This window comes from Esox lucius, chromosome 17, assembly GCF_011004845.1.
Source record: "Esox lucius isolate fEsoLuc1 chromosome 17, fEsoLuc1.pri, whole genome shotgun sequence".
In the NCBI taxonomy this organism is placed as follows: Eukaryota; Metazoa; Chordata; class Actinopteri; order Esociformes; family Esocidae; genus Esox; species Esox lucius.
The window spans coordinates 16,654,534-16,871,946 of record NC_047585.1 but is presented as its reverse complement, the minus strand read 5'-3'; the positions used below and the strand labels follow the sequence as shown (position 1 = coordinate 16,871,946).

At 42.8% G+C, this 217,413-nt stretch overlaps 1 protein-coding gene across 14 annotated transcripts; it reads right to left on the bottom strand.

Moving 5' to 3' along the window:
• Positions 1-28,070: 28,070 nt before the first annotated feature.
• On the bottom strand, positions 28,071-209,270 carry foxp1b (forkhead box P1b). Of its 14 annotated transcripts, none has more exons than XM_029114146.2 (20): positions 208,872-209,270; positions 182,373-182,470; positions 156,689-156,735; positions 138,379-138,445; positions 114,427-114,602; positions 89,060-89,224; positions 66,913-67,050; positions 66,661-66,753; positions 63,040-63,190; positions 57,825-58,011; positions 52,640-52,753; positions 44,365-44,452; positions 43,166-43,249; positions 38,252-38,462; positions 37,959-38,035; positions 37,179-37,280; positions 35,297-35,466; positions 34,953-35,022; positions 34,570-34,736; positions 28,071-31,802 (listed from the first exon to the last, which is right to left on the bottom strand). In XM_029114146.2, the coding sequence occupies exons 5-20, from the start codon at positions 114,589-114,591 to the stop codon at positions 31,664-31,666; spliced, it is 2,121 nt and encodes a 706-aa protein (XP_028969979.2). In that variant the 5' UTR covers positions 114,592-114,602; positions 138,379-138,445; positions 156,689-156,735; positions 182,373-182,470; positions 208,872-209,270; the 3' UTR covers positions 28,071-31,663. The 14 variants fall into 14 exon arrangements, with proteins under 14 accessions (XP_028969979.2, XP_028969986.2, XP_028969981.2 ...); XM_029114153.2 differs by having other exon boundaries at positions 63,040-63,187; XM_029114148.2 differs by having other exon boundaries at positions 156,689-156,731.
• Positions 209,271-217,413: the final 8,143 nt, after the last annotated feature.

The window sequence follows — 217,413 nt, the reverse complement described above, 5'->3', positions numbered from 1 at the left end:
TAATTAGCATAATGGGAGGACCTAATATCATTGTATAACCATACTGTATAAAAATGTGTGTTTAAGGTTTGGAAGTCAGTTGTTCTGCAGACCAACTCAGCTTTTTTTAATCTTCATTTAAGTCTATTTTGGATTCACAAGTTCCTGAGTTTTTGCATCTTTTTTGGCCGGACATTCTTTGGTTGGGTCACACAAACAACACGTGGCCACATTGAGAGGTAAGCATGTTCTTACTTTAATTTAGTGGTTTCTGTGACTTGAAACACCTGGCCTGGCAGTTTGGCACCACATAAGGCCTTACCAAATTCAACGAACCTAACTTATTTGATTGAGGCAATGGGGAGCTTTTGAATCCAAAAATGTGGGGGTAAATGGCATGCTACACATTTTAGGTAGGACATAACACAACAAGATAGGTCATATTTAAATAAGTGTGAGGGTTGCAACCAGTATAAGTCCTGTGCCCCCATCACGGTCTGTTAGGGCCAACCGTGAGTGATGAGGAGGCTGGCAGGATTCGTGATACTGGCTTGACGGCCTGAGTGACTGCATGGACGAATCCACCGCGCTGAGTCACCCTCAGTAGGAGAAGAAGACTGCTGTGGGACAGGACCAGGCGGCTTTGAATTTAGCTGTAGTGTGCCCTGCGAGAACCGCCTCAGACATAAACTTTGGGGGACAGCACGGGTGGGGGCTAAATGAGTGGTCGCCTCTCATAGGTGTGTGGGAGTCCGCTGCTGTGTGATAGTAGAGCGGGAATGGTTAGGGCCAAGAGTGGGAAAGTATAGCACTCTCCTGCTAGGAGGAGTATAGATGACTAAGTTAAGGGGTGTGTAGGCGCAGAGAGAATTGTTGAGAGAAGTGTTGAGTTAAGAGGTGTAGAAGTAGAGAAAATTGTGTTTTAAGAGAATTGTTGAGTTGTTTGTGAATGGGATGAAGGTCAATATTCGAGAAGACAGGCTGAGGTCGAACAGGAACTTAGTTCCAAGGAGGTATATGATACGTTGTGTGCACACCCCATGGATACCGCTCCAATGATGTTGGATGTCTGAATGGGTGGAGTTGTAAGAAGACCTGTATGGTAACGTCCTGTGGACCTGGAAGCAGGCAGGGACCACTAGACTGTGAGTGTGAATGTGTGTACGAAAGAGAAAGTGTGTGAGGGAAGAGAATTCCTGTCTGTTTGTAAGGAAGTGTGTGAAAGGAGACTCATTGGGAGTGATGGGCATAGCGGAGAAATTGCTAGTAGATGATAATGATATTTGTCTGAGTGCTAGAAAAGTGACGAGTGGATAGATGGGAAGAAAGGTAAATGAAGAAAATAGCCAGTTAGACAGATATTTTGGGAGATGTGCCACGAGAAAGTATTCAACAGTGGACAAAGGATCTGGTCAAGTTTTGGGTAATCATTTGTGTAAACATAGTTGTCATCTAAGTGGTTTCATCCTATTGTTTGACAACATTGTATAGGTGGTCGGTTGGTTAAGTTTGACTGAGTCCAGTTAAAGGATAGTGAGAGGAGTCAAATAGATAAGATTTTTGGCTGGCATCCCAGAAAGTAGGGAGTAACTCTAAGCATCCCAATCCAGAAATCAGAGACACACTAGGAGAGAGGTGCAAAAGATGACAGACACACCAATTGAGATTCTGGGAAGTAGATTCCCAATATTAAAATAAATCAAAATAGAGTAAAATCTGGTTCTATATGGCAATATTTTAATGGCAATTGCTCTGTGTACACGAAGTTGTAGGAAAATTGAGCTCATCTAAATTATGAAACATGACAAAGACATGTCAAATTACAATCAAGTGGCCAGTGTTAAATGTATTGTCTGTGTGTTTGTACGTCATTTGTTCGTCATGTTATGTATCTATGTCGCAAACTAACGCCATGCTTGCTTATTTGGGTTATTTGCTCTATATGTCTACAAGATCAGTGATTTGAGTTTTACTCTAAAAGGAGAGGAAGAAAGTGAGTGCTACGTTTATGGAACATTGGTAAATTGGTAATTCCCAATTTAGGACATTAAAAAGAGATAGACATCAGATTGGGGTTTAAAATTGTTGGTTAACACGCAATTTTAAATTCAGTAAGTTAATGCTAAACTCTCCAGTCAAGGTTTTAACTTTGTGTTGTGCGAGATTCCATCTTTGTTCCTCACAAAGTAGGAGTCCTGAATCATGCAACCTTAATACACCTTGTACAATGAAGGGGTACCTCACACAGATGGCCCAGATCATTCCAAGGCCAAACCAAGCCCAGACCTGTGAGAGACTGCCTTGGGTTCAAAATAAGAAAATTGGACAGCGACGATTCCAGCTACACCACACCCAAGGAGAGGTTGGAGGAATGGAGAGACTGATGGTTCCAGCTACACCACATCCAAGGAGAGGTTGGAGGAATGGAGAGACTGATGGTTCCAGCTACACCACAGTCAAGGAGAGGTTGGAGGAATGGAGAGACTGATGGTTCCAGCTACACCACAGCCAAGGAGAGGTTGGAGGAATGGAGAGACTGATGGTTCCAGCTACACCACAGCCAAGGAGAGGGTGGAGGAATGGAGAGACTGATGGTTCCAGCTACACCACAGTCAAGGAGAGGTTGGAGGAATGGAGAGACTGATTGTTCAGCTACACCACAGCCAAGGAGAGGTTGGAGGAATGGAGAGACTGATGGTTCCAGCTACACCACAGCCAAGGAGAGGGTGGAGGAATGGAGAGACTGATGGTTCCAGCTACACCACAGTCAAGGAGAGGGTGGAGGAATGGAGAGAGGCACGCAGAACAAAGAGGCTTCTACATCCATGACTGTAACAGTCAGGAGCCACTTGACTGGACATGGGGGAATCACAGAGGAGAGAGGAGTTGTATTTTAATTTTTAATACACTTTTTATATCAATGTTATGTTTGGGTCTTAGAAATTGTCTGGCAAATTCTGATTAAATTGGTTATTTGGTCATTGCTATTGTACTTCCAGCTAGTTTTAGTCTTTTGTTTTTTGCCTATTGTTGTTTTAAATCTAAATTGATAATTGTTTTGGATTTGTTGTGAATAATTTGTGATGATTTTATACATCTAAAGCATTTGTTTATTCGTCTGACATTTAAGTAATGATCTCACCATCTCTAATAGTTGAGTATTATTTCATGAATGGCAGTAGCCCAGATGTTAGGGCCCAGGAGAATAGGTAAACTGATGTAGTGTTTTTGTCTTCTCTTTTCTCCTATAAGGATGGTGTTGCAGACCTCTAAATCAATGCATGGAGACGATTTGGGAACAATGATGTGAAGTGATACCTCCCGCGACCATTTCTGGGTTCCAGAACCTGATTCATGAACGTTTCATTGGGGGGGGGGTGGCGGAAGGCCTGACCTTGTTATGTCTGGAACGCATCAACGGTGAGACAGAAGAGCAACAGATCTGAGGCACAGAGTGGCTCACTACAAAAGAAAATGGGACTGAGTTTCTGTTAAAGTATTTACAACATCAAGACCAAAGAAAAGAGGCCTTTGGGTCAAAATGTCAACAGACATCACATAAGGACAATGTGCCAGGTGAAGGGAGAGGACTAGGGAGTAACTTCCCAGTTAAGTCACACTTTGCCATGTATTGGGATAGAGGTTGTGACAAATGAGGTCTAAATTGAGTGGGAAGTCAAAACTAAAATTTAACTATTTTGTTATAGCCCACCAAGCAACTATAAGAGAAAGAGGTGTTGAAGAAATAAAATGAAATATTTGGGGAAAAGTATGGGACAGGAAAATGACCAGTGAGGAATTAGATACTTTCATATCGTGGAAACAACCCAGAAAATGAGTAACTAATAGGTAGAATAGGGACACAAGCAGTACCACGGTCCAGACAATGAAACCAGGGACACGGCAAGTGAGAAGAAGGACAAGGCAAGTGAAATGAAGGATAGGAGAGATGGAAAGCAGGGAAAGAGAAGTGAAATGCGGGAGATCAGAAGTGGGTACAAGAAGTACAATGATGGTCAGAGAAGTGGAAAAGTAAATAAATGGTGAGAATCTGAGATTGATAAGGATAGGAGTCCAAGATACCGAAAACCTGTGGAGGAAGGTTTAAAGATCTTGGGCAGGCATGAATGTTTTTAGGCCAGTGGTATGATTGTAGGGAGAAATGTAAAACCATTATTAATTTGGATAATATCGACATAGTAATAGGGTTGTCTTACAGTAGCTGTTTCCCTTGCCCTTTTAGGGGATATAGGTGTAGGTATTGCAGGAAAACAAATATCCTAGGAAGATACGTGAACAAATGTTTCATGATGACATTATCATTTCCCAAGACCCTATGATTGTGCTTTGTGTCAAAGGGGGGACTGTGATTTCTGTGCTGAGAAGGACTGATCTCCATTGTAAAGATGGTTTCAAGTTCCTAGGTGGATGGTAGCCAACCTATTACAAAGAGAGTACTGCTTGGAGAATTAGATGGTTTATTATTTTTATTATTTTACTTATATTCTCATACTCTCTTTGATTGAAGTGATTATCATTCAAATGATGTATGTTTTATTTTATGCAATTTATACTCATTTTATAATCAGTTTATATTCCATTCATATGTAATCGTTTGAAACAACATATTTTGCAAGGCTCTGAAAGAAATCTGCACATGCTTACACAAACTGACTTGATTGGTCAGGTTAGAATTATTTTACTTCCTCCCAGCCAAACAGGGAGGGAAAGGTTTGGCTTCCAGCCTCTGGAGTGGTGGTTGACAGAGGAGATTGTTTTAGATAATTGGGTTGATTTCAACTCTCTTATAGGAACTGAGTTTTCCTCCTCACCTGCCGTTTCCAGGTCTAGATTGTGGGACTTAGAGGGGGGATGTGTAGGGATATTTTCATAAAATGTTGTTCTCTCACATTAACCCAATGAAGAGTAGACAGAACGTCTCATGTGATCTCTTGCATATCAATTGGGTGTTAATGAAATATTTAACCAAGGCTCATACTTTTCCCAAACAGTCCAATTGTCTTTGATGTTTCCACATTTAATTGTTAAGAGTGGCTGATGAAGAATACGGTAAACAGTTTGGATTTCTATGTGTGTCAAGGTCAACAGCTGTGCTCAGTTTTTCTTCTTACTATACTGATGTGACTAAGGAGCAACAGTTTATTTCATCTTGATGTAAGAATGACCTGTTGCTTGTCCTTGAATGTCTTGGGAGGATGAGTGAGCTCATAGATAAGGGAATCCGTCCATTTCAGAGAATATGATGAGTAGTGGCTGGGGGAGCGAATCCTAGAGGGTTGTGAAAAACATTGATGGAAGATTCGAGGAAGGATCCATCCAGAAATTAGCATAATGGGATGACCTAATATCATTGTATAACCATACTGTATAAAAATGTGTGTTTAAGGTTTGGAAGTCAGTTGTTCTGCAGACCAACTCTGCATTTTTTAATCTTCATTAAAGTCTATTTTGGATTCACAAGTTCCTGAATTTTTTGGCTGGAAATCTGAAGTTTTCCACGACATTAGTCCATTTAACACAATGCTCAATAGTGTTTAGCGACTGGCAAAATGTGTAATTCTGTGCCATTGTGGTTAAAGCCTCTCACGTGGAAGGCTCAATTTCGAATCTGTTGTGAACAACAAGATTTATTTGTTTTTATTTCCACGATTCTCTCGTCCATCCATCCATCCATCTTCTTCCGCTTATCCGGGGCCGGGTCGCGGGGGCAGCAGTCTAAGCAGGGATGCCCAGACTTCCCTCTCCCCAGACACTTCCTCTAGCTCTTCCGTGGGGACACCGAGGCGTTCCCAGGCCAGCCGGGAGACAGAGCGTGTCCTAGGTCTTCCCCGGGGTCTCTTCCCGGTGGGACGGGACCGGAACACCTTCCCAGGAAGGCGTTCCGGAGGCATCCGAAAAAGATGCCCAAGCCACCTCAGCTGACCCCTCTCGATGTGGAGGAGCAGCGGCTCTACTCTGAGCTCCTCCCGGGTGACCGAGCTTCTCACCCTATCTCTAAGGGATCGCCCGGCCATTCTCTCGTCGTTTCACTTAATGAAAAGGTTAGTTATCATCACCTTTCTTGATATTTATTGTATCAATGTCATTCACGAATGAAAGAAAACAGTAAGTTGTTATGCCATGAAAGAAAAAATATGTTCTTATGCCATGAAATGAAATAGCTTTGGCAGACTCGCTAGCAATTGCTCAATTCCTATGATTATTCCAGTAAGTTAGTAGATACTGGTAAAGCCTTTTACTGGTTAATAAGCTGTTCAAACGGCCAATGGCAAAAGCTAACAGTTCATAAATGGTATTTGTGGTGGAGGTAAACTTAGTAAGAAACGTTAGTTTAAATGTATCAATATAATTCACGAATGGCCAATTAGCTGTTAAAACGGCCAGTGGCAAAAGAGGATTTGTTCATAGACACAAGAGGCTATACCCATCGAACGTAGAGCTCCGGGTGTAGGTTAGCGACACAGCCTTTCACATGGGCGACCCAGGTTCGAATCTCAAGAGGGCAATACTTTCTATTGTGGTCCAGCTGAACTAGGCTTGCCTGGTTTCTTGTTTAGTACCTGCTTTGTCGAGGTTCCAAGCGAGCTGAGGCAATACCAAGAGTTGACGTGAAACACACAAGACTTCTGATTGGACAAGAGTGACTCAAAGCGTGCAGCAAAGCAAAACAAGCTGAACGTTGAGTCATATTTTATACTGCAGGGCAATAATTCTATTCTACGTTTTCACTGTTTTTCAAACAGGGTCTCTGTATGGAGTTCATTCAATAGATTTTTCTATTCTGTTTTCCGGTATCAGATGTACGATATCTCAGTTATTGTTCCCGTGTGTCGCGTTGGAGGAGGCGTTACGGCAGTTTTCCAGTGATTTCAATATGGGTGGGTGCAGGGTACTATATATCTGCAGTGGAAAACAAACTAAAGCGAGGCGCATAGAGCCGAGTTGAGCTGGTACTATGCAGTGGAAAATCTCCCAAAGCGAGTGGAGTCGAGGTGAGTAGAGTCGGTACCATGCAGTGGAAAAGCGCCATAACTTAGCTAGACAATGTCATGTATCCCTCAGCTCCATTCTCTCTACACTTTCTAACTCAGATGAGCTGACATTCGCCTTTCATATTGAAGGTAAATGTATAATGTCTGCAAATTATTGTAATATTTATTTATATATATAAATAAACAGACTATTCTGTTGTCTTTTCACTTGGCGAAAAAGTCGCTTATCGTCACATACAGTACAGGCCAAAAGTTTGGACACACCTCCTTCAATGCGTTTTCTTTATTTTCATGACTATTTACAAAAAAGTGTGAAATAACTGAAAACATGTCTTATATTTTAGATTCCTCAAAGTAGCCACCCTTTGCTTTTTTGATAGCGCTGCAAACCCTTGGTGTTCTCTCAATGAGCTTCATGAGGTAGTCACCTGAAATGGTTTTCACTTCACAGGTGTGCCTTGTCAGGGTTAATTAGTGGATTTTTTTTGGGTTGGGACCATCAGTTGTGTTGTGCAGAAGTCAGGTTGATACACAGCCGACAGCCCTATTGGACAACTGTTAGAATTCATATTATGGCAAGAACCAATCAGCTAAGTAAAGAGAAACAGGTGGCCATCATTACTTTAACAAATGAAGGTCAGTCAGTCCCGAAAATTGCGAAAACTTTGAATGTGTCCCCAAGTGCAAAAACCATCAAGCGCTACAACAAAACTGGCTCACATGAGGACCGCCCCAGGAAAGGAAGACGAAGAGTCACCTCTGCTGCTGAGGATAAGTTAATCCAAGTCACCAGCCTCAGAAATCGCAGGTTAACAGCAGCTCAGATTAGAGACCAGCTGAATGCCACACAGAGCTCTAGCAGCAGACACATTTCTAGAACAACTGTTAAGAGGAGACTGCGTGAATCAGGCCTTCATGGTCAAGTAGCTGCTAGGAAACCACTACTAAGGAGTGACAACAAGCAGAAGAGATTTGTTTGGGCCAAGATACACAAGGAATGGACATTAGACCAGTGGAAATCTGTGCTTTGGTCTGATGAGTCCACATTTGAGATCTTTGGTTCAAAACCCCCTTAATGATGAAAACAATTATGAGTTCCGTGACGTCGCCCGGTATGGCGCAGCCGGGGCCCCACCCTGGAGCCAGGCCCGGGGTTGGGGCTCGTACGCGAGCGCCTGGTGGCTGGGCCTTTCCCCATGGGGCCCGGCCAGGCTCAGCCTGAACGAGCGAAGTGGGGCCGCCTTCCCGTGGGCTCACCACCTGCAGGATGGACCATAAGGGGCCCTGGAACCACACTCCCTGAGAGAGGATGGACTCTTCACCACTCTGGAGTTGCCCATGGTGAGAGGCGGCAGGCTGGTGTGGGTTTGCTTATAGCTCCCCAGTTCTGCTGCCATGTGCCGGAGTTTACCCCGGTAAACGAGAGGGTTGTTTCCTTGCGCCTACGGGTCGGGGATAGGTCTCTAACTGTTGTTTTTGCCTACGGGCCGAATGGCAGTGCAGAGTACCCGACCTTCTTGGAGTCTCTGGGAGGGGTGCTGGAAAGTGCTCCGACTGGGGACTCCATCGTTCCACTGGGGGACTTCAACGCCCACGTGGGCAACGACAGTGACACCTGGAGGGGCGTGATTGGGAGGAACGGCCCCCCTGATCTGAACCCGAGCGGTGTTCAGTTATTGGACTTCTGTGCTAGTCACAGTTTGTCCATAACGAACACCATGTTCAAGCATAAGGGTGTCCATCAGTGCATGTGGCACCAGGACACCCTAGGCCACAGGTTGATGATTGACTTTGTTGTCGTTTCATCTGACCTACGGCCGTATGTCTTGGACACTCGGGTGAAGAGAGGGGCAGAGCTGTCAACTGATCACCACCTGGTGGTGAGTTGGATCCGATGGCGGGGGAGGAAGCTGGACAGACTCGGCAGGCCCAAGTGTACTGTAAGGGTCTGCTGGGAACGTCTGGCCGAGTCTCCTGTCAGAGAGATCTTTAACTCCCACCTCCGGCAGAGCTTCGACTGGATCCCGAGGGAGGCTGGAGATATTGAGTCCGAGTGGACCATGTTCTCCACCGCCATTGTCGATTCAGGCCGCTCTGAGCTGTGGCCGTAAGGTCTCCGGTGCCTGTCGAGGCGGCAATCCCCGAACCCCATGGTGGACACCGGAAGTAAGGGATGCCGTCAAGCTGAAAAAGGAGTCCTATCAGGCCTGGTTGGCTTGTGGGACTCCTGAGGCAGCTGACAGGTACCGACAGGCCAAGCGGACTGCAGCCCGGGTGGTTGTGGAGGCATAAACTCGGGCCTGGGAGGAGTTCGGTGAGGCCATGGAGAAGGACTATCGGCTGGCCTCGAAGAGGTTCTGGCAAACTGTCCGGGGCCTCAGGAGAGGGAAACAGTGCCCTACCAACGCTGTTTACAGTAGAGGTGGGCAGCTGTTGACCTCAACTGGGGATGTCGTCGGGCGGTGGAAGGAGTACTTCGAGGATCTTCTCAATCCTTGAGGAAGCAGAGGATGAGGGCCTCAGAGGTGGACTTCGTCCATCACCCGGCTGAAGTCACAGAGGGTCAAGAAACTCCTCGGTGGCAAGGCACCGGGGGTGGATGAGATACGCCCTGAGTACCTCAAGTCTCTGGATGTTGTGGGCTGTCTTGGTTGACACGCCTGTGCAACATCGCGTGGCGGTCGGGGACAGTGCCTCTGGGATGGCAGACCGGGGTGGTGGTCCCTCTTTTTGAGAAGGGGGACTGGAGGGTTTGTTCCAACTATAGGGGGATCACACTTCTCAGCCTCCCCGGGAAAGTCTATGCCAGGGTTCTGGAGAGGAGAATACAGCCGATAGTAGAACCTCGGATTCAGGAGGAACAGTGTGGTTTTCGTCCGGGCCGTGGAACACTGGACCAGCTCTATACCCTCTACGGGGTGTTGGAGGGTTCATGGGAATTTGCCCAACCAATCCACATGTGTTTTGTGGATTTGGAGAAGGCATTCGACTGTGTCCCTCGCAGCATCCTGTGGAGAGTGCTTCGGGAATATGGGGTCCTGGGTCCTTTGCTAAGGGCTGTCAGGTCCCTGTACGACCGAAGCAGGAGCTTGGTCCGCATTGCCAGCAGTAAGTCAGACTTATTCCCAGTGCATGTTGGACTCCGGCAGGGCTGCCATTTGTCGCCGGTTCTGTTCGTAATTTTTATGGACAGAATTGTCTAGGTGCAGCCGGGGGCTGGAGGGTGTCAGGTTTTGGGTACCACACGATTTCGTCTCTGCTCTTTGCAGATGATGTTGTCGTGTTGGCCCCTTCAAACCAGGACTTCAGCATGCACTGGGACGGTTTGCAGCGAGTGTGAAGCAGTTGGGATGAGAATCAGTACCTCCAAATCCGAGGCCATGGTCCTCAGTCGGGAAAAGGGTGGCTTGCCCACTTCAGGTTGGTGGAGAGTGCCTGCCTCAAGTGGAGGAGTTTAAGTATCTAGGGGTCTTGTTCACGAGTGAGGGAAGGATGGAACGGGAGATTGACAGACGGATCGGTGCAGCTTCTGCAGTAATGCGGTCGATGAATCGGTCTGTCGTGGTGAAGAAAGAGCTGAGCCGGAAGGCGAAGCTCTCGATTTACCGGTCAATCTACGTTCCTACTCTCACCTATGGTCATGAGCTTTGGGTCATGACCAAAAGGACAAGATCCCGGATACAGGCGGCCGAAATTAGCTTTCTCCGCAGGGTGGCTGGGCGATCCCTTAGAGATAGGGTGAGAAGCTCGGTCACCCGGGAGGAGCTCAGAGTAGAGCCGTTGCTCCTCCACATCAAGAGGGGTCAGCTGAGGTGGCTTGGGCATCTGTTTCGGATGCCTCCGGAACGCCTTCCTGGGAAAGTGTTCCGGTCCCGTCCCACCAGGAGGAGACCCCGGGGAAGACCTAGGACACGCTGGGGGGACTATGTCTCCCGGCTGACCTGGGAACGCCTCGGTGTCCCCCCGGAAGAGCTGGAGGAAGTGTCTGGGGAGAGGGAAGTCTGGGCATCTCTGCTTAGACTGCTGCCCCTGTGACCCGGCCCCGGATAAGGGGAAGATGATGGATGGATGGTTCCAACGGCCGTGTCTTTGTGCGATGCAGAAAAGGTGAACGGATGGATTCTACATGCCTGGTTCCCACCGTGAAGCATGGAGGAGGAGGTGTGATGGTGTGGGGGTGCTTTGCTGGTGACACTGTTGGGGATTTATTCAAAATTGAAGGCATACTGAACCAGCATGGCTACCACAGCATCCTACAGCGACATGCCATCCCATCCGGTTTGCGTTTAGTTGGACCATCATTTATTTTTCAACAGGACAATGACCCCAAACACACCTCCAGTCTGTGTAAGGGCTATTTGACAAAGGAGAGTGATGGAGTGCTGCGCCAGATGACCTGGCCTCCACAGTCACTGGACCTGAACCCAATCAAGATGGTTTGGGGTGAGCTGGACCGCAGAGTGAATGCAAAAGGGCCAACAAGTGCTAATCATTTCTGGTAACTCCTTCAGGACTGTTGGAAAACCATTTCAGGTGACTACCTCTTGAAGCTCATCAAGACAATGCCAAGAGTGTGCAAAGCAGTAATCAGAGTAAAGGGTGGCTACTTTGAAGAAACTAGAATATAAGACATGTTTTCAGTTATTTCACACTTTTTTGTTAAGTACATAATTCCACATGTGTTCATTCATAGTTTTGATGGCTTCAGTGAGAATCTACAATGTAAATAGTCATGAAAATAAAGGAAACGCATTGAATGAGAAGGTGTCCAAACTTTTGGCCTGTACTGTATATTGATAGTTTTTGTATCAATGTCATTCACAAATGTATAATAAGCTTTTAAAATGGCCATTGGCCAAAGTCATACAGTTCATGCTATTAGTGGTGGCGGTAATCTTAATAAGAAATGTTTAACACAATGCTTAGTGTCCAGCAAAATATTCAAACTTTGCATGATATTAATGGGTGACAAAATGATCTAATGTCGAGACGCTATACCAACACTTGATTCATGTGCAGTTCCGTGGTGTAGTTGCTAAAAACATAGCCTCTTATTTGGGGGACCCCAGTTTGAATCCAGTGCAGGCAACAACATTCATCACTTTCAACTGCGGGTCGGCTGAACTAGGCTTGCCTGGTTCCTTTTCTGGTTTACTTAGCAAAGGATCAGTGTACGATTTCATCTGTTTATCATTATAATAAAAAATCAACTACTATATTAATTATTTTCAGACCTACCATGTGTCCAATTATCTGTTACAAACAAGTTTATAATGCTGTTGTCTTGATCTATTTTTCTTTGCGAACGTAAAACTAACAATGTATTATACTCTGCGTTCAATTATCAGTTTTAAACACATCTTTATGATGTTCCTGCCTTGATCTATTTTTCTCTGCTGTACATAGACGTTGATCGTAGAACTGAGCTGGAGGACCGGGTATGAAGCATGTGATCATGTTGTAGAAATCTGCTTCCAAACATTACAATACAATTACAGAGTCCCGAGTCACTAAAAAGATTAGTTCAAAACGAAAGAATCAATCGCAAACTGCACATTAATATTTGATTCAGGTAAGCACAAAAGAAGTCGGATATCTATCAATAACTAGCTACCTTGCTTACCCGCATGTAGTCTGTTCTTATGGTTGTTTTCACTTGCGAACTACAAGCTTACAAACTGCTGACTGTGAGAATTTAACAGTAGCAGGTCAAGGGCCATGGTGGTCGTTGGGCGTACAATGATTTTCAGGGCAGCACAGCTAGCGCAAAGGGCTATGACGGCCATGGCCGTTGTGGCTGTCTTGAAATTCCTACGCTGTTTGTAATTGTTTTTGTTGATCATTTCTTATAAGAAAGATTATACATTTTTTATAAATGAAGGGAAAAATAAACCTTTTTGAATCCGGTCACCGTTGACAGTTGACTGATTATAGCCTACATGTGCAAAGAATACTATTTAGGCAAACTTCTTCCTTCTTGAAATATGTTACATTTCTTCTCCCCAAAACATATTGGAATCGGAACCGGAATTCGATAAGCACAATCAGAATCGTTTAAATTGAAATTATACCCAACTCTACTTGTCCACGTGTTTGTTATCCTTTGCTTAAATTATTCATCAGTTTCCATGGTATCCGGTATCAGTCTGGAACAAGTAGCTTGAGACAACATGTACTTGTTTCTACAAGCCAGAATGTTAAATGCAATAATATTTAAACATACCACAGGGACAAACATTTAAGTAGATCCATTGTTCGGTTTTGGAGATTGAATATCCACAACAAAGTAGCAGTAACCCAGCTTCTTAGAATGTTGGTTTTTATATTGTTCAATGAGCTTGTATTTCTGGTCTCTTGGTGCAATGTATAAGATCGAGAATATGAGAACAAATAGCAAAACCATTGTAGATTGATTAATATTTTTCTTACTGGAAAGTAAAAGTCTTGCACAATACCTGTTCTGTGCTTCTAGTTTGTTGAGCATTTAGGACATGTCTTTGCTCATCCCTCAGTTTGTTTGGTCATAGTAGGTAAGTTGGTCAGAAAACCTGTTATCAGTCCCACATCTGAGTCTGCCAACCACTGGCTGAGCATGTGCTCTCAGAGGGAGAGAGTTTGCTGTATTGTGAAGTTTGCCTGTCAGTCATTCAGATATTTTTTTATTTCATATTGCACAACAGAGGACAGCCAAGAGATGGAGGGTGCACAGGCTGTTCAGACAATGACCGCCTGCATCCATTCCTCCCAAATCGCCACCGGGAGGCCACCCTAGAGACAATGCCGCCTACATAAGTCTGATAAGCTTTTACATTAGTCCACACTGTCTCTGGCAAGGGGTTGCACAACATTATTAACAAGTGGTGTTACAACACACCAGCTCAGTTCTTTAAAGGCACTTAAAATTAAGTGTCAAAAAACCAGCTATTATAACTGATTAAAATGCAAACATGAGGTAGCTTGTTAAAAGTATCAGGGCGAGAGAACGGTTATAATCTGAACAAATACACTGTTCAAAAAAATTAAGGGAACACTCAAATCACACATTGTGTCTTGATGAAGGAAATATATTAAAGATCAAAATCTTTACTGTACATTGTGAACAAAATGATGTAACAACAGTCAATGGAAACCAAAATCACCAACTGATTGAGGGCTAGTTTCAAACTCACACCGAAAATGAAACTAAACAATAGAAGTCACAGGCTGTTCCAACTTCAACACAAAAACTCATAATGTGACTCAGTAGTGTGTATGGCCCCCACTTCATGTATTCCCTCCCAACATCGTCTGGGAATGTTCCTGATGAGTCGGCAGGTGGGTCCTGGGGATCTCAAATGAAACACGACTGGTGCAAACTATGATCCACAAAACTAAAGGTTGAAAAGGGCAATTTAAATAGGGTCCCCAGTTAGACGCAATGCAGCTGCCTCTAATTGGGGACAACCAGAACTGCAGCGCAGAGATGCCTATAGGCAACTCTGCGGTCAGGTCCTAACTGTGGCCCCCAGGTGCATAGAGATTCCTAGAGGCCCCCAGCCAGGACCTGACAGACACTAGCTAAATAGAAAACTAGAGAATAGGCAGGAAGGAGAGAGCAAATGGGGGTTGTCTTGTTGTTGCCTCTCCAGTGCACCTGTTGTCACTTTCATTTGCACCAAAACAGGTGACACTGATTCACAATCACTTATGCTTCTTAAGTGGACACATTGATGTCCCTGAAGTTTAATTGTCTTGGGGTTATACTGTGATGACTACGTGTTTCCTTCATTTTTTGAGGAGTGTAGATCCTTCTCTAAAGTGTAAGGCATTCATTTGAATTGTGAGATTCCTTTTGAGAAAAGAGGAATCGGTTTCAGCTGATTATTACTTTTGTGTATTGAATTCTTTACTTTGTTTTTAAAATGTATTTTACATTACCGTTGGACTATTAGCCCCTTATATAAATCTGACAAAATAATAAACTTGAAAAAATTAGGGGGTTATGTTGTGTGGTGCATATTATTGGTAAAATATATATCTACACAACCTATTAGAGGGTACGGTAACCTCGTACAATAGTAATCTCTTCCAGGACGGCCCCCACTCATACGTTCCCAGTAGTGGGTTTAAGTGTGACAGCTGTGTAAACCACGTGCCATGGCTGACACGCTACCTGATTTAACTCTTCTAGTAGATTCTGGGGGGGGGGGTGTCTGAGATAGCGTTTACCACAACAACAAAACACAATCTGATGGGATTTGTCATGAAGGAATGTATCTTACTCTATTAGAGTTCCAGACAAAAGTCTTGTAAAATCTTGGCCAAGGCACATTGAAGTTGTTTTGGTGGGTTGTGGTGGCCCATGCTGGTGTTTTTATCAAATCATTGCTGGGTAACAATTAAGATTGTGCAGTGATTCTTAAGCAAAGATTTTAGGATTGTCTGGTAACAAGTTTAAACTTTCTTATTGGTCAGTCAGGCCAAAACTACACAGCACCTAAACGGCACTAAAATCTTTATTTTCACAGTATTATTTCAACTTAATAGTTTGACTGTATAGTGAAAACCATAACAATCCATATTTTACCCCTTGAATAAACAATGTTTTCATACCTTTTATCTTTGCCAATTCCTATATGCAGTCATTTGGAAAATTTAAACAAACTTTATCCTCTTCAGAAATGTTTTATTTTCTGACTGACAGGCTAGATTCATTAGGGCAGAGTACTCTGCAACAGGCCCTGCCCAGCTCTGCAACAGTAAACAATAAGGGTGTGGATTAGTTTGGAAACAATGTGCTTATTTAAAAAGCTCACTTCCCGCATGGACCTTAACAGCTATTCCATTAATTCATTGGCGCCGACTTCAGATCTGAAATCATTGTTTGGGAAAAATACAAAACAAAGAAAAAAGAAAACATTGCACAATTGCAGTTAGTTCCTGTGAGATATATGTGCATTAAATAATTCCTGATGCCTGCTGGTTCGGTACAATCTCAAGAATCTAACATCTAAAAAAAAACTAATCAGGAAATTGTTTTTGTTTAGACTGCATTTTGTGTATGTTGGGTTCTATGTTTACAAACATCAGATAAGTAAACATAGAACCAAAGGAAAATGACTAACAGTGCTCGTCTGTTAATTCTTTGCTTTCAACATAGAACTCCATGCACAGTTTATGTTTGTGCCTAAAGGAGTTTAGATTCAGCAATCACTAGGTAAAGCCCTGGAGCCATAAGCCCCACTGCCCAAAGCCACTTCCTGTCCAAAAGGAACATGCTTGCAGATTTCTCTGGAGGAGAAAACTTTGAATTAGGATAATTTAAATTACCCACAATAGTCAGGCTACTGTTGATAACTCATAGATTAAAGTAACACTCTGAGATAGCCTGCTTCAGTATTTGTCTCGTCCTTATAAAATGTTAATAAGGGCACGCAGATGCCTTGTTTACAATACGTTACATGTTCCCAGACATAGAACAAGACTCGTGCCGCTAGATTATTTTTGTGTAAACTTGCAGACGTCAATAGTTTGACACACCACCTCCCAAGGTAGCTTGCGTCACATTTTCGACAGATAAGTCTATCTAGTGTTTTATACAATAACTACACTGTAGCTAACTATAAGCACACTCCAGATTGACTTGCAATACATATTTAAAATTATATGAGACTTCTGTAACAACAAACAAATGGAACAGGAAATCAACAAAATAATGAACATTTTCTGGGGGAAGATTTCTAAATGAATAAATGAATATGGATCCAAATTGAGGAAAAATTTTACAGGAATATATTATAATCATGCAGGGATATTTATGTATAACTTTATATTTTAAAGCGTGTTTCGCACACGGCACTATACATAGAGTGTTTTTGCCCTTGACCAGTTTACATCCCTGTTATTGAGTCGCCTCAACAAACGTGGTTTAGTTCATGTGCAAGACTGACAGATATGAAAGAGCATGGAAAGGCATTAGAAATCAGCAGTGCAACCTAGCCGTGTGATCCAGGGGTGTAGTGTAACAGGTAAACCCGAGGGAGGGTGTTTAAGCCTTAGTTAGGCATGTTAATCCCACCCTTTACAGGCAAAGCGCTCCAGTAGATCCCTGTCAATTTCCTGCAGCTGTGCTCGGGCGGATTTAAATGAATACACTATCACTTGCGCTTAGTCTCCTGTATTATACATTTCCTTACTTTTGGGGAAAAGGTTACAAAATCTTTGCGACTTTTTTTTCTTCTCTCTTTCAGTTTCCCTTTTTTTGCCTTTTCCTGAGAAAATAAGGTTTTATTTACAAGCCAACCGGTACCGCATCTTTTGTAAATTGACTCCTCAGTTCTGTCCACGGGCCAGGCACAAGAAGGTTAGCTGCCTGTTTCCTGATAAGCTGGCAGAACCTATCAACCCCCGCAAGAAGATAGTGCTCTGTATTTCTGTCATGCTTTATCACCAGCTGAGGTGAAACTAAACCGGTTCTAAGCAAAAGTAGAGGGGCCATTTCCGTGGATTACAGACACCGACTTTAATTTCAAAGACCAATGGTGTTTCCAGGGAAGGTGCAGGCTTCGCTTGCCACAGATTGGCAGCAGGGCCCAGATAAGGACTCTCTTTCGTTGTTCGTATTCACCATGGAGGCCTATTGATCTCTGAGCTGGTGGTTCATTTCATGAAATACATAGGAATTGGTGTCAGAGCGGTGCTGTGGGTCTTCATACACCAGGCACAGACCGAGCCACGAGCCAACCCCTCTCCCCTTTATGCCTGTATACAGGAAACACACCACAGGAAGCTGGGGAATTTGTCAGGAGTCATTAAGGAAGGAGGTGACAGTTCAAATGAACAGCTTTAGTGTTTACAATACCGTACTGAAAGCTAAAATGAATGTGTGTTTTTCTTCTAAACATGGAGCTGAGCGGGTAGTTAGGATGCAGGAGACATGTTTGACTGTGAATTCTTATAGAATCCCAGGCTGTATCGAAAGAGAGACGTCCTCTGTGGCATTTTCAAGACAATAAATGAAAAGTTTTCATTTTGCAATATCATCCCTTAGTTGACCAAGACTCTTTATGAGAAACCTTGGGGAATCTTTAATATCCATTAGATTTAGGAGCACAATTCATATTGACACGTCTCTGTCTCTGTGCAATTTTTCAAGACCGAATTTGTGAAACGCATAATCACAACATGAGGGCCTCTTATTTTAATATCAGTGGGTGTTATTATTAGAAAACCATTTCAAATTATATGTCACAAGGGAGCAAATATCATTTACAAATCACTAACGACTTGCAAACACTCCTGCAGCCGCCGGAGGAAGCTGAGGCTGGGCAGCATGTGCTAGCCACTCACCAATCAGGATCGAGATGGGTAGGAAGACGAAGAGCCGTGAAACCCAGTGACACCGAAACATATAAGGGGTTCGGTTATGACTCCCCGTCTCCTAAAAGTCAATCACTCAAACTCATTACTATGGTTACCTAATGGTTTCCCAGTGTGTTTATTCTGAATATGCAAATCAGACACTAAAATATATACAACGTGCTGAAATGATGTAGATTTTCATATAAATTATTTAGTGGGCATTATTATTATTATACACTTTGGATCTTCAAACTGCGCAGATCGAACTCACCTCAGGGCCGAACAGCCTATAATGAGTCATCAATAAAACATGTTTGTAATGTCAGGGAAGACACCATATAGTAGATCCATGATCTCCTTTTACATGAACTCACTCAGTCATTAGTTCAGTGTGGCGTGAATTCCAGTCTATGCAAAACGTGAAGGGCTGACGGAGGTGTCTAACACGACCTGACAGTTGTTACATGAAGCTGGTCTTTCACTCATGTTTATCATCAGAATAAAGCCAAAAAGCAAGTCAGTATAAAACCAGGGGACCTACAGTATATTCAGATATTCTAAAATGCATACATATTCATCAAGGTGTTATTGTTCCTGGATTCAACATTTGCTGAGTAGTGAGTCCTGTTCTTGGTACTGCTCCCTCAGATACGTCTTCTTGTCATGAATGTCATGCTGACACACTGATTTGTACTCGAAGTTACAGATTAACAGATATGATAAATTTTGTAGTTATCATGTTATTAATTCCACCTCAGTAAAAAAAAATCCTCTGTTAGTAAGTTTTTTTCTTAAGGAAAAGTTGTACCAACTGAATCTGTTTGGTTGGAAACATTGAAAAGTTTGGGAGATTATTATCAAGAACTTAGATGAAGAAAGGCATCGACCACAGGGAGGAAGCTGTCTTTATTGCCACCCAGACATACAGTAATAACTTAATGCAAATTGTAACTAGTTAAGCACAGCAAAATGATATGATACCATTGTCTCTGCCAGATTGGTATTATGTTAGCATGTGCAAAATAATTACATTTTCTTCCTGATACAATTACATTATTTGTTCTGGTTATATTATACACCAATAAAAGCAAACATCATATTAGGATTCATGGCACTTTTCGCATTGCATTATCAATATGTGGAAATAATTGTCTGCTGAGAGATTAAATTACATTATTGTGTATCTTTTTCATGCCTAATAAATAATGATGGATGGCTTTTATTTTCATCACCACCTGCAACCATTTTGTCTCCCTCCTGCATGTTAACAATGAAATAAGAAGTATGATAGAGAATACCACAAGCAATCTAAACCCGGAGGTGGCTCTTCGATGCTTCTCAGACTCTTAAGTTTTAGCATTTGTTCGTTGTGGAAAAACACCCCAAAAAGCGTATTATTTCTGTCTAATAAATTGAATCAGCTTGCCATCGTCACAACATGTGTCTGTATTCATTGATTCCTGTCTTGAATAGGAGCCAGACTTTGACATGGGTAGTTAATAAAATGTGTGGCTGTGACATGGGGAGGTCGTAAGTGTAGTTCAGCACACACCATTTCTTAATAAGCAATGATTAATACCTCTTTTTTTCCCCATGATCTTGTATATTCATAGCACAGAGACATACTTTCTGTATATCTGTGTTTATTTACAAGCCATGTCAGTAATTAGGATGTCTGTTACATTCCTTACAGCTGATAAATGTATTGACAATGTGTCCCAGTAAGCAGAGTGTAATTCTGCCGGTGAGTAATGGCATTGAAGCTGGCCTGACTGACAGTGGCAGACATTAAACAAGCTTTCTACAGATTGTTTCCCATCCTGGCAAATGCCTTAGATTATTATGTCCGCATACAGAGACATTTTTCTCATTTACAATTCTGTTTCAGTATAGTTTTTTTTATTTTTTATTCTTGCATAGCCTCAATTTTAATCAGTGAATTTGCACTTTGTGGCGATAAGAGAATTGATTAGCTACCAGTCTTCAGGAGGCTACATGTTTAATTGGGTTCTATTTTTTGCATCCACGTAGGCCTATCTTAATTGTCAATACTGCTCCCTCAAACTCCTGTTGCATTTGATGCATTTGTTGGCATGCTGTTATTGGAGATAAAACAAGGTAAGGACATTATAGTCCTGTTTAATTGGCATCAGAAGGAAAAATGCTGTTATAACTTCATAACTTCTTAAGTCATGCCTAGTGCACAGCTAGACGCAGACCATTGTAAAATTTACATTTTAATGAAATATTTGAATAAGTACTTCACAATTCACTCTACCAGGTCTCCCAGTTCTAAAACCAACATTTTCATGTTTGTGTTTTGAACTGGCAGCATCAGGGAAATTAGAATGCCAGTCATACGGATTAGAGAGGCATCAGTGTAAAGACATATACTGCCTTAATCAAGGTTCACTGCAGGTAAACACAAGGCATGACATGTTTAAATGATAGCCTTTTGGAGAGAGAAAGTATTACATTTAGGGGAAAATGAGAGGGAGACAGAAGGAGATTTTGGAATCATGGGCTCTGCCGGGGGTTCAGTTTAAATAAGAGTATTCTTAATATAATAATGCAATTATTTGAGATCAGGTTTAGTTAATAATGAAGTAATAATGTGGTAGGTAATAATGTTGATTAATCTGGTTCAATGGTTTGGATGCTGAATGTTTTTACAGGATGTGTTGTCTCCATGCAATTGTCTGTTTCTTAGTGCTCCTTTGTAACCAGGTTGCCCTCAGCAAATGGAATATTTCTCCTGAATGTTGACATCTAAATTCAAACACAATATTATCAATTAATTCATTGTGACATAAAGCAAGAGTGCGAACAGTAATTATTAATGTTGTTTTGCATCTCTTCAATTATTCAAACTCAAGAACAGTGCTTAAAGGGGCTACATGTAGAATTTCTGCATTGTAATATCAGAAAATGTCCATAATGTGTTCAGTAACAGTGGACTGACAGTGTTTCAAAACATTTGCTCACCAGAAATGAGGTAGGTGTATACAAAAGTGCATCATAACTTGCAGAAATGTTATTGGTTAACTAAAAGCTCACTTGCTTCTGTTGGCAAATGGTAAAGCAGGACCTTCCTGATCTTCCATCGACTTCACAAAAGCTACCCGATTATCTACTCTTAAACAGCTCATGTAATTTTCTGGTTGCTAAAATTTGACAGTTCACTCAATTTCTGTTGAGTTCACTCAATTTCAAGTGAGGGAAAAAAGCGGTGAATAGTGTAGGGAATAATTGTGACACAAATCACTTTTCAGTATTTTTAAATATCCAAAGTTTATTTTATTTATTTAGTTTGCTGGTCAACCAAAAGTGGCAAAATGCTGTGCTTTTAGGAAGATCCAATTCAATTCAAATAGGGAGTCATTGTGCCATCTATATCAATTTATACTTTTTATATATCCAACAATATGGTATTTATAGCTTTTATAATATGGTCAAATGTGTTCAAGTAGAAACGGAATGCTTCCATAACTTCCACACAAAGTGGGAGCAAATTGGGGATATAGTCTTTTATACTGACTGTTGAAACATGACAAAAGTGCATGTCAATAGAGTTAAGCTGCTTGTTTAGAAGCACTTTTTTCTTATTTGTTTCAGGAGTTTAGACAAAAAAGAAAACCAGTATATGTAATTAATAGCACATAATTAATAGCACATATAATAACACTGATTAGATTCAGATGCCAATTTACAGACCATTACCTGGCATTTAGGAAACATGTACATCTACTAAATACACGTATAAAACACACCCACCGTTCAATATAACACAGTTACACTTGAGCTCTGATGTTTTTAGCATGTCCATTTAAGAACCCACAACAGTTCGCCCTCCTCTATAATGATGTATAGCACCCAATTAGACGTCCATGGCAGAGTGCAGTGCTATTGTGTAACTGATGTGATAAGTACTTTCATTCTTTAATCAGCACTGCACTTTAACTTCATTTTTAATTGTTTGCACTGTCTTTGAAACGTAGATGTGGCTCCTAATGAGGTTTTTTTTTAAAAACTGTCATGATAAAGAACAGACATACCAGTGGAGTATGAATATGTGTAATGTTGGAACCAAGAGGAGGGGGGCTGCTGGTCATGCAGGAACAGCCTTGTTTAGACTTGGGAAGGGGGGCGTCCAGGCATGCCTTTTGAACAGCAGGTGGTAATTGAAACAAAACAAGGGCTGATTAGCCAGGCGTCTGGCAACTCATGATTCAAACAGCAGCGCTACAGAAAAGCCCAAACACAAGAGCCCTGGAATAAAGTGGTCATCATCTAATTAACAGAACATGTTTTAATTACAGAGTAAACCAAGCAGCGCAGTGTGTCAATTTAACTGATGTGGTAAGTGCCAGTTTACAATATCAGAAACAGACAAATAATTGGAATCTAATTACAGGCAGGTCTATTGCACATCAGCTCATCTTAATAAACACGTTTTTATATCAAACCATGAATAGCAAATACAGTAGGGCTGCTAATTGCCACACACAGAAATATTGGAAATTTGCCAGCATTGGCTATTTAAGTAAAGCTCTTGTGTGGATTGCTGTGGCTCTGCCACGCTTTAATTATAATGAAATGAAGAGCAGGAATCAAGTTGTGTTAGTGCAATCCAATAGAATTAAATAAATAGGGAGACCAGAAAATCTGCCCCTTGGTTTTCTCTGAAAGGTTTGCTTCTACCCCACCAATTTACGCGAGTACAGTAACGTAAGAATACACCAATGATGGTCAGATTCTTGTATAATACTACTTGTATAATACTATACAAGTAGTATTATATATATATAATAGGGTTTCATTTAATATTTCTTTTGAAATTAGATTTATACAATTATTGTTCATATTCTTGCAATAGGAGAATATGTGAATTTCCACAAGGGAGATAAACTTTGTGTTTATAAATGTAGTTTAGCAGCGAACTACGTACGTAGCTAGTACGTTTGTATTGTAATTACTGTTTTCATAGCCTATATATATCCTTTCAATGGAATAACGAACAGAGAAAACACTTTATAGATGTGTCAGGGTAATGGTGCAGCCGGACAGACAGAGCTTCAAAGGTTTATTCTTAGAAGTTGAAGAGATACCAGTTACATAGTTGTCGTTTTTTTAGCTAACCTTATAAAATGTGTGGTTCAAAATTCTCAATTTTATAGCCTATCCTGCCTATACGTTAGACCGGTTATACGCCATTCAGAGTAGGCATCTCCACGCCCCGTTGAGGGGGAAAACAATCCTGCAGCCCAAAATTACTACAATTGCGTAAACAAGACAAACCGGTTGGCTTAAATTAATAACGCTCGTTATACTTTTGTCATACCGTACTGCTATCACTGTCACCTACTCAACGTACTACAGACTGACCGGTTAAACACCGGCCGTGCGAACGTAGCTGGCTATGTCAGTTGAGCACGTTGCTATTATTAGCTTGCATACTAATTCCACTGCAGGAATAAAAAGTTAACTATTTCACTGGTAATTTGCTATCCGGAGACTCAAAAAGGTAGGAAGTTGTCCAGGTAGGACACCTCTGGCCATCGAGTGGGGTTATTGCACCAGTTTTGAGACTGCATGGACATGATTTAAGATGGACCAAATTTATATTGTATATGTGTCTTGCGCGTTCTGTGGCAGGCATAGTGAAATATATAAACTCCACATAATATTTTGGGTAATTTATAAACTAATTTAATTCTGGTGGTTCTCTATAATTAGTGTTGTTTAGTACTGCTATTTTACACGAATGTCTATGGCGAGTGTCGTTTGTTGTCCCCGAAAAAGGGGCAGGAATGTGTTGCGAGCCAAAGTTCCAGGATGTGCCGGTCTGGTGAATGGGTATAGCTAACCGAGCTCTCAAATGCTTTTCGTAGATTTTTCCCTGACTAGTTTGGCGCAAGACAGGAAAATATTATGGGTAGTTTACTACTAATACTAGCTAGCTAGATTTTGAAAGCGATGTCTATAATTGAGTTTCCAGAGAACCTTATCCAAATTTAAAATACTGAAAATCCTCGAAAAGACGCTTATCTATACATACGCCAACATAAACAAACTGTTGAGGAAGTACTCTATATATATAAAAAAATACTCTTGATTATAATTAACATTTGTTTATGTGGTGGAAGTCTTATAAATGGCCCATTTAATTTGCTGTGTTTAGATGCTTGATGATTGATAAATGGAGCCCACTTTCACAACATAGCAAAAGCCAACAGAGGGTATTGGACTTAGGCCTCTTATAGGAGAATAAACTTTAAACAATTTTTGCGAACTGAATAATCAAAAAACAATATAGCTTTAATGCTTTAGAATCAATGTTTTTTTTAAAATAATTAATCAAACAGACCAGAGACAGAATGAGCACATTAGAGCTGGAGTAGAAAATGAGTAATTTGTTTAGAGCGTAGCCTACGTAGAACCCCCTATATTGGCATGGCCAAATTGCAGCTTTGAAATATGTCTTCTTGTACCCAGTAACCATTTGATCAAGTTGTCAATAGTGATTATTAGTAAAATACAAATGTTAACTAGCATGTAATTTATAAGAATTTCTGAAATGTCAGTGGAAATATTAATATTTTCAGTTGGTTAGCAACGTGGCTAAAAAAAGGACCCCCATTATCCGCCACATTAGTATTTTGTTCAATAACATGTTATTTCCTTCTTTTTGTATTACAAATTACAGATAAGTGTCCTTTCAAGTGTTCCATAGAGAAAAGTTTTAGCTACATTTCATGGTGAAGAAAGTCATTACATCTGATCGCTTTGACATCATATGGTCTTTCGCGGAAGTCGAACTTTACGATTTGCAACTTGTCTAAAATGGTCGTGGGCTAGCTGAAAGGTTATCAATAGCAAAACGTACCGTTGTTTTCCAGTGCATTTCAATTTTGAGGATTTAGTTCTCCAACCATTAGAAACAGACGATAATAGGGGGACGTTAGCTAGAGCATTTAAACAGTTTGCCGAATCACTATTGCTGTTGAAATCTTGAGAGCTTTTTCTCATACTAATACAATTTTTAGTGCTTAGAGTGGGGAAATGTACGTTGCGCGCCCAAGTGGAGTGGTCATTGCTTTGACTGCAAGTTATGGAGCTCTTGGCTAACTTTCGTTGCGAAATGTCAGATAACTAAATGACTTTTGTCAGGTTAAGGCAAGTACACTATATAATCCGGAGGTTTGCATTTCATCAACAAAGATGTTAAGATTTTCCCAGGCAGTGCAATTAAGAAAAGAGCCATCCATCTTCATTTTAGTTGGAAACATCTGCTGGTGCAGCATCGAAAGCTGTCACGAAGCGTGCTTATTAAACAAGGCAAATGTTAGTTATTCGCTGTTATGGAAATGTTTTCTAGCCTTCCAGGAGGCATAACTTGTCATTTGATTCTTCCAAAATAATCCCAGCCATTGCAAGTACAATTTTTATTGGGTGATTCTACTATCCAAAATGCTCCTCTAATCGAGTTGAACGCTATGGTGCAATGATGTGTGGGCAGGTGCCTTCTGTTCAAATCCTGAAGGCCTACCTAGTTTGTCTACTCAGAGACCACAAAAAGATTCTGATTTAGATGTTTTATCTTTGTTATATACCTTCCTCCAACATAAACTGGAGACTTGCTAGGGAAGATCATTAAAATGACAACAACAAATATAAAATCAGTAAAAGTAATTGAATAATACAAAATGATAAAATATAAAAGATACATTTACATCAATCCAGCCCTGACGGTTCCCCACTGCCAAAATCTGATTTAAAACAATGAAATTAATAATTAGGTTGGTTTGCTTTGATACAGTGTTTTCTCACCACACCAGAGCAGATGCGTAATGATGGATGAGCATCACAACTTTGTTGGACTGAATGATTTTCTCTCACTTTCAGTTGTAGGCTATTTTAGCAACATGCTATTCAACCTTTGATGTAATCAGCATACTGTAAGACTATCAGGTTATTTGACACACACTAAATCATTGCACGTTTGTTTCTTGTTATATTTACATTGTTGTATGACATTGCAATAGCAGTTTCTTTGTGAAAATAATGTATGAGAGGATGCAGGGATGGAGTGTACACATGTTGATTTTGCAATAGAGTACCATTCTTTCTTTTAGATCAGTTCAGCACAAAAAAACAACAACCTTGGGATCGTCAGTCTCTTGAAGGCATACACTATATTACTGAAGATGCAACATGGAAATTTAGGGCCCCAAACGCTAGATAATATATGGCCTGCAAAAAGATTGGTCGTGATTTTATATTGTTTCTATTAAATCTTGTCTTTCAATGGCTTTAATTAATAATACACTTGTGACATTTATGAATAGGAGCAATACGCTAAGCGAGAAACAATTTATGTCAGCTAAAGCTTTTTAACGAATCAATGCAACTATTTGTAATTGCTTGTTTCACAAGATTAAAAGTGCTTAGACTTGATCTCTGTCTCCTGTTTTGTGGCCAACATGACCTGTGCTTCTGTCATAAAAAAGAAAGTCTTGGTCATCAGCATTAATTCCCATCAAGAAATCCATATCGCTAATATTTCCGGAATTTTAATGCATTTACAATTTATAGCTTATCAAATGCAGATACCTAAATTGCTGTTAGAAAAAGACAGTTTAACTGTCTTTTTAATGACAAGATTTAATGTTGAGGCTGAGATGCCAGTGGTAGTCATGTAAGTCCTACATAGGATGACACAGTTGAGACAGGATCTGTACAATCTAACCTGCACATAGGAAGAGAGAAATTACAACATTGTGTACAGATGCTGTACGTTTTAATAAAGTACAGGATAACGTGTCTATGAATAAATATGATCGAGTGGCCTTTTGTTGTCCCATCTTGGTTGACTCAGACAGATACAATTCCAGTGGTTTTCGTAACCAGATCCCTGCAATTTAAACCAAGTAACAAATGACTTCAGGAAACGCACATGAACAACCAGCATTTTATTGCATTTTCAGAATGCTCACGTCAGTTATGGAGACTGACCGTACAACAGAATAGTCCGCTTCAGCTAGACCAGGAATGATGAGGACACTACAGCGTGATCATGGCGGTGATGATCATTTAGTTCATGAACAGAAACCTACAGACTACCGCTTCAACAGAAAACGAACCTAGCTGCTGAAACAAAGCACCGTGACAGCTGCTCTGCTGTCCCTCCCTCAGTCCATCCCTCCCTCCCTCCCTCCATCCCTCGCTCCCTCTGCCAGAAGCATGGGTGGAGAGGGTGACGGTAAAACCCAGTGGTGAATGAGAGTGGGGTGGATGACTGATGGATTCGTGGCAAATTAGCATGGCCGCAAGTGTCTTGAGGGGGAAACTGATGCCGCCTACAAGGAGCACAGCAAGGTCAGAAGGTTACTCGATTCAGGTTGATATCTCACGGTTAACAATCATGTAACAAGTATGAGTTCAGTTTGATTCACATCTGACTTTTAACCTTTGTGCTCCACTTAAGATGGCTACCTGCTGTGCTTGGCTTTACATGTACTTATCATCAAAAAATTAACAAATTTCCAAACAGTTGAGATAAGAAATATAGATATTTAGAGGACAACTGAAAAGCGCTAGGCATTGTGCCTAATGGTAATGAACTGATGATGACGATGACATCTCTGGTGATATATGTATAAATGAATTGATTCCTCTGGAATAAAAACAAAGCATTTAACAAATATTTTTTTTTACATCTTGGCACTGCATATTTTCTTTTTTTTGTCCTATTTGTTTCATATAAAATATCATTGGATTGATACACTCATATATTATTACTGACCACTTAACCATTATTTCCCATCTCTGTGACCATGGAATTAGTCATGCAAGATACCTCTGTCTTGTAGAGGAAATATACCTGTCTGCCCTTTCTCTGAGCAGTCATTTTAACTATATAGCCACAGAAGGCAGAGGTCGGACCATCAAAAGGAAGTATCAAAAACAGCTTAACACAACGAAGAAAAAAATCTGTACAAAATGTCTAGGTCAATGATAACAGAGAAAAGTCTGTTTTTTCTATTTTACAGTTTAAAATCCAAAATCGGGGATAATCCCACACCCTGCCCTCACCCATCTCACACAGATGTCCGCATGTATGACTTTTTAAAGCAAGGATTACTAAGTAAAATACATTTGCAGCACAGTTTGCTATTCCAATACATACAGCAGTTCTTCATAGCTATTTTATAGTAAATACAAAGCAGTTGCGATAAAGCAAAATGGTAACACAAATGTATTTTGATCTTTGAAAGAAACAGGGAAAAAAAGTACAAGAAAAAGACAGAGCTATTAGACATGTGCTGTAAATAATGCCTACTGTTGTAAAGCCCACAAATAAAAACGACCGTGGAAAAGGGGATCAAATAAAGATTGGTGATTTCTGCATGACAAAAGGCCTGAGGTTTGGATTGGTTTTGCAAAAAGGATGTGAGACCCTCAAGATAAACAAGATCTAATTTAGTATTTTGATAATTTTTTTTGTTTGTTTAAAAAAAAGTTCTCTACAGTTTTAGACTACACATGCAAGACATACAACTAAGTGCAACTGAGTGAAATGTTTTTTCTTAATTGAATCATTCCCTATAGGTTTGACCTGAGGTATGCATACTAACGGGTTTTCTCATGCTGTTATCTTTAGTAATGTCAAGCTACACATGCTGAGAATGTTCTAATCTATCAGCTATTCCCTCTTTAGAATACCAAGCGAACCAGCAAAAGACTGGCTTTGGATGAGACCCAGTTGTTCTCACGATCCCAGTCTAGTCGTCACTGACCCATCCCTCAGCTGCCTGTGATTGGATATTAAATACATGTTCTGAAAACCACAGATTGCCCTTTTCATTAGTAATAGTAAATGCTTGGTGACATTTTAAAAGAACTGCCATAAAGTACCTTGTACCCAGCTTATTAGTTGAAAGGAGTGTTTTTTAATATAAAAAGTAATACGTTGACAGAAACTAAACACAATCATAAAGCCTTGCCATTGTTAACAAAAAACAGTAGAAGCCCGCCAAGATGGCAGGACTCACTAAAAAGTGGCATACAATCGTTGGAAAGGATACAAATTCATAAAGAATAAAAAACAAACAAAATATTTTATCATTGTGTGGTCCAGTTGAAGTATAGAATCCTTTTCACATTGTTCTCTGCAAAGCTCTCCTGTCTACTTGTAAATCCTCAAGGTTATTACCATGTCCTTTTATTCATCCAATATGTTGCACAATAACCTGCTGCTGATAGACAGTGATCCTCATTGGCCCAGAGACCATGCTTCCCTAATTTGGTCATAATGTTCGTCTGACACCTCTCTTTCAATTTTGGTCACTGCAAAGTCCCATAGCTACTGTACTCATGATGAGACCCCCTTTGGCTTTAAAGGTATTGACAGTCAAACTACTGGAGGAGCGTCCCTCTCTAACCAACGTGCCATTGGCTTAATACAGCTAAGAACTTTAGATGCTTTCGCATCCAATAGGAGAGATTGGAGGGTATTTGGCCTGGTCTGCTATTGCATGGAACAGAAAACATTGTATTTTTTTTGTTTTTGTTTTTACTTTGTAGTTTATCTTTGGTAGTCACAGAACAAGACATTAAACACGTCAACAACTAAAAACAAAAGTAAAACTAAAAAACAGAAATAATAATAAATAAAATAAAAATCAAAGTGGTTGCAGTCTTTAAAAAGTCATGTTTGTGAGTCTTTGTACGAGCCTATCCTGTTCCATATCTCATATCCAACTAAGAATCAAGCCCCTGGGTGCTGTGCCTCATAGCCCCCGGCCCCTGCACCTGTCCATTCGTGCCTTCATCCCTGCTCTGGACTGGTCATGGTTTTTGCCTGGGGCCATAACATGGCTGCCCAATACTGGGATCAGTTAATGATTAACTTTTATTGCCAAATTTGGGATTATTCCTAAATTAAGGACATTCGTCTTTTGATTTGATTTCGGTGATTGATAATAATATGTGTGAGAGACAACTGGTCATGCGCCTGTTTTTGTTGTTTTACTCTAGGGAATGCACACTGATATCGTCAAGCATGACCAAACAAAGACATGCTCCATCAACAATGACAGTTGTATTGAAGAATCACAATCAGTCGCTCTAAAGAATTATCTTTGTACTGCACACCTGACATTTCATTTTCTTTCTAAAAGTGGGTGCTTGCAAATGATCAGGAATTTGGCTGCAGCTAGCATGCACTGCCGCATAGGGCCGTTTTAAAACATAATTTCATGAGGACAAATCAGAAACGGCATGATTTCTCTGTCATTCATTCCCATCTTAAATTAAACTTCATTGACGCGTGGAGAGAGAGCCTTCATCGCGAGTAGTGCATCGCAGGTGGACTTCATGAGCTGGTGGATTAGGGGTTGGGATAGGGGTGAGGGGAGGGGCTTTGATGGGGGTGGCCTACATGTCAGCAAATGGGCATTCTGAAGAATGTGGAATAAATGACAGAAAAACACTACTTGGTATTTAACATTCCGCTTCATGTAAAAACATTTTTTTTCCTGTTCTTTTTTTTTTTGGGGGGGGGGGGGCACGAAAGGAAATAATAAACATTCATCATGTGCTGACCATACAGAATCTCCACAGTGTGGGAATGAGGTCTGATCAGTTAAAGAAACCATATGCAACGACAGCAGTGTACAATAACAAAGACACGTTAATATTTGAAACCCCTCACCCTTAGAACACACCAAAAACAACCCTCCCACCCCAGATGGAAGCAAACCAATGACGTCTCCAAGGCAGTGACAATGAACAGTAATTCCCCGCACACAGACACACACTTGCACAGTGTAAATTAAACGTCAGTCAATATCTCGAGTTTGCGGCCATGTGCGCGTGTGTTCGTGTGTGTGTGTGTGTGAGAGAGACAGCGAACCTCTCTTCAGTCTGTGCTCAGTGTGGTTCTTTAGGCTGTGTGCAGTCCATACTGGCTGCAGTGGGCAGGTCCATGCCCGTCCTGGATTTTAAGCCACTACGACGACCAAGAAGTCCGCAGTACCAAACATGTCCATCCAACGCATGTTGAGTAGAAATGACTTGTTTTCTTTTCTGTCTATTTTCGTTCTCTTAAACCAAAAGTAGATATAAATCAAAAACACTCCCAAGTGGGACGTATTCTCGTTCTTGTGTTATTCACTATGTATTTATTGGCACTAAAAGTCAATGGGAAACATTTTGCTAGCTGTCATCAGAGCGCTGAGACTGCAGTCTTGTGTCTGTCTTATCTGTGACGTCTCGCACGTGACTAGGGTTAGTTGTTCCTCTGGGAGGGTCCCCGAGGGGCCGGGCCTTCACAGCATGTCATCATGGCCCTGGTCGTCATCGTAATCTCTGTGGTGATCGAAATCTGGACTGTGGTTGGCGGTCGTCACCAGAGAGAGGGGGCCGTCGTGCTCCTCTGGGTCCAGCGGTTCCTCTTTAATATGATGCCTGTTCAGAAACACAAAATGGACAACGGAGTTTCCCGTTAGTCGAGCTGGTTAAAGCCACAACAGAGAATCCTACACAGTTATTGACTCGGAGGACAAAAAAAAAAAAGAAAAAGAAAGATGAACCTGAACGTATGAGCGCCTCCGATAACTTTCTGAGAGGTGCCTCGCTGGGCCTGTGCCTGTGTCTATGATCATTTCACATTTGTCTGAGGTATTCCAATCCCAGGACACCTGCAGCCTTTATTTTCACAGCAGCCGACAACGGGGTGTTCAGTTAGAATTGATAAATGAGGAAGATTAACGGCGGTCGACGGGGAGAGAGGAGAATGGACTCTGCGGCTGTTGTCAGCCTCCTGGTGGCGGTGGATCAGCGCCGCGCTGTGTGTGTCCCCCTCTTCCCGTTCGTTAACATGCACAACCTGCGAGGCTGGTCTCCCGGGGACGACCCCGAGCCGGCTTCTATCATTAATCAACTTCAAGCTAACACAGCGACTAGACACTGCCGTACATGCTTTAAACTCCGAAATTAATGCATATTTTCACCAAGTGTCAATAAGGGAAGAAAAGGGGCTGGCAGGAAGGCGCGAGAGCGGAGCAGGAAGGCACGCTCAACACAACACGGCGATAAGAAACAGAGCCCTTATGAGAATAATAACACTGTCAGTTGTAAACAAGGCGAAACATGAACCTCAGCCTACTGCCTGGGCAGAGGAGGCTCTAAAGAGATGAGATCTGCCAGCTTTCTCATTACAGAAACGCAGCAGGAGTAACGGAAAATCAGCAGGAGTAAAGCGCATGGGAAGGAGGCCCGACTGGAGGGAGGGGGTGCGCGAGAGCAGCTGCAGGATATTTCCGATTCTGACCTGTGGTGCCAACATCGCGCTGTGTGGTGTTAGTGTGGCGCTGCTACCAGACGTGGAGCCCGTGTTGAAGAGTGAGCCGGGCCGCACGCCGTCCCATGTCACCTCAGCCTCAATTGTTTTATTTACCCACAAACGTTTCGTGCGATACTCAGTCGTTCCGATGGAGATGTTTTCTATGCTAATGAGCCGACACTGTTGGGTGAGATTATAAAACAAGGGGAAAAAGTAAAGTCAGCTTTTTTCATCGGTTTCAGATCAAAGTAACTCCACAAGTCAAATTGCCTCAGGTCTCAATCCCTAGCTGCGGGGCAAACATGAAATTGTTATTATTATGCTATTGAACTGCATGCTGATTCCACACTCTGCTTGTAATTAGCTGGCAGTGTCTGGATACCTGATTATAGTCTGGCTGTAAAAGAGAACAGCCCTGGTTTCCTCTCTGTGTTAAAAGCCTAACTGTCTAACACCATGCAGTGCAGTGAGCTAGGCATCTGGCAAACACATGTGAATCCTGGGCCAGTGCGTGGCCGTCTGCCTCTACACCAGGTGACAACCTGGGAGACATGGGGTTCAGCAGCTTCATCTCCCAATAAAAAGCATCCCATTGGTGAAACCGCGGCAATGGTTCAGATATTGATTCTAAATGGTTGTGGTTAGGATTACGTTTTAAGAAAGGCTTACACATTTCGTCAGGTCTGAATGTAATCTGGTACCTGTGGACGTGGCTGGGACAAGGACGTTGTGTGTCTTGCTCACGTGAGGTGTGCATTTGGGAGAGCAGAGCGATAGAGGGTGCCTTTACCGTTTCACAGAAGATAGAAGAAACACGGCTTTGTTGCGAAAGCGACGGAGTTGAATGCTCTGATGCATTCTGTGCTCACACAAAGCCTCTACATACAGTAATTGTGAAAACGCTCTGAATATGGGCTTTATCAGCCTGAAGATAAAGCAAGGGAGCAGGACACAGGCAGCCTGTGGGGCCAAGCACACCCATCCTGTCTCTGCCTTTCCTGTTCCAGAGCCAAGCCCACAGCTATGTTCACACTGATTAGGGATGGCACTTTTCTCCATTTTGCCACAAGCTCCTCACTGCACCTTTTTTGTTTTCAGGCACATTTTCCCTCTAACTCAGATGTATTTTACGGGGCCATCCCTAAATCTAGCAGAGCTGCACATCAGTGGTCTGCCCCACATCTGGAAACTATGCTGCCTGGCCTGTATTATTTTAGGCTTCAGACAACTTAAGATACACTCCTATACAACAAGTGAATGGGGAACTGCGGTTTCCAGACCGACCGCAGCTTTCCTACACAGGCATCTTGGACTGTTTCTTCTAGACTAATTCTCCTTCTTTTGTTTTTCTTTTGACGGCTCCGAGAGTTCTGAACGTGTTGCACTTGAACTCATGAATCAGCAGGGAGAAGACAGCAACTCTGCGACTTCACGTTCTGGCATTTTGTAAATATTTTAACAAATCGAAGGCGTGATTATGGCAGTCTGGACAAATTTTTTTACATTAATAAAGGAACGTTTATAAACTCTGTGTTGAAATAACAGATGGCTCCAGCCTTTTCTCCCCGGCCTTGCCTGGCTTTGGAATCGTCCAGAAGGTGGAGTTTCCTTTTTCAGGGAGGGCTGCACCCACAGTCTTGGCCTTGACCCTTCATTCAACCACTCCAATATCATCCTCTCTTTATTTACTCAGAGTCATTTTTAGCATTGTTCATTTCATAACATTTATAATTAATATCAAATTCTAACGCATCTGGGTGGCTTATTCAAATGTTGTACCAAAATCCATTGTATTTGGGATCTGTTTGAATCGGCGCGGGCCAGCTGAAAAGCTTTCCTTCCTCCAGTCAGTTTTTAAACAGATACTGTTGATAGTAAGGAGCCACTCACATAGCTGGCAAGGGAGAGCGTCCTAGACTGCTGTCACTGCCGTTGCTGTTTCCATGGTCCATTGCTCCGTTCATCTCCTCTCGGATGGCGTTCGCCAGGGAGTTGAGGGTGGGACTTCCAATGGAAGCAGTAGTGTATAGAGGTATGTTGTTTTCTGCCATTGAAGCCTGAAAAGCATGCATAGTGTTAAAACAATGAGTCGGAAGACAACTGTCAGCACTTCTCAGCCCGTCCCATCACCCCTGCCTCCAACACAAAGACGGATGGCAGGGAGTAGGTGGAGACAGTGTTGTGTTTATTATTTCCTGACTTTATTATTCCTCGCACTGAAAGGGGTAAAAGTTAAAGCGGTGGACGCCCTGAGAGCCACTATGAGTATTTACCTGGAATGCCGCAGAGAGAGCCGGTCCATAGCCCAAACTGGTCTGGATGTTTTTCACTAAGGCTGGACTTCTGCAGACAACAACTTCAGTTTAGAAAAGGCTCTTGATTTATTTAATAAAATTCATGTGGTTGTGTCGCATATCAGAACAGAGTCATTTCTTTGTGTGGGAGACAAAACAAGTTGATGGAAGCAGGTTTTCTAAAACAGTGATGTATGAAGGAAGAGCTGAACACAGAGGCATGATGGGAACACAAGCGGCAGAGCATGCGGGACACGGGCGGGTGGGGGTTGGGGGTGCAGGCTGGGGGTAGGAAGCGGGACGGGCCAGGCGGAAGTGCTTACTGTACGAGCAGCTCATCAAAGTTCTCGTCGGCGGCGTATTTCCGCGGGCGGCCTCGCTGTACGTGACGGCCGCGTTTAAACTCCTCGTCATCAACGGTCCAAAATGACCCAAACTCATCTTCTACTCTCACAAAGCACTTATGGAGGGAAAGGTTGGTGCGAACGGCACCCTGGAGGGGGGGGAGGGGGGGACGACACCGCAGGGCAGCCAGACGCATTGACCACGACAGCAGACAGACACAGACAGAGGGTCAGACAGACACATAGACGGACAGACCAACACCAGTCACAGGGGGGGAGGGGGTGAGAAGGGGAGGGGGAGGGTCAAAATGAAGCCAATATGGGTTATGGTGCGACACCGAGGCAGAGCACTCAAAGCGCACGGGGAGGGGGGGGGGTGCTGCAAGCGGGTTGGGGGGGGGGGCGCCGTGGCACACAGACAATGAGATGGAGCGGCCGGTTCCCACAGATCCACAGCCGGACAGACGCCGGAGGGGCCGGAGATGGACCTACCCACTGATCTTTTGTGGCCTTCTCTTTTGGAACTCTAGTTCATCCACTGTCCACACAGCCCCTTTTACGTTTTCTACTCGCACAAAACACTTGTGAAGACTAAGATTATGCCGGACTGCGTTCTGCAGTTGGTGTGAAAAAAACAAACGACAAAGAAGGAAGAGAAAGATGTCTATCAACATGTGAAAATGTCTAATGAAGAACATTTCATTTCAGAGAAGAAAAACAGAGGAACAGCCTAGAGGTTAAGCAGTTCTTCTTAAAGTGTCAGAGAGAAATATTTCCACACCATTTTTTTTGTTACTATGGCAACGCAGTTTTATTTATCAACCTTATTTTTAAATATCATTCACAAAGACAACATTAATGATCACCCATTTGAGAAGGCCCACGTATGACCGGGACAACAAAATCCCAGGCTGAACAAAGATGGTAACCAAATAAGCCTGGCTGTTTGCCTTGTCAGTGTCAGTTATAACCTTACCTAGAACTGACCAATAAGGGAGAAGACATCTGAAGCTGTAGCTTTATTTTATCAGGCTTTTTATCTTAGGACCGTTTGCGGAGTATGTGGGTTGCCTTTCCGCACCACTGACAAAGGGGACCGGACCTCCGTACTGGCATTTGTCATCGAATGTGCCTTGGCGAGTGTGTGTAAGGACGTGTTCACACAGAACAGTGTGTGCGTGCTCTCTGTGCAGGAGTGTATGACTATGTGTGGGTTGATGTTTAGACCTCCAATGTGCCCCTATGCTAGGGCTGTCAGCGGCCAGTGGGGCGGCCCGTTAAAGAGCTGAGGGAGAACAGAGGGTCTGGGGGGGCTGGGTTGGGGGGGGGGGGGTTGTGGATACGCTACACCACAGGCCCTCCTGCCATATGAGGGTAGCCTTCAATGCCTCATCATTCTCTTTTCTCTCACTGCTTTCTTCCTTTGGTGATTTCAATTTTTTTTTTCTGTGTGTCTCTGTGGTTTCTCTGCCTGTGTGTGTGTGTGTGTGTGTGTGGCCCAGTGGAAAAGAAGGTGTTCTCAGTTTAAATTCTGTGGGAGGATCTCGGCAACGAGTCCCTGGCAACACATTAGTGCGTTAAACCCATGCCACCCGCCACCAACGACATCTCCAAATATTAGCTGGGGATTTTTTAGGGGTCGAATGCATGTTTTCCCCTCATCATTTCTCTGCACAGTGTTTATGTTAGGGCCGTTCTATTTGGACAGAGTACATGGGGCAAAATTCTTAACTGGGCACAGGGCTCGTTCGTCGTGTTTCAAACTTAATACATTTGACTATTATTTCATTCTGCAAGATCAACACAACAGTCCCCGTCATTTACATTAATCTAAGGAAGTCAAAGTGAAGAATGATTTTACCTTCCACGTCGCAGCGTTTCGCCTGAAATATGCAAACATTCGTGTGAACCAGTTGTAAATTTCATTTAGTGTTAGCTGCTTTTCCGGTGATTCGAGGATAGCCTGGAAAGAAAGAGACAGAAACAACATTTAACATTTTGTTCCCTCGGAAAAACAATCTATTATTCACAAGTGGCAAGTGTGTGCTCTCCTGAAAGAACACAAACTGCAGCCCAACGCGCCGTCCGTCTCTCCCTGTGGACGACGTGTGCTCTCTGGCTTTGTTTATGGAACACTGTCTGGTTCCCATTCAAATCGCACTATTTGAATATATTTCTTTTGTCAGTCTAAACGGAGGGAAGCGAAAACATTTCTCAGGCAGATTACAGGCCAGCAATTATGCCAGGCTAAGATTAATTCCTGAGATCGCAGATTACCACGGGCCGACCGATAATTGACGGGCCATCTTAAAACAGGTTCATCCCTACTGTTGTGTGAAATGAATTTCATAATAATCCCATCCACTGTAATGCTTAATCAAAAGCAATTGTTGTATATAGCCGTTTTTTGGAGTCCCGAGCTCATTCTTGCACTCATTTGCAGATGGTTAATCTAAATTGTATTGGAAATTTAACAAGGAAGGAGTGGGGGGGGGTAGAAAATAAGCAGTTTGTGTCTTTGCTGAATATTTATCTTCTGTGTGTCCACTGAAGCAAATTAAAGGCCCTATTTCCTTTAAGTGACAGATTAAATGCATTACAAGTTACTAGCCTAGCGAAGAGCGGGGGCACCCGACCTTACCTGGCGTATTAGCGAGGCGTATGTGAAGGGAGGTCTGACTTCAGCGTTCATGTAGAACTCTTTGTTCTGGACAATATCTGTACAAAGGGAGCAGAAACAACATACAGACGAACACAGAGAGAAGCCAGAGTCAGTAGCTTTCATAGACAACGTTTCCACTTGCAGTTCGATAGATTTGATATTGTGTGTGCGCCTGTCTGTACGTGTCTGTTTGTGGATGTGTGTGTGTGCGCCTGTCTGTACGGGTCTGTTTGTGGATGTGTGTGTGTGTTTGTGATATGTGCGTCCAATACCTGGGGAAATGGGCATGTTGTACTTGTCGGAGTAGCGGCGGCGCATGGGGCCCACACTGTGGTGGAGGCTGTTGGGGGTGATGACGGAGTGGACCTGAGACAGGGGCGTCAGGGGGGCCGTGGGGGTGGTTGGGGTCTGGGGAAGGCTGAGGGGGGGCGAGGCCTCCGGGGGGGCCGTCTTGGACAGGGTGACGTTGGAAACCAGGTTGAGCTGAGGGAAAGAGGAGACAGAGCATGGACGAGGCTCGTTAATTACCACCCAGACCACACAAAACCCAGAGGAGGTTTCACGACGGTTTGCTAAAAGTTTAGGAAACAACAGAGGATTCCTGCTCGCCCCATCTCTTTCCTCATCCCCTCTCTCCTCCACTGCATGGGTCACTCTACTCCTCCTTCCTCCTCCCCTCCTGCATCTTGGTCTCTCTCCTCCACTGCATGGGTCACTCTACTCCTCCTTCCTCCTCCCCTCCTGCATCTTGGTCTCTCTCCTCCACTGCATGGGTCACTCTACTCCTTCCTGCTCCCCTCCTGCATCTTGGTCTCTCTCCTCCACTGCATGGGTCACTCTACTCCTCCTTCCTCCTCCCCTCCTGCATCTTGGTCTCTCTCCTCCACTGTATGGGTCACTCTACTCCTCCTTCCTCCTCCCCTCCTGCATCTTGATCTCTCTCCATTTTTCTCTCTCCTCTACCACGTCAGGTCTCCTCCATCTTTCTCTCCTCTCCACCACCTGGGTCTCTTTCCTCCTCTATTCCTTAGCAGCTCAGTTCTCTGCTTTCAGTCTATCTCCCTTTGTTTGATCTGCTGGCACCACAACCCCCCCCCCCCTTCCCCCCACACACACACACACACACACCAACCAACTCCCCGTGGCTGGGCACCGTGGCGACAGGGAGATGGGCGGCCCTAACAGCCTGACAAACGACGGTGTGATTCTCACCTACCGCCGGGCCACTAATAAAGTACGTAGAGGAAGCAGCCAATCTGGGCTAATTACAAGCTGGAATTGTATTGTAAGGACTCTAATTAGGAGATGCTTATGGAGGTGATCTGGTGATTAAACGCTGTATCTAAACGACCCCATCGTCAGAGACACGCAGACTGACGCAAGATGGCACCCGAATATTTTGTCGAGAGGGAGAGAGAGAGAAAGAAAGAGAGAGAGAAAGAGAGCGAGAGAGAGGGGCTGCTTTTCTGTCAAGGGTGGGGGTGTGAGGGGGTGTGGGGAAGGATATTAGTCATAATGGCTACAAGGTAAACTAATTAAGCCAAGTGCTCAGAAGGTATACCCTGGCTGCCAGCAGCTGTGGCTGCTTCTAAACACTGCCAAGCCTCCACAGTGGAGCTGCAGTCAAGTGGAAAATTCTTGCCTGACCTCTTGCTCCAGCTATTAATTTGCAGGAAAACTAATGACACACATACATATTCCCACAAAATTGTTCTAATTGCTAATTTGCCGAAGGAGGCCAGTTTCCAAATTAAACATGACTTGGGTCTGTGAAGGAAGAGTGAGGAAAACACAGAGAGGGAGACAGAGGAGAGGGAGCAAGGGGAGAGGGGAGAGAGAGGAGAGGGAGAGACAGCGGGCAGGAGGCGTCTCATCTTTGACAATCATTTGTGGATTGTGCTAACAAATTAACCAAATGTCAAGGCTGTCCATTGCGACGGAGGTATCAGATGTCCCGTTTTGGCCGATAATGGTGACGGGTGACGGTGGAAACACTGGGGTGTCCAGGTGAAAGTGAGCAGACCGTGTTTAACATCCCCCCCCCCCCCCTCCCTGCCACACGGATCCTCCACGGCCACCCAATTACCACAACCCTATTAGCAGTCATTACCAACGAGATGGCCCCCGCGTGATAGACAGGTATATAATAAAGAAATCTGCCACCGCCTGCGCGTCTCGGCACCGCGGCTAAATTCATCCTTGACACCGCATTGACTTAACGAGGTTACCGCTAGTGTGATGCTTTTTTCAAATTAATGGTATTCTTCGTGTTTGTATTCATTTGCATTTCACTTGCTAAAACAAGGGAATTGTCTGTTTTTCCCCAATCTGCATGAATAGAGATGTGTGTAACTACAGAATGAAATGTTTATTAAACAATTCGGAGGCCAGAATATGCCTTCTGGCGGAGTTCTACACAAATAATGTGTTCCACATAATTACTGTAAGCACATCAAATGTAAATGCACTACTGTAGGAGTGTGTTATTCTAAATGGACAGCCAAATAAATCACACCGGGGTTGGTTGTTTTCTGACACAATACTATCAATAGACTTATTTTCCCGTGGATTAGCCGTCTTTGTTTCATGTTTCATCCATATTCCCCAGCCATAAACACTGAGTGGCCCTCAACAACAGGCCAGACAGCCTGGTAATAGTCAGGCCTTTGTTCCCCTCACCATTTGGACTCTCTCCAGTGCAGAGACAAAATGAGACTTCAGACAGAAATTAATTAAATGGTAATTGGTGATCTAATTATACTGGCTTTGACTCGCCAAGTTGCTAAAGAAAATAAACAAAAAGTCCCTCCTTAATTATGTACTGTGAAAAGGTCAAATTTCTGACATGAATGCTTAGTGACACCAACTACAGCCCCCCCCACCCCCCCCACCCCCCCCCCCCACACACACACACACACACACATCCGATGTGTCTGGGCCAACTGTAAAGTAGTCTTTTATCACAGCATATGATGTGTAGTAGATAATGTCCTCCGTATGCTTCACTCTAATGATTAATAGTCTAGTATACAGAGGGAACAGACTGCAAAACTGCAACAACAACCAAACTAATTTGCTGTAGTTGAATATTGGTTTTCTTCCGTCAACATGTACTCCCTGAACAGCATAGAGGGGATAGCCAGGGGATAGCCACGGCTACAGTTCAGCTACAGCCGTAGTCTAACACAGCTTCATCTGGGACTCCGGGCATGAGCGAGAAGGTCCCCCCCCGACCCTGAAAGAAAGCTACCACTCTGCTAGACACATTTATCATAGCATATCATCACCATATCATTGCAGCTACCGGCATGCAGTGCACAGCCTATTATTTATTTGAATAAAAGCAGAGCGGCTTGCCCCCCTTCAGAGGCCTGACACAGTCGTTCCCGCTGGCCATGCGGAGAGTTACACAAGTTCAGATGCTATCTGCTGCCCCAGCCACTTTTCATATACAAATGTCCCTCTGCCAGGCCATCGTTTCCCAGCTTAATCTCCGCAATCAGTGCATGTGACAGAGTCACGGCTCCAACAAGCAGCCTATTGTCACTCTACATCTCAGAGCGCTTTATGCCTGCCTGCCTGTCTGTCTGTCTGCCTGTCTGTCTACATATCTGTCAATTGCTTCTCACTGACTGTAAATAAATGATTGAGGTTTTGGAATGAACTTGACAGAGGGGAGGGTCTCTGTGTATGAGTGTGTGTGAATGTGTGCGCCTCGGTGTTCAGCCTCGTACTACATCAGGCCTCGTTCCTTCAGGCATTAAGAATCCACACTACATCAGGCCTCGTTCGTTCAGGCACTAAGAATCCACACTACATCAGGCCTTGTTCGTTCAGGCACTGTGAATCCACACTACATCAGGCCTCGTTCGTTCAGGCACTGTGAATCCACACTACATCAGGCCTCGTTCCTTCAGGCACTGTGAATCCACACTACATCAGGCCTCGTTCGTTCAGGCACTGTGAATCCACACTACATCAGGACTCGTTCGTTCAGGCACTAGTGAATCCACACTACATCAGGCCTCGTTCCTTCAGGCACTAAGAATCCACACTACATCAGGCCTCGTTCCTTCAGGCACTAAGAATCCACACTACATCAGGCCTCGTTCCTTCAGGCACTGTGAATCCACACTACATCAGGCCTCGTTCCTTCAGGCACTAGAATCCACACTACATCAGGCCTCGTTCCTTCAGGCACTGTAGAATCCACACTACATCAGGCCTCGTTCCTTCAGGCACTGTGAATCCACACTACATCAGGCCTCGTTCCTTCAGGCACTGTGAATCCACACTACATCAGGCCTCGTTCCTTCAGGCACTGTGAATCCACACTACATCAGGCCTCGTTCGTTCAGGCACTAAGAATCCACACTACATCAGGCCTCGTTCGTTCAGGCACTGTGAATCCACACTACATCAGGCCTCGTTCGTTCAGGCACTGTGAATCCACACTACATCAGGCCTCGTTCGTTCAGGCACTAAGAATCCACACTACATCAGGCCTTGTTCGTTCAGGCACTAAGAATCCACACTACATCAGGCCTCGTTCGTTCAGGCACTAAGAAACCACACTCGCAAGTGACAACTTTCACAATTGAAGCCTGAAATATGATCAAATAGCGGCTCTATCAATGTTGTATGTGAAGTAGGGCTAATACGAGGATTTAACAGTATTTAATAGCAGTATGTAATAACAGTATATAATAGCATGCTATGGTGAAATACTGTAAAGCTGTATTATTTTTTTCTAATCAATCATTATTATCAAAAATCTAAGGATTTAAAAACCAGCACTACATTTGCTCTGAATTTGGGAAACGTGTTGTCATTCAGAAGCTTATTTATCACAGCAAAATTGAACACAAAGTTAATTTTGTCTTTCAAACTATGTCTACATTCGACCATTGCCACATTGGTTTTTCCACTCCTCCCCATTACTAGTTCAGCCACTGCCGAATGCGGTTTCCATTAGCTCCTAGTCAGGCATCAGAACCAACAGTTAAACTGGGATGTCAACATAGTGTCGTGATCAAAACAATACCAACTGCTCCCCTCAAGTGAGCATCTGCTTTTTGTTTAGCAGATGAAGAGATGAGGAAATGAATTAATAACAACATGTCGGGCAATTAGACAAACCAGAGAAGAGGAAGAAGGGAAGCTGCGCTACAAGAGCTTCTACTCACTGGCTGTGGGGTGGATTTGGGCTCGGTGGATTTGACGTGGAGATGCGTCATCATAGCTTGCAGACGCTCTTTGTCTTTCGCGAGCTGTGATGAGAAGAGGAGGAAAAACACAACCCTTTATGAACAAAAATCCAATTATACGTTGTACATCCCATACATGGCGCTCTTTCTCACTGTCATAAATCCAGTGGGAAACTTTTTTTAATACGCGATGTGATGATACACTTTTGTGCATTTTAATACCGTCGTCTTCATGCATGAGTCCACCTGGCAATGACTCTTCTTCAAGGTTAAACTACAGACTCCGGGTCCCGGGTGCCAATAACAAACTCTAGATCTGACCAGCCATCCCGCACTGTCACTCTCACGGTTTTACCGTGGCTGCCGGGTCAGATTACGGACAGATGCTGGGTTAGGATGTGTCTGATAAACTCTGAATGGCGTACAACCTGAGCGGAAATAATAAAGAGCTGAGATGGCTGTGTGGTGAAATGCTGAGTAAATTCCAAGGTTATGATTATGTTAGTGTTGATCAACGTAAGCACCTATTATACATAAAAACGCGTGGAACTGCGAAGTTCTTTAAATAGACACCAATAGGGAAGGATTTATTTTCACTTCCGGTTATACAGTGTTCAAAGCCTCCTCTCCGTAGGCCTTCACTGACACTAATGGAATGACAGAGTGCTATGCCTTTTCGATGAGTGCATACTTGATGTACATACACATATATTCCAGGATCCCTCATAGGAATGCTGTGTAATATCCTGCCACTGAAAGGCTGGACAACAATCATGTCCATGATCACGGTTATTCTGGAGAAATATTCCACTGTCCCCTCCAATAAACCCAGTGGACACAGAGGTGCCCGAGCATTTCAAGACGTGTTTTATTGTTGGTGCCAAACAGTTAAAAGCCATAGCTAAATAACTTTAAAAGCCAGTAAAATTCAAAATGTAATTATCTTCTCTACTTAGCCCTGGGGCCCTCCATATATCTCTGCCTGGCTGTCATGCATACATAAGACATTTTTAATGACTGGCAACTCAACAAATGTAGAAAATCATTTGATTCTACGACCCCCCTCCACGCGTGACCCACAGTTCATATCGGCGACACACTGGTTGGGGGGGGGGCGGCGGGATTGACAGGAAAGGAGCCCCAAATATTTGGGTGAAAAACAAAACTGGAGACAATACCTGTAGCTCCAGCTGTTGTACGACCTGCATTTGCACCCGGCACTGGGCGGTGCTCCTGTCGTCCAGGGCGTGTTCATTGTTCAGATGCCTGAGAGGAAAGGGAAAACAGATCCTCAGCTCAGAGTCTTCACATGGTTGTCACGGCAGCGCTTTATACAACATGACAGAAATCCTAGAACGCTTTATGTTGTGACGTGACCTTGCCCATCCCAGTGAATACTGTGGGAATAAAGAAAGAATGACTGGTGTGTACACATATACACACAAACACACACACACACATATTATGGGTTCATATTATTCAGTTTCATAAATATAAAACCCAAATCCTGGGATTTGTATAACAAGATCTGCATAACCTGAAAAGGAATACTTGTTTAAGCTAAGAAGAATGGAACTCATATTTCATGAGGTGGCCATATATCTGTTCAAACTTAAGTTCATAGATAAGAAAAATGACTTAAGAATTCCAGGTTGGATTCATTTGGTGAATTATGCAGTGCCTCACTGAGCACCCGTTCCTCTTTCAAAGATGGCCCCCTCCCACTCTGGTCGGCACGTTCTCCTTATTTTGGTGTCTTTTTCAGTTAATGATGTCATCAAGATTAAGAGAACTCAAATGAAGCCAGAAGGAAAGCAAAGAACAACAAGGAGAGAGATGGAATCTGTCACAACTTGAATTATGAATATAATTATGCATGATTATTTTATACTGAGAAGATGTTCTCTTTTCCTGCACGTTTATAACTAATCTAAATAAGTAGCTTGCCCGGCAGCAGACAGGGTTTTTTCCGTGATTTATATAAAATGGTGGAGATAAGGTTCACGAGTGAAGGAAATATGATTGGAGGATTTTTATCAGCCTCTGCATGAATTACTGTTTGAAAATGCTTATGCAGGGGCATTTCATTAATCATTTAATCATAATCCGAGCAGGATGTTTGAACTGATTTCACAAATACCCTTTCATTTCACTACTTCATTATGCTCGCTAATGGATCCAATATATTATATATATCATAAATTATATCACATCTTCAGTGACCATGTAGGTCACTGTCACTAGGCGTGCCTCTTGGTGCTCACAGCGGTGCCGGCAGACAGCGGAATGGTGGTCCATGTGCCTGTCTTCTCAAATGCACTTTCTTCTGTCATTTACCGCAAATCAAGAGGAGCTGGACCAGTAGCTGACCAAGGCAGCAGCAGTGGAAGGCCTGGTTGATATGATGTGATGGCCTGATAAAACTCAAGTCCTTCCTTGTAGTTTGGTTGTGGGTCAACCGCCTGACGTAATATATATTATAGAAAACATTTGTGCCTTAAAAAGCACAACAGACATCATGTGAAAGGATGGACAACTGATGCCATTCTTCTGGAATTTTTTAATTTCTTGTGGGCAAAGTTTAACCTTGGGGAATGGTTTAAATCTTTAAATATTTTAAATAATACATTTATCTTACAATCTTTATGGAGAATATACATATTTATATTTATTATTATTATTTTAAATAACCTGTAGACTATTTCAGTATTTCAACTGAATTATTTGGACAAAAAATACTGAATTTTGGGGGCATACCTTAGGAAGTCATGAATGATAACCCTTGCTGCTGAAATCAATTTCTTTCCACTCAGCCTTATATTTATCGGAATTAAATAAAAGGCAATTGAATTAATTAGGTTGACTCTGGTAAACATTTGAGTACATCTTGCCAAAATAATTACAAAAAAGAAATCGGTAAAGACATTTCAGCTTCAATTTAACCGGCATAGACTGCATTTTCAATGAAGGGTGTGCTACGTGATGAGCTTCGGAATTTCTCTGTTCAAGGAAGCCATGCGTCTTGCGTCTTTTCATCCTTTGTTACATTAGATTTTTTTTCCTTTTCTTCTAATGACATGGAGAGTCACAGTGCATAATTAATAGGAAATGAAATATTCAAATGGCCCCTAATGTAGCCCTGCGAAGAGCGTCTGGACAAGGGGAGCAGGCTGGGAATACGGGGAATTGACATTGAGAGGGAATATGAACGTTGGCATCTGTCACTTTCTGGACTTCAAATGCAGCACATTTTAAAAGCTTTCTGGCAGGATGGCTATCCCTAATGTAAATTGCCACAATAAAACAAATTAAGCAGACAGTCCTTAAACAGTCAGCTTTCTACATAAACATTGTGACGCAGAATGTGAACTGGGGCAAATGACGTACGTTGATACATTACAATAGAGGCATTTGTAAATACAAAACTTTTTTTCTTATCTTCCATGTTTCTTAATAAATACCTGTATTCGATCTGTAAATATGAACACCAGTCTTAAACGATGAACCTAAATAAAAAAATCGTTCTACTAGTCATGACAGGCTGAGATATTAGAGGGGCTGGACATGCTTGGTTGGTCTGCAATGTCAGAGGCTTCTGTCTAGCAGGAATGGGTGGGTTTTTTGGAAGCATTTCAATAATTGAAGCTAATGCATATTGTTTCTGAAGATATAGCCATGGAAAACAGAATTGTGTATTGCTACAGTTGTAAAAAAATAAACACTGCAGCCTTTACATTTTGCTGCCGCTGTTTACAAAACTCAATGGGAAAAAGTTGTTTGAGACACTTTCAGACAGTGAAAACGAATCATACAATAAGGAAATGGGTCAAGTTAAATGAGGCTTTGCACGGTTTAAATGTTTTTCTGATAGCATACACAGATTATCTTGTGGTTGTGTCAGGAAGTTTATTTTTACCTAGAGTTATTCCTTATTTTTGGCTACAACTTTCACTGCTTTTACTCACACGGTTTAGCACAAGGCCATAGAAAAACCTCTCCATTTGCATCTTTTAAGCGGTGTTATCCCAAGGGTTTCTTTTAGCAACAGTGGCAAAGTTTGTACCAGAGGGGAGATGCATTACTAATAGCACGGTCTCAGACCAAATATTTTAGGGGCCCTGAACCACAGAGACAGAATGTTATTAAAGCAAATTCCCTGGAACTCTACACCTTTTGTTATTAAGCTAAGACATTTCTGTTTTAAACCAAATTTCATGCAGTTCTACACATTCTGCCATGAATTATGGTTGTTTTTATGCTATTGGAGTGACTCAAACATTATTACAAAAGCAGCATGAAGGCCATTACATTCTGGGATGTTTAGACTCTCCTGGACAGCCTTGTTTTTATTAACTTAGTTGTTATCTTCAAGATTATTTTAACAAATATCTAGCACTATTATATTTTCTACATTTTATGTTGAATACATATAGGAAACCCCTGGTTAAAGGGTAGGTGTGAACAAAGATTAATGGATTTAAACATTGAGCTTTGTGGCAAGTGTGATCTTTAAAGGGGTTTTTCAAAACTGGGTAAACAAGATTATCAACTTATAAAACAAATAGTGTTATTTGGCATGTTCATTTTGACACACAAAGACCCAATGTGAAAAAGCGTTCTAGGTGTGGTGTTTGGTGGACCAGTGGGCTGTTTGACCATGGAGAGTAGCATGCTAGCTAACAATGTAGCTGAGGCAGCCACTCAACCTCCATAATAAACTTACAGGTAAGGATTGCTGGTAACCAGTGCGGCACACAACTAGACTTACATCCTCTCAGAACAGGTTAAAGGAATACTGTGAAAACCTGTTTAAAGACACTCCCAGTAAGACGGTGCCCAGAAACATTCTGAGCCACAAGTCAAATCTCCTGAAAGTCCACAGGAAAACCATACCCGTTCCGGTTCGGATACCATATATCTGCTCAGTTCAAGAAGTAGAAAGACAGGGAGAAACCTCAGAATGTTCCCTGCCAGCTCCATCAATTAACAAGCGATAACTAGTTTACTAGCACCTACAAAAACATATACCTCCTTATTTTTAGGGATGTTTGCTGCTTTTCAAAACTACTTAATTTCTTTTCACTAAGATCTATTGGCCAAATTCCTATGACAAAATAGACAACTCAAATAGTAGAAAAACATTGTTTAAAAAAATGCATTACAATATATATATATATATATATATATATATATATATATATATATATATATATTTATTATTATTATTATTATTATTATTATTTTTTTTTATCTTAACACTTGGATAAACATTATCCATAATGCTAATCAATAAAAACATCAGGAAAAACATTGTCGTTACATTTGGTAATATTTTGGCCCTTCTGAAACCTGATTTCTTCTAATATTATGTTTGTCAGAAAACATTGCAAAGTTAGGATGACTCTAGGTTTGCCTCGATCTTCAAGAATCACTGATTGATTTGTTCTGATTTTATGTGTTGGAAAACATTGCAAAGGTCAGAATGACTCTAGGTTACGGTCACCTCTTTATGAAGTTATTTCAACAATAAATAAGAAGAAACTAGTAGATTCCTGAGTAGCTTGTTGATTGGTTGCTCATCTTGACCACCCTTTTTACATAAGGTAGAAATACATTTCAGACTATCACTAAGCTAAAGAGAGTATTTGGTCAACCACTCTACTAATTTCCATTTCAATGCTTCAGCCAAGACAACTAACAGGTAACTGTCAATATTGAAATGTGACCATTAAATATTTTAAAATGTGAATAATAATACTGTAGAAGGATTTTATTTTCTGGTAGGGCATCGTTTCCTTTTTTGTAGTACTTATGTCTATTAAATGGTAACCTATAGGATCGTGTGGGAATGTTTTGTTTTAAATCTTGTCACTGAAGGTTATCACTGTTACAGCAGCTACTCAGCCATGATAGCTACTGAGACATGGGAAAGACTTGGATGTGGGTCCCAAGATTATTGACTTTACTATTATTATTTTACCAGAAGTAGAAATAATTGCAATTCATGTATAGTAAAATCAACTGTTACCATAATGTTTATTTTCCATTCATTGAGGTTCATCATTCATTTTATTGTATTTCAGAATGAGAATCTCTGTCGTTGTGGTCCTCATTGCTGCAGTTATCACCACAGCTGTGGTAGGTTTCTCAAAAACATCATAATAAAAAAAGAAATCATGAAAATGTACATTTACCACTTACGCTATTATCAAAAGTAACTTTATTATGAGTCTAACATTTTCATATGCAGGTGGTCAGACAGTCAATATGTACATTTACACCTATCTTTTACATTTTCAGGGAAACCATGTTTCCAAAACAGTTTATGTGAAAAATTGCTATGGAAAGGATATCGATGTGGATATTAATGGAGTGAAGGCATTGATACATAATACTGATGTTCACCAATTTGTCGTTAGAGGACCTCAAATTATCATTGTTATCACTATACAGAACAGGCCCATATTAATCTTTCGCAGGACCCTGCTACCTGGCCAAGATATTGAGGTCATGAACTTAAATGGTCAACCTAGAATTGTTCGAAAAAAAATTGGACATTGATTGTAATTCAGTTCAGACAAATATCTGAATTGTAATTAGAGTGACTATGGAAATACGAGTGTGACTTTCTGATCCTCTTCATTCTTACTGGTGAATGGCCTGTGTACCATGAAATGTATGTTTCATTCTCTTCAACGGAATAAACCTCACCAGATCCTTCACTGTTTTATCATGTCAATGGATGTTTAGAGGGCCATATTATTAGCCACGTGTACATTGTCTTAGTGTCTCGTAAAAGGGCCATCTGCAGTAAATAGATTTTTGAACTGTTAATATTTTGGGTGCCTTCCTTTTATTACTGGTTTTAATTATATGCAGGACCCACTACTTAGAACAATACAGTAACTGATCAATGTTTCTTTAGAATGTCTGTTTTCATTGTTTTAAATAACACTTTTTGAACATTACTCAAAACCTTCATCTTAAATATACACCAATCTTTGGGAATATGTTTTAATTATTTTAGGAGACAACTTTTATCCACCAGAGTCATATTCACTGATTAATCTGTTGTTTTTAAGCAGTTAGGTTGTATGAGAGTCGGTTCCTTTTCTGAGCGAGGGAGACCGATAGGAGGAGGGTGAAGCACTAGAGGGCAGTGCAGTGTTTCACTGGCTGTGACCTTTGAACGGTCACGGATGAGGGGGTCTTTGCCCTGATAAAACACCAAGCTCTTCTACGAACTGGAACCCAGCCCACTCAACACGGAATTGAAAACAGGAATAGGATTTAGCCTTTTTTTTATTTATCAAGAAAGGTATGTAGTGTTTTCTTTAAACAGTAGAATAAATACACTCAGTTTAAGACAACGTTTCGGTCCCGTCTTAGTTGTTACTTTTGGCAACTGGAGCTAAAATCTGGTTGACGTTAGAGTCCTCCTCACCTTTCTCACTCTGTGAGAGACAGGCAGAACACAGAGTACTGTATTAGCACACTGTCTGTCTCCTCTGGGTCACGTGCAACATATCTATCCACATGAGCAATCAGATAGGAACGTGTTATTAGCATATGCCTGATTTATTCTTTGTTTTTATTTGCAACTCTTGTGGACTAAGTTAGTATCAGTCTCTGGTTTTCATGTGGAAGAGCTCAAGGGTTTGAGAGTTAACACCTTGGTGAGCCGCTAGCTTTCTTGCCCAGTGTTAAACAAAGGCGGCTTTGTGGAGACTCTTTCCAAATGTTTTCTTAACATGTTCCAAGGAGTTCAGGCAGGCAAATAAAGTAAACAAGATGTTGCCATGATAAAAACACTTGTAAAAACATAGCAGAGTGCACTTGGATACTTTTTTCTAAGGAGAGCTTTACAGAGCCCACAGATTTTTAATTCTTCTCACTTTTATAAACAAAGAGGGAGGCCAATAGAGATGGAGGAAAATATAAATATAGCTACATATTGTGATACTGTTTTGGCAATATCGGGTATTGAATTGTTTTGGCATTATCGCAATATTATTTTTATTTTGCTGTTCCTGACTCACAATTGCAGTATATTTCCTTGATTGGTTGTTCTCAATCCATTTAAATAGGAAGCCAATTTAATGTCAGCACTTTTATATACAGTACACCATCTCTTTCTGAACCTCTGCAGAAGATGTGGTGAGAAGTATACTGGAAATATTTGGAATAGCAACAAAGTGAAGTATATTCTATAGAATCATGGAATCGTTAAGAATCGCAATACATACAAAATCGGCATCTAAGTTATTGTTATTATATGGTACTGTTGTGAATCAACCGAATCAATATCAGAATACAGTTCATTTGAGTGGATTGAAAGGAACCAAATACAACAAAACAACTCATTCTTTGTGCTTTCTGTCAGTACATGGAAATCTAAGGTAACTTGCTTTATCATCATTCAAAGATTGTTTTGTGATGCTGTAAACACTTTGGACACCACAAAACACATTTTCTCCAAGTGATTAGCTGCATGAAAACTCTAACACAGAGTATGAACAGCAGACTTGTAGTGACTAAAGCTTTTCCCTTTTCTATGTTCGCAAGTGACTTCTTTGTGCCTGACGGCTGGTTTCAGTGTGGGTCCGTGATAATGGAATTGTGTCATATCTTTTTTAAAGTGAGATGAATCTAGGGTGACAGACACCCATTGATCTGCTGCCACAGCACAGATGTTTTCTCTGTCTCTGTAACCATGCTGGCATTGTGTGTTAGATTACCCACAGAACACTGCACGCAATGATTAGTGAACCAGGGTCAGGCCTGGACAGGGCCGATACAGCACATATCTGACCCAGTTCAGAGTGGACATGAAGTAGGAGAACAAGCCAAAAACTTTGATTCAGGTTTTTAGGGGTCCACTGGGCATAGTGATGAATTATGTTGTGGAAGTAAAACTACTGGATATAAGCAACAACTAAACTCTGGTCCTGATATTAGGGTTAAATAAGAAAATGTAAAAAAAACTGTGTGCTAGGCATGCTTTGTGACTGAGACAATAAATTAAGATTAGGAGTAAAAGAGCATAAAAAAAGAAAAGTAGAGAAGTGTGAGAAAGACAGAAAGCCGAGTGAGGGATGTGAAAACACCTATCCCTGTCCGTTGACAAGGGCAGACCTGTGGAGTACCCTGAGTGTTGGCCACCACAGTTAAACATCCTCCCGTTGTTTGTTTGGGAAAAACCTCCAGAGTCACCATGGGAACTGCACTTATCACAGGACTTAGAGGCCCCTGCAATGGACCCCACCCCAGCATCCTCATAGAGACACAACAGCACAACCAGCACCCACACACACACACACAAACACAAATAACAAGCCCATGCACCCGTAGAGCCGCCGAGCCCCAGGGGAACCGGAACCTTAATGGGCCCGACGAGACGACCAGACAGGGAGGAGCTCAGACTGTGGAGGAAGCAGACGGAACGAAACTTACTTCAAGAATGACTGGAAGTCCTCAAATACGGCCTCGCATCCGGGCCACTTGCAGACCCCGTGGCCGTAGAGTGGGTGGCTGTGATGGGGGTGATGGTGGTCGTCCAGCGTGGACCTGGAACCAAACCACAGAGACAGATGCCCATTAATGCCCAGTTAATGCCGTTCCCACCACTGGATAAAGAACTTCTCTAAAGCCTGCCTTTGAGTTGACCTTTGAACCGCGGCTAGTGTGAGGTCAGTGTCCCCCTCTGGTTGCGGGGACATGCTAGAGGCGGCCCTGGTGAGGCACCGAATCAATGTGTAATTATTTAGCACGATCCGAGAAGCAGCCCGCTTTGATCCAGGCAGCCGGGAGTTCTTTCAGATGCCCTGAGCGTTGAACCCTATCCCAGAACCCACCTGGAGAAAAGGGCTGGCCACTCCCACAACAGGAAGACCCCAAATCCATCTGCCAGCCTCCCGTCGCGCGCAAACAGTAAACACCAAACACCCCCGTCTGCAATCAATTTATTTACAGACGGCCGTGCGGACAACTGACAGCGGGAGCCAAACCCTTTCACATCTGAGGACGGGCTTACGGCTTCACCGCGTCGGCTGTAAACACCCGGGGCTGCCAAACTACACGACGTCTTTTCATGTGGCCGATCGAGATGAAACGCGGTATTGCCGAAAACAGTCCAACACAGAGGACTGTGGGTTTAGACGGGGTGTGTTAAGAGAGCGAGGCCGCCTGTCTCGTGGAAACAAGCACTGTACAGCCACACGCTCCTCTGCTCCAGGAGCCCGTAGCAGAAGTCCTACAGTACATCTCTACCACCCATGCTTCTAGTGGTTGTCTAGTCTGGCGCGGCACTTTGGTCTATTCTGCAGGAGTCTGCAAAGGGAGAGGGGCAAGATTCATTAGACTCATATCTCCACATTACCTTCATTAGATTCATTAGACTCATATCCCCACATTACCTTCATTAGGGATTCGGTCTATCTACTAGATTGTGATTCATATTGATATGTTCTGTGAGTATTTTTCCTCAAGGATTAATGTTAAAAAGCCCCCTGTGCAATTTGAACAATCCGTACGCATCTGCCTGTGATGCATTCAAATGACCCAATTAATAAATCAATCTAATCGGGGGCGGGGGTAGTACTGCAGGATTAAAATACATTGTTCAGATTTAAATCTCATTTGTGTGAATGTTAGTGAGGCTGTACCTCGAGATGGAAATGTGAAGAGTCTTCACAGGTTATCTTGTGTAACGCATTCTTAAAGAGTTCACACTGTTCAGAACATGTGATGACTGCTTTGCAATTAGGAAGCAGTGAAGCATTAACAAATGTGCCCCCCCACCAAAAAAATTATTTCTTTCTTTTATTCAATTATGAATTATGCATATGCATTAAGAGCTCCCTTTTCTTACAGCTGATAAATAGATGGCAGAAGATCTATAACAAGGAAGTGATTGTAGGGTTGACTGGTGAATGTAGCGCTCGATTTCAGCTTCTGGTTAATTCTGTATTAACAAGGTATTGAATGGAAATGCAGTGTGTGTTAGGATGTGGAAGCAGTGAGCAGAGAGCTTTGACTGAGCTGGGGGCAGAAGCGTCCTTTTAAACGGCAAATGACTAAACAGTGGTGAAGGACAGAATTTCCACCAAATGAGCTACATTAGAGTAATAGGAAAAGGGCCTGGGATTCTGTGTGGGGGGGGGGTGGTCTCCTATTGTGACCTCATTCTCAGTCAGAACCAGGAGAGAAAACACTGCTTGTCTCCTCAGCTGTCTCTCTCTCAAATCCTGTGGTGGAGTTATATGTGACGGGCACCCTGGGCTGGTCTGTTAGGACGCTATTATTGTCAGTCTGCCTCGCTGCCTGAGGGAAGACAACTCTAATGATCTTGTAACAGCAATGAGGGAAACTGTGTCATCTGCTTCATTTTTCGGAAGTAGGAACCAAAAGCTCCTTTGAAGCGTTTTTGAGTTAGGAGCAGGTTCCGAGGGACTGGGTCAGTCAGGCCCGAGTCTGTTGGTACTGGAACCAGGGGTTGACGCGTCTACTGAGCTGGGTCAGAGTCTGTCTGTGCAGTCAGTCACAACAAGGTCTAACATGCCTCAGAGTGGGTATCGATGACTGGCGGCTCCTCTTTGGCCTCCCTGGGGGGCTGCAGGCTTCTCTCCTCAGTCCGACCACTCAAAGGGTTTACACTTAAATGATTTAATTAGAAATGTCTGTGTCTAAGAAAAATGAATGGCAAGAGAGGGGAGTGTAGTGTTAAATCCCATTATTTATCTCCTTAACAGATTGTTGAGCTGAAGTCCCTGCGCTGTGGTAACTGATGGATGCTGGGAAGTAAATGGGCCAAATGCTTTGTGAGGAGGATATTCTTTCTTCCCCCGCCCCCCTCTCTCCCCTCATCGCTCTCCCTTTTCTCTCACTGTATACATATATATTTCTAATAACCAGGGTGACTGACTGACCGAAAGGGAAGACATTCTTCACCATATTTGGGCATATTCAGTCAGAATCCCTGTCATCGCTGCTAGGAGCGAGAGGCTTGCAGAGGCCGCTAAAAGCAGGAGCATCGTCTCCCCTCGGTGTGCCATGCCGGCAGTGATTGAATTTCTCCTCCTTCCTTAAGACGGAAGTGAAAAGGCCCGAGGATGATGCCTGTGGATGCACTTAAGGTTTTAGTTGCAGGCGTCTCTGTGCCTGGGCAGATTTTATATGACACATGAAACTAACTACACGGTACTTAGGGCTGGCTGTAAACCAATCTGAGCCCAGCCGGGAAAACAGGCTCATCAGCAGACTGGCTTGTTTCTGTTGCATGACAAAAGGACTTGCAAAACCACATCAATTAAAAGTTCATTAAGTTCAGCGCTGGGAGGATGAGTGGATGCTCTCTATTTACACTCTGGGCCCAGCCCAGGCCATTATCTAAAACCTGATTATTCAAATCCCAGGATTATAACACAGACGTTTCTCATAGCCTTGCATTGAATAATCACGCTTAATAATTTTGGATTTTTTTCTCTCCCCTCTTCACAAGGATTCTGATTAAAATGGAGTCTGCATCATCAAAAGCGAGGAGTAGTACTCTTGATAGTTGTATGATTTAAGCACCAGAAAATTACCACAAGCAAGGATTATTGGTTGTGTGAATCTAAATTAGCATCATACAGTGTTTAATAGGTTTTTTAAATATTTTTTTAATGCTCATTTATATCAGTCATCTATACAGTGTTTTAAAGCCGCGTTTGGAAACTCTGCAGTGCCATCCACTGTACCGACACCAAACGGAGACGGGCGAGAAATCACCTGCTTGGGTTTCTGACAGATCTAAGATACTCTGTGAATATCCAACCCCAGATTGCCTTATTCACCGGAGCGTGTATTAAACTGCTGTTGACGTCTTCTTTAATCTCTGACAGGGAGCGCGAGGCGTCGGGTTTTCACAGAGCCCTCGGCTGGGACTTGTTGTTTCTTTCTTCCTGCTGACGGGTCACGTTGTTTGTTCCCATCCGAAGACGTGACGGAAGGAGCGTGTCAATATCCTCCCCTCAGATTAATCTTCCGCCACTGAGACTGGAGCGCAGACAGACTGACGGAGCCAAGCGGAGGCACCGAGCCCGTGGGTACGGACTGCTGTGAGCCAGGGGAGGTGTCTGGGGAGGTGTCACTGGAGCTTGTTGGGAGCGCGCGTGGTGCGTGTGAAAATCGCCTCTGCTTCCGTGTAATGTCTAAGTGAGACCTCAACGTTCTGTGAGACCTCAAGATACCGACGTGACACACCGCTCGACCGAAAACTTCTCGACAAAAAACTAAACTAACATTATCCGATAATGTGGTAAAAACATCCTGAATGTTGTAGACCCTTTCCATGTAAGACTTTCTATGTTTGCCCGTTATAAAGGAGGCGTAGCCCTGTGAGAGTCAGTCAATCGGTCGAGTTCTTCTCACACGCCAGCATCTCTCCATTACTACCAAGAGGCCTGTGTGTCCACCCATCTGTGTTTGAACCTCCGTTCACCTCCCACGGCCTGGTTGTTTGGAGTGCTAAATGTGTCACCGTCTGCTTTCATAATGACACACAGTGCAGGTTTTGATCAGTCAAACACGAGTCAGATGTTGTGCAGTGAGCTCATGGTGCCTGGAGGCTCCTCAGCAACAGTTCAGAGATTAGCGCCTCTCTGGAAGACAAGCCAGCATGTTGGGTGCCACATTCATTCCTTCCTTAAAGACACAGGGGTTCTGGGAAAAAAACCTCCAAATGCACTGTCAAGCGTCTGAAGGAAAGAGAGGACATCTGACTTCGATCAGATTGTGTTCAAACACTGATAGTGGACTTTTCTCCCTCACGTCTTTTGTCTCTTTTACTCCAATTCAAGTAACACGTTTTTAGTTTGGTCATATGGACTGTGATGTGATAAAGAATACAGTAGTAGAACTTCAGTGTCTATATCGATCTGCAGTACAAACAGTTGTCCAAGTTTATGTTTACATTACATTGTGAAATCCCAACAAGGTTTTCACCTGTTACGTCACAGTCTGGATAGAAGGCCAAGGTTGCAGGGTGTGTTTTACTGTTGTTACGAGGACAATGCTAATTTGAATTGTATTTAACCAAACAGAGCCTTTCAAGTCACAGCTGCAGTTTCCTAGATGCAACTGAAATAACAGCCCCCTTGACCCTCTAATTAATAATGTGCTGATCCCATTTCCATTACTGCAGTCTAACCTCCAAATCCTTCCCTAGTTCCCAGGTGTTTCACTACAATTCCCAGCTGGATTCAGACGCACAGAACAAGCCAGTTTCTTAATGAAAATAATAAAGTACTTACAAACTATAAATTAATGTGGGCAAAGCCCTATGGGAACGTCCATCAGCTAGCACCCCTGCAAGGTACTGCCATTAAATGGGAAAAGCGTTTTTGTTTAGTCGCAGATGACAGTAAAGACAATGATGTTCCGGACGGCTGTACGCCAGCTGGTTCAAATCCAGTCTGCAGATCTCGTGACCCGTGGTTTGTTTAATGTTAAATCAAGTGAGCACGGCTTCATTAGCGACACGTCCAGCCACAACCCATCCTTTGAACCACGAAGCCCACACTCCGACCAGCGGGTCGCTCTGACACCGGCGGGGTCGGGCGGGAGGGGCAGCGAGGCGGAAACCGAGGGAGAGACTCACCCTTCCCTCTTCAGCGAGTGGCTGACGTACTGCCCGTTGGTGGAGGCGTGCTGGTTTAGGAGGGGGTTCTTTGGGGGCTGTGAGGAGGACAGGTCCAAGCCCCGGTGGCCGTTGTTGCCAACACTGTTCTCCTCCTTCACGTTCGTCACCTCCTTCCACAGCTGCTGGAGCTCTGCCGGAATCATGCCTGAAACAAACAAATTGGATAATTAAATCAATTAAACAGCTAATCCAAGTCTCTCCGTCACATAATTAAATCAAAGGGCCCTGTAAACAAAGCAGAGTATTAATTAGAAGATATTCCACTACAGGGTAATGCACCGAGAGTACTGGCACCCCGCAGCCCCCACCCCCCCCAACCCCCCAACCCGTCCTCGCTCGTTCTCTGTGATGCGAAGCGTGTTTGTGTACACAAATCCCTGGCAAACGGGTGCATTTCATGCACACAGTAAATAATTAACATCCAGACAAGGCATGAAATCTGAATAATCACCGTTGTTTCTCCCGACGAGTGGAGGGCGCGAGAACACAAACACGGGAGAAGTTTACAATAGCGACGTTACGCACCAAAACAGGCCGCGCCGCCCCGCCTCCCGCCGAGACAAGACCCCGGGGTAATATTCTCAAAAGCGCATTAATGTGCAAAATACTTAAAGCTCTGCACCGCCTCCAATTGACACAGAAGACTTAAACCTCATTTAACAAGTCAAGCACACTGCAGCTCACACGGCAGCCCTTTGAAAGGGAGAAGCAGGAAGGGGGAAAAAATCCCTTGAAGACAGAAGACATTTTCTCGCGTTGGAAGACGTACGCGGCGAGGCGCGTTTCCAGGCGCCGTTGACTGACAGCGATCCTGACACCCGGGGCCAGGCTGGGGATGAGAGAGGATGAGGCCGTGTTTGTACACCCTGGTTCCCATGTCTGAGAGCACCCGGCCATTGTTTGATCACAATGTGTACGTGTCCGTAAATACTGTCTAATACCGCGGCGCGGGGAGAAGCCTGCTTTCATTTGACGTAAATGAGGCAACACCTGATAAGGGAAATCTAATTCCGCCCACGATGGTATGTCCTCTAGACGTTTGCATTGTCATTCAGAAATGTATTTGGTTAATACTTCTTTTTTTTTTTCAATAGCATATTAAAGAATCCAATATTGGGAAAGTGTGCAATTGTATATCGGGGGTCCGTTAGTCTAACAAACTCAAAGACCCCCTGGATATTCTGAGAGTTAAATTGAAGAGCGGTGGGCAAGACCACTCGTTTAACATTACAATTAATTAAATCCACTCTCGAAATGAGCAATGGCGAATGAAAGATGATTTCCACATGCTAATCTCGGTTGGGTTCATATTCTCAGGATCCCCCACCCCCTCCCCTTTTAATCGCTCACTCTATAGATACCAGGAGTGGCCCTTTCAAGCACTGGATCGTAATACATTGTGCAAAATGCTTAGTCTTAATTTATTCCTGTTGTGGAAAATAACTGTGAGGTGAAGATCTCAATAAGATCAGCAAAAATATTTTTAATTTGATAAGCTACTGAAGATTTTAATTATGCTTGTAATGGAGCACATTGGCCTAATGAGGCGAAAGACTCCAGAGAGAGGCATGGGCTAAGAACTGTGAAATGAGTCTGATAGGATTGCTGTAAACTCGCGCTAGATCGTTTGCATATCAAAGAGCAGGAAACGGTCGCAGGACGAATCAATAACCTTTCCACGTTTCAAGGAGTGCCTTTCCTCGCTCTAATATCCTAACGCGCTCTGCACGGCCCGTATTCACCGGTTCTTCCAGGACGCGCCCGGATCGAAGGACGCAGCCCCGACAGACAAAACACGCCAAACGTTTCCGTCCACACCGGAGCACGTTAATCCTTCAGCCGCTGCTTCGCGCTCGTCTTACTAGGGCCCCGTCGTGGTTCTGATGCCGTGAGAGATCCTCGGGAGGAGGACATCTCTCCCATGATGGTTTGTCTGGACGGGGAAGGTCACTGGCGGAGCGAGTGTCCTGTGTTTCGACAGCGGGAACAATCATTTCCCCCCCACTTGGTGCCCAGTGACAGAGGAGGTGTATTTTTAGCCGGCGTGGCTGACAAGGTGGCCTGCTCTCCCTCAATTACCAGCTACTCCCGGTGACCCTGACACCGCTGTTTACTCAGACGGAAGGAGTTCCATAGACTCCTCTGATGAGAGGGGTAACGGACTGGGACCAAGCTGTCTCCTTCCCAACGCGCCCCCTTATTTCTCTGCCCCCCCCCCCCCCACCCCCGCGTCCTCCTTTTATTAAACTAGCACGCTGTCGTTGGAGCCGCTGAAACCAAGGGTCGTTCATTATGACGCCATAAACTGTGTAATGTCACGCTGTGAAAGTCTCAAACTGTGTTACATTCTCTGTTTGGACAAACAGCTTTCAGCTTTTCCTGAGAAGTCAGAATGTGATTTCTGCGGCAGACGTCTCGCACTGATCTCTAAATCCTCTCTCGTATCCCTGGCCCATCCGTTTGTTTAAATGCGGGATTGGTTTATCCTCTGCTTTTCCATTTTTCAACCAAACTATTGTACTCATTACAGGTTGGAAACACAGACAAGCACTTTAAAAAATGTATGTTGTTGGGACACTTGATTGATCGCTGGCCTAGCAACTCAATTTTACCTCAGCAGGTAGACTCCGGCGCCCAGACAGGCCGAGCTCCTCAACCTCTCCTCGTCCTTGTACCTCCGTACCCAAGTGACCACGTTGGAGCGGGCCGAAAGTTGATTTAAGGTTCATAATGACATCAGTCGCAGGCCGCCGTCCGCCGAATAACGAATAACCTGTGTGTTCAAGGGGCTCTTCTTCACACAGAGCCAGCACCGGCAGGGACGGTGACACCACTATTAGGTTTTTGTTCCACTGGGCCGAGACCTCTGGCGCACTCTTGTTTATGTTCCTGTAATCACCGGTCTGCTGAGACGCGTTTAAAATCTGTTTTCCACTAATGCTGCGGGAACTATAAGCGGTCACGCTGCTGGCCAAATCAATCACCGACGGGCGAGCGTGTTACCCCCACCGACTGGGATGTGCCTTTGCCGCACTGACAACGGCGTCACACTTCGCCACATTCTTTGCTTTCGTATTACCACGAAATTTGTCTTGTCACTGTCCAATTGCCCTCACCTGAACTGATGTTCTCCATCGATGGAGCTCAGTCTCTAACAGCACCGCTTGGGAGGCCACGGCGCCTAGAAACGCACCGTAGCCAATGAGGGCACATGACGAGAGGGGAAGGGGTGGGACCTACACGCATGCACAGGCGAGCGCAACACACCTGGGAGAAGTGTGGAGCAAAACACTCTCCCCAGGTCAAAAGGAAAGTGGTTTTAGGGTGGAATGGGAGAGAGACGCTAGATTAAATTTATGAGAGTTATATCCTCACCAAACACATTGTTGTAATTTATAACAGATACTGTCTGACCGCTTCCAAGACTTTGAACATTAATGTCAAAAGAATTTACCGCAAGAGAAACAAATGAATGTCCTGATAAAGAGAACAAACTGGTCCTCATCCAAATAGCGGTCTTCAAGCGTATACTCAATTACTTAGATCTCATTTTGGTATTAACTGATAACTCTGTGGGATTTGTTCTGTCTGTTTCTAATGAAATCGTTTCATACATAGCAAAAAGTATACATAGAAACATATCAGCACGCCTCCTTTTTCCAAAACATTCAGGGCGGATGTTAAAATCCTTCTGTTAAATCCATTGTCTCCAAACACCATACAGGAAGAACACAACACAATGATGTAATGAGACTGCATTTTTTTCAATAGTTTGATTTCGAGTACTGGATTTTCAAGAAGGGGAATAAGGCCCATCTAATCCAGTGTAATCGTGGCCGCAGTGTACAGAAGTCTTCCTGATTCTCTGCATCACTAAAAAGGAGAACGCATCGGGGTCCAAGCAGAGCCGCATCATTCTTATTGCCTCAATGCTAACTACTTGCTGAATATTGTAGATTAGATCTTGGCGCTGTAGGTCTTGGCTACTGATGCATGAACAAGTTTAGTGATGTAGAAAACGGAAAGGTCATCAATAACTTCAAACAGTCGAGCAGAAAATTTGTCGAATAGGGAGGGAAAGTCAACCTGATGGAAAGTGCTCTAACAGCTGTCTTACACAGAATTAACCACCAATGGTTTCCAAGGGCAACCTGAATAGGCTTTAGAGTGTAACGAACCAAAACCAACCAACCTACCTACTCTGATAAGCTCACATTCCAATTCATAAACATAACAACAAGAAAAACCACACCTTATTTGTTTCTCAAACTGTCACCTGACAAAATATGGCGGAACAAAGAGCGTGTGACGTTGCCTGTTTCTGTTGCCTTCGGCGGTATTTGATGACACGTGCCCCGAGCAAACAGTTGAGTAACTGTTGTCCAGTAACTGTTGTCCAGTAACTGTTGTCCAGTAACTGTTGTCCAGTAACTGTTGTGCAACTCCATAAAGTACACCTCGCTGCCGTATCACTGCTAGTGATGCTTCCTCAGAGGGCGTGTGTTTGCGACAGGGTAATTCATGAGCGTACACTAACAGCACGTCGGTGGTCCACGCCTGTGCCTGTGGCAATCATCCGCTGGTGAAAATCCACACACAGTACAAACCCTGTTTTTGTTTGCCCATTACCTAGTCTCCCCGAGCCCTCCGGTTTTATCGCCTTATCTTGTTATTTCAAAACTGTTTGTCATAGCCTGGAATGAACGGTCGAGGTCATGCTCCAAAACGGCATGAAGGGAGGCTTTGTCGCAAGTGCCGCTCCTTAAGAAAACATTAATAAACAAATAAAGAAATAAACTTCCTGGTTGAAACAACACGTATCGACTCACTCCGCCAAACCCCTAACGGGGCGTTTCACGAAGGTTCTGTGGCAGTTTGGTAACAATGGGTCCAGTCTTCCTCAGGGCAGGGAGGGGACTGTCCCCGGGTCAACACACGGTGTGATGCCATTCTAATGAAAAGCTGCGGATGGAGTCCAAAGACACAGGCCGGGGGTGGGGGGCACACACGACGACCAAACGACAGAAACATAGAATTACCTGCTGTGTCTATTAATCAAGGAGGAGGTGGGGGGGGGGGCCTGTGGGTGACCGGGGGGGAGGGGGGGGGGTTGCAGGTGTCATGTCCTGTGCATAGGTGTGTACGGTATAGGATAGACCAGAAGAGCGCTGACCCTGAGTGAGGGAGTGCAGGGGCAGGGCGTTCTGTCCTGGCTGGATGGTCAGCAGGCCTTGTCTCTGGAGGTTGAGGAGGTGCTGTTGCTGGAGCTGCTGGACCTGCATGAGCTGCTGCTGGAAAGCCAACTGCTGGGCCTGTTGCTGCTGCTGAGGACGACACACACACACGCACACACATGCGGAGATAAAGACACACCATGAGCAAACACCCAGACAGGACACGCGTGATCCAAAACAAACACAGGGTACATTCTCTTTCTCACTGTTTTGGACTGTACATATTGATCGAACGCGGCTTTTACACACGCCGGGTTCACACAGACAGGATACGGGCCGTTGACTCACGCCGGCAAAGACGCCTCACAGGGGCGCAAACGTAGGAGCACCCAAACAAGCGCGGGAGCATGCGCGCGCAATCGAAAACCGCGCGCGCACTCAGACGTTCGTCACACTGTGTGGCTCTGTCTGTGAACACTTAAGACAGGTAGAGTACATATCCCTCTCTCTCTTAATTAACGTTAGGAGCCAAATGACAGACAATGAAACAACACCGTTAATCATTCATAATAAGAGCCACAGGATTTTAATTACACTCATTCATAATTCAGCAAACAACGTGTGACTAAATCAAAGTCTTTAATAACCACACCAGTTAGTCACACTCTGAGGTGCTCACTGAGCTTGGGGAGATGTTCCTTCCCCCTCAGTGCAGTGGGTTCATTCCAATCACAGAACGACTGAAGAACATCATACCAACACCAGAACGTTCCGGGAAAGCAAGAGACTCTTCCCTGAAATACACCATTCTAACTTTAAGGCGAACATTTGAACTCAGTCTGGAAAGTTGAAGGTGTGACGTGACGGTTCAAAAGGAGAGAGGGAGACGGAGAACTAGAGAGGAAAAGAGGGAGACAGAGAGAGGCAGAAAGGGAGTGAGTGAAAATGGGCTGTGCAGTGTAGTCAGAACAATAAATAGAAGGAAATTATCTAATATCCCAATCTTCTCCAAATCAAAACAAATGGCGAGATGTTGTTTAGATAACAGGATTCAGAGGCATACAGAGGACGGACATTTAACCCTCCCATTAACCCCCGTCTCAGCTTGGCTGCCGAAACACAGACGATTATCCCTTAAACAACAACGGGAGATAGCGATCAATTGAGACAAAGCTCACCTTGTCATGTTTTAGCTGGCAGATAAGGACGGCCAAACAAAGTCAGTCTGGGAGAGGGCAGGATATTACACTGTACATAGGTATACAGGGTCGATTGTCAGGGGGTGGGGGCGCATTAAAAGCAAGCCAGGCTGCCAAGCTGTGCACCGCGCCCTATTACCAAACACAGGATACGCCACTTTGTTTACTTCTCACAATCGAGCGAACACAAAAAAGGTCTCGGTGCAACGCTGTTGTCAGGTCACCCGCCGGCGGCTCAGAAACTGCTGAAATAGCCAGATAAAATGTCCCCCTCCACCCGCCGCGGTCTGCCTGTCAAAGGTCTGCTGTGCCGCGCTTCCTCTCCCCGCCCCTGGCCTCCCCACTCCCAGGCTCTGCCCCCGTTCCACTGCTCAGGGAAAAGAAAGCCCTGAGCGCTGAGGGCAGCGTCTGATGTGGAGGGAAGCCAGGATTACGTAGTTTAATATTTTTTGGGCTAGGATTGAAGCACACGGCTGGGTGAGAGGGAATACTCGCAAACACCTATTATCTAAATGTTAAATTATTGTGACAATTTTAAAGAGAATTTGACAAAGCGCTCATTGAAGTTCCTCTGTCACAAGTGATTCAAGTGGCTGGAGATTCCTCCCAGCCAAGAACCGTTTTACAAACGGTGTTCAATTTCTCGACAGTAGTGGGAGAACTTTTGTCTTGTCTTCCGTTGAGCTCTTCTCAGTTCTCTAGCTCCCGACTCCATAAAACAAAGATGCTAATGGCAGTACGGGGGCGGGACTTCACAGGGAACAGTGTCTTTTCATCAGTGCCCTAAATAAATATAGGGTGGCTAAAAAAAAAAAAGAAAAAGAGAAACTGCTAATGAATTTAACGCACTCCCTTTTCAGATTTCTTTCTTGTGGTCTCACCAGTTGACAGCAGCTCTCCCAGCGTGCAGACACATTAAAAACCCAGCCCAACAGACCAAATAAGAGGTTAACAAGAAGTGGCACAAGGGAGAGAAAAATACAGTCCCTGACAAATGATAAAGAGTGGCAGTGGCAGCCCTTTATTGTCAAGCTTCAAATATAAAGTTAAAGATCTTTGAAAAACAACATTTTGATGTCTTTAAAATAAAAGAGGCACAAAGCAACAACAGGGGGTTATTGTCTGCCAGCCACGGGGGAGTCGCGGCGTAATTCTCATTCTGTCTTTTGATGGCAGCAGCTAGAAATGCGATTGAAAGGCAAAAAAAAAAGAAACAGAAGCCAACATGTCGGAGAGCAGGAGAGCCTCTTGAGGCTCCATCCATTTCCTGTGATCATACATAATACACTTCAAAAGTTGTTTTTTTATTCTCCGTTCAGCTGATCAATTGTACCTCCTTCTGACTAGCGCACCCCCCCCCCCCCCCCCCCCCCCCCCCCCCCGAGCTCCAGTCAGTGTTTACATCAGATGCGACTTGGTGACAGGTCCTATCCAAGGCAGAGGAGCTTCGCTGTCACCATGATTTATGGGAGCATCACACCACAACTTGTCCAAACTGAAGCTTGCACTTCATTAATTAGAGAGTAGGGACTTTGAAGTCAGTAGCTCTGACAATGTGTGTGTGTGTGTGTGTGTTGTGTGGGGAGGGGGGGTGCGCGTGCACTTTAACGTTTGGCTTAATTTATATGCTTTCTTTCCTTCGCCCTCTCCAAACGTGGCTCTCGGAGGGGAAAATAAAAAAATTCTCTGATTGTCTTTGAACTTCTTTTGACCGCACAATAATCATTTCTTTGTCCAGAGTGATGCCTGTATCCGCGAGTCATTAACACGCATTGAGCCGCCGCTGATGAGCCAGCCCTACTGAACTGGAGGGAGGGAACGGGGGGGCGCGGGGGGGGGGGCACAAAGCTGGGAGCGCTCCCTGCACTGATATCTCACAATTACATGCCTTCTTTCCCCGCGCCATTTCCATGTTAATTACGAAGCAAGCCTCTCAGATTCAAATGCTAGACGTTCTTTCTTTCCTCTTCCTTTCATTATTTCCTACACGGTGGCTTGTAGAAAGAAAGGGGAAATCTTGGTTGTAGGACACTTGTTTTCTGGTGTTGGGGGGTCATAAATCCAGCACAAACATTTTGTTTATTGCCTTAGAGGCGGTGTGTGCAGCAGTCCTCAAAAAAGGTGGAATCAGGTTCTCGGGTTTATTCGTTTATTACCAGTATTTACCCAGAGAGCCTGACATGCTAATCAGAAGCATGAGTGCACTTGATTCTTTCTCCCCCACGCTTTTTTTCCCCTTTCCCTCCTTTCTTTCCGGCTCCTTAAAAAGCACAGGCTCAGAACAGATGGAAGAAGGCGAGAACATATGCCTGCCATGTTCAGCTCTGGGCCTGGCTCGGGCTCCTGCTACTGGGGCCGCGCGTGTGGAGTCACGGTGAGGGGGGGGGGGGGGGGGGGGGGCGGCGATGTGGTGCGGCTTACCTCTTTACTCTGCTTGCCGGCATGTTGCTGCTGCTGGAGGAGCTGGAGGTGGAGCTGTTCCTGCTGCTTCTTGTAGAACTCTTGGAGTTGCTGCTGCAAAAGACAGGGGAGCTACGTCTGAGTGAGAGCTCGCCACCAACCGGTTCGGTCCCTTCTGGGCTGGGCTGAACTCCAGCCGCCCGGGTTTACGGTCCATCTGACGGGCTATTCCCGTTCAGTAGGAGCGCTGGTACGTGCGGCCCATGGATTTACCTGCTGTAACATGAGGGCCTGTTGCTGCTGCAGAAGGACCTGGAGCTGCTGGGGGCTCAGGACCTGCTGCTGGAGGATCTGCTGCATCTGTTGAGGGGTTATCACCTGGGGGGTCATCATGGCCACTGAGACTGGAACCTACAGGGGAGAGGGAGAGGTGTTATCACCTGGGGGGGTCATCATGGCCACTGAGACTAGAACCTACAGGGGAGAGGGAGAGGTGTTATCACCTGGGGGGTCATCATGGCCACTGAGACTAGAACCTACAGGGGGGGGGGAGAGGTGTTATCACCTGGGGGGTCATCATGGCCACTGAGACTAGAACCTACAGGGGAGAGGGAGAGGTGTTATCACCTGGGGGGGTCATCATGGCCACTGAGACTAGAACCTACAGGGGGGAGGGAGAGGTGTTATCACCTGGGGGGTCATCATGGCCACTGAGACTAGAACCTACAGGGGGGGGGGGGGGTGACTGACCCGGTCGACAGGCTAACACCGGCACAGGGTAAGACTAACATAGCCCAGGATGACCTGACCACAGGAGAGCGAGCTGGAGGACTGTGGGCGGAGACAGTGAACACCACACCGGCCCTGGGAAGACTCCTCGTCCCTGGCTACACCCACACGCAACTGCTACTCCAGGGAGGCGGCCCAACCACTCCATCCCAGCGGGCCGTTACGGGGGAAATCACCTGGAGTGTCATCGCGAGCCGAGACGCTACAATCCCTACCCGCCACCCGAGCTGTAATGACACCATCCTAGACCCTGGAGGGGTAATGACATGAGGGGGCCAGAACTGAAGTAAGCCTTCGGAATCTCCACTACAGCACATGACCTTCAGCACAACAGCTCTCGAAACAGACACACACACACACACACCCACCCAGCCGTAACAGAGCTGTCCAAGGTTTCGCCGCTTCTGCTCTGGCACTATTAAAAGCTGATCATCTGAGGGAATCCGGAAGAAATGTGTAAAGACAGACCAGCCCGCTACAAGCGACAACAAAGCCGGCGCGTGCGTAAGCCGCGTCACGTGAACGCACGTCAAAGGAACGCTGCCGACCGGAACGGCGCCGACCGGAAGAAGGACACGCACATTGACACGGGCCTCTAACTAACTGTAACAAAAAAGGTACAAGTGTGCGACTCTTCTGAATAACTGATTTGTTATGACACGGAGAGAGGAGCCCACAGTCTGGGCGCTGCCTTAATTGCTCTGGCATCATTGTGGTTTCCCAGAGTGTCTGGATCCTGCCACTGACTGCTACGATGTGCGATACCATTAAAAGCCCCTTTCGCTGACATTTTAGTGACAAACAGCTACTGAGATGTACTTGATAGCGTCTCACATATGCAACTGTTAACATGTCACTGCGTGTGTGTTTATGAGTGTGTGTGTGTGTTAAACCCTTGTTCCGCATGTCTGCAGCGGATGTCTCCCGGGCTGATAGGGTGGACATTAGGGGTGACAGTCTGTCTTCACCAAGGTTACCCAAATTGTGCTGCGGCCTTATAGCTAATGACGGCCCTTTGAATTTTTCATGCGTCTCCGAATGTCATTTAGCTATTTAGAACCTATCCAGCAGGTGAGGTTCTCTGACACAAGCTGCATGCATATCACCTTATTCATTCTCCCCACTGGAACATAAAACCAAAACAAAACGGGCCATAATGAACAGCTTGTACTCTCACAGCGCTGGAAAGGGCATGTCAAACAGGACGCAGTGACGCTGTCGTTCTCTTTTAACTTTGCCGAGAGGGGCTCCGCGCCGTGTTACACCATTAGAGGAGTTTCACACTCAGGCGGGTTGGATTCGAGGAGGTTGAGCTCCCCCGAAGACCCAACACACTTAAACATACATTTTTTCTTCATTCTCAGTTCGAGGCAACGAGGATGAAAAAGTAATAAATATTAATTCCTCCCGTATCATGTCTTAATATGCAGTCCATCTTGACTTCTTCACATGGCTTGTCCTGTCATTTGCATAGCTAAGGCCCTCCGTTCCTAATTTCACAGTCATTATCCACTGATGTCCTTTTTTCTCAGCATCACTAATTTTGATGAACTATTTTGAAGGTCAACCAGGCAGTGTGTCTCGCTACAGCCTAAGCCCTCTACGTGATGGGAGAGATACAGACGTGTCCTTAAAAAATACCCCACACCGCGAGAATTACCTCACGCCAAGGATAAAAAAAATATGTCTCCTCTTTGATGTTTTATATTAATTTACATGAGTGAAAATATCTACTCCAGATCTGACATGCTCTACATTTACTGTCTTATTAGGGCAGTAACAAACCAGGTTTATAATCAAATGAACTTGACAGTTTTATTTTATCATGCATTAATAGTTTTACAGAGGCTAACAATGGTCCAGAGTTGAAAAATAGAATTAACCCAACATTTTACACTTCTCAATCGCTGACAATATCATCACAAATTGGATTGTAATTTTGTTCAATTAATTTCCTTATTGTTACACTTTGAACAGGAAGCACATCTTTTGGTAGAGGCAGCCTCACACTGTTTTCTTTTTTATTTTTTTTTGGGGGGGGGGGGGGGGGGTGAATCTGGTCTGCTGTAACCAACGCTAGACACCCGGAGAAGGCAGGCAGAGCCCCGGCAAGAGGCTATTACAGCCAACATTTTATTACCCATTACTACTGAGGTCATTAGCAGCAAGAGGGATTGTACGGTTCTTAACCTATTGATCATTGTAACTACTACCATTTAATCCTGTGTAGAATGAGGGAAAATCTCCTAAGACAGGGGGCTATCGAGGGGAAGGGCGGGAGGAGGCACTTTAACTGAAAAATATGGCCCTGGCCACTGTATCACGGCAATATAACGCAAACACACTCCGTCATCTCTGGTTAACACCATGACTCACGGATATGTATTGTAAAGACAGCCTGAGGAAGAACCCAACGTCCGTTTAATTCACGGAGGACTAATAATGGGACTTTCCTGAACAACAATATGTGGGTGTGAAAAAGAGGGCATTCAGAACATGCCAGAAATAGCCGCCATTTATGGATTCCACTGAGGTGTGGTGCTCTCTGGGGTGCTCTACTACCAAGCATGCTCGATCAGCCCAAGAGCTTCCTAAATCTAGCTAGTTTGGGCTAGCTTGACGCGGCTGGTCAGGCTTCATGGCTCCACGTAGACATCCGTCTGGGGCGTGCTCTGAGTGGCTTGTATGTGCATGTGGCTTGTTGAACGTCACTGAGACAAATCAGTGTCACTTTTTGCCTTTTGTGCCAAATTCAAAAGGGAAGGTGTAAAAAGGGGAGTGACTTCTACCTTTTTATAAATGACATATTTGATCTGTGTTGGTAAAATTATCGATCAGCACTTTTTTTGCACATAGTATAGGCACCGAAATAATTAACTGTTAGTTAGCTTTGAAAATCATCTTGTCATTACAAAAAATATGCTAGGTATTGTAATATTAACACTTCAACCCTCCCCTAAAAAAAACTAATTCAGGGGTTGATGACACGATCTTTGTGAGAGAATCTGATTGAGCTGGTCCTCAGCTAACTCAAGGCAGAGTAATTTCATCCAGGGGGAGATGAGTTAGCCGTGATTTCACCTGACCAGGGTGATGGAGCAGGTCCATTCCAGAGGACAAGCTGGTGTAGAAATGAACCCGTCTAAAAGTTCTCAAATCATTTATATCTTGAACTCAGAACTGACCAAAGTAAACATACCAACCCACAAGCACACACACACACACAAACACACACCTGCGGGAAAAAATCCATACAGCGTGTTATCGGCGACATGCAATGCAGTTAATTAATGGGTTAACTACAATAATATTAATAAGAAAATACAAAGATCAGGAGAATAAATTATCTCCTCCTTTCAGAGATAAAAGGTGTATCCTAATGAAACCTTTTGATGCAAGTCTTAACCGTTTGCAGTGAACCAATTTAAATTCAGTTTAATATGCCTGCCTCGTGTAAAACATCTGTCATTAATACAATGACAGTCGACCTAACGATAGGTTAGCCACATAGCTAAAACACCACTAAATGTTGTGTTAAACTACGCATATTTAGTTGGCTGAGAGAGGCGGTTGCTATAGCGTGCTAATGTCGTGCTGCCTGGTCAACAGGGCAGGAGCGCATTCAGAGTGAAGGTAAGGCACAAACACACACCGATGGGAGCCTGTGCTCTGGTTAGGGCCAACGCCTTTAAAGGACACCGAAGACAACATCACTGTGTACCACCACCGAGAAGAAGCATGGAAATGATATTCTAATGAGCAAACACTGGCCACACATCTAACGATGTCAGAAATTCACTGATTCACACTTAATGAAGATGCTCTCCAACCAGCGTTCCCACCCAGAAGCCAAAGGTCAAAACATGGAGAGAGAGAGAGAGAGAGAGAGAGAGAGAGAGAGACAGAGGTGGGGGTCTGGGAGTGGGGGGTGATCCAAGCATGAGGATAGCCTCCCTCCTTCCCCTCCTGGTGCTACAGGGGCAATTAAGGAGAATAAAAGGAGGAAAAAGAGGCCAACTTCAATGAGACCATGGCTGATATTTAACTGGCCATAAAGGAACAGGTTAGATGAAGAAGAATAGGGGGAAAAAAACTAACTTTTATATCTCGCTCCCTGGTGTCATCTTGTTTCATAAGGACATGAAATAGAATAGAGAAGTACAAAATAACAAGCCCTTGAGAAATCAGAGAGGCCAGCCTGTTTGATGCTGTTGATTTACCTTGGCCTGAGACACTGGAATAGTAATGAAGCTCCGTCTTGAATAGCATATAATCTCCAGCATGAAAATGTCTCCGAAATGAGGATTTCACGGAAGGCATTGTATTGAAGTGATGCATGAACGTAATTAGTCTTCGACAAGATCGGAATGACTCATTTCTCATCTCTTGTTCAGGTTTATTGAAATATTGAAGGTGGATAGGCGTTTTAAAGAATCCGTCAAGCACAGCTTCTTGGCTGGTGAAAAAGGATTAGGTAAAGAATCAGTTTCGATTGTATTTTTTCCTGTATATTACTATGCAAAGAATATTTATAAATATAATATAAATTATAACAAATAATAATAACAACCAACGTATGAAAACCCAGTCTACAACATGCACACACAACAAAACCATCCTGGTTCTGCTAGGTCCTCAGGAACTCCTCCCTGCCATCCAAATTCAAGCTGCTTTAAAAATGTTTACAGTTCAGATAAACAGGATAATCACAGTCACATTTTCTCCCCGCACCATTTCTATTCTGCGAGAGGATCGAAAAAAATACGTAACAACTGTGAAAACAAAAGTGGAGATTGCATTTTAATTAACTTTTACACCACAAACAAACATATTTCCAGCAAAGCTGGGCCCGTGTTCCTTAAAACAAGCAAACCACACGGAGAAGTGAGCGAGCCTCTCGCCCTTACAATAACATCTGAGCAGCCTGCTGTCTGCTCGTTCCCACACTCAGGGAGACCGTCACTGCAGGTGCCCACAGAGCATAGGGTATGGCCCCAACACACACACACACACACACACACACACACACACAAATGTGCGTGCGCACAGACAAACACTGTCCCAGGAATTGCGAGAAAGGTTCATGTCTGCTATTTGAACAGATAGTAATCACAGGGTTAAATATTATCAAGGGGGCCATTCCTATAGTTGGCTAATTATATTCCTTAACTACAGTATTTATTTCAGTGTTCCCCTGTTCACGTGAATACACGTGCATTGAATTTCTCTGGTGACATTTGTACTAAAATCATATGATAAAACATAGTCATGACACTGCTCCTGTGTACAACTACGTGGTGATTTTTTGGGAAATGACAAAAATAAATTGCCTTATCACCTGATGTCACTTTCTCTGACCTTTCAAGCCACACCCATGGGGAAACTTTCAGGTACTTGCCATGCAAGTTTGAGACCAGACACTAATAAAATGTGCGATGACAGTTCTAGAATAACCAAAACAGCCCTTATCATTAGCCCATTCATCTGTTCCTACAGCCGGCAGGTGCCAGAACACACCAGAACCTCTATTTCGGGCTGGTGTGGTCTCTACTATGTCCCTATGATTTATGATTTACCGTCTGTCCAGAGTTACGCAGCGCTACATGTCTTCAGATGCGTTATTTCAGTCAATTGAGATTTAATTAAGATCACAGCCTCTGAAATCCCCTTCAAATGAGAATGTACCCAAAGACAATGCCTGAAACATCCCTTCGTAGATTGTTTCTATTCTCTGCACCCGAGCAATGCAAACCTAATCCTTGTTTCCATGACGGCCGACGAGGAGATACAAATTGTGTTGCTTTTTAACGCCAGCTTGCGTTGACGTCTTTTGTGAGTCTGAATAAAAAATGTGCGGCCAATTAATATTAATAAAAAAAGGGGAAAAGTCAGTAGCTGGCTTACAGAGTGTGTGAAAGCCATTCAGAAATTATTCTGGATCCAACACATATGCCTCTGCTTATATCTGGGTACAGCTTACTGAATCATTCCACAACTACTTTGACAAACTCTCTTTTTTTGTATTTCTTTGAAGAGCCCAGCAGCAATGACCACAGTGTCACATAGAGTAGACTAGCAGCAGAGCAGGACTGAACAAGTGGCAAATATAGGCTAGTTATTACTTCGTTACGCTATATCACTGTCTACACAGCATGTAATTGCTCAGCTAACTTATTATCTCAACCCCTTTGAAATACGTAACATCTAAATCTGCCTATCTGAAATAGACACATGCTGTGTTCAAGCGCGCTGAGCGGTAACGCACTCCCAAACTGAACGAAAGCCTGTTTCCGAGTCAAACCGTTCCTCAGTCCATCGACGAGGCAGCAGGAACGGCAGAGAGCAGCTGGTGGGTTTCAGTGTCACCGCTAAACTATTCCCCAACACTCCCTCTACAGTACAAAGCGGCGGCCCGTCCTGTAAAGGATATCCCAGAGCGCTGTGGGCTCTGGCTGGCAGTCGCCTGGCCCCCGTTCCCCCTCCTCTCTCCGGGTACGGGGGTAATATCTGGTTGCCTATGTCACGGTTTAGAAATGACAGGTGCTGGCAGCCTCCCGCCTTGACAGACCACTGCACAAATAACGGCCCTGCCTGAAAGGGCTAATGCACTACTAATGAACAATAAATCAACTTTGATTACAAACTGTCAACCCAATCAGCTCGCACTCCAGCTCTCCCGAACTGCGTCCGTGGCCCCGGCCATCGCAGCTGCACGGCGTCAGGGCGTCACACGCTGGCTGTTTAGGCTCGGCTCTCCTCAAGCCCGACATGCACCTCCATCGGGCCCCTCTACGCCAGACACATTGGACTGCTCTATCACCGGCGTCACACACGGCGGCTGAAAGCCCACAGAGTCCGGTGCTCTGTCCCAAAATGGCTGAGGGGATACAGTGAGCCTTAAAAAGGAGGGGGGGGGGGGGCGTTTTTAAAAGCATGTGTTAAAGGCTTACTGGTGTGCTGGGTTTTATATATATATATATATATATGTTTTTCCACACGAGGAGTTGAGTTTAAAAAGGCCGCCTGTTTTTTGTTTTTCTGCAGGATCAGGTTTTAGACTTCCTGGTCACATAACAAGGCGGTGAATTAATTATGAGACGAATAAGAAATAATGTCCGATACCTCTTTGTTAATAAGAGCTGTTTTTTTGTTTCCCCTGCTTAGCCCAACTCGTGCTTCAGAAATTGCATTTCGCTAAGAGGCTAATGTTTCTTTCTGAGCAATTGAAAACAATCAAAGTGAGATTATTGTTACTTGTTACCCAGCTGTAATTAAATAGACTTTATATATGGCAATGTTGTCGTTTTGGAAGACTCTGGAAGGGTTATGTCATTAGATGTTCAACCAGTACCACAAAGTCAATAACCGTCTTCAGTCTGGAACCTAAGTGGAAGTTGGTGTAGAGGTTCAACTTTAACTCGCATTTCCATTTCCCAGCCCCTTTACCACACATGCAATATCCCTTGCTGCACATGGATGCATGTGTTTGCGTGCACACACACACACAAACGCACACACACACACACACGCGCGCACACACACACACGCGCGCACACACACACACGCGCACACACACGCACACACACACGCGCACACACACAAACACGCACACAAACACGCACACAAACACGCACACAAACACGCACGCCCACACACATCCAAAACACATTTCAGGAAAAATGTCAGTGCTGACATTCAGAATGATTGAGTCCAGCCACAATGGTTACGTAGTGACAGTGTCAAATATAAAGCCGAGGATCCCTCTCCCTTGATTTTAAGTGACAGAGTGAGAACAGGATCCACCCACATCACCACGCTGCCTCCCTCTATTGACAGGAACAATGTCGATAGCCTGAGTGAAAGCCAAGACTGACCAGCACACACGGCTCAGAAACACACAGGAACGCTGGGAATATCATGTAGTAGGAACACTGAACAACCAGATACTAAGGGCTATGTGAGCTTGTTAGAACGGCTGAACCAACAGGGACGCAGACCATATTAAATTATAAAGCGTGATAAACAATTTCAATGCCAAAATCGAAGAATTGCCTTCCCTGAAACGTTCCATATTTCAAGAGCACAGTGTAGTCCTGGATCCTGATTATCTGGTTAGTACAGTGTTATGTAAACTAAACAAACAACTGGAGTAGTTCCAACAGTACATCTCAACACGCAAAGGAGGAACTTAATGTTAAGTGCAAGTTCATGCAAAGTGTTAGCTTAATGTACAGTCTAACCAAACAAAAATAAACAAAATATCTAAACCTTTCATTTGCTGAAGCACAAGTCAGCAAATGAAAACTATATCTCTGAATGGCAGCAGCAACCAGCAGCAGGAACACACAAACATCCAAACAACATGTAGCCTTTCTATAAAACCACAGAATTTCCCCACAAATCACACATGCTTGTAGTGAAACAGCCTTTAGGGCAAGCCAGTACGCTGTCCCCATCCACAGAACACACTAAAAACCGGATCTATTCAACAAACTGCACGATAAAATTAAACAATTACAATGATAAGACAACAACAGATAGACAAAAGCCCTCCATTCTGTTCCCTGGACAAATTAAATTGTCAAGTTTTACACAAGAAAGCAGGCAAAATTGCAGAATCAATCATATTGACAAACCTGACAAACTCCATTTAGCTGGCAGGGTAAACAGAGAGCTGGGCCGTGGAGTGTGGAGCGAAGCGGAGAGGAGCGCGAGGGAGAGAGAGAGAGAGAGAGAGAACAAGAGGCAGGCAGGCAGGCACAGAGGCAGGCGGACGCTGCTATGCTGTGGCGTCTCTAGCTTTCCTCGGGATACAGACAGATTGCACGCGCAAGGTTGCTCCCTGGCTGACAAGATACAAAACTATCCAATCAACCACGCCCTTCTCCACCAATCACAACCAGCCCCCCAAACATAATCAATTCAAATGGGCTACATAATACGGAGCCCCGGGCCGAGCTGCAGGTGAAACCATGCCTTTGTGTGGGGCCCCGTGAAGGAAAAAAAGGGAGAGAAAAAAAACACAGTTGACGGCTGTTAACCCTTTGACCCATGCCGAAACTCCGGCCGCGCTATTGAAACAATGGGCACCTAAAGAAAAGAGCCCTTTAATTAAACAACAGATAAGTAAACACAGCTATCCAGCTGAAAGAAAGAAACTAGCCGGCTATCAGCCCTTTTATTGTTCTGGTAAATGGAATTGTTTACAATGTTTGGTACAAAGAGCCAAACTCATTTTAGATTCTGAAAATAGAAAACAGCGAACAAACAATTGAGACGCTTTGCTGTTTGTTCGTATATTTCTTTTTTTATTGTCTTGTTATTTTTGTGGGGAAAAACATAAATAATTTCAGCCTGAAACAATTGCTCTTATAGCAAATGTGTTGATTTTTTTTTTTGATTTTTTTTATTGTGTGCATTCTATTAATTATATCACTGCTCTCTTCATACATACCATCTTTATCATGCGACATATATATCTGCTAAAACTGTAAACATAAGCAATAATCTAGAGTAGGACACATTGACAACACTACATTTACCAAAATACATGATTTTGCCTCCAAATACCACTTGTCATAATGCTTCACTCCTCAACAGACCCTACTTTAGTACTATCACTTCTACTCAATCACGAGAAGAGGAATTAGCTGTCATAATATCGTCACATGGTTAAACACCCATGTGCACTTAGTACATAAATGAGGAAAAAGGGGGGAAATCAGAGCCTGCCCCCTACTGGATGTGTGTGGATTGCACAGGAGATGGAGAGAAAGAGGAAGAGAAAGAGGGAGTGAGAGAAAAACATTTGTTTTCTCATGTCAATTTTACTAATAAGTAGGCTAAAAATTTACTACACTGTACTTAGCTTATAACATACCACTAAAAGTGCCTTGTTACATTTTTATCTGGTATTACATTTTGTCCTGTTTTAATTTTCTTTGTTTTCACTAGTTTTATTTATTATTCTTTTTTTACTTGCTTTGGCAATGTAAACAAATATTTTGAATGCCAATGAAGCTCTTTCAGTTTAAATTGAAAGAGATAGTAGGAGAGAATATTTGGCATGTACATTTTGTGGTTTTGAAATAATTATTGTTAAACTATAATAAATATGACTATGTTGTCTAATAATATAAGCTAAACAGTTCAACCCTGCTTCAGATTAACCATATATACAGAATCATTCCAGATTTAAAAAAATTGTAGGCCCAGGAAAACATTTAGTCACAATTAACACCTAAATCAGAAAATTGCCATGTCAATAAACACAATGAGAAAAACATGTTCATAAAAAAACGGCTCACATCACTGTCCATGAAAGCTTGGCTAAGGATGAAGGAATGCTCATGGAATACATTCCAGTCCACAAATACACTGGTAAAATAAACACGAGCCATACATAACAAGCCACTACCCTCATCTGCTAATAACTAACAACAAGTTTGCTAAGCTGGGTGACCTACATAAATAATTGACTGGGAGACCTCAAGTGTCAAAAGTGACAATTCCAATACATATCTTTGTGAATAATTAAGTAGAAGAAAAGGCTCTTTATTTTCAATGTGACACACTCAGAGTGCTCAGACAAAGACACACACACACACACACACACACACACTTTACTTACACTCTTTCTCTCTTCTCGCTCAAACACACACATCCCCTATCTCTCTCTCTCTCAAACACAGACATCCCCAATCTCTCGCTCTCTCTCAAACACACACACACACACACACACACACACACTCACTCAAGCTTGCGCACACACTCACGCTTCGCGCACACACACACACACACACACCCACACGTGCTGCCAGTGGTCTCGGCACTGGCCACACTCTTCTCCCCGGTACTATCCCTGGGGTGGCGTGTCGGCATATTCTCAATAAAACACCTTCTTAGCAGTAATAGGCCACTGTTCTCATTTCAATGCTCCCAAAGGCCTCATGATAAATTTAGCAGACATACAGTTCAAGCCTCCCCCTCTCTCCCCCTCAGACTCCCCTCTTCTCATCCCCCGCCTGAGCCTGCACTGTACACAGTAATTACACGTACAGTAAGGACACATACTCGTGGAGGATCATCGATATCCTGGAGCCGCCGGTTCTCTGCTCAAGGCACAAAGAGTAGATGACATAATGAAAGCTGAGTTTCATGGTGACAGTAGGAGTTAATGCCCGGACATCCAACCAGGGGCTATAAGACAGTGACACAGCCCACGTCACACAGTTGATGCCTGGACGTCTAACCAGGGGCAAAAGAGAGCGACACGGCCCACGTCACACAGCTGATGCCCGGGCATCCAACCAGGGGCTAAAGACCGTGACACGGCCCATGTCACACAGTTGCCATCTCTGAACCAAGTGAAACAATTCCTTGGACGCTGTATCTGGGCTAGAATTATTAGCATTAATAATTCTAGCCCTGATATAGAAAAAAAAGATCTAGAAAAAATTCAATACAAACATTTAGCTATATTGTAGGATGTCCAATCAAAAAAAATTTTTGGAGAAAGCGCTAAAAGAGCCTTATATGTGTAGATAATCCTCTAAGAAAACCAAAGGGCCAAACCTAGTCTCCATTATAATCCATTCAAAGGTTCTTCTGAGTTTTTCCCTTATAAGAAAATGTCAGTGGAAAGGCCTCCTTTACACGTTGTCCAATGCTTCTTTTGAGGTCAGAGCATGAACAACTTTGGTTTACATGAAATCCAGCACGTGTCTAAATAATGAATGGCAATTAAATGTATAACAGCTATGGGCGACAAAGTTCATATTCTCAGTGGCAATTAAATAGGAGTGCCAGTGTGTTACAATAGATAGATACACCACGGCTGGATAGCTCATGGCCTTTTGCAAAGGGCCCCCTTTCCCATTCAAATCGTCTTGTCAATTCTGCATGAAAAAATAACATACAGAGGAAAGACCCATATAGATTTTGAGATATGACATATGTTTTAAAGAACAGTTAATTCAAAATTCCTGTTTTTTTCTGAAATGGCTCACAAAAATATAAGTATCTCTGTGAAATGTCAACTGAGCACATGTTGATTTTGCTTCTTGCAATCAGCAGAAATACATTTTGAAGACTACGACCACAACAAAATAAATTGCGGCAAGAAACCGGCACCGCTCCATCAAAAAAGCTTGGTGCTTAATACCAGAAACCAGGAGGGGACCATCAACTGGTGTTCGTATGTGTACAAGAAATACATGTTTCTAAAGAACCCATAAGGTCCACCAGAATGAATATTCCACCATTTAATGATACACCTCTGGCCCTGAATGGACCACCTACACTAAGCATGCATATGCCACATCTGTGGAGAAAGATTGCGGAAGTTAAACCATTTATATTAGTAGCTAAAACAAAACACTATTAAACAATCAATGTTAATGTGGGAATGGTCTGGCAAAATAATGCATACAGGACTGTGCAAACGTCTTAGTCAACTGAAAGACAAACACAAGCCATTTATTTGGGTGTTAAGTGTTTATTTTTTTACAAATAAACTCTAGCCACCTAAATAAAGGTCTTTAGCTCAAATTTCAGGTGCCTAAGACATTTGCACAGTAATGTATGCAGTAAATCAGTCAAGGATATCTTTATGTTAACAAAATTTGGTACACATATTGCAAACTGAAAATAAGTAAGAATATACATATGAAGCAGACACTGGGGATATAATTAGCATATTTAGGTTAATAGTGTAAATTTTGATAACATTTGGCCAAATGCTTAGGGCAATGACCCACAAAATATTATGGTACTACTGCCAAAGTGTTTATGAAGCGTGTGTCGGGACAGGACGGGTCAGGATCAACAGTAAACAAGAACAGTCAATACAGGAAAAATGTGACTTTATGTAGAGTATTTTTCTACATTAAATATATTTTACCAGATAGCAGTTAGTCAGATGGCGATCTATTGCAACCACAACATCATTATAGCAGCACTAAATAAAATTATTTTTTGAGTTTCGGTGCAGCAATTAGGAGATATCTGGCTAATCAACTGAAGAAGGATTACCCAGTTATCTGGCTAATCCAGATAGGAGGAAATGCTACAGCACAAACCAGGTAGGCTTGCTATTTAACAAATAATCTGAATGGAGTTGGAGAGTTGAGAACGCAAAGTTCAGTTTTGTATTCTCATTCTAAAATGGTATTAGCTTAATCTAGCTAAAACCATAAAAATTTGCTAGCTTAATCGTCTGTTGGTTAGATGCAGTAAAGACAGCTACTGTGTCATTAGAAGAGACTATGAAGAACATGCAATACATTGTTTCACCAGGCCAAGACTGGTTGCTGTCTCTGTCCTATTCCTATGTTAATTTACACCGGTATGCGCCCATCCTACGCTGCAGCTAAAGACTATAAGCATTGGTGCATTATCTAGATACTTCTAACTTGATGACTGAGACTCATTAGGTGTGGTTCTGTAAAAACTGCGACTTGAAGAAAAACTGTTTTTCAGTTAGGGATTTTTCTCAAAGGTTATTTAACTATTTACGTTTTCTACCCTAATACATGTAACTTGTTTTGCAAATGGATATTAGGTGGGAGCAATTGTTATCAAACAGGACAGGAGAATTTGGTAGTTATATAACTTCTGCGGGATCAGGGCAGTACAGGAAAAATATTTAGGACAATATATTTAATAAAAGCTGCAGAGAGAAAGATATTTCTATAAGTATTAAAGAACAATATTAAAAGATAGGGGCGAAAATGACTGGTAACCCAATGTTCAGTATTCCAGTACCTGGGGATAACACTGCTTCATAAAATAACAATAATGTCAGAACGAAGACGACTTCGGTCAGGCTTCCTTAACATCTATCATCTGCCCCTCTAATTTGAGCCACAAGTGTTCAACAGGGATAAACTCCGGACAATGAGACAGCCATGCAAAATGTAGATGTTGTGCTCAATTAAAAATGTCTCGGTGGATTTTGATATGTGTTTAGGGTTACTGTCTTGCTGGAAGATTCACTTGTGCTTAAGTGCCGATCTCCTGTCAGAGGGCTGCCTGGATGTTGGCAGAAACTTAATGGTACTTGGAACATGATGCTATTCACCTTAACAATAGAATGAATGGCAGGATCAGGGGAAGCAAAACATCCCCATACCTTAAAACATGTGCCCTATATTTGACCATGTGTATACGTTACTTGTTTGCATTTGCATCTTTTTTGTTTTAGTGCCAAAAGACACCACCAGTGTGCCTGGCCTAAGACCTTGGTTTTCTTGTAATCTAGATTTGATAAACAGCACTTGCCCTTGGATTTGAACCAGTGCTGTGGTCAGATGACATTAAAACAGCACTGTTTTTTTTTTCCATTACTCATTAAACAGAACCCTTTCTCTTCTCTTAGTTGTATTGGTATGAAATATCATCCTTACAAAAAATAATAAACCATTAAGTTGTCTCCACAATATCATCAGTCAAAGTCTTAAACTACAGAATTGCTCAGAATTTGTATTATTCATTACTGTCGTCTATTGCTATAAAGGGTGTCAGTAATATTAATTTGACTGGATGTAACATTAAAATAAAATATATATCTACAAAAATAAATGTACTCTGAAAAGAAAGTGTAACCTTTCATTTTACCATGAGAAAACATTGTTGAGTTCCGCCATTATCAAAAAAAACTAATTCATTATTTACAGATCAAGGGATCTGTAGACCGGGGGCATGTTCTCTACATACCAAATATAACCAAACAGTACCTGCATTTACCTAAAATACAGTTGGCTGTTTTCTGGAGAATGCCTGGTTTCTGTCCTTTCCCATGTTTAATAAAAATATTTGAAAGGTGAATTTGCCTGAAAGTGTCTTCAACTGTTTGCTTTGCTGTGAACTAATGATTACACCCCAGGTGTGTGACTTTTCAAACAACAGCTGCACCACGTACAGTCTGCTTCTCTAGCCTATACTGTTTGTCTGAAAAGACAAACTTACTGGAGACTTTTCTCTGAAGGTCACTCAATTCACATAGTTGAACTAACATGTACTTGATGGTCCCTAATGGCTGAACCCCAGCCTCATCAGGGTGGGATAATCAGACAAGGTGTACGTAGTATATATATATATATATCTATATCTATATCTATATCTATATCTATATATATATATATATATATATATATATATAGATATAGAATATTTTAGAGCACTGTCATTACATTTCTATTTTAAAGTAATCTTGCATAATCATTTTATATATTTTACATGTGGCCACAGTGGGACATTTCTCATAACCTGAAGTACCTAGGTCAGCCACTAGTTAAACCAAACTTCTGGTAGTTTACTGGTAAACGCTGAAACTCAGCAGTGTTATACTCTCCCCCCGGCAACTGTACGGATGTTGCCGTGTTCATATTTTTTCAATGGGATATTTAGTTTTATATTCAGGTATTGAAGAACACGTTGTTAACCAAGCAGATGAATATTTTGCTAAATATTTTCTGAGGTGATATGCCAGCCTGCACACACAGTGAAGTTTGTGATTCTTTGTGTTCCATCTGCTGTGGTTTTCACTTAGTCAAAACAAGAACGTCTACAGCAATGTAGAACATAAATTCAGGGGGTGGGGGAATTTTGTGCCGTATTATTTTGGATTGATTCATACTATAAAGAGTTTCAATGAACCAGACACTATATTAAGAAGTACAGTTACTCATTATGACACTTTGTTTAGAAATAAAAACAAAATAACATACAAAAACATGAATCTAGTCGTTAATTGGTGCCACATTTAAATGAGCAGTGAAATAGTCATCTCTATTATACCATATTTCTGAAAAAACTATGCTTTCATCTAAAAATACTGAGTACATTTTGGGCACATGAATGCATCCATGCTTACGATTTACTGTCCAAAAGTTGTGGCTACATGAATTACCAGGGCATGGACTGTAAACATGCTCTTCTCTGCCAAACACAAATATACATATATCTACAGATTGTGTCATCCTTGAAAAGTTCTCATACATGGTTTCTCTCCACCCACTTAAAAAACGAGGGTAACTAGATAGCACTAACTGAAACTATCTGTGTACACAACACGCATGGTCGTAATCCCAAGAAGCACACTCATCAGTAAAGAATCAGTTATGCCTGTCAGGTAAGAATTCCCTGTTCTTGGAATTCCCTTCAAGCCAACCTACAATTCCAGGACCTGATGTCCCAAGGAGTAAAAAAGCCATAAAATGAAAAAGTAGCTGAGGCCTGTAGAGTTGCGAAGCCCTGACACTAGACATATTGCACGCTGATGTTTTCCTAGCTTGTTTGGTAGATATGTTCGTTATCGGCATACTGCGGTCGAAACATACGCCGTTCCCTCAATAAGACTAAATTAGTTAAAGAAATGGAAAATAAATGCATGATGCACAAGACATGAGTGGATGTTCTTGATGTGGAGGCTGGTGTTTATGAATGCTCCGTTCTTACAGTCCATACATCTAGCCATTACCCCCCTGAAGCGAGAGTGAATCACTCCAAACCACACATGGCTGACATCAAGACACTGTGGTGGAGAGTGATTCAAAGATACAAGACTCGGGGGGAGGGGGACACAGGCGGGGGGGATAGAGCTTGAAGGGAAACATCAGGCCTCAAAATAAAATAAAAAAAAAGGCCCTGAAATGGCAGTGGTTTAAAGGCCTGTGACTGGAGTCAGGCCGACAGTCATCGGATGGATGAGGCTCACTAACAGGCTGGAACAGACTGCCTGGAAATACGACGGGATGACTTCATTCAGACAGAACCATCCCGACCTGTTTCTAATACGTACGGTACACATAATACATTTTTACAATATGACAAGAAAAACAAGCAGCGAAAAAGACATCCTGATCCATGGTTACACGTGGATGGAGGGATCAGTGCTGCGTTGATCATTCCTGGCATAATAAATCCCCTCGAAGCAACAAAGACATCGACGAAGAATTCATTACCACTTGACCTTGGGAGCTTTTACAAACACAAAAAGATGGAGACACGCGCATATACACACGCAGTGAAGTATGTGATTTGATTTGGAACTTGAAAGCAGTGTTCAACTGTACAGCTGAAATTGAAGAATAGTGACGACTAATAACGAAGTACCTTTTCCAGAACATTCCCCATGTAAGTCAAGGTTCAAAGGTAGACGTTGGCCTACTCTTGATCTTCGGACCATTATCCACACTGAATTGCGTCTGTTTGAAACCGACAATTTGCCGCATTCGGCTAGTGGCTTCCCCGCCCCCATTGTCCCACTATCTTAGTTGCCCTTCCTGTTTGGGCAGGGGGCCAGAGTGGGCGGAGCCCGGGCTCATTGTCACCTTGCCTCGCTACAGCAGCACGCCACGGAGATCACCCCGGGCCGCAGGGTGGCTAGTCTGTGGGACGGAACGCCTCAGAATGCCGCCTCGGATCGCCTCGGTGCCCTGGCCGATGTCCAGCCGGCAGGCCCCGGCCCGGCAGTCTAATGACTTCCAGATTGGAGCGCTGTGGTGTGCATGTGTCAGGACCGTGGGTCTACTACAAAAACCAGTAGTAGAGAAAGCCAGCGGCTTCTCCCCCCCTGTCAGAGAGAGACTTGGTCTCTGCATTCTGTCATACCACACTCCCCAAAAGACCACAAATGAAGGATGTGAGCGGTGAAGGGGAGGGGTGGGGGGTGGGTGGGGGTCTGGGACACAACTTAAAAGGCTTTCATCATGTAAAACTGAAAATACATTATCTTTTGACCTGGAGATGCCCTCTGTGAGACTGCAAACAATGGTGTAAAACAGAACAGGAGAGACTGAAAGAGAAAGGAAAAGGGAAGAAGGGCAACAGAGAGAAAGATATTCACCTCGCAAAAATCTTACATAGATAAGGGAAAGGGTTTCTTCTTTGGTCTGTCTTTTGCGAATATCGGAAGAACAACAAGTGTTGTCTCGACATCCTGAAAATGTCGAATGTAAGAGGATGTTGACCTATCATATGAATCATGATCATTTAATTTAAATATAGGAAGAAAACTGGTACATTATTTCGGTGAACAGAGGGAGGCAGGAAACCACACAGAAAGCAGTTTCTCTTTTCTTGTTTTCCATTGCTCAGAAGCTTCAAGGACTTAGCTTCAGTAGAAATATGAAAGAACTGATCTTTAGTGATGTTGCTTTCAGAGAACAAAGCAGAAATTCAACAAGAGATGCGTTTCTATATTCCGCTGCCCTATGTGATGCATTTGCCTTGTACTACAAATAAACTTTCTACAACTAAAAATATAATTAAATACATAAACCGTCAAAGTGGGACCGGCCATTTGTCAAGGCCTTTAACATGTGTTTTCACTACACACAAATTCTCACGATTGCATTTTCTAACCTGCCAATACTGGCAAACAGAAGTGGATGTTCACGGAGGGTTCCTTTAGAGAACAGAGGAGGGCCTGCAGTGCCTAATGGTACAAGGGAAATTAATAATGAAGGCACATCAAGGCCACCATCCAAAATCTAGAACAGAACAAGCCTAATCTGGGCATTATGGCGCTGGAACCGTGTTGACATAACATCTTCAGCCCAGCTGCATGTCACATAATCCACTTTAGGCGCTGGGTGCCTACCCAGGATCCCTTGCAGTTTGGAGTAGTTAACTGAGCGGCCTCCTAAGCAATGACACAAATGAGCCTGTTCCCCCCCCCCGTTCTCCCTCCGCCGTGCGAGTGGACTATCAGCTCGGGTCCGACAGTGTTGTTCCTAATTACCTCCTTCTCCACTCCTGATTCTGTGGCTGGCATAATTAGTTACCTGGGGCTGCAATCCAATTTGAAGTGATGACAAGAAAGTGATCCATGAAAAAGTAATAAGTTAAATCCAATTTCAGCCTGCCTCTAATTAAATGCACATGGAACTAATGAGTCAAACCCTACCATTTCACTGATAATGCTAATTAGGTGGGAGTTGCTCACTCTTGTCCCGCGCCACTGTAGGTGTGAAGCACAAGGTAAAGTGGCGTGGACTCTTAATTACACGTGTCATCCTGTCAGTAATTTACTGGCTTTTTGACCAGTCAAGTATGTTTAGCTGTTCGCCCACCTGCTAACAGCTCCATGTATTATTTAGTCGTATTAAAGGCCCTGGGCAACCGTAAGCAGCAGATGCAACACATGGCAAACATTTGATTGGGTCGGGTTAAATCAACAGCCCTCTTCTTGGAGACATCCAACCAAAGATCCCTGTTCAAGGTTTATTCTGCTGGCTGGTTTATTTTCCCTCCCCCTTTAATGCAGGTCATTTTGTCTTTCTTCTGATGGTTAAGTTAGGCTGTGCTTTGTTATTTTTCACTTGTGTGAAATAAATTATGCCAAATAGCTCCTGCATCTCTACATGAATGGGTCAGCTCTACATCGCTCTACATGCATGGGTCAGCTCTACCTGAATGGGTCAGCTCTACATCGCTCTGCATGAATGGGTCAGCTCTACATGAATGGGTCAGCTCTACATCGCTCTACATGAATGGGTCAGCTCTATCTGAATGGGTCAGCTCTACCTGAATGGGTCAGCTCTACCTGAATGGGTCAGCTCTACCTGAATGGGTCAGCTCTACATCGCTCTACATGAATGGGTCAGCTCTAGGCAGCTCTAGACAGCAGGTGCTGTTATGAGGTTGCAGCCTACAATCTACCTGATAATTGGTGTATCATGTATGGTTATGACCTGGTCCAATTCAACACAGAATTCATTATACCCAAGTCTGTGGTGGGGAAGGCTGTTGTATCAAAGGGGTCCTCTGGTGCTTCCTGTACATCTGTGTATGTCCCCGTAGATAAAGGAGAAGTGCATTGGATCATTATGTCGGGGGTCTCAATGACCACCCTCCAGAGTATGAATGAAGTGCCCGGCACCACCACTGAGGAACACAAGTGAAGACCAAATATCCGACATAATGATGGAACGTGCACGCAAACACACGCACTTGCCCGCGCACGCACACATATTCATCTAGCACACACACAAACAAACAAACACATTCTCTCTCATAGCTGCTGGTTTTAATGAATGTGTGCTCTGCAGAGGGGCTGTATCTAATTAGAGGAGTATATTGCTCTGAGATAAATAAACACTTTTGGACTTGTGGCTTTCCATTGTGATAGTTTTAACCTAGCAACATTTTACAAACCCTACAACATTACATAGCAGGCATTTAGCATTTGATTTAGATACCACAGCTGGCCAGCTTGTGCTCTTCATAAGTACTGAGCAGGAGGGGAAAAAAGGCCCCGGCTTTCTTTTCAATAGCTGAGTGACAGGCTGGGCAGGGTCTTTGTATACATTAATAAATTAGAATTTTAATTTTGTCTTTGTCTGCGAGAGGTGGTCCAGTACTTCACTATGTACCGACAACAGGCTGTACGTTGGAATTCTCCATGAGGCTCCCACTGTTGACCTCCGCTACACAATTCCCAGCCTGACTGGGAACTGTTCAGTTTGATCCTTTCAACTTATTTGAATCCTAACAAATATGCACACAACTGAAAGGTCAGCACAGTCATATTTCATTCTCTGGAGCTATTTCTGAGCCATCTGAACAACAAAGAGCCTCTTTCAGTACCTGACATTAGAACTAGCTGCTACAATAGCTCATTAAAAAGTGTCTCCTATGGGAAAGAGGGCATTAAATATGATATATATACACACACAAACACACATGCATACAGAACAGGCCTTCGTATTAATTACCAAATATGCCCTGAAGTCGTTTGCAATTTCACACTGAAACAAACAACTCCTCCTTGTTCAAACAAAGATACACATCTGAGACAGCTCATACAAGGGATCTGAAATTAACGCAAATATTGCATCAGATACAGATAGCTGTTCTTATTCCAAAGCAGATGTATGAAAACCAAAAGAGCAGCTTTGCTTGCATCACTAATGCTGCCCAAATAAATGCCATGCATTCCTTACCCCCCAAAATTCACCCCCCTCCACCCAGCCCTGGGCTACTCCCTGCACCCCCCACTGCACCTGAAAACAGTGTACCCTCAATATTCCTCATTTGTATACATATCTCCTCATTGATGGCCCCATTAATATATTATTCTATCATTAAATGGTTTACCACTGTCACAAAAGGCCTCGACCAGCAAACCACACACAGAATGAGTGCATTATTGCTTTGATAATGTAAAAACATGGATTACACCAATATATCTCAGTGGCTGAATTTTGAGAGGCTACAATATGTATAATTCAGTTGTGTGTCTGTTCTGCCTGGTGAAATCATTACAGTGTCACAGTGTGAGGTGCGTATTGCTGACCACAAGTCTCCACGCCCACTAACACATTCGCTAGCGTGGTTGGTCTACAACCGTCATTCGTTCTGCCTGTCTTAATTTCCTGTTTATGAAGGTTGCCTGGTACAGTACATTCTCCCGCAGACACTAAGAAAACAGCACACGTTGTACCAAAGAAAACAGCAAGAAAGTTCAGCTTTCCATTGTTCAAACTTAATAAGTGACTTTTACAACCGGCCAAACACTTGTTTGTCTTGAGGTTTCCAACCAGGAAGTAACAGTATAACAGTTGATTGGTGCAACAGCAAACAATGCCCTTGTTAACATGACGTGGGAGAGTGTGTGTTTTAATACCTGTAGGCCTGGCTGCTTCTCATTGCCTTTAGGGGATTTTAGACCGGTGCTTTGCGGAGGCTGCAGCTGTTGACTCTGTTGTTGATGTTGTTGTTGTTGTTGTTGTTGTTGTTGCTGCTGCTGTTGTTGCTGCTGTAGAAGGATCTGTCGAGCCACTTGGAGAGTCTGAAAAGGAGATAAAATTAATGGTGGGTTAGAGAAAAATACTTGCTTTCAAACTAAAAGCAGATATTTTGTTAGGGGTTTGAAGCGCTCCCTGGAGGCCATTCTTATTGCTTTAACACAGAACTTAGCCCAGTGAAAATGGATAACCCAAAACACCAGGCATTGTGCACAGCTTTTGCCATCTTTGAGTCTTTCATTTATTTGTACATACTTCCATCTCAACACAAATGGCGAATAAAAAACAGTTAAAAAAATGAACTTGGGGATAAAAAGGAAAAGGTGCAAAAATCTACATTAACTGGACGGAGAAAATATATTCTGTTGATAAGTCACACATACAGAAAAAAAAACAGGGATGGACAGATCAGTGCCCCCCCCCCCTCCAAAAAGCAAATAAGAGCTTTATTACCGCTCCAAATATCTGTTAAAGGACACGGCCTTCTCAGTGGAAAACAAAATACAGTGTAGTCACATGTTTATTGCTCCAGCTACTCCCTTTTCCCTTACGATAAATAATCAAACATGCCATCCAGAACAAACAAAGCCAGGGAGCTGGGAAATACAGTGGTCATGAAAACCACACTGATACCAAGAAAAGCAAGCGTGTGTTCCCACAGCGAGAAGCCAGGCTCACACCTACACCAGTAAAACATCTGAGTAAATATCTGGGCTCATTCTTTCCGTGTTCCTCAGACGATTACACCCACAATTAAACAAACAGTCAGGGGCACATCCAAGCCCATCTCACACAGCAGAGATGCACTCCTGAACACAATCGGTTTACAAGTTAGGTTGATTGCCAGACGCAGTAAAATTAAAACGGCTATGTGGAAGAAGAAAACTGGGAGGGGCCGGAGAGGTATTCAGTACAGAGAGGAGCATGCGAAAAATAAACACGGCAAAGAAAGAGAGAGGAATGTGTGAAAGATTGCATGAAAGTGAAATCTCAAAAGGAAGAGGGTATGTTGAAAGAGTTACAGCCAGAGAGGAAGAGAGAATGACAGGAGAACCAGTTGTCCTGTAGGCCTGAGCTCTACCGAGGAACGGGTTTGGCTGGGGAGTTCAACTTAGACACTGGGGCAAACAGCTGTGTGCTGGTCTGGTGTGTGTGCGTTCGTGCGTGCGCGTGTGAGCTGACCTCTCAAACACAGGCCTGTGGGATGACATCATGAGGCAAGAATATGACCAGTGTACAAAGCAGCCACACTCCTGGCATTTTCATCCATTAAAACATGCTCTTTCCCTCGTTGGTCTCTTCTCCCTCTCTCTCCACTCTCTCCCCCTTCTCTCACTCTGCTCCTCTGCTCCCTTGCCCTGCCTAACGCTATTGAGGGGAAAACCCTAAGCCTACACACTGATAAAGATAGTATACACCTTGGTTCACTCACACACAAACTGAGAAAACCAATGCAATACTGAGGCACTACTCATAGCCCTCATTATAAGAACATGATAAATTATAAGAACATGATATTCATCTCGCTCAGTTACAGTATGACCAAACATCCTATCTTCCTATCAACAGTGGCAGACCCACAGAATGTACTGTCGCACTTGAACGTGCAGTACAATTCAACCTCAAGTCCTAGTTAGGTAGTTGACGGTTATACACTTGGGTAAAATGTGCGGCAACTAGTCAAATGTCAAAGGCCAAAACAAGTCAAATGTCAAAGGCCAAAACAAGTCAAATGTCAAAGGGCAAAACAAGTCAAATGTCAAAGGGCAAAACAAGTCAAATGTCAAAGGCCAAAACAAGTCAAATGTCAAAGGCCAAAACAAGTCAAATGTCAAAGGCCAAAACAAGTCAAATGTCAAAGGCCAAAACAAGTCAAATGTCAAAGGCCAAAACAAGTCAAATGTCAAAGGCCAAAACAAGTCAAATATCAAAGACCAAAACAAGTCAAATGGCCAGGAGGTGGAATGGAAGAGGACAGCAGGTCCTGTGTGACAAAGCCCCTATCCAGCTATGGTTTGAGGGGTATATTGATGACTTGACAAACAGTAGCATATGACAACTGCTTGAAATGCTTTGGTGTAACACGTTTGGCTGACTAAACAGGGGTGTTGGATCTAGGAGACTGAGTCAACAGGATGTGATGTGAGCTCCAGACATTCGCAGATGAAGACACACAGTTCTGGGAATTATTGACAGAAAAAAAAAAAGAAACTGGCAAATAGCCTTTAGAACCCTACTGTGAATCAGCGGTATCTCGCCCTCGGGGACGCCAAGACGCAACACTGTAATCTGTCACTATCGAGTTCTCATGTTGATCATCAAATACAAGAATTCTAATATTTTCTGCGAAAACAACAAGTCAAACAATAACCACTTATTAGTTCTTGCTCTGTTTTCCCAAATGACTTTGGAAAAGAGTTAAGAGCCAAGGACACAGGAAGTCTTTCATTATCAAAAATAAGAAAATAAAATGGCTTAGCCCGGAAGCCTATGTAGAGTGTTTCCCGAGTTGAGGCCGGCTAGATTTGTCGCTTAACATGGCGACTGTAGCTGGCTGCCTTGGAGAGGCCCAACACTGCTAAAACAACCCATTCCGAGCTGTCACTGTGGTGTTTACACAGCACCCACTCCTCTCTTCACACACAGACCCTTCTCCCGCTCTCTTCCCTTCTACTGGAATTCCTCTCCTTTTGATCTCACATTCAAAGGTACTGGGACTTGATAGGCGTACCAGTGTAAAAGCAGCTCCAGACGCCCGCGATAAACTGGCTGACAGGCTGAAGCATCTAAAGCCCAGAGACATGAGGGGAACAGCGTGTTGTCTGGGCACTACAATGGAGCAAATCAACAGACATATTGGGTGGAACTGATCAGATACATAAACAGTTCAAAGACAGACAATGGTAAAAGATGACTGGGTTAAAGGGAACGGGTGCCAGCCTTGCTATAGAGCAAAGCGGATGTAAAGGGGGGGGGGGGGGGGGGGTGGGTCAAATATGTATACGGAATTCGTTTCTAACAAACACGTAGTAACGATTGACTTGTTCTAATCTTTGAAACCATGGCAGACGGAACAGGTTTCCTTTCTAACTGGCGAAACATCTCATGAGTAATTTGAGGCTTCGGATAAGTAGGTGTAGAATCTGTATGTATCGGTTCAACTGGAGGAGCTTCACTAGAATGTCCTGAAACAGTTGTTTCTAGTACAGGCTAAGATCTAGCTGTACAGTATGAGCTGGGATAAGAAACATAATAAACATTTAACACACACACACACACACACACACGGAGAGAGACAACCTCGAGCACAGGCAGAGTGAGATCGCTTCAGGTGCTTTTGATTAGAAAACACCCTCCAGGATCCGACGAGGTCTTATCGGCAACAAAGACGACGCAATTTGGTACCCTTGTCATTTGCGCTCCCCTTTTATTTTTCTATTTCTAATGCGTTCAAAGTTCACACCTTCCCCTGTGCTAACCGTTCTGCCTCGGTAAACAACGAGTGCCTTATCTGCATCTTCTTCCACGCCGTATTAGTGAAACAGAGCCTCTTACAGGCACCAGCAACTCTCGTGTCCCAGGGCTACGTAGCAGCGATAAGGGAATAGCTAAGTACTGGATGTCTTTATATGCAGTCTGCACATGTGGATTATTTACAGGCTTTGGGCTTCCTGCTGTTAAAGCCAGCTCTGGGCGCTGTACAAATCCCTGCTCAGAGATTTACCACAGAGTCAAGTCTTCGACACCTTTCACCACGATGTAACGGCACAGGCATTTTGGACGTGTGACCAAGGGCACTTCTATGATGAACTGTTATGCTAACAACTGAAGAGTTTTTACTTGATAAATAGCAAACACTTTTGCATCTTCCACAACGTAATCCCTCGACCTTGAGGAAACTACACAAAAAATCGCAAACAACCGAAATCCAACTGTATAGGATCTGAGATGTGCTGGTTGGAAGGAGGATCGGGCGGGTAAACATCTAGTCAACCTAGCTCCGTTTCCCCCTGAAAACCCGACCTGGAGACCCTGCCCAGGTGTTACATTAATGCCGGCTAGGTTAGTTTCCACCACGTAAAGAGGAGACAAACAACACTCTGGGCTCACCATTTCAGACAGGCAGACAGTAGAAACGTGGCGAGCTGGGCTCCCATTCAGGACGGCTCCTCTGGGAGGGCCCGGGGTGATGAGAATCAAACACTGGGTCTGGTTTAGCGTGTTTGTTCAGGCCCATCAGGAGAGAGTCCTCTTTATGTTCCCTGACTCACCAATGTCCTCCTCCAAACGCCAACGCCAGGGAAGACCTTGAATGTGGAATGGTTTCTGAAATTGACCCTAATCGCAGGAAGATGTGCGCGCAGGTGTAACCGGATCCCTGCGGCCATTGTGAAGTGGGGAGGGAAAGAGAGGAGGTGAGAGGAGAGCGGTGTCCAGTACTGGCTGTTTACTCAGTGGCTGGAGTTTATTAGACAGGAGACCAGGGCTCTCAGAAGGCCATCAAAAACACGGGTAATAGGTTAGCCCTTAATGTAGTCCTGCTCGACAGACACCCCCCCCCCACCCCCTTTCCAGGCCTCAATAGGTTTTCGAGTGGCGATGGCCTGAATGTCAAGGTTATCTGCTCGAATATCTTAGTAAGACAGCGCCCGTCTGAACCCATCCGACATTCAGGAACCTGGGAGTACCCCTGCCACCTCTCATCCAAACCAGGGGGCCGTTGTGGCTCAGCCCGGCGGCCGTCTCGGTAAAGCAGCAGCCCGCTGTAATGCCGGCGGTGAATCGGTTAAATCTGGAGGAGTTGCTGATTGTTCAGAATAGTACCAGTAGGATGATGTACTGGGGTTGGGGAGGGGGGTTTGAGTGTGCAAACATGTAGTATATTCACTTACAATAAGTGCCATTTTAATTTAAATGCATATGGTTTTGGGGGAATTCTTAAACATGTGAGGCAGATAAGCAGCGCAAGTATCATGTCTATTTATATCAATTGTCCTTTTTTTGTGCTATGGCCATTTATCTGCAATGCAAAGTAGGCAGGGACGGATCCCCAGTAAGTATATAATTAATGCCATTTCCAAAAAGCCTCTCCACATGGAAAACAGGCACCCATGTCCAAACCCTGCACATTACAGACCCTCTGAAAAACACTCTATAACCCGTGTTTAGATTTCCAAACTAATTCATGTAGAATACATAAATAAATCAATGTTTTATACCCACTTCAAACCATTCTATTCCCTTCCGTCGCTGCACTTTTCAAATAATCTATTAATATTTATGACAACACTAAACATTTCAAATTGCCATGTTTAAACAATATAACGCACAGCATGCAATTACAGAGGATGCAAGCTGACTTCAATAAAAATCCCATTGTGTTTGTTTCCCCCCTCCCGTAACAGGTACGCAACGGATTCTGAGGTGTTTTCGGGGGGAACACGGAGAGAAAGGGAAAAAAAAACGGGGTTGAAAGTGAAGTCATTAAGCACGAGTGCGGCTGGAAGAGGGAGGCTGATGACAGAGGCCAGGGAGTGAAGGGAGGGAGGGCGGGAGACTGAGGGAGGTTAGCGGAGGGAGAGGGAACGGAGCGCATTGGAGAGTAAACAGTGCCCCACCCGGCGGGCCCCGTCCGGGCCAGGCACTCTGCTCAGAGACTGGTACGACGGGGTGACCCGCGGCCCCGGAGGTCAGCTCAGCAATGCGGGCCTGACAGCTTCCGTTTGCTGTGGGTTGCCGTCGGCCTTCCTCAGCAAACAGCTTGACAACAGATGGCAAAGAGGAGGCCTCTATTCAGAGGTTCCCGAATTCAAAAACATACATAGGAAGAAAAGCACACATACCGCAGAGACAACACACACACACACACACGTCATCTGTGATCAGAAAACTACACTTAAGGAGATTAATGCAAGAACATTTACAAATGGCTTCCCTGTATAAACATAGGGAAGACCATCGGGTACACACACACACACATTCAGACACAGTTCCCTGTATAAACATAGGGAAGACCAACGGGTACACACACATACACACACACACACACACACACACACACACACACACACACATTCAGACACAGTTCCCTGTATAAACATAGGGAAGACCATCGGGTACACACACACACACACACACACACACACTCAGACACAGTTCCCTGTATAAACATAGGGAAGACCAACGGGTACACACACACACACACACACACACACACACATTCAGACACAGTTCCCTGTATTAACATAGGGAAGACCAACGGGTACACACACACACACACACACACATTCAGACACAGTTCCCTGTATAAACATAGGGAAGACCAACGGGTACACACACACACACACACACACACACACACACACACAGACACAGTTCCCTGTATTAACATAGGGAAGACCAACGGGTACACACACACACACACACACACACACACACACACACAGTTCCCTGTATTAACATAGGGAAGACCAACGGGTACACACACATACACACACACACACACACACACACACATTCAGACACAGTTCCCTGTATTAACATAGGGAAGACCAACGGGTACACACACATACACACACACACACACACACACACATTCAGACACAGTTCCCTGTATAAACATAGGGAAGACCATCGGGTACACACACACACACACACACACACACACATTCAGACACAGTTCCCTGTATAAACATAGGGAAGACCAACGGGTACACACACACACACACACACACACACACACACACACATTCAGACACAGTTCCCTGTATAAACATAGGGAAGACCAACGGGTACACACACACACACACACACACACACACACACACAGACACAGTTCCCTGTATTAACATAGGGAAGACCAACGGGTACACACACACACACACACACACACACACACACACACACACACACACACACACACACACACAGTTCCCTGTATTAACATAGGGAAGACCAACGGGTACACACACACACACACACACACACATTAACACATTCAGACACAGTTTGGTTTGATTTTGGGACAACAACTTCCTGTCATGATTCCGTAATATAATGCAAATCTCCTCTCCATGAAGGCATTTTTGTCCCCGCCATTCAGCAGATATTAAATGAATCGCGTGTTTATTACTGCTTTAGTGTGGTGTAAACTCATAAACACCCTCCCAGACTACAAGGGAAGCTGTCAACTAAATATTGTTTCTCTCACGAGTCGCTCTTCCACCTCAATTACGCCTTTCAACTTCCCAGGCAGTGTATGATGAAGAGGCCGTAAAAATCACTCACATTAATACACCGTTGTGCATCTGCTGCTAAAGGTAATTAAAGAAGTAAATGACTCATAAGAATAGACATATTAGTCACAAAATGAAAGGCAACTGGGCTGCCTCATGAAAATATGTACCATTAAGATACTGCATTTTCATATTCAGGGTAATCAGCTCCACTAGCCTGTCGCTGATTTAATCCACTTCACCGGGGAAGTCTTTCGGAGCGGGTCCGTGTGTCGCTCTCTCTCTCGCCCCGCTGACTGCACTGCATTCTGCTTCAGCACCGCCCGTGAACGGCCCCACTAAAGGGAGGTCACGAGGAGGCAAATCAGTTGGGGAGCAGTCAATGTGTTGCTTTCTCGTTTAGACGACAGAAGGAGAGGGAAAAGAGAGGGAGGAAGATGGAGTGAAGAGCACGGAGAGAGAGAGAGAGAGAGAGAGAGAGGTAAAGAAAAGATTCAAAGTAGAAGCCGGGAAACATCCCTCCATACTCTCTTCTCACCCGAAGCACTTCCTGACACGCGACGCCTGGTGATGCCCATTGCATTTTCCGTCAAGTCGATAAAACATGGAACATGTCCTGGGCAGGCAAAACCGTGCTGGATATTTATAGTGCGGGTTGGAAAAACCTCCTTGTTTAGTTTGTTATTGCATTTTAGTCTGCCGAGTTGCATCAGGTAGTGGCTGGGAGTGTCGTGCTCTGGGAAAGGGAAACGGAGCTTCCTAAACTCAGTGTGAGCCGAGAATTATCCGGTGTTTAGAATGTGGGGAAGGCCTAGTTGTTCTTTGTTTCATACGCTTTACTCGACTATGTCAATACAGCTGCGAACTCTGGAATCAGAGATTTAAGGCTTTACTGAGAGTAACTTCAGTCACACAGAACGTAGACGAATACAGGCAGCTTAGACGCTTGAACACAAGGCGCCCCGCTATAAAGAACAGCTTCAGGAGGTGAGTGATACAGGCTGCATCAGACAGTTGACAAGAACGTGCGAGGGGGATTCGGACCGCTCAGGGCACATTGTCAGTTGAGCGGTCCTCGGCTCCTGTGCTAGGCATTCACCGCTCTGCTTCTCAACGATCTGGGACAGGACGTGTGCCTAGAATACGTTGCGTGCCAACACTCAAACACCTATAAGGTGGAGTGACATCCCCCGCAGCCAAATCACTGTGATACGGTCAGGATGAATAAGTTCTGAATACAGGATGTAGGATTTCACTATGTCCATATAGAGAAAAAACTGTTTCCAAACCCTGCCATAGATCACATGAATCCCGAAATTCAGGCAGTGAAATATCATTCCACAAAGTCCACTATGTTAGTACAAGAGATGCAGGAAATAAAACTACATAGTACAGTATGTTAAATGTCATTACACAGATTGTATGACTGTCAAAAACAAATGGCTTCGGTTGGCCTCTATCATCCTCTCAACATGAATGCATGTTTTCGTTCCTTGTGTCTCAAACTTCTCAACCAGCATTGTGCAGTGAGTTTGGAACATTGATTCACAATATAATTCTGGATTGGTGACAAATTAAGATACACTGCACATCAAAATACATGTTGTATCGACATCTAAGTCTCATGATAATAGGAGCTAACTTGCTGTTCCCAGACGTATTTGCTACTTTTAGCCTTTTAATGTTTAAACATAAAAAATTGCTTATAGTGTATCATAGCACCATTTATCCCTGGCTAAACACAGATAGTCTGATACTCGTTTCCTCTGTGTTGACCTGGGACAGATTGGACATAAAATAAAGATACGGGTCTCTTCTGTGTTGACCTGGGACAGATTGGACATAAGATAAAGATACGGGTCTCTTCTGTGTTGACCTGGGACAGATTAGACATAAAATAAAGATACGGGTCTCTTCTGTGTTGACCTGGGACAGATTGGACATAAGATAAAGATACGGGTCTCTTCTGTGTTGACCTGGGACAGATTGGACATAAGATAAAGATACGGGTCTCTTCTGTGTTGACCTGGGACAGATTGGACATAAGATAAAGATACTGGTCTCTTCTGTGTTGACCTGGGACAGATTGGACATAAGATAAAGATACAGGTCTCTTCTGTGTTGACCTGGGACAGATTGAACATAAGATACTGGTCTCTTCTGTGTTGACCTGGGACAGATTAGACATAAAATAAAGATACGGGTCTCTTCTGTGTTGACCTGGGACAGATTGGACATAAGATAAAGATACAGGTCTCTTCTGTGTTGACCTGGGACAGATTGGACATAAGATACTGGTCTCTTCTGTGTTGACCTGGGACAGATTAGACATAAAATAAAGATACGGGTCTCTTCTGTGTTGACCTGGGACAGATTGGACATAAGATAAAGATACAGGTCTCTTCTGTGTTGACCTGGGACAGATTGGACATAAGATACTGGTCTCTTCTGTGTTGACCTGGGACAGATTAGACATAAAATAAAGATACGGGTCTCTTCTGTGTTGACCTGGGACAGATTGGACATAAGATAAAGATACAGGTCTCTTCTGTGTTAACCTGGGACAGATTGGACATAAGATACTGGTCTCTTCTGTGTTGACCTGGGACAGATTGAACATAAGATACGGGTCTCTTCTGTGTTGACCTGGGACAGATTAGACATAAAATAAAGATACGGGTCTCTTCTGTGTTGACCTGGGACAGATTGGACATAAGATAAAGATACAGGTCTCTTCTGTGTTGACCTGGGACAGATTGGACATAAGATACGGGTCTCTTCTGTGTTGACCTGGGACAGATTAGACATAAAATAAAGATACGGGTCTCTTCTGTGTTGACCTGGGACAGATTGGACATAAGATAAAGATACAGGTCTCTTCTGTGTTGACCTGGGACAGATTGGACATAAGATACTGGTCTCGTCTGTGTTGACCTGGGACAGATTAGACATAAAATAAAGATACGGGTCTCTTCTGTGTTGACCTGGGACAGATTGGACATAAGATAAAGATACGGGTCTCTTCTGTGTTGACCTGGGACAGATTGAACATAAGATAAAGATACAGGTCTCTTCTGTGTTGACATGGGACAGATTGGACATAAGATACTGGTCTCTTCTGTGTTGACATGGGACAGATTGGACATAAGATACTGGTCTCTTCTGTGTTGACATGGGACAGATTGGACATAAGATACTGGTCTCTTCTGTGTTAACCTGGGACAGATTGGACATAAGGCCCATATAGGAGGGATACGAGGTGCCAGTGGATGAGTCCCAGTGTGGTTGTAGGGAAAGTTCCTCTACAGCAGAATATTTCTATAAATCACAGCCAGCCCAATTGGCCATGGCTTTGGATTGAGTTGCAATGGAGAGGCAGCTCCCTGGGAATACCACTGTCTCTGTTGAAGTCATTCCAAGACAGGTAATATGATCCCACCCAGACAAGAATAAAGGAGAAGGAAAAAAATCAGATTGCTTTGGCCATAAACTAGAGTGATCTCCTGGCAGGGTTGGGTGTCTGGACAGATCACCAGTCTGCTTGGACTGTAGTGTAGTTGGACTGTAATGTTCAGGGAAAAAGCTACAAGAACAGGGCAGCCATACTTTTTTTTTGTTTCGGTTGGCATTTACATGGACACTGGCCGTTATGCTCGAACACTCACAAGTCACAGTTTACTTGCGTAAGGAACGTTATGAGTCCTGGGAAAAGCTGTGTAAGTAAGCACTTTTAACAAACATAACATCCTGTTGTAATGAGCATGCAAAGCGCAGTGCGCTTACAGAATTGGCCGTCGTCAATCTGCCCGAGCCACCTTCAGCACTCTGCACAGACACCTCCTGAGCTGCAGGCTTCAATAAACGTCGCAGGAGAAGATGATCACCGGGCAAATTAAGTTATGTGCCAAGCTTAAAGGGCTTACATAAACATGTGATGGAAATATTAAACAACACCGGCTGTGGCGGAAAAAAATCCAAGCCTGGCTTCTGTAGAAAATCTGCCTTGATGGAACTTGGATGAATTCAAAATGAAAGGCGGTTAGTTGATGAATCCATCTAGGTACTGAATCTTGCATTAGCTGACAATAAATCTTCATTATCGTTCTCTGTTTTGTTTTTTTGTTACTAGTTCTGTCCTTCCTAAAAATGTGAAAGATACACACACACACACACACACACACACACACACACCACTCAGTGACAACCCAAACCAAAAGTGGAGAACAGGCAGTCCAAACAACAAGCACTGCAGGAACCAAGGGCATGTGGGCTATAGAGAGGGGGCCAGTCGGGGAAATGACAGACTGCTGTTCAACTCCATTAGCTGCTATGTGAGAGGGGCGCATCTAGCAGCACATGACCTGAGAACAATCTTAGATCTCGCTCCATCTTGGAATGGGATTGCCGCATTAATTCTTGGGAGCTGTAATCTCTCAAGCAGATCAAATTACTCTCATTAACCGCACAAGAAAACTGCCTCTGTAATAAGTATGTATAAAAGTATTTATTACCAATAATCACCTCTTTAATATGAGCCAGCTTACAACGGCTTTTATTTTTGCTGATTACGTTTAAAAAAAATGAGAAACAGGAAGGACGTTGGTGCGAACACACACACACACTCACAGAGTTTATGAGACTGAGTGATACAATGATTAAAGAGGAGGGTTTAGAGATACAGTGCTTTAGGGCCTTTGAAAGGACATGCCTTACCTAGTCATAAAAGCACACCTCTGTCTTTAGGCCAGTTCCAGAATCAATCTCAATGGGTTCACTTAGAGGTGAATAACTAGGGAATTTACATGTAAAGTAGTCCATGTCATCACCCAGGCTGCGCCTGCACACAAAGCTGTCCACGACGACTCACGAGTCACTGACTGCTGCGTCGCTAAGAAGGGTTGCGCGGCTCAAAGCCAGACTCAGTGCAGACACACAAGCATAACAGTGCTATTTCTGAACCTTACAGACAGCTGCAGACATTGTCTCAGGCCGACTCATTTACATTATTTTGGTTGTCTGAAAGGGCAGTGCAAAAAAAAAAATAAAAATAAAAACCAAACAAATAAAACAAAAACACATCCCCATTTTGAGTGTCTGCAAATGGGGTAAAAAAAATTGACACTTGTATGCTATCACTCTGCAGGGATTGAACTCTGCTCTCATTCCAGGATATTAAATCATTATGTCAAGTAAATGCTGCCAAGTCTAATTGCCCTGCTTGTATACAGAGCAGACATAGATATCCTCTATATTTGAAGCATTGACTTTTTGACCCCCTAAAATCAGCCAATAAATTACATAAAAAAAGGTGATAGAAAGAAGGTAAAACATAGCTAAAAGGCTGATAAATACAATGAAATCAATTACAACTGGAGGTCAATGGTTTATTAATTTACAGGTTTAGCATAATTAACTGTTTTTCCTCCCATTACCTTCTGTATTCACCAGGGATATTGATGTCCCCACTATCCAAAGTAACAAACTCCAGTGATAAATCAAATTAAACATCTATTCCTGGGGGATGTCAATCAAAATACAATGCAGCTATAGGACTATCCCAAAACAAAACCTAGGACTATAGTAGTATACCACCAGGACCGACGTTAGCACTTAGCATGTTGCACTGTAGTAGTATACCACGAGATAGACGTTAGCACTTGGTATATTACTGTAGTCCAACATGCTAAAGAGAAATTATGTTAGCACTTAGCATGTTGCACTACAGTAGTATACCTTGAGGAATGATGTTAGCACTTAGCATGTTGCATTTAGCCTGAGTGTGTTAGCACTTAGCACTAGAACTCAACCTAATGTGACACTTTCCCCCAGATCCTGGACAATCTATACCACCAACACACTTGACTAAGGCCAAGATGAGAGTTCTGATTAAAAAGAAAATACACGTCAATCATTGTCCTTGTCTAGCGCATCAGTATCCCAGAACAGCTCGCAGGGATTGGTGTTTGGCGACAGGACAAGTTAAGGCAGTTCTGCCCCATGGCTACAGTGCTACAGCACTCCTGTAACTTCTCAACCTGCCCGTGAAAGAGACATGCCCGCATGCCTGTGCTTGGCGTCTTCTGTGATTCATGCTGGGCAGGTGAGGCAGACGGCAGGGGGTGGACTCAGGTATTTACTGTAACAGTACTGGAGGGGATGTGGTGAGACACTGGAGAGCGCAACGCGAACCTGGGACGGTGTCACAGCGACAGACGAGCTGTTCTGCGAAAGGGTTTGTTTTAGAAACTAAATCAAATTGGAATTCTCAAAGGTGTTTAAATATTAATAGATGGGGCGTTTATCGTGATTTAACACGCGAGATCTGGCCCAGTTTGACAGACTGCAATATCACATAAACACTTAGTAAACATACAGCTGTAAAGATAATTATTTTGATTGTGGGAGGCTTTTCTTCCCCTCCTCGACATCTGTTTGAAATATGCGGGTAAAACCGGCATTCTGGCTGGAGATCAGGTGGTTAAAATAGAACACACACACACAAACCTCCGCGCATAAATGTTCATTTTCCCCTCTAGTTTACAGTTTCTCTCTGGTTCTGTGACTAGTCAGCAAAAAGGCAGAAGCTGCGGCTACCCACAATGCAGTCCACCTGCCAGCATGAGATCCTGTTCTCCCCTCTCCTCCACTCAGGCCAGGTTCAAGCCTGGCCCAGAAAGACACAGGGAGACTGGGGTACAAGCAGAGACATGCGGAGACATGAGTCTCGGTCCTGCACTACAGAGACCAAACACAAAGGGGGCCTTCATTTTCATTATTATATTTCCCCTTTATTTTACCAGGTAAGCCGATTGAGAAACAATTCTCATTTGCAATGAAGACCTGGCCAAAGGCATGACAGTGGAAGACAAAACACAAAGTTACTGTGTACTCAAAAGTATCTATATACAATGAGGCAAAAGGGAGTAGGTCAGATCAATAAAGTACACCAATAAATTCCAATATGTTTAGTGGTAGGATATACACAGAGATAAATGACAGCACGTACAGTGTAATAATAGTATATCATCTACGGGATATAACTAGGAAGAGCCAGGTAATAGAGCACATGCCTTCAGGGACACGTCGGTCTGAAGGACAGATCCTTCCCCAGTAATACATAGATCCAATACACAAACCGAATGGCAACTAATGACATTTGGTGGAATTAGCTGGCAGATATGCGAACACAGCTAGTTTATCCCAGCGCAGGCTGCCTCGGTAGCAGTGACCAGGTGGGCAGAGGAAAGGTATAGGACTACCCAGGAGCCAGCCAGGCACACTGGTTCTCCAGTCCCAAGTCTCACCACTGCTCCCGGTCTTTTTCACCCCCAAATCCCACAGGCTCCTTTTTCAATTTCACACAGCACTCTACAGGATTTCACTTACTCCAGGCTGGGCATCATCTTTGACACTTTTACATTAGAAACACAGCCTTCTTGTGATTAAAAGCTTTTTTTCGCTCCCTTTCACCTCCCTGTCTTTCTCCATGGCAAGGGGTGGGGGAGTAATGTGAGACTGGGGTCCATTTCCCCAGACTCATTGTTTTCTCTCCAAATCAACCCAAAAAAAACCCATCTTGATGTTGCTCAAAAGATAAGGACACAATTTATTGTTTTCATTGAGCCGGAGTGTGAACTGCGAAGATAGTGCAATATTCTCCAAGATAGCACAAATGGCCAATTTAATTTAATATGCCTCAAACCAGAGGACAACTTCAAGAAAAGGCATGGAGATGAGCACACATGGTACAGCCACAACACAGTAGCAAAATCTAAAAAAGATTTTTTTTAAACTTCCTTCAAACAAAAACCCCCCAGAGAACAACCAGTTGACTGTAGCGTGTTTATTTTAAATACGGGTTGCATTTCCTACATCTACCATAACCCCCGGGTTGAAAGGTAGATCAGGGAATGGACTAAACAAACACGGCAGGTCGAGCACACACAGACCCACACCCACCCGACGCAATCCAACCTCGCAATGAATTCCCAACATGCATCAGTATGCCGTAGCCCTGGTGATGCCCTCGATCATGATTGTGCAGGGGGGTGGGGGGGGGCTGAGGAGTGCAGAGTATTTACTGATGCGGTTATCTTGTCCTGTGACAGGTGGAATCAATCAATCACCACACGGCGGCTCCACTCCGCCGCGCATTCCAGGCACAGGCCCACACTTCAGGGGAGGAGATGGCAGTGTTAGACAGGCCAAATTTGATCAACAAAAGCAGTTCCCTGTGCCACAGCTATCGGAGATGAAGATGATATTATGTGGAAGTGAGCAAAGTGATGAAGACAGAACAGGGAAGGAAGTCCATGTGGATCCGCCCTCCTCACAGACTTGGTCTTAAAGGCACAGCGCCTCTTTCCTGGGAGCGAGGGGGAAAACCCGGCCTTCCTTTTCATGAAGACCACGTGGGACACCGCCATCGCCTTTCAGAGATAAAGGAGCCAAGCATTTACATGCTGAACACAAGCTTGAATTAATTATCAGAACTTGAAATAATAATAATAATTAAAAATATATTGTCTTGCCCCCACAATTTCATACCAATTAAAAAAAACACAATCCTGGTAGATTCCTCAATCTGACATTTCACATAACTCCTTACACTGATTTACGGACATGCACTGTATGTGAGTTTTTTAAAAGGTTACACCATTTTCATTTGGGAATGAGGAAAAATAAATATAGTGTTGAGTCTGCAGATAAGAGCTAGTAATTAAGAGCACTCAGGGTGGGGGAAACATTTGAAGAATAAACCTTGACTAGTTTGCTTCTTTTCTGTTGCCCTACAGTTATTTTACATTATTCAATCCAAAATACCATCTTTCTGATTCTAACTTTTTGCATGTAAATGTTTAATAAGGGCCCTTGGCTATATATGGGCACAATTATTAGATATCCGCAGAGAGAAATTGAAAAATTAATCATACTCTCAATGTTGTACTTCTCCAATACATTGGAGATGGCTGAGTTGGATAAGAGCTGCGTTCCCCAGTCAAATGCCCCATCCAGACACAAACCAATGGTTGCCAGAGAGAAAGGACAATTGCATTAATATAATAATTAACAGAATATTTACAACGTTGGCACTAATCATGATATGCCATGATGCTACAACACGGATCAGGCTGTAGCAAGATGCAATGATTACACAAATGTTTATCTGAGGCCCGACAAAAGAAAATTGAGTGCATGCGTAATTACAAAAAATATTACACAAGTGGTGCTGTGGGGATTGTTATATGGGAGGAAGTTGTGTCGTAAGTGCAGACATTAGGGAAATGACTCGCTCTCTGCCGCACACATGAACACACTCCCCAAAGTAGCAGCGCTGTCATGTGTATTGCAAGGGCGCGCATGCACCCGCACACACGCACAAATGTGCACGCGCACACAGAAGAACACACACACACACACACACATGCAATTATATAAAACAAGATAGCTTATCCATTGTAAATGTTCAAACAACTACATTATGCAAGGCTTTAGATGACTGACGCTCCTCTCTGACCCCGGCAGTTGTGTGAAATACAACTCCTGGCATAAAATTGCTTTGTGTTGTGAATATCGACAGGGCCATCTATCTCCCGTCCTGCTGATGTACCCGTGTGACGGATGGAGATGTTGAGATAGCCAGGGGACAATGATAGAGGACAGCGGCCTGCCTCCGCGGGGAACGAAAGCCCTGTCACTACCCCGGCGACTCCTGCTGGACGGGGATCCTCACTGCCGGTCCCCGGGGCCCGTCTCCCCGGAACAGAGAGGCAGACAGGCCACTAGGGTCTGCTCTAAACAAAGCCTTTGAAACATTTGCCCAGAAGCGGCGCTCCCCTTCATCCGGCAATCCTAACGCACGTCATCCAGCTCTAATCAAGCAGAAAACGGTCATAAATATTTCTTTTTTTTTTTCTCTGCCAGATTTCGCATTTCACACGGTGACATGATATTTTCACCTAACCCCCGGGAGCACCTAATGCAAAAACCAGTTACTTATATTCAAGGCCCATGTTCCCCTCAGTAAAACACTGAATATATTCCCAGTTCGGGAGAGAACTGGGGGAGGAGGGGAGAGAAGAAGGCATACAAGCTGGTCTTATTTTCTGTTCCATTTACTAGCTGGTACTTTCACAGCAATCCTGTTACATCATGTCAGAGACTGTAAACAACATAATAACAACAACAGGGGCAGCCAAGCCCACAGAGGGACCAGCCCAGCACGACCCAACCCAGCACGGCCCAACCCAACACGCATTCCTGCTCTGCAACCGGCCTCCTCACAGTTGGGAAAGCATTTGTTCTCATTGTCCATTTCAATAATATATATATATTTTTTTTTTTACACAGATAGAGGGACAGAGAGCGAATGAGGATTGATACTGTTGGTGCTGAGGGTGAGTATTTATGTTCGCCGTCAGTCACAGGATGTTGGGGTGCCATCAGTTTTATTTATGAGGACACATCACATCGTAGACGCGCCGTATCATTCCCTAAATGGTATACAACCGTTCTGCCGCGCACACAGGCCCCGCCGCCATCGCAGGTCATTATTAATCACCGATACATCTATGGGAGACGACGCGTCAAATCATCAAATGTGCCCTGGAAGGAGGCAGTGCGAGGACCACATTGGACATATATATTTACCTCTTACGGGCACTCATTTTAGGTGTCGGTTATTTGTCACATTTGTCCTTTCACCCTAACAAAAGGGGGCGACGGTGGGGTGGCGGGGGGGGGGGGGGGGGGGGGGCTGAATACGTGTTTTTCCGTTAATAACATCTCACTGTCCGTCTGGCCAGTTATCATCTACCGACACGGAAACACGGAGAGACACGGTGACCCTTAGACCGCTAACCGCCTGTTTTCGGAGAGCCAGGAGTGCCGAGGCCGAGGTAGGTTCATCATGCGGTGGTGCGGCCGTGACCAGGACCGCATGCCGGGCGTCTAATAGAGGCTATTTACCAACGCCGTTCGCAGCCAGAACGTCATCAACCGGGGAAGTGAAATGTCACACATCCACTATCCTCACTGCTCTGACAAGAGACTACTGATGTAGAGAGCAGGCCACGCGGGAGGCGAAACAAGATGGTGGGCGTGAAAACAGAAAAGTCCCTTCTGTTTTTTCTCAAGCACTTTAATGGGCGTTGGGTAACACCAGGCAGCTAACCCCTTTAGAGGCATTCGGAGCCCTTTAGTAAACAGGCGGTGGGCGCATTCTTCAAAAGGTGCTCTGGGGAGCAATATCGCCGGCCTGCGTGCTAAAAGACGACTGGCAGGACTAAACAGGAGTTTGGCTGCCATCAGTTGGTCTCCAGCTCATCCCTATCTGTCACCCGGGCCTCAGCCAGCCCAGTCTGACGGCCTGAAGGAACACCGCCGTCTGTTACCCAGAGTGAGGCGTGTAGATTATGAATAAGATATAAAGACAGTTTCACTACACCACTTTTACATTAGCAGGCTTCTGCCTCTGTTGGTAACCGCACACACACACACAAACATATTCTCTCTATACTGCTGTGGTTTCCAGAGTCTAAATAGATGCCTTAATCGGAGGTGAATGCAGCTATAAGGATTAGGGCTTTATTGAAACAAATAAGTGTTTTAATGGGAGACAGTCCCAGTTTCAATTTCAATAGCTCGTTTAACCCTTATCTGCCAAATTCCTTAGGGCCCATTCTATGTTAATTGGATCTACATTGCACTTGCATTGGGGGTGTTAACAAGCACAGCCTATGAATATTAATTACCCAGAAGTTTTCTGTGTAGGAAATACTTTTCTGATACATATTAATTCTATGAAGTTTTTAAAGTAGAGCTCTCATTAAAAATGTATAAGCCTGTGCTTGAATGTTTTCCCAGGTGGATATGTGCATCTTTAACAGGGTGCTTAATAAATTGGGTCAAATTAGCCATCCTAAAAGACTTGTTTCTCCTAAAAAGGCATTATTATTCAACTAGATGTAAACATTCCATTCCAGTGAATAAGGGTTTTTGTTTAAACAGTGTTTTGACAAAGGCTATTAAAACCAGTCATGTTTGGGCCTGTACATTCCCAACACAGGCCTCCTGAGGCCCTGTTAAAACGGTTACTTATTTACAACGCTAAACACACAATCTGCTCAACAAAAACAGACCTATACCAGAGCGTGCATACGTGCGCGCACGAGCGTGCATACGTGCGCGCATGCGCGTCCCTGGGGGGATATGGGTATAACTTTAAATAAAACATCAACGATGCATTTAGTCAAAAGCCTCGCCACGGTTCAGCTCACCCAATAATCCATCTAATACTAAAGCAACGCAGACGTGTTTCCCTGTCTGCCTCTCTACAGCAGCTGCTCAGGACACCTGCTCAGAAGTTTAGAGTTCCTCCCTTCTGCGCAGGCCGGCCCATCAAATACCATCCGGGCGCCACGCATTGAGAGCCACTTCACGCTTCCCAAGGATACCAGCGTGGAGGCTCATCATTTACATGCGGTGCAGCGGGACACACCCGTCTTCGTGGTAAATACGGGACGCAGGACAATCCACCTTCCACTGCGTTACACTCCTCCCCATCTCCGTTCAAACGTCTTTCTTTTTTTCCGGGGGCGCTGCCCGTTTCACATGATTACGGCATGTCTTTCCATGCGGCTGGGGTGAAAGCTAGAGTACTGTCACTCGGGGACCTACCCTGAAGCGTAGCTATCTAGTCGGGACATGGAGGGGGGGGGGGGGGGGGGGTATCAAAGAACTCGTCTGTCGAGCGCGCCCTCCCAGACCACCGGGGGGGTGTGAACGGGATGTCAGACCACAGAACTGTCAATTATTTTAAACTTCTCGGGGGGGCTCGCTAGGGTAAAGCTGGAGGTAAACTCAAAATGGAAGAGTTCATTAAATGGCGATTTTGCCAATAACATTGGCAATAAAAAAAACAAGACGGTAACGGTTCCCTGGCAGCCTGGGGGATGTTCGGTTCGCTGGGTAATTCCTGTTGTTGGGTTAGAGATTGATACTGCTTTTCCAGTTCTCTCTTAAACTCACGCAAAAAAAATACAACTCAAGACATGACAAAAGGCTTCAAAAGTCCTGCTAACCAGATTCTCGTTTCCCAGGGAGAGAAACATATTGCATACCAATTAACTACACCCAAAAAGCAATATGGTTCAATTGCAGGAGGCTTAGGCCTTGACAAAAACACGGCATGTTTTTTCTAATTATTTTCCCCTTTTCTACATACAAGCACATTACTGTTCAATTTCACCTCCATCTGTATGATTATTAATCAGATCACTCATCAATTGCCAGAACCACCAAAGAAATTCAGCCTGTAATAAAACTGTCATCTGCTCCAGTATAAAGACAGATGTTGCGAGTTGTGTGATAACATAATTAAACTGTTCTGTGAGGGATTCCATAAAATTATTCAAATTGGAAGAGCACTATCATTTTACCAATAAAGCGATTTAGGGCAATATGCAGTGTCATAACACTGATGTTATCCGTTCTCCCAGATTTCCAATAAGTCGGTGCGCCCTGCCGTCCCTAGTCCAATCTGACAATATGAACAGTTTACAAGCAGATACCTGAGAGCACTGAGCTATGGAGGAGGGACAATTCACTCAGTTACACAGGTGGATGTTAGGGACACGCAGGGCTTATAACATGATCCTCTCTTAGATGTGGGAGTGTGTGTGTGTGTGTGTGTGTGTGTACATGCGTGCCATTGACTGCAACCCTCTGGAAGGAAACTCACATTGAGAGGAAAATGTATATAGCCCATGGACACAAACCCCGCAGAGCAAACCAGTCCTTTATTACACGTTTCAGCTACGCAGCGCTGAGCGGAAATACCGCTACTGTATGAGTAAAAACCAAGATTCTCAAACCATTCTCAATGTGCTGCAATAGTGAGGGGTTCGGTCCTTTTAATAAACAGGGGTGAGTTTCGACAGAGGGAGCTACTCGCGGTTCACATCACCAGATTCCAAAGCAGAGCCTGCGGTCAGCGGCCAGTCATCCAGGGGCGTCAGAGCTGCCCCGAGCTCAACCTTTGACCCGACGCCGTTCACCTTTCCCGGCTGAATGCCTGTGAGTCCGGCCAGGACACGGGTCTCAACAGTCTACTGCACTGGGGCTTTCTATCTACAGTGTCCTGGCAACCTGAGAATGTCACGTGAGCCAGCTTATCATTGAGCACTTCCTTCTTCGTTGTGCACGGCTCAAAGCAGGGTTCAGCCACGACATACAGACAGACATACGGAAGGAGGGGATCTGAATGTCTGTGTGTGAGAGTCTGCGCCTGTCTGTGCGCACCAGTATCTCACTCTCTCTCACTCTCTATCTATGAGGGACGTTGTAAGGTTTTTCATTATGCAGACAGCTAACCAGTGCCTGCTCAGCTCTTTATGCTTCAATGTGTGAGGAGCCACATCTCCCTTTTGTACATGCAACACTCCAGCACTGAAGGCCCTGCTCCTTCGGAGAGGGGAAGAAGAAGGGGGGAAAAAAGTCCCATAATTGGTTTGCCTTATCTTACGATTTGTAACAAAGCTTCTGTGAATATGTCTGACACAGAAGCCCCGGATGGACGCTTCGGCAATAAAAGACTAGCAATGACTCATCCAGCTGTTGTTCTTTTCCTGACGATATTGTTGGAGTTTATTTTGTTTCACTAAGGGAGGAGGATATTTAAGGAATCTCTCTAAGCTGATTAGAAGGGCACTTCTAAGAGACAGGATATTCATATTTAATCCTCTGCAGTTATGTCAGCGGAACCCTATTTAAAGCAGAGGAATCGATTGCTTGCTTAAACATGTCAGAGATTCCAAACGCCTGTTTCAACCATAGATCAACAACAGCAACAGCAGTGGGATGTTGAATCTGCTGGAGTCTTTAAAAAACCTACTGTATTTAACTGTTCAATCACGTCATCCCAGCGACTGCCTGCCTGCCTGCCTGCCTGCCTGTTGATGTGGTCAGCTGTATCTGTTCTGTTCTATACTGAGACTTCTTCTTTGGACATTGGCACTTCCTCTTGCAAAATCAATACCAAAAAAAACAAACTGCAAAGCCACAAATCTGTAGCTATTGCATAAACACAGCTCTTTTTATACATGTGTATGACTCTGTGAAAGCCACAACTTCTGCACACCAAGCAAGACAGTTTAGAGACAATATAAAATAACAGTCATATTCAAAGTACAGGGTGGCCACCTTCTGTTTGGCTGAAACAGGAATATTCTAGAATTATCCACCAAATAGCAATATTTCAAAATAGAAAATCCATACAGTGAACAGCCATATTCATGAATGATTTCAGCAGTTTGGGATAATTTAAAAACCCGTTGGTACCCTGTCTCTTGTCTAACTCCCAAAAGTATGGTGGAATATACAAAATCTGTCAACTATGAGCACGTTCATCACTACCAACGCATTGGTATTTCGTTTATAAAATCGGATCCCTGAACACTTTTATGATGGACAATAATGTATTGAAAAAAAGTTTTTTTAAATGAGATGCTGTCAACATTTTATTGAATTACCCTACGAAAGATTTAGAATACATCTTAAGGTATAGATTAAGGTTAGATTTAGAAAAAAGGGTTAGGATTAGTAAATAGTTAAATATTACTAGTCTGTTGATAATCTGTTAAGTATCCACAGATCCATATAAAGTGAACCAGCATTATTCCACACAAAAATCTGCAATAAGGATAAACTAATAGTATTGTTGATTTACATGAGGTGAGAGTCTTGTTGCTGAGCTATCCTAGCCCAATATTTGATTTACTAATAGAGATGGTTATACTGAGCTTATGGTCCACTTCCCTCAAATCTGACTAGTCCACAAGATGAATTCTCCCTGTCAGAGTCAAGATGATCAAACAGATTACAATTATTTTATCCCCCGTCTTTATTAATGAGCACTGTCTTTCATAGTTATGTTGGCTAATAAGAATAAATGATATGCCAGCCATAGGTTTTGTTGTTCAGGTTGACTCAGGGGAATCTAATATATTAACACTTTGAGTCAGACAATTCTAGATGGATCTCTGAAACACCAAAAGGGAAAAGGTGTCTTGGCTGACACTCAGAGTACAAAAGACAGCGAAGCTCAGCTATTTGTCAGGTTTGATGTATTTTAGCGAAATTAGAAAATACATCTAAAATACAGACTGCAAAATGCCACAGAAGTAAAAGTTATCAAGTAATTGCGCGAAGATCATAATGCCCGTGGGACAATTAAAATGGTTCATGACGCATGAGTGAAAATCCTGGGTTAGCCTAATGGGAGAATAAAAACACAGGCACATTCCCCCAGAACTGTCCACTTGTAAGTACCCTATCAAAGGAGAGCATCAGAAGTGGAGTGAGACATCTACTTCATCCCAAACCATGCACCATTTATCACACAGAACAATCCACCCATCTGCCTCTTCTTCCACCACCTTGAAGAGAATGGTATTCCTGAGAAATTAACTGTGGGCTTGTTCAAGAGACAAGAAGAAAAACATAGAGCATTAATTGAAATATAGAGGGGAAAAAAAAGAGGGATATTTTTCTAACTAAATATCTGAGAGAATCATGATTCCCTCCGGTAGAAAACACAGACCATTGGTGGACATTTGGCTCTATTCCTGGGTGAAGCATCCCCCCCCCCCCCACTCACTCCTTGGTGTCAAGTGCGCATCCGTGACACATCTCCCCAGCTCTCCCTCTCGTCTACCTCGCATTCATCAAAGTTGTAACCCCTGTTGTCTTTGCAGAGCGAATCAGAATGCGCCCCTGGCAAAGAATGAAGGAAAAGTCAACAGGAATTAAGTTTCAGTGCAACTGTTTACTCAACTGTGGCCCACAGTTATTGAAATTTTATCCACGGTTTTGTGTGACTACTGCAGTAATGAATTCAGTATGGCTGTGATTTTCTCACTGACGACATGCTCATTTGGAGCTGGAAGAAAGGAGGGAGACGGTTTGAGCACCAGCGATGGAGGGGAGATAAGAGGGACTGACTGACAGGCACAGACAGACCGACAGACAGACATGTTGGGTCTACAGTCATGACACCAAGACTCACACGTAAAGAAAGACGGGAGTCAACCTTTCGGGCTGCTTTGTTTTTCATTTATTGCTGATGGAGTTGTTGCAATGCATGCATTTGAAACTTTGTGGGCGTTAATGTTACTGGCTCACCACAAATATGCACTTTCGTGGGCTATTCATAACGTGCCGTATGTGTTCACATACAAATTTCCTGGTAAGTGCTTCAATGGAATAAAAATACATTACTTTCTGTGAGATAAACCGAACGTTTCAGCATTGTTCCCTATGCGCAGATGTTGACAGATATACTGTGACAACTGACAACAGCTGAAGAGGCGGTGCGTGCTGACTAAACTGCTCCTGACAACAAACTCGCTCATTCGGTGACGCCAAGATAGCATGAGACACAGTGATCTTTTCAACGCTGTTTGGTTAAACACACTGTTGTGTGGCATCACATAACAACTGACACAGACAGAAAGATCTTGTCCGTTTGCCTTAAGTCTCAGATGGTGAAAATGTTTCGGGCTTCACTAATAATAAAGCTACCAAACTCTAAGAGCCTCATTGGTCCAGACATGGAAGAGTGTGGCGTCAGTTGTTGAGCGTGAAGCATGTTTACAAGCAGTTAAGGGGAAACGCTGTCAGCCCGTCGGACGCCACCGCACTCTGACTGTCCGAGAATCGTGTGGCACCTGCACACTTAAAATATGTTGACCTACCTCGATTAATATTTCACGAAAATGCAGATGCTGCATGCTACAATAAACACGTCCGCATCCAAACACACACAAAGCACTCCACCATTTTTAAAAATTCAAACCGCTCCCCAATATACATAAATAATAATAATAATGTGTTTATGTACCTGACGTACAGCAGGCTCAAATTAAATATTAACAGGCACTTTAGAGCGGGGAGAGGGAGCGCTGTTGACATGGGTTAATAAGGACAGGTGGGCAGAGAGGAACCCGGGTTACCTGGTGCTGCTGGAGATGGATCAGGTCGGCGGCCGTGATGTCCACGGACGACGGCGTCGTGGCGCTTTTGGGCCTCGCGTCCCTGGTTCCGCCCTCCGCGCTCGCCGCTCCGTTCTGACTGGGTGGACCGTTGCTTGTCACCTCCGTCCCAGATTCTTGCATCATGACTTAAAGACCTAAGGGAACAGGGAGTAGGAGAAGCAGCTGTTAAAACAAGGCACAGGGACGGAGTGCGCTTCAACCCGGGCCAAACTGTAAACACGTGTCATTTCCTTCCCACACAAGTTCACTTAACTGCAGGTTTTCTTATTAATTCATGCCCGCCCGTTTTGTGTTTGTTTGCCTGCGCTGTATTCAGTCAAGCAAACCCCCACACAAGCCTCCATAGACTTTCCAGTGGGTAATGAACTAGTCTTTTGTTTCGTCTTTCCGGAGCAGATACTTCGCAGATGACATGTCCACGCTGGGCTGGAGGAAAGAAGGAAGGAGAACGGCTCAGGTTCTGTTAGTGTTCTCCTTCACGGCTGTGTGGAAGGCTGGGGTTGAAAACACACATCTGAGGCGAACCCGACCTTGGTGAGGGAAGGCAGAGGAGCCCAGGAAAACACTCACCCTCACAAACAAAACACTTTCTATGGAAATGGATATATTTACTTGCATGGTCCCAGAAGAACCACGGCAGAATGGCTTTTTAATGGGAAACAGGGCCAAAGGGTGGGCCTGCATGCCTGCCAAAGCATCTCCATGAGAAACATTCATTTGAAAACGGAGCGAAAACACTCAGATCCTGCCGGACTGCTCAATTAACGCCAAAACGAGTCTACACCAAAGACATTTTTGGTAACAGGCGGAAGGTGCTGTATACAAATGGTTAGACATGTTGTATGTTGTGTAATTACATATCTATGTTCCCCAATTTTCCCCAAGAATGACATGCAGCAGTGGACCAGGGATCAGATTTTGACAACAATTGGTTTAAGGTTACTTAACTGGCACACTGTTCCTAGATGCGTCAAACAATATCAAGACTCAACACGAGCATGAACATTCCAAATGACCACAAGGCAGTGCTATAACAGACACTCGTTTATATCTATTGAGTGATGATATTTGGCAAACATGCACAGGGATTTCAGTCTCTCCAACCCCCCTCAATATCAAGCCACTGGCACGATTTTGACTAAGCTCAGATGAATGACCTAGCTCTTCCTAGACTTCTGAATAATCCTCGAAGGAAGACGTTGACAGATTGCACGTTATTCAGCTCAACGTTTCTGACGGACTCTGTACACAAAATTCTTCACCGTTTCAGATTTTGGTAATGTACATCCCCGACAGCCGTTCCCGCAGCCCCAAGCCCGTACCCTGACTCCTTCCTATCTCTCCTGGAGATCAAACAAACCACACTGATGCTTGTCTGGAGCTGCGTTCCTGAAATCAGTGGTGAGATTTACATATTTTCGTGTTGGTCACAAGCCTCAATGGTGCAGCGGCGGGCAATTCCTGGGCAGTTAATGAAGCTGACCAAGTCAGGCAGAAGTAAATTAACTTGGCTGATTAATTATTTATATGAAGCAGAATAAATGCCCTTAAAACACTGGGCCTCATTATGAAAGGAGGTGAAAATGGGACTAAATGCACATAGATTTATAACGCCGCTTTTAAGGCGTGTAATCGGGAGGCCAGTAAGTGTTAATGTGGGCTCAACAGAGGGGGCTGGGTCTCAAGAGACCTCCATCCAAATAACAGCCCCTCAGCTAGCAGACCCCCACAGGGACAACCCTTCACTCTGTCTGACAGACACTAAATGGAGCCTGACATCTTGTCATGCCCGAACGTATAGTCAGAAAATAAAATAAGCAAAAGAAACAACAACAGAACAGTATTTATAATGCACGCCATTAAAGTCCCAACCGTTTCTGGAAGTAAAATAATGATTTCCTAACTACCGCCGATGGGTGAAAATCAGTTGCCGCCACTTCAGTAGATCACCGCAGAGGACTGTATTCTCCTTCTCTGTTCTCCTCACAGACTGAGTGTCCCTGTGACTCATCAAACACTGTGGTCTGCATTGGTTCATTTGTGTGTCACACCGCCTACTCATCTCACCGGGGCTGCTGGGCCTGGGCTACGGGCTGGGTTCACTGGGCCTCCAGCCTCCAGCTCAGCCCACTCTCTCCCCAGACAGATGTTGACCCGGCTCACCCCTCCAGTCTGGCACAGCTTCCCTCCATAATGGGATTTTCTAAACAAGGAGCGATGCAACAAGAATACTGTGGGATGGGCGAGAGCCAGGCTGTACTACGTCCACAGGCCCTCGCTTTTCAGCTCAGACCGTACAAACTCCCCTTCCTTCTGAGGCACCGATTACAAATATACATTCTGGTGCCAAATGAAATGTGATTTGAAATAAACCACATGGTGACGTTACTCTCCCCCCAGACTTCTTTTTCAAAAGTAGAATTTTTTTGGAAAAATAAAATAAAAAAAGAGTCGTGTGTTTTTCTCTCTCCAAAGCAACATTATAAGAGGGAAAGCAGTGGCTATTATGCATGCACTGTCATTCCATGCAACATTTTCATAATTATAACAGAAAGGCGTAAATTTCCGAATGCATGGCATCTCCAAAAGCAATCAGGAGAATGAGCCGCGGGGCTACTCTAATGTATGCAAAACTAGTGACCCACAATAAAGAAAAGGAAGGCTACAATGAATGCAAAGTAATGCGCGCATGCTTGGAACCGGCACTGATGAGGGACGGCAAAAATTAACACCCAATTAATTTTCCAATTGACAAACAAATGAAACCCATAAATCTACTTTCTCATTAATTTTACTGCAGAATAATTCAAAGCTACAAAATCGTGAGCAAAAAAAAAAGGAAAATGGAAAATGTGCATTATCCGTCATAACTATCAAGCAGATAGGACAGAGCCTTACTGTGCTGTTGTCTGGTCGTAACCAGGATAATGTAAGAGCAGCAGAGACACTGAGCCACTGTAGGTTTATATAGTAGACTACAAGGCAGCTATAGTCTATCACGTGATGACAGGGGTTCTAGTTTATTTAGCCATTTATTTATTTTTAGTTTGCTCAAGGGATAGCCTTATCTGCCACGATGACACAAATAGATCGCTTTTTTTCTTTCTTTCTTCATTTTTACAACGACACATATTCAGGGGTAATTAGAGGTCAAGTGTCTCACAAAAGGCACTGTTCATAGCAGGGAACTTACGCATTATTCATCTTTCGTACACGGACAAACCCACACACACACACAAACCCACACACACACACACACACACAAACACAAACCCACACACACACTCAGGAACGAGAGGCAGGTCATGAGAAACAGGCCTGCTAGTTTACGAGGTATGTCAGACCTAAATATAAAAAGCAAAGCAACAAAAACAAAATTCTCTAAATAATGGGCATTCCAGGAGTTTAGAATGAGTCAACGGACGCTTTGCTTCTCTGTTGATCGGTAGATGTCTGTTCCTCACGAGGGCAAGTGGGGGGGCAGGGCCAGGGGAGGACATCTGGTTGCAAAACACAACAAGTGTTTGGAACAAACAGTGGATCGTAAAAAAGACAAACAAAAAAAGAAGAAAAAAAGAAGGTCAGAGTTTGTGTTTGTTGATGTTTTGTTTTGATATACTTCCTCTAATATGGGGAGCACAGTTAAAAACAGTCACGTGTAGCCTCCACCTGACCTGACAGGTTCAGACCGTGGCCACAGAGGAGGGCTAATCAGGCCTGGCCGTCATGTACCCTCTACGTGCTCGCAGCTCCATGGCGGGCCTCAATCCAACCCTAACCCCTTGTCCCTTGTCGAGACGGCCCGGAAATCGAGAGTCAACAACCCAAGGTAGCGTGGGCCTGTGCAGCTGTGGCGTGCCCCTCCCCCGAGGTCTGTTTTCCTTTAAGGCTCACGACAGAGAACCCTCCATGGCCACCTGCTCCGGCTCGCATAGTTCTCACAAAAGCCCTGTTTACACAAACGCACAACAAAAGCACAACATTCTTGGAGAGGAGATAAGGACCCCCCCACACACACGAGAAGACAAAGGGAGAGGTGCACTTGGATGCTGCCTGTTGAGGTTCGGCATGGCTGCTAGACTAGACAACACCAACACCCTGACTGAACCAGAGGGACGCAGCACCACAACACCACCCCACCGGGGGCTTCAAGGTTTGGCTGAAGACAGACGTCAACGGTAAATAAAAACAAATAAACATTTTGGTAAACAAACAGTTGAGTTGGGGGCGTTCAACGTTCCAGTCAGTTCTTTTAGTGCAGTCTAAGAAACCGAACCGGACTCTACCAGCCAAAAGAGAACAGACACAGGAACAGAACAGGGTACCCTCCCCCTCCCTCCCTCAACCAGACCTGAGACCTGAGACAGGAGCCCCCCCCCCCCCCCCCCCCACACACACACACAACTCTCTGGTATTTACCTTTAACTTAGCTTAGGCCTCTGTAATCCAGAACCACACACGCTGCTCGAAATGGGCTGCCATAACATCAAGGCTCGCTTGGCAGTCGACATACAGTCCCTTGCCCCCTTCTCTTCTCCGAGAAGGAAACGCGACGGCACCAATGACATTCCACCAACAGAGACTTCACAGTGAGACCAAACAAGCCCCTAATCTCCCTGGCCACTTCAACCAAAAGTTGCAGATAAGCAAAGCATATCTCAAGACTACTGTGACAACATTGTCGGAACAAGGCTCACCCCCCCCCTCTCCCCCAACAACCCACCCCTTTTCACCCAGACACAGAAGCGATTAGAAAAAATAAAAAAAGATCCTTCCAGACCTTGTAGGGGATAACTGAACCAACCACTCACACCCGCAAACAAAGCTGCTATTTGTTTAATAACTGATTGCTGCCATGGCTACAGTAAACAGGGAGAGTGGGGGGTGTGCGTTGATGAACAAACACGCCTCCTGGCAGGACCAATTTAACATTAACCAGGTGGAATGATCAACAGGTTTCATAGGTGGCACTCGGGCCAGGCCCAATGTAAACAGGTTCTGGGCGGAGAACGGGGCCAGGCGTAGGGGACCAAGGTCGAGGCAAACGTTGGCCTCGCCAGAATAAACAGCTGGGAGGAACTCAAGACAAACAGACAGTCGTTCTCCTGACATTTGAAGAAGCATTAAGGTGGCGCGTTACAGCTGTTGCCCAGGCGCCCACCGTGAATGTAAGCAGCGAAGGGATGGGGGTGGGGGTTGGGGTGGGCGGGTTAGGTGGGTGCTGTGGTGTGCTAGAGAGGGCCTCCTCGGGACAGAGGGAAAACCCCCAACACTTTGGGAACGGACCCCGACATAATGTCTTCAGACAACACCACGGCGAGGAACTTGTAAAACATGTTAAACATTTACCTGCTTCAATTATTCAGTAACCAGAGCATGGGGACAACAAAAGAAGTCTGAGGGCTCCCGAAGCTCTTCCCAACAACATCAGGACAGGTGGACAGGGGGGAAAAAAACAAGCGACGCTCCTCCCCCAACCACCCAACCCCGACAAACAGAGAAATCATTAAACTGCAGGTGCCCCTTAATTCACAGAGATAACACTAAACACTCTGAGTACACAAGGAGCACTGTAAACATTTCGGTCTTTTTAAAAACAACACGTTGGTCATGTGGAGCCAATCATGCACTGTAGAAACGGGTAACGATTACCTTGACCAACGGAGGGGCGCGGATCAGACTTCACCCAGTCTCCGCCGTGCACTTTTCAAGCGTACAAGTTGCCATCTGCTGATGTGAATCCGGTCAGTGAGGCCCCCCCTGAGTCTCCTGCCCCCTCCCGCCCTTCAAAACAACCCTGCTGCTCATTGCAGTTAGGCCCCAAACACATTTCCTCCCGCACAGACAGGGCTACGAGACCGAGCTAAGAGCCCAAACACATATTTATGACACATTGTGAAAAATATAATGGGATCCTCAAGCATGAAATCCACAATCCAATGTATTACTATGGCGTGGAGAGAAAAGGGCTCGACATTCACCGGCTGATGCTAAGGATGATGATTCATACCAATACGAGCCTATTATCACGCTACAAGCTCAGATAAATGAACGAGAAGGCAGACTCTCCAGTAGGCAGGCTAAGTGGATGCATGATTTCCAAAAATACAGTGTCTCCTTGGCATGAGGCCTTCCCATACACACCTAACACAGGCCTGCGGGTAGATGACGGCAACGTTGGGATCAAACTTTTTTTTTATTTTTTTTTTTTAAGTATAACAACTTCCCAACGAGGGACTGAGTGGATAGAAAAGTGTAATGAGTTTAAAGGTAGTAGCACAGGAAAGGAATAGTCACTGAGGGTTGTGGAGCTGGAGCTGTTATAGGAGGTGCAGCACACATTCCTCAAACGGCTCCCCTTCGTTTGACTTTGATAATCTCCCTCACATGTGGCTCACACCGATTAACACCACGGCAAGAGGACAGACACCAGGAGACAAGGGCCTGTTTTCTGACCGGTCTCGGTGCGTGGGAAAAGCAGAACTCGCTCCCCTCAAGCTCATCTTACCAATTAGACCTGTCAAACGCACAGTGCCAAAGAAAAACAAGACTTCAATCTCTCAGCATCCTATGGGATCTGCAAAAGCGCCTATTGTTTTAACATTACTTAAAGTGTGTCATATCTTTTTTAATCATTTTTTTTTTACTTGAATTCACACAAGGCCTGTTCCCAGAGTGATGCATATATGGATTTCAGAGGAGGAAATGTGTCGGATACACTTTCCAAGGGAAAGAAAGGTTAGCCTATGAACGTATCTAATTATGTGGGCCCAAACCTTATGAGGGCCATATTATTAGAAACGTCGTCTTGAGGGGGAAACGTACCCAGTTGCACAGTGCTGCTGCACATTGACAACGCAGAGTCTTTTCCGCGTCGTTGCTGGGGAAGGCTGGGGGTCCTCCATTTCACCACGAAATGGCAGTGTTATGTGTTATCGTCAACGAAATAGCAGTCTTACCAGGTTAAATGGTCAAGTAGAGTTAAAGGTGTCACTGCTGAACAGGATTTGCTACAGGTGTTATTACAAGTTTGTACAAGTTCCTCTGTTCAGAGATGGACATAGATTGTGCCTGAAAATCAATAGCCAATCATTGACCTTCATAGAAATAATGGCAAGGATATGGAATAAGCATTTGGAGTAAACATTATCTACTGTGAGAGAAATGCGATATTTAAACATTGCTCAACATTTGAGAGCTGTAACATAATCTACTTAATTCCATTCGTAAAGTGGCTCAAGTTTGAGGACTCTACAGAAGTAATGTGCTGGACCAATTTAATAGCAGCAGAGCAGTCATTTAGCCAGAGAGTGCTAACAACAAGTCTGCATAAAATACAGAGAATACGTTCCACATAATTAATCTGGATGCCCTCCAATGGGCCAAGATGACGCTACTAACTTCTACTAGATTAGGACGTTCAATTCAAGTTAAAACTAATGTAATTGTGGGGGAAAATGCAGATAAAGCAGCATTCACTCAATGTTAACTACACAACATCGACATGAGCACTTTCATTAATAGCCTCTTCCAAAAGACTGGATAAGTTGCGGTTGTCAATTAACCAATCGGGACAAAGAATCAAATAGGAAATGTTGGCACTCTATTCATTGCTTCAGGCAGTGGGTGTGGACAGACGCCTGACCCCGCCCACTGCCTCCTCATGTACCGTGTCTCCTAGAGTTATCATGCGAGGTGGCGCCGAAGAACAGTGTCATTATTTAAAAGGCCTATTTTCAGAGAGGGGACATAGAGGGTTAAAAACGCAGGAGTATGTGGCTTCCATTAAGCAGTTAAACTGAAGGTAAAGGGCGCTGGGCTAAATACCGAAAGACCTTGTATGAATCTCGGCGCTTTAATGGAATCAGGTTTTAACAACTCTTTTTTTGTTAAATACAGCTCACGTCAGGAGGATGCGTCCCACTCATAAAGCAGAGCAATGACAATGTACAGTGGCACTAATACAAGGACATAGTTCATCATGACATTTTCTGCAATTCCCAACTGATTAGGGTCATTATGTTGGAGGTCTGATTTATGTTGTCATTTCCTCTCACCGATCCTGCATCAATGAATCTTAATGAATTGGTAAATAAGGGTGAAGATTACACTGTGTGACACCGAAACATTCCTCACCCTCAATGCCACAGATTGATGTAGCCAATTAGACTCACAGGGAAAATTGCCTGGCAGAAAAATAATATTCTTTATGGCACAAAATGGAAAAGCATTCTTGCTGAAGGGCAAATGTATTGTCTGTGTTAGCCCCATGAAATAGGTTTCCCCCCGTCTTCAAAATACAAAGGAGCTGCTGTGTCAGAGCTGAACATGATGCTCTTGGGGAAAGACAAAAGGAAAGGCAAAGTTTTCTTGAAGTAAGGGAGGTTGAGCGGCGCAGGCGTTTGTCTCTGAAATCAGCCGAAGACCTTGGCATGGACAATCCCCCGGCTGATCTGTTTGATCAGCATAAACACACCTCAGTGTGACAAACATGTTTACCCTCGCAGAGCAAACAGCACACAATGAAAGGCCATGAGCTGCTGCTTCTCTAATGAAGACACCAAACCGCTAGCAACAATTAGCTATGTTGCGATTCTGTGGTACCTTAATGAAGAATGGTTCTTTCCAAGAATTTGACATCAATTTAAAGATTTAAACACATACCTATTCATCACTGTTTTAAATGAACACGTTATCCCATCCAAATAACCTTCTATAAGGGACCATTGGGAAAAAAAGAACATTCAATCGGGTATAAACATCTAGCTGCTATTCATCTTTTTATTAATCATGTTTTTGAAAGACGAATATCAAAACACAATCAACCCTTTGAAGAGAGCTATGATCAACACATAACTAGAAAGCCAGTCGATGACTGCAGACAAGGCTCAGATGATGCTCAGGACATCATTATAGCTTGACGGTTTGCAATGCCTGTAATGTGTTGCAAGTGTGTGTGTGTGGGGGGGTGGGGGGGGTATGCTCGTAAAACATACTAAAAAGATGAACATGGGTTATAAGGCCGTCAATATGATTTTTGTGTGTGACTACAAAGAGTGGAACACACCTCTCCTTATTAATCCCAACTTCTTAAAGGAACACTTAAAGTAATGAGTATAATGAGCTCTTTTATGCATTACACATTGTGACTAGATTTAGTGTGGGGAAGCATCTCTATGCACATCAAACAGGCTCTTCTGCTATTAGGCACAGGGTTGAGCGACGCCGCCACTGCTGTGTGAAAAGGAGTGGAAAATTAAAGCTGAAGCAGTGCAGGAAAGGGCTTAATTTACTGGCATGTACAGTATGCAAATGAGATTACTCTCAGCTTAACTGCATCATTTATGTCCATAATAACAGCATCATCATTACAGGGCTCAAATTAAATTACATCGTAATTAGCATATCAAAGTGATTGGTTAAAGTTTAAAACAAATACCCAATTTTGTTAATGAATATCCGTAATCACTGCGTAGACTCTCAATGAAAACATCCAAAACAAATATGTGTTTTAGATGGGGAGGGGGGCGATCTGTATGAGGCGACAGGTCCGTGTGTCAGGCGGGCTCCAGGGGCGAGTGGTGGTGGTGGGGGTGGGGGGGGGGGTTTACCTGGTTGGCTCCACACGCTCAGGTTACATTTACCAAACGCTGTGTGATCAAAGATGCAATTTCCCACACTTGCCACTTCAGGAGCTCATCAATAAAATGCTAATCACTTCACGGCTGATTCAGAGAATGGGCTGCGGCTGGCGGCTTAGAGAAAACTTCCATTTTCCAAAACACCCCTATCACGGTCCTCAGGCCCATCCCCCCACTGACTGATGCCGAGCTCTTCCTCAGGCCTCTGACACAAATCATGCACACCTTATTTATGTGCCCAAGTCTGGAGGCAAAAGTCAGTCTGCATGTCATATTTCTCCTGTTTGATCCACCGCTTTTACACTTTCACGTCCCCACATTATTGATTTAATTCAGAATTTATGATGCACTAGACGACCCATAAAGCGAATTCCGATGCCTTAAGTTTCAAACATAAGTCAATCTCACCTCTTTTTTTTCTTCCCCGGAACCCCCCTCACTTTGTCCTCTTTTGCCTTTCTCCATCCATCCAACAAAGGAGGTAGCAGGCTAGTGATGTACGCTATCAAAAACGAGACTGTTAAAAAAAGTGCCATTTTATTTTATTCATAGAGGAATCCATTAAAGGCCTTATTCCTTGGAAGTATGTAAATGATGTGCCTTTCAAGGTAGAGCTGGGGCAAGTCCACTCCATCAGCTAATGACGCCGCTCATTACAAGCAGAGAGGCTGGCTAATGAAGGCTCGGCGGCCAAGCCGGTCGTTCCCTCACACCACATAAAGCCCTATGAAATGCTAATATCTCACTTCTAATTAAAGGATACTAAGTCCAAATGCACCTTCACAGCCAGTAGCTTGCAACATACATTTCATTTTGCACAGCCGTACCACAACCGAAGATGTGTGTGATCGACATTCTGTGAATTTAGATTAAATGCCCCTACAATCTATTTGCTTTCGGTCTCTGGCTTTGTACAGCTTCATATTGGAAGCAGGCACATCATCGTGTGGGACTCGTTTTTTGCGGGTGTACTTTAACACACACCCACACACACTGGCTTTCAGCACATGTCATGGGAGAAAAGGTCATTACGAGAGAAAAAAAAAACAATAAAGAAAATAAACCAGGATCACCTCTCCGCCAGTATACATTTACAATGTTTACACATCTCTAGCTTTAAATATGTTTACAAGACAACGCGCTGCCTTTCTCAGAAACTGACCTTGAAGTCAGCAAACAATCCAATCACACATTAATTCAGGTCAGACAGGCCAGGATTCATTTTCCACTCACATAAAATATTAACAAAACAAAAAAATACTAACCTTTTATATACAAAATATTTAATAAAAAGACTGGAAGCTGGAGCATACCAAATCCCAAACTGTTTTCTTTATTAGAGAAATCAACAAGTACATGGAAAAATCTAAATAAATGACAACCTGACAGAAAATGGCAACTTTATGGAACAGTTTGTCTTTTTTTTACAGTATGCACATACTTCAACAGTGATGCAACACATCTGAGTCTTTCATCTGGCCACTATTCATTGGGAAGTACACACTTTCTACACTGCTCTGATCTCTCCCAGATTACTAGGCCAATCACACTAAGTAATTATCATCAACACAGAACAATGAAACATACACTCACTGTGATGAGAAATAGTGAAGGTAGAAAACCAGCTTGTTACCAGGAGGGACACTGAGTAAAACCGCATTAAACAACCCACTACCTTAAAACCGAACACCAGCTGGTTAGGATTTACATCTTAAAATAACATTGTTTAATTTAATGCAAAAATCTATTTACAATAATTTGAAGACATGGCAACGATCAAAGAGGCGGCACGATCCGGAAACCGGTCAAATGTCGACAATATCCAAAGACACCATGCCTACACTCAAATGTTTCCTTGGTTTGTCCATTGATCTTAATGCATTTTAAAGGCCTCACTCTACTTTTGTCTCCCTAAACATAAGGAAGAAGCGAGTAAAAATACAGAAATGCATGCATTTAAAGGTCAATGTTTAAGAATATATCAGATGACATCTGTTTGATCCCGGCCCAAGTGTTTTCCCAAGGATTCTTAGGCTCGATCTCTGTGTAAATCATGGACGCTGACCTTCAACATTCCACATGTCCTATCCTCCTATTCATCCATGGGCACAGATAATACTGGGCAAATATCATAAACGTGAGGATTTTAGGATTGAGGTGAGGCTGCCAACATCTTTAACCTACCAGGGAGGATAAAGCCATGCATCTGAAAGCGTAGGCTAGTTTAACCTATCACCCAACCAACCCGTGGAATAAGGTTTTACCCACGCGGTATGTCTGGGCAGACAGAGAAGAATAAATGAAAGGATTTCTCAATGTCCTCTGGGGGAGCTGACAGAGGCGCATCAGTCGAAGCATGTTCTGACAATCATCGACATGTCAACACATCCTGCGCAGCTCACAGTCATGACCATCCATCTTCGGTCTAAGGACAAGAAAAACACTCTAGACGAGAAAAAGAAAAGATTTGTTGTTCTACCTCAGGACTCAAACCATATGAGGACAGAGGTGATCTCATCAGTGGAGCGGGGCCTCTGGTGTCAATGAGATGCTACAACCAGAGAGAGCAGAACAGACAGGCTGGTCGTGACCTGTAGCTGAACCGGCCTCTGGTCTGCGGCAGAGACAACAGCCACTCTAAACACATCACCCTAATCCTCCCCCCACTCCCCCCTCCCCGATAAATGCCTAAACAAGGCAAACAGAGACAGATCAGTCAAGCTCCAAACAGCTAACCCAGAGACAGAGACTGAGATGGCTAAAAGATAGACAGAGATAGAGCGAGGGCAAAAGAAACAGCAAGCACCAGACAGTAAGGAAGGTGTGCTGGCGGAGGTCTAGTGACACAACACAGCAACGGGTTACAGGGGAGAGGGGGTAAATATCACACAGCAGCCTGAGCCCAGCGCCACGGTAGGTGGAGTATTGTAAGGCTGTGAAAGTTGGGCCTTTTTGCCGAGCTGTGACATTTGTTTCTTATTGTCTAAGTGGCAGTTAAAAGCATCTGCCTGCGAGGGCCCCTCGGCTCAGTGCTGGGCTGGTTTAACAGGGAGGTAACCATATTAGGACGTGTATGGTAAAGTAAACAATAACATAGTCGCAATGAGATGGAAATTTTTCAGCTAATGGTGTTTGTCATTCCTGTTTTCAGGGCTCAGTACGGCCCCGTACTTTTTCTCCTAGGCCAGAGAGACTTTGTTTATGAAAATAACTTCTGAGCCAAGGCTCAAACCGGTGCAAAAGCACAGAAAATAAATAATAAAAATGCCTCTGCCTTTCTTGTTGGATTGCATTAAATAAACTTCCATTTTGAATGAAAAAGCTTTCCACTCCCTCTCAAAACTGTTCCGCTTCATGTGCATCTTTTAACTGTCTAATTTCAATTCAACATTTTAAATATTTTAACATTCTAATTTATATGAAGATTCGACAAGGGGAACAAGAAAAGAACCTAATTGGCAACGATGTATGACGTGAATTATTGCAGTTGAATATACTAAAAAGGGATATTATTTGATATGTCTAGGTTGGAGGGTTCCATTTCTCACTAATAAAAACAGCTTGTAGGACTATTTCAATGTAATGTAACACATTCTACTTTCCGTTCATCCAGGTTTAACACAAGGCATGGCTACTAGTCCCATTCTGGAAAACAATGCCCCCAACTGAAACTTGTTTTCCACTGCTACCATAACAAGGGCCAAGTGAATCTAGTATTAAAACGTAACTCCCCTTAACATTACTGGTTGGAACCAACACCCAAGCCCATCCAACCAAAAATTAGAGTCTAGAGAGCCCAGTCGAACAGTACACTAAGACCTAGAAACATCAACCTGCAACACCAAACCCCATATTTGAAGTAAACTTTCTTTGTTTAGTTCTGTATCCTTTCAGACTCTCCCTTGAGCAGCCTTCAGTCCTTCTCTTAATCTAACACCAAAATGCTGTTTATTTACATACCTCGTAAGCCCTTCCATTAACTAGCCACAAGAGGTGCTTTATCCGTAGATGGGATTTGTTTTCTCCAATAAATGGAGAGCTGAAGGACTGCCAAAATGATATTGACCGTGAAGTTAATTCTACAATGTCAAAGACATACAAAAAAACAACCAAGACGACCGACCGCGCATGGGGACTCATACCACTTCCCTTTGCTCTATTAGTTATCATTCTGTCGGGCAGCCGATCCTTCCACCGGAATAACACCCGAAAGTGTGCAGAGTATGCACAGAACAAGGGAAAAAAAGAGTAATTACTTATGAAGCGGAGTACAAAACTGTTTAGACACAGATTCTTTTGTTGTCTCCGTAATATGTAGGATTTGATATACATGAGCAATATATATACAGCTCCGGAAAAAATTAAGAGACCACTGCACCTTTTTCTTTCCATTCCAAAAAAATTGAAAAGGAAGGTTTTGAATGAGGAACAAAAGCGTTCAATTAGCAGTGGTTTCTTAATTTTAACCCTTCTGTTCCTCACTCAAAACCTTCCTTTTCTACTTCTTTGGAAAGGAAAGAAAAAGGTGCAGTGGTCTCTCCAATTTTTTCCGGAGCTGTATATATTTACATTTAATGGCATTTTAATGCTGAGGAAGGATAGAGGTGAGGAGAGCTGGGAGAGCAGTGGATCTATTTAATTTCAAATATGTTTAACCCATTAATCGGCCTTAAATTGAGGTTGAGAGAAACATTGCAGGGTAAGTTCTTACAGAGTAAGCGCTATTTGGCACATTTCTTTCTGAAACTAGTTTTGTTGTTTTGTCAGTGCTATGAACATGCTACAAATAATCCAAACCAGGAGCAGTTATGACTATTGAGAGACCAGAGAGACCGCATATGCAAATAGAAGTCCACAGTATGAGTTTCACAAACACATTATGGTTGAGTTTCGATCTAGCACAGAAACTCAGTGACTTGCACATTAGCACAAAAGGTTGATACAAGCTGATGTTACGTACCAGGTCAGACCCTCGGTCAGTGTGTAGACCCCCAACACAGAGCCACACTAACAACATTTAGTTCTTAAGATCTGGAGGATCTGAATAAAAAAGATAAGGTTTGTAATAATTGTCCCATATGAAGTCGGTTAGTGACCATTGTGCCTATAAAAGATGGCCTTTGATTACTAATGGGAAGCTACGCACCTGTCTCTCAACCCACCTGGGCCAGATGATTACATCACTCAACGTGTCAGCAATGCAGGAGAGGAAAGAGGGGACGACAAGCTAAACATTTTAAAAGAGAACCAAGTTTTCTGTTGGTAAATGACAAATGGATGTATAATAAACTTTGAAACTACTAGAAGCATGAGAGATTGTTGTGTCTTTAGTTCATGGCTGACAAACCCACCCAATGGGATTCAAGAATTGGATAGTTTCTAATTTCAGGGCCGCTGCGTTTGGTATGAACAAAGCACCATTCACTCAGTTCCATGCAGTATGCTACAAGTAAGAACAATTTTAAGCTACCCATGTAAAACAACTCCGACATGTACAGTAGCAAGTACTATTCACCATCACTGACCACAAAAGAAAAATCAAGCTGCAAGATGCCAAATGAGGCCTGAAAACCCGCTAACCAGGAAGGCTCTTGCTACTCCAGATGGCTGGATGCTCTTCTGATCCAAGAAGTGAACGACGCTGGTCAAGATGTCATCCCTGGTCGCATCTTGATAGCGTGTGCCAACCTGCTACCAGGTGGTTGCTTCAAGGGGCCATTAAGACAGGGGCCCAAGCTGACGTCTTAGTGACCTATTGCAGTCACCCCTGTTGTCATGAAGTGCTTCAAATGTGCCTCTCAGGGAGGTGAACACCTCCCTATGCCAATAGATACTGGATTGTCTAGGGGGCGGGCCTTAGGCGGTTAGGATCGGCAATACAATCTCCTCCGCATAGACTGATAACACTTGGGTTCTACAGGAGTGTCCTTAGCCCTACTCCCGGTTTACCAACAATAGCGTGACTCTGCACACCACAGTCATCAAGTCAGCAGACAACACCGATGGTCCTCCAATGGGCGGTTCATGAATACCACACAAGATGGAAGAGAGAAATCATGCAGCTCTTGCCTACAAGAAAAGACAGAAGTTTCAAAGACAACTAAATAAAAAACACATTGAAGTGTCATCACACCTATAGAGCCATTCAGTTTGCGTTGTCGCTAAACCTGAAACTGAAACTTCAGAAATCGAGATGCAAGCTTGAATACAAAGAAGCGCAAAATAATCTAAACAACAAAAAGGTAAGCTGCTGAGAAAGTTCCTGTGGAAAGTTCAGAATGAATTTTAGACCCTTAAGATTAATACTAAAGTCAGTTTCTGTTGAGGGGTAAATGCAAATGGATGGAGGTCAAATTGGTTGCATTGAGCTCAGCATTACCTTCCCAAAGAGATGGTCAGCAAAAGGCAGCTGAGTTCCAAACACAACCTTGCTTCTGATTCTTCAGTACCCCATGATTGGCAAGTAACACAAAAATATTAACCTAATGCCAGAAGTGTCCCCTCACCTTGCCATTGTGTTCAGTCACTCTAGGTATAGCACCACACTAAACTGACGAATAAGCCATAAAGCAGAATGCTTGACCAATACACCTAAGACCAAAACACATTCTCAGTACAGGAGTGATTTAATAGTCAGAATCCCCCTTCCCAACAACTATTGCATTTTGTTATAAAAAAAAAAAAAAACTGACTATGTATCGGCAAAAGAAAATATAATAAACGTAAATGACTTTGCTCTACCAAATGTGGAGCAGACCTTTTTAGCCCAAACTACTTCCAAATGGTTCAACAGGTCCAGTTCTAAATAAGCATTGCAAAAGCTCAACATGAAATTGAAGGTCCTTGTCTTGCTTACATGCGGAAGGAGCATTAGTGTCGGCTGCTACCTGTTCTACAGTCTCATGAAGTACAACTTGTTACAAATCTCATCCCACTACTTCGGACAAATTGGGCCTCATTCACCAATATCTTCAGAAGTTGTTTCTTAAATTATTCTTGAGAAAGGTCCTAAGAACAGTCTATGTCAGATTAAATCGCAGAATTGTGCACACCTTTGTTCTTATAATGATGAATCCGTTGCCCTCGTAAATTGAAGGCATGTGGCAGTTGTTCCTAATTAGCCCGCCAAACCCATAAATGGTCTTGATTCTGCAGGGCTGTGTGCATACAGAAATCACACACAGAGGATTAATCTCAAATCGCATACTTGCATACTATATAGTATGCCAGATTAGTATGCAAGAAGATTAGTGTGTCCCAAAACATAGTACACTGAAAATAATATGCAAAAGTTCCTGGATGGTCTACTATTTTTGGTGGATTCGTGCATGCTTTTTGGGGTTATAAAGACCACAATCCTTTGTGGAGGAAAAGAGTGGTTTCCACAATTCTCTTGTCTTTTCACTTGATGAAAAAGTCATTTATCGTCACCTATTTTGATGTCATTTCACATATGAAAGAAAAAGAATCATTGTTGTACCATGAATTGAAATCTTTGACAGTGTAAAGTGTGTCTCAGTCTCATTAGCATGGGCTCAATTCATATGGCTGTTCCAAGTAGTGAGATACTAGTATTACCGGCTAATAAGCTGTTAAAATGGCCAGTGGCAAAAGCCATACAGTTTATAGATGTAAATTGATGAGAAATGTTAGTCTGTTTAACATAATGCTTAATTTGGTCTAGCTAAATATTCAAACTTGGCATGATATTAATGTGCGAAAAAATTATCTAATGATGAGACTAAGTAGTATAAAACACTAACTAATAATTTGGCACAAACATGTCAGCACTCCACTCAAATGTGCGTAAGTGTGCTCGAGTGTGTGTAAATTCTGTTCTTACCTAAGAACTAATCCCAAATAACAAAACACTGGTGAACCTTAGTGGAAACTGCTTACATTTCCTTTAAGAAGGAATGTATTCTTAAGAATGGTTGGTGAAGCCCAATGTATCCACAATGCTAAAATCCTGAAAAGACCAAATTCTTCAAAAACTGGCCAACTCCAAGGACCTTGAAAGTGATACGATCCTTTTTCAGAGTCTCTGAATATTACGAAGATTCATCCAGAACTACACCCAAATAATCAAACCTCCTAGTGATACAAACACTGGTTATCCATGAAAAAATAGCAAGACCACAAAGAGCGATCAGGAGTATCTTAAAAGGAAAGAGACTCTCTGCAAACACAGGAGAGATGATTGAAGTGGACAGCACCTGTGACAAGCTCACTAGCAGCCTTGTTCTGGGTTTTGCCACCCCCAAAACTAGATTACATCTTTAACACCAACAGAACTACAACCGGGTTAGAACCCACACAATTAGGAGTAAGACAGGCATATGTGAGTCACGGCATTTGCAGGTAGCAGTGAATGTTATACAGCTCTCAAACATCTTAAATGGCTCAAAGCCTACGGTTCATGGAGAGTTAGTTTGGAATATGCTACAGGGAGTGACAAGACTGAGAACAGACCATTACCAGTTAGTTTGGCACATGGGGATGGGACATACAACAAGGAATGCACATGGTGAAGAGTACGATTGCTGCTCATGTATATTTGAGGTACAAAATCCGCTACATATGAAAGAAAAGTCTTATAGAGAAAAGCTGCCCCACTTGTAAACATCAAAACCTACAGATCCTTGGAGCTGGTTTTCATGGATTTTATTGCTCTTGAACCTGATAACCACAGTACCAAAATACCCAGGTAAATACAGACATTTTCAAGGTATGCAGTGGTATTCCCAACATTTAACAGTAAAGCCTGCACAGACACAGCATTGTCTATTCTGGGATAAGGAAAGTCTTTATACTGAAATTAATTCTAAACAGTACACTTGATATGGATGAAATTACAGTCCGTCAAATAAAAAATATTGTCAATGTATAATTTAAATATGAAAGTACTAAAGAGAGCCATATACTATACCTCACTGTACCTGTAAACAGGCAGCATCATGTTTAGCACATAAACACAACGTTCAATGGCTGTATTTATATTACAGAGTACAGCACTAGTTTGATATGTTAATATGCTAGGTGCTGGTCTTGACTATCAAAAAGTTCTAGATAATACTTTAGTAAAGATTTTATACATTTTATCGGTCAAACCGATTGATTCAAATTTATCTTTATTGTAGTGGAAAGAGCCGGGCCAAAGTCAAAGCCTCACAAAAGCCTTCTGGAGATTTGACACCATCACTCACTTTTGGGATTTTCTTTTCATCTCTCTGTAAGACAACTCATCCACGGGTGGAATTTGCTTACTGCTGTCACCTCAGTCAATCTCCCACAAAGACACTGTCACATTACCCGTCTGCACCTGGTAGAAGTTTGACATTATCAAAGGCCTTCACTCTCTGAGACAGAGCTGAATTTATGTTCCAAACCACAAAAATAAAAAAGATGCCCGTCTGTGTAGCGCTGATAGAAAAATAGATTAAACTTGCCAAACACATTTCCCGCAAAAAGGTATTTTAAGTAGCTTCAAGATAACACAACTATGATAACACTATCAGTACAATTCTTTCTACTTCACAAGAGAAGATAATTCACATGAAAAGGCAGGAGATGCAAGAGAGGAGAATGTTGCTCTGTTCACAGCGACGTGATGTATGCTGAATACAGCATGCATTTACCGGTGCAACCTGTTTAGCCAGACAATAAAGAGCCTCAATATGTCCCAGAGCCCATTGTGATAGGCACTGATGTGCTGTGGTCGGAGAAACAGAAGACGACGGGGCAGCTGAGTGTTTAGTGGGCTTTGGCATACCCTCTGATCTAAACAAACAGGGACAAATAAAAGCTTTTTTGTTCTCAATGTTGGTGCACATTTTTATGTTTTCTACCCATCGAGGTAACATTTCATTTTCATACAGCTAGACAATAGAAGCATGGCAGCCCTGTTGCTTGATACGGTTCAACTTGTGTACTGCAGCCAAGCACTGAGAGAGTATTACGGTAGTTACACAGCATGATAAATACACTAAGAGAGTATATTACGGTAGTTACAGAGCATGACAACCACACTAAGAGAGAATATTGCGGTAGTTACAGAGCATGACAACCACACTAAGAGAGTATATTGCGGTAGTTACAGAGCATGACAACCACACTAAGAGAGAATATTACGGTAGTTACAGAGCATGACAACCACACTAAGAGAGAATATTGCGGTAGTTACAGAGCATGACAACCACACTAAGAGAGTATATTGCGGTAGTTACAGAGCATGACAACCACACTAAGAGAGAATATTACGGTAGTTACAGAGCATGACAACCACACTAAGAGAGAATATTACGGTAGTTACAGAGCATGACAACCACACTAAGAGAGAATATTGCGGTAGTTACAGAGCATGACAACCACACTAAGAGAGAATATTACGGTAGTTACAGAGCATGACAACCACACTAAGAGAGAATATTGCGGTAGTTACAGAGCATGACAACCACACTAAGAGAGAATATTACGGTAGTTACAGAGCATGACAACCACACTAAGAGAGAATATTACGGTAGTTACAGAGCATGACAACCACACTAAGAGAGAATATTTCGGTAGTTACAGAGCATGACAACCACACTAAGAGAGAATATTAGTAACAGTGCATGTCAAACAAACAGAGGAGCATGGCAGCCGTGTTGCTTGACACTGTTTTCGACTTGTCTACTGCTGTCAAGCACTGAGAGAGTATATTACGGTACGTACAGAGCATGACAAACAAACAGAGAGTATATTACGGCAGTTACAGAGCATTGCAAACACAGAGTATATAACGGTAGTTACAGAGCAAGACAAACACACAGAGAGTGTATTACGGTAGTTAAAGAGCATGTCAAATAAATAGAGTATATAACGGTAGTTACAGAGCATGACAAATACACAAAGAGTGTATTACGGTAGTTACAGAGCATGACAAACACACAGAGAGTGTATTACGGTAGTTACAGAACATGACAAACACACAGAGAGTGTATTACGGTAGTTACAGAGCATGACAAACACACAGAGAGTGTATTACAGTAGTTACAGAGCATGACAAACACACAGAGAGTGTATTACAGTAGTTACAGAGCAAGACAAACACACAGAGAGTGTATTACAGTAGTTACAGAGCAAGACAAACACACAGAGAGTGTATTACAGTAGTTACAGAGCAAGACAAACTGATTAAACTGCTAGTGGCAGAAACATTTAACTTTCTTGTTATCTTCCCCATGTGGAAACAGCTAGTTGTTTATTATGTCCAGAGCTCTACAAAAGCGATTAAAGCAAGTGTCAAAGTTTAATAAATGAAGGAAAACACAGCCAGCTGTAAATGCCAGTCAATTGTAAGCTTACTAAACCTAATTCTAATACATGGCAATATTCAGCGTGATGTTGACATAAACAAATTACTTTTTTTGAAGCAATAAATGCAGTCAACAGAACTATTATGGTATCTTTCTTCTTTTCAACATGCAACCTTTCTTTGGATTCACTGATACCTTGACTTGTTCATCCTTAATATAAAAGCAGCAGATTTACCAAAGGAACTTGATCTTCAGAGGCATTCTAAGCAGTGCAGCAAGTAACACAAGCAACCAACTGTTTAGATCTGTCCTTCTCTCCATTTGAATAAGACATTCAAATGAAGTTCAAATGGAAACAAGTCCATTTAAAAGGCATGTAACAGTATCATAAACAGCTCCTCTGAGGGAGAAATTCTTGCAATGGGCCTTTGTCGGTTGACTAACATACATTATAAGGTAACAGAAACATTTCCTCAAAGTGGTCTGAAGGAATCAAAGCTAAATCAAGATGTCTGAAATACATTTAGAAACTTTTCTCAAGGAGGTTTTGGTCACACGATATGACATCCAGCTAAGATGACGAGTGCAGTATTTCAAGTGAGTAAGGCAGACTTTACTGAAATCCACCTTTGTCTGGCTGCTTTAATTCATAATGAATTAGGGCTATAAAAGTTAATGCGTTAATGCTGTGTTTATCACAGTTAATTGTTTTGATGTCGTTAATCGCATTTTGAGCTCTACACCAAACAAAAACCTTTCAAGCACTTGTTTCCAGCACGGACCCTTTTATGGCAGGTTATCCTTTTTTAATAAAATGATGTTATGAGCTTCCATTTCAAATGGTCAGCCTGCTCAGAGAGGATATTTTACCAGGGTTATGGTTTGTCCCTATCCTAAACCCTAACCCTCTACTCTTAACCTTAACCTTACCATTTTCAACAAGTGGTGAGATCAAAGGTGAGACATACAGTTTGCCCTGATCAATGACTCAACCAATCCCATTGTTTTGATCTTTGGAGCAGATCAGCCTGCAGAACAAGATTTATTATGAAAAAGACTGACCAGCTCTTTACAGCACGAACACAAAACAATGTGCCTAAAAACGTTATGCTCAATTTTACCCGCGTGAGCCTTTCTGAACTAGTCACAACACACATTGTTTTATAATAAAGCACAACGCTTGTCAAAAATTTGTCATGCTTGCTAGATGACAAGATGATAATTTAACACCAAATAAGCCATGCATTTGAGTGGCACAGGAACGGCTAAAAACTCAAGATGTGCTACAAAGGCAGCATATACTGTACAAGACAGCTTTACCATACATACAGACACACACACACACACACACACACACACACACGCGCATACACACACATAATCATACCGCTTTGCATTCCAAAATAACAAGAGCGTCTTCCATTTTCAACTCCATTGGACTTCAAAACGGCTTTAAAGACTGAAGCATGTTAATCCTATAAGCTGCCACAGGGATTTCTGCATTAACGATGCAATCAAAATCACATTCGAAAGTTGTGTCAATAATGACGCTGATTTTGGCACATTAACATTAATTACACAACCATTTCAAAGATTTCAGGCCTTATCTTACATCTGGGGAAAGCAGCTGTGCCGTTACGGAGACTATGCAGAGAATACAGTCAAGAATAATACCTGCAAGTTATTTTCCCTCTTCTTCCTTCTATGTTTTTCAAAAAGTGAGGTGATTGGCTGAATTTGATCAGAGAGGAGTATATGGTTTGGCACGCTGTGGTGACAGAGCAGGCAGGACACCACAGCGTGGTGGAGAAATAATTCATTCATCCTGGGTGTGGGATGACGCATTGAAAATATGCGCAAATACCTCATCCCACACAGATACAAAATAAAGGTATGGCTTAATACGTAACACTGTTTGCACTCTTTCAAACAAATTGGCTGTCTCAATTCCCACAATTACAGACAGACCGTAAGCAACATTTCTCTACAACATCACACATCCCACTATAGGATCATGGTAAGGATTAGAGAATAAACCCAGTAACCAAGAGGTGGCAAGATCAAATCCCCAAGCCGACAGAGTGAAACATATCTGTTGTTACCTCCTGAAGCAAGACAGTCCTTAAGAACTGTTAATCATCCGGATATGAACGTCTGCCAAATGACTAAAATGTTAAATAAATAATAAACGGGTCTATAGGTGTAAAGGGTTTGTAAGGGTAGCTGCCCTACTCTTTAACTGTGATCTGGGATGGAAAAGACTGAGAGACAGATCACAAACATGGTGCTCCTCTGAAGCCCAGAGCTCCCGGTGTGTTTACACCTCCACCTCAGCGGATGACTCCAGCCTGCCCGCTAACATTCCAGTTCCCTGGCCCGGTGAGATGTGAACCAGGGTGTCAAGAACACACACCACGGACTCACCAAGAGATCCGTGAAAGGAAAGAAAATTGCTGAGCCTTCCAAGATGGACAAGGTTGCAAAGCCAAATAATCAGACAATTAACAAAGTGCTATTGTAATCCTTCTCCTTAAAAACAATGAAATACGGTATACTGACCACAACTGAGGGACAGTGTTGTGAGGGGACCGAATAACCTCCATTCTAACATCACATGCGTAAAATGCCCCCTGAGCAGTCCATAAACATCTGAGTAAATCTGCAGGCCGAGGTATCTATGCAGGGCGAGGTGGACTACTCACTACAGACCCTGACTTGCGCTTGCAGAACAAACCACTGGGTAAGATAAATCATCAGATCATACACTGACTCCCAGCAGGGACGTAATGGGACGGTCCCATCATCGTGTAAATGTCGGACGTGCCGGACAGTGAACCTTGAGAGGGATTTTTTCATTTCGGCAAGCATACGAACAAGGCAACAAGACTACAGCTGGTTATTTATTAAGCCAACTCAATACAACATGCACCCTCGCACTGAGATTAGAGTCTGGTGAATAATTGTGTGTTTACCTTCTACAAGGACTTGCTTGTTTAAAGCAATCTTCAGTTCCAGAGTAGTGACTTCAGCCTCCTTGCCCTGCAGACAGAGGACACAGGAATTAGAGGATGTCATTGAATAATCACTGCCACTAACTACAGCGTTTTGTCATCAGCAATCAACACGACAGAATAGCTGAAAGAAAAATTTACAAAATCGATTTCTTAACACTGCCTGCAGTACAAGGCCACTCAACTGTTTCTGTAGCTAATGATCAGAATTGATCAAAATCACACAAATAAATAAGTGTTACACATTTGTTCCAGGGCAATTACCAGGAAGAAGTCATTTTTTTCAAATACACTGCCCATTTGTTTATCTTTCCTAGTAATGGTGTCATATACAGTATATTGGTACAGGAGAGGACCTTGTTATAGTGGTTGAAGATCTAAGTCCTCTGCGTAACTGTCAGCACCAGACAGAAGGCTACAACTCATACGCAGCAACAAGTCCTACTGTCAAACAACCATGTCTACCGCATGGCTACATATTCATTTGGTGGATAAGTACAGACCTCCACTATCCTGGAGCCATGGACAGCGATAAAAGGAACAATGAAACAGTTAAGTAAAAATACACACTTTATTTGCAAGACAAAACGTTTTAGTGTTCCTTGCACCAGATGCTGCCATCAAAGAAATGGCAGAGTGCATAGGCCTGACTCATACTGGAAGTGTAGAAGATTCAGGCACATGCTAGCCACTATGCTTTTGCAGTGCACTTGAAACTGAGGAATCACCCCCATCCCCGAAAAAAATAAACAAGATAAAATGGCATTTTAATGGCAAACTGAAAAGGCTAATATCTCAGAACAATTTGAATGAAAGTATTAAAGTATAACCAAATATGAAAAAAAATCGCAAGTATCTCACATTGTTCTTTTGTGCAGTTTACATTTGGCAGTCAAAGCTGTGGTCAGGCATTTCTGCAGGTCTAATGTGTTTATCTAAAGCAGCCTGTGCATAGATAAAACATATGAGCCTGAGCCCGGCCCAGTCACGACATTAATTATCTGTTAAATACCCTTGTTGAAAACACTAGTCAACATTAAACTCACTTTGAACTCGACGAGGGTCGAAAATCCGGAAAAATGGACTGTTGGCACACAGGCCCCCTATTATCCTGATTCATTACACTTCAATTAACATGTCAATTACATCGTGAATCAATAACAAGTAGTGACAAATGACAGATATTTTCTGTTTCAAACTACTAAACATCATTAATCCCTATCACCTGAAAAGTCCCTGGGAACTAAATGAGTTTACCCAATGCATAACAACCATTTAGATAAATGTTCAATCACTTTAATGATGGAAAATGTGTATCGGAGGGGAAAAGAAACAACAGAACTATAATAGCAGCTGTGTCTGAGCTATTCTTTCACCACAATATAGTGCACATCTTGTAATACCTGAGTAGATAATTGTGTCAATTTAAAACTGCACGTGGCTGTAATAGTGGCGTTTAGAGCGGCGGGGTGCGGGGAACTCGGGGTGATGATAAACAAACGCACGCCGATCTGCCCTGTTGGGGTTGCGGAACCCATCACACACTCCCACACGGAGATCTGAGGAAAGAGAATAACTCCTGGTTGAGCTTATTACCCACCCAGGTAGGTTATGTGCTCGCTCAGTGAGAGGGCCCGGTTAAAAAACATGAATCAAAATGTTACAATTTTCGAAGACAAAAGATAGTCGAGAAGCGTCTTACGATACTGGCTGCAAAAGTGTTGAACAGATAGCTAGGCGGGTCATGTGGGGAGGGAAAATGCTATTCATGGGAGTCCTCCGTCACATCGGTTGTATAGACAGACAGAGATACAAAGACTGAGATGATACAGAAGCATCTGTAAATGCTGTTCCTACAGTACATTGTGTTAAAGGACAATGTCACCACTTTACAACCTCACAAGTCTGATAAAGACAATAGGGGCCAGAAGAAACCATCCAGAGTTCAGTTTGCTTTAAACAGCCATTACATACCGCAGGTAACATCAGCCACTGCTAGCCAATATTCAATTGAAGTAATAGGAGCCTAATGTCATGGTTAAATAAAGAAGCCATAAATCAATCTGTTTTTGGTTTGATGTCATTCAAATGGTCATATGGACTTACAACAAACAAAAAAAAAAACAACACTCTTCCCATTTATTCATTTTTTGTTAAAAATGTACAATGGCTGTTAGGTCCATAGACCAGTGGTTCTCAAAGCCCTTCTACAGACTTCTAGTCATCTAACAACTGTGCAGTTGTGAGCCAGTTCAACTGAATGAACCAGTCAAGGGCTGGATAATGAGTTGACAAGTTGATTCAGCTGCACTAGATCTCTAATACATCTAATGCCTGGAACGGCCAGGGGTCCCCAGGAGAGGGTTCAGAACCACTGTCGTAAACTACCTCCAGCATGACCAACCCTCTTCTATGTCCCAAATCTTGTAATGTTGCATTGATTTCCGCCGCTTTTGACCAGGTCTCCATTGTAAAAGAGACTGCCTCCGAGGGATTTCCCCAGTTAAATAAAGGTTAATAAACAAAAAAAGCACTTTCTACTTTTTCACCGACAAGTGAAATGTTCATAATCTTTATGTTCCACTGCATGTACATTAATGTTCTTGACTGTGGTGCATACTAAAGTATACAATATTCAGTCTCATCTGAATATATTATTCTTGGTTAGGACTGTTCGAGTGGTATGAATGTATGTTTTTGAAAGTGAACAAAGACTAATTCCAGTGTGTGCGCGCGCGTGCGTGCGTGCGTGCAGAACGGTGAAGTGGAACCCCTTTGCATGAGGAGGTCACCGCCTGACAGTACGCTCTGTGATATGCTCTCACGTTCTGGGTACTGTTATGTTACCAACGCCCCTGGTTTTGTTGCAGGATCCCATGTTGAAAATATGAATTAATACCTCTCCAGTGAAACGCACCCAATCCCAATAAAAGGCAGCACATCCACTCGGACGGCCCTTCAGCTCTTCTAATGGACCGGCTCCCTACTCTCGTCACACCATTCTGAGAGAAAAGAAGAGGCCATGAATATTTACCACAAAGTAAAGTTATTCCATTAATTACTCGGAGCATACTTAATACGATATCGGTGGCTACTTGTGTGGCGGGTCGCTAATGAACTTTCACACGTCATTACCATATTAATGAATGCCCAACTCGATGATGTCTGTCAATAGGACACGGCGGTTTCCCCTCACTGTCCCTTAAGCCTGGCCAGCATGGTTTCCATCACTTAGTGACGGCAGCAGCAGAATTCTTCATAGGTCTGACCATTTATCATCCCACAAACGAGATGCCATTAAATGAAACCAAAATGTAGCGTTGGTATGAACATTAAGAGCTTAGTAAGGACAATGCGAGGGCGTTCAACAGGATAGGCAGGCCAGAGTCCGTGATATCTATATTCAGGACATTCGTGTTTGTTTTTAGGGTGTGTGAGCCAAATATTTTCCATGTCACTGTGGTGTGATACACAGGAAAATCTAGACATGACTCATTTTGAAACAAATGCAGCAGTTTGCATGTGATTTACCAAAGGGCTGACGGAACAGTTATTATTTTATTCATTTCTTTCAAGCTTTATTAAGAGAGACTGATTCCATAACTATCTTGTAAAAAGGGCTTTATAATTGACATTTCTTTCTCTTCTCGACACGACTGGCAGGGATGACAGAATTACTGTACACGGCACACCCACAGGGACTGTTAACAACAGCACTTTCTAACATGCAAACAGGCTCAAAACCGACCAATAAAACAAACTTCTCTCAAACCCTTTTGGAGCCCCCCTCCCCCTTATTCTCTGTGAGCTGAAAAGGCAGCAGTGTAGCCTGCTGAATGTCAGCCTGTCTGATCCTAGAGATTCTTTGGACCTACCCTCACGTTTTGCTGAGCTAAGAACAAAGTACCCAGAGTACACAGAGAGAGCTTTGCTGCCTTAAAACCAAGGAAGTGGAATTTCACTCCTAACCCAAAACAAACAAGGCTGCGCATTTCTTTACACTATTTAAATGTTAACAGAGCTTTTTGAAGAGAGCATTCCCTTCCTCTGGATACCCAAATTGCTTCACTCTGGCTCTACACAAACTCCAAATTGACTGATCCATGAAGCAAACAGCAAAAAATAAAAACTTGGTAATTTGCTTTCTCCTGCATTTAAGAAGTTCTGTCCAGGACTGGGAGGTAGTGGGAGGATGAGGGAGAGTACCCCTACGCACACAGACAGCAATAAAGGACTAACCTACAGCCACATTATGCAATGCTATTTTTAGGGCAGATTCCTTCTCTATCCCCTTTCCACCTTCCCCAGGTTCCATTGCCCGGTATTCTCCATTCACCAACCACAAAACCTGCAGGGCGTTCACATCAGTAACCAACAGATTTCCCTGGACAAAGACAGTGGGAGAGAAAAGGAGAGGAACTGAAACCCATCCGCAACTTCACCGCCGCAGAGTTCGTCCCTATTGGGCTAGAGAACAAGAGCGGCGCAAGCGCGCAGGCAAGTGCCGTTTATGGAACTACGCACAACACAGGCGTCTTCTACGCCAGACCATCCGCCTTTCGGCGCTAAGCCCCCGACCTACAGAATAACTCCAACCATTCAGAAAGCTAAAGCTCACCTCCCTGTGCGGCACACCTACAGCCCACACTCACCCACATGAACACAGGGCAGAGGAAAAGGAGGGGGGGGAGGAAAAAAGAAAGCCCCATTAAAATCCATTCCTGACTTACCCATTAACAGGGAGCCTTGGTTTCATTACACTAACGAAAGCTTCATGTAGATTCGCCGAGGTCTAACAAGACTTCTACAATCCCCTTCGCAGGCAGAAGAAATGTCAGTCAGCGCTGTGGCAGTAGTGGTTGGAACAGTGTGAGAGAGCTGAAAAGAGCCCAGACAGCAGCGTTCAGAGGGACAGGAGGTATGTGGTCTAAACACAACAAAAGCCAATGCCTTGCTCTAGATTAAATATGCAGGAAGAGGCCCCTTTGCATAAACACAAACACTCAGCAAATGAAGGACTGGCAGAGCCCAGAGCGAGCGGAGCAGGCGCTGCCCTGCTACCTGTCCTGGTTTCTTCAGAACCAGGACAAATGACCAAACAACAGGACGGTCACAGGATCAAGTCCAGCGATTTAGTGTGGTCCGGTTACACAGTGGCCGTGCTGTGCCCATTGCACACTGTGTTTCAGAACATTTTAATAAATCAATTATAAAATCTCACTAAATGTTCAAACTTGAAAAGATCGATTTCAGCTGCTCACATGACAATATATGACAAACTATATAATCTACCAGAAAACCTATACCCCCCTTCACCCAAGAAAACCTGTGGTGGAATTACAATTTCACATATCAGACATAATTAAAGTTTTCGGAGTTTGAAAATTTGTTTCAATTATGCCCAGTGAAAGTATCGCCTTGCTATTAAACCGCAGAGCTTTGGTCTCGGCTCCCTCCCACACTACGATGGACACCGGCTGGATGAATAGGAAAAGAGGCTCCATAACCAGGGAGAAAGGACTGATAGCGATTTAGAACAGCCACAGTTATCCAGCCCCTTACAGAGCGTCTCCCTCTCTCGTTCCCTCCCTCTCACTCTGTCCCCCTCTCTTGGGATGTGAATGCAGAAACTCACGACAGTACGAGGCTCCTGTGGTGTCTGCCTGAATCTGCCAAAAACCTCAAGTGAACCAAAGAGAACGGGAGCCGAGCCCCCGAGAAAATCTGGAGCCCAGCTTTAGATGCTGAGTGACTACACTGATGTGCCCAGTCAAACCTGTCATTTTTTTTCAAAAGCAGAAGGGGTAAAAGTAGAAATTGAGCCTGGGGTGGGGGGGGGGGTGTTCAGACACTGGGCTCAGGAGGGACTACTGGGGAGAGAGCGCGAGGGAGAGAGAGTGAGAAAGAGAGGGAGATAGAAGGAAGGCCAGAGAGAGAAAAAGAACGAGGGAGATAGAATGAAGGCGAGAGGTTCGGAGGGAAGAAATGAGACCTCTGGAAAATAAACAGGGTTTAGGGTTTCAAAGGCAGGGGGACACAGGCATTCCATTGTTCAAGCCAATTATCAGTGGAAAATAATAACAACAGATGGATCCAGAGCGGCCAACTCACGCTGGAGTGCCTCGGCGCTGGAGAGCAGATGATGAAACGTGAGAGCACCGTCGGGGGAGGAGGCACGGCCCGGGCCGTCCAGTAGACCAGCTCAGCGCCACACACCAGATGTGAACTTCCACAAGGACAGTTAAATATGCGCTCCCTGACCGCAACTCTGGGCTTCACGACTGATCCTGAGCGCTTTCTCTTTCACAGATTTCTAAAGTGGTTAGGTGTCGAATTATACACGTGGCCTCCGCGTTGTCGTTGGCATCTGTATGCAGCAAAATTAAAACCTGTGAGTTTCATTCAGCTTTAATAGATACGGATAGGTGTCATTTGCGGCTCCTTGGTAGTCGCGTTGGAGGTGATCTACCTCAGCGTGTCTGGCCCAGCGCGCGCTCAGGTGGTTCTGCGTGTCCGTTCGGCACACATCCCCAGAGGACATGGGATGTTTTCATTTAATGTTGTTTTCCTTTTCTACCTGCCTCCAAACACAGCGCTCTGAATTCAGCAGTGCCGGCGAGAGGGAGAGACTCTGGCTTTAGTGAGAGATCCTTCAAATCAGCCCCGGACTGACAGGCGGGGGTGGGGTTGGGGGTGCGGTGGAGGGGACTCCAACCTTAAAACAAAACCAATTCTCAATGTGCCTTGTCAAGGGTGGGAGATGTCTACTGATAGCGGCACAAAAGATCTGCCCTTCCTTTCAGAAGACGAGAAGATTTCGTTTCATTAACTCAAGACTAAAGCATAATTATCTCCCTATAGACCTTAATCACCAACAGAAGGATTATAGCACAGAAAGCCGTTTCCAGTTCGGTCATTACGGCTTTTTTTTTGTTGTGTTTTTTTCCCCCCGCTCTCGCTTCCTTTAGATGAGAGTATCAAATAACAGCAATAGACTGTAGGGCCAGTGTTGAATCCCTCTTTCAAATGTGTCTATTGTGGAACAAGAAAGATGAAATTGTTATCTAGTTAAAAAATGTCAACTTTGCTATAGAATTGGTTCAATCCTCCATCTCCCTCTCTCTCCCTCTGTCTGTTTCTCTGTGTCTGTCTGTGCGCCCACAGAGCTTGAGGGCCAAAGGTTGAGGGGACCACAGGGATGAACTGTCTTCTGTGGCTTCCGGGAGTGAGATCACTGGAGAGTGAGTGTAATTAAGCATGTTTGAAATAAAATCAGGGTGAGCACAAACAGACCGTTTTATAATTGTATATAATATTTTAAACGACCAACAATGCTCGAAGGTCCTCGTAGTGCTATCCCCCAAATGATGAATCCCTCAAGAATTCCAAAAAAGTGGGGGGAAAAAAACAGAAACTTTGCCTAGATTTAATTAGCTTATAAAAAAATAATTGCCATTAGCAAATCTCATCGAAGGGGTGGAGGCGTTTTCCTTGAGAAAAAAAAAAACGTATCTTATTTTTGGATGGCATGAAGACAAAGGGTTTCAGACAGAAAGTGGTGGGCCAGCAGCCGTTCTGAGCGGTGACACAGAGGTCGAGTTAATTAGACTATTGTCATTTTAAACAGGACCGCTCGGCGGCCGTCCCTTCCTGAAAGAGCCGGTGGACTTTAAAAGGCTGAGGGATTTCTGTGTGTTCTGCATGCATGCGTCGGGGCCCGGGGTCTCACACAGCACACTGCCATGGGTTGTGTGGAGTACAGTGCTGCTGGTTCCCTCACATGCTCAGAACATTAATGAGCCGGAGACACATGGAGGAAACAAAGGCGCCCCGAGTATCACCAGGGGAAACTACTCGCCTTCGCTCGGCTCGTGTCTCTGTTCATTTGAAAATAATTTAAATATCAAATATTTGAAATCATTTGCTTCTCCCTGGCTATCAGATTTTGAATAGTGAGTCTTTCATGTCTTCTTTATTATGCTCTCAACTGACATTAACATTTAAAACATAATTAATGTAACCATATTTTAAGGTGCTTTTCATTATGGATCCATTCAAGTTTTTTTTTTTTTCAGATTTCCATATTTTATTTACACAATAGGGCAATTGTAAGTACAAACTAAAGACCTCTAAGAATATATCAGAAATGTTCTGAATGTGTTATTAAACAAAGACGAAACTGATTAATAAAAACAGTGGATTAAAGTCAGAGCTATTGGTTGAAGCATATTTCACTGCTCATACTTGGAAATATGATAAAATCCAAAAAGAAAATGTTTTCAACAACAGCTCTGCTCAACCAAATCTCCTCTCAGTTTAGCTAGTTGGACTGTCAGACGAGATGTGATGAGAAGAGTTTATCAAAAGAACGGTGAACAATGCCTCTCATTGGGGCACGACCTGTCAATCAGAGAGTTGAAAGAAGCCCATACACAGGGCTCAGTGTATCTCTGTACCTTTCACCTCTTGCCCTTTGACTGATCTGAAATCAGCTGCAGACATGCGAAATGTGACAGATCACATGCAGACGAAGAGTCTTCAAGCCCCCCCCGCCTGTCATCACCTGGGGCCCTGAGCTAAACCGTTCCGTGACACTGGTCAGAACAGGAAGCACACGGACAGCCAACTAAACTTGCACTGGTTATTCTGTATGAACTGACCGCGAAGGAAGACCAAAAGGAAACAAATGCACAAATCGCCACATGGTCGGTCAGACCCGTACGCTTGACTTGTGACTTCCTTTTCCTGTGTCTGTTGGTGATTATGCTAATGGGACTGCAATGTGATCGTTTTTAACATCCATCATGAATATTTCAGAGAGTGTTAATATTAATTTGATCAGAAATTAACTTCATTCAATAATTCAACACACACAAATTAATAATTCAATAAAAAGAATGATCAGCAATGTTCAAGGGGAAACCGAAGTGATACATCCCAATAGCTTAACGTTGTAATATTTAATTGGAAAAGCTTACACTAGTACAAAACCTTTGGGTAGTTTACTCAGTATAAATTACTATCAAAGCCCTGTCTAACTTGCTTTCTTAAAGACTGTGTGTTGCTAGCTGCTACACAAGAAGTTTACCCTGGAAACTACAAGACAGTAAATAATCAATCACCTAATTACCATCAGGATATTTTTCAAAAGTAAACTGCCGTTTGAAATCTGTAATGCAAACATTTCTGGAATTGACCACAGCAATTGAAAACAACAGCTTGTGTTGTTCACCGAGGTGTAAATGCAGAGAGAGACAGGCTGTAAATCCGAGCTCCAGTAACAGCTCTGTGTTCCCAAAGTTCTTCCGTGAGAGATTTACAGGGATTAGATGAAGAAATGAAGGCCTAATCTTCATTTGACAGGCCAGCTAATCTCTGGCTGACTGGTCAGTCTTCTCTGTTTAGGCCAGGCCTCTCTCAGATCTCAGGTCTAGCAGCAACGAGCTAAAACATATCCTTCAGACTGACCATACACATTAATGGAGCTCTACATACTATTATCAGACAGAATTGTTCAATGTAATTTTGGTATGCGAACACACTTAAATCAATGGATACAAGAACAGCAACATCTAACAGTCCTCTACATGGTTAGCAGTACATGCTGGTAGCACATTCCTTCACTAATCTAGTCCCCCTCCCCGGCATGTCTGCAGTACCTGATTGGAAATATAGAACCAATTTCCATGTGAAGTTTAATGACAGATGGAAAGAGATATTTCATGGAGATGTATAGTCAAGAGTGAAATCCAATTAATCACAGTGCTGGACAGTGACACTGGCTAAATTTAAACGCAGGAGAAAAAGGGTACGATGGCAGCCCCTTCCCTTAAATGATTCATTACTGCCCTGTTATTACGTAGCAAATAGAATTAAAAATAGCTGATTCCACTTAATTACAGTTCGTGTTGATACTTGCTACAGATGTCACAGCTCGCGCTGGCAATCTTTCACCATGTTAAACCCTGTCAAATAATGGTTGGGTACTGCTACCACCCCCCCCACACACACACACAAATGCATACGCACACACACTTCCACGCCCACCCGTCTCTTCGTCCGTCCTTCCCAACGCTTGACCTCCAGGCTCATTCCCACACTAAAAGAGGAGGAGGAGGAGGAGAGAGGGACACTTGTTGGGTGTAACATATATTTCTAAGAAGGAGTGAGAGCAAGCGGAGTATTCAAACAAACATCTGCAGTGAGGACACAATAGCATCTATTATGCTGGAACCCACAGAGCAACAGTGATGGGTATTCCAAAAGAACTGTCCATTCGGGTTTGAGTTTCCTTTCAGGGATGTTGGATCCCCTGGGCAAAACATCTAGGGGTTCACAAACTTGGCCTTTCAGGCATGCATTGAAGCACACTACCGTTCAAAAGTTTGGGGTCACTTTGAAATGTCATAGTTGAGTATCTGCAGAATTAGCAATTGTGGGTTCGAATGCAGGCACAAAATGGCCAGAAACATTGTTCTGAGAAATAAAGGCTATTCCATATAAGAGATTGCCAAGAAACTCAAGATACAAGGCTGCACATGGGTGTGTACTACTCCCTTCACAGAACAGCGCAAACTGGCTTTAACCTAAATATTAAGAGGAGTTGGAGGCCCCGGTGCACAACTGAGCAAGAGGACAAATACATTAGAGTGTCTAGTTTGAGAAATGGACACCTCACAGGTCCTCAACTGGAAGAATCCTTAAACAGTACCTGCAAAACACCGGTCTCAACGTCATCAGTGAAGAGGCGACCTTGAGATTATGGCCTTCTAGGCAGAGTTGCAAAGAAAAAGCCAAATCTCAGACTGGCCAATAAAAAAAAAAAAATTAAGATGGGTAAAAGAACACACACACTGGACAGAGGAAGATTGGAAAAGTGTTATGGACAAACAAATCTAAGGTTGAGGTGTTTGGATCACAAAGAACATTAGATGTAGACCAAATGAAGATGCTGGAGTAGTGATAGACGCCACCTGTCAAGCATGGTGGAGGCAATGTGATGGTCTGGGGGTGCTTTGGTGGCGGTAAAGTGGAAGAATTGTATAGGGTAAAGGGGTTCTTGAAGAAGGAAAGCTATCACACCATTTTGCAACGCAATGACATACTCTGTGGATGGCACTTGATTAGAGCCACTTTCCTCCTACAACAGGACACTGATCCAAAGCACAGCTCCAAATTACACAAGAACAATGTAGGGAAGAAGCAGTCAGCAGGTTCTCAGTCACATTACCTATTCATATACACTCACCTAAAGGATTATTAGGAACACCTGTTCAATTTCTCATTAATGCAATTATCTAATCAACCAATCACATGGCAGTTGCTTCAATGCATTTAGGGGTGTGGTCCTGGTCAAGAAAATCTCCTGAACTCCAAACTGAATGTCAGAATGGGAAAGAAAGGTGATTTAAGCAATTTTGAGCGTGGCATGGTTGTTGGTGCCAGACAGGCCGCTCTGAGTATTTCACAATCTGCTCAGTTACTGGGATTTTCACTCACAACCATTTCTAGGGTTTACAAAAAATGGTGTGAAAAGGGAAAAACATCCAGTATGCAGCAGTCCTGTGGGCGAAAATGCCTTGTTGATGCTAGAGGTCAGAGGAGAATGGGCTGACTGATTCAAGCTGATAGAAGAGCAACTTTGACTGAAATAACCACTCGTTACAACCGAGGTATGCAGCAAAGCATTTGTGAAGCCACAACACGCACAACCTTGAGGTGGATGGGCTACAACAGCAGAAGACCCCACCGGGTACCACTCATCTCTACTACTAACAGGAAAAAGAGGCTACAATTTGCACGAGCTCACCAGAATTGGACCGTTGAAGACTGGAAGAATGTTGCCTTACTTCCAGCAGGATAATGCACCATGTCACAAAGCTCGAATCATTTCAAATTGGTTTCTTGAACATGACAATGAGTTCACTGTACTGAAATGGCCCCCACAGTCACCAGATCTCAACCCAATAGAGCATCTTTGGGATGTGGTGGAACAGGAGCTTCGTGCCCTGGATGTGCATCCCACAAATCTCCATCAACTGCAAGATGCTATCCTATCAATATGGGCCAACACTTCTAAAGAATGCTTCCAGCACCTTGTTGAATCAATGCCACGTAGATTTAAGGCAGTTCTGAAGGCGAAAGGGGGTCAAACACAGTATTAGTATGGTGTTCCTAATAATCCTTTAGGTGAGTGTATATGTTATATGTCCTATTCATTTCATGCGTTTTCATGGAAAACAAGGACATTTCTAAGTGAACCCCAAACTTTCGAACAGTGGCATGTGTCATGGCAGAATACCAAATGACATACTTTGGGTTTGATGCTCAGAACAACTATGAAGTCTACGGCATGGGAGCGCGTACACATCAACACTGTCATTTCATTTGCCTGCAAAATGTTTGCGTGCCACTCACCAGAGCCCCCCTCTCCTTCTTTGCCAAGTAATCTCTGTTACACAGTAACAAACAGAGACGTATGCAAATAGTTAGAGCCACACAGCTTTCAATTGTTTTGTGTTAACATTTGAATATTGAAATGGCACAATTCAGATCTAGATATTCCACTTGAATTTCCATAAGAGTGAAATGGAGTTGGACGGTGGCACAGATAGCGGCTAGAATCCAGAGCTGTTTGTGTGCATGTGTGTTTTTACATATCTTTTTATTTTACATAACAGTCATGAAATATCTCGGTTACCTAAAAGAACGATACCCCCGGTTCCCAGCTGCACCCTGCATTGCCTGTGTCACAGCAGAACCGGTAGATGCATGTATCACCCACGTTCATGCCACTCAACTGAACCGGAAACAAAGATAATACTATATTTAGCGCATTGGGTAGGATTTGATTATGATCATGGAATACTATCCTCCCGCGCTACGCCAGAAAGTTGAGGAGCGCCAGTGAGGTTGACAAACATACCTATAAAGGCAGCCCAGGTCACCGCGGGGAAAACGTCTCCATTACAGAGCGTCACAGGGTTGTGGTAAACACCAGAATGGTGACAGTCTCTGGTGACGAAGTGCGTGCAAGCCGGCATGATTCGCGCACGGGTCCGAGAGAGGACAGGACGGATTAAATGGCGTGGTGTATCATTAACGTCGTCCCGCAGGTCGCCAACGTTTGCTGCACTCTAACAGCCGCTCGAACAGACAAAGTGGTTTTGCATGAACTCGGGTGGATGGGCTAAGTGTTAGTGTTTGGGTCTCATCCTCTCCGAAAGCTCTTCCCCATCGGTGACACCTGCCCAACCCCCAAATGAAAACTACCTTGGGAAAGCTAACTCGGGGGGGGGGGGGGGGGGGGAGACCGTAATACAGTATAGTAATTTTTGAGGGAGTAGAGCACAGGCTCTCAGAGTAGCATTCTAGGCCACGATTCAGATGTCAGAGCATCTTGGAGGCGACAAGCAGCCCCGTCCTATCATCCGTCAGCTGAAACAGGAAGCTGGGCGCCGCAGTGTATACGCCATGCCTGTCTGCCACAGCCAGGGAGGGCAGGGCTTACAGGACCCGCGTCTGACGGCATGCTCTGCTCGGTGCCGGATGGCTCGGTTGATTCCAGACCGTGGGACATCTGTTGCTTGTCGTGTCATCGCAGCTCCGCCTCTGCGAGCTCCTAATCCACTCTACGTGTAGACCACCAGGTCCACCGAGAGGGCCGAGTCGCTGCCAAGGACAGTCAGGGGGATGGGAAGGTGGGACACCACAGCCGTCACTGACATACCGCTGTTCAGTCTATTAACTGTCCGTGTAATGAAGGAGGTTTGTTTGAGCGACGGACGACAGAAAATAGGGTGTCGAAAAAAGCTAAAGAAAAATGATAACCACAAAAGGGTACTAAATGGTATAAAAGATCCAAATGAAGGCACTCGTGGGATTTTTGTACTATTAAAAACCTTTTATTGTAGGGGCTAAAAACATGGTAAACACTAACGAGTTTCGGCCACAGCCTTAGTCAGAGTGTTTGGAACGTAGTGGAAGAGTGACACTTAGATAGCCAATGAAAACCTGTCGAAATGACTGGTTGGCTTTGTCCCTCTCAACCACTAGGGACCAGCATTACAAAAATAGCCAACAGTACTTATTTTATATTAATGTTAAACTAGAAGAAAATCACCATCTATATAAAATAACATTTAACACAATTCAGAATAATTGTACAAAGCTATAGAAAAGGAGAAAATCCTTGTTTAGATCTGGATAAGTGGTACCTATAAGAGTATAAATCCAAAATGTCTCACATTGCTTCAGGTGTTTAAATGTATCACCACCCTGGAATCTAACAAGATTACCTCAATGCCAGAAGGTGGCAAAAGTACTGTCATTTCATGTTTTGCTTCCAAATGATGTTTAGCCATAGGATAGTTCAGATGGCCTATATCAGTGTCTCCCAATCTTTTTCAGTTACTGTACTCCCAAAATGTTTTTGCACTGCTTTCAGTACCCCTGAAGTACCCCCTCATATTAATTTCACTAGTAAGTCTATGGTGTCATGAGTGTTTTCAAGTACCCCCTGTGGAGAGACCAAGTACCCCCAGGGGTCCTAGTACCCCTGGTTGGGAACCACTGGCCTATATGAATGGCATACCTGTGTTCTGCTACTCTATCCCTCAGTCTCCTCTTAGTGAGGCCTATATAGAAGCAAACACAGGTGCGCTCTAGTCGATACACTACATGTGTAGAATTGCAGTTTATAGAACTTGCAATTTGTTAAGTCCCGTTGTTAACAATGTCGTTAAATCAGACGCCTTTTACCATGTTGACAAAGTAGTTGCCAGAGCAGAAGTTGCCCTTGGGTGGCTTCAGTCAAGTCTCTCGTTTGGGAGCTGGAAGATTGCTCCTCAACAGTCAATCCTTTAATGTGGGGGTGTGCCTGAAGCGGACACCAGGAGGCTCTGTAAAAAAACCCACATAGTGCACAGACACTGCAGATAATGTCCCAACGACGTTAGATAATATCTTTGCTACGGACTGCTTCTTTACTGTGCCGTGTCAAAGTAAGGCTTTTGAGCCTTTTGTGTATGCTTGTGACAAAGCAGTTTGTTTCTACAGAGTGACAGGGCTCTGTTGTAGGCTTGTGTGAGAACCTCACATTTGTAACCTCTTTCCCTAAAACGTCACTGAATGTCGCAGATTGAGTGTTAATGTCATCGTCAGAGTCACGGATGCGTCTTAGTCTCTGAAACTGTCCAAAAAGGATGTTGTTTCGAAGCTAAGGAGGGTGGAAACTGTCTGCATGGAGTATTGTGTTTCGGTTTGATCATAGGCTAAACAGTTTTAGATGAGCATTGGTAGTATTCACACAGCCATGGAAGTCCAGTAGTTCCTGTTCACAGCCAGAGAAGAACAGAATATCATCATCAGAGTAGCATCCCCACCAAACAATTTGGTCTGTAAAAATATTGATGGTTGAGTATATGTAGTGTTCCTCCCATAGTCCCAAAAACAAGTTACCATAGTTTGGGGCAAAACAAGCTCCCATAGCTCTTCCTTTCTCCTGTCTATATACTTGATACAACAATACATTGTTCAGTTTCCATTCAGTGAGTTGTACAATTAAGTCAGTAAGGGGCATTAGGTCATCTGGTTTTGAGCCCAGATAGCGTCGCAATGCCTCAGGGTCTTCATTGGGGACAATATTGCTGTATAAAGACGCCACATCCATGGTTGCCATATAGCAGGAATACTTTCTCTACTTCACAGGACACCATTTTAATAGATGTATTAAGCGTAGAGTAAGTATTTGAAGGAAAATAACAGGTTGTCACTGAGAGCTGAAATAATATTCAAGTGTGTTTCTTCATGTCCATGGAAAATGTTCATTTAAGAGGAGGCGGTATGTAAAGTAATCACTTAGCCTAAGATCCCGAAAAATGCCATACATTTATATGGATAATCCATTACTTTCTACCATTCTATAGAAATGCACGATTGCTTTTAATCAGATCTTTATCAAGGGTATAGGGGAATGTACTTTTTCCTCGGACAGACATAATAATAAAAAGGTGCTATAAGTGCTTTTAAACAAAGTGCCAGAATATATTCAGCGCAGGGCTTACATTGTAAGCTTACATCAGCGATGACCATTGCTAATTGATTATTTCACCATACATCTATGGAGCACACCCCTCATGCAATATCAGCAAAAACGAAATGACACTGTTTCCCATCACCAGGCGGCAGTTAGTGGGAAGAACAGCACTAAAGGTTCAGAAGTAGTTGATAATGGCACTGTTTCAAAAGCTGTGGGCTTCATGCATTCCTAAGTGCTTTACGTCTGTGTCCTTGTCTTCTTTAATCAATATTTAAAAGTGCCTGGTAATTGTGAGTTTAGGAATGAATTTACATGCAAAGGGTTGTCGGTCATATTCATCAAAGACTTTGCTGAGAGAACTATCAAGGAGCGTCTTTTATTTTTGTGTTATCTTTCATTAATGTAATTCAAGTCGGTAATAACAAAATTAAATTCAGCATACTGCTTAGACAAACGCATGTATTTAAAATAAAAATAATAATTGGAAAATTAGACAAACGTTTCAATTTCCACAAGTATTAAAAGCTAAACCGGTTATGTAAATATCTCGCTTCCTCAGAAGGTGGGGGAAATATTTAGAAGGTTCATTTACATTATGAGATAACACAACATTCATTTGTTCCATTTAATATCAAGCTGTTTGCAAGCACAGAAATCTTGACATAACAAGAATGTATCTGGGCTTGGCACACAAGCAGTGATTAAACAGAGAAAATGCCAGAACATCTCTATGGAACCCCAAGACTACCCTAACAACCAGCCACATCAAACAAGATGCAGTACCACATAAACAAACATGTCATCAACATACCAGAATACAGTATCACAACATGTCTTCAACACACACTATCATTGCATTACATAACAACAAACTGTTTCATAACAGGTCTTCAACATACAGTATCACAACATGTCTTCAACATGCTGCATCATAACCTGTCTTCAACATACCAAAACAAATAACTAAACAATCTGAACATTGTAGTGAGTCAAAAATGTAATGAAAGGGTGTATTGTTTTAAGAACTGCATCCAGGAGATTAGTCTGTCGTTCGTTAGACTCCATCTGATATCTATGAGAACTACAAGTTACCGTGCTACACAAGCCCCTCATTCCCCAATACCTGCCCAGTGCATTCTACTACACATTTGACAAGCTGTTTTCATTCCAGAAAGCAGGACAGAAACTGCACCGCCATTCATCATCAACACTCTCAGAAGACCAGCTATTTCAGCTCCATGTCAAGGCGTCAGGACGGAGTGGCCATGTTAAATGTATGCGTTGGCAGACGGAGGAACACCGTAAGCGCGGACAGAGAATACAGCTGGACCAATATCATAATGAACCCGACAGAGACTGAACAGATAAATGTAATCCACAACATGTCTCACCAAGGTCACAATGAAGTCTTGACGCAAACACTGGATTGAAGTCAGAGCCTCTCCAGCGTGAAGGTGGCACGGTCGGGAGAAAGGTCAGTCATATTTAGTGTTTACAGTATACGCCGGGCTTTGAAAATGTTTGGAGGTGTGGAGTCTGCCCTGGGTGATTGTTTGTTTTCAATGTGTTTATACACCACACACAGTGTCAATGACTTGGGAAATGGTGTGATGAGGCTTGCAGACATGCACCTGCTTATAGTATCTGGTCACTTTCTCAGCCGTGGATTGAGTCAGAACTGCAAATATATGTGGGAGCAGACTAGGACACATCTGGAAGCTGTGTTAACGATCTATAGTTAAAAATCACTTTCTAAGTCCTCAAATACATGGTTTTGAAAACATTCATTTAAAGCAGTTACGCAACATAACGTACTGTCAACATGTAATGACTGTGGCCTTAAAAATAGATTAAAATTAGCTTCTGACATTTTTACATACCGAGTGATCCGTCACAATAGCACCTGGCGCAACCCAAAATCAAATGGATGGTTTCACACCTTCATTTCCATCAGACGATACTTAGATGTATTATGTTTGCCTAAAATACACAACACCAGTCAAAAGCTTGAATGGGTAGGCAGGTCCAAACGTCTGACTGGTAGAGTCGAAGTGTGGTATCAGCTGTGGGTTCACCAGGAGAGGCATGTGTTTGAATGGAAATAATGAAGGGACGCCCTGGCCTATGGATGAAGTGTGTTTTACAGAAGTGTTCCAGTGTTGATCCGCCATGTCTATTAGGGGACGGTCTCCGGTTCTACAGTTGTGTCAGTGATAGCGGACTATGACTTACTTTGATCTACTGTGTCTCCACAGGGGGTCACCACTGGAGTGTCCTGGCTGGACGAAGGCACAGCAGGAGGATGTAACGGGGGGGTGTGGGGGGGTAGGAAGGGGAGAAAAAGAAGGTAGGAGCAGAGGAGGAATGTGAAAAGGGGAAAAAAGAGGAAGAGAGTATTGTCAGTTTGAAATGAAGAAATCTACATGGCTCCTTTCACTCCTTAAGTCCAAAAATGACAAACAATACAGTGTTTCATTCATTTTGGGTACCTCCCTAGTGTTGTGAAAGAGTATTTACTAGCATAATATGGGGCAATCACAATTGTATTCATGTGGGTGTGTGTATGGTTGGATGCGCGCGCATGTGCGAGCGAGCGCGCGTGCGTGCATGCGTGCGTGTGTGTGGGGGTGTGTATTCATGGGGGAGGGGGACAGCAAGAGATGGAGAGGTTGAGGTCACTTTCAAACAATTCTCCTTCATTAAAGCAGCATTAAGTAGGTTGTTCCTCAGAGCCTGTTTTTCTGCCCATGTTTTAAATATCTTTGGATACATATTTAGCATCTCAAACGATAATTCCCCTGTTTGAGCAAATAATGGCACATTCGGAAAAATGTAATTGAGTTCAAATTGATTTTAGCTGTGCTCTAATTGCATTTAAACACTGTTCCTCCCTAACCCTAGATCCACAGTTCCTACGACTTAATTACTGCCCTCCGAAGACAAATCCCACCGATGAGGACGGAAAATAAAAACAGCATGTTGTTAAAATGACCTATAAATGATTTTTTTTATTTTATTTCATTCAGTAAAAATTAAAGCCCAGTAGAGAGAGTACGCTCAAAGGACACAGTGCATACTAAAAGAGTCTCAAAGATTAACACTGCCCACGTGAGTCCGACTGTGTTCTGTCATGCAGCCCTCACACACGTACGCCTCTGCCACCTCCAATCCTTCCCTCAAAAAAAAAAAAAAGAAAAGAAAAAAGTAGAGGGAAGAAAAGGCAAAATGTGTTTCCTGAAAGGGAGGAGAGGTGGAAAAAGCCCATCCTGCTCTTGGAACCACCACAGTGCGTCCCGTCAGAGCCACCCGCCGCCGGCCTTTCTGCCGAGGCTGCAGATCTTCCCCGAGAGGAGAGGGGACGGTCTGCCAAGTCAAACAGGGCTCCCTCTCCCTCTCCCGGCAGCCAGAGGCCCATGGGGCTGCTTCGCTCGATGCTGTGCTTCCTGAGGGCTCGCTGCACATGGAGCTCTCTGAATAAAGGTAACAGGGAATGTCATAGCTACTGTAAACTCACTAGTCCCCTCCTGTCAGCAGGACATTTACAATCAAAGCAGAAACAACCCCACCTAAAAACACCACGCATTGTTGTTTTTTTTCCCCCCGATCAGCTCCGTCAGAAACTTCCCAAGGATCACAGAGAGTGCACGGGAGAGGGCAACCGCTGTTCCCTGATCCTGCCAAACAAAATGCCAGGAGAGCGGGGACGGCATTCAACTCGGGTTTAAAAATACGTGCGGTTTGAAAATGATTAGTCTTATTTTATTGTTGAGCTCCTGACACAGGAGAGGAAACCAGAACAATCAACCCAACCAAGTTTTTTTTTCTCCTGCTGAATTTAGAAACACTAATTAGTTTTGCTCTCATAAACTCAACCTGAAAACGACCAATTAGAAAGTGAGAATGAGACGTGCAGCCGAAACAAGAGCTCGTCATTCTCCTATTAGAGTCCCACATCCACAACTTCACCGCAATGACTTTCACACAGCTCCCATGGCAAGATGAATGTTACGTACTACATACTCGGTCACATACCCATCCTTGCCTAACGTAACTCTGTAAGGAGCCATTTGAAGAGATTGAAGGGAAGGGTTATAAATGTATAAAGCAACGTCAAAACTGATTGGTCCAACAGACGACTGATGATGACCACAACGCCAGCTGTGTGTGAACCAACCAGGGCCTGGCAGACGGAGTTACCCTTCCGCAGCTGTCCGCGTGCATACATTTCCTCTTTCAAGGGTATCGAAACCGCTATAGTGCTGCTACCCATTGACTAACAACTGGGACCTGTACATTCCAGTACTAGCCTATCACACATTTCCCAGCCAACTGGTGTGAGTTTCATGTTTAGCGTGTCATAAGAAATTAATGATAAACTTGTGGAAATTGTCTTCAGGAATTTTCCCTGCTATTCCCCAAGCAAACAGCAGTGTGTTTCATCAATGTCGGGCCTAAGACTGATGGCCTTGTCAGAACCTTACCCTGCACTCCGGCTACCACCACAGCTTCTGTACTGGGATGTGGCTAAAAAAGGCAAGGGCTACACTTCCCTGGCCTACGCTTTTTACCAGGAGTAATTCTCCAATGCCAGGTTGCTGCCAACGTCCTTGCAGCCGATGGCAGAGAGGCCAGTAAGTTCACATTAACTGCAGAGTGTAACTGCACTGAACATCTGCTCATGAATGAGAGCGCTGCCCACTAACTCAGCGAGTCGAGGCCCGCTGATGAAAAATTCAACACTCTCCTCGCTGGCACGCTTGTTTTGCGCTATTCTCCCGAGCCCACGGAATTATATTAAGAGAATTTCAGTGCCGCCCAATGTATCCGAGAGAACAGCTGCCGCTGGAAAAGGATCTGCTGCTCGCCGCGAGCTCAGGGACTCCACACAAGATCAGCCTTCTTGTACACCATTTGTCCTTGGAAAAAAAAAATCTGTGTTAAGCACCCAGGTAATAATATGAAAGCAGCAACTACATTTAGCTGATTACACTACCCATGTGTGCGAAAGCAGACTGAGAATAACCAATGAATACATGAATCGGTTTGGGGCAAAGCGGACAGAAGGCCATCCGAGACCGTGAGGGGCACCATCCTCAGGAGGGATCAGCATTCTGGAAACCTGCTGGTTTTGGCTTCGTTGCCTCGTTGTAACTCAAACGAAACACGGAGGGTAGGATAGGGATTTTCTTGACTTTTTTTTCTCAGATACAATTCGGTTTTGTTTTTCCTAGGTTTAAGATATTGGTTTGCACCAAAAATGTATTTTGTCACCGGATAAAAAAACTGGATGTTATATGTCCACAAAATGTTTGACCCGCATCAGGAGACCACTTTTTAGATTCAGTCAGAATTTCTGGATTTCGCAATAACATCGGAATACTCTGAAATGCATATTTTCTAAGGTCCTATGTATCGGAATCCACAACATTCCAAAAAAACATTGAGGTAAAACTGAAAGAAGAGAGCAAATTCTATGCAATTCATGGGTACTAGAAAGAATGACATCAAAAAAAGTATTAATTAATGGACCAATGCAGTCAGAAAGACCTGTTAGGAAAGGCTTGCTTGTTTTGGTGTGAAGATTTTACCTGCCTGGTGACAACAAATAAACTAACGGTAAAGGGAGTTTCAAACTTCTCAACCAATAACAGCTAGTTTTGTCCATCCCACTCAGACCAATGCCCAGTCCTAGAATTTTTTAAGGAATTGTTCTTCGTTTAAATGCGATATTTTTCACCACTATAACTAAAAGATAACAGTAAGGTACTTCACTGCTACCCATAAATGATTTTGTCAAGAACGTTTGCATTGGACATTAAAAAACCCAAATTACCTCGTTATTTCAACTGAAACATTGTGTTTTCAGGTTGTGAAACAGCCTCCATTGAAAAATGTAAATTAAGGAAATGATGATTCTTACCAAAGAAATGTAAAAAAAATATAAAAAGATCGTCACATTTGATAATTTCACTTCTGTCTTCTTTTCAATCTGAGAGGGCCAGATCTTATAAGCCTCCATGGTGATTCATATACAGTGGGGAGAACAAGTATTTGATACACTGCCGATTTTGCAGGTTTTCCTACTTACAAAGCATGTAGAGGTCTGTAATTTTTATTATAGGTACACTTCAACTGTGAGATGGAATCTAAAACAAAAATCTAGAAAATCACATTGTATTTGCATTTTATTGCATGACATAAGTATTTGATCACCTAACAACCAGTAAGAATTCCGGCACTCACAGACCTGTTAGTTTTTCTTTAAGAAGCCCTCCTGTTCTCCACCCATTACCTGTATTAACTGCACCTGTTTGAACTCGTTACCTGTATAAAACACACCGGTCCACACCTTCAAACAGACTCCAACCTCTCCACAATGGCCAAGACCAGAGAGCTATGTAAGGACATCAGGCATAAAATTGTAGACCTGCACAAGGCTGGGATGGGCTATAGGACAATAGGCAAGCAGCTTGGTGAGAAGGCAACAACTGTTGGCACAATAATTAGAAAATGGAAGAAGTTCAAGATGATGGTCAATATCCCTCGGTCTGGGGCTCCATGCAAGATCTCACCTCATGGGGCATCAATGATCAAGAGGAAGGTGAGGGATCAGCCCAGAACTACACGGTAGGACCTGGTCAATGACCTGAAGAGAGCCGTCATGGATTAAAATCCTGCATCGCACACAAGGTCCCCCTGCTCAAGCCAGCGCATGTCCAGGCCCGTCTGAAGTTTGCCAATGACCATCTGGATGATCCAGAGGAGGAATGGGAGAAGGTCATGTGATCTTATGAGACAAAATTAGAGCTTTTTGGTCTAAACTCCACTTGCCGTGTTTGGAGGAAGAAGAAGGATGAGTACAACCCCAAGAACACCATCCCAAACGTGAAAACATCATTCTTTGGGGATGCTTTTCTGCAAAGGGGACAGGACGACTGCACCGTATTGAGGGGAGGATGGATGGGTCCATGTATTGCGAGATCTTGGCCAACAACCTCCTTCCCTCAGTAAGAGCATTGAAGATGGGTCAAGGCTGGGTCTTCCAGCATGACAACGACCCGAAACACACAGCCAGGGCAATTAAGGAGTGGCTCCGTAAGAAGCATCTCAAGGTCCTGGAGTGGCCTAGCCAGTCTCCAGACCTGAACCCAATAGAACATCTTTGGAGGGAGCCTGAAGGATCTGGAGATGGTCTGTATGGAGGAGTGGGCCAAAATCCCTGCTGCAGTGTGTGCAAATCTGGTCAAGAACTACAGGAAACGTATGATCTCTGTAATTGCAAACAAAGGTTTCTGTACCAAATATTAAGTTCTGCTTTTCTGATGTATCAAATACTTATGTCATGCAATAAAATGCAAATTAATTACTTAAAAATCATACAATGTGATTTTCTGGATTTTTGTTTTAGATTCCGTCACTCACAGTTGAAGAGTACCAATGATAGAAATTACAGAATTCTACATGCTTTGTAAGTGGGAAAACCTGCAAAATCGGTAGTGTATCAAATACTTGTTCTCCCCACTGTACATGACACACACTCATTAAATGTCTCTTTTCTTGTCACAATCTCTCTCAGATCACCAAGCTGTCATTCATCCAAATAGCCGCACTCACTCAAGAACACTTGTTGGTGACAAACTATTGTGTTTACAGATGAGAACTGCTACAGCAGTTCATAGGCATCTTGTGTGTTCAGTGTGAGGAGAATGTATTCATATAAAGGTATGTAATGGCAGGGGAAATTAGAAGGTTGAGAGAGAGAATTTTGCAAGTTTATAAAACAGCTAATAAGCTCAAGAATTCTTTGATACATTTATTCATTAACATTGTCTATTGTCTGTGGTAGTGTAAAACCCCTCCAAATGACTTTAGTGCTCCCCCCAGCCAGAAGATGAGACGGGTGAGTAAAAACTGTTCAAGACATTTGCCTGGTGACAGATCACTTACACTTTGTCTTCCTGACAACATTCCTCCTTCCTTGCTCCCAAACTTCACATGGAGATAGGAAATCACAAATTACCATGCTGACAAACAATTAGAACCATGTCATTAACAAAAACCCGCTCTGAGCCAATGCTTTGTCAGACAGGCACAAAGCATGATAAACCTGACAAAACCAACATTTCTTGGGGGAAAAGCCAGGATTGCTCAATTATGACACTAAGAAACACATCAAATTTGGAGAGAAACCCAAATGGGTAGGTGGGTGGGGTTGCAAGTTGTAATAAACAAACGCATCATAACCAAGATCCCAAACAATCCGAACTTGGTGCCAAAACTTTAAACTAATATCAAATCCAGGAAGTAGAGAACTCAATTGCACCCATTATATTAAAAGTCATCATTTTAGAGCGGATTTCCCATTAAAAAGGCTTAATCAGATTTAGAGCATTAGAATCTCTTTTAATACATCTCCAAGTGTCAGTCTGTGAATGAAAAAAGCTAGCTTCTGTAAATATGAAAAAGGCTGGCCTCTGCTTACTTATAACTCAAGCATTGTTGACACTTAATGTAATATTCAGCGGGACATCCAAATGAAAGCACTACGGGGTAATATAATGTTCTTAATGAGAATTCTTTCCAGCTTGAGACCTTGGCGAGATAGCCATAATGCATGGCTTCTCTTTTTAATAAAATAATTGTTACAGTTATTAAAGATGAATCTCATCAGAGGCAAGATGACAAAATAATTCATTACCAAAACCCAGGCTTTAAATAGCTGCAAATTAAAAATCCCCTGAAAATATGCTTCCTGATAAATGGGATCGTTATTTCATATAAATATTGGATATAGTGTGCCCTTGAAAGGAAAGAAATATTGCAACTGTCCATTAGAAGTTGGCAGTGTAAAGCAATGAACAGTTTAATCAATAACAAAAACACTAACAATATCCAAACCTTATACACCAATTATCAAGAAAATAAATCAGTTGAAGATGGATCAGAAGTGTTATGGCTCATAACAACCCCTACTCATGGGTGTTAACAAGACACGCCAAGACCGAGCACAGGGAACCCAGAAGAACTACAGGGAACCAGGGACACCGTGCTTGTGACAGTGCATACATGCCCATGTGAAACTGAGAATGGGTTGGGCCCAACGGCTCCACTAACCACACCTTGGCTCCTCCGCCTTGTTCATGTATTCAAAAATGGTAATTTACGGTGATGGCACAGAAACTTCCCAGCATGCCTTTTAACCTGCCATTTTTCACTTTCTCCACAGGATGTCCAGAGGAAATGCTTTATTAACATTCGGGAGACGTGTAGGGCTGTGGTGACTTACTGTTGCATTACTGTCTAAAAGGCTAAGTTATTTAGACCAATAAAATGCTAATACATTGTTGGAGTGGAATTTCACTGAAGTTATCTCTACCTTAATTACATCACTGCATGCCCTGATGTTGTTTAGATCAATAAAGCCCATTAAAAATTAGACCCCGACACCGATAACCCAGCACTGCCTCTGTGAAATACTGCTCTCTGGCATTGCCAACCACAGAGAAAAACATGACTTAAATCCCAAGGCATGCTAATAGTCAGGGGTGAAGGTAAGCCAGATTAGACCATGTCATAGTCCAAGCAGAAGTGTGGGGGGGTGTATGCCGAACCGGTAGAAGGCCAGTCCATCACAATCGGATAAAAATATATATATTATACGCCATCACACCCTTTTTCCAAATAATCGCATGAAAGTACATGAAAGTACTGTTCGTATACCTTCCGTAGGTTATAGCCTCAATTGCGATTCAATGAGATCTCTCCAATTTTGCTAAGGCAGGAAATGAGTTGCTGGGTTCCAGACTTCACAGGGTCTGGTGCTAATGTCGTGAAATGTCGTTACACATTGTTTTTGTAACAAATGTCTCTGTTCATTTGTCGAATTTCCTCATATGGCGCATCTGTAACACTGAGCCCTGGGAACTAGTTAACGACACATTGAGTGTGTGAAGGCCCTCTCCTTGTAAAGCTCACAATGGGGCTGACCTGTAAGCTCCGACCCTGTTCTGTCTTGTTCCTGGGTTTCCTGTCGGGAGAGGAAAGGGAGCAGTATTTCTGGTCTCCACGCCCCTCTAACTCTCAATTAACCCTTCAATATTCACATCACCATCTATGCAAAACAGATATCATCACTGTCTGGCTTTATAGCCTGTAATCTATAGTCTGTCTTTCTCTCTCTCTCTTTTTTTTGTCTTCAAGAATTATTATAGGTTAAATGAACATATCCATAGAATATCTAGTGCATTCATGTATATGCAATTGCCCATTTGTAGGAGTCCTTACTAACAGTATGTAGTATATGACGACAATGGAAGTGTGACACCATCAATAAGGCTCAAAATAGGCCAAAATATTTTTAGAAAATGTTGCTGATATATCAGCTGCCTGTACCAGCCCCCACGACACCACTGACCAACATATGGATGTCACTCACCACTTACCCTGAGGTCAGTGGTGCATGAAGATCTCCATAGGGTGGAATCCTCTGGGTACATTTTACATATCAGATCAAGTAGTTGAGAATAATATTCCAACTCTGTTGTAACCCATTAACAGTTACACTAGTCTATAAAGAACACATGAACAGTCAGGGTATGAATTATATGAAGTCAACGTTAAGTCAATTCTATTTCCTACTCATAAAGCGTTTATATCCAAGCACTTCATGGGAAGTCATTGTGCAGCTTGCCGCTCATCTATAACACCTGCTATACAGGTCTATGTATGAATTCCATGCGGTCTGTCACATTTCCCATGTATAAAACATTCATGAACATGACTCACTTATGAAAAAAACAGACCACACAGACCATTCAAGGAAAAATGAAAATGTTATTCATATTTTCCAGATGAAACCCTAATAAAGAACATTTCTGAGGATATATCAAAAATAAACAGTACTGAAATTATTAGCAGGACTTCACGCATTCAAGGATAATCAAGGACTCACGCATTCAAATGACATTTCCCATCTATATATCTGAAGGTATATATAGAATATATACAAGGTAGAACTAGCAAACATTGCTCCCTCATTTACTAATGTAATGTTAGCTTGGCTCTGTTAGCAAGCCAAAAGCTAGATAGAGAAGTGCCTAAAGCAACTTGCAAATAGATAAGTAATGTCTCTAAACAGTCATTAAAAGTGACACATTTGTCATAAAACATTTAAAATAACTACAGAAACTATTTGTATTTTATGAACAAAATACATTTTTATACATTCCTAACCTTTACTACTTTAACAACAGGACAACTTAAACAACCACATTTTTTTTCATTTGAGCTGCAGTGATAACAATGAGAGGTGAGAAGTTGGTGAAATGTGACTTCCGAGAAACTTCTCGCTCGAACAGATTCACAACCACCAAAAACAAAAAAAAATATTATGATTGTACATTTTAAATAATAAAAATAGCCAATAAGCTATGTACAGTGGATATAAAAAGTCTACACACCCCTGTTAAAATGCTAGCTTCTTGTGATGTAAAAGAATGAGACAAAGATGAATCATGTCAGAACTTTTTCCACTTTTAATGTGACCTATAATGTGAACAATTCAATTGAAAAACAAACTGAAATCTTCGAGGGGGAAAAATGAAAAATAAAAACCTTAAAATAACCTTGTAGCACAAGTGTGGTGCAGACCCTCTTATAACTGGGGATGTGGCTGTGTGCAGAATTAACCAATCACATTCAAACTCATGTTAAATAGAAGTCATTACACACCTGCCATCATTTAAAGTGACTCTGATTAATCACAAATAAAGTTCAGCTGTTCTAGTAGGTTTTCCTGACATTTTCTTAGTTGCATCTCAGAGCAAACACATCAGAGGGATCTCATTGTTGAAAGATCAGTCAGGAGAAGGGTACAAAATAATTTCCAAAGCATTAGATATACCATAGAACACAGTCATCACCAAGTAGAGAAAATATGGCACAACAGAGACATTACCAAGAACTGGACATCCCTCCAAAATGTATGAAAAGACGAGAAGAAAACTGGTCAAGGAGGCTTCCAATAGGCCTACAGCAACATTAAAGGAACTGCAGGAATTTCTGGACAGTACTGGCTGTGTGCTACATGTGACAACAATCTCCCATATTCTTCATATGAATTGGCTATGGGGTAGGGTGGCAAGACAGAAGTATTTTCTTACAAAGAAAAACATCCAAGCCTGGCTGAAGTCTCTCAAAAGCATGTGGGAAAATGTGTTATGGTGTAATGAAACCAAGGTTGAACTTTTTGGCCATAATTCCAAAAGGTACGTTTGGCGCAAAAACAACACTGCACATCACCCAAACAACACCATACCCAAAGTGAAGCATGGTGGTGGTAGCATCATGCTTTGGGGCTGTCCAGCTGGAACCGGGGCCTTAGTCAGGGTGGAGGGAATTATGAACAGTTTTAAAACCAGGCAAATTTTGGCACATAACCTTCAGGCATCCATTAGAAAGCTGAAGATGAAGTTCACCTTTCAGCACGACAACGACCCAAAGCACACATCCAAATCCATAAAAGCATGGCTTTACCAGTAGAAGATTAACGTTTTGCAATGGCCCAGCCAGAGCCCAGACCTGAATCCAAATGAACATCTGTGGGGTGATCTGAAGAGGGCTGTGCACAGGAGATGTCCTCGCAATCTGACAAGATTTGGAGCAGTGGGCAAGAGTGGGCAAATATTGCCACGTCAAGATGTGCCATGCTAATAGACTCCTAGCCAAAAAGACTGAGTGCTGTAATAAAATCAAAAGGTGCTTCAAAAAAGTATTACTTTAAGGGTGTGCGCACTAATCCAACCAGGTTATTGTGAGTTGTATTTTTCCCCCTCAAAAATGTCAGTTTGTTTTTCAATTGAATTGTTCATGTTATAGGTCACATTAAAAGGTGGAAAAAGTCTTTGTCTCATTCTTTTACATCACAAGAACCTGGCATTTAAATAGGGGTGTGTAGACTTTTTATATCCACTGTAAATTCCTATTGAGGGGTCTGTCAAGTTCAAAAGTACACTGGTAAAAGGCTCTCTCCCGATAGATAATCACTTTCCTGTCCAAAAAAGCATAAAATATCTGAAAGATATATATATTTTTTTTATGTTAGTAAGATCTGAACTCTGAAATCAGATCTGGAAGACAGCTTTGAAATCACTGATAACCGCACAATCAACTCTACACACTGTTGCATACAATTTAGGAACTTACATATTAAATTAGACTACACTATTCCAAAGCTCCATAGCATATCCCTTCACACCTCTACTGTGTGTGAAAAGTATCAAACTTCCATATGTACACTACTTAACACATTTTGTCCTACGCCCAATGACATGTTGGGGATTTTCCCTGAGGTCATAGAGGTTCAGATAGACCCCCAGCTGATCATCCTGGGAATCTCAGCATATCATCCTTTCATTACATAATTTTAGAAACAAAATGACTATCTTGATGTTTTTTTGAAGAAAATGACAGCTCAGTGAATTGGCAAATATATTCAGAAATACTTTTACATATTCTAAGCAACAAAATAGTTACATTTGAATATATCTTGGGACAGCATGGTGAGTCTTTTAAAAAGGAATGTTTATAATCTTTATGAATAGTCATTATTATTTAATATTTAAATAACTAACTTTTTTTTTTGTTTTCTTCACAGAACAAAAGTAAGAACCTAGCTTGAATACATTTGCAATTATTGGTTTAGATCCTTTTATAAAATATCTGAAACTGATATATACAAGAATAATCCAAATAAAGTTAAATGACAGCAATAGTTTTCTATGCTAACATTACATCCGGAGATTGGTCTAGGAATGTGAATATTCCCTTTAACATTCTGTGTTTTGTCTATCTGATCTTCTTTTCAAACAGACAGTTTGATAAGTGCTCAAGGCTGATCAGCAATTTAGGGAGATGAGCTGGCCAGTCAACAGCCTAATCTAATACCAATTCAATAAAGATGTAAGAATTGAAAGGAAAACTACAAGCAATATTTAATCTACAAGCACAAGGCATTTACTTAAAGATACCCAATATGCCCTCTCGCATTGCATTACTTGAACGCGCTATAGATATGTTATGGAAGCATGTCATTAACCAGTAACAAGGCGGTTGACATGTTATAACAAATTAATGAAACGCTCAGCTGTGTAAAAAAAAAAAAAAAAAGGGTTAATGATACATAGTCAAGGTACTTCTTTAACCTCCCTCTCCTGAACTCGGTCCGGTAATGTTAACATGTCTCCCCTAACCTTTGTCAACAATAGGGGGAGGGGGGGGGGGGGGAAGAGAAGAGAAAGTGAGAACATGCAAATAAGGGGTTGAGGTTCACACAAGCTCTGTGTGGTAGAGCCCCTTATGATCAGCAAGGCCCTCCACACCATCCCACCCTGCAGGTTCCCGCTTCATTCAGACGGGATCGTTCCTGGCAGCAGCCACCAGGTGATGCACTGAGTCACTCACAGGCAGCATCTGTCCATCAGCCCGCGTGGCGGACGATGACCACCGCTCATATCCTCCCCACCCCTCCGCCCGGTCGCCATGACAACGCCGGAGGTGGGGACAGAATCGTGCAGACATCAGCATCATACATAGATGGCACTCCTGTCCTGCCGCTTAGACCGAGTCAAACAACAGTCGGTGAGGGGGAATACCCACATGCTAAATACTGCAAAAATACTGAGGGAAATTCACACACTGCAGATGACAATGTTATGAAATACATTCGAGGCAACATCCTGACAGACTAAATAAGGCTATTGTATGATTACAGACGTAGATGTTGCTGTTGTTCTAGAGGTGTCACGGAGAGCCTGATAAGCTTACGGAGGGCTGGTCATCACAGAGGATGTGGTGATGCACACAAATGGTCAAAGAATAAACTTGCAGCGTATGGGCCTGTGTACACAGACATGGACTGTAGCATTGTGAGACACCACAATTCCAACCACAGGAAAGACTGCTGTGATGTTACCTCAATAAGTAGGCTAGGTATTGAACAAAATATTTTTCTACGACAAGAAGTGTCAACCAGTTGCAGGGTTGAATTTCGTTGCGACACGAAGTCGGAGACACAATGTTCTGAGAGCTGTGCAGAGAGACGAATGACACTCAAAACGTAAACAACAGAAATAACATGAGTCTTTAAAGAGGTTTCAGTTGACACTCTCAATGCAGTTGTGACCACCACTTTGGGTAGAAAACAATCTGTCTGGGTAATGGGAGACAGGCAGAAATGGACTCAACAACAACCTTTTTCATAATGTCATCTTATTTTGCACAAAAATCTAAATGAAGCATCCACATATGGGTAACCTATTAATTTCAACCATAACGTCGAAGTCAGTGAGGGTAAGATGTTTTGACATTTAATCCATAGGATGGACTAGTCTGCATTTAGAAGAAACTTGTACTTATTTATTAGTCACTATTTAAATAGCAACAAGTAACTATTTTAGTTTTACTTGAAAAGATTGCATAGTTACAAGTACTTATGTAATAGACAGTAGTAACAATTACAACAATTATTAATCTTGAAATAGTTACTAGAGAAAACACTGTACTTGTATCTAACATCTACTAATATAGTATCAAACTTTTACTAATAAATGTTAGCAAAAATAACATTTACAAATAAAACAAAACAGTTACAGGTAAAACAAAAACTTAAAACTACGATAGTAACAAGTAAAGCAAAAATTATGTAGTTACATGTGAAAAAAAAACAGTTACAAGTAACAATAAGAATAGGGAGTAGTAACTAACTAAGTACTAGTTGCTTTTAAATAATGACTAGTTCATCTCCGGGGATTAAATGTTCAAAGGGCTTGTCGTTCAGACAAACTATATCACACAGGTCAACACACGGGCAGGCGGCCACCATGAGCTGGGGAAATCCCCACTTTCCTTTACAGCTTTAAAACACATTACGCCTCAATATCTTGTTCCAGAAAAGCCCAACGTGTATGAATAACAGTGTGATTAAGAGGGTATTGACAACAGGAGAGAAGACCCGTCTCAGCTGCAGGGTTTGTGGTTACTCCAGAGGAGAAAGCACAGGGTTACTCTAGAGGAGAAAGCACAGGGATTACGATACTGCAGAATTGCTGTCCTCCTTTCTACAGGGCTGGCTGCTGCTCGACAGACAGACAGACAGATCACCAGAAACCTGAGACGATCCAGGCAGCACAAAGACAGCCCACTGAGGTGATGATTGTGAATAATACCGTGGCACAATGATTATCTCTGACAGTATAATATTACCGAACAATAAATAAACGGGGCTAAAAAGAGAAAGCAAGAGAGAAAGAAAGCCAAGCGAGAGGAGAGGATATCTGCCTCAAAGTGAAAGCATAAATAAAGTGTGGCACGTCTTTTACCTTCTTCAATTATCTGGCTTTTGACATGCAAGCTGAGCACAGTATAATTAACATCTCTGGAGATAATGGGGTCGCTACTCACTGATCAATCTCACACATATATTATCTGCCTTTTACCAATCTATGCTCCCGTCATTACTCTGAGAAGGGAAAAACTACAGCATTTGCCTATTAATACTGCTCTGAGAATATGCTTTATGACTGCTCCAATTGGGCCCATCGTCCAAAACATAAATTAGGACTGAGAACCAACAGGCATCTATGGTAAAGACAAGAGCCCCAGCAAAAAAACAAAACTTGTTTTTCACATGCTTATTCATGCAGGTTCCAATAGCATCATCGTAATCAATTACTCACTGTACACATCACGGAGTAAAAATGTATTTGAGACTACCGCCCCTAGCGTTACATCACTGGCCTGGTAATCTCGGCCCTGAGGTAAATGTATTTGAGAGGTCATCTTAGCTCAATGCCTCTAGGTGTGGGATAACTTGTAAAAGCTGAAAGCCACACCCTTTGGGCAAGAAAACACCTGGTCCTTCACCAAAGACAACACCACACCCACTCACAAGTTCTGACCGATTTTATTTCGTAGAGCACCATAATACATTGCCACATCGGCATACAGAACAGTCCATGTAGTTGGACAGTGACACAATATTTTTTTGTTTTGGCGCTGTACTCCAGCACTTTAAGATGGTAGAATGATGATGCAGGTAAAGAACAGACTGACAGCTAAATGCGAGGGTATTTCCTTCCTAATGGAACCATTTAATTAACCATTCAGAAATAACAGCTCGTTTTGAAAATAATTCCCAATTTAGGATACCACAAGTACTTAGACAATGGCTTTTATAGCGGTCTCTTAAGCAGGTGCGTTTGTTTGCATCTTATTAGTGCATGCAAAAGAGAGATGCCAACGTCTAGTCTTGATTCTAAACTATTAATTTTGGAGTAATTTGTTGGTGACTGACAACACAAAGAATCAAAGTACCAATGCTCGTCAAGATGGCCAAGATTTTGCATCAAAATAAATTGATCAGAGCCAAAACAATGGGTGTGTCAAAATCAACTGTTTGGTACATTACGAGGACAAAGCAAGACCACAATAGTGGATGACTGAAGAATCCTCACGGTAATGAAGTGAAAAAAACAAAGAACTGCCGGACAAATCAGGAACACTATCCAGGCTGTAGGTAGGCGTGGATGTGTCAGACACTACACTTCGCACAAGACTTCAACAAAAACCCTATAAAAAGGTCTGTAATTCCTGCACAGTTCATAGTTTATGGACATAATCTCGCAGACATAATTTCATTTCAAATCCAATGTGCAGGAGCACAGAGCCAAAACAACAAAACTTGTGCATTCCAAATAATTATGTATTGCACTGTATTGTAGCTCTGGCAGGGGGGAAAGAATCCACTAGACTCAAGAACAGCATTTGAGTACAAATGCACTTCATTTGTATACACTTCATTATTTACATTCACTAAGAAGAGTGAAATATTGTGTGACATAAAAGACGTGTTGGTGCTAGTTTGGTACGAATTGACATTGGCCAGAGGTCATCTACAAGGAGCATAACTCTGTCACTTCTTCCGAAGACTCTTAGTCACCACAACACAGACATTCTGACTAGACGTTACCCAGTCTCTCAGGTTATTTAACAAGGACATTCTTTGAGCACAGCTGGAGCAGACCAAAAGCCCAGAGATATGTAGCTAGTTGTTTGGGATAATCCCCTCTGCCTGGTAATGGCAGGTTCACAGTCATTTTTCACTGATCTGGAGATGGAGATATCCACAATTAGAACTCACTGTATGATGTCACATGTAGAACAGCAGGTAGAGTAGGTCGCTTATTGGCTGTGGGTTGCAGCAGCGGGGCCAGTAATGAAGAAAATATATGCAAGAACAGAGTAAAGATATTTCTAATTTGACATAATTATTGACATGACATTTGTTTAGTTTACATGGGCATCAACTATCAGCTAAGCCGAGACAATACGGGGCAAGAATCAAGAGATGTGCGATCGCAGCAACTAAACCAACCCCTCATGAGAATCCACTATTCAAACGTGTTGTCATAAGCAACATTAGGTAGCCTATACAACATATAATGTAAGCTAGAACGACAGTTTTAAGATATCTCATACATCCTAAAGGCCCCCGTTTATGCAAGCAGTGTCACCTGCATTTGAGATGCACATTTAGGCTATGGATGGGAAAGTTAACGGGTCATTTAGAGCAGTTGGAATTACCCGACACAGCTTGTTTTTACAAACGTATTTTGCCAACGTTGAATTCATTGGCACAAAATGAATTCATTTCAATTATTGTTGTCGTGTTCAAACAGCTGCATCTGTCAAACTCTTGACATTTGTCTTAAAACACAAATATGTCAATTTGGAAGGGAGCAGTATAAATAAAGGACCTTATAACATTCCAGTTAAACACAAATTACAGACATGGCATATTCGGACAGGTATAACAATTCTGATGTGGTGATTTGCACTTGTGCATATAATTACAGTACATTACTGACCTCCCCAGTAAAACAAATCCTGTGTAAAGGAGGATCCAGTCAGAATTGCCTGTATGTTGTGCATTCCTGTAACAAAGCCACATTCTTCTTCCAGATACTTTTTAAAGCCAAGTTTGATTCTGTGATATTAGAATAAACACTAAAAACCGTGTCCATGGGCAGCAATTGTCACATGGCACAACTTTCCATTAAAGTAACAAAATCACAACCCAATCGAAATTGTTCTTCAATCACTTGTGGAAACTAAATTGTATTGCAAAAAGCCCCCAAGTAATAAGTGTGTTAGTAATAACAGCAAACATTTTTTTACATTTAAGTACTGTACCCAAAGACAAGTGAAGTGAGGAGCAGAGTTGAAGGGTCAGTTGTTGCTACAAATACTATACAGTTGGTCACTACTGAACACATACAGCATTATAGCATCTACATGTCATGAATAATGAAGGTACTGCATTCCTTGTTCTCGCAGCATCACAGCCTGTAACTGGTCTGAAGAAACTATTCAAAGTGTAAGACAACAAAGACAGTCTTTCTTTATTAGATGGTATTTGATGAAGCACGGACAACATGTGACACACTGTTACATCAGTACCAGTCCAAGCCTATACACCTTCTGATTTGTATGAACGCCACTGTTGCAATTATTAATTCGATGAGAAATAATGAGATGTGACCACATTGCGACTGTTAAGCGCAGCAGTCTGCCTCCAAAGTTTTACATTATCTCTTGAAGCACGAGGCGGTCAGTATAATATCTCACTACTTAGACAAGTGATCCATGAACAAAACCAAGACGCAAGATCTCTTTGTATTTGTAAGCCTCATTAAAGCCATTAATCTTATATATGATCAGAAATGATGCTAATCTAACAAGAGCTGCCTCGTTCATTCTGGTTCAACCTCATTGTTTAGAGAGGTTTTAAGACATTCTTTTCAGAACGACAACTGCGCCTTTAATTGAATAGTATCCAAATCACTTTTATGCGCTAAGCGGATTTGAACTTTGTGTAACAGAGCTGCTTGTGTTAGACAACAAATTGGGCCTGAACACAAAAAAAATTGCAAGAGACACACTTACAGTGACATCAACACAATAACAATATTGTACAAATAACATTGAACAAAACTGTTCAATAACAAGGAATGAGCAAGACTGAATTGACTGTGACTGAATTGACTACAAAATAATTTTTTTGTTTAGTTTTTTGACACTCTTGCTGGGGAGGCTCTTCGAGCGGCTTGTGTGTACAACCTGGAGCCTGGAAGGTTTAGCACTTTGCACACACTAAACAGATGTGCGCTTTATGTGGCAGGTTCTCCTGAGTTTAGACCCTGGTGTCCAGCCGTAAGGCAGCCAATAAACAGTGCTTTGAAACTCGCGTGGACTAGTACTGACATGACAACGACCAGGCAGGCGTCAGAGAGTCTCAGCCTTACACCGCGCTGACATCATTCTACCGACATCAGAACCCGTCTCCAGCTATAGAACCAGCCCGAAGAACCCGGGACTCAGGCGGGTGGAGGTCCACGTGTGGGGACATTCCGTTGGTACATTGAAAAGGGTGGGGGGGGCCCAAAATTGCCAGATCCACCAGAGATGTAATTCCATCACTTACAGTAACACATACACAGATACGCCAGCGACTCTCTGTAAAGAAACTACAGCATCGCGGAGTGACGGCAGTGGTAATTACACAGTAACTATGCAATACAATGCAATTACGGAGATTTACACATCTGACACCCCTTCCCTTCCGTTTTACAAAGCAAGCCAAGAGGAATTCCTGGCAGGGTGTACTCTCAGACTCACACACACACATTCACTCGCCCGTGTGTCTCCGAACACTCTCTTAATGTGTTCCACTCCCTTTCCCAGTGATCTGTGCTAACCCTGGTCCCACCTCCCGAGGCCGGGCAGGAAGCCGCGCTGAGTGAGCGTTGCTGGGTCAGTTCGGGCCCAGCCTCCAGCCCGCCGTCTGAGCACACACACACACACACACACACACACACACACACACACACACACACACACACACACACACACACACACACACACACACACACACACACACACACACACACACACACACACACACACACACACACACACACACAACGCAGTCTGTTTGGAGCGGGGGCCTCCCAGCACCCGCCTCACACTCTTTTGTGAGATGATCAAACCTGGGGATTGTAGTGGGGGGGGGGGGCACATCCTGTGTGAAACCGCATCCTGAACAAGCATCACAGAGACTCACTGTAAATAAATACTCTCTCCTCACACGGCTTCCGTCAACTGTCACTGCCTTGGCTCCAATCACCTTCAAGTCCAAACAGGAAAGTGCAGAGAGGAGAGGGAGATGGCAGATATGAGCTTTAATTTGCTTCTCGCTGCAGTTTCGCCTCGGCGGCGGCGCTTCCTATTCTCCTGCTCCGCCAGCTGCCCGGGATCTGTCCCGGACCCCTAGTCCTTCCTGTCACCCTTCATTACCGCATTATCCAGAGGGAGGCAGCAGCTAGAAAGCCGGGAAGTCACCATTAGGTGCAACTTGGACCGTTTATGAAGCCCCACCGCCGCCGCAGACACCTGAAGCCAGACACGCGCAAAGCAGACTTATTACCCGCTAATCCTCCAAGCATTATCAGAGGAGATGCAGCTAAACAACAGAAACATGACAACAAGCTCACCATCTACAAATTGCTTTCTGTTGCACTGCAGACAGGCTAAACGCAATGATCTAATTATCTGAAGCGGGGGTATAAAAACAGCTCATGATACTAAACTTGATAATTACATAACAGCGAGGTTCACAAGTAATCGTTTTTTTCTTTGAGAATGTGAGAATGTACTTACCACAATCGTTCAAACGTTTGGGGTCACTTAGAAATGTCCTTGTTTTTGAAGAAAAAGCTACATCAGAAAAACTGTGCAGACATTGTTAATGTGGTAAATGACCATTGTAGCTGGAAACGGCTGATTTCCAATGGAATATCTACATCAGCGTATAGACGGCCATTATCAGCAACCATCAGTCCTGTGTTCCAATGGCACCTTGCGTTTGCTAAATTTGCTAAATTGATCATTACAAAACCCTTTTGTAATTGTTAGCACAACTGAAAACTGTAGTGATGATTAAAGAAACAAACTGGCCTTCTTTAAACTAGTTGAATATCTGGAGCATCAGCAAATGTGGGTACAGGCTCAAAACAAAGAACTTTCCTCAAAACAAAGAAACAAAGTACTTTCCTCAGAAAGTTGTCAGTCTATTCTTGTTCTGAGAAATGAAGGCTATTCCATGCGAGAAATTGCCAAGAAACTGAAGACCTTGTTCAACAATTTGTACCACTCCCTTCACAGAACATCGCAAACTGTCTCTAACCAGAATAGAAAGAGGATTTGGAGGCCACGGTGCACAACTGAGCAAGAGGACAAATACATTAGTGTCTAGTTTGAGAAACAGATGCCTCACACGTCCTCAACTGGCAGAATCCTTAAACAGTACCTGCAAAACACCAGTCTCAACGTCATCAGTGAAGAGGCGACTCCGAGATTTTGGCCTTCTAGGCAGAGTTGCAAAGAAAAAGCCATATCTCAGACTGGCCAATAAAAAGAAAAGATTAAGATGGGCTGAAAAATGTATTATGGACAGGCAAATCTAAGTCTGAGGTGTTCGGATCACAAAGAACAGTTGTCAGACGAAGACAAAATGAAAAGATGGATGGCCTGATGCCATCTGTCAAACATGGTGGAGGCAATGTGATGGTCTGGGGGGGCTTTGGTGGTGGTGAAGAGAGAGATTTGTACACTCACCTAAAGGATTATTAGGAACACCTGTTCAATTTCTCATTAATGCAATTATCTAATCAACCAATCAAATGGCAGTTGCTTCAATGCATTTAGGGGTGTGGTCCTGGTCAAGACAATCTCCTGAACTCCAAACTGAATGTCAGAATGGGAAAGAAAGGTGATTTAAGCAATTTTGAGCGTGGCATGGTTGTTGGTGCCAGACAGGCCGCTCTGAGTATTTCACAATCTGCTCAGTTACTGGGATTTTCACGCACAACCATTTCTAGGGTTTACAAAGAATGGTGTGAAAAGGGAAAAACATCCAGTATGCGGCAGTCCTGTGGGCGAAAATGCCTTGTTGATGCTAGAGGTCAGAGGAGAATGGGCAGACTAATTCAAGAAACTTTGACTGAAATAACCACACGTTACAACCGTGGTATGCAGCAAAGCATTTGTGAAGCCACAACACGCACAACCTTGAGGCGGATGGGCTACAACAGCAGAAGACCCCACCGGGTACCACTCATCTCTACTACAAATAGGAAAGAGAGGCTACAATTTGCACAAGCTCACCAAAATTGGACAGTTGAAGACTGAAAGAATGTTGCCTTGTCTGATGAGTCTCGATTTCTGTTGAGACATTCAGATTGTAGAGTCAGAATTTGGCGTAAACAGAATGAGAACATGGATCCATCATGCTTTGTTACAACTGTGCAGTCACACTCAACCCTTCTTGACCGTATGAAATGTAAGAAGTGCCCATCAAGCCAATCCAACTTGTGGGACGTTCTTCAGGAAGCTGAAGTTTGAATGACACCATTATAATTTAAATTCAAAATCCTTAGTTCTAACCTTGTTAGGAACTTTATTTCATGTTTTCATGGAAAACAAGGACATTCCTAAGTGACCCCAGATTTCGGAACGGTAGCGTATAGACTTGAAAATGCAGTTTTTTGGGATATATTGTGTTATCAGACACTGAAACACACTATCACAACAGTCCTATTCCAGCACTAGCTTAACGGTTGAGAGCATCCAGACCTTCCATCTCTCAAGCACTCCTTACACTGTTTTATTACACTTGAATGATTCAAGCTGAAAATTGCATGCAGCTGCGGACTCCAGCCTATCGCAGCTCTGCCTCATCTTAAAGCATCGCCCACCAGGCTTGAAATCATTCAGTCACTGATCTGGCATGGGCAGCCATGAGCATGCACTGGTGTGTGTGAACGCACAATTAAGGATAGTAGAACGTCACGCAACAACACTTTCGTGTTTTTTTGCGTGATGTGCAGAAAACAGTGAGACAAAAACAGCCACGTTAACATTCGCTTTGGCCGATACGAATTTTCAACCACGGTTTGACGTCATCGTTCTTCCGCCGAAAGAGCAGGGACAGGAGCGACGACATCAGAAGGAGCAGGCAGACACGGATCAAATCTGTGCTAAAGCCAGGCACTCACAACGCACTCATCCATGGGAATGACGATGCTGTGCAGGAAGGATCAAAACATGCTGAGTAGCAAAATTCGTTGTTCACCGCCAACCCAATTTGTGGCACAGGGCAGTATATCGACTTCTTATCGCGAGTCCGTTGAGTGGTAATTAAGCTAGTTTGCTGATATGATGAGGACCGCCTTTCACTCTGTACAGTGGTGGTGGCGTTAAGTGGGAGGTACGTTGAGCTGCTAAATGTGTGTTAAGTTCTGCCATGCCGGTCAGGTGGCTACGGGCTACACCACACAGCGTTCAGTCCATGCCTGAGGAGAATACTCACTGGCCAGACACATTACTTAAAAGGGCACTGTCTCACTGAGCACGCCTCGGCCTGTCCCAGAGGGGTGTTTGCAAGAATGTTGCGTTAGTATGTTTGTGACAGAGGGAGCTCTATATCCCCAGGACCCTTAGTTGTTGTTCATTTCCTGTCCAAAGAGACAAAATAAGCACACGAAGGGCAAACGGCACTCTTCCCTTGGCCTTCAACCACATCACAGCAGCTTTCCGCACAAGTGGCTAACCACGGATAACTATACAATTAAAACAATTCTCCGCGTCTATCAGTCAAACTGATCTAATTTGCCATTAGAATGACGCTGGAGCTTTGAGGCTTCTCTCTCTGTCTGTCCCACAGCCAAATCCTCTCCTCTCTACAACACCACAAGGCAGAAACATCTGTAAGAGGAAAACGCCTTCTGCACTGGGAGGAATAGGGGGTGTATTTGTTTAGCAGGATGTTAGTGAATAAAGCAAGACCCGGTGGCATTCAGTATGACCCACAGTTTTCATTGGGCCACAAGGAAATGGAAAGGTTCATTTGACTGTTGGTTTAAATTAACCTTCAGTTGCACAGAGGAAAGGACCTGAGCGACTTTTGTATTTTCTAAGACAATAATCCCTTATTCTTGTCGGACTTTAAATAAATTATTCATCATGACAAATAAAAGCTGAGCTAAACAAATAAGTCACAACTTAAAGGTCAACCCCAACTGGCATTGTGGGATAAATCAAATTAAAATTCATATACAGTGGGGTTAAAAAAAAAAAAGGTTTGTATAAACATGAACAGAAATGACTGTAAAAAATAAATAATTCAAATACTGAGCATATACTGTATGCACATTTGTGTGTAAATTATATTATACTAATACAATTGCTCAAGGAAAGATAGTGTAATACTTTTTCTCTCTTCCCGAACTTTCTCGCCACACTCTATATTATGATCGAGATGATTTCACAAAACAAAACTGCTGATATTCCTTTGTAAGCAAAACTACAGAGAGAGGAAATACAGGAACATTTTGATCCATGACTTATCGTAGTACTTACAAATTGTCCTCACTGATGAAGGGCTCGTAGGCGTTACACTACACTAACCAAAATATACCGAAGAAGTGACGCTAGATTATATTGCTGTGTAAACTTGCACATATCGACGGCTCAAGACGTCCCCTTCCATAGTAGCGTGCTACAGATTTTTTCGATAGAGCCCCCCCCCCCCCCCCCCAATAATTTTGCGTGTTCTGCTGGACCTGTATCAAGTTTCTGTCCAGTGTGCAAGCACATCGCTCGATTATCCCATCGATGGACGGCCACAAAACAGCGTGGTACTTCTCTGACACGATGGTGTAGATTCAAATTGATAAGGTTTGGAAATGATTCTGCAGACTAAGATAAGCCTGTGTAGAGTTTCATTCTCAGTCTCGTAATGGAAACGAGCCCTAGGTGTGAGTGTGGAAGCTGCAGCCTGTGTCAGGGCCGGGGAGCAGCCCAGTAGATCCCTGCCCCCCTGGCTACACTAGGAGAGGTTGGGAGGGGGCTCAGATGATTCTTGACCTGGAAATCCTGCCCCACTCCTAGTTTACCCACTGAGGACAGGGGGCGGGGGGGAGGGGGGGGGATCCACACCTGTAAATGTGATTTGATTGATGAAGCACGAGTGAAGGGGGAGAAGGAATATCTCACTTCATACAACCGCGGTGTCGTGCATCCTCACACTCCTCGCCTCGATTATTTGGGAAATTCCTCAAGAGGAGGCCAGGGAGGACCGAGGTATTAGGTCAACCAAACGAGGAAGTCATGGAACTCAGTAAGTCCTTCAAGAACTTCAAGGGAACAGTGTGTCTGCCCAGGCCTGTACGCCTTCATCTAGCCAGTCTCAATGGGAACTCTTTATGTTTAAGGGCAACCCTTATGACAATACATACCCATTAAGTTTTCGACTTGCCCTAGAGGAGGTCTGTAGTATTAACCATGAACAAGTGCCCCATCAGCACAGAGAGAGAACAGTATTTTATGGACACAGATCATTGACCGACTCAAGCCATTGGAAAAAGAGACCAAAAACGAGCCGTTAAGTGTAACAGCGCGGTGGAGTGCTAGAAAGACGTTTCCATCTTGTCTCCTGTGGTCCATTCTTGTGTCCACTCTTCCTTTATGCCCTCCTCCATACACCAGCGATTCTCCTTCCATATTCCATTTGACATATACACTGTAAACATGCAAAGTTGCCTGCATTGCTCTGCCAAAAAATAAATACTGTCACCTTCAGAGCAACTCATTAAACCAATGTTGTCTTCTTCTAACGTAATTTCTATCAATTAAATTAAAATCTCAAACAATATTTGGGAAGATTTTTAATTGACATTTGCTGTAATTAACTGCTGGGAAGAAACCAAGGCGGAGGCAGGGAGGTGTTAAAAAATATAAAAAAGCTAACTGACAGAGATTGGGAGAGATAGGGAGAGAGGAGAGGGGTAGCATCATGGCGGGTCATGTAGAGGACCCTGCTGGGATGGTTCCATCATCGTGGCCACCCCCCTACTGACGGGAGGGGTTGGGGGGGTGCGATAGACTCTTCTTCACAGTCTGAGATTTAATTGCACACAGATTCCTTTACCTCCGCACAAATGTCACGTTCACTTGTGATCAGTGGAAAGGCAGGGCCTGGCAGCCAGCCACACGACAGTGCAGAAAGTATGAAGCCCGTCAGAGCACCCATGGCAGTCAAACCAGGGACGGAAAGACCAGAGTACCGAAGGTATTAGACACAATGGAGTGTCAGACACAAAGCTGCCAACGCGACCACAGCAACCGGACTGTCCGTCATTCAGGGAGTCCATATTTTGTTTTGATTACTGGTTTAAATTTATCCTCGCCAACATGACACAAGGATACGGTTAATTAAAAAATCTGCATTATGATCTTCTGTATATTTGTTGCACAATACAGGTTCAGTATAATGATTTTCTGTATATTTGTTGCACAATACAGGTTCAGTATAATGATATTGTACTGTTGTCGAAAACACGTTGTTTAAAAAAAAAAGGTACATCTAAGCCTATATCCCAAAAATTACCTAAACAAAAGTATGTTTGGCATAATGTCTCATTTAGGTCAACATTCAACATGTACACTTACATTACATGTCAATACATTTTTGCAAAAACCCAAATAACTTAACACAAAATTTGCAATGTAAGAGTACTTTAGGTTGAGTTACACAAAACAAAATGATCAGTCCCGAACTATTAACATTTAATAAAAATATTTTGGAATTTCATGAGTAACCTAATTATAATGAGATGCAAATTATCCAAACAATTTAAATTGCTGCGTGCTGCAGACATCTTGTTTACAGAGATACAGAGCACACAAGAAAGGAAAAGTACTTCTAGGGAAGATTAGAGCTATAGTAAGGAAGGGCACATACCTTGTTCACACCTACAAGAATGACTGGCGTTCCATTCTTCCAATAAGAATTCAGTTCAGGTTGTCGGGGGTGGGACCATAGGGAGTTCACAGATGACACTGTATTTAGGAGACGGACAGATGAGACGGACAGGGGAAAGATAGATATGACTATTATAAACAGGAAGGAAAGGGTGGGGAAAGTACCTCCATTTCACTTAACCCACATTAACACTAGTGACATAATTAGAGGGAAAAATAAACGTGATCAGTTCCAGCCACACATATTTTACATGACTTATGACACACTGATTCCTGTTGTCATCGTCTGACCTAAATACATAGCCAGTCATCTCAGTGTTTTCATCTTTACCAGGACAGATCACTATGACTGATATTTAACACTAATCTTACAATTGCAAATTGCGGTGATGATGCTGCTGGTGAAAATGCCAGTGTTAACGAAATAACAATGTGTACAACCGCAAAACTCCGATTCCCATAAAGCCCTAGTGTTCTTAGTGACATATTGACCTATAAAACCACGCCATTGTCAGCGCTCTCTCTAAACATTTGTTGATGTAGCAAAAGCCATCTTCAAAAAAACAAAGGCATTTATAAAAGAACCTGAACTTGATCACAAAATAGCCCATATTGTCTAGCAATACATTTATGTCTATGTTATACATTTACACCATCTGAAGACGTGTGCGCACGTGTGTGCACGTGAACGCATGTATGTGTGCGTGAGTCCACCTATACTTCTAGTCCTACGTTTTCATGGCTTGATATTTCTTCACAAATAGAATAAAGATGTTCTGACGGCCATCTCTGACAGCCAGTGACAAAATAACAATCAGTTGTTTAAAACCAAAATACTGATTGGCTGACACCACATACCACTACTATGACCTAAAAGATAAATATTTATTGTCCTAATTGTGTTTCTAACTGGTTTCTAAAAGCTATATGGTACTTCAAGGGTGTGTGATATATGGCCAATATTCCACAGCTAAGGGTTGTACCCAGGCACTCGTAATGCGTCATGCCTAAAAGCAGCCTGTGACAGTGGTATATTGGCCATAAACCACGCCCCCGCCCCCCGTGTGCCTTATTGCTTAAAAATATAACTCTGACCCGCCATCTGTGCGGCATTAATGTGTAGAAGCCCAAAACCAGACACAACAAACCACAGGCCCGGCATCCCAGCTCCCTATAATTCACGCGTGTGGAATTCAGCTAACCCCATTAGCGTGGCGTTGTTTCCACAGCCAGGCCACATTCCTCTGCCCGCCATCAGCCCCTGAACGCCCCCTGATAAGACCCCTCTGATTACCCGCCCGCATGCCTGTCATTACTCCACAAAATATGTTGATCCCAATAGACGGCTTCACCCCTCTGGATTTACGGGTGCACCGCAGTGGCTCCACTTGGCTCAGTGAAGAACTGGCACTACGGAAGGCCCTGGAACTTTGAAACCCAGCGCAACAGGAACTCAATGAGCTATTGAGAGGGCTTGGGAGAAGGGTTCAGTCATGCCGACTTTACAGTGGCTCCAAGAAAATGGAATTGGAGAAATAATACTTAAAAGACAGGATCCTTTAGGGTCTCATATAGAAGGGATGTAAAGACAATGTGTCTGTAGAAGTACTTATGTTTTACTTTTGCAAAAAAGCCGGTAGAAGGGAGAGGTGGTAGTGGTGTGGTTTACAGACGTGATAAAAACAAAATGACCAAATATCGTAAAAAAAATAAACGGAAGGAAAACACGACATCTACCCAGTCATATTTCATTTTGGATCATCCAGCAGATAGAAGCTGTTCACTTCCACACAGCAGCTGCTAAACACAGAACCTTCACACAGAAACACGTGGCTTTAATCTCTCCATGGCACCCAAATTACGATCCTCGACTGTTTCAAAAGGAACGTGTTACCAGCCACTTTAAAGTAGTTTGTTAATTGCTCCATATTTGTCAACCTGGTGAAGCTCTTTGTTCTGCCCCGGACCGTAAACCATGACGAAGAATAACTGGATACCCGCATTAAATGCTCTGTAACATCCAAAGATGTTCGTTTCTACTCTGTGACGAGCGAGCAACTTTATGAATAACTTCCAGGAACCAATGACAGGGCCAGAACACAGGTGGGGAAAGCGTTGCTTTTGGAAATATTAATCACAGCATTCCTCGTTATGACATCAGCATAGACGGCTCAAACGAACGGAAGTCTCAGACTGAAGGTAAACGAGACCAGGGCAGAACCACCTTTCCCCAAGACACAGAGGATATCACAGTCAACAGGACATTATAGACGGGGTGAGTCGAATGTCACCAACGACAGTCGGTTGCCTCAGAAAGCGGTCTCTGTCCACCAGGGTGAACCTGAGCTTGAGACAGCCGGTCACCAGGTGGCAAGCACGGGCTCCAGCTAACCAGAGAGAAAACGGTGGCTGGATCGGATCAATGTCTTGACCCATTAAGTCACAGCACCTCCTGGTACCTCATCTAATAGGAGCCAGGTTCCGGGAACACCCCTGGCTGACCCATGCTCCTGGGGACAATTATAAGAAAGTGGCCTTTCAGCAGCGACGCCCACTTGACCCGGCAGCGCAAAGGCAAGGAGGAGATCCACATGATTTAAACTCCTCCCCAAGACGTGCTGACAAGGTTAGAGGGTCGAGGCAGACATTAACAGGTCAGTGTGTGGCCCACTTGGGAACAATTACTCCCAGTCACAGCTAAGTGGACACTTGATTGAACACGACAGAGGCAGGACACACTTTGAACAGATAACAATCCCCAGAGCCATTTAGGATAAAAAGCCCTCGTGATACCGCCTTTATGGGGAGAATTCATCTTCCTTCTCCCTTTTAAAAGAATGGGAGTGTGATAGAGAGCCATTCTCTGGAGGAGATGAGTCTCTGAACATTAACATTTTGTACCAATGCTAATAGCAGCTTATGACACACTGACAATTACAAGGTGACAGGAGAAAAAAACAACACAATGACTGGTGGGATCATTTCATAAGGGACCAATGGATTAAAAAAAAAAGATTCTTAAAGAACACAGAACATTTCAGGATAAACTGTGGTTCACTGTGTGTTTTGGACATAAAACAAAGTGTAAAAGGTCATGCAGTTAAAAACAACACAATCCAAATACCCAGAAACAGGCCTCTAGGCCATATGCCCATTGATACAGGAGGTTAATGTGGGTTATTTTGTTAAGGCAGTAGCATACTTGGCAGATATGTTCATGGTATACAGTGTGTACAGAACATGTTTATTAAATACATTTACGTTGTTGGATTGTCTTGTTGTTTTTAACCATCTGACCTTTGACTTAGTTTGACCCTCCTCCTACCATCATGAATGTAACTCCTCCTCAGTACAGCCCATGTCTTATCTACTTACATGGTAACAAACGTACTCGCCAGATGTGACTGGTTTCATGTCACAACTCCACAAGAAACAGTGCACGCATTTCATTATGCTGTGTGGGATTCTACACATTGGATGTATAGGCCAGCATTTTCCAGATCAAAAAGAAAAACACTGGCGGTAAAGAACATCTTTATGTAGATTTCACTCTAGACTTTTCACACACAAACATCTTATCGATCTGCAAACACATCTTTTGCCTTCATTTGTATAAGCCATGTGTTGGTCGATGTAATGTTCTTTTTCGGTGCATTGTTTATTTATTTTTTTTTATCTCATTGCGAAGAATCAAATCCACATTGTCCAGCCTCCACGGCGGGCTGAAGGAGCTGTTGCCTGTTAGTGGCCGCAAACGCCACAGATCGTGGATGGAGGACACAGAGACAGGCGACGGAGGACACAGAGACAGGCGACGGAGGACACAGAGACAGGCGACGGAGGACACAGGCGACGGAGGACACAGAGACAGGGGACGGAGGACACAGGGGACGGAGGACACAGGGGACGGAGGACACAGGGGACGGAGGACACAGGGGACGGAGGACACAGAGACAGGCGACGGAGGACACAGAGACAGGCGACGGAGGACACAGGCGACGGAGGACAAAGGCGACGGAGGACACAGGCGACGGAGGACACAGGCGACGGAGGACACAGGCGACGGAGGACACAGAGACAGGGGACGGAGGACACAGAGACAGGGGACGGAGGACACAGGCGACGGAGGACACAGAGACAGGGGACGGAGGACACAGAGACAGGCGACGGAGGACACAGAGACAGGCGACGGAGGACACAGACAGGCGACGGAGGACACAGACAGGCGACGGAGGACACAGGGGACGGAGGACACAGAGACAGGGGACGGAGGATACAGAGACAGGGGACGGAGGATACAGAGACAGGCGACGGAGGATACAGAGACAGGCGACGGAGGATACAGAGACAGGCGACGGAGGATACAGAGACAGGCGACGGAGGATACAGAGACAGGCGACGGAGGACACAGAGACAGGCGACGGAGGATACAGAGACAGGAGAGAAAGCCCAGGCATTGACTTACACACTTACCATCCGAAAATAGAAATACTTTTTTATTATTAGACGGTTGAAGAATCACTCTATCCGACAGAGCCCGGCGGACTGTCCCATTACAGGCCCATCCTCATCACTGGCACTTTCCCTCTCCACGATGGAGGAGCAGTAGGCCGGGCCAGTGAGCAGTAGAGAAACCAGGAAGCCATGCTTTAGCACAGAGGAAATGAGCTAAGGCATAGGAAGTCTCCCCTTTATCTCTCTCCAGCTCGGCTCATTTACCGGTCTCCTTTCCAATTCATTTAGGACCCCTGAGATTCAACCTTACCCCAGAATTTACCGAAATGACACAACATTAGCGGATTTGCATATGCAAAATTGGGAAAGCAACAGGCTCTCCTGCTCAATTGACCTATTGGTTGTTGTGGCAGCAGAGATATTCCCGGGGACGATTTTGTAACCAAGTGGGCGTCATGTGAATACCATCTGGGTACCAATTATTTAAAGCTGGCAGAAGTCCCGTGGCAGCCAGCCTGGCAATGAGGAGGAAGGGAATGAATTGCATCATTTACTTAACATCCATTTGCTGTTGTGCCCGTTAAAAACCCATGACTAAATAATTTGGTTATTTCGGCTGCCAGTTACCGCTGTCAGCCAAATTGCATCGTGCATGCGACAAACAGTGCAACTGTCTAACGGCTGATGAAGGAGGTATCGTAGACCTTAACCACATGAAATCACACTTACAGCAAGTGTATTAACAACCCTCAATCCATTTACACCAAAGAAATGCCTTAGTGCGTTATGTACAGCACACCACCCAGAAACAGACAATAACCACATTGTAATTAGAATGCCAACTCTTTTAGTTCCGAGGCCATATGGGAATGGTGGCTAATTGTCAAAGTGATGTGAATGCATGTAGGAGAGCCAACGTGAAGGAGACCCAGCCTCAGGCCCAAAGCAGGCCCTATTCCCTGTTCTCTTGGCGTGTTAGAAGACAGAAAATTCAATTGGCTGAATTCCAAAGCAGAAGACATCCAAACAACTTAACTCAGGAGGGACAAACTTCATGCAAATCATTAACACAAGCTAAACTGTAAGGAAGCCTGACCGATCAAAAGGTCTCTAATAATGAAGGCTTCACAGGGACAACTCCACGCGGTTTCATTACCACCAGAGCAGACAGGTGATCAGGGGTAATAACACCAACCTTGACTTAATATCAATCTCAAGAAGTTGTACAGTGACATATAGAGGAGTTTCTGTAGGCGGCTCGCCCACATTATTGCCTGTTAATGCTACTAATTGTCATGTGGAATAATGGTGATTTGTCTTCAGGTGGTGAATCACTCAACACACCCAGTCACGTCCACCTAGTGATGACCGGGCTCTTTTGTTGACGTGTTGTTTGAATGCTTGGCTGGCACCGTGAAGTCAAAGCCAATAACAACAACACGAGTTCCAACAGCATGACCTCACACGTAGAAACAGGGGAGTCGGCTCCAGTGGGGACGGCATGATGGGCGGGTGTTGTCCCAGACAGACACAAGTGCGCGTCCAATCCAGTGCAAGGGCTATACAAACAACACCGTAAAATCACACGCCAGCTGAACAGGTTCCTACAGTCAATCTCGAAAAGGGATCGTTTAAATGCGGTGGGCCCTCTGCTCAACACCCACTTTGAGGAAGTGTATGGTAGACTTATCTAACATCCACCTCAAATGTTTATGATTATGCTCTAGAGGAGGCTGCTTGTTTACTCATTTTATGAGTCATATACTAAAAGGATTAAGTTCACATGGTGATTAAAACTTTTTGAATTAGCCAGATAATCACCACTTACAATAGTGCACAATGTACATCGAAACACATGGCAAAACCTAATTCGACACTATTCAACTTAACATTGCATGTAAGTAAGCAAGTAAATCTAGATATTCTCCCGGTGAGTTTAATGCTCTGGAGCTGGTTAATACCTGTAGGATGTGCATTTACTTTACTGCTTTGAAGTTACACTAACAGGACGTTAGTGTAACTCATTCAATATTTCAAAACAAGGAACCTGTGCTTCTAGTCTACAGTATGTAATAATAACAACATGCAAAGTCCTTAGACTCTAAAAGACGTCATGTAACTAGGCAAGTCTGTTGACAAAACTGATGAGAAAAAAAAATGAAAAAACACCTGAGAAAATAATGCCTGCCCTCTTTGAGTGGTTGGTGAACGAAGCCCCACCCTAACAACACTAAGAACAAAAACAAACTCCCTCCAAGGAGTCTGGGCAAAGACAAGTCACACAATCCAACTAACACGGGCAAACAACAACACTGTCAGAAAATCTACAGGGAGACTGGCCTATCAACAGCAGCCCTCACAAACACAAAGGGGAGGCTGTTTGTGTGAGACAGACAAAGACATACACATACATACATACATACATACTCAAGTTTGTATGGCTACCCTCATGGGGATCAGAAAATATAAATTGCATGCTCCCGAACCCTAACTTAACCTCAATAAAGTAAGATTTATACCTACATTTTACCTAGATGTAATGCCTAACCTTAACCAACAACGCCTGGACCTTAAAGAAACCCCAATTCTAACCATAAAATGTATTGTAAGTTATGACCCTAAACCTAAACCCTGTGCCGGAAATTGACTTTTGTCCCCATGAGTCCCATTTTTTTCCTTCTGGTTTTACTATACTCATGGGGACATTTGGTCCCCATGAGTATAGTTAGACCTAAAACACACACACACACACACACACACACACACACACACACACACACACACACACACACACACACACACACACACACACACACACACACACACACACACACACACACACACACACACACACACACACACACACACACACACACACACACACACACACACACACACACACACACACACACACACACACACACACACACACACACACACACACACACACACACACTTTTGTAAATATTTCATTATACATTTTCATTTGACAACACTGAAGAAATGTCACTTTGCTACAATGTAAAGTAGTGAGTGTGTACAGCTTGTATAAGTGTAAATTTGCTGTCCCCTCAAAATATCTCAACACACAGCCATTAATGTCTAAACCGCTGGCAACAAAAGTGAGTACACCCCTAAGTGAAAATGTCCAAATTGGGCCGAATTTGCCATTTTCCCTCCCCGGTGTCATGTGACTTGTTAGTGTTACAAGGTCTCAGGTGTGAATGGGGAGCAGGTGTATTACATTTGGTGTTATCGCTCTCACACTCCCTCATACTGGTCACTGGAAGTTCAACATGGCACCTCATGGCAAAGAACTGTCTGAGGATCTGAAAAGAAGAATTGTTGCTCCACATAAAGATGGCCTAGGCAATGAGAAGATTGCCAAGACCCTGAAACTGAGTTGCAGTACGGTGGCCAAAACCATACAACGGTTTAATCGGACAGGTTCCACTCAGAAAAGGCCTCGCCATGGTTGTCTTTGGGAAATAGACGTATGAGTGCTGCCAGCATTGCTGCAGAGGTGGTGGGAGGACAGCCTGTCAGTGCTCAGACCATATGCCACACACTCCATCAAATTGATCTGCATGGCTGCCATCCCAGAAGGAAGCCTCTTCTAAAGATGATGCACAAGAAACCCTGCAAAACAATTTGCTGAAGACAAGCAGACTAAGGACATGGATTACTGGAACCATGTACTGGGGTCTGATGAGACCAAGATAAACATATTTGGTTCAGATGGTGTCAAGCATGTGTGGCGGCAACCAGATGAGGAGTTCAAAGACAAGTGTGTCTTGCCTACAGTCAGGCATGGTGGTGGGATTGTCATGGTCTGGGGCTGCATGATTGCTGCCAGCACTGGGGACCTACAGTTCATTGAGGGAACCATGAATGCCAACATGTACTGTGACATACTGAAGCAGAGCATGATCCTCTCCCTTCCGAGACTGGGCCGTAGGGCAGTATTCCAACATGATAAAGACCCCAAACACACCTCCAAGACGACAACTGCCTTGCTTAAAAAACTGAGGGTAAAGGTGATGGACTGCCCAAGCATGTATCCAGACCTAAACCCTATTGAGCATCTGTGGGGCATCCTCAAACAGAAGGTGGAGGAGCGCAAGGTCTCGAACATCCACCAACTCTGTGAAGTCGTCATGGAGGAGTGGAAGAGGACTCCAGTGGCAACCAGTGAAGCTCTGGTGAACTCCATGCCCAAGAGGGTTAAGGCAGTGATAAACAAATATCTACAAAAATGTGAGGGGTGTACTCACTTCTGTGAGATACTGCATATATATATTACTCACCTAAAGAATTATTAGGAACACCTGTTCAATTTCTCATTAATGCAATTATCTAATCAACCAATCACATGGCAGTTGCTTCAATGCATTTAGCGGTGTGGTCCTGGTCAAGACAATCTCCTGAACTCCAAACTGAATGTCAGAATGGGAAAGAAAGGTGATTTAAGCAATTTTGAGCGTGGCATGGTTGTTGGTGCCAGACAGGCCGCTCTGAGTATTTCACAATCTGCTCAGTTACTGGGATTTTCACGCACAACCATTTCTAGGATTTACAAAAAATGGTGTGAAAAGGGAAAAACATCCAGTATGCGGCAGTCCTGTTGGCGAAAATGCCTTGTTGATGCTAGAGGTCAGAGGAGAATGGGCCGACTGATTCAAGCTGATAGAAGAGCAACTTTGACTAAAATAACCACTCGTTACAACTGAGGTATGCAGCAAAGCATTTGTGAAGCCACAACATGCCCAACCTTGAGGCGGATGGGCTACAACAGCAGAAGACCCCACCGGGTACCACTCATCTCCATAACAAATAGGAAAAAGAGGCTACAATTTGCACAAGCTCACCAAAATTGGACAGTTGAAGACTGGAAGAATGTTGCCTGGTCTGATGAGTCTCGATTTCTGTTGAGACATTCAGATGGTAGAGTCAGAATTCGGCGTAAACAGAATGAGAACATGGATCCATCATGCCTTGTTACCACTGTGCAGGCTGCTGGTGGTGGTGTAATGGTGTGGGGGATGTTTTCTTGGTACACTTTAGGCCCCTTAGTGCCAATTGGGCATCGTTTAAATGCCACGGCCTACCTGAGCATTCTTTCTGACCATGTCCATCCCTTTATGACCACCATGTACCCATCCTCTGATGGCTACTTCCAGCAGGATAATGCACCATGTCACAAAGCTCAAATCATTTCAAATTGGTTTCTTGAACATGACAATGAGTTTACTGTACTGAAATGGCCCCCACAGTCACCAGATCTCAACCCAATAGAGCATGTTTGGGATGTGATGGAACGGGAGCATCGTGCCCTGGATGTGCATCCCACAAATCTCCATCAACTGCAAGATGCTATCCTATCAAAATGGGCCAACATTTCTAAAGAATGCTTTCAGCACCTTGTTGAATCAATGCCCCGTAGAATTAAGGCAGTTCTGAAGGCGAAAGGGGGTCAAACACAGTATTAGTATGGTGTTCCTAATAATCCTTTAGGTGAGTGTATATGTATATACAGGTGCTGGTCATATAATTACAATATCATCAAAAAGTTGATTTCTTTCAGTAATTCCATTCAAAAAGTGAAACTTTCCACACAGACTGATATATTTCAAGTGTTTTTTCTTTTAATGTTGATGATTATAACTGACAACTAATGAAAACCCCAAATTCAATATCTCAGAAAATTTGAATATTGTGAAAAGGTTCAATATTGAAGACACCTGGTGCCACACTCTAATCAGCTAATTAACTCAAAACACCTGCAAAGGCCTTTAAATGGTCTCTCAGTCTAGTTCTGTAGGCTACACAATCATGGGGAAGACTGCTGACTTGACAGCTGTCCAAAAGACAACCACTGACACCTTGCACAAGGAGGGCAAGACACAAAAGGTCATTGCTAAAGAGGCTGGCTGTTCACAGAGCTCTGTGTCCAAGCACATTAATAGAGAGGCGAAGGGAAGGAAAAGATGTTGTAGAAAAAAGTGTATAAGCAATAGGGATAACCGCACCCTGGAGAGGATTGTGAAACAAAACCCATTCAAAAATTTGGGGGAGATTCACAAAGAGTGGATGGCAGCTGGAGTCAGTGCTTCAAGAACCACCACGCACAGAGATATGCAAGACATGGGTTTCAGCTGTCACATTCCTTGTGTCAAGCCACTCTTGAACAAGACACAGCGTCAGAAGCGTCTCGCCTGGGCTAAAGACAAAAAGGACTGGACTGTTGCTGAGTGGTCCAAAGTTATGTTCTCTAAATTTTGCATTTCCTTTGGAAATCAAGGTCCCAGAGTCTGGAGGTAGAGAGGAGAGGGACAGAATCCACGTTGCTTGAAGTCCAGTGTAAAGTTTCCAGAGTCAGTGATGGTTTGGGGTGCCATGTCATCTGCTGGTGTTGTCCCACTGTGTTTTCTGAGGTCCAAGGTCAACGCAGCCGTCTACCAGGAAGTTTTAGAGCACTTCATGCTTCCTGCTGCTGACCAACTTTATGGAGATGCAGATTTAATTTTCCAACAGGACTTGGCACCTGCACACAGTGCCAAAGCTACCAGTACCTGGTTTAAGGACCATGGTATCCCTGTTCTTAATTGGCCAGCAAACTGGAAAATTAATTGCTTCAGTAATTCAGGCAAAAAGAGCCCCAACTAAGTATTGAGTGCTGTACAGGCTCATACTTTTCATTTTCATACTTGGCCAACATTTCTAAAAATATTTTTTTTGTATTGGTCTTAAGTAAAATTTTAATTTTCTGAGATACTGAATTTGGGATTTTCATTAGTTCTCAGTTATGATCATCACAATTAAAAGAAATAAACATTTGAAATATATCAGTCTGTGTGCAATGAATGAATATAATATACAAGTTTCACTTTTTGAATGAAATTACTGAAATAAATCAACTCTTTCATGATATTCTAATTATGACCAGCACCTGTACGTGTGTGTGTAATATATATACACATATGTACGTGTACACACACACAATATATATGTGTGTGTGTGTATATATGGGATGTAAGCTCCCACTAGGTCACATGCTGTATTGGCCATTTACGTTTACTTTTGGATTTGATGATCATGTTTTTATTCTGTTGTATTATTGTACTTTTTTCACCTGTTGATGCATACTGTATTATTATTGCCGCTTCAACATGTTTGCTTTGGCAATACTGGCACCCATCCATTCATGCCAATAAAACACCTATTAAATGGAAAGATTGAGATACAGAGATGGGAAGATAATTACAGAAATGGCCAAACCAAATCATTAGACAACCATGACACTGAAAAGGATCAACCCAAAATAACTGAGCTAAGTCGAATGCTACCTTGCCCCGAAAACTACAGTAAAACTACAGGGGCTGAATACTACAGTAACTCAAAATGAGAAAAACCTTGACCATGTACAGACTCCTTGAGCACGGCCACGCTATCGAGAATGGACAATGGCAGACCTGACTTTGCACACTGCCCACAAAATAAGGTGGAAACAGAGCTGCACTTCCTGATCTCCTGTCAAATGTGTGACCACATTAGAGACATTGCCCAAAGAGCATCGAACAACTTGAAATCAAACAATGATGAAGTCCTGTCTGTTAGGCATAACACCACAAAGTGCAATCACAGCAGCAAAATGTTTGATCCTTTGTCATGAGGAAAGGACAACCAGTGGACCACAAGCAACTTTGAAAAAAGTGGCCATTCATAGTTTATTTGTTTGTGCTTTATAACATTGTAATTAATTAATAATAGGAAACACCAAAGGCCATCATTCAGCTAAAACTTGGGTGAATTTGGCTTTGAGATCCAGTCTGTAGAACATGATTTTGCCAAGATAGCAGCTACAACGATGAACTGAATCTTATCGTAACAAGCAATATCTCTACTGACCCAAGGGGGGCGCTGCATTATTGATAGGGGGTGGCGTGTTTACTGTTGCAATGTTTAGTCATGAATGTAGGTTAACAAAGCCATTTTCTACAAAGGTATTGTGTCCCCATGAGAAACAAAATCCCCAAGGTCCTCCACAATCAGCAGCCTTGGACACAAAGCTTTTCTCAGCCTACAGAACAGTGTGCTACATACCACTGACACAGCCACTCTTGATAGCTCTCCACAATCAAATCCAATAACTTTTGGTTTAACATCTGTTGCTTCCCATGACATACAGTACCAGACACATTTAGACACTCGCTGCCCAACGTATAACTAGTATAGAGACATTCATTACTTCATAAACAGCCCACCCAAGTTAAATTTTTTTCGATACCACTTAAAAGCAGTACAGTATAATGATGATCCAGTTCTAGCCTTCTCCTTAGCTACCTGACAGAGGAAGAGTCACTTGTAAGTAACCTTCCGACTTTCATCTGGGTTCTGTGCACATCAATGTCGCTGGCGTACTAGAGAACAAGGGACCACTAATCATTACAGCCCCTCGATTACTACCCGTCTGGTAAATACAAATCAAATAAATAAGCAACAACCATTCAATTAAGAGCAGCCTTTTATAATTAAGGTGCTACACCACATTGTATGTACTAAAATCTAAATGCAGAAGACGAGACAGGGAAGTTCAACTTCAAAGTCAAGTCACCTCAGTTGCGTTTACTTTGAATATTTCAATGCGCATCATTTGGCGAAATCATTAAAACATGCTCTGATAAGGTAATTAATATGCACCTCTAATTAAACATGTTTTAATTGTGAACACTGTGGCAGGGAAAAAGGCAAGAATTGCGTTGTTTCATCTCAACGTAACAGTTCAATTGAAATGGGTGCTTGTCTTGAGAGGAGAGGAAGAGAGCACAGAAAAAACATTGTTTAATTCAAAGGGAGAGAGAAAGAGTACATTAACAACCTGTCAACAAAATTTGCATTGCTGCTCAGCCCGTCTTCGAAGGCTCTCCCCAGTCTCTCCTCAAGCCCACAGTGCTGCCAGCTCAGATCTGAGTGCTCTGATGGCTTATCACATCATGAGCGGCAGGGCTAAGCTGGAGCGATGCGCCCACAAACATGATCAAAGCAAAGCAACTTTCCGCCCAGCACTGGTGATGGAGGAGCAGGCCCTGCCTAGTTACGTTCCTTGTCAGGCTGGGGCTGCCAAATGAGAACACACCAAAGACGCCAAGGCTGGGGTGGGCAGGCTGGTTCCCAAAGAGGAGTAGTCTCCCTTTAAGGCACATGTAGTGAAATACTAAGGATTTAAAACTACTGTTCTAAAAGGATGACCAACGGCTTCCAGTCACCAACAAATTCATTGGCACTCTTGATTCATAGCAAAAGAATTGCTGGAAAATCTATTACGGAAAGTTATAATAATTAACACTAAAACAAACAGTGAGAGAAAGATTTTGTTCAACAAGTTATTGTGTTTTATTTTCCCCAAATAGATTAAAAAATTATAATAAAAAAAAAGTCTACCCTTTCACTGAGCCCTTGATGACATATTGTAAGGGATCTTAGACCGTTCATCCATTTACAATCTTTTTGGAACCGGATATCCTTCATCCGCATTAATGGCCTGTCCACTTTACATTTTCAATTAGGTTTAAGTCTGGGGACTGAGAAGCCCATTACATAAACATTTCAAAATATTTCAACATTCGTCGTCAATTAACAATTTATTTTCTGATTTTCTGTGGTTGGGTTTATTGTCATGCAATCAAGGTTTTTAATAGAATAAGCGACTCCTTGTGGCAGACTGGGCCTCTGTGAGCTCAACTGAGGTAGAAGACCAGAGATAGCATTGTTTCTGCCATGTAAGGACTCCGTTACACACTATCTGGTTGAGCAAGTACCATGATAAGTACCATGATAAGAACCAGAATGGCTTCAGAAGTGCTTTGGACACAGGGATATCAACTTTGAGACCGCTGGCAGTTAAAATTGTGTGAAGGTAAAAAATAAATTATCTTCTCAGTGACCTAACTACTCCAGACCCAACTATTCCAAAGCTGAGCGCTCGGAAAATAATTGAAATGCTACTATAATGTATATTTCATGGCTTTGATAATTCTACACATATAATCACGATTTTAGACACTTCTTTATTTTGTCTCCCATTGTTGCATAACGGTACATAGAGATGCCAATATTTACCTGTCCCATAATGGCATAACTGGCAGCACCATTCTGCTCACAGATGCCTTTCTAATGTTATTATAAATTTTTTCTACAGAAGATAATGCCATGTCTCAGCATATTTAAAAACATTCAAAACAAACTCTTATTATATCAGAATCGTATTCTGGATCATATCACTGCCCTATATTAAATAAATTGTTTTGGTTTGAATGAATCTGTTTACAACAACAGAAACATTTATATATGGAGTATCAGAACTGTGGAAGTCTTCACACAAATAAACAGTGCAGTGACATCAGAATGAAATTATGACTGGAATTAGTGTTTTTGATCATTTTTTAACATGCTTAAAACATGATCATGTTTCATTATCATATATGGGTAAGTAGAACAGCTTGATTCCCAAGCAGCACTTTAAAGTGGTTTAACGGAATCAAAAGTTAAAACTTTAACAAAGGGTACTCCCTGCCACTGCTTCTGGAAACCCCGGGATAAAGCTGGAGAAATATAACCAACCACTCTAAAATTCAAAGACTGACCTATGGATGCAAAAACTGACCATCCATGACATTTCATGGTTTAAATTACACGATTATAGTTTAAACCATGAATTGAGGTTGTAGAGTGTTTGTTCTTAGTTGTTTTATATAAAGCAGATTGTTTAGCTCATGAGACATTTATGCTACATCCTTCAAAAATCTTCATAAAGACATACGATTATAGTGCAAGAATAGTCCCATAACATTACCTCATAACCACGCAAATACCAATACATGTATATTTGAGTGGTTATGAGGTACTTTTCTGAACATGTCCAGTTTTCTGTGCCCCCCAAAAAAATAAAACAGCAATTGCGTTAAAATTATATAATATTCAAGAAAGACTTGCACACATGCGTACACGGCTGTTGAGAGAAACAGGTGTAGACGTCTCGTCTGGCAGCTGTACGCAGATTGCAGCATATGGCAGTACCCCTAATTTCTGCCTAAAACTCATTGCTGCTTACCTGTGAAACACCCAAAAGGGAGCACAGGTATTTTCTAAATAGGGTTCAGTTCATTAGCCAGCCAAGGAAATGCTAAAACTCTCACTTATTTACATAAGCGCAGTTGTCTGATATTATGCATGAGATGACTCATATATGGGAACAGCCTGTTTCCTAAGAAGCTTGAAGTACAAATGGGGTCTGCCCCTCGCCCCTTGATAAGTTGTAATATCAGGCGCTCCAAGTAAGCCACTTCCTGTCCTATGGCAAAGACTTTTCTCACTCATAATATGAGAGAACTGGGGTTTTAGAAGTAACTTTGACATTTCTTTGAAATGACTCACTTTTTGGATGTACGTAAATTCAGTATCGTAGGCATGCTCTCTGACCAATAGTCGCCAAATCACATCAACCTATCAAGTAAATCTGGCTCTGGAAAAATGAGCCCTCAAGCTCTCCAGAAGCAGGATCCCATTGCTACCATAAGCCTGGTAGTACAGCATCCATTACCCAAAGTGACAATTGTTGACAAGAGAGGGTGCCAAAGACACAAAGTGCTGGTTGATCAAGTAATATGTACTGATGACATGCAACTCATGCAATGGACATGAACAATGGAAACACTTCAGAAGACAAAAGGAGGCAGGTGAAGACAGCAGGTATAAAAAGGTTACCTTGGTGAATCAACTATCTACAGGCAGGAATGGTTAACTGACTTACTCGTGCTGCAGATATAAAAGGTAGCCAGTAAAGCTTTCCTGGGAGAAATGTATTCAATCTCCACTCTTTTAGCTGCTCAAAGGGCTACTGAGAAATAGTGTCAAGCACAACAAACAGATCCCAAGATGGAGTAGACTGTAAAAGTGTAGAAACCCTACACTCGGTCTAGAATGCCTGGCAAAACCTTTGATAAAGAACATTGATAAAGAATGATCTTTAAGTAGCATCACTTCTTAAAAATGCACATATTTTTTATATATATTTATATATATTTGCACTTAGAAAAGGCTCTGGCAATCAGAATGGTCTCAATGTCTGGTTAATCCCTTTCACGTCCAGATTTAATCAGGCCCAGAACGCCATGATCTCTGGGTAAGGATGTAAGATTTCTCAGTTCAACTGGTTGAGAATATCTGTGAGTCACTGGAGTGGCCAGGGCTTGTAAAAAATAAATAAAAAGAAAAGTATATTACACATACATATAAACAAAATTATAAAAAATAATAATAGTAGTAGTAGTATTAGTAGTAGTACACTTCAACTGTGAGAGATGGAATCTAAAACAAAAATCCAGAAAATCACATTGTATGATTTTTAAATAATTATTTTGCATTTTTATTGCATGACATAAGTATTTGATCACCTACCAACCAATAAGAATACTGGCTCTCACAGACCTATTCGTTTTTCTTTGAGAAAGCCCTCCTGTTGTCCACTAATTACCTGTATTAATTGCACCTGTTTGAACCCATTACCAGTATAAAAGACACCTGTCCAAACACTCAGATTCCAACCTCTCCATAATGGCCAAGACCAGAGAGCTGTGTAAGGACATCAGGGATAAAATTGTAGACCTGCACAAGGCTAGGATGGGCTACAAGGACTATAGGCAAGCAGCTTGGTGAGAAGGCAACAACTGTTGGCGCAATTATAAAAAAAATTGAAGAAGTTCAAGATGACGGTCAATCTCCCTCGGTCTGGGGCTCCATACAAGATCTCACCTCATGGGGCATCAATGATCATAAGGAAGGTGAGGGATCAGCCCAGAACTACACAGTAGGACCTGGTCAATGACCTGAAGAGTGCTGGGACCACAGTCTCAAAGAAAACCATTAGTAACACACTACGCCATCATGGATTAAAATCCTGCAGCGCACGCAAGGTCCCTCTGCTCAAGCCAGCGCATGTCCAGGCCCATCTTAAGTTTGCCAATGACCATCTGGATGATCCAGAGGAGGAATGGGAGAAGGTCATGTGGTCTGATGAGAAAAAAAAATAGAGCTTTTTGGTCTAAAATCCACTCGCCGTGTTTGGAGGAAGAACAAGGATGAGTACAACCCCAAGAACACCATCCCAACCGTGAAGCATGGAGGTGGAAACATCATTCTTTGGGGATGCTTTTCTGCAAAGGGGACAGGACGACTGTACCGTATTGAGGGGAGGATGGATGGGGCCATGAATTGCAAGATCTTGGCCAACAACCTCCTTCCCTCAGTAAGAGCATTGAAGATGGGTCGTGGCTGGGTCTTCCAGCATGACTACAACCCAAAACACACAGCCAGGGTAACTAAGGAGTGGCTCCGTAAGAAGCATCTCAAGGTCCTGGAGTGGTCTAGCCAGTCTCCAGACCTGAACCCAATAGAAAATCTTTGGAGGGAGCTGAAAGTCCATATTGCCCATGGACAGCCCCAAAAAGGTAAATCTGGAGAAGGTATGTATGGAGGAGTGGGCCAAAATCTCTGCTGCAGTGTGTACAAACCTGGTCAAGAACTACAGGAAACGTATGATCTCTAATTGCAAACAAAGGATTTCTGTACTAAATATTAAGTTCTGCTTTTCTGATGTATCAAATATTTATGTCATGCAATAAAATGCAAAATAATTACTTAAAAATCATACAATGTGATTTTCTGGATTTTTGATTCCATCTCTCACAGTTGAAGAGTACCTATGATAAAAATTACAGAATTCTACATGCTTTGTAAGTGGGAAAACCTGCAAAATTGGCAGTGTTTCTCCCCACTGTACGTGTACACACACACACACACACACACACACACACACACACACACACACACACACACACACACACACACACACACACACACACACACACACACACTTCAGGAAATTGACCTCTGCTAACAAGAGCTTCTCTGAAAACTAAGGGTTTACTAAGATAACAGACAAGCTTTTTCCCTTACTTTGCCTAAAGGAGGACAATGTTGGGTGCACAGGAGAATCCTCCATCATTACTAAACTGAGTGGGACTACTAAGGTGGTGGAAGCCAACAATCACAGCATTCAAGAGAGTTTATAGGGGAAGGTGTTACAAGTTTCTCTACTTAGTGTTCGGTTCTTCCATGCATGGGAAGATATGGGATTGTGGGCTGCTAGCCAGGCTAGTTAGCTTGGTGTTAGCCAGAAAAATTGTACATCTCAACAAAAAGATTGTAGCTAGTTTGCTGGTATAGGCAGCGCAGCGGTAGCTGAAGGAAGCTAGTGGTTAAGTTAGTTTTGTGTCTCGTCTGAGAGCGAAGCTTGAAATGTTTCTGTTGCAGGTATAACATCTATAACGTAGGATAGGAAGCCTGGCACCAAGCAAGCCAGGTTAGTGAAGATTTATAGCTTTACTAGCCAAGTCCTGTAGCTTCCCAATAGGAACTAGCTACAAAAGGAAAGGTAATTCGATCTAAAAGAGGTTCCTTTCTGAAGTCCTACTCAAAACAACGATGAGAAGTAGAAAACATGCACTTGGCAGACAACCTTGCAGCACACCCATGACCTGTTGAATCACACTGTGTTGAAAGAGCTTAAATAAAAATATTCAGGAAAGCAATGGGGTTGGTTCTTAGATATTCTTAAAAGTGCAGTGCAATTTAAATTAAGATTTATGTTTTTAACTAAGATAATTCCACACTATGGCAAAGAATAAAACAAATATTATGCCACAAAAATCTATTTATTTTCCCCTATAACCCATATCAGAATGAGCATTTCAAGGGCCAAGGCTCATGAGACATTTAAGGGCTCAGAGAAGAGAAATAAATGATAAAATATTATATTTGACTTTTTCAAAACATTGATTAATTAGACCTGCAGTAAAAATGTAAAAAATTAAATTAAAGACAGTATGCAGTTTTTAAAGAACAAGCTGTTCCCAAAATGTGTAACTGAAATAGAATTTCACATTTCCAACAACATTTCATTCATTAAAAAAAATAATCTACAGAGAAGCATTTGCCTTGTGCAGAAGAAATAGGTGCACCCCTAGCTTCAATACAGTGCTGTTTGTGGAAATAATGATGTATGCGTTTAGTATTTTCCAGTCTACATCACTGAAGATAAATGTTTCCTAACTCTTCCTTTAAGGGTAAGTAATTAAAATAAAAGGTGCGCCAAATTACAAGCAAATACTTGATTAGCGGCTCTCAAAAAGTTTTCACCCCCTTGGAGTTTTCCACGTGTTACAACATGAAACCAAACGTTTATGAAATCAAGAGTTTTTCCCATGTTACTTATTCCAATTCCTAAATAAAAACATCACAAAGACAGAGAAACATTCAAAGTTAATCAGAAATACAGCTCTTCAAAAAAAAACATTAAAATCAGGGGTTGGATAGAAGAACATTTCCAAGGCATTGAAAATACTCCAGAGCAGTATTATACGTCCATTTAAAAAAAAAAAATTGGAAGAGAATGGCTTTCCCCTAAAGAAAAATATAATAATAAATGGCACAACTGTGAATCTGTCTTGACCAGGCATCCTGAAAAACTGACTACCCAGGCGAGATTGGCACAAGTTAGGGAGGCCAACAAGAGACCTATTCCAACTCTGAAGGAGCTACAGTTTCCCATGCTGGGAGATAAGGTGCATACTGCAACAATAACCGGAGTTCTTCACAAAAACAACTTACATCAAATCTCAGCCAGAGTTTGCCAGAAAGCATGTAGGAGACTGAGACGTGGAAGTGTAAGAAGATTCTATGGTCTGATGAGACCAAAAAAAGAGCTTAAGCTTTTTGTTTGGCAGAAGCCTAATACAACATCATCCTGAGAACATCATCCCTACCATGAAGCATCATGGCGGTAGCATCATGCTATGGGGATGCTTCTCTGATTCGGTGCCTGGATAGCTTGAAATGACTACTGCATTTATTTTGGCCTCAAAGCAAATATTAATCCTAGAAGAAAATCTAATTGGAGCTCTACATTTTTTCCAAAGAATGAGCAAAAATGGCAGTGTCCAATTGTGTAAAGCTGGTTGAGACTAATCCAAACAGACTCATGGCTGAAATTGGTGCCAAATGGTGCATTTACCCAATACTGACTTAATGGGTGAATACTTTTCCATTTTGTATTTGTAATGAATTTAGAACAATTTGTAGATTAGATTTTTCACTTTGACATTATGGGATTGTTTTGATGAGTAGCAAAAACGTAATTTTTATTTCATGTTGAAACACAAAATGTGGAAAGGTCCAAGGGGGAGAATACTTTGAAAACCACTAGTTACAAATCAGCATGCACAGTGATTGCTACTGCCTTGGGTGCACATGTACCACTGAAACATGGATATGAAATCGGCCAACAGCTCTTTCAGCAAAAAGTCTATATTTCCCCACTCTATCGCTAATAAGGCTTAACTATGCCTGAACGTAAAGGAATAAATGTATTAAATAAAAATGTGCATGCAAGAATGCTAACCAACTAGCTTGCTAACCCTTTTACATTGCTACCACCAGCCAGTGGCTTTCAACAGATAGCTAACTGAAAGTTGCAAGAGTGAGCCGAGCTTCAACCACCATTTTAGAAAAAATAAAATACCTTTATAAAAGAAAAATATGCATTCAATTTAATCCCAAACTAACCAGCCAGACAGTATTTTTTATTTTGCCAGAAAACTAGTAAAGCCAGCTAGTTAGCCTTGCAAAACAACATTCTTTACCAAAGCCTATAAACAGTTTAAATCAACAAAACAAAAACCAGCAACAAATAAAATGAGTTGAGATTGGTTTGTCTAATGATTAAAGACATGACATAAGTTCAATACCAGGACAGTGGCCTACCTAAAACATATTTCTGGAAATGTAATATTTTGCCTCATCCAACAATATTTGTAAAAGGTGGGAAGGGAATTGTGTATGGGGTAAAGGTGAAAGAATCAGCTGCATTACTCAGTGTGTCCTGAGAGCATTGCACATCATTCTGAGGATCAACTAATTGACTATTCAAAACCATGAAGAATTACTACATTTGGCACTGTAGGGAATCATAATGACTACAATGAAGTTACTATATCTTTGACCCTACTGTGTTGTTGCTTTGTAAAAGCTCATGCTACCTGCCCTAAAGATTTTTTTTTTATGTAGTAACCCTGAAGAGTATGTGTGGTTTAGGTAAAATGTTTGCCAGCCAGAAACTTAGTAAAGAAAGTAATGTAATGCTGCACTTTTTCTCTTATTTGGCTAATAATATTGATTTCAAGACAGTTTAATTGTGAATTCTGCAGAAAAGCAACATGTCAAATTGGCATGATAATTACAGACTGTGTTCATTTATCTTTCAATAGATATCTAGAAGCTATTGAGGCCTCTCTAAATAGCCTATGCTTGCCAACTATGCCTAAAGTCCATGGCAGTAACATGTCAGACAAACAACTCTATCAGGACAAGCTGACTAAAGATATAATCTACTTGGGGCTTGTTAACATTATGCTATATTTTCCAAGACATATCAAAGAAGAGTCGTGGCCCTCGATTATTTTGAGGTGTGAACTAACCGATACAGATACTTTGAAAGGTGGCATTTTCGTATCATGTGCCACATTTCTTGCAGTGCACACCCATATCGCTCTATTTTCCTGCGATTTGACAACCACAATCTTGCGTGCTACGTCTAAAACATGCTGGTGTCAATTCAATGTTGTCCATGGCAGCATTGGGACATCACACCCTCACGACTATCAGGTGTCTGCAAGTTGAATTATGGTTCTGAGCCTGATTGAGCGAACTTGATTAATGCAAAATGAAGCAGAATGACTTGGCGAGGGTCAGAAGGACATCTCATTTGAATTTGATTCATTTTAATGCATGAATGCATATTTTAATGTTATTTGCTAATCAGTGAACAGTGCTGAAATGATGATCCCAATGTCCAAATATACACTGAAGTTTTCAGAGGTTGCACTTCAATATGATCCAGACACTGGTATCGAGAGCATGGCAAATTTTGGACCTTGAAGATTTTACAGAGACATAGCCTGGATGACATGGGGCATTCTTTGCCATTTTCTTTTTCATGTCACATTCCTAGAAACGCAAACCTTTTTACCCACGTGGAACCTGACTTTGGACCCCTGAATCAGGGAAGAACCCACCCACAAGTCTGATTCCCACTCAGCTCAGCTGTCAACCCCACAGCTGGCTGAAAGAGATCCTTGACAATCGGGCGAATTCTGAACCTAATCTGAGTCCTAATCCAATCAGAGCAGCTTTACAGCCTATGGATCAGACATGAAAGATGATATGCTGACCTGAGCCATGACCTGGGTCGGGGGCAGGGGGTCTCTCCATTCTCCACTATGGAGGAAGTATACTGCAGTATATAACTATGAGGGACACTTTAGATTGGAAGCAGGCCAATTGGAACCAATTTATTAAAGGAATGATGCAATCCCAGCAATCTCAAAATATACGTCTCACATCTCAGCTACCCTTGAGGTTTGACTACCCAGCTTTACAGTAAAATGTGTGTGGTGCAAATTGGAATGAAGATGTACATATTTAAATGAGGTGTTTAGATTTACACCGCCATTCTTGTGAGAATTGTGCCTGAAAGTAAGGTTTTACTCACTCAGTGACTATTCGCTTCACTCCTACACACGCATTTTTCACAAGTGCTGTCAATGCAAACCAACACTACTAAAGGAACCGTAGACACACTGAAACGGCTCACTTATCTATCGTCCTTTCATAACCATTCTCCCATTCCAATATAGACGAAGTGATAAAAAAAAATATGTAAATGGATTATTGATAAGCAAGTCAAACAAAGCCACCGAAATGTGTTGATGATGTACAGCGCAAGATGAATCAAAATGGTATACAAACTGAACCTGCAAGTAGTAACAAAACAGGAGTGTATGATTTCTGCAAATGAAGTACTGCGATTACATAATTTTAATTATGAAATGAACAAATGGCCCAGTCTAAAATTATATATTTTTTCAGAATATAAAATTATATTAAATAAATAATAATAATAATAATAATAATATCACGCAAAAATAATCAATTAATTATGTATAGTTGATAGTAATTGCAGACTTCCTTTCTTCCCCTGTTGCCAATGACATTTTGTCACCCTCCTTTCATTAAGGACAAATGAGAGGGGAAGACAGTAATTAATGGTTGAATGAGTTAATGGCCATCCTGAGCGTGTGCAGTCTCCATGGAGACAGAGGAGCTGTTCAGTGCTCACCTGAAGCCAGCCATTCCCTGACCAATGGCATGGCAGCCTGGCATGGGGGGCATACAATGTGCCAGGGGTAGGGCACAGAGAGACAACAGCTGCCTGGGCACTCCACAGGGGGTGGCACACACTAACCTTTACCCTGCAACTATTGTCCTGCTACCCTTTGTTACGCATTCCATTACAATTCAAAAGCACACTAACAAATACTACAGTAGGCCTAGCAGTCACACTTGGGCTACTTACAACCTGAGTATTAATACGCTCATCCTTTCCTGCCCATTTAAGACCAATTTGCAAGTAAAAACATGTGAGTCCCTTGACAAACTGATGGTGGATATGTTCCAACAATTAGATTATGATATTTACATACACAAACTACAAAGGAGAACTTATCTAAAAGTTAAACTGCATTGAACCAAACATTAATTACAGGATAAATCAAGCAAATATCGTTATACCCTAGAAACAGTCATAGTTAAAACACACTGTGCTACGTAGTGTGAAACCTTTTTCCCACATTGAGACAAAAATAACTCCTCTTATCACTCAGCTGCTAGCGAGGACACATTCACTTTCCAGGCCCTCCGTACCGGGCACTGGGTATTTCATTGTGTGTTCACAAATACTGAGACCCCAGATGAAAGAACAAGCCCGGCCACTCTGGGACGGGGGTCCTTGGCCTGAATGCAAGTGACTTCTAACTTTCTAACCAATATAGCCTTGACTCTCCGTCTACACAGAGGACTCAAAAGTCGGTGTAAATACAGACTTTTGAAAATAACACAAAAGTACATTACAGATTAAACAGGAACTCATTACAACACTGCACCCACCCTGGGTATGCTCAGAGAAATCAATGGACTTTTATTTTTTGGGTGAAAAGTAGTCTAGGAGAATGCTGTTAGTGTGTTCCTGTTGTGCTTGTCATGGGTTGAAGAATCAGCATTAGAAGAAAGGCCAGGGATCCCTGGACACTGGCGGTGTTAAACACCAGGGCTGGAAAGTTGCAAAGAAAGTTCACCCTGTGCTTTTTAAACCTGGGTCAGCATTTGCGAAGGTCCATTTCTGCATAAGTGAGCACACAAACCCCAGTGCCTGTTCAAATAGTCTGCAGCTCTCTCTCAGGCAGCTCATGACAACAGCCCAGCAGCAGCACTGTTTGATCTCCAATGTTTTCCTTAATCTGGGTTGTCAAGGTTCGCTTGTTGGAGGCTGTTTACTTTACTTCTCCTACAAAAAGTGTTTTTTTCCCCTCAGACAATGACTAATCCAAAGACCAAGGAAGAGGGAGCTCTGCCAACGATGGATTTTAAAGCTGCAGTTGCCTTTCATTTTTTTGTTGTTGATGGTTTTATCTCCAGTAGTGCCAGCTGCATATTCAGTATGGGCCCCATCTTTATTGTAAGGAAAACTGATATTTAACTGTCGTTAATATCTGTCTGCTCATTGTTTCCACTCTTTGAAAATGTATATAATATATATAAAATAACGAAAGAATAACATACACCCTTTTTGCAAGTTAGTCTGTTGTTGTTGTAAGAATTAAAATAGTTTAAGATTGAAGTAAATAATAGAAAATAACAGAAACAATAGAATAGCTGAATGCATGGTAATTACAAAATGCAAACATAATAGAAATTATTAAATATTTACAGAATGTTAGTTCTGTACTTAGAATTATAAAATCTCCCAAATAAATCCCTTGTTTAGAGGTGATAATAATATGGTTTTATTTTTATACGGCTTCAATAACAAATAACTAATTTTATTTATCAAAGTTCATTCTCTAATTTAACGTTCACATAAGGTGATGTGGCCCCTTTGCATTAGCTACTCTCGTGGAAAAAATATGCATATTGTCTACTAATATTCAGTCCAAAAATTGATGTAACACTTTCAGCCTGCAACATTTAAGAACTAACAACTAAAATGTGTCAAAGCAATTGTAGCAAGAAAAACAGGTATACAAAATATGTCCCTTTATGCATACGAGCTAGATTCCTAGAACATAACATCAGAATTCGATAGAATTGCAGTACACTATTATGTTATTATTACACTATATGACATTACTATTGTCTACAGGCTAATAGCTAACTACGGTATGAATTAACGTTTTGTCAATACATATAACTGTACTATGAAATATATTGATTCACACACTGCAACTATAAGATTTATAAGACAATTTGAATCTAGAGAGTCACAATCACAAATTGAGTATGGTCCGACCTGCAGAGTTTGTGGAAGGTAGCACGTGGGGAAAAGCCCCTTATCCTTGATACTGGTCCAAAGAAATCACGGCACTCAAACTTCCTCTCTCCATTCAAAAAGTTAATATTGAGTTACAAAGTTTAAACACACCAAGAGCATGGTTTTACGATGTATAACTTTCACTTCTTACCTTCTGTTGAGATTGTTAATGGGACATTTACTCGGGTTCACAAACATGAGAATAGAAAACAACTACCGACCTAACTTCTAGAAAAGTACAAGATGCAGTGTCTATACTGCTAATACTGTCACTGAGCCTTTCAATTGGTATTACCTGCTTGTAGCGCATAAAACAAGACATCAAACAATAGTTCAGCTCTTGTGTAATAATATTAGTGTTGTTTATTTGTTTATTTCGCCATAAAAACAATACTAAAAAACAGTGGCAAACAAAGACAAACTCCATGTGCGTGAGCTGAAACTGTACATGTGTAACGAGACAACATTATAATATGGTACACTTACCGGAATCGACAACGGTAGCCAAACGCAGCAGACAATTCTGTGCTAGAGATAATGAACTGTACACGCGATTGTGTACCAAGAAAGCATGCAACAATCACACTGTAAATACTAACAATATATTACTCCGCTTGGGGGACTAACTTTAAAGGAGGAGAACGAGAAATCTGTGTTGCATTCACGGAGAGCGCCGTTACAGGGGACATAATCTGGAGTTTCACATCACCTTCTGTCTCAAATACGAGAGCGAGCTTCTTTTAATGTTATTAGCCAACATTTTAATGCGCCTTGACAAAAAAGAAAAAAAGAAATCGCGGATTTGGATGTTTATTTTCTGATGTTCCAAGTCCGTGACGTCATATCCACCTGCTGCGTAAACAACATTCATTGCAGATCTTCATAGAATTTTGACATAAGTCTTATTCGTTGCCACACGGCAGCCTCTTCCAAAAATGCTAATTTGGTGAGAGATGGTGCATTATTTTAAGCAGAAAGGGTCGACACCAGCGGATGGTCATAAAGTGAGAATGTCTAGCTGTAAGCTATCTAATTTCAAATGAGGCAGAAAGATCTTTCTTTTTTTCTGCACTTTATTGTCCAATGAAAGGAGGGAGTTCGAGAGGTGAAAGTTCCAAAGAGGAAACTTTAATGCATGAAAGAAAACGTACAATGCACAAGACTGGTTTTCATATGTCTGAGTCTCAACTTTGATGGAAACTATGTTGTGCCCGACGTCCAAATTGAGATGTTCAACTAACTTTGCTTATAGAATGTGGAGTGGCCAGACTCCACAAAATACAAACAAAAATTAAATGTAGCTCTATGTTTCGGTAAAGTGTGGCGTTACTTAAACATTCCTTTATAACAAACATTCATTCACTACTTCCCCTATGAAGTGCATTACTAGTTTTGTCCTGAAAATAACTGGTATAATAACTGCCTTCAATGACCCTGCCCGTGAAAACGGACTTTCCCCTGTTCCAGTCCTCTTTACAGTCACTGAAGGTGTTAACATTAACATTACGGCAGTAATTAAAGACTGTCATTTGCCCCCTACAGAAGAGAATTATCATGGGTCGGTCCAATAGTCCAGTTAACACTCGTGAAAAGCAACATTAATTCAACCTCAAGAAAAAATATTTTAAGTCTATTCGTCCTTGATCAAGGTCTAAAAAGCACAGTTCATTTCATTACAAACGACAGTAAATTTATCATGGCTGCATCTGGGAAGCACAGCACGGCTGACGGGTTTTCTTGGAAGTGTTGTTTCTTTGGTGAAGAGCGCCACCCTCTGACAACAGTTCAAGCTGATACCCTGTCTTAGCTTCTACTGTGATAAAACAGTAAACATTATAAAGCATATGTTTAAATAATAACAGTCATACAGTTATTGTGAAATATTTAGAAAGCAGGTCAATACTTGCAGGCTGATTAAGAATTCCTTAAGTTAAAAGATAGGGTTATTGGTAGCTGAAAAGGCCTACATAAGCCTACCATCAAAAAGTAGTTGAACAATCTACAAAAATCGGGCATACGGTAAAGAGTATGACATATTAATGACTTATTGTTACCATGGCAGGAAACATCTGGTCATGGTGGCTGGTGGGTGCCACTGTTCCATGTTCCCGTCATGAAGATGTTGAAGAGAAATAAGCAGCCCCACGGACTGTGAGAGGCGTACAAATAAAGGCCCTTAGCATGAACAGACCAGTTGTGGTGAAGGCTCCTCTGCCCTGCCCACACAGCCACAGAAACATGCAACTGTAGAATTTGAGATTTGTCCAGGTGAAGTCCCAAACATCCAGCCAGGTGCAAGCTGTTTAATTAGAAATACATTTTTAATGATTCAGTAAAATCACCTTAGGGTTAAGCTCTTGAAAATGCAGGAAACACAATATGATTAATTGTAACAATTATACAATACTTGAACCCAAAACCGTAGTTTTGTAGGGAAATTTAATTAAGGAATTAATTTGAAATTCACACTATATTCCTTAAACTAAATATGTATTACACCTGAAACTAAACTGTTTGATCAATCAAGCAATGTTCACAATAAATATAATATTGCTTTGAAATTAATTATAAAATGAACTTTCCTGGAACAATAATGTATTATTATGAAAAATAAATAAATAGCCTTTTCCCCATTGTGGGCATGTCTTCGGTTTGATGTGTTAAGATAGAGTGCATCAATTTTATAATATCCCTATTTATAACATCAGTTGTTCGCACAGAAAAAATACAATTACCAAGACACTTCTCCAATTAGTGACATTAATCCAAAATGTTGATTGCGTAAGAGAATATGGCACACATGCAGTCAGCTGTCGGCTAAACTTATCTGTGTTTGTATATTGGGCATATTAAGCTCAATGGTGTCTAACACAGAGGGATAAGTGTTTTTGTCTGAATTGTTTTGACATATTGTTGGTTTGATGTTGCTGATGTGCCGTGGATTAGGCCTTGACTTGATAGAGTGCTGCCCTATAACAAATTAATTGAGGATTACTATCAGTTACGTAACACTCCCACTATATGCACTCAAGCACACAACAAGTAATTAGCTTTCTGTTAATTAGGTAATTAAGCAAATGAAAAGAATCTACTCTAAATTTCCAAAGGGCTGGCTTTCATATGATGTTCTCCCCTGCTGCTGAGGGCGTGATGAGCAACAGAGAAACAATAGATGACTACCGTTCTACATTTAATGAAAGGAAGCCACTTCTGGAGAGGGTTCACAGATAAAGACTTCTGAGGACATTTCACTCATTTGTCTCAACTGAATGTGTCACCAGGGGACACAAAGCCTGGAAATGGACAACATGCATCTACACCTCTCAGAATGCATCCTGTGGGGATAGTAGTCATATTTTATTCTGCTTTACTGCTAAGGTTGTTCAAATCAGTGCTTGATGAGGGTAGACAATAATGGACAAGCGTTATTAAAACAATAAGCTTTCCTGGTTTTTTGTTCATGATTGATGATACTGAGTGTCAGTAGTAGTGGCTTAGAGCATAAACACCAGAGAAATATATGACAAAACGTCACCAATAGGTGGGGATAATGGGACCCAGAACCAAAGCACTAAATACAACAAATCTCATAGACAGGACCAAGATGCATAAATGTTCTATAATGCACATTCTATCCAGGACAGTGACAGACACATTTCTATTGTGAAAGGTCATCAGTACAGCACACTTCAATTTAGATACAGGAAGTTAAAACTGAAACAACATAATAGTTACATTCTGTTTTATTTATTATCCATATACAACAGATAACAATGGTAACAATAACAAAGATAACAATAACATTTATCCAATAATTACAATCAACAGAAATCTGTACTTTCTTAGTACAGAAAATCTTAATTATTTAGGCAGAAAAAGTTAGTTCACCTTTATCATCCTATGAAATGGCTTCAATTGGAATAAGGTGCATCCTAAAGTATGCATTTTTAGAAAATGATTCGTCACTCAGAGGGTTCAGCCTTAAAGAACAAAAGTATGGTGTGGTTTGGTCTCAGGCCATGGTGATACCGGCATGGTGAGAATAATTAATGAATTTTGGTCTGTGGTTGTATCGCATTTTTGTAATTGGCAAAAATCTGACAATGTTTTTTATCTGTTAATCTCCTGGCTCTCAGGATATAGTATTAGTAGTAAGTTAAAATGTTACTTACAGTGGATATAAAAAGTCTACACACCCCTGTTAAAATGCTGTGTTTTTGTGATGTAAAAGAATGAGACAAAGATAAATCATGTCAGAACTTTTTCTACTTTCCACACTTATGAAACCAGGTTGTGAGTTTTTATTTTTCTCCCTCAAAGATTTCAGTTTGGTTTTCAAATGAATTTTTCACATTATAGGTCACATTAAAGGTGGAAAAAGTTCTGATATGATTTATCTTTGTCTCATTATTTTACATCACAAGAACCTGGCATTTTAACAGCGGTGTTTAGACTTTTTATATCCACTGTAAGTAACATTTTAACTATCTACTAACACTTTCCCTAACCTTAACCTTTATCCTAACCCTAATCCCTACTCTAAACCTCCTTCTAAACCTAAACCCATAGTTTAGGTTGATTGTAACATTATCAACAAACGTTGCAAAAACTACCTTTAGAACATCTACAGATGGAAATTGTGATTCTCAAGATGTAACTTTTAGTGTATATTTTTATGTGCCAGTGTGGGATGTTTTTAGTTGATGCTTCCCAACAACAAAAGTATACGTGGCACCGGAAAGGACTTCAGAACCAGACCCCCTATGTCACTGCTCATTCTACTACAATACACATTGAGCAAGACGTCATCTTAAGATCTCAGGAGCCACAGGGAGTATGTGTTGGAAAAGTGTCCAACGGTTAAAATGTTTATATCTGACGCAAATTTGGCAACAAAATAAATAAAATAATCATAATGTAAAAATGCTCTAAGCAGTTACCATAAAGGTGTGTAGAAACAATTCCTGCCTAGATCAAAAGATCTTCCTGAGGCTCTTAAAATACTGGTTCATTAGTTTGAGAAGGGTTAAATAAAAATGTTCAAGCAATGTGAATTCAATCACTCAACTGTTCAACTAATAATCAAAAAATGGAGATAAATCCAGACCACAGGAAACACTGTACCAAATTCTGCCCAAGACCTTAATGGTGATGCTCAGTGAAATCACTGTACCTCAGGATAACTTCAAAAGATCACAGGCTTCAGACAGCTGTGCAGAAACTGCAAAAACATGGCTTACAAGCAAGGTCAGGAAGAAAGAAGTCTCTGCTCTCAAAAAATAAAATCAATTCACAATTATTTTTTACCAGGCAACAGTTGGGTGAAGAACAACAGTACAGGAAATGTTTCTATGGACAGACATGGCAAAGAAGCAATTTTTGTTGTAGAACCAGACATCATGCCACAAAAATCAATAACTGCCTTTGAACAGAGACCTCAACCAAATTTAAAGCATGCTGGCAGAGGTATAATGTTTGGGGTTGCTTTGCTGCCTCCTGTGACGTTCTGTTCTGTTTTGGTTTTTAATGTAGCCCTGTCACATTTGCTTTTTGTTTGTGTTCTCACCCACAACCTGTGACTACCCTTGTTGTTTGCACCTGTGTCTTGTTGGTCCTCGTTAGCTCCCTATTTAGTTTGCCCTTTTCTGTTAGCCCTTTGTAAGTCATTGTGTTTTTCTGCTTGGTTTATGTCCGTCCCTGCCACCAGCCCGTGTTTTTGCCTGCCTGTTTTTTTTTTTGGGTTGGGTCCTGCTTCTTCGAAATCGTGACACCTCCAAACATACATTACACATTGTACCAGAGAATACTTGAGGAGAATGTATTGAGACCATCTGTCAAAAAGCAGAAGCTAAACCAAAAATAAATCTAGCAAAAGGACAACGAAACACTCAAGCAAATTCAAAATGGATTGGCTTCAGAAGAAGTGGGAGTTATGAAAACGCCTATGGGGGTTATAAAACTATTTTGTAAAGAACAGGGCAAACATTCCTCCCAGTTGAATTAACAGTTTACCAAAATTTTTCAGATACTGTACCACCTTCTGAATTTTCAGCTTTTACTGAGTACCCTGAAGTTACCCCTCATGTGCATTTCACCAGTAAGACTGCCATCTTATGGACCCCCAGGTGCCCTAGTTACAATAAATGCCTACATTAAATCATTTCTGATTGTGGAGATAGAGGGGAAGGGTGGAGACAGAGGGGAAGGAGACAGAGGTGGAGACAGAGGGGAAAGGTGGAGACGGGGGAAGGTGGAGACAGAGTCAGGAGTGTTACCACTGGAACAAGGCACCAACGCTAGTCATGACAGTTAAGGTCCATAGATTTTTTAAAGGAAATTGTACGTTTGTTGATTTTGCAAATAATAATGATTATTTATACTGTTTTTCTACCTTCATTTGTCAAAAATATTGACATAGAGATGATCAAATTATGTTCAAACATGCAAACCATAACTATTACAAAACGAAAAATGTAAAGGACTGGAACCTAGCATATCCAAAAGCATATTAATACAAAAATATGTATGTGTTTGAAGGATCTGAAAGATGGATTTAGCATGTATCCACATTTCTAATCCCAAACACCCTGTAAAACGCTGGTTTAGTTTTCAGTAGTCCATCTCTTTTAGGCTGTTAAACAAGGACTTCTTGATGCGAGCAAAAGTGACTATTTCCATCGATTTGTAAAGGTGGAAAGATATTTTCTGGGAATACAACAACTTTACATTGGCATGTCCTTCGTTTAAGGGATATGGGAGATTTATTTACAACACTGTTTATGTATTTCAGTTCTCATATTTTTATCTCTCGATATATAGAAATAATCTGCAATCCTGCGAAGAAAGTTGCAACTGGAACGAAGTTTCGGCAAGGTAAACATATTTGCTGCAACAACCTGGGAGCAATTAGAGTTACCCGTCTTGCTCAGGGACAGAACAACTGGGGTTTTCCCCTTTTCGGCTCAGGTAGTGATGGCCATTCGAGGCTTCATTACCGTTCTTCTAGCAACAGGATATTATGCTAGCAGCGGTACCTCAGATTTTCTTTTTCAAAATAAAAGCCATCATTGAAATATATAAGGCAATATGGCTAACAATCTAGTCTGTACATTTTATGTCCATTCCAATGTTATTCTTATCTGTTCTTTTTCACAGACTAGATTGTTAACTATATTGCCTTATACATTTGAATGATGGCTTTTATTGTGATAAAGAACATTTGAGTTCTGCCAGCCCCATACGGAAAATAAATTTATTTTAAATATATTTCCGAACACATTTGGAAAATATATTCCTGAATACATTCAATATATACCGCTTAAAATATTAGTAAAACATTTATTTCATGCATTTTTAAAATACACGTCTAAATATATCGAACAAACCACTATTCTAAATAGAAGTAGGTTGACAGCAAGTAGTGAGGCAAGTAGTATTACCAAGTTTACCTTAGTACGTTGGACTATATTTGTGACTAAGATTAAATGTATTTTGGTAATGTACACATCTATAAAATGTGTTTCAACACCTAAATTTGATATAACCAATACGTCAGTAATTACATTTCATCTTTTTACTTTCACAGGACCAGAAAAAAGCTTTTTAATATGGGCTTCAAAATACATTTTATCATGTATTTTCTATAATACATTACAATTGTAATGAGAGCATTGTTGAAGGTGAAATACATTTGGACAAAACTGAAATGTATTTTGAATAAAATTAAATCTATGTACACATTATTACATTTCATAATAAAAGGTGAAATGTATTTTGAATTAAGTTAAATGTATTCGACATATATGCAGCATACATTCTACATACATTTTGCATTGCAAAAATATTTGTACTTTCCATATGGCACATAATATCCTGCTGCTAAAATAATGCTAATGAAGCCTTGAATGGCCAGCACTAGGCTCAGGGATTAGAATCAGCAAATTTCTGCCCAACACTCTTGATGATACGCAGTCACCCAATACAAAACATATGTGGCATGATGACTACAAGATTCCTGTCCAACACCCCCGAAAGAACTTGACAGAACTTGAATAGTTTTATGAAGAATAGCTATATATTTTTTTGCCCTGTGTGTAGAGGTAATATAATGTAAAATACTTCTCCCAAACATTTGGGAAATGCATAATTAATCCCAATGGTGCTCACACCAGGTAATAATTCAGTGGGGAGGAGACTTATTTTAGTTTGATATTTTATTAATATATAATTTTATCTTTAAAATAATATGAAAATCCCCCTAAAAGTGTGGAATATGTTGCATAGATAAGGGAAAATAAATGCATACAAATGAAGGCACACTTGATTTTCACAATTTGAAAAAATCTAGACTTTCTAGACACTGACTGACAAACACACACTATCTGCTTCTTGCCCTATTTAACAAGTCAGTGGCCAGTTTATTATGTACACCAGTAGGTAGACTGTAATCCAGTTATAGCTTAACTGAAAAGTAAAATGAGTGATCAAAACAATTAATAAACAGTGCCTTTGGAATGTATTCAGACCCTTACCTCCACATTTTGTTGTGTTACAGACTTAATTCATAATTGAGAACATTTTGACCATCAATTTACACACACTACATAAGCAAAAACATATTTAGAAATGTTTGCCAATCTTAGCTCTGTTCACCCCTTCCCTCATTTCAGAAGTCTCCCAGTTCTGGTCCAAAAAGCATCCCCATAGCATGATGCTTCCACCACCATGCGCCACTGTAGGTACTGTAGTAGCCAGGTGATGAACAGTACCTTGTTTTCGCTAGACATAGTGCTTGGCATTCTGTCCTAATAGTTCAATGATTGCCTCTTCATACAAGACAATTAGTTTCATGATGCCAAATCATTCAGACAGCATGTTATGCTTTTTAATTGAGTTGAGCCGCTACACCATTAATGGAGTGCAGCAGTGATGGTTGTAATCTGGCAGGTTCTCATCTCCACAGAGAAACTCTGATGCTGTTAGAGTAGCCAATGGGTTCTTGGTCACCTTAATGACAAAGCCCTTCTTT

What these genes read in the sequence shown, in the direction of transcription:
- foxp1b (XM_029114146.2), bottom strand. Translation starts at nt 114,591, where the DNA reads ATGATGCAAGAATCTGGGACGGAGGTGACAAGCAACGGTCCACCCAGT. An exon ending in CCTGCACTCCCTCACTCAGG is followed by an intron (nt 58,012 to 63,039) that starts GTCAGCGCTCTT and finishes TGTTTGTTTCAG; the next exon opens with GCATGATTCCGGCAGAGCTC. An exon ending in GAAACGCTGCGACGTGGAAG is followed by an intron (nt 35,467 to 37,178) that starts GTAAAATCATTC and finishes CCCCCCCTCCAG; the next exon opens with GGTGCCGTTCGCACCAACCT.